At 34.5% G+C, this 288,358-nt stretch overlaps 11 protein-coding genes and 2 pseudogenes across 20 annotated transcripts; 9 read left to right on the top strand and 4 right to left on the bottom strand.

The window, feature by feature from the left end:
• Positions 1–4,659: 4,659 nt before the first annotated feature.
• Positions 4,660–23,375, bottom strand: LOC138325009 (monocarboxylate transporter 10-like). Its single transcript, XM_069270330.1, has 7 exons — positions 23,126–23,375; positions 16,729–17,106; positions 9,699–10,303; positions 7,624–7,990; positions 7,220–7,326; positions 6,355–6,436; positions 4,660–6,071 (listed from the first exon to the last, which is right to left on the bottom strand). Exons 2-7 carry the CDS (start codon positions 16,994–16,996, stop codon positions 5,677–5,679), a joined length of 1,824 nt encoding a protein of 607 aa, XP_069126431.1. The 5' UTR covers positions 16,997–17,106; positions 23,126–23,375; the 3' UTR covers positions 4,660–5,676.
• A 7,811-nt stretch (positions 23,376–31,186) lies between these two features.
• Positions 31,187–40,145, top strand: LOC138325000 (uncharacterized). The gene is made up of 12 exons (XM_069270318.1): positions 31,187–31,701; positions 32,225–32,384; positions 32,580–32,750; positions 33,263–33,354; positions 34,074–34,300; positions 36,117–36,367; positions 36,820–37,042; positions 37,477–37,569; positions 37,987–38,195; positions 38,494–38,694; positions 39,182–39,353; positions 39,688–40,145. The coding sequence occupies exons 1-12, from the start codon at positions 31,358–31,360 to the stop codon at positions 39,795–39,797; spliced, it is 2,253 nt and encodes a 750-aa protein (XP_069126419.1). The 5' UTR covers positions 31,187–31,357; the 3' UTR covers positions 39,798–40,145.
• Positions 40,146–40,544: 399 nt separating this feature from the next.
• On the top strand, positions 40,545–49,100 carry LOC138323259 (uncharacterized; annotated as a pseudogene).
• A 4,999-nt stretch (positions 49,101–54,099) lies between these two features.
• Positions 54,100–63,314, top strand: LOC138324969 (uncharacterized). Its single transcript, XM_069270278.1, has 12 exons — positions 54,100–55,076; positions 55,351–55,510; positions 56,106–56,276; positions 56,601–56,692; positions 57,013–57,239; positions 57,624–57,874; positions 58,248–58,470; positions 59,468–59,560; positions 60,077–60,285; positions 61,033–61,233; positions 61,894–62,065; positions 62,669–63,314. Exons 1-12 carry the CDS (start codon positions 54,718–54,720, stop codon positions 62,776–62,778), a joined length of 2,268 nt encoding a protein of 755 aa, XP_069126379.1. The 5' UTR covers positions 54,100–54,717; the 3' UTR covers positions 62,779–63,314.
• Positions 63,118–110,694, bottom strand: LOC138324979 (spermatogenesis-associated serine-rich protein 1-like). Of its 3 annotated transcripts, none has more exons than XM_069270289.1 (7): positions 110,463–110,694; positions 72,686–72,833; positions 71,326–71,438; positions 70,805–70,954; positions 70,514–70,637; positions 67,689–67,754; positions 63,118–65,975 (listed from the first exon to the last, which is right to left on the bottom strand). In XM_069270289.1, the coding sequence occupies exons 1-7, from the start codon at positions 110,518–110,520 to the stop codon at positions 65,846–65,848; spliced, it is 789 nt and encodes a 262-aa protein (XP_069126390.1). In that variant the 5' UTR covers positions 110,521–110,694; the 3' UTR covers positions 63,118–65,845. The 3 variants fall into 3 exon arrangements, with proteins under 3 accessions (XP_069126390.1, XP_069126398.1, XP_069126407.1); XM_069270297.1 differs by lacking the exon at positions 110,463–110,694 and adding an exon at positions 73,961–74,146; XM_069270306.1 differs by lacking the exon at positions 67,689–67,754.
• On the top strand, positions 80,602–109,506 carry LOC138324967 (PHD finger protein 24-like). Its single transcript, XM_069270264.1, has 7 exons — positions 80,602–81,982; positions 95,891–96,076; positions 102,825–102,903; positions 103,503–103,702; positions 104,274–104,437; positions 105,088–105,183; positions 106,636–109,506. The coding sequence occupies exons 1-7, from the start codon at positions 81,632–81,634 to the stop codon at positions 106,790–106,792; spliced, it is 1,233 nt and encodes a 410-aa protein (XP_069126365.1). The 5' UTR covers positions 80,602–81,631; the 3' UTR covers positions 106,793–109,506.
• A 3,426-nt stretch (positions 110,695–114,120) lies between the features above and the next one.
• Positions 114,121–135,338, top strand: LOC138324934 (uncharacterized). Of its 3 annotated transcripts, XM_069270211.1 has the most exons (10): positions 114,121–114,179; positions 116,934–118,488; positions 121,370–121,572; positions 122,179–122,268; positions 122,654–122,709; positions 124,882–125,008; positions 126,270–126,394; positions 127,280–128,467; positions 128,617–128,628; positions 134,901–135,338. In XM_069270211.1, the coding sequence occupies exons 2-10, from the start codon at positions 118,330–118,332 to the stop codon at positions 135,209–135,211; spliced, it is 2,271 nt and encodes a 756-aa protein (XP_069126312.1). In that variant the 5' UTR covers positions 114,121–114,179; positions 116,934–118,329; the 3' UTR covers positions 135,212–135,338. The 3 variants fall into 3 exon arrangements, with proteins under 3 accessions (XP_069126312.1, XP_069126303.1, XP_069126320.1); XM_069270202.1 differs by lacking the exon at positions 114,121–114,179 and having other exon boundaries at positions 116,756–118,488; XM_069270219.1 differs by lacking the exons at positions 114,121–114,179; positions 128,617–128,628 and having other exon boundaries at positions 116,756–118,488.
• A 116-nt stretch (positions 135,339–135,454) lies between these two features.
• LOC138324947 (uncharacterized) lies at positions 135,455–148,484 on the bottom strand. 2 transcript variants are annotated; one of them, XM_069270240.1, is made up of 6 exons: positions 141,737–148,484; positions 141,526–141,632; positions 140,015–140,823; positions 139,463–139,719; positions 138,352–138,750; positions 135,455–137,157 (listed from the first exon to the last, which is right to left on the bottom strand). In XM_069270240.1, exons 3-6 carry the CDS (start codon positions 140,820–140,822, stop codon positions 137,002–137,004), a joined length of 1,620 nt encoding a protein of 539 aa, XP_069126341.1. In that variant the 5' UTR covers position 140,823; positions 141,526–141,632; positions 141,737–148,484; the 3' UTR covers positions 135,455–137,001. The 2 variants fall into 2 exon arrangements, with proteins under 2 accessions (XP_069126341.1, XP_069126332.1); XM_069270231.1 differs by having other exon boundaries at positions 141,526–148,484.
• A 7,868-nt stretch (positions 148,485–156,352) lies between these two features.
• LOC138324960 (E3 ubiquitin-protein ligase XIAP-like) lies at positions 156,353–162,312 on the bottom strand (annotated as a pseudogene).
• Positions 162,313–163,856: 1,544 nt separating this feature from the next.
• LOC138324924 (baculoviral IAP repeat-containing protein 7-B-like) lies at positions 163,857–171,754 on the top strand. Of its 2 annotated transcripts, XM_069270187.1 has the most exons (8): positions 163,857–164,336; positions 164,650–164,807; positions 166,458–166,833; positions 167,100–167,225; positions 167,633–167,671; positions 167,961–168,073; positions 168,611–168,650; positions 170,173–171,754. In XM_069270187.1, exons 3-8 carry the CDS (start codon positions 166,539–166,541, stop codon positions 170,388–170,390), a joined length of 831 nt encoding a protein of 276 aa, XP_069126288.1. In that variant the 5' UTR covers positions 163,857–164,336; positions 164,650–164,807; positions 166,458–166,538; the 3' UTR covers positions 170,391–171,754. The 2 variants fall into 2 exon arrangements, with proteins under 2 accessions (XP_069126288.1, XP_069126280.1); XM_069270179.1 differs by lacking the exon at positions 164,650–164,807.
• Positions 171,755–183,646: 11,892 nt separating this feature from the next.
• Positions 183,647–218,637, top strand: LOC138323172 (gamma-butyrobetaine dioxygenase-like). Its single transcript, XM_069267619.1, has 11 exons — positions 183,647–183,710; positions 186,764–186,834; positions 188,095–188,183; positions 197,626–197,753; positions 198,960–199,099; positions 199,656–199,714; positions 201,648–201,723; positions 211,472–211,516; positions 214,141–214,265; positions 217,691–217,831; positions 218,589–218,637. The coding sequence occupies exons 1-11, from the start codon at positions 183,647–183,649 to the stop codon at positions 218,629–218,631; spliced, it is 981 nt and encodes a 326-aa protein (XP_069123720.1). The 3' UTR covers positions 218,632–218,637.
• A 352-nt stretch (positions 218,638–218,989) lies between these two features.
• On the top strand, positions 218,990–226,766 carry LOC138323103 (probable gamma-butyrobetaine dioxygenase). Its single transcript, XM_069267496.1, has 5 exons — positions 218,990–219,013; positions 219,358–219,411; positions 225,790–225,858; positions 226,031–226,132; positions 226,388–226,766. The coding sequence occupies exons 1-5, from the start codon at positions 218,990–218,992 to the stop codon at positions 226,493–226,495; spliced, it is 357 nt and encodes a 118-aa protein (XP_069123597.1). The 3' UTR covers positions 226,496–226,766.
• Positions 226,767–247,373: 20,607 nt separating this feature from the next.
• On the top strand, positions 247,374–267,213 carry LOC138324904 (gamma-butyrobetaine dioxygenase-like). Of its 4 annotated transcripts, none has more exons than XM_069270147.1 (16): positions 247,374–247,503; positions 251,509–251,597; positions 253,646–253,713; positions 254,566–254,663; positions 255,237–255,364; positions 258,449–258,588; positions 259,127–259,185; positions 259,885–259,960; positions 261,234–261,278; positions 261,742–261,866; positions 263,529–263,669; positions 264,272–264,332; positions 265,090–265,143; positions 266,188–266,256; positions 266,588–266,689; positions 266,840–267,204. In XM_069270147.1, exons 2-16 carry the CDS (start codon positions 251,519–251,521, stop codon positions 266,945–266,947), a joined length of 1,353 nt encoding a protein of 450 aa, XP_069126248.1. In that variant the 5' UTR covers positions 247,374–247,503; positions 251,509–251,518; the 3' UTR covers positions 266,948–267,204. The 4 variants fall into 4 exon arrangements, with proteins under 4 accessions (XP_069126248.1, XP_069126258.1, XP_069126267.1 ...); XM_069270157.1 differs by having other exon boundaries at positions 247,392–247,527; positions 266,221–266,256; positions 266,840–267,213; XM_069270139.1 differs by having other exon boundaries at positions 247,393–247,527; positions 266,840–267,203.
• The last annotated feature ends 21,145 nt before the right edge of the window (positions 267,214–288,358 follow it).

Raw genomic sequence — 288,358 nt, 5'->3', positions numbered from 1 at the left:
AACGTCTCCCAAATGTATATTTTAGAGAGTGCCGATGATTTAGGTTTGCTTCCCTACCTCTATCAGTTTCAGTGTATCGTCCTCTCTCTCGGTACTAACTCTGTCTTCTTCCACAGCTGTCTGTTGAATGATTCGTTTCGAAAGGATTTGAAGATCCTTATCATTTCGTGGATTCCTAAAAGAATGTGAGATTTATTTCATCAAAAAACCACGAGATTAATAACATGGTTGTTGCCGAAAAGTTACCTAGAGATTTAAATTAGTTACTGTATAGATGCTTTAGTGTGCAATTTGAAAATATTATGATTCTGTGTAATCCCTTTAAGGGTAATTGTTTTTGGTCAATATGGCTGATTCTTCGTTATTCGAAAACTAGTAGCATTAAATTTTATGTTTTATGTAGAAAGTGCTAAACATTAAACCTGCTTAGGATGGGGGCTGTGGTGTGTGAATTATTAAGCATTGTTTCACCAGTCCTTTGTATCCTGTTGATTGAAGTCCAATCTTTATAGCATTTTTTAGTCCTCGTTAAGGTTTAGGAATGTATAAATAAGCATTCTTTGTTATTCTTTTAGATAGTCAGGGTACTCTTTTGATTGGTATTGCTATGTTTTAGCCTTTGCCTGTAGAATAGGTTAAACCTGAGTGGGTGGGTTCTTCCAGAGCTTGCTTAGTCTTTCATTTAAACTGTTAGTGCTTGTACTTCCATGAGTTTAGTAGACAGTAGATGACCAGTTTTACTGTTTTTGTGTCGCTAGTAGTCCCGGATTAAAATTTTAATTAAATAATATCTTCTCGAGTTTGTCGATGTAATATTGATGAAGATGTTGTATACTTGAACTATATCAGCTTCTTCCCTTATTTATTCAAATGTATGTATACTAACTGTTTTGTCCTTTGCTATTATATAAATCAATTTAATTTACGGTTGTCATGCGTTGAACTCTCATCTTTGGTGCACAATGACGAGCACATTAATGACGAACCGTATCAATATCCTGGTTGTAAACTCTCTTGAGGCTTACGTGTTTACGGTACACGCGAAAACAACAAGGTCAATAGTAATTTGTTATGTTAACAAACCATTTTGTTTGCTGTAACCGCACGTCAATAAACAAGATATTTAACGATACTTTGTACATATTTTTGCTTTTCATCGATTATTTTTTCTATTTTTTTTGTATGCTTGTTTAACAATAATGCAATTTTAAACGGATGAACGTATATACCTGTTTATTATTCCTACTTGTTTCTCTTGTTACATATGCTATTTGTCAGTGTGATAAAGATATTGAATTTTGATTGTTTTATTGTCAATTATATAATTTGATTTGAAAAATGTATATACATTTGTACATGTAATAATGTAACTTCGCTAGCCAAGGGTATTCAGTACGGTACTCTTCCTGAAACCCACTGAAGCATGACACAAATATTGGAGTCGGAACAAATAAACTAACTCACAAATATGCTAGGCCTAATCTTTCGTAGTTTGAGTCAGTCACATAGAGAAAGCGCTGCCATTTTCTCATTCCATAGATCAATGTTAGATCAAAACAGCAGGTGGCGCAGTGCGTGATTGCGTGTTCAGTTTGGAGGTCTGGACAGAGGTTATAAAGGTTCCAAAATAAATAGGATGTTTGACATATTAACCATTCGAGCATCAGGTACAACACACACAATTATTTCAGACACTTTCTTTAATTGATTAGAAAACAAGTTTATATCATAACATTGATAAACCATATTTTATTTACTAACGACGAATTATCACATTAATGGGACTCTCCAAACGTGTTTAATATTACATTAACTATTATCAGTAGTATTTATAGGACAAATTTAACCGGTCTTTGTTAAAATCAACTACAGTAAAATTACAAATCACATTGTTTAGCTCCAACGAAACAAACCTTATCACTGTATAACAACATAAAGACAAAACGTTTCAAATCAGCCATTAACAGAAATTCAAATAAGGCACACCAAACAGAATATAAAAAAACTCCCGTAATGCCAATTATTAATATCAATTACCGTAATTAATCTCCAAAGGCATGTGTAGTAGCAGTGTTTAGTTCTAATATATATTTAAGGTATAGGTTTCATGATATAACATAAAACTTGAATGGTCATGACGATGTGATATATATTCCAATTTTGTCAACCCAATTCATATTATCACTTTTTCAAACCAGCGCTAAACAGTGAAAAAATAAGTGGTCCATTGAAATTGTTTTTGAGGCCTATAACACAAAAGACGTTTGATGACCAGCTGAATAACTGAATACTTAAAATCGATGTGTACTGATCACAGCAAGTCAGAAACAAATCATAAAATATTACTAGTGTTAACATTTAGTTAAATATTTAATGATGCTGCATTCAACATCTTAAAACATTTTTTGAGACATAAAGCTCTAATGATATAGTGATTTCTACTTGGAACATGTCTAATGTTAAAACCAATTATTACTAAAATGACGAATTTAGATTAAGAGAAAGTTTGTAAGAAATAAGTCCTTAAAATTCATGAAATCGACGAATTGCCACCAAAACGTCAGCATTATCAACTTTCTCTACAATGCGGTAATAATTATATTACTAGTAGGTAATATAACAAGTGTAATCAAATTTCTAGTATTCATGTATGTTCTGATTTTTTCAACGCTTACCTGATGTTTAATGCATGGGGGATTCATAAATATTTGCAAACCCTTTTAATTTAATATTGACAGATGAAACCAGGCTTCATTGAAATCTTTCCGTCTGCTGAGATAATCAAGTGACGTCATTAATTCAATGCGACATCAAACGAATCTAGTCCTACAAATGAAATTTGTCTTGAAAGTTTATGGCATAGCATGAAATGTTGATAATGGGATAAATCACAAGGGGCTAACTAAAAAAAAATGGATGTTGTCATACATTTTTTTTTTGTATTTGGTGGATGGACTGATGAATACATTGAACAGTCATGTGATTTTTTTTATAAAAAATACGAGATTTGAAAAATTATTTAAAAAAACGGAATATTTATAGTACATATCCCGATTTTTTAATAATTTTTCTAATCTCGTATTTTCTGAAAAAATCACATGACTGTTATATATATTCATCAGTCCATCCACCAAATACAAAAAATGTATGACAACATCCACTTTCATTGAGTTAGCCCCATGTGCGATAAATGAAACTGATAACGTCAAAATTAAACTTAATGAATTAGCAAATCTATGCTAAACCAATGAATGATATGAGCATATGTTCATTAACAACTGACTTGTACAGTTGCTTTAAAAGGAAAGCGCACAGCAATTTAAGCAAAAGATTATTAAAGTAATACTGTGATTGGACTAAGCTTTTCTTTAAACACACATCGCTAAATAACTAATGATAATGAATGAAGTAAATATGCCGACAGTCTATTGGAAATCGCGAGATGTATAGTTGGGAACTTGAAGCAAACAAATGAATATTTCAATAAGAACTATGTCCGACTCGTTGTCACTGATCTAGCTGCTATATTCTCCCATCTCTCTGCTACTTTCAGGATAGAAAATATACATGAAATCTAAGAATGATCCATCAAAACAGTTCAGGCCAAAGAAAATGCTTGACTCGCTACAGTGTAAATCTTGTGACAACGAGAATATGAACACATCAATATTACTAATGAAGGATAAGGAGCAAATGATTATTTTAAAAATGTATGACGAATACATGCTGAAATTATGCTCAATTATTTAGTATGTCCACTATATGGGTTAAGGTCTGTGTAATACTAGATAGGGTAGCTCATTGAATGTATGCGACCATATACTTCTGCTCACACGAATACTTATAATAATGAGAAAAAGTCATAGCACTATATGAATCACTCTTCACATTCTGTAAGGACATGTTATTGAAAGCTATTTACAAATGTAATGTATTATTACTATAGTTTAGCATTTTTGTGAAAATGAACTTAAGATAAAAATAGATCAGAACAACTGTGTAACGCAAAACAATAAATATATATCGCCGTCTCTGGAATCATACTCATGTAGACAATACAACATTGTACAAATAATAGTATATATCGTACACGTTTTCTACAAGTACAACGCTAGTTTGGCACGACCATGATGCAAAAAAAAAACAAAAAAACAAGGCCACTCGACCAGTATGTTTCTAGTCTATACAGGTGTAGTAATTGCCAAAAATATACCTCGTGCACGTGTACTGCAATAACACAGTTCCGATGTATACCAGTGTAATACCAGCTGTATCGTGAAGTGCGTTATGGAAGATTGTGTAGGGTTATGGTTATCTTGCGTCCTTTAATGACTCAGTTAACCAATAACCATTAGTATTTTAAGTCTTTCCTTATCCACATGGCCCAGGTACATATCGCTTTGAGAAAAACAACAACTAACAGGAACACTTTCAAACGAATAAATCCTAATGGACAGGATTGAAATTAGCACTAATACAAATTTAAGTCTCAGACGGCAAAAAAGTTCAAATACGAAAGCAATTGATTCAGCCCAGCAGTTCTATGAACGTTTCTGTAGATACTTCTACGTCATTCAAAAATCAACTTACTACGCCACCACATCCCACAACATCCCACCACATCCCACAACATCTCACCACATCCCACAACATCCCCAACATCCCTTGTAATATCAAAACTGTATGCCCTAATAAAAGAAACAGTATTGGAATCTGTTCTTTCGTCTGACGATTTTTTATCCGTTTATAGAATGCCCAACAGCTCATTGAGGTAATTCATACTCAGTCTTGACTTTTAAAGTAATAAAATAATTCAACTGTTGATGTTGTATACAATACATACAAATGCCCATTAATGAAACTCTTTTGTATGGCAATGTGTAGTTGACAAACATTTGTGGATATGTTACATTATGTATAGCTTCTTGTAGAATTCGAATTTGAAAATATTGCACACAAATAAATTTAACCACCAAATTCACGATTTCATTTATCACTTCTCATATTAACATCGTTGATATATAGACAAATTAAGTCGATAAATGATAAAATCGTATTAGATATTATCCCAAAAAGACAAAGTATGTACCAACGATTTTTAGCTAAATGTAACACTGTCTTCTGTAAAGATAACATATGTAAGTTCACATTACTATAACTATACTTTACTACAATACTATTTCAGCCTTAAAAACAAACATTGTAAATTAAATTTACTTCAGCAACTTAAATTTAACTGAAGCACTATTTCTTCTGTAAAGATAAGATGTGCAAATTAAAATCATATTTGATAAAACATTATTTCATCCGTAAAAATATAATGTGCAAATCAAAATTACTTCAAAAACTTAAATTTAACTCAAACACTATTTCTTCCGTAAAGATAAACTGTGTGAATTAAAATTACTCTAACAACTTAAATTTACCTTTTACACTAATTAGTTCGAGTAAAATATACATACATCAACGATTTATAGCTATATAGTGATTATCTATATTTAAACGTACATGTAACACTATTTGAAAAATGACAATAAAACATGTGCAACACTATTTTTGTAAAATTCATAATAGAAAAGTTCCATGCGTAACAACTGTCTCTCATTTTAAGACTCAAAATCAACATTAACATTTCAATAACAATTGAAAAAACAAACATGATCTAGTTAACTAAGTTTAAACTTCTGAGATTGGCGAATTTCTTTCCTTTAAGCATTCGTTGACTTCTTTCAACAGATTATCTGCTTCATAATTTTGTTCATTTATGTCAAATGTTTCATCATGTATACTTCCGGTCTCAGTGTCAGACTCTGATAATTGTTCATTTTCACTTTGTCTGTGATTTGTTTTACTGCTTTGTAAGCTATCGTTGTGAGAATTATTTTCATCGGACAACAACTTTGTTTCCTCACCAGTATCTTTCCTTTTCATCTCAACCTTTAGCGTTATATCGACTACATCAGATGGCTCCAGGTCGATATGGCCATTTTTGAACACAATATCGTCTGCTCGTACTATCTGAAGTTCAGTAGTTGATGGACCACCCCTGGCGTTATATCTGTCCATTTCCACTGAAACAAAACACATTTAATTACAGAAATTCGCTTATATTAAGAAGTTACTGAGCTGTTTGTTTCTAAATAATAATATTGCCATGAATATTATCCCAGACACATGAGCTCTGCCAGCATTTTCTTCTGCTCATGAGGACATATTTTTTTTCATTTTTTTCTTTCTAGTGGTTATAAAGATCACTTCATGCTCTATATATTTCAAATTGTTTTCATCTTCAAGTATCATTTATTAGCATAATAAACCAATAGTTTGCAACAAATAACAGTAAACTCGACTTACCACCCTTCGTTGTGACTCTATCACGAAGGTCCATCATAGATATTGAGGCAAAATTCTCCACTTCAGTGGCACCAGGATAATTCTACATAAAATACACACAAAAAAGGAGTAAAAATAAATGTCACCGTGACAAAACATTGACAGTATCACTTCCTAATGTGTGAGCTTTAGCAAATATTTCCAGTTTTATGTTATCTATACAAAGTGTGACGTGGAATTAACGCGTAGCGACTACTGTAAACCAACTTATTCTTAAGTGGATTAAATTTGCGGACGATTATGGGAAAATAATTCCCCGCAAATACATTTCAATTAGAAGAATAAGATAGCTTTTAAATAGTAAAAGGTGTAGATAAATCGATGTGAAATAGTCGTCAGGTCTGAAAACGCGAAACTATGTCACCGCAAAAATAAGCTGTTTTACAGTACAAATCCTTTAAACAGTGCAAGAATTGTTTATCATTGAACTATCTCCTTTATTTTGACTTTGCTAGGCAGACTGGGCTTGTGTTAAACACATCTGGTGGTCTGGTGATAAAAGCGGATTTAATTTCTACCATTCAAAGCCTTTCTTAGCCTGACACTTCTAATGCACTAAGAATAAAATACGATTTCATCATGTGATATCATCCATTCCTTCATGTTCTGTTCAAGGCTCATTCCAAAACGGATTTATCACACTGAGAATTATTTCAATTTTTTTTTTCACAGAATTTTAATGTCTTGAAGGAAACGTGATAATTCAGAACACATTCATATTACATTTAGTTATTTGTAACTCTATTTTGATGAATACGGAACAGAAGATTATATGTTAAAAAAATAAATAAAAAAGAGCATATCTTGTTGGATCCAACATACGAACCTGTTTAACTTTTGGAATAAAAAACATGACCAGTGAACCCAATATCGGCGTCCCTCCAGCAATATAGAAGGCCAGATCATAGGAGTGCATGGAATCATAGATAACACCTACAACAAAAATACAAACAGTCCAGATTAGTACAAGAAATGGCTGAAAACCATGCCCATTGCATTTTTAATCGATAGACAATATTTCTTATATATAAAAGATTTACCTTCCCTTACGGTGGGAATTGACTGTAACGTCATTTGTGTGCGAGCGAAACGTCATAGTTTTCAGAGAAAATGACGATAGGATCGCTCATAAAAGAATGACGTCACAATTGATACCTTACGGCAAGGGAGATAATTGTAATACGCAGTAGTCAATGAAAACAAACAAGAGAAAACAGTGTTTAATCTTACCAGCTGTAGGTGGTCCAACAACAAAAGGTACAGAGAAAACACCAAGCAAGAAGCCTATTGCTTGTGATGCTTCTCTATGTCCAACGATGTCGAAAGCAATTGGTCCCAGTAAACAAACAAATATTCCATCGCAAAGTCCAAATATTAGGCTTATAGCAACTAACCCTCCGTAGCTAGAGGAAAGTGGAATGCATGCAGTCACGACACCCATAACAAAAAACGATGCTTGCTGCAGGTAAACTCGATTGACAAAGGGTAAATCGGCAACTTTGCCAAACACTAGTCGGCCAATGCCGGAGGTGATCTGAAGAAACGTGATGAGCAGATTCCCATCTTCTCCCGGGAATACATCCCTGGTATGTTTTACCTACAATACATTGAGATTTTGTATGTACTTTGGTAGCATCATGTAAGCTAATCGTAAATAAACACTCTAGATCACATCCTCATTCATTCTTATTGATTTCATACACTACAAAACCACCAAATCGGTACTTCCTTTTTTTCTACATAGTTTCGATTCATTGAATTCAAAATGTTTAAAATTATCGCATCTGTTATACATTTGCGATATACAATTAAACTTTATTTTTTTCAAAGTTACATTTCAATTGAGTTAAATTTACTTGGATATTTTGTGAAAGGTAAGGTAGGTATTAACAAAATACATAATGCAGTTCGATTCAAATAAAGCATTTGAGTTATACGAGTTCGTGTAATTGAGGTTCAATTGGAGCTGTAAAAATGCATAACCAGAACATTAAACCTCAATAACACGGTTTCATTTGGTTAAGCAGGAGACAGTCACGTAAGGCAATTTGAAATCAAGTACAGCAAATATGAGGAAGGTAAAAAGGAACATCCAGGTAAGTACATGTCAAGTTCAAAATCAGATACAGCATTGTAATCAAACTTTCAAACGGTAATCGAGACGTCTCGTTCGGATAAGTTACATCTGTACGTCTGGCCAGTTTATGACCCAGTTAAGTCGAGTCGTATGTCATTAATATTATCTATAAACTTAAATGCATTTGAAAGAATTATAAATTATAATTAAGGAAAACAATTATATCTCGAGAAGCACACAGTTTGAATAAACATTTTGCTCACGAGTTTAATCAAATCGTGTTCAGACAGAAAAAAGCGAACGGGTTACTAAACAGTCAGGTGTAGGCTTGTTATCACTGATTCAAATAAATCTACTGGCGATATCACCGATAGATAACTTCTGGCGACAAAATATCCCCATAAACGAAACTTTCCATCACCGTGTTAAATGACATTGAAAACTTCCATCTACTATGCATATTTAAGAAAATGGGGTTCGTAACAAATAGCATAAATCTAATAAGGAGGTACACATGTAAGTAAAATCCGACATTTAGAGGGACGTTTGCGCGAATAAAGGGTCGATAAATCTAACAATATTAAACTGGTATATTCTCTGTACATGGGTCAGCGTAATAAAAACAAATAGACAAAAAGACAACAAAAACGCGCAATCTAGAATAAATATAACGAAAAGGAACCATACCAAACTTAATATGTTGCACACAAAATACACCACGTACGTGTTTATGGGACGCATTATATAAATCTAACTTTCAATTCTTCAAAACTTTAAATATATGATATTTGGAAATAAAACTCTGCTGCACATAAGACAATTTCTGAGTTACGGGTACATAGACTTGAATGCATTGGTGTATGTAGTGGACACGGCGGTCTATAGGTGTATAAGGGGTCGTCTCAAACATTATTTGTTTTGTAACTATTGTCAACCATTACATTATGTTCATTAGGTATGTGGTGCCAACAGTTACAACCATGTCCTATTGCAAAAAGATATACATAAAGACGCATCATATTAGAATGCTAAAGACACTATATTTATGTTTCTAAGATGACCCCAACGTCAGTAGAAGTAGTCTGCATTTGTGTCCATGTGTTAAAATCTAATTGAAAATCGCAAATTTCTATGAAAGGAAGTCAGACAGTAAAAGATGGGGCAATACCAATCAATATGGCACAAATAACCATATCATACATTACAATTTTAGAAAACCGATACTTACCAAATGAACGAAAGGTACAAAATAGCCTATCAGAGCGATGCCGAGTGAAAGACACCAAATCACATAGGCTCTGTTACGAAATATTCTAACATTCAAAAACTTTTTTGTCCATGTACAACAATCATTACAATGTTCGTACACACTTTCTGTTGATAATGCCATCGAGGCCAGATTGTCCTTCTTTATTAAAGGTTTCCAGGTAAAAGCACCGATGATGAGGATGAAGTAACATCCAGCGAGCACAAGAAAAGTATATCGGATTTTTAATACTTCTAACATCTTTGGGAGCCCAAGTGATAAGGCTATAGTAAATAAGGCACTTCCAAACGCCACCATACCATTTACAAGTCCCATGTGTTTCTTGAAGTAGTGGCCTAGGATCACCAAGGACGGGGAATAGGAGAAAGCTGCACCTACACCGAGTAAAACACCGTAGGAAAGATAGAGAAACTCTAATTCTTTTACAAAGGCGCTGATTATCAGGCCAGCCATTCCTAATACTGCACCAGTCACTGCGATAGGACGTATTCCGATTCTATCACTGAGAATACTGGAAACGATGCACATCAAAAATGTCACGCCAGTGCAAACGGAGCCAACAAACGCTGAAAATAAAAGAAAACAGACGTGATGTTTCATAGTGTTATATGCAAAATGACGATACTTCGTATAAAATGACAACTAATCATTCATATGATTGGGGATAATGTAAAAGAAATTATATTTCATGATAATGTATTTAATTACTAATTCGAATTACACGCACAAGTACATCTTACTTTAGTTTCCTCTCATTTTGCCATTCATATGCATAGTGCTAGCTTTTAAAGTTGTAAAATTCATAAATTGCAAAATTCGGTATAACCACACTTTGAAAATATCAAGTCTGTTTTACCTATATAGCATAGTGTCGAAGTAATCTATTTCCGTGATTGACTTTTTAATGCTACAATGTTAATGACTAATGTTAATCTACAGATTTTTTGTTGTTCACTAACCGACTTTAATGCCAAGATTAGATGGTCTATTCTTTGGTTTAACTTTCAATCAAAGCAACAGAGGTCAAATATCTGAAGAAGGATCCCAACAAAGGGAAGTGAGAAAGTAATTACGATTGTTTAGAGTTTATTGACCGTATCATGCGCAATATGTACAAGAGGTCAAATCGATAATAGCGTATGTTTTCCGAGTGCCGAGCAGCGGTCTCGTGATTATCGAGTTCACGTGTTCTCCAGACTAAATACTTTATGAATTGCGTACATACCTATAATCATACGACAAAAGCACATAGAGAAATTACTCTTATCTAATCTGTACCAGTTACATTGTGTAACACACCTGTCTGTCTGCAGTTTACCTCAGATGGTATAGAAACATGATCCGCTTATAGACTGGCGTTTGTGTACGTGTCACTGACCAGGTAACATTACAATTATACAAAAGCGTGCTATATTTCTTTTTCATATCCTTTTGCACTTGTATATCCCCTTATCAGTAATCAATTCCAAGTGATTAAAGGGCAACTGTAACATAATCGATCATTGACCATGATTACGTAAAGCATTAAGCAATTGTAGTTTTGTTTTTTTTCGACTTTTCTTTTTGGTGTGGCAAGGGAACAATACCGTCATTCTCTTTAAGGAAAGACGGTTAATTACCTAAATACTTCAACTTTTGTACCAGATGTAATTTAATTATGATATCTTTGTCGTTTCTACAAGTTTTACCAATAAAACTTTATCTATCCTTTGATATTTTTTCGTTGTCGTCGACAGAGAGGATAACATTTGCCGAACCAAAATGCCTAGTATATGTTCAGCTTTTTTCAAGTTATGAGTATTTAATCTAGTTAAATAAACCACTTTTAATAGTATTGCGTTTAGTTCCTTATTTTGAGTTTTAGATATAATACTCTTTCATTCAACCACATGTTGTATTATATAATTAAATTTCATTTTGTGCTTATAAAATCCAATGTTCAACACAAAGGACATTTTATGGGTTTTTTTTCTTCTGCTCGTTGTCAATATCGACTCTCGATTCTCTTACATATAAGTGAGCTCTAAAAGGTCTAAACTCCATGTAGGAAATTGTGAAATATACCTATTTAACATGCTTGATTTGCACAATGGATTTTAATTTCCCCCTTTTATCTAAAGGCGTTCTTTGATCGTTCTGCATATCGTTGAATGATATTTTACATCGTAAACAAGAGATGAGAAATATCACAAACAATATTTAGGATCATTATTCAGAAGGTCAACTGTAACTACAAGACCCTAGTAAATATTGGGATCAGAAAAGGTAACGACCTAATAATCAACAGCCGAATTCGGGTAACAGTGTCAAGGTCATTGTGCTAGATGTTAAAGTGCATTGTAAGCCACCTGACTGAAGACTGTGGACAGCAAACAAACATGGCATACACACATAGCTCTTTACATTCTAGTGAAGAGGGTGGTTCTTAGCATATCATTAAAATTCAAGCTTTTGTTATTGTAACTTAGGTCAGGTGGACTTAATAGAACACGGTTAATGATAATCTAGCTGCTGTTGCAAAAACAAAAGTGATCTAAGATCAAAAGCCTAAAAGGATTCAGCTAAGATATTAATACAATCGAGCTTTATAAATTCACATAAACATTGTAACTAAACTCTGCTCGTAGTTTTCACGTTGCATACTCAATACAACGTACAGCTTGGGTGGGTTTATTATGCAATGTAATGCACTCCGAATGATCTAACTGAGATGGCAGGAAGAAAACTGGAGTACATAAGATATCATCGAGCACAAGAAAAGTTTTTTTAATACTTCTAACATCTTTGGGAGCCCAAGTGATAAGGCTATAGTAAATAAGGCACTTCCAAACGCCACCATACCATTTACAAGTCCCATGTGTTTCTTGAAGTAGTGGCCTAGGATCACCAAGGACGGGGAATAGGAGAAAGCTGCACCTACACCGAGTAAAACACCGTAGGAAAGATAGAGAAACTCTAATTCTTTTACAAAGGCGCTGATTATCAGGCCAGCCATTCCTAATACTGCACCAGTCACTGCGATAGGACGTATTCCGATTCTATCACTGAGAATACTGGAAACGATGCACATCAAAAATGTCACGCCAGTGCAAACGGAGCCAACAAACGCTGAAAATAAAAGAAAACAGACGTGATGTTTCATAGTGTTATATGCAAAATGACGATACTTCGTATAAAATGACAACTAATTATTCATATGATTGGGGATAATGTAAAAGAAATTATATTTCATGATAATGTATTTAATTACTAATTCGAATTACACGCACAAGTACATCTTACTTTAGTTTCCTCTCATTTTGCCATTCATATGCATAGTGCTAGCTTTTAAAGTTGTAAAATTCATAAATTGCAAAATTCGGTATAACCACACTTTGAAAATATCAAGTCTGTTTTACCTATATAGCATAGTGTCGAAGTAATCTATTTCCGTGATTGACTTTTTAATGCTACAATGTTAATGACTAATGTTAATCTACAGATTTTTTGTTGTTCACTAACCGACTTTAATGCCAAGATTAGATGGTCTATTCTTTGGTTTAACTTTCAATCAAAGCAACAGAGGTCAAATATCTGAAGAAGGATCCCAACAAAGGGAAGTGAGAAAGTAATTACGATTGTTTAGAGTTTATTGACCGTATCATGCGCAATATGTACAAGAGGTCAAATCGATAATAGCGTATGTTTTCCGAGTGCCGAGCAGCGGTCTCGTGATTATCGAGTTCACGTGTTCTCCAGACTAAATACTTTATGAATTGCGTACATACCTATAATCATACGACAAAAGCACATAGAGAAATTACTCTTATCTAATCTGTACCAGTTACATTGTGTAACACACCTGTCTGTCTGCAGTTTACCTCAGATGGTATAGAAACATGATCCGCTTATAGACTGGCGTTTGTGTACGTGTCACTGACCAGGTAACATTACAATTATACAAAAGCGTGCTATATTTCTTTTTCATATCCTTTTGCACTTGTATATCCCCTTATCAGTAATCAATTCCAAGTGATTAAAGGACAACTGTAACATAATCGATCATTGACCATGATTACGTAAAACATTAAGCAATTGTAGTTTTGTTTTTTTCGACTTTTCTTTTTGGTGTGGCAAGGGAACAATACCGTCGTTCTCTTCAAGGAAAGACGGTTAATTACCTAAATACTTCAACTTTTGTACCAGATGTAATTTAATTATGATATCTTTGTCGTTTCTACAAGTTTTACCAATAAAACTTTATCTATCCTTTGATATTTTTTCGTTGTCGTCGACAGAGAGGATAACATTTGCCGAACCAAAATGCCTAGTATATGTTCAGCTTTTTTCAAGTTATGAGTATTTAATCTAGTTAAATAAACCACTTTTAATAGTATGCGTTTAGTTCCTTATTTTGAGTTTTAGATATAATACTCTTTCATTCAACCACATGTTGTATTATATAATTAAATTTCATTTTGTGCTTATAAATCCAATGTTCAACACAAAGGACATTTTATGGGTTGTTTTTTCTTCTGCTCGTTGTCAATATCGACTCTCGATTCTCTTACATATAAGTGAGCTCTAAAAGGTCTAAACTCCATGTAGGAAATTGAGAAATATACCTATTTAACATGCTTGATTTGCACAATGGATTTTAATTTCCCCCTTTTATCTAAAGGCGTTCTTTGATCGTTCTGCATATCGTTGAATGATATTTTACATCGTAAACAAGAGATGAGAAATATCACAAACAATATTTAGGATCATTATTCAGAAGGTCAACTGTAACTACAAGACCCTAGTAAATATTGGGATTAGAAAAGGTAACGACCTAATAATCAACAGCCGAATTCGGGTAACAGTGTCAAGGTCATTGTGCTAGATGTTAAAGTGCATTGTAAGCCACCTGACTGAAGACTGTGGACAGCAAACAAACATGGCATACACACATAGCTCTTTACATTCTAGTGAAGAGGGTGGTTCTTAGCATATCATTAAAATTCAAGCTTTTGTTATTGTAACTTAGGTCAGGTGGACTTAATAGAACACGGTTAATGATAATCTAGCTGCTGTTGCAAAAACAAAAGTGATCTAAGACAAAAGCCTAAAAGGATTCAGCTAAGATATTAATACAATCGAGCTTTATCAATTCACATAAACATTGTAACTAAACTCTGCTCGTAGTTTTCACGTTGCATACTCAATACAACGTACAGCTTGGGTGGGTTTATTATGCAATGTAATGCACTCCGAATGATCTAACTGAGATGGCAGGAAGAAAACTGGAGTACATAAGATATCATCGAGGGGATATTGATAACGCACTGTTTTCGAAAATATCACTTTGAGCCAAGAGTTAAACGTCATCTTTCGATTCAATAACATACTTTCCAGTCAACATGTTATTTTTTCTTTTACAAAGGAATAACCGAATAGACAGGTTACGTATAAAGATATATATGATTAAACATACCGAGGCCTCATCAATGCGGCCAAGGACGATATTGACACTATTTACACCGTATTATCTGCGCCGCGAACACTTCAGTTCTGAACACTTGACCTATTCACAAACACCGCTTGTCATGAAATTTGAAATGACACAGTTTCGCATATTGAGATCAACATGCGTTTAACAGACAAATGTATGAGTGAAATGCAAAATATATATCTGCGATTTATATAAATGCAAATGTTATGATTAAAATGATTTTAGAAATATACTATCTGTCATTATTAACAAAAAATAAAGAAAACAAATACTTTATTTAATGTTCAAATTGTAAAACAATCTTTTAAATACCGCAACAATGAAAGTGGGTCATGTACAAGGTATTTGTAGGGTAGACGTACATAATGCCTCGGGTAGACAAATTAACATCCAAAATCAGTCATCTCTGAAATAAATTTTACAATATAGTCTTTCAATCTTAGAACTGAGATCGTTTCAATGTTTTAAGACACTGAATAAACTCTTTATAGTATGAATGCTTTAAAACACACTTAACTGTCTAACCACTTTATTTAACGATGACGTAAACGAGGATTGTCACCATTGTACGTATACTTGTATAGGTACAGGATGTCATAGTTCAGGCGCGATACACTTACTAACGCTCAACTCCACAGCACAGTTCATTAAAATATAAAACAGGATGAAATACAAAGAGAAGCACTACGATTCAGGGTCATCTTCAATGTTTTTCTTATATTTGATTTTCATGTAAATTAAGCAACAGGTAAGTCCGTCCCCTTCGTTGATTTCCGCATGTAACCCAAGTGTATATGAAACATGTGTAAAGGTGCGTTTGGATTGAATGACAGGAAGTTATCTCCTTAATGATCTTACACATCACATTACAGATTGCATTATCAAATAGCTGAGATATATATCAGGTATCATCAAATACCTAACGCGCCCGTCAATACACTTGTATTGTATGTGTATATAGATTTAAAATTCAATATGAATAATATTTCAATTTCATATACTCAAGCTTAAGGAGAAGGCCAATCAATATAAAAAGCATTAAATATGGTGTTTACAAAATTTTACTGTTTTCAATTCTGAATATGAATATGAAATATTGATATATATAATATTACATAAATGAATACGAAATTCAAAAGCTGTTGTTAGAACTAGAAATACGGAGCACAATACATATGAATCTATATATTTTATAGTTGTTTAATTTCGCGGAGATAAAATTCGCGATCTGCTCGCGAATACACATTCGCGTGGAGAAATATTCGCGCATTAGTCTATCTCGAAAAGTAGTAAGCTCAGCATGTTATCTCACTTGCCATTCTTTTAATTTCGCGGGTTCTTAAGTTCGCGGTGGCCGAGTGGTAAATGTCCCGACATATTACCACAAGTTCGAATCCCATGTGGGGAAGACGCAATTCCATCCAATGCGAATAAAAGCAACTATACTGTATTGTGGTTTGCTATTATGTAAAAAATTTATATATTTCATTATTGAATATTTAAACTTTTATAACTTACATGTTTTCAAAGAAATGTTCGGATCTCCATTGGCGTATTCTTCAAGCATCACCACATATATAATACCGAACGTGTTGATGACTCCGAACACCGTCCCGTTGGTGAGCATTGACGTGAAGCACACCACCCATCCCCAACCTCCGTCAGGGTGTACAAATTCCCCGACCGTATGGTCACATGTCCTCTCCTTTGCAGCAGCGGTACCTCCATTCTCCAGGCCGTTCCTATGAGCGTTCAGAGGTTTTTGCACATCCAGGTGATCACTCATTGTGAATCCAATTGAAGGCTAGGTTAGTTGTGGTTATACACAGTAAATAAGGCTATGCAGACAAGACTTCAGTGTAATTGGGCCGTTGAACTTTTCTCTAATCTTTCACCCTATAAAGACAAATATATACATAAATGAACGGTCATGTGTCATCAATGCAGTGTCACATGTGCTTACTAAGGGAGGAAAAAGACAATAGAATTATAAATTGCATACTGCTACTCTTAATTTATCCACTCTTGAATAACGCCCTACTGCAATCCCATAGACACCGATAATACATTTTATGTACGGTGTATCATTGAACTTTGTCTCGTATCATTTCGTTGATGTAGGAGTGGGGTAAAGTGTAAATGGCATGTCGACCGATTAGAAATTAAATCAAGTTGTCCGATAAAGAGATCGAGACCGTATCAGTTAGGAAAATACCGTTGGCTATCAAAATGTGGAATGTAGGCAAAGCTTATTTCACCGCTAATTTACTTTAATCTCAATTTCTTAACCTATGCCTTGTGATTAAGAGTCGTGACCTAAAGTGACTTGAGCCGAATCATATCTACATTGCATGACGGCCACTTCATCAATCTAAACACGCTCACACTTCAGAGGTACCCGGTTTCTGTTATTACTGTACCCGCACCTTCTGTCCTTATTGCAAAAAGGCGACTAAATATGGGATATTATCTTTTCTCTTCTTCCAAACCGACTTTCTTCCTAACGTCCCCCACCTAACTTTTGCCAATGCGTTGAGCGTTCGTCCCTGTGAGGAAGGCTCGGAGGTTCTGTTCCCTGACTGAGACACACTATTGTCCAAAAAGTTATGGTTTCTGTTCCTGCTAAGCGCCCAGCATCAAGGCAGTGGGACGACTGGATTGCGTGTTGTAAGTATAACGTGACCGGAGTGTTCTTTCTGTGCCTCCTACAGTATGCTTCAATAGCAGTAACAATAGGGCAAGTGTCCTACTTAACATGAACACACTGTACTGCAGGCCCCGAAAACACGCACACATGAAACACTTCGCATTCACGGGAGTTTGTATTTTAATGACTTTTTTTTTATAAAATACGAAAAGTAAATAAAAATCACATCATGCAAGCGTCATCATTACATAATCACATGATAGTTCAAAGAAGTGTGTCTCTCTGAGATAATGTCTTCCTATGGGTGATATAGATCAGGGAAAAGGGGATATTCGATACATACATAAGAGGCAGTGATACTTTGTTTAAGTCATTTTCTTAAATATAGAAATGTATAAATATTTCATTCCACTTTTATGCCCAATATCTATGGCTTTCGTAAATCATCAAAATAACGAGTCCAACATAATTGAATGCTAAAATGCTAATGCGACTTCACCCAGACACATCTTTAAAAAGATATGAACGAGTGGTACATTTAAGTTAACTCTTTATTTATCGTAGATATTTAACCCAGCCATCATTTTAGTGCGCATTCCTTAGGAATTTTAACGTCCTCCATTCCTTTAAAGGGACAATTCATTCTACGATGTATCTACAAGAAATCGTATCTCGTTTCACACATCGGTGGATTTCTAAAGGAAGAGAAATGCAAGAAATATATATAAAAAAAAAAGCAAGGGTGCACATATTTTGTACGATTTTAGCTTGAAAATGAGGACGGTACAGCTCGTTTCAAGGTAGAACGAATCTATAAGTAAATATACATTTCCTGCTAAGTTATCCTGCTGACAACATTTATATATGTATAGAGATTTTTTGAGTTACAATATTGCAGCTAGTTTCAAGGTGGTCCATAGAAAATAATGAACGGAAGACGTCATAAGGCGTTTATCTAAAGATATATTGCTATTATGTAAACTAGTTTTCTCCCGTATAAAATATTTTCTCGGCGTAATATTTTTGTCCGGTGAAGAAATGTTAAACCAATGAGTTCTTGAAACGTACGTTCGATTTTGTTTGATAAAGTTCAAAGTCTATGTCACAAACGTGAAAAAACTCACATTTTAAAACGAGCTTTAAACGTTTATAAATTCATCACCGAGCGCTGCACATCGTGCATGTTTAGTTATTCAGGTAGATCGTGAAAATACACGTTATTTCATCATAACATGTTATCATAGATCATACATATCAAGGTCACGAATTCGCTACGAGGTCAAACGAGGTCAAACACATATCAAAAACGAAATTTACGATCGAAATGATTTGAAAACTCTGTACATGTATATGAAAGAGTATACTCTCATGGGCATATAATGATCTATTTCAAGCTCATGTTATTCAAAATAACGGAGATATATGACATCAAATGTCGCAATTTTACTTTCTGTCCTAAATTCAAGATGTTTCCAACGTCTTTAAAATTAGATTCACAGTGTTGATTTTTCGCACATATATATTGTTGGAAACATTTCGTGTTTGGTTTTTCCCTAGAAGGTATATGAAGTTATATGCTCCCATTGGATCTTATTTAATGTGTGCGTCACTTACTACGCGGAAGTATCCCGAGTAGACACTTAATATTTGTACGATACTGAAAATCCACTGACTTACTCATCAAGTTATAAATAAAGTTAATTCGTTATACTAAAAATTTCATGTCCGATTTTCCTAAAAAAGTTCAAGTTATGAATTTAAAGGGACTCGATTACATTCTTGATGATATTAAGAAATCGTAATACAAATTTCATTTGTTCACATATTCAAATCCTTGTATTGATACGTTTATAGCTGCAGTTGTAATCACATGCTCATAGCTATTTCACCGTCGGTAGTTCAATTAACTTGATTTTTTAGTGAAAAAAAAAATATTTAAAGGTTGTTCCCTGTTCAATGACACGATCAAGTGAAACAAAACAATAGTTCTAGCTGGATTAGTAGTATTTTTCGTAAAACCATTGTTCATTAATCGTATGCGAGTGTCATTACACTTGATAGAATGACAAATACTTAAGTACCCTTATGATTAGTCATAGCTGAATGCGTTAATTTGTAGAAATTTTAGACAGTTCAATTTGCTTGCATAATTAAAGCTTAACTATTTTGTTAACAGGTTTAACTACTGAATCTAAATTATGTTCAATGGTCTGTCACGAGTAGCATAGAGGTATATTTATAGGCTATGATGCAAGTTAAAACACATGTATGTTATCTTTCAATAGTGAAAAAAGGGAAAGACAGTTGTCATGGACTAAACCATAAAGAGGATCAATTCCATACTTAATCCCAATGGAAAGATTTTATCAAAGTAGATAGAAGTCAGACAAAAAATCCTATCATTCAATAAGAACCACAATGCTGACACATATCCAATTGAATGGAATGACTATTTTTGTAAAGTCTTCACCTCGTGAACTAAAAGTGAGTAAAGTCTATTATTTAAATATGCATATGTACTTTATATGCAATACCTCGTCATATACGAATCACGAGGTCATATCAAAAATTGGTAGAAAATCAATATCACCACCTTCAGATATCTTTGTAATTGTTTCTTGGGGCTCTAAACTTTCTCAAGACGATCTCAATTGGCATTAAAACTCAATAAGATAGTGAGATATCACACACATCAAAGATTTTGGTTCAAAATTTGATTTTAGTTGACATCAATAAAGAAAATTTGCTCAAACATTTCAGATTTCAGGCAATAAAACAAACAAACACTACTAAAAAGAATGGGAAGTAACTATTTGTCCCTTATTCTGCTTTGTTTTCTATTTTGAAATGTGGCATTTTGGGATATAGAATGGAATTTAAAAAAAAAATGAATACTAAAAATAAGTGTTGGCAAATTGTGAAAAAAAATCATTTTAAGTTACCGTAACATGTTTATCACATGGCATGCATTTTCAATATAACAGCCATTCCCATCTTTTACAGACATTCATTAGCAGCGAGTTATATAGGTAAGAAACGCTGGCAGCAACAAATTATGACCGCGTCCTTTGGTTCATCCTGAACTACAAAAGGGTGACTAAATAAACAATTATATTTTCCAACATCATGGAGACTTGAGATCCCGTTGTGTATGTGAATGGGACTAGAATGATGTCTACCATGACCTTACTTATTATTATGAAAGTTTTGTTTTCATCTACCCCTTAGGATATTATCTAATCAAATAAACACTCGGCTAATACAATATCTAGTACATGTTAAGTCTTCTGAAGCGTTACTCATCTTTACAGACACATTGAACAAACATGTTAGAAAGTCTAATCTCCTCAAACCTACACGAGGCAATATCAAAATGGGAGCACAAGTCAAGGATCCTACCAAAAGAAGCAGGCAGTTTGGTGGTGTAATTAAATAAATTTATCTTGTCAGCATTTTCTTGTAAAAAAAATATAAAATGAGGTTGTTTACTGCTCAAGGACAACTGTATCATAAATTTGCATATGTCGGCATTACATAAGTATGCTAAATGATCATGTTGTATGATACATCACGTACGCAATCTATTTACACTGACCCAAAAATTACAGGTACGTTATACTGTAAAATATCTGGATTTTCTAAAGCTAAGGACGCTGTAATGGGCTAATTATAAAATACAATTTCCAGTCTCGCGATGCGTTGCGTATGTGGAGTGCGTGGCCAGTGTCTTGGGAGACTGTGGTATATGCTCGTGTTGTGACTCCGTTTAATCAGTCGATCGACTATCATCCAATTTCCATTAATTATGCTTAACGTTTTAAAAAAAATCAATAAATTATGCCATTTTTTCCAGACTATGCCTGGTTAAGAAAGTCTGAGGCAGTACCCTCAGCAAACTTTTCCTGACGGGCGAACGACCAGGCGATGTCAAGGGAGACGATAAGAGGAATGAAGACAGGAAGAAGAGAAAAGATAAGAGGAATGAAGACAGGAAGAAGAGAAAAGATAAGAGGAATGAAGACAGGAAGAAGAGAAAAGATAAATCCCAAAATTATAATACCAGAAATGAAAGGAACCAATGAGAAAGCCTAGCATCTGTACTCTGATAACAATTTACAGTATGTGTTTATACATCATAAACTGCAGTTCCTTAATTAAATATAAAAGAAGCTTTGTATTCAACTACTCATTTAAACCAAAACAGTACAGAAAAAAACTGGATATATTTACAGAGATCCTGATAATTATATAGATTCTACTTCTTTTTTGCCTGACCTTGTTACAGTCATAAGACTTGATCCTTGGAAAGCTATGAATGATCAAATTCTACATATTCTTGTAGGCAGGCTGTAAAATCGAACACTCTGAATATGTTACCTTCATGCAATCATAATCAATCTTAATGAAATCTTTCTGTGCGCTCAGTAAAAATAACTAGCTCGTATACATTAATTATTTTATATCATACGTTTCATGTAAAACGTATAATGTGTTTACAGGAAATCCTTGTATCGATTCATAATTACGAAAGTCCGTAGATATAATGTTTATAACATTAATAGATAAGAAAATAGTTTTGTATTTATAAAAAGTTATTTCAATTTGAATTCAGGTATATTTTATATATGTTAGATTTGATAAGAAGATACCATAATAATCAAAGTCTCACAGACAGTATTTTCTACATTAGGCCTACAATTAAATATATATCTAGATTCTATACTTACTGGTAGATTTTGATCCCATATTATGATTAGAAATTGATATACACCTAACACATATATTGTATATGAAGTTATTGCAATAGATTATATATCTTTGAATTTGAATTGAGGTACATTGTATATTTCAGATATTTTGGATTAGATAAGAACTATGTTATTAAATAAATAATTAAATACATGTACCATAAGTATCAAAGTCTCATAGGCAGTATTGTCTATAGCTATACTTCAATTAAAATATCTTATACTCAGTAGTTGTCTACAATCTCCACATACATGTAGATTTCTATTTCGTATTATGATTACAGTATATATTAATATTCTACACATCTATAGATTTGTCTGTCTGTTTAAATAGTATTAGAATACAAACTAATACTACAGTACTTAAGTTACATTGTATATAATTATATCGAGGTTTATTAATCAAAATTCTACTTAATACATCCAATAAACCTCTGCTAACTGTACTAACTTAGGCCTAGTACATATAAATAACGTAAGGTTATAATATATAAATTAGTGACTTGAATAGACTACATACCCAGGTTGTTGTTACCCCTCAATGATTCACTGTAGGCCTAGTACGAAACGTTATAATAGAACAGGCACACAATACAGTACAATGTGCAGCATTGTTCCGTTACACAAATTGTGTCACCATATCATGTGAAAACAGTTATCACGATAGACAGTATATCTACCCTGACACATTTCTTCACGAAGCCTTAACGATCGTAAACACATTTTAACAGTATGGACTAGGCCTAACATACACCGAGTTATATTTATACAGGCGAAGGTCACACGAAGCGATCAGCTGATCGCTTGTGTATTCACCATCGCGGCCCTCGACACTTTCGAGATGATAAGCTGCAATATTATACCTACTTGCGGTCGATTTTGTTGTTGATGGCCTGCTTGATTGTTTAATCACATTTGCTCGTGTACTATAATCCATATTTAAGTAATTTCAACGGAATAAACCCGAAATATGTTTTGGAAGCTTGCATCTGACAGCAAATTTTGGTTCAGCAGCAGAAGATATTTTGGGGTTATATACTTTTCAGAATGGTATGTTGTGTGAAAGAAAGCGGAACGCAAACGCTTTCTTACGATTACCCACGGTCAGATCGGATTATTTTTCCGCAAATCATTTGCCGAATGTAAGTCCATTGCAGTTGAGTTAACTTACACAAATTAACAAATAAAAATATATGGTTAATATACATATAGATGTTTTAAAGCGAAATGATCTTGTATGTCTTTTAATTATATAATTACGGGCTTAAAACCCAGAACCGATAATGGGCCATATACGATCTGGTTTAGTGATGTGTATTCTTATGATAATAGGTTATATACACACAGGTATTTCTTAAAAAGTTTTTTTCTCTCTCTTTTGTCAGCTTTTCAAAATCATTACCCGGTAACTTTACTTCCTGTTTGTGAACTGCTATGATAGGGAAACAATTTCAGCAATTGTCCAATTTAAGATATAAATCACAAAATGACTCGCAGTATGTTTAATACATATACATTGTACATGTTTACTTCCTAAAACTTGAATTCGGAATATTTTACGTCTATTAACATGGAATAGCATGAAACAACACTAATGATTGATAGTTCAAAAACGCAGTAGGCCTATTTACATGCCTCCATTACATATAGGCTTATAGTATGAAATGTTCCATCTTTGCATATTACAGAGTTATATATAATTAGCTCTCTTGGAGTATCGATAGTTACGTCATTATTTTGTGAGCATATTATTCACGTCGTTTTCTCTGAAAACTATGACGTTACGCTCGCAAACACATTACGTCAAAAAATATTAACTATCCGCAAGGGCAGATAACTCTGTAATATTCAAATTAAGTACATAGATCCATAGTATACATACGGGTTTTATGAAACGAGTCTAAAATGTTTTCATTTTGCCGAGCCTACGATAGCAAATTGAAAACTTCGAAATGAGTTTCATAAAATGAACACAAATATAGGACATTTTTAAAGAACGCAGCTACAGCAACCTACATTTAGGAGCATCCCACGTCAAAAGTGTATTGCGAAAATACAGCGGAGGCCGCCATTTTGTTCCACCGCCCTCGAAATCCTGACGTCACGTCGTTTTTCCTAACGTTATTTTTGTTTGTTTCTGTCATGACGTCACAATGAATTCCAAGCCAATAGAAATAGCCCAAGGTCGATCATATTATACTAGTGACATATGTAAAAATATTTCAGGACGAAATAGTTTGAACATATTTTATTGTATTAATCACACGTTATGAAATCTTCTGGTTAAATTACACTCCACGAACGGAGTGGGTAACGTAATCAGAAGCGTTGACTAGCGAAGATGACGTTATGATAATTTATCAAAGCCCTCTCCTCAACTTTTATATAACAAAATTGGTGAAAGCGAAACGTAGACAATTTACACACAAATATTATATTTCAATCAAAACATACTCCATCTTTGCATATTGCAGAGAAAGCTACCTTGTGGTTAGGTATCGATTGTTACGTGATTTTTTGTGCGCGCAATTCACGTCGTTTTCCCAGAAATGTATGACGTTACACTCGTAAACATATGACGTTACAATCAATACCTACCCACAAGGGTAGATAACTCTGTAATATGAAATAAAGAATATATATATACAGAAAACAAATGAAAGAACGAAAGTAAGAAAACAGGAAGAAAAATAATAAAGAAATAACTAGACTGATATATGTATTTAGAACACTATTTAAAAAGTTCCAAAGAGATTGTAAATGATTGATGCGAAGCACTTCTAAGGTAACACATACACGAAAATATAAGAAAAAACCCAATATTCAAAATCCAATCATACATACTGAAAAATAATGACGTCACAATGAATGGACACCTTCCCGCAAGGGAGTTATCTTTGTAAAATGCAATGACGGATTAATAACATAATACACTACACACATGCGTGTTCCTCGTCTCTGGTGGTTTGTTTCAGTGAGATAGCGCTATAAAAACAAATTACCCTGTCTGTAACTGAAAGATGCTCCACCGCTGACAAAAGGTATTTTTTCGCTATCAAAAACAGGAGCAAACAATTTAGTATTTTTCTTAAGTGGCAAAAGTTACTTACTTTACACCATTACCACCATTGAAAAGTTTGGGCTTCTAATTTTACTTTAAATTAAAAATATGAAAAATAATTAATTGCATCCCGAAAAAATTCCGTGTCACTATATCCTATATGGAATGAAGTACTACTTGCGCATGCACCAATGGCGGAATAAATTATTTATATTATTTTTTGTGTTAATTAGACATATATATACACGATTAAACACCAATTATTGTTCAAATGATGAATACCATTTATGCTCTGTCGGCGGTGGACCCTGTCTGTAACTGAACGTTGATCTAACCAACCAACTGTTCACATTTACAGATCAATTCTCTCTAGAAAACAAGATAAAGAAAAGTTACCCATCTTTTCATATTACATAGTATACCTCCCCTGCGGGTAGGTATCCATTGTGACGTCATTATTTTGTAACCAAAACTTATGTCGTTTTCTCAAGAAAATTGTGACATTGCTCTAGCAAACAAATGACGCCACAATCATTACTGATCCGCAAGGGCAGATAACTCAGTAAATACAAGAGAAGGGTAGGCGGATCGTACGAATCATAATCCTTGCCTAGCGAAGCTGACAAAATATTTAAGGACAAATCACTTGACATTTGGAACAAAACATTAATATGATCCGTAAGATTTTTATACGAGTAAAATAAATTTCATATCTAATATTTTTATCTATATGAAATATTTTATATCTAAGTTTATTTGATAGGCTGTTGGATTTATTACTACGAAAGTATTTTTATGACGAAAATAAAACAGGTGTATTTTTATAGCCTACATATACATGTATATATCAGCCACACTATCGAATCAGTGCAATAAGAGCATGGAAAGAGATATTATTTTAATATATACCATTTAGTTACATGTACATTAATGCTATATATTTTACATATTCACGAAAATAAACTGGTATACTTTAAAAAAAAAAAAAAAAAAAAAACTTTTCCATAACCTGGTTGTGAACTACACGTATATCAGGTTAAGGGGGAATAACTCCCATGTAATTTGTTTTCTGTTTTGGTGACCGCGTGCTGGTGGGTATTTTTTACCTGCAAAAACCAACCTGTTGTAATCCGGGCCTCTGTGTATTCCGGCTTAATTGTTATAACAGTTTGTATACTATGGAAATCTGTCTATACTGGCTAAATGACACAAGTAACGCTGCATATGCTCCTGATTTCATGCACAGAGGGATATGAGAATTAGTTACAGATTATATAATCATGGACTCACCAGAGTGTACTAAGACCATTTTTAGACGTTGTAGAGCTCTAGATAAAAAACAGAGTTCTCGTATATAGTACCATGTAGAGTATGATTTTTAATCATAATTTTAAGCTTCTTAAACGTCTAAAAATGGTCTTAGGGCATTCTGGTGAGTCCATGATTCCCTGTGATTTCATGTGCAACAGGCCTAGGTACTCAAATGATTAAGTCTATAAAAACAGTTGTTTTAGAAATCAAACACGCCCCTGGCCTAATTTTGATATAAATTCTATATTTTTGCACTTCAGTGAATCTGAACGAAACAAATTATGTGATGCATTGTATGTAAACAAAGACATATTTGTGACCAAAGGTAATCCTATTCTGGGTAATTTTACAAATGTGACGCAGCACCATATATTAATTATCTCAAACCAGATTTTCAATCCAAACATCAACGTCCACGTCGGTGAATTCTGAGGTGTTGAGGCATCACTTACAAACATGGATTTCTAGATCAAGCAAGGTATTGTGGCTCCAGATGAGGATATGACAATCATATAAGACAAAACAAACAAAAAACAAACAAATTATCAACGCGTTCCTGCAAGGAGCGAAGGAGGTCCATCTATCCCAGAAGTGATCAGTCTAACCGTATCTAATCCGTCCACATTGGCTTTTCTTTGTGATTTTGTAGAATGTACATATTTTTTTTAATATTTACAGTCAGTGGTGAATTGATAGTATAAACCCCGTTGATTTCAACCAAAGGCTACTCAACTTTATTTCTCGTTAGATTGAGTATGTCACGCGCAATTTGGAGCCGCGCGGATGAATTTATGATGGTCCAAATCAGAAACTTTTGGTGTTTTCAGTACCGAACTACGTTCGTGAACATGTACATGTATCAAAATAGGTTTGAACACATATACATGTACGTGTGTAAATACAAATGTAGAAAAGTTACATTGTTTATGTGACGTCCGTACCTCTTTGAGCAATGCTTCCGTGCGTATGTTGTACAATGTACAGTTTTGCACATTCCGATGACGTCGCAACGTTTACATGTTGTGTGTTGTTCGCTACAACATTTAACATCTTTGGTTGTACGCAAATGGATCAGATATGTCAGGACAACATCAGTCTTTGAGTTGGATAAGTTTAACCAAAACGACCTAGCACGACAATGGTTACATTGACACTGTTAATGAGGAGATTAATTTGTTTCATGGACCGCTTCGCGGTCCATTCCAAATATCGATACCCTACTCAACTTTATCCTTCGATAGATCCACCAGAAAGAGACTTTGAATCCTTAAATATTTACAGTTTGCACTGACAGGGACTCAATAACCATGCTTTCTAGTATTATCATTATCATTGTATAATGTTAGCACAACACGCGCGGCGATTCTATTGTTACGTGAATAGTCGATGGCGTAGCAACGTGAGATGATGACTCGATTCCAATCAGAATCGAATTCGTTGACGATGACGGAAGAAAAAATGGGTATTTTAATAAAAAATATGCAACTGCCGCGGGAATAAATAATATTCATTTACTTGAAAAACTGTAAATATAAGGAATAGATTTCTATTTTGTTGAGGTTATGAGGGTATTATGATAATGGAGCTCCTATAAATTTTATGTAAGCCGGCTTCGCCGGGGTTACATAATTTACACGTGCTCCATTATCATCATACCCTCATAACCTCAATAAAATAAACATCTGTTCCTTAAATAACGCGTGAATGTGACTTGGAATATGGTCTGAGAAACTTTTCCAACTCCTGTATTTATGGATGATTTACAGTTATTCATGTGAATCAGCATCTTTATCCATAAGTTCGCATAGCAGAAATTTCGAAAATGTGTCCAGCATCCCTCAAAACACCTTTTTATCGAAATAGAACAATACCTAAATTTTGACCAAATAAGAAGCAAGGGAATGAGAATGAGTTTTATATTAATACCTCCATTATAAATACCTCCATTATACCTTAGAAAAATTTAATTATCTCTTAAAAAAATATCAATCTGGTTTTATTAAGGGGCATTTTATATAGATAATTTCGGTCTTAGAGTACATTAAAACTTGCACATATTTCGGAAACAAACCATTTCTAATAGAAATTAGATTGGTTGGTTTTACTGTGATATATCAGAAAAGCCCACTGTAGTCAAATGTATGTGAAATGTTAAATCGCCATTACACATAGCCTTGTATGCCGAACCCTGACCCTTGCCTGTGTAGTAAAGAATTTTTGTCTAGAACTACTCAAATCGCTCTTACCGTTGTCTTAACATTATTTGATGCATGTTCTTGTCTAAATATAATTTCGTCAACTCCTCAGTGGTTATGTATTGCATTTGTTTAACGTGCGTACTTTGACTCGGGTAAGGTTAAGCGTACATGTTGTACCAGCTTGATCTTATTGATCAACGATTAGGAATTTCAATGGTATTAATCAAAATACTTAACAATGTTGTAGAATTTGTCACTATTTCTTGTCATATGTTTTAAGGAATGTAGAACAATACATTTATGTCATATTTTGCTTCGTAGTTATGTAACGAATTAGCCTCACTGAATTGTCCCTTTAAAAATCTTCCAAAACATCATTCTCGATACTTCAGGGGTTCCGTTCACTTACGATCTCTACACCCCTGGACTATCTCACAGTGCTGAGCAACAGAACAGAACAGATAATTTAGTAGTTTGATGTACATCAAAAGAGCCGTATAACGGTACACTGTGGTTGGCTTTGTGACTTTGGTTCAGATGTTTTCCGCTGAACTGCCTTCAGTTTCACTATGATATAGTTCAGGGGTGTAGAGATCGTATGTGATCGAAACCCCTGGAGTATCGAGGATGCTTAAACCTTTGTACGACCTTCTTTGGCATATCGAAAGCTTTTGACACAGATTCACATAGGGACCTTTCTTTTAATAAAATTATATACATATCATATTAAAGGTAACTACATTTATCTTTGGTTGGTCCAGGACTATTTACTTCACAGAAAACTACAAGTTGTTTTGGTAATGATACCTCTATTATTGGGTGTTTAAAGGTGGGAGTTCCACAAGGCTCTGTTTTTGGTCATCTGATATTTTTTTATACTTATTTAAGATATTGAAGTAATAATTCATTTTCTCTTGGACACTAACTCTGGGTTTCTGGTTGCCCATTATAAATTGTAAATTAATTGATTTCATATAATTTATTAGAGATTGCTAAAAAACTGAACTTATTTCCAAATACTCCACGAAATCAATGCTAAAAGAATGATAAATCCTTATATGTTGTATATGCATTTTTAAGAATGAAATCCTGATAAAGTCATTTTTTTCGGGAGCATTATGGGTAGGCCAGGGCACCAGGATAGAGGCTCTGGGTTCTGTTCCTTGGCCGAGACACACCAAAGTCATAGTGGTAGTTTCTGCTCGTGTCTAGCGCTCAGCAAGCAGGGAGTGGGACGACTGGTTCGCCCATTGTCAGTATGGTGTCTGACAACGGCGGCATGCTTCAGTGATATAACACTACAAAAAAAGGCAACAGTTCAACTATACAAGAAGACACAACACGAACACACCGCAGTCTCCAAAAACACCCACCTCACACTTCACAAACGCTACATACTGCATACATGGGAGGCCGTCCGTAAATGACCCTGGCTGTTAATAGGACTTTAAATAATCAAACAAACAAAACAAACAAAACGTTTTCCGGAATATATTAATTCTGTACATAGTGCAGAATGTTGATCATTCCTTTCATATGCATAACTATGACTAAGTACAAGAAGTTACAGCCGGTCCTGAATGAATTATTTTGTTAATGTTAGCTAGGTTTTAATGTTATAGGGTTACTTTTCAGATAACCACAATCTGGAATTAATCAACATGCTTATAAGATATTTTGTACTTTTTTTTATCTAAATCCGTTAATTTTTCTAACTAAGCGTCACCTTGATCATGACTTTACCAGAACTGTTACACAATAATGGGTGGTTTGTGGTTGTCGAAGACGTACAGTCAATGGGTATAACTGGTATATCGGAAGGAGCATACATTTCAACAGCCATAACATCCACTTTGTTCAAAGCGATTAATATATATAAAATTAAACTAAATTAACGCTGTTTGTCTTTTCTTATATGTGCTGTTAGCTATAATATAGGGTGTCTGGGATTGCAGCTGCATTGGGTCTACATGAATCTGTAACTAATATTAGAACAACGGTCTTTACTGATGTGAATACACCCGTACGTCACGGATGAGTAGACACAAAAAGTAAAATGACTGACTGTGTTCACGAGTGAACAGTCTAGCGTAATGTACATGTATATGTATATGATCGAGACACAACCCTAAGGCACATGTACATTACACACATGTATACCTAGCTAAAGGTAGTGTACAGAATGAATCTCGATCGTGTTCAGTTCCCGTTACAATCTCTATGGACAATAACACTGAATGTTGTCTACATCCTGTCATCACACAATGCTGAAGCTTACTACCCATTCAGGAATACATCTCTAGCATGGAATACGCGTGTAGACGATCTCGTTGGCCGTCTGACGGCCAAAGAAATTATGTTTCAGATGAGCAAAGGAGGGTCAGGGCCGAACGCAGGGCCAGCCCCACCCATACCCCGACTGGGGATCGGACCCTATAGCTGGGATACAGAGTGTCTTCGAGGGGACGTGTATGCAGGGAATGCTACCTCCTTCCCACAAGCTCTAGGCCTTGCAGCCACATTCAGGTATGTTTACAAATAACATCAACAGGTAGGCATACATAAATATTTTATTATCACACACATGCAAACAAGCTATGTTTGGATTGGCCGCTCGTAGTTCAATTGAAATTGAACGAATGATTCCTAATCTATATTGTAAGATTTTGATATTTTACTCAACATAAGTCAATTTTAGCTAACGTCTTTTAGAGAGGGAATTATGACGTCTTTTAGAGAGGGAATAATGAAATAAATATGTATTAATCTACTGTAAGATAATACGTAGTATTCTTGGACAATCATTTTAAGTGAGAAAACATAAAATATTGAGAATTGCAAGAGATCCAAGGGGCCAACTGAGCATGGTTAAGGTTTTAGTACAAGCTATGGAAATGCAAAAATCACTGTCAATAACATTTTATTTCAACATGATATACGATTAAGCATTGCTTTGTGCCTGTTTATTGTACATTTGTATGTATCAATTTCAAATGAAAGTGAAACCTAATAAGACCCATTGTTTATAATGTTTTGATTCTGCTTCCAGTACCCAAATCTTACATGAAGTAGCTGAAGCCACAGGGATAGAGGTCCGCGCCAAATATAATGACTACAAGAAACGTCACCAGTACGGGACCCATAAAGGGGCCAGCTGTTTCAGTCCCGTTATCAACATCATGAGGCACCCTTTGTGGGGGCGGAACCAGGTTTTGTATATAAACATACATTTTTATTTAAGATTTATTTATTTCAAAATTTTACGGGTTTTGAAGGCAATAAAAAATGCTTCTTTTTGTATCTCTTGTATTTCTTTGGATGGCTGACTGAAATTTAATTCATTTTTTTTTCATGAAGACGATTGTCGAAATACTGACAGATCATATACTATCCTTCTGTTACAGGAAACATACGGCGAGGATCCCTATCTGAGTGGAGTTCTGGCAGCGCAGTTCGTGAAAGGTCTGCAAGGTCGACACCCCAGATACATTAGGGCCAGTGCTGGATGTAAACACTTCGATGCACATGGTGGACCAGACAACATACCTGTGTCACGCTTCTCTTTCAATGCTCAGGTAAATAAATACCATAAAGAAATTTAAATGATAGATAACAATGAGATTTTGATAGAGAGAATTATAGTTGTCTATCAATCAGATCTATCATAATGACAACTTTAACATTAGAAGTCAATTTTCTTGTATCAAACTTTTTTTCTCATATAGATGAAAAAAGGAGTTTTGAAAGTAAATGGAAAATAAGTCATATGTCCGTCGGAGTTATGTGGGGGGGAATTTAGGGGGCCATAATTCCCTATTGGGTTTTTGATATGTTTGGTTGGAAATTTATTTCAAAGTATTCATTTCAAGGAGGTAATATTTTTTTCGATTATGCTACCCTATTTTATGAGCCTTTTGAACAGTATTTTTGTAAATTTAGACCCTTTATGTAAGATTTCTGGTGCTTTTCCAATATCTATAGTGAAAGGGTCTTTCAATCAGATATTATGGTTCCCACTTTCAGACCTTAAAAATAATGCTAAAATAAGACGTTAAAGTGTTATCATTACTTTAAGTTTGTTTAACAGGTTACTGAGCGGGATTTGCGACTCACCTTCCTACCAGCTTTCAGACGCTGTGTTGAAGCTGGTACCTACAGTCTTATGTGCAGCTACAATAGGTCAGTAAATGTGTGTGTGTTTATTATATATATATACACAAACCTAACTTTGTTTGTTTGTGTGTTTATTTTTTGTTTAGATTTTTCATTATTTCAACGTATTTTCTTTTCCCCTTCTTTTCAAAATTCCCATTTCGTGAAGGGAACTCAAATTAACAACGAACAGGTCAACGATATACCGACACTCCACACCATTTATATACAACACTGATAAATATTTCCGTTTATTTTTCACGTATGTGACGAAACTCACAGTATGATAATTATCAAAGGCGCACTACCTTTCCGAAACGACTTTTATTTTTTTGATGCGATGTAAAAACGAGATTGATAATTCTGTAGAGTCGCAAAAATTATTAGCTTATAATTAAAAATTTAATTAAAATAAAATGTATTTTTTTATAACGCGGGCCGCCTTATATTTCCCGCCGTCGTCCTAATTATCGCACGTTAGTTGACCATCACTACGCCAGACGACAATACAGCGAAGTGAATATTTAGTGTTAACATGGATTACACAAATAATCTTGCATTCGTTTGTTGTTGTAACCTAATCTTGGGATATCGATATATATTTTCTGATATTAGTATTGTTTTTAAGAAACTTTTTATTTCGGAAAAGTAGTGGACCTTTAAATCTTGACAGAAATCTGACACAAATATGTCAATTTGACGTAAATTATTTTGGTGCAATTTGAGGAACAATATTTGCTTTTTAGATTGAATGGCGTCCCAGCGTGTGGCAATAAGCGCCTCCTGACGGACATATTACGGAAGGAGTGGGGGTTCAAAGGTTACGTGGTGAGTGACGAGGAAGCCATTGAGAACATCATACACTTCCATCACTACCTCAACAACTCCGTAGATACCGTGGCACTGTGTATGAACGCTGGTTGTAATCTGGAGCTGTCGGAAAATGAAGCCCAACCTGTCTATAACTCAATGAGTATGTTTACTTATTATCGCGTGTTTGGCTAGTTTGTAATCATCATCAATCATCATCCATCATCATCATCATCTCATCATCACAATCATCATCATCATCAGCTGTCGGAAAATGAAGCCCAACCTGTCTATATCTCAATGAGTATGTTTACTACTTGTTTGGCGTTTCACTTTCAAACTTTATACTTGCGTTTATTTTAAGTTCTATTGTTTCGTATAAAAAAATCCTACCAAGAAACTAGGTCATATCAATTATTTCGGTGTGATACAAACATAATAAATTACTTCATTGTAATGAAATTAAATTAGGGTAATCAAAGAACGGAAAAAAGCTAGATAACGCTTTAAGTTCCGAAACTCCTGGATCCGTTTTCATTGTTTTTAGTCAATATCTGTTCACTCTTTAATTTGCTATTTATTACTATTTGTTGATAGAGTTTAGACTATACTGCTTATTATATGTTTTATTTCGATAATCAGTAACTTTTATTAGCCCACCATTACCAGACGGTTGGCTATTCAAATCGCCTTTCGTCCGTCCGTCCTTCCGGGGGCTATCTTGGATTTTGATAGTTTAAAGTTTGTTACCGCTATTTCTCAGAAAGTGTTGAAGGGAATTTTCTCAAATTCCATATGTAGGTTCTCCTAGGACCCTAGTTGTGCATATTTAATTTCTATGACCGATCGGTGAACAAGATGGCCGCCAGGCAGCCATCTTGGATTTTGATAGTTAAAGTTTGCTACCGTTATTTCTCAAAAATTACTGAAAGGATCTTTTTCAAATTTCATATGTACATGTAGGTTCCCCAGGGCCATAATTGTCGATATTTCATTTTGGGACCGATCGGTCAACAAGATAGCCGACCGACGGCCATCTTGGATTTTGATAGTTTAATTTGTTACTGCTATTTCTCAGAAAGTACTAAAGGGATATTTCACAAATTCCATGCGTAGGTTCCCCCTTGGCCCTAGTTGTGCATAGTACCTTTGGACTGATCTGGAATTCACCACTGTTTCTCAGAAAGTACTGAAGCGCTCTGTCTCAAATTTTATTTGTAGTATGTTTGAAAAAGTTTGAAAAGCAGGGAAAGGTCTCTCTTTCCATTGTCAGACATAGATCATTCTTTGGTGGGCGCCAAGATCCTTCTGGGACCCCTTGTTAATATTGGAAGTAGACCCAAGATGTCAAAAAGGAATGTAATCTACACAAGAAGCATATATAGTATTATCGGGAATCGGTTGAAATTTCATGGTGATCATCAGTTTTATTTTAACCAATCAATAATCGGATTAAAATCGATTATTTTTCCTTGATGTTTAAACAAGTCTCATATAAAAATTTACCTCAAAGGCTTACGATCGCGAGGCCTCTCTGTGCTGGCATGTTTTTCTTCACAAATCATGCTCATCTGAATGTTGATATTACTACGTAGTGCTCTCAATTCGTCTAGACGCTTAAAATTTGAACTTATATGAGTGGCAACCACACACAAGGGAATTATTTTAAACAAGGTCTCTATGATTTTTTTTGGCATGTTTTAATGATCAGTTAACTTTTCCTCCGTTTATCATGGTGTCGGAAAATTCCGACAAACTAGATTACAGATTTCTTACTCGATTAATTGATCAAACACCTCAACCAACGATAGGCCAACTCGATTAATCGGAACACCACTAATATATACGTTGAATTGTATAGTAAATTAGAAAAAATACTGACGTACGGTTTTACAGACTGAATATATTAATGTAGTTGTTCTTGTATCTTTGGCTATCCATAAAATCGATATAGAAAGCGTTTATTTTCATGTTTACAGTTGAAGCCATGCAATCTGGAAAACTGAAGGAGGATGTTATTCGTTCAAGCGTGAAACCATTGTTCTACACTAGAATGCGCCTCGGCGAGTTTGACCCCGATAACAAAAACCCGTACAACTTCCTGAATCTCTCCAACATTCAAAGTAATGATCACAGAGCTTTGTCATTAAAAGCTGCCATGAAGTCTTTTGTTTTGTTGAAGAATGTCAACAATTTACTGCCATTTCAAAGAATGTTTCAGAAAACATCAGTAAGTCTTTATTATTTTCTTGCAAATAAATAAAATTGTTCCTTTGTGTTTTATTGACCAGACTACTAATCTTTTGTACCTTTATAACAAAAGAATAGTGTTGGTCGTTGTAGAAAGTAAAGAAAATGTGATCAAAATTAATGTTGAATTAATTCTTAAAATTGAAAAAAAATGGATTCAGTGTATTACTTTGTTATGTACTTGTTTGTATTTAAAACTACAAAACACCATCATTTCGAATAAGCAATCCAACTGACGAGAGTTCGATTCTCGCCTTATTTGTTATGATACTAAATAAAAACTGGCATGGTTAAATGAAACGCATACGAATCTCTAAAAAATATTGAATGAAAGATGAACGAGTGATTTAACCGACTATTGAATGAAAAACATCGTGTGTAATAAATTGGGTCATCGTTCGTCACCTATGTTGCCGTTATTTGATGTTACAGGTGGTTGGACCGATGGCAAACAACATTTACGAGCTATTTGGTGATTACACTCCCGGTGTCAGTAGTCAATACACTACAACGCCTCTGGATGGACTAAAACGTTTGTCAAGTTCAACAGAATACGCACAAGGTTGCCATGACAACAGGTGTGAACACTACAACGTCACACAGGTCAAGGTCGCTGTAGCGAATACCGAAGCCGTGTTCGTCTGTCTCGGCACAGGTGAGATTTGACACATATTGGTCGGGTGAAAAAGTCTATAACAATATTAATGATTTCTATCATACCTCGGTTGCTATCAAACATATATAACATATACCTTCGGGATATTAAAGTATAGCTCATTATGCGATAAGTTTGGTTTTATCAGTTTAACGTCCTATTAAAAGCCAGGGTCATTTAAGGACGTACCAGGTTTGTTGATGGAGTATCCGGAGAAAAACCACCGGTTAGCGGTCAATAACTGGCAACTTCCCCACAAGGGATTCGAACTCACGACCTAGAGGTGGAGGGCTTGTGTTGATATGTCGGCCCCATGCGTTAAGTATCATATACCATAATATACAATGCTTATCCAAAATTTTATTCGTCTGTTTGAAATTTGTTTTCGAAGTGAAGTGGTTAAAGATTGTCATTGTTTCCATTTCATATTCTAGGTCAGGAACTTGAAGCTGAAGGCAATGACCGAAGTAGTATGGATTTACCAGGCCAGCAACTGCAACTTCTGAAGGATGCTGTTCAGTTTTCAGGTAGAGAGAAAGTAAAAAAGTGTTTTAGTGTTCAAGAAGAATTAGATTGACTGGTGAAAAATTAGAGCAAAATTTGCCCGCTGTTTGTTTGAATGACTCGACAAAATGTTCTGATATTGAAGAGACATATTTGAATATCACTTATTGTTAAGATTATATTTTCCGGGAACTAGGTTCGGAGCAATCAAGTTCATTACTACTTTAATTTTAAAATATGGAACAACCACATTAGTACTGAGACAGTATCCTTTGCTGACTAACGAATTAATACTACATTGAATGTTTGTTCTAAAGACTCATTGCTTTTTTACATACACACTCATAGAAAATCTTACTGATTGCATCCATCTATTTTGTCACAATTTTTAATTTCCAATGCACGATACTAATATTCAACACATCTACCAAACACTGCAGGCACTGCACCAGTTATATTGCTTCTATTCAACACCGGTCCTTTGAACATCACCTGGGCAGAACAGAACGATCGTGTCGCCGCCATATTGGAATGTTTCTTTCCCGCCCAGGCCACAGGAGAGGCGATATTCCGCGTCCTCACCAACAAGGGAGATAACTCTAACCCTGCCGCCAGACTTCCATTTACATGGCCACACTATGCGAATCAGGTACATGTAAATACCCTATATGCATATCAAAATTAAACACAATACAAAGAAAAATATTAAATCCGAATTGGTTATATAACAAATGGCTGGACTGTTCCACTAGTTTTACATACGATATGAAAAGATATTTGACTACCTGACATCATGTGATATCTACACGTGACCATGTTTATCCATTAATCTTACCATTGTCTCAGCCATCTAGGGAATCAAATGTAAATATTATACATTGATGCTGTTTTCCACATTTTAAGCCTACAATATGTAACGACGTTCAGCACTTAAATCATCGTTACAGGTTCCTCCTATAACTAACTATACAATGGAAGGACGGACCTACCGCTATTTCTCTGGAGATCCACTTTTTCCTTTTGGATATGGCCTATCGTATTCCAGATTTCATTATTTAGAAGCTACGTTGCCGCCTCGAATTCAAGCTGGCCATCCTGTAGGAGTTGATGTGAAGGTCGGCAACAGTGGACCCTATGATGGAGACGAGGTAACGGTTTAGCTTCCCTTTCTTAAAAAAATGTCCTAATTTTGGAAACTTTAAACATCATTTCCAAGAAAACACTCAAATGATTTTATCAATAAGAAAAAAAAAACTTACAACTTTTGTTTGGAGGTACTTTTATACCGAAATGCATTACACAAGTGAAAGAATAATTAATACTTTGTCAAAATATTTGCCATACACTCACCAAAATTTACGTTAGCAGGGATTTTTATTGCATTAATGGAAGCCCAATGGACAAAATGTATACTTCATAACTTTCTGATATTGTTGTTTCCATGAATGATGTATCATTTTTTCTTCTTCCAAACATCTAAATTGGCGCCTCACTTTGACTTAGAGATGAGCGTTTGGTTGTGTAAGGAATGGCTACTACAATGTATAAAATAATAAATATATATATGTAAATAATATATCTAAAGTCATACGAGTTTTAGATATTTCTAAATATATTCCATTGTCTTGCTTGTAGGTGATTCAGGCATATTTAGAATGGATTACGACAAAAATGAAAATGCCCAAAATTCAGCTGGTGGCATTTGAAAGAGTATTCATAAAGGTTAATGATAGTGTTACGTGTAAACTGGAGATAGAGCCGAGAGACATGGCGGTATGGACAGGCAAAAAATTTACTATAGAACCAGGTAATTATTAACCTTTGTACCAAAACTCAAATAAAATTCTCGCCTATTTTGCAGTGAACGAATCATCAAGAAATAATATTTTGATGATGATATTTATTCGAAGAAATGTCTATTTTGAAATTGAAAGGGTATGTCATGAGAAAAAGATTCCTTGAAAAAGAATGCCTTATGGAGAAAATTAACATATTTGACTTCAAACGCAATTACATAGATTTATATACTATACTCTTTTAAAATAAAATCATCGTTAAATATGCATGTAACTGTTACTAATCTGTCGTTGTAATGGAGGGGTATTCTTTATCTATGGATTCTTTATTTTCTCATTATCCAGGCAATATGAGGATCTATATTGGTGGACAACTACCTAATCAAACGATGACCGTACCTTCCAATATTCTTATACGAGAATTTGAAATTACTGGAGCGGTATCTTTTCTTTAACAAAAAAAGATTTATTTCCTTAATAAGTCACTCTGTAAGACAACAACTCTGTTTAAGATTTGTAATTGAGAAAATATACGCATTGTGTTAATGTTATAAGTATACAATTAAATTAAAAAAAATGATAATAAATTTAGATAGCATTTGCTTTATTGAACACCATACCTATGCCTAATTTGATAAAACGAATATCATTTACTATCATTTTGTTGAAATAAAAACACTTTGTTCATTTATTCATTACATTAAAGTTACATTAACTCACACATCGACTTATCATGGAATTGATTTTATGTAATCTATATTTTTCGATGTTTTTGTTAAATTAAAATATGTTGTTTAACCGACTGAGTGTATTATCGTTTGAATACTGATATACGCAATACACAAGGGAATATAAACAAACAATGGCATTATTCTAATAAGAAAGAATATGAACAAAAACACTTTATAAAAATGGGCTACATTTTCTTTATTGGACACTTTGCAGAATGTCTTTCTGAACTTATCTGAAGAGAAAATACTCTTTCAAATAACGCATTACCTTAAATTCCTAGAAAATCTAATTTGTTAGATTGTACAAAACAAATATATGTTGAAGGATGCTCATGGATAAAGATAAAAAACAACTAGAAATTGTCACCAGTATGTATTTGTGTTATCCCGAGTTAAGCTATCCATTATGGATTGTATAAGAATGTGTACAACGAAAAATATAAATCCAAACCTAGTCTCACGTTTAATTTGGATTCTTATGTATTTATGAGAATACTTGTTAAAGTCATTACTATAAAACACTTCATTTTCGAGAGGTACATATTTTCGCATACTTTCGTGAGAAAGGTCTGACGCAAATTCGAAAGAATTGTAAAAACGATTTTTAGTAAGAACCCCTGTTCACAATTATGTATTTGAAAATATGTCGGAAATGATAAGGACACGAAACATTGTATACGAGAAAATAATGCGGTTCACAATATTTAGACAATACTATTATAACATCACTTTCATCAAGGATGTTACATCAATTGACAACCATTTGAGGGCTTATCACTAAGCATAGTGTTAGATTCATAAACCTTAAACGCTACGTACAAGACAAATACATTTACGTACAAGATTATGCATATATAATAACAATAAATTTTCTTTTCATAAACATAATTATTTATATTTCTTAGAAAATGCACAATGTGAGTTAAACTTGTGCTTTACTGATAGACTATCCATCAAATAAAGTTATTTGTGTCCTGTGACGGGATAAACAATGTGCCTGGGGCTGTCATATGATGCTTGACTGTAGTCACGCTTGGTTGGTCATATGTTAGGCTATATAATTTACCAGAACGGCGCGTGCTGGATTAAAGATGTCCGCCCTCCGTTGTGATCCGGTCATGTTTCGATCAAAGTTAAACGACCAATACACGTTAGTGTTTTTATTGACACTATTTTGGGTTAGTTCCACACTCAGTGCAGACTACCCCTTCCGGAACACCTCGTTACCATGGGACACACGCGTTGACGATTTGGTTGGACGATTGACACTGGAGGAGATCATGATGCAGATGAGCAGAGGTGGATCCGGGCCCAAGGGAGGGCCAGCCCCACCAATAAATCGACTCGGCATAGGAACATATAGTTGGAATACGGAATGCCTCCGAGGTGACGGAAGTTCTGGGAATGCAACGTCATTTCCACAAGCATTAGGATTAGCCGCAACCTTCTGGTAAGGCCATCTTTGTTTTATGGTAAATAAAGCGTAATTGTTAATATTTTATTCAATGAATCGTTTCAATTCAACAATTGCTTCTTTAAAAAAGGTGTCAATTGATAATGATAAAAAACATGACATGGAGCCAGAATAAATAAATAAATTATTTATTTGCATTTAGGATAAATAGTACTTTCATTCTTACCATGTTACAATAGCGGACATCACAATCAACAATTGGATTTCATTTGTATACAGTTTTGTTTTTGTTTCCCTTATTATTTTTAAGTACTGACGTCGTACATGATGTAGCGGAAGCGACTGCAGTTGAAGTCCGCGCCAAATATAACTACTACCAGATACACCATGAATATGGGGACCACAAGGGGATCAGCTGTTTCAGTCCCGTAATCAACATCATGCGACACCCTTTGTGGGGACGAAACCAGGTATACTTAATTGAATTAAGTTAATGTTTTGACATGAAGAATAGATTAATATTCAAATAAACTAATATGTATCTTGATTGTTTATGTATTTTGTGTATTTAAAAGTTAAGGTACTTTTATAACTACCTCCCAGCTAAATTAGACGCATGTGCGATGGCTGCATATATACTCTATCTGTATCCGCAGCGATGGAATGTTGTCTGTAGTGCTGTCTCAATGAACGATATTATCGAAGACTCCGAGCAGGCTACTTCCTGTAGCTCTGGCCACATTTCATTGACAACAGACAAAGTAATTGTTCAATCAGTAAATAGAAAATCTTCCTCACATGAGCAACACTCAACTTAATTTGAAAAGTCAAGGAAGACCGTGAATAGAACGAAGTTGTTTAGAAAGAAGAGAAAACATTAGATTCCAAATTTAGTCACCTTGATGATGACAAAGTTGGGATTAAAAACACATCTTACACCTTCGAATTCCTGCAGTGTGTAGAAGCAGTATAGTGACTGTGTTTAAAATACGTAACATATCAAACAACAACAAATATATCTTTCTGTAAACAGTTAATGTTGAAATGTCTGTTTCATTTTCCCAGGAAACCTACGGTGAAGATCCCTTCCTCAGCGGAGTTCTGGCTAAACGCTTTGTACAGGGACTTCAGGGACGGAACCCGACCTACATACGTGTTAATTCCGGATGTAAACATCTTGACGTCTACGGCGGTCCAGAAAACATACCCGTATCAAGGTTCTCATTTGATGCAAAGGTGGATATCTTTCATCCATCCAAAACAGAACACAGAAAAGTGACGCTTTTCTACTGTTAAGTCGTTAAATTTCGCGAATTACTGTTTGGTTATTTTTGCGTGTCGTCTTTGTAGCCCTTGAAAGCATCATTCACACCACAGGCTGTGATATGTTCAACCATGATATTAAATGTATTAAATTTCATTTAAAATGATTATCGATAAGACCAGTACTGCTTGATTTTATAGACCTTGATACCATATTGATAGTAAAAACCGAATCGTTCCGGAATCACATAAGATTTCAAAATAATCTAAATATGTCTGCCTTGATAACTCATTCCAGGTAAATGAACGTGATTGGCGACTCACCTTCCTTGCCCGCTTTCAGGCGGTGTGTAGAGGCGGGTACCTACAGCCTCATGTGTAGCTTTAATAGGTGAGTAATGCAATATTATAAACTAATAGGTATTCTTTTATTCGTTCCATTCTATTATGATATAATTGATTACATTAATTCGTATACTCTATATTTACAGCGCAAAAATCCACCACAAAAACTGCCTAGCTTCCATTTGTTTATTACTCAAATACATGTATATATGTTTAAAGATGTAAACTGGCTATGTTGTTACTGACAAAAATTATTTACCCAACACTTTTTTTTCAAAAAGCAAACCAATGGCATCAGAAACAAATGTGTATTACTAAAACGTGACATGAAAGATAATATTATCAAATTATTATTTTTATCAAAAGAATAAATGGCGTTCCAGCCTGTGGCAATAGGCGCCTCCTGACGGACATATTACGGAAGGAGTGGGGGTTCAAAGGTTACGTGGTGAGTGACCAGGCGGCCATTGAGAATATTATTGACTATCATCACTACCTCAATAACTCTGTGGACACCGTGGCTTTGTGTGTGAATGCGGGCTGCAATCTGGAACTGTCTACAAACTTACAGAAGCCCATCTACTTCTCAATGAGTAGGTCTTAATGATTTCATTGATATTATGAATGTGCTACTTTTTGGTGCAAAATCGGTTTCGAACCTGCTAGCTCAATGATGAATTTGCAACTGATCCAAAATGCTTTATGAAGGAATTGCAAAATTAAGTTAAATACAATCAATTTTCACCACAAAACGCTTTTATGCAAACACAGCAAAACTACTATTACCACTTAAATATTTGATATGCAAGATAATGTGAATGTTTGAAAAAGGTATTTACGCAGCCAAATAGATAGAATTTCGTTTTTCATTATATCACTATATACTTCATTTTGAGATCATCTTGTATTGCAAATCTTGTGTTATTATCAAATATTATGATGAAGACGATCAAAGCCATTTCACATTTAATGTTTCAGTTGACGCTATCAAAGCCAAGAAACTGACTGAGGCAGTTGTTCGTGAAAGCGTGAAGCCGTTATTTTACACTAGGATGCGACTTGGCGAGTTTGATCCGCCATCAGTAAATCCATACACTTACTTAGATCTGTCGTATATCCAGAGTCCAAACCACAGACAGATTGCTTTAACGGCTGCCATGAAATCCTTTGTTTTATTGAAAAATACCAACAACTTACTTCCATTCACTCAGCTTTTCAACATTATTTCGGTAAGAAATTATCTTTATTCTTCCTTTGTTTTGAAAGCATATGTTCATATATCCGTGCTTGTGAATGAGTATATGTCTCCCTTTTCTCCTGCTTGTTTTGATATCTTATCAATAAATGATCAAAGTTTTTCCCGTCAGAATGTCACATTAGGTTTGTACACGATTTCCTAATGCTCCTTGCTAGTCCTTGTAGGACGCGTATCATCAACAAAGAAGAGAACGCTTGCTCCCCCGCAGTTCCTGGTTGTGTTCTCTTTGTATTTTCTTCTTCTTTTAATATTTATTAGAATTAGGTTATGGTTATAATTTAGGCGCAGTGCTTACATTATACCATCCAATGTAGATGCAATGTTGTACATACCATATTTTTGCAGGTGGTGGGACCAATGGCGGACAATTTGTACCAGTTGTTTGGTACCTATAGTGCTGACGCCAGCCGTCAATACACGACCACTCCTCTGAATGGCCTGGAACGCCTAACAAGAGTGATGAAATACGGGCAAGGTTGTCCAGACAACAAGTGTGTGCACTATAACGCCACACAGCTCAAGGACACAGTAGCTCACACCGACGCAGTATTCGTCTGCCTTGGAACAGGTGATTTGGAGATCTCGTATATAGCGCCCCTACATCTTTCAATTAAAACACATATTTGTAGTATTGTATACCCAGTCTGATTAAAGAAAAGTTTTTTAAGTTAACGCTTACAGTGGAAGAAAGAGACAATCTTTATATATCCTCGATGTCTTTTAAAGCGTCACATTTAAAGTCGAAATGTCTACATTTTTCAGTTACATAGCCAACGTCAGATGTTTATCGTGGTGAATAGTAAACACCTATATTCCATCCATGTGGATTCTTAACTGTCTCGAAGATCACATACATGTACAAGTACATCGATTTGGATATTACATTTTACTCTAGTTTTGTCACGGTACACGCCATTTTAAAAACTAAAATTGTAACAGAAACTTCTAATTGCTTGACGCAATTAAGTCCTGACAAATATTGAAACATTGAAAAAAATCGAAAGTGAAAACATTGATATCGTATTTTTATGTTAAGGAGAGGAACTAGAAGGCGAGGACAATGATAGAAGCAATATGGATCTACCTGGACAACAATTGAAGCTTTTGCAGGATGCTGTAGCATTCTCAGGTAATGCTGCAATTAAACTTGAAGGATGATATGATTTTACTATGACTCTCTTCATATTAATGGAGACATATCATGCAACAACGTCTTGTTTTGTTCTCTCTAGGGATAATTGTACAGAGTCAGACCATGACTATGAACCTGTTGAAATGTATCGAAGAAGTCGCAGGCACTTATTCTATCGGTGTTTATCTGTCTCTGATTTTGAATAAATTCATAGCTAACAGTTTTTGTCCAAATGGCGATTTATAATCCTTGAAGATAAAGCTGTCAAATTCACAGCATGCATGAATCACCAGTAGATGAAGTTTATTATCATTGCTACGAAATTACATCATACTAGCCTTGAACTATAAATAGAAAAGTTGAAAACATAGACCGATGTTTACTAAGGCGAAATGATTGGTCAAACACTTTAAGACTGTCAAGTAACGGATAATTATTTTTCTTTAGAATTTAAGATTCTATGGGAAGAAATTTGATTCTTATCATATGATACATATTTAAATAGGTACAGCACCAGTTATATTGCTTCTATTCAACGCCGGTCCTTTGAACATCACATGGGCAGAACAGAGCGAACGTGTCGCCGCCATATTGGAATGTTTCTTTCCCGCCCAGGCCACAGGAGAGGCGATATTCCGCGTCCTCACCAACAAGGGAGATAACTCTAACCCTGCCGCTAGACTTCCATTTACCTGGCCACATTATGCTAACCAGGTATGATTCTATTGGTTGAATATTTATCTTGAAAATTATTTGTATTGGTTCTTGTCATTCAGGTTCCAAATACTAAGTGGTAAAATATATGCTACGATTTTAACTTTCGCATGTACTAAAGCATTGATGTAACTATTTTCTAACTTCATCGGGTTATGAAAGAAAATTTGTTTGCAAACTGTGTGAATCCGCGTAGCGGATTTTCACAAAAATTTGCAAACAAAATTCAGTTCATACCCAGATGAAGTTAAAAAATAGTTACATCAGTGCTTATTATTAATTTTTCAAACTACATTTTTTGTACTTGATAATATAAAATACGTTTAAACGTACGATTCCATTGATCATTACGCAACGTCGACGTCTCTAGTGCGACGTCATGATAATGTCGGGTTTTCGCGCCATACTCGGATTTTTTCTTCATAGTATATGAAGAAAAAAGGATCTGCCAATTAGAAAGTCGGATAAAGTATGAAAACAAATAATTTTTTTATAGTGGTATCAAGAATTAAAGAGTGTCCAACTTGTACATGTTAATAATAAGAAGTCTTCAAAGTCCTTTGAAAATGAGAAACACCTTCTAATTATAATATCATCAATACGGAGGACATACGATTTAAGTTAAAACACGCAAAAAATTGTAAAAGTTAGATTTATGTTAATCGTGGCCAAATAAGAATAACTCGATTTTACAAAGTGGCACATGTATATTGGACTCCAAAGGTTCCGTCCATGACCAACTATACAATGGAGGGAAGGACATACCGCTATTTCAAGGGAGACCCACTCTATCCGTTCGGGTACGGACTGTCCTACACCCAATTCCATTACTATGACGCCTGGCTTTCACCTCTCATCCAGGCCGGTCAACACATTGATGTGAGGGTGGAGGTAGGGAACACTGGAGCTTATGATGGGGATGAGGTAAGACGTTCTTTAAATCATTTACCCCTTAAGACTCATTTGAAATCTTCCAAGCCTAAAGTTGGAACAGTTCATTATACTATTTCAAGGGTAAACGGGTAATGTAATGCATGTATAATAGCCCTGTAACACTTTTCTAATTAAAAATGAGAGCATCGCTCCATTTTCTCTATAAATGATTTTCTAAACAAAATTATTTAAATCCCAAAAGGTAAAAATATACCATATAGTTACTGGCGTAGGTGCTAGGTCTGATAATTCGAATGTTTCCTCCAAGTTTTTACTGTACCGTTCATGTATATATATGATCATGGTGCCATTTTACGTCGCGACACCAAATACGAGAAACTCCAAAGTTATACATGGAGAAATGAGTCAAATTAACTTGTATAAATGGTCATACTTTGATTTACAAAAAGAAAAACGTAAATTTGCATATTGATTTCGCTGAAAACTATTTAACCTTAAAACAAACATCAGAATGTTTTCAATACCATCCCTTAAATGATTCATCTACATATGAATTGATATGAGAATAATACCTAAATTGTATGAACTTAATTATCATTGTGTGTTTCATTGTCCTACAACAGGTTATACAGATATATTTTGGAGTGGATTACGACAAAAATGAAGATGCCTAAAATACAACTTGTTGCGTTTAAAAGAGTTTTTATAAAGAAACAAGACAAGTTAAATATCAGTCTTGACATAGATCCACATGACATGGCTGTTTGGACAGGGAAGTCTTTTATCGTCGAAAAAGGTTAGTCTTGTTTATAGTTACTCACAATCTGCACATGGTTAAGACGTGTATCTCTACCTTTTTAGCCATGTCAATATCATTAATCAGCAGTTGATATTCAATCTGGATTTCCCATATCATCGATACTTAAGGGGTTCCAACCACTTACGATCTCTACACCCCTGGACTATTTCATAGTGAAACTGAAGGCAGCTCAAAAGAAAAATCTTAACCAGTCACAGGTCAGCACAAAAATTCCTTTGACGACCACAGAGAGAGCGACGCCCAACTTCAAAGCCACACAGTCAACCGCTGTGTAAAGTTATACGTCTTTTTCGATGTGCATCAAAGAACTAAATGACCTGTTATGTTCTGTAACCTCAAGTTTTACTATTAGATAGTCAAGGTGTGTAGAGATAGTAAGTAATCGGAACATCTGGAGTATCGAGTATGGATTTCCCAATGCCTCAATGATCATGATTAGTACACATCAAGCGTTTTCCTTACATGGGCATAGTTCTCTTTAATATCTAATAGCTAATGTTTGCAAATAAAACGACAAACCTATAGAATTAGGTTTCAAATATATAACTTATAACATTAAGCTAATTTTTTCTTTTGCAGGAAAAATGAGGATATATATCGGTGGCCACAACCCAACCAACAAAAAGTGTTATCATCCAACGTGCTTGTGCGCGAATTCGAAATCATCAACTCGAAACATATTGTCTAAATTTACCTTGTAGTGTAGTCAATGATTTCCACATAATATTTTGAAGTTCTACAAAGCATTATATTTCTTCGGTAGAATACTGTACAGTTGTTTGATTTCGAGTAGGTGAAAAAATCGTGGTTTTTCTCTTCGATACTTATTTCTGGCGAGAAATGTTGGCGCATTTTGCAATTTTCTAAACTAATAAGCTTACGGGTGAAATTATTTTTTTTCTTCATTTTTCCTGTTATTGGCGGACATTAAATCGAAATAAATTTGATCGCTACTATAGCGAACTGTGATCACCCACGAATAAAGAAAACTGTTACAGTACGCTATTTGAATGAGCATAAACATACAACTATTACAATAATTTGTTTTAATAATGTATTTTGATATTACAATGCATTATCGTCACATATGAATATAAAGTACAAAATAATTGCACAATAGTCATTAGGATTACAATTAGTACAGAAGATAGACATCACAATTCTCTATAGTATGGATTTGATGCCACGATTCCACTTTTGACAATAAATATCGTGTGTCAATTTGATTTACATATGAAGTATTTATTTGTGCTTTGAAAACAATGATATCTGAATATATATCTTTATCTGAGACTTTTTTTAATTTTCAAAAAATAGTAGCATACAAAAACATCGTCTTGGTACATATCATTTCCGAAGAATACTGTATCGGGAAACATGATAGATACATTTAAATATATGGTTTTCATTTGGAATTTCCCCACATTGAAATATATCGTTTTGTAAAATTAGCTTACGTTACTTTGGACTTATTTCATCGTACAAAATGAAAATAGAAAAATATAGAATTGATATAAAGTTGTAGAAATACAAAAATATTCTAGTGCCATAAATCTCTCCAGTGCACAGCATGAAAATCTACTGAAATTAACAGACTAATTTATAGTGTGAGCCTTGTCCCACTTTGGCAAAATATCTATAAATTATGATAGCATATGTACATATCGAAATAGGTTTTGTATAAAAACTAAAATATCTAATATTGTTGAAATACTTTAAGTAGATCTTAACCTAGTGAAATATACAAAACAGTAAACGAAAAACCACATATGCTTGGATAGATACGGCAGCATAAACGTAAAAGCACCTTGTAAATTAATCGTAAAGTTGAGCAAAACGCACAGACAGTATTAACAAACAAGCCAATATGACACAACCATTATCATGCAGAGGCTACGCTACAAAAAATAGGTCAGCTTTTCTAAAAATAGCAGATATAAAAATAGTAGATGTTATAATACTGATCAACATATCACAGACGAGATAAACACAAGTTTGAAACAAATCGATACATATTCATGTTAACATTAACTTTTACACATTCATGAACTGTAGATCAACGTATTGTCGCGCGCGCTTTAAGTTTGAATATTCCGCGAGAAATAAAAAAAAAAACGTGAAAACAAATCGCAACGAAGATGTTTGAAACAGTTACAACAGAACCATAAAAGCTAAATCCAACAATACAACGAGAATATCACGCATGAAAAAGCGAAATAAAGTCGCCGCAAAATGAAGTTGGATTGCAGTATTTAATCTTCATAGATTTGTGACGAACTAGAATATCAGAAACGTAACTAAATACAACAACGTTCACCTATCTTTTACTTCTAGTCTGACACAATAAGCATGTGTACAGTCACTTTTCTTAAAATGTATTAAGCAGTTGACGAAAAAAATATTAACATGTCATTTTCGATATTATAAACTTGTGAGAATAAATTGCGGGATGATTTTTAATCAAATCAAACTTGTATTTGGAAACATCAGTTTATCCAACGAGTCATCAACTAATGCAAGTGTATTGTAATGTGTAGCAAATTATTGACCATATCTCTATGGCAATCTGTAACAAACTCTCCTAACAATCTTTACCCCAGTGTGCAATTACAAATAATATAATGTGTATGTAACAATAATAGATGTGCAAAAATACGAAGATATACATTTGTATCACTAACGTTTCCTTACCCTCATAAAATCACGTATAGTGTAGATAAATGAGAAATCACATCTAAAACATTCAGACAAAACAACAACGTCTAGCTAATTATCATTAACAAGCAGGGAGACATTCCATATCATCACAAACCCTCCCTCATGGGATGTTTTCATATAATACTGATAACAAAAAGTGTCACTTGGGATAGTAACAGAAAAGTTAATTTATTGGATTTGGAAATCGCTCATTGTCTAGGATAAGAGTGTTAATAGAGGTGTATGTAACTACTTAATTCGACCCGGGTGCAAGATACTATGTAACAAAGTCTACTTTTTGTTTTATCATCCTGTGGTAGAATGAAGTGGAGTGGAGTTGCGAGTTTTCAGGGTCAAAACCCGGGTACAGGTCATTAAAATAAAACAGTCTACGTTTTGTAATCGTCCTTGCTGTTGGTAGAGTAAGGTGAAGTGGAACTGTGGCGGATTTCCAAGAAGTCCAGACCGGTTCGTACAGGTTCAATAATTATAACAGTTAACTTTTTTGTATCATCTCTGTGGTACGAATGAGGTGGTAGTGGAGAGTTGCGGGTTTTTCAGGGGTCAAAACCTGTGGTTAAAGGTCAATAAATAAAAAACAGTTCTACTTTTTTGTAAATCGTCATGTGTAGTAGAGTCTAAGGTAAGTGGAGAGATGGCGGATTTCCAAGAGTCCAGAACCCGGGTACAGGTCAATAATTTAACAGAATTTGAAATTACTGGAGCGGTATCTTTTCTTTAACAAAAAAAAAAGTGTCTACTGGAACAATTTATTTCCTTAATAAGTCACTCTGTAAGACAACAACTCTGTTTAAGATTTGTAATTGAGAAAATATACGCATTGTGTTAATGTTATAAGTATACAATTAAATTAAAAAAAATGATAATAAATTTAGATAGCATTTGCTTTATTGAACACCATACCTATGCCTAATTTGATAAAACGAATATCATTTACTATCATTTTGTTGAAATAAAAACACTTTGTTCATTTATTCATTACATTAAAGTTACATTAACTCACACATCGACTTATCATGGAATTGATTTTATGTAATCTATATTTTTCGATGTTTTTGTTAAATTAAAATATGTTGTTTAACCGACTGAGTGTATTATCGTTTGAATACTGATATACGCAATACACAAGGGAATATAAACAAACAATGGCATTATTCTAATAAGAAAGAATATGAACAAAAACACTTTATAAAAATGGGCTACATTTTCTTTATTGGACACTTTGCAGAATGTCTTTCTGAACTTATCTGAAGAGAAAATACTCTTTCAAATAACGCATTACCTTAAATTCCTAGAAAATCTAATTTGTTAGATTGTACAAAACAAATATATGTTGAAGGATGCTCATGGATAAAGATAAAAAACAACTAGAAATTGTCATAGACAATTTGGCGGGCTTTTCACTATATTTAGTTTACAATACCGTCATTGCCAGGTAAGTTAAGAACTAGGTAATGCATGGGTTTTGAAGTTGTAACCAATAAATGACCTTGACTTTCAGCCCCGAATAAAAATGTTTTAGTGAAGATCTACATGAAGTTTGATCAGCCGAAGAGAACTCTCATCTTAATCCAATTCATATTTCCAAATTCGTTTGAGCAAATGATAACGTGATCGAATGCGCCTTAACGTCATCTGACTTGCGGTGTTGTTAAGTATATATACCCCGGTATGTATATTTAAACTCTGGACCCCTGTAACCTTGAACGTTGTTGAGTCATTTCTACTTGCTTACCAACATATGAACAACGGTAATCACTTATAAAGAAATATACTGTTACATAGGTTTTTAGGGGGAGTTATCTTTCTTTGCGCAGATTAAGTTTGATCAGCCGAAGAGAACTCTCATCTTAATCCAATTAATATTTCCAAATTCGTTCGAGCAAATGATAACGAGATCGAATGCGTCTTAACGTCATCTCACTTGCGGTGTTGTTAAGTATATATATCCCGGTATGTATATTTAAACTCTGGACCCCTGTAACCTTGAACGTATGAAGACTCTTGTCATTTTGGTTATTGTTGAGTCATTTCTACTTGCTTACCAACATATGAACAACGGTAATCACTTATAAAGAAATATACTGTTACATAGGTTTTTAGGGGGAGTTATCTTTCTTTGCGCAGATTAAGTTTGATCAGCCGAAGAGAACTCTCATCTTAATCCAATTAATATTTCCAAATTCGTTCGAGCAAATGATAACGAGATCGAATGCGTCTTAACGTCATCTCACTTGCGGTGTTGTTAAGTATATATACCCCGGTATGTATATTTAAACTCTGGACCCCTGTGACCTTGAACGTATGAAGACTCTTGTCATTTTGGTTATTGTTGAGTCATTTAAAGATTTGAACATATATGACTCATGTGACCTTGAATATGGGTCAAGGTCATTCCTAGTATCTGACTTTATAGTCCATCCCCTGGACATCTTATATATGAAATATGAAGATCCTAGACCTTACAGAACTTCAGGAGAAAAGTTTTCAAGTTTATTGTTAAAAACAGGACCTTTAACATTTGACCCTTACCGAAAACCGGAAGTTGCCATTTTTTGTAATAACATGTAGAGAGAAAAAGTTTACGCTTAAGATTATCTGCAAAAAATATTATAGGATGAAATCTGTGAAAAGAACTGTTAGTGAGTTATAAGCATTTTTAAATTTTAAGATATGACGTCATAGCGGCCATTTTGTTTTTTTTATGAAGATGAAAATCATATTAAACGTTAGAGAACATTAGAGGGGTCTTTTCTATAGCAATTGCAGACTATATTATTCATTCAGTTCGACAATATATAATGTTAAACATTTTGGCGGGAAATTAGCAAAGATCAAAGGATTGTTCAAAATGGCATACAGCATTAACCGGGAGTGCTACCGAAAAATAAAAGACACCAAATTCATCGGAATGACATTCTGCATCGATATGTAAAAGGAAATTTCGCAAAATCAAAAAAATAAAAATTCGTGAACTTTGACCTCATAGCGAACTTTTTAGTTTGGACCTTTAACCTAATTGCTGTAATTGTATAAAAGTTAGTCTTTTATACGATCTACATAAAACATCAAATATATTTGCTGTATCTTAAACGGTTATTGAGTTATGGCTGTTTTAAACTTTTTAGGTATGACGTCATGGCGGCCATCTTGGATTTTTGACCTACTTAAAAATGTTGCGGTCACCCCTTCAACTCATGCCAAACAATATGATAATAAGGCCATTGGCATACCTCTTACCATTTTGAAGATCTTTTGGACACAAAAAAAAGTGTAGAAGAATAATAATAATAATAATAAAAAACAGAACAAAAACAATAGGTCTTTTCACCACATGGTGAAAAGCCCTAATTAATGGAGACCAGTATGTATTTGTGTTATCCCGAGTTAAGCTATCCATTATGGATTGTATAAGAATGTGTACAACGAAAAATATAAATCCAAACCTAGTCTCACGTTTAATTTGGATTCTTATGTATTTATGAGAATACTTGTTAAAGTCATTACTATAAAACACTTCATTTTCGAGAGGTACATATTTTCGCATACTTTCGTGAGAAAGGTCTGACGCAAATTCGAAAGAATTGTAAAAACGATTTTTAGTAAGAACCCCTGTTCACAATTATGTATTTGAAAATATGTCGGAAATGATAAGGACACGAAACATTGTATACGAGAAAATAATGCGGTTCACAATATTTAGACAATACTATTATAACATCACTTTCATCAAGGATGTTACATCAATTGACAACCATTTGAGGGCTTATCACTAAGCATAGTGTTAGATTCATAAACCTTAAACGCTACGTACAAGACAAATACATTTACGTACAAGATTATGCATATATAATAACAATAAATTTTCTTTTCATAAACATAATTATTTATATTTCTTAGAAAATGCACAATGTGAGTTAAACTTGTGCTTTACTGATAGACTATCCATCAAATAAAGTTATTTGTGTCCTGTGACGGGATAAACAATGTGCCTGGGGCTGTCATATGATGCTTGACTGTAGTCACGCTTGGTTGGTCATATGTTAGGCTATATAATTTACCAGAACGGCGCGTGCTGGATTAAAGATGTCCGCCCTCCGTTGTGATCCGGTCATGTTTCGATCAAAGTTAAACGACCAATACACGTTAGTGTTTTTATTGACACTATTTTGGGTTAGTTCCACACTCAGTGCAGACTACCCCTTCCGGAACACCTCGTTACCATGGGACACACGCGTTGACGATTTGGTTGGACGATTGACACTGGAGGAGATCATGATGCAGATGAGCAGAGGTGGATCCGGGCCCAAGGGAGGGCCAGCCCCACCAATAAATCGACTCGGCATAGGAACATATAGTTGGAATACGGAATGCCTCCGAGGTGACGGAAGTTCTGGGAATGCAACGTCATTTCCACAAGCATTAGGATTAGCCGCAACCTTCTGGTAAGGCCATCTTTGTTTTATGGTAAATAAAGCGTAATTGTTAATATTTTATTCAATGAATCGTTTCAATTCAACAATTGCTTCTTTAAAAAAGGTGTCAATTGATAATGATAAAAAACATGACATGGAGCCAGAATAAATAAATAAATTATTTATTTGCATTTAGGATAAATAGTACTTTCATTCTTACCATGTTACAATAGCGGACATCACAATCAACAATTGGATTTCATTTGTATACAGTTTTGTTTTTGTTTCCCTTATTATTTTTAAGTACTGACGTCGTACATGATGTAGCGGAAGCGACTGCAGTTGAAGTCCGCGCCAAATATAACTACTACCAGATACACCATGAATATGGGGACCACAAGGGGATCAGCTGTTTCAGTCCCGTAATCAACATCATGCGACACCCTTTGTGGGGACGAAACCAGGTATACTTAATTGAATTAAGTTAATGTTTTGACATGAAGAATAGATTAATATTCAAATAAACTAATATGTATCTTGATTGTTTATGTATTTTGTGTATTTAAAAGTTAAGGTACTTTTATAACTACCTCCCAGCTAAATTAGACGCATGTGCGATGGCTGCATATATACTCTATCTGTATCCGCAGCGATGGAATGTTGTCTGTAGTGCTGTCTCAATGAACGATATTATCGAAGACTCCGAGCAGGCTACTTCCTGTAGCTCTGGCCACATTTCATTGACAACAGACAAAGTAATTGTTCAATCAGTAAATAGAAAATCTTCCTCACATGAGCAACACTCAACTTAATTTGAAAAGTCAAGGAAGACCGTGAATAGAACGAAGTTGTTTAGAAAGAAGAGAAAACATTAGATTCCAAATTTAGTCACCTTGATGATGACAAAGTTGGGATTAAAAACACATCTTACACCTTCGAATTCCTGCAGTGTGTAGAAGCAGTATAGTGACTGTGTTTAAAATACGTAACATATCAAACAACAACAAATATATCTTTCTGTAAACAGTTAATGTTGAAATGTCTGTTTCATTTTCCCAGGAAACCTACGGTGAAGATCCCTTCCTCAGCGGAGTTCTGGCTAAACGCTTTGTACAGGGACTTCAGGGACGGAACCCGACCTACATACGTGTTAATTCCGGATGTAAACATCTTGACGTCTACGGCGGTCCAGAAAACATACCCGTATCAAGGTTCTCATTTGATGCAAAGGTGGATATCTTTCATCCATCCAAAACAGAACACAGAAAAGTGACGCTTTTCTACTGTTAAGTCGTTAAATTTCGCGAATTACTGTTTGGTTATTTTTGCGTGTCGTCTTTGTAGCCCTTGAAAGCATCATTCACACCACAGGCTGTGATATGTTTAACCATGATTTTAAATGTATTAAATTTCATTTAAAATGATTATCGATAAGACCAGTACTGCTTAATTTTAAAGACCTTGATACCATATTGATAGTAAAACCAAATCGTTCCGGAATCACATATGATTTCAAAATAATCTAAATATGTCTGCCTTGATAACTCATTCCAGGTAAATGAACGTGATTGGCGACTCACCTTCCTGCCCGCTTTCAGGCGGTGTGTAGAGGCGGGTACCTACAGCCTCATGTGTAGCTTTAATAGGTGAGTAATGCAATATTATAAACTAATAGGTATTCTTTTATTCGTTCCATTCTATTATGATATAATTGATTACATTAATTCGTATACTCTATATTTACAGCGCAAAAATCCACCACAAAAACTGCCTAGCTTCCATTTGTTTATTACTCAAATACATGTATATATGTTTAAAGATGTAAACTGGCTATGTTGTTACTGACAAAAATTATTTACCCAACACTTTTTTTTCAAAAAGCAAACCAATGGCATCAGAAACAAATGTGTATTACTAAAACGTGACATGAAAGATAATATTATCAAATTATTATTTTTATCAAAAGAATAAATGGCGTTCCAGCCTGTGGCAATAGGCGCCTCCTGACGGACATATTACGGAAGGAGTGGGGGTTCAAAGGTTACGTGGTGAGTGACCAGGCGGCCATTGAGAATATTATTGACTATCATCACTACCTCAATAACTCTGTGGACACCGTGGCTTTGTGTGTGAATGCGGGCTGCAATCTGGAACTGTCTACAAACTTACAGAAACCCATCTACTTCTCAATGAGTAGGTCTTAATGATTTCATTGATATTATGAATGTGCTACTTTTTGGTGCAAAATCGGTTTCGAACCTGCTAGCTCAATGATGAATTTGCAACTGATCCAAAATGCTTTATGAAGGAATTGCAAAATTAAGTTAAATACAATCAATTTTCACCACAAAACGCTTTTATGCAAACACAGCAAAACTACTATTACCACTTAAATATTTGATATGCAAGATAATGTGAATGTTTGAAAAAGGTATTTACGCAGCCAAATAGATAGAATTTCGTTTTTCATTATATCACTATATACTTCATTTTGAGATCATCTTGTATTGCAAATCTTGTGTTATTATCAAATATTATGATGAGACGATCAAAGCCATTTCACATTTAATGTTTCAGTTGACGCTATCAAAGCCAAGAAACTGACTGAGGCAGTTGTTCGTGAAAGCGTGAAGCCGTTATTTTACACTAGGATGCGACTTGGCGAGTTTGATCCGCCATCAGTAAATCCATACACTTACTTAGATCTGTCGTATATCCAGAGTCCAAACCACAGACAGATTGCTTTAACGGCTGCCATGAAATCCTTTGTTTTATTGAAAAATACCAACAACTTACTTCCATTCACTCAGCTTTTCAACATTATTTCGGTAAGAAATTATCTTTATTCTTCCTTTGTTTTGAAAGCATATGTTCATATATCCGTGCTTGTGAATGAGTATATGTCTCCCTTTTCTCCTGCTTGTTTTGATATCTTATCAATAAATGATCAAAGTTTTTCCCGTCAGAATGTCACATTAGGTTTGTACACGATTTCCTAATGCTCCTTGCTAGTCCTTGTAGGACGCGTATCATCAACAAAGAAGAGAACGCTTGCTCCCCCGCAGTTCCTGGTTGTGTTCTCTTTGTATTTTCTTCTTCTTTTAATATTTATTAGAATTATGTTATGGTTATAATTTAGGCGCAGTGCTTACATTATACCATCCCATATAGGTGCAATGTTGTACATACCATATTTTACAGGTGGTGGGACCAATGGCGGACAATTTGTACCAGTTGTTTGGTACCTATAGTGCTGACGCCAGCCGTCAATACACGACCACTCCTCTGAATGGCCTGGAACGCCTAACAAGGGTGATGAAATACGGGCAAGGTTGTCCAGACAACAAGTGTGTGCACTATAACGCCACACAGCTCAAGGACGCAGTAGCTCACACCGACGCAGTATTCGTCTGCCTTGGAACAGGTGAGTTGGAGATCTCTTATATAGCGCCCCTACATCTTTCAATTAAAACACATATTTGTAGTATTGTATACCCAGTCTGATTAAAGAAAAGTTTTTTAAGTTAACGCTTACAGTGGAAGAAAGAGACAATCTTTATATATCCTCGATGTCTTTTAAAGCGTCACATTTAAAGTCGAAATGTCTACATTTTTCAGTTACATAGCCAACGTCAGATGTTTATCGTGGTGAATAGTAAACACCTATATTCCATCCATGTGGATTCTTAACTGTCTCGAAGATCACATACATGTACAAGTACATCGATTTGGATATTACATTTTACTCTAGTTTTGTCACGGTACACGCCATTTTAAAAACTAAAATTGTAACAGAAACTTCTAATTGCTTGATGTGAAAACATTGATATCGTATTTTTATGTTAAAGGGACAATTCAGGCTAAAAGAACATTAAAATTTGTACATATATCGGGAAAAACCCAGTTCTTATGGAAATTAGATCAGTTGGTTTTACTGTAATATGCCAGAAAAGCCCATGGTGGTGAAATGCGTGTGGAGTGTTCAAACTCGCTCGCTGTCCGCCATTACACATTGTGGTCGAACTTCTTGTATGCCGAACCCTGTCCCTTGCTCGTAGAGTAATGCTACTTTTGTCTAGAACTGCTCAAATCGCTCTGACAATAGTGTGTTTACCTTATTAGGTGAATTGGCTCGTCTAAAAAAATCATTTTATCACCTCCTCAGTGGTTATGCAGTTCATTTGTTAAACGTGCGTGACGTTGGCTCGGGTATAGATACAGCGAACATATTTTACCTGCTGAATCGTATTGATCAACGATTTATAATTACAACGGTATAGATTAAAATACTAAACAATGACGTGGAATTTGTCAATATTTTATGTTATATGTTTCATAAGAAATGTAGAACAATACATTTATGCCATATTTCGCTTGTTGGTTATGTAAAAGAATTAGCCTGAGTGAATTGTCCCTTTAAGGACAGGAACTAGAAGGCGAGGACAATGATAGAAGCAATATGGATCTACCTGGACAACAATTGAAGCTTTTGCAGGATGCTGTAGCATTCTCAGGTAATGCTGCAATTAAACTTGAAGGATGATATGGTTTTACTATGACTCTCTTCATATCAATGGAGACATATCATGCAACAACGTCTTGTTTTGTTCTCTCTAGGGATAATTGTACAGAGTCATACCATGACTATGAACCTGTTGAAATGTATCGAAGAAGTCGCAGGCACTTATTCTATCGGTGTTTATTTGTTTCTGATTTATAATCCTTGAAGATAAAGCTGTCAAATTCACAGTTTCTGTTTATTTATTTATAATCCTTGAAGATAAAGCTGTCAAATTCACAGCATGCATGAATCACCAGTAGATGAAGTTTATTATCATTGCTACGAAATTACATCATACTAGCCTTGAACTATAAATGGAAAAGTTGAAAACATAGACCGATGTTTACTAAGGTGAAATGATTGGTCAAACACTTTAAGACTGTCAAGTAACGGATAATTATTTTTCTTTAGAATTTAAGATTCTAGGGGAAGAAATTTGATTCCTATCATATGATACATATTTAAATAGGTACAGCACCAGTTATATTGCTTCTATTCAACGCCGGTCCTTTGAACATCACATGGGCAGAACAGAGCGAACGTGTCGCCGCCATATTGGAATGTTTCTTTCCCGCCCAGGCCACAGGAGAGGCGATATTCCGCGTCCTCACCAACAAGGGAGATAACTCTAACCCTGCCGCTAGACTTCCATTTACCTGGCCACATTATGCTAACCAGGTATGATTCTATTGGTTGAATATTTATCTTGAAAATTATTTGTATTGGTTCTTGTCATTCAGGTTCCAAATACTAAGTGGTAAAATATATTCTACGATTTTAACATTCGCATGTACTAAAGCATTGATGTAACTATTTTCTAACTTCATCGGGTAATGAAAGAAAATTTGTTTGCAAACTGTGTGAATCCGCGTAGCGGATTTTCACAAAAATTTGCAAACAAAATTCAGTTCATACCCAGATGAAGTTAAAAAATAGTTACATCAGTGCTTATTATTAATTTTTCAAACTACATTTTTTGTACTTGATAATATAAAATACGTTTAAACGTACGATTCCATTGATGTTCCAATGGATTATTTTTATTAATCATTACGCAACGTCGACGTCTCTAGTGTGACGTCATGATAATGTCGGGTTTTCGCGCCATACTCGGATTTTTTCTTCATAGTATATGAAGAAAAAGGATCTGCCAATCAGAAAGTCGGATAAAGTATGAAAACAAATAATTTTTTTATAGTGGTATCAAGAATTAAAGAGTATCCAACTTGTACATGTTAATAATAAGAAGTCTTCAAAGTCCTTTGAAAATGAGAAACACCTTCGAATTATAATTTCATCAATTCGGAGGACATACGATTTAAGTTAAAACACGCAAAAAATTGTAAAAGTTAGATTTATGTTAATCGTGGCCAAATAAGAATAACTCGATTTTACAAAGTGGCACATGTATATTGGACTCCAAAGGTTCCGTCCATGACCAACTATACAATGGAGGGAAGGACATACCGCTATTTCAAGGGAGACCCACTCTATCCGTTCGGGTACGGACTGTCCTACACCCAATTCCATTACTATGACGCCTGGCTTTCACCTCTCATCCAGGCCGGTCAACACATTGATGTGAGGGTGGAGATAGGGAACACTGGAGCTTATGATGGGGATGAGGTAAGACGTTCTTTAAATCATTTACCCCTTAAGACTCATTTGAAATCTTCCAAGCCTAAAGTTGGAACAGTTCATTATACTATTTCAAGGGTAAACGGGTAATGTAATGCATGTATAATAGCCCTGTAACACTTTTCTAATTAAAAATGAGAGCATCGCTCCATTTTCTCTATAAATGATTTTCTAAACAAAATTATTTAAATCCCAAAAGGTAAAAATATACCATATAGTTCATGTATATATATGATCATGGTGCCATTTTACGTCGCGATACCAAATACGAAAAACTCCAAAGTTATACATGGAGAAATTAGTCAAATTAATTTGTATACATGGTCATACTTTGATTTACAAAAAGAAAAACGTAAATTTGCATATTGATTTCGCTGAAAACTATTTAACCTTAAAACATACATCAGAATGTTTTCAATACCATGATGGGCTCACATCAATTAAGTTCATCGGGATTTAAAATGATTAATGTTTGCAACACTCATTTAAGTTGATAATTTCCTAAAACAGTCTTACTGGTAATCCTATCAAAAGAAATGCAATGTACATCATCCCTTAAATGATTCATCTACATATGAATTGATATGAGAATAATACCTAAATTGTATGAACTTAATTATCATTGTGTGTTTCATTGTCCTACAACAGGTTATACAGATTTATTTGGAGTGGATTACGACAAAAATGAAGATGCCTAAAATACAACTTGTTGCGTTTAAAAGAGTTTTTATCAAGAAACAAGACAAGTTAAATATCAGTCTTGACATAGATCCACATGACATGGCTGTTTGGACAGGGAAGTCTTTTATCGTCGAAAAAGGTTAGTCTTGTTTATAGTTACTCACAATCTGCACATGGTTAAGACGTGTATCTCTACCTTTTTAGCCATGTCAATATCATTAATCAGCAATTGATATTCAATCTGGATTTCCCATATCATCGATACTTAAGGGGTTCCAACCACTTACGATCTCTACACCCCTGGACTATTTCATAGTGAAACTGAAGGCAGCTCAAAAGAAAAATCTTAACCAGTCACAGGTCAGCACAAAAATTCCTTTGACGACCACAGAGAGAGCGACGCCCAACTTCAAAGCCACACAGTCAACCGCTGTGTACAGTTATACGTCTTTTTCGATGTGCATCAAAGGACTAAATTATCTGTTCTGTTCTGTTACCTCAAGTTTTACTATTAGATAGTCAAGGTGTGTAGAGATCGTAAGTAATCGGAACATCTGGAGTATCGAGTATGGATTTCCCAATACCTCAATGATCATGATTAGTACACATCAAGCGTTTTCCTTACATGGGCATATTTCTCTTTATATCTAATAGCTAATGTTTGCAGATAAAACGACAAACCTATAGAATTAGGTTTCAAATATATAACTTATAACATTAAGCTAATTTTTATCTTTTGCAGGAAAAATGAGGATATATATCGGTGGCCAACAACCCAACCAACAAAAAGTGTTATCATCCAACGTGCTTGTGCGCGAATTCGAAATCATCAACTCGAAACATATTGTCTAAATTTACCTTGTAGTGTAGTCAATGATTTCCACATAATATTTAAAGTTCTACAAAGCATTATATTTCTTCGGTAGAATACTGTACAGTTGTTTGATTTCGAGTAGGTGAAAAAATCGTGGTTTTCTCTTCGATACTTATTTCTTGCGAGAAATGTTGGCGCATTTTGCAATTTTCTAAAGTAATAAGCTTCCGGGTGATTTTATTTTTTTTTCTTCATTTTTCCTGTTATTGGCGGACATTAAATCGAAATAAATTTGATCGCTACTATAGTGAACTGTGATCTCCCACGAATAAAGAAAACTGTACAGTACGCTATTTCAATGAGCATAAACATACAACTATTACAATAATTTGTTTTAATAATGTATTTTGATATTACAATGCATTATCGTCACATATGAATATAAAGTACAAAATAATTGCATAATAGTCAGTAGGATTACAATTAGTACAGAAGATAGACATCACAATTCTCTATAGTATGGATTTGATGCCACGATTCCACTTTTAACAATAAATATCGTGTGTCAATTTGATTTACATATTAAGTATTTATTTGTACTTTGAAAACAATGATATCTGAATATATATCTTTATCTGAGCCTTTTTTAATTTTCAAAAAATAGTAGCATACAAAAACATCGTCTTGGTACATATCATTTCCGAAGAGTACTGTATCGGGAAACATGATAGATACATTTAAATATATGGTTTTCATTTGAAATTTCCCCACATTGAAATATATCGTTTTGTTAAATTAGCTTGCGTTACTTTTACTTATTTCATCGTACAAAATAAAAATAGAAAAATATAGAATTGATATAAAGTTGTAGAAATATAAATATATTCTAGTGCCATAAACCTCTCCAGTGCACGGCATGAAAATCTACTGAAATTAACAGACTAATTTATAGTGTGAGCCTTGTCCCACTTTGGCAAAATATCTATAAATTATGATAGCATATATACATATCGAAATAGGTTTTGTATAAAAACTAAAATATCTAATATTGTTGAAATACTTTAAGTAGATCTTAACCTAGTGAAATATACAAACATTAAACGAAAAACCACTTATGCTTGGATAGATACGGCAGCATAAACGTAAAAGCACCTTGTAAATTAATCGTAAAGTTGAGCAAAACGCACAGACAGTATTAACAAACAAGCCAATATGACACAACCATTATCATGCAGAGGCTACGCTACAAAAATAGGTCAGCTTTTCTAAAAATAGCAGATATCAAAATAGTAGATGTTATAATACTGATCAACATATCACAGACGAGATAAACACAAGTTTGAAACAAATCGATACACATACATGTAAACATTAACTTTTACACATTCATGAACTGTAGATCAACGTATTGTCGCGCGCGCTTAAAGTTTGAATATTCCGCGAGAAATAAAAAAAACGTGAAAATAAATCGCAACGAAGATGTTTGAAACAGTTACAGCAGAACCATAAAAGCTAAATCCAACAATACAACGAGAATATCACGCATGAAAAAGCGAAATAAAGTCGCCGCAAAATGAAGTTGGATTGCAGTATTTATCTTCATAGATTTGTGACGAACTAGAATATCAGAAACGTAACTAAATACAACAACGTTCACCTATCTTTTACTACTAGTCTGACACAATAAGCATGTGTACAGTCACTTTTCGTAAAATGTATTAAGCAGTTGACGAAAAAATATTAACATGTCATTTTCGATATTATAAACTTGTGAGAATAAATTGCGGGATGATTTTTAATCAAATCAAACTTGTATTTGGAAACATCAGTTTATCCAACGAGTCATCAACTAATGCAAGTATATTGTAATGTGTAGCAAATTATTGACCATATCTCTATGGCAATCTGTAACAAACTCTCCTAACAATCTATACCCCAGTGTGCAAATACAAATATTATAATGTGTATGTAACAATAATAGATGTGCAAAAATACGAAGATATACATTGTCTCACTAACGTTTCCTTACCCTCATAAAATCACGTATAGTGTAGATAAATGAGAAATCACATCTAAAACATTCAGACAAAACAACAAAGTCTAGCTAATTATCATTAACAAGCAGGGAGACATTCCATATCATCACAAACCCTCATTGTTTTCCATATAATACTGATAACAAAATGTCACTTGGGATAGTAACAGAAAAGTTAATTCAGAAAAATGTTGTCCGTCAAAGAGGTCCCCCGCCTCCACCATGTTGGCCACGAAGTGAAAGTAATCTAGCACAAAGTTTTGATTTCATCTAAAGCCATTACTTAATGAATGACTTTATGAAAGAAACCATGCTTGTTTGTATTTTGATCTAAAGCCGTTACATTATGAAACACTATAATGATTCCATATGTATTTGACATGAATCCCCTTAGCATTTGGATTTGGAAATCACTCAATGTCTAGGATAAGAGTGTTAATAGAGGTATGTAACTACTTAATTCGACCCAGGTGCAAGATACTATGTAACAAAGTCTACTTTTTGTCATCATCCTGTGGTAGAATGAAGTGGAGTGGAGTTGCGAGTTTTCAGGGGTCAAAACCCGGGTACAGGTCAATAAATAAAACAGTCTACGTTTTGTAATCGTCCTGTGGTAGAGTAAGGTGAAGTGGAGTGGCGGCTTTCCAAGAGTCCAGACCCGGGTACAGGTCAATAATTAAAATAGTCTACGTTTTGCAATCGTCCTGTAGTAGAGTGAGGTGGAGTGGAGTGGCGGATTTCCAAGAGTCCAGACCCGGGTACAGGTCAATAAATAAAACAGTCTACGTTTTGTAATCGTCCTGTGGTAGAGTAAGGTGAAGTGGAGTGGCGGCTTTCCAAGAGTCCAGACCCGGGTACAGGTCAATAATTAAAATAGTCTACGTTTTGCAATCGTCCTGTAGTAGAGTGAGGTGGAGTGGAGTGGCGGATTTCCAAGAGTCCAGACCCGGGTACAGGTCAATAATTAAAACAGTCTACTTTTTGAAATCGTCCTGTGGTAGAGTAAGGTGAAGTGGGGTGGCGGGTTTCCAAGAGTCCAGACCCGGGTACAGGTCAATAAATAAAACAGTCTACTTTTTGCAATCGTCCTGTGGTAGAGTGAGGTGGAGTGGAGTGGCGGGTTTCCAAGAGTCCAGACCCCTAACTGAGGAGATATCGTCGTCTCTTTGGAGTCGCCTTTCATTTTGACGATACGTGTCCCTGGAACAGATAATACAGTCAATCCTAAGAATAATGAATCAATTTATTCCATGTTTGTGGCTACAAATATATGTATTTTAAATAATATTCTCGTAATTCAATTGAAAATCTAATCATCGTAAAGTGAAATATTTAAATGTAAAAAAAATGACATACATGTGTAATATATTTGTATAGTACTGAAACTAATTTCGAAGGCATTTGAAAACACAGTTACCTAGTATAAAATATCGACAATAATGCTATCAACAGTATTACGGAATATGGATTTTATCGTACTACTGCAAGTATAAAACAATTAAAATTATGTAATTGACGATAAGACTCGTGTGACATTAAGGTTTTAATGGCATTCAAATTAAGTGTCAAATAAATATTGAACATTTAACATCGACGATAAAGAAAGAAATGCACAAGTGATTTTATTCATTATACATTTGAGTAGAAACAAAAAAGGAAGAATTAGAACTCAAGTTCGTTTAAGGAAGTTAAGTACATTTTGATCAGAATATAAAATATGGAGGTGATATCTGCATGTCCATTACGTCGCAGAGTCAAAATATGAAATAAACAGACAGCTGAAGATAGCAGATAACGTAGTTATCTCAATGATGGGGAAATACAACAAAGATAAAACAATATAAAATACTGTATGATTTTAGAGTTTTCGACAAAGAGAAATGTTAGAAAAGGTGCATTTAATGAAAAAATATTTAGTGATAAAAAGTTAACTAATATAATTTTTATTGATACCAACACCTTACTTAGCACCATCACCATAAAACGCACCCCACATTGCTGGCTAAAGTGAAGTCTAAAATTAGATATATATGATCTGTGATCGTTTTGAAATATGACATCATCCCAATTCAAGTCCTTAAAATCTATTCCTGTTTTTTTGTGTGTGTAAAGTTAAAAACCTGATAGAATGAAAATATGAACAAATGTGCTTTTAGTTTGAAAATTCGCCAATTGAAAGCAAAGCAGCTAATACAACAGCACAATGGCAAAATAACACAGTGGATATTATCTTAGATAGATCGTGTGTGATTTCCTATCAGAATTTTCACCAATGAAATAAATACAAAACAATTCAATCGACCAGTATCACAATCATAAAGACGATGTTTCTTAGACTGGAATTCGGATCTTATGACCTAAAATAGAGTACTAGATATTTGATCTTAATTTGCATGAGAGAATGGAAGACGCTTGCTCTTATTGAACATTTCACTCAATGTATTTTTTCAAGGGTCTCTGGACAAATTGATATTTTTTTCTACTTTTGACCTTGATTCACTGAGTTTGAATGGCGGTATAGTTTTGTTGCGATAAAGTAGCTTCTGCAAATGAGAACGTAGCATAGACCAGGCTTTGAATAGTTTCATTTGGGCGTCAGATTTATCACGAGAATAACATTAACCACAAGGCTTTTTTTAAAACTTTTACCTTATATTATTGCGTGACTGAGAACTGAATGTCCTTATTACTTAATTAGGAGATAAATTATTTATCTACAATTACTATCTGTTAAACTTATACAAGATATTGTGATGTGCATATAATACATTTACAATAGTTTGTGAACAGAATATGATCAATATGAATGGATTATAGCATGACTAGATCGTAAGAGATACTTAATCATATAAATAATGTAAAATCAACATCTATTGAAAACACTCAGCCAACAATGTCTGCTGCCCATACTACCTGGGTATGGCTGGGAGCCTTTGTAGAGGAACAAACGTATCCACAGTAGCGCGTTTGAAGTTAGCACTGAAATTGAATTTTAGGACACCACAAATGTTTACTTGTTTGTAAACTTCTACATTTCAATTTTCAAAACAACTGCACAAATTGTAAATTATGTTAATTGTCTGTCAATACACACCTCAGCAAAGACACAATGCTAAAATAACTAGGTCAGAAGACCTTAGTCAAAGCGTATCTAATGTTTTAACTTAGCCAATCACGGATGACGTTATAAACGCTATGTCATGAGCCAATCACAAATAACGTTATAAATGTGATGGCATGTTTGATAAGTTAATCAGGGATGACGTTATAAACGCTATGTCAGCCAATCACAGATAACATTATAAATGTGATGGCATGTTGATTGGCTAAGCAAAATTTAAAGTCTCAAATGGTTTCATCATTCTAGAATCTGAATATCATAAACATCTACTACAGATACTACTACATGTAACACTGAATTTAAGATCTGATTAACAGCTGCAATACGATCTACACTACTGCAACAGAAAATCTAAAACTGACACAATTACTACTGAATCAGATATGTTTCAATAATTTTACCAAAATGATACCCAAAACCCCAAAAGTTCCTATGATTATGTTGAAATACTCAACCCAATTTTCTGGTTAGTATATATATTCTTTCTCTAATTTTCCATTCCTTTCCATACTCAAATATATATGTAGTGCACATATCTTTAAAATTATATATATACATACAAAAAATCTTTAAATAAAGGTTTAAATAAAGAATTTATAATTGTCTACTTATTAGAAAAAACAAAATGTGTATATATATTAATGCCCTCCTTCTTAATAGCCTTATCTTCATGGTATGGTTAATTTTTTTGTTAATTCTTTTTTATTTTTGGAATGTATTCTCAAAGCTTTGTAATTTAAAATTATCCATTATAATATCCTATTTAATAAAAGATTACAAAGTACAAAACAAACCATGTGATCGTTTCAAAACAGGGGGAAAATCACACCATGAAAACAATCTCACAATTTACTTCATATATTAAATAATGTTTAAAACATTAGTGAATTTCAATCCAATCAATTTTCTGTTAATCTATTAAGTGCATCACAAATCCAGTGTAAGGACACAGGTACACAATGGTTCAATATATATTACCTTATCATCCTGTGAAAACAATATAGAGCTATAAATAACAGTATGATCTTCATTCTAGATAATTATGGCTAATTAGTTACAAGTACAAATTACATGAAAGAAGTGAAATCACTATTTAACTTCTTCTCCCCTAATTAGAGACACAATAGATTTCCTTTTGATCTAAGGCATGTGCAGTTCATCATGAAATATCTATATGGAATAAAATTATTGTTGTGAATTGGGAAAAGGAATGAAAAGGAATAGCTGTATTTAGAAAATTGATCTTATTATTTTCATCCTTTAATTATTATTATTAAGGTGGAATAATCTTAATACATATATATAAACATTCAGACATGCACTAGATATATACCCTGTTAAAGTATCTGTCTCTGTCATGCATTTCTAATGGTCAACTGTTTACATATAATTCAGATAGGAATATTTTCTAACTTTCATACCGTAAATTGGAATATTTTGGATGTGGTCATATTTTGGCTTATTTGGTATTTGGCTCCAGAACGTCAACATTAACACTTTAAAATTTCACTAGATTGGTATCAGGAGCTAAACTTGTGGACTCAACGTTTTCCGATTCATTAATGTTTAGATTGTGTAATTCTATCTCTATACAGATGACTGTAATGTGGATTTGAAGCAAGCCCAATTAAAATTCAAATGGGATTGTAACAATAATACCAACAGTCTGTAAATATCTTTAACATACATCTTAAAATATTAAAGCATTATGACTAGATATCTTCATTTATTTTAATAAGCAATTTACATTCAAGCAATGTATGTTATGTTCCTATAACACGCATTAATGCTGATGACGAATAGTTAATGCAACAAAAACATGTGTTATCAGATATCAGACCATTACAATATTTCTAAAACATTCATCATTTATATACATTTTAATTTTACAATTTATGCTTTACTCTGATATTTTCAAATCATAGTTTTAAACAGCAAATCAAGAGCAGGCATTAATGCCTTTAATGTGCCAAGTCTGAGTTTCCGGAGAAAAACCACAAAGAAGTGGTCAGTATTTGGCAACTGCCCAATATGGGATACAAACTTGCAACTTGGAGATGGAGGGCTTATGGTAATGTGTTTGGGCATCTTAACCACGGTGCCCACTGAATTCTAAAGCTAAAGCATAATACATAACTATAAATATATCTAGACAATTATCTAAGTCAACACCATCTCCTTAATACTAAAGATATATCTATATAACCTCTATACTTTCATCCTTGATACTCCAGGGTTACTATCACTGTCGTTATGTCCAACCCTGTAATATGGCATAGTAAACCTGAGGCTTTCTTTGCCATCAAAGATGATATAGATACAATTATTATTATGTAGTTTGATCCATTGACGCACATCAACAGATAAATAATAACAGTAGTACCGTACACTGTATGACTTTAAAATTGAGTATAAAGAAGTCTTTGTAGGCCTGTAGTTGGTCAGGGTTTTTTTCTCCTGAAATGACTTCAGTTTTACCATGACTTATAGTCCAGGGTGGATATAATGACAGTGATAGTAACCAATGGATTATCGAGGATGTTTTACCTTAAATCTAACTCCAATATCATTACTTTGTAGTGGCAATCAAACCTTCCAAACTATAAAAATAACTCACCCAAACTCTGGTAGGGGTCGGGTTGTGCCCTGTTTGTGGAACCCCGGTGAATACTCCACAGCCTGGTAGGTTTTATCCCCTTCTGATGCATAAGGTATACCATTCCGTTTGTCTATAATCGTCTCTGTAACATAATATGATGGTGTAAGATCAATATAAGTTAAATTTATACAACTCCGTTTTAATGTTGACATAAGGTGTGGCAACATTTGGCAAAATAAAAAACATTCACATATCAATATTTTTCTATGTATTTGTATGTGTAGCTCTGTAATGATAAAAAATAATTACCATTTCTTCCTCGTCCAAACAGCATTTTATGTGTGATCTCATTAGAGGAGACATCTGTGGCTTTATGGACTCCATCAAAACTACATCTCAGACCGACTTTCGTCAGTCCTGGGTCCAGGAGCCATTCGTTATTGCTGCGTTTATATGTAACTGGAAATTCAAAAATTAAAGATTTTTATTTTGAATTCTAAAAATATACATACATCTTCTTAAGCATAGCATATTGTTTCTTAAATTAGCAAATTAATTGTCATATTTTCATTGTTTTTCTTTAACATTAAATCTTCAATGCAAGAAAAAAACATTCAAAATTTGATCTGAATTATCATCCTTTAATTTTTGTTGAATTAAGCAGATAAGGCTGCATGATTCTACAAATGCATCATTTCCATGTTCTAATGTGACATGTATGAAAATGTATCACAACCACAAACAATGAATACAACACACTTAGATGTGATAAAGTCTCTGAAACTTAACTTCAGGAAAGTATAAAAAGGTCAGATCAATTAATATCTTACAAGGATAAGGTCGCATAGCCTTCCAGTTATTTGGGAATATTTCTGCTGCAGGATATTCCGGATGTTCTGGGTCAGGAATGTATTTTAGTTTTGATTTCCAATCTGGTCCATTTCTGGGGAAAAAAAAATTTATGCTTTTAACAGTTAATTTAAATGCTTTTAAAATATCACTGTGCATTACAGGGAGGGACAGGCACATGGTTGAGGGAGAGGCATATTGGGAGGTTTGTTTGTTTGTTTTAGTGTTTGAGTTTTACAGCCCATCAACAACTTAGGTTATTTAGGGCCAAATTAAACTACAGGTCAGGCATTAATATTAGGATATAAACATGATTGCATCTAAAAAGTCAGAATAAGAAAAAAGCAAATAAGAATTAAAAAAAAAAAGATTATAATATATCGGACGGAGAAGCGTGGCAAGGGTTCATACATTGTAGGGACATGATAGAAAAGAGTGCAAGGCAGGGGAAATAAAATGACAGAAAGAAGTAAAGGACATGGAGAAGAGCTTGTGTATTTATAGAGAGGAGAAAGAATTGGAGGTGAGGAAAAGGGAAGAGGAATTCGTTTATAGCATAGTCCAGGTAGAGCAAGGGGTATGGTGCAGATTTATGATGGAGGAATGACTTTGACTTTGGAGGGAGGGGTATGGTGGAGAATGTGGTAAGTCGTATGGTGGAGGGGCGAGCTATATGGAGGAAGTGACATGTGGAGAAAGGAGCATGATGGCATGTTGTAACAAGTGGCATGGTGTAATGTTTAGTGGGATGGTGGAAGGAATGACATGGTTTAGGAGTGGCATGGTACAAGGAGTGTCATATGGTGCATGGTAGGAGTGGCATGGTACAAGGAGTGTCATATGGTGTAAGGAGTGGCATGGTGTAAGGAGTGGCATGGTGGAAGGATTGGCATGGTGGAAAGAGGATGATGAAAAGATGGATATCTTGAAAGAGAGGGGTATTGTAGAGGATGGATTGTGGAGGGAGGGGTTATGTGGGTCAATTTTGAGGAGGTAATTAAAATTAAGAGATATTGTTGAGGAATGGGCAATGTTGGGGAAAGGGGTTTGGGAAATAAAGTATTATAACATGGTCAGTGAAAGGATATGGTAGGTGGAAGGAAGGGCATTATGGAAAGAAAGACATGCACAGTGGAGAGGGACATGCATACATGTACATTGTCGAGACAATGGCATAATAGAAAGAGGTTTAATGTAGAGGATGGTACATATATTTACAGAAGGTTGAAGGGGCTGTGATGCAGAAGAGAGAGAGAGCATAATAAGTGGATGTCAATGACTCCGCTTGAGGTTGTCGGCCATCTGATATTCTGATGGAAGACACATTTAATTTATACTCACTCTGAGTACTGGATCTGTATATTCTGAGGGTGAGGTGACCATTCATCATAGAATCCATATCCGTGTGGTATATATCGGCGACCTCTGGATTTGTAGGCTGGTGCACTGGCAGTGTTGTTTATGTGGGGGAAATGCCGACGTTCTCTTTCTGAAAATATACAATTATAAACACTTGTAACTAAACAGGAGAATAAAGGCAGCTAGAGCAGGATTCAAACATGGGACCTTTGAACATTAGCTACCCATATTGTAACATGATAAAGCTGGGGCTTGAACCATTGGAGCGGTAATCCATCTAATAGCCAGCTGCACCCAACATTGCTTAATTAACTATGATACACAGATTCCGACATTCATTCCAGATCGAGCCACAAGTTAGCTAATGGACTATGCAGCTGAAATGGCTATATCCATGTACCCCATCACCGACAAGCTTCATGACTAGAAACCCATATAGTCACCAACCACCAGGAATTAAGTTTAATTGTACTACCTGTGCTGTCCAAGGGCACCCTATATATCAGGGCTGTTCACTGCCACCAAATGTAACAGGATGACAGTAGTGTGCCTCCAGCCAGACTCTTACCCATGTCCAGGACTTACTAACAGAGCTTAAGGGAAATTCCCCCTAGCACAATGCTGGAAGGTGACTGTATCACTATTTACAATTAAAACTTGCTACACAATTTAGCTATATGCATGTATGATGTATATATGTAGTACATGCATAATGGTCTGATTGTCGACGATCGACCTGATCCAGAACCTTTACACTTTGCATCTAAGATTCAACACATAAACTACATGTAAGTTTGGATAACCACTTGCTAATTAGGGGTACATCATTGTTTTTTTTTGTTTTTTTTTTTGCTTTAAAATTAATTACCAAATGCACCTAGCACCTATATAGGAGCGGGGGAAATGTCCAGTCCTGATTTATATCCGCGGGATCCTCCGGACAGCTAGCTGCAGTGCTCTACTACGCCGATATTCGACGAATTCCGTTACACAGAACCCCTGTCAAAATGTCGAAGTCTGGTGTAAGGGTCAGATGAAACTCGGGCTAGAGTACATACATGTATAGTGTGTATATCTATATATTGATCTGTCCAGATTTATATATCTGTATAAGAACATGTATATAAAGAAACAGTTGATAAATTACCATGTAAATCATATATGTACTTTAGTTTTATGTACATACATTGTACATTGTACATGGAAAGTGTACTCATTCAGGTTGTGTGTCAAGTAATTGTATTTTAATCAACTCACCGCGTTTGCCTGGCTTTCCTATTTCCGTTGTTACGTGTAACATATTGTCGCCTTATTCTTTACTTAAGTTGACGTATTATACATTATTTGCTTTTTCTGGCGGTAGTGTATCGGTGTAATGTAAACAAGTTGGCAAACATCCGCCATGCGCCGAGGGAAGCCGTATCCTGGCGACGACCGGAACAAGTGCCCGCTATCAGCCCGACATCTATCGGTGAAAGCTCAATTTACTCTCACGTCTATTTTAAGTAAGAAAGATAACTCCGTCGTGCTTAAACTCACTGAAGTTCAATAGCCTAACAAATGAATCCATATGAATACCCAATAAATAAAAAATAATAAATCAATATTGTTAATTGTATAATAAATGATAAAAAAAATATTTTGTAGGATAAAACACACCACAGAAGTTAATAATTGGCGTTCTGTCAATAATGTATTACATACAAAAAAATGACATGTGTACATTTATAATGAGTTCAATGTTTTTGTTTGTTAGTTGATTTTTTTTAACTTTTTGTTTTTATTGTTTCTTTAACATGTAAACTATACAAGAGTGTAAATACTATGAATGAATGCTTAAAATTTCTTACGATGTACTTTGTTACTCTAATCAAAGTATCTGTTACCATAGGTGTTTAGCACACTGGTAAGTCAAAGACCCAATTCAGACTAATATATAAAGATATTAGTCTATAGTGGGACCTATGCTGTAACCTGCACAGTTGGGCGACTGATGAAGACCTCCCGCCTTACAACAAGCCCTATACATTGTATACGCCTCTGATTGCGAGTTCGAGTCTCATGTGGGGCAGTTACCAAGTACATATATTGACTGCTGGATAGTGCTGGTCGGTGCTTTTTCTAAAGGTACTCCCGCTTTCCTCCACCAAGAAACTTTACACGCCCTTAAATGACAATTGTAGTTAATAAAGTAGGATTAATCAAAGCCATGTCATTGATTCATAAGCTTTCGAACTCATAAAACTATTTGTTAATTTTAAGCTGTGTTGAATGCTACTAAATTTTATATCTTATATCCTTTCTCTATTAAACGTTTTCTTCCTGTCCCTTGATAACACCGCCTCGCTATATTGAGGAAGGTTAGATGGTTTCTGTGATACTAAGTTCGTTATATTAGACAGTATTGTTGATAACACCGCCTCGCTATATTGAGGAAGGTTAGATGGTTTCTGTGATACTAAGTTCGTTATATTAGACAGTATTGTTGATAACACCGCCTCGCTATATTGAGGAAGGTTAGATGGTTTCTGTGATACTAAGTTCGTTATATTAGACAGTATTGTTGATAACACCGCCTCGCTATATTGAGGAAGGTTAGATGGTTTCTGTGATACTAAGTTCGTTATATTAGACAGTATTGTTGATAACACCGCCTCGCTATATTGAGGAAGGTTAGATGGTTTCTGTGATACTAAGTTCGTTATATTAGACAGTATTGTTCAATGCGATAGCACTATAAAATGGCAAAGAGTTCCCACAATTATATACATAGACAAAATACGAGTATACCGAACCCTCCCAAAGCATAGATTCATTCTTGAAATCACGCGACACATTGTTTACAATATAATAATGTTTATTCCTGTCAATATGATTGTATTACATGTTTGTTCTTGTTTTCGTCGTATTGTTGTGAGGGCAATATGTAAGATTAGTGCTGTACTAAATATGTAACCCTCGTGAAATAAAGTTTTTATTATTATTATTATTATTATTATTATTATTACACGAAGGGGATGCTGAACTTAAATGACACTAGCTGTTAATTGGATTTTAAGCATAACCAATCCACCCAACCAACCAACTAAGTATTCATATATGGATACAGAGTCTTGGCAAAACTACCTACAGTAACAGCGGTCAGTACCACAGGGGGCCAACTCAATGAAAACGGATATTGTCATACATTTTTTTTGTATTTGGTGGATGGGCTGATGAGTATATATGACAGTCATGTGATTTTTTTCCAATAATACCAGATTTGAAAAATTGTTAAAAAATCGGGATATTTACTATAAAACAGAGATATAGTAAATATCCCGATTTTTTAATAATTTTTCAAATCTGGTATTTTTGGAAAAAAAATCACATGACTGTCATATATACTCATCAGTCCATCCACCAAATACAAAAATGAATGACAACATTCATTTTCATTGAGTTGGCCCCCTGTGGTCAGTACCTGACAACTGTCTCTGTTGGTCCATAGGAACATGTACCGGAGACTTGCACCTTTTCGCACTCCGACCATGATATTGATACTCTGACAACCACCGAGCACTTTTAGTGTATCCAATGACACTAGCATTTGAACAACATCGTCATCATCTGTCATCGACAGAAACGTAACAACTCTAGTAGTACTTTCAGCGGCTACTCCTGTGGCATCGGTCGATGTACAGATGTACTTGACTAAACCTTTGTTTGTTATTCGATGCTACTCTCCTTGATACTTGGCCAACCCTATCGAATACGGACTGTTTCAAAGCCGATTAGGAAAAGTTCAACCTTCTTATCGTCGGCAATTGCATTCATTTGGTGTGTGACAAACCTGTGATAAAATGTACCCAACAATGCTATCGGCCATATCAAGTGTTTACGTTTATCATAGAAATCCACGGCGGCCCCAGGACATGTATTAGAGATATTTCAGACTAACATTGACATTATTCGTCAGTGTTAACATTATTGGCCAGGTTTTTACACGAATGTTTGAAATATTTCAGAACATTTAAATTGTAGGCGTGCTTATAGTATTTCACTCTGCGTATTATATTAATTGATATAACATAAAGATCAGATAATAAAGAAATAATGAATGCTAAAACAATAAATTAACAAATAAATCTGTTGCTGGTATGAGCTCAGATTGGAACAAGAGTGTTTGTAAGTATACAATGATGTTGTTTATAACAGCTGAGCATTAGTTTAGAGAACCCAGACAGTTTTGACAGTTAAATAGTGTTTATGTATCCGTATTAAGAATGTGTACAATCATGACATGTTTTCGTTGTTAACGAAAAAATTGCTTGCATTGAGTTCTTCGCACGTAACTTCTATCCCTTTTTTATTACAATTTGGATTGGTTTTATATAGATGTTCTCGCTTAATTAAATGTTACATGTCTTTTTAAAATTCAACATTTATTCAGCTTTTTCATTTGTATTGTACTATATTTGGACTTAAAATAAAAGTCGCACACCTTGCAATGCTATTGTTACGTTTGGAGCTTCCTCAGACAATAGGATTAATTGAGATATTTAGGTGTTTTAAATAATTGTTGTGAAGAATTTGGGAGCGTAGATTGAGCATGAAATGATTGAGTGCTTAAGAGTTTTCCAGCCTAAATTTTATTGATTGGTATTGGAGATACAGTCAGTCGCTTACAAGTTTTCATTTTTTCTCAAATGAAAATATAAGCATATTAGGAACTGTACAAATGCTCGGGTTACTTTCATGACTTTGACATTGTACCTTTCTACGTACACATAGTTAAGATGGCAGAAGGGACAGAATCGCAGACATTAATCACAATACACTACCTCTCCAATCACAGACATTAATCACAATACACTACCCCTCCAATCACAGACATTAATCACAATACACTACCTCTCCAATCACAGACATTAATCACAATACACTACCCCTCCAATCACAGACATTAGTCACAATACACTACCTCTCCAATCACAGACTTTAATCACAATACACTACCCCTCCAATCACAGACTTTAATCACAATACACTACCCCTCCAATCACAGACTTTAATCACAATACACTACCCCTCCAATCACAGGCATTAGTCACAAAACACTACCCCTCCAATCACAGACTTTAATCACAATACACTACCCCTCCAATCACAGACTTTAATCACAATACACTACCCCTCCAATCACAGGCATTAGTCACAATACACTACCTCTCCAATCACAGACATTAATCACAATACACTTCCTCTCCAATCACAGACATTAATCACAATACACTAGTCCTACAATCACAGGCATTAGTCACAATACACTACCTCTCCAATCACAGACATTAATCACAATACACTACCCCTCCAATCACAGGCATTAATCACAATACACTACCCCTCCAATCACAGACATTAATCACAATACACTACCTCTCCAATCACAGACATTAATCACAATACACTACCTCTCCAATCACAGACATTAATCACAATACACTACCCCTCCAATCACAGACATTAATCACAATACACTACCTCTCCAATCACAGACATTAATCACAATACACTACCCCTCCAATCACAGGCATTAGTCACAATACACTACCTCTCCAATCACAGACATTAATCACAATACACTACCCCTCCAATCACAGGCATTAGTCACAAAACACTACCTCTCCAATCACAGACATTAATCACAATACACTACCTCTCCAATCACAGACATTAATCACAATACACTACCTCTCCAATCACAGACATTAATCACAATACACTACCCCTCCAATCACAGACTTAATCACAATCACTACCCCTCCAATCACAGACATTAATCACAATACACTACCCCTCCAATCACAGACATTAATCACAATACACTACCCCTCCAATCACAGACTTTAATCACAATTCTCTTCCCCACCAATCACAGACTTTAATCACAATTCACTACCCCTCCAATCACAGGCATTAGTCACAAAACACTACCCCTCCAATCACAGACTTTAATCACAAAACACTACCCCTCCAATCACAGACTTTAATCACAATACACTACCTCTCCAATCACAGACATTAATCACAATACACTACCCCTCCAATCACAGACTTTAATCACAATACACTACCCCTCCAATCACAGACATTAATCACAATACACTACCTCTCCAATCACAGACATTAATCACAATACACTACCTCTCCAATCACAGACTTTAATCACAATTCACTTCCCCTCCAATCACAGAACTTTAATCACAATTCACTACCCCTCTCCAATCACAGACATTAATCACAATACACTACCTCTCCAATCACAACATTAATCACAATACACTACCTCTCCAATCACAGACTTTAATCACAATACACACTACCTCTCCAATCACAGACATTAATCACAATACACTACCTCTCCAATCACAGACATTAATCACAATACACTACCTCTCCAATCACAGACATTAATCACAATACACTTCCCCTCCAATCACAGACTTTAATCACAATTCACTACCCCTCCAATCACAGACATTAATAACAATACACTACATCTCCAATCACAGACTTTAATCACAATACACTACCCCTCCAATCACAGACATTAATCACAATACACTACCTCTCCAATCACAGACATTAATCACAATACACTACCCCTCCAATCACAGACATTAATCACAATACACTACCTCTCCAATCACAGACATTAATCACAATACTCTACCCCTCCAATCACAGACATTAATCACAATACACTACCCCTCCAATCACAGACATTAATCACAATACACTATCTCTCCAATTACAGACATTAATCACAATACACTACCCCTCCAATGACAGACATTAATCACAATACCCATTCACTTCCTCGTAATTTCGCACATACCAACAACAAGCGACACGATACAATGATGACAATGATATAATGTATTGTTAAAACGGCAGCGGACTTAATAACAAGATGTATTAGGGATGATATATCTACATTGTTTGAAAAAAAATCGCCAATAACAGTTAAGTTGATATATTAAAAAAAAACCATAACAGACCCCCCCCCCTAACAAAACAAAAAAACCATTAAAAAAACCAACAACAAAAACTGCGACGTCATAGAGATACATAATGAATGATGTTCTAATGTAATACAGTACTACAAAAAAGTTAAATAAAAACAGAAGCAGGTGTGGAAGTTATGAATGTGATGATTTAAAAAAAAAATAACGGAAATAATTTAATGATATCAATGCATCAGCAGGAGTGATTACAACTTGCTTCGATATACGTGATACCAAGAACGTTCTTACACGTATGTTTTTGAAATATTAAGTAACTTGCAGTAAATATAATCAAGATGCATCCATTTCTTCTGTGTTAACGTTTGATTATTTTCCAGATCACGCAACTGTAGTTGATGTTTAATATCTGAATAACAATTGCTAAATAATTGCGACATCATGCAGTTGATCGCACCTAGCTCCTCCCATGCTATCGATTTGTGTACTTTGTTTTCCTGTTCGTTGTTTATTTCTTATCACGTTTTCTCGTCTCCTAAACAATTGTTTGAATTATCTGTCAAACTTCCCACAATTAACTTTTTTACTCGTAAACTATAACAAATGCCATACGCCTATTGCATCTGTAAAAAGTAAACATAGAAGTATTGACGTTTTCAAACACTGTGGACGTCTTATCTAAGGCGAATTAAGAAGTGAGCGAAAAAATGCAAAGTCACTTTATGATAGAAATCAATCACTCATGACCAACACTCACTTATTTAACTAAATTAGTTTTATTTTTCCCGAGCATTTGACACCATTAATTGCCTATACTCTACAGAGATAGTGTGTTTTTAAATGAGAATATATGCGATATCGGTGTATAGAGAGGTGTTCGTGGCCCTCCTTACCGGGGTGTGTTAGCAGAGAGTGTCACACATCGATCTCCACTGATAGTAAGAGGAGTGTGTTATTGACTGGTTCTAGCACCGCACCAATAAATTGAACACGTCTTCTCTGATGCCGCCAAATGTTCCACTATCCATCTATGGGTGTTTCAGCATATTGGTACCGCTGTACAGATTAAAGCCATATCACAGCGAAGATTCATCGATAGTCGGCGCGAGATACCGGCTAGGACAGCCAACCAGCATGTGTGAGGCCGACACCTCGAAATTTAGTAACACGGATTTTACTAGCCCGGGGACATTTAAATCCAAATCAACGACGTGTGTGTGTATTTGTTCTGCTGGAGAAAGCAAGGCGGAAGAATTGTAACTGTGGAATATCAGAGAAAAAGTAGTGGTAACACGTGTGTTTAAGAACATTTTGTATATATGTACCTAAACGTACTATACACACAACTCTACAAACTACATAACGTCAACCAACTATGACAGGGATATGATTTATATAAGAAACACATACACTACGCACGCTTTGTATCTACTTAATGCAGGGATACAGCCGCATTTGATCCGGGAAACAAACGGATGAGAACCCCAGCAGTCAGTGTTGAGCTTTGCTTCCCGAATCTTGACTCTAATCCCTGCCGCTGCAGTCAGTGTTCTTGTGTAAAACGGAAAAGTCAACTTGATATGTCGCTTACACATACATATATATTAGCTTAGTACAGTGTATATTACACTTATTCAGCTAATGTCCAGCCAGCCAGCCCGGAAGATTTGTTGATTTGAGCAAAAAAATAACCCAAAAAACTTGACAATATTGGATTTCATTTTTAAATCGGGTCAATGAATGATGCTAAAGTGGCGAGTGTTCAAAGGAGGAGTAATCTTTACACTCGTTGTTTAAATCTAATAACGGTTTACTGTTACTGAGCATGGTGGAGTTTAATCCGGTTATTGTGAGGTTTCTGATGAATGGTCTATGTGGATTTCATTTAAGCCTTATAAACAACTAGATAAACAGACCTACCATGGGTGCTGGAGCATCAAAAAACTCCACCCGTCGGAAAGTTCAGGCCCTTGCTGCTTTCGACGAAGCAGGAAGAAGGCACAGGGAGAAAAAGGGACATGGGGGTTCAAAGAGAGGACTGAGGAAACGATTATCGCGTGTGGATGAAGTTTCAGAGGATGCACCTTCAATGGAGAGGACGTCGTCTGTGTCCTCTAACTGGGTACGGCTCAGGGAAAGGAGTTTACCGAGCATTGAACTCCAACCAAAGACGACGTTAAGACTCAGTGACTTCAACAAAGTTGTGAGGCAGAAAACGCTGGATCCAGAGGACGAGAAACCCATTGATATTCCATATGAGATGAAAGAAAAGGTAAGGAATTTACCTACTATACTGGTAAAATGAGAGAGTGTTGATTCAGGCACAAGGAAGGTAAGTTACACAAAAATGAAATACATTTAAGTATGAGTTCTGGGATTCTTCAGCCGATTATTGTCCAGTCTGATAAGAGACTTGATGCACACACATCTTCAAACGTTGTTTTATAGGATAAGAATTTCTTTTATAAATAAGCAATCTACTTTATACACGCATGTTACAGGTTATTTTATAAACGTTTCTTTAAAAAAATGATTTCCCACAATAAATCGAAGTGTGTTTGTAACAATCTTACGTTTAACTTGTATCAGTGCTTAATGTGCACATAAGAAATCAACGAAGTTATCTTTAAAATTCACAGTGCATTACTTCTAACACGTACAGTACATTACTTCTAACACGTACAGTACATGATCACAGCGTATCAAAATAATAGTACGCATTGTCAGACGATATGGGTTGTTCAGGTATAAAAGCATTCTTATTCTGCCAAGATTCGTATTCAAATTCTTAAAATTTTGGTGAAAGATATTATATTATAAATCAAATCGTGACTTCCAGTTCCTAACTCTATATCTCAACATCGCTGTTAGTTCAAACGCCGCAGCAATACACGTTCAGACACACGTGTCAACTAGCATTGTTTACATATGACAGGGGTATTACAGCAACACAGGATAAGTCTTAAGGAGGATAAGGTCTGTAGTAATTCGACCATCACACATACAAATAAAAGCAAATGATACTAAGACACAAATAATGCTAAAAGACGTTCAAAACCTAATTTCTTGAAAGCATTCATCTTCATAACTGAAGCGCTCATTTCGATATAGGTATGCACATAGTAGATTTACCTGTAAACTAAATCATCCACATATTATAAAAAAATATTCGACAAGAGCAAAGCAGGAAATCGAGAATAAACATAATTGCAAACAGTTATAACCGGAGTGTTCTATATAATTGCATTTGTGTTGTTATCCCTAGACTATCCCTAAACACTGCACACGCATTGCGGCACGAAATTATTCAAATTGTTATGGAATAACGTTAGCCAATTAGCTAATTTACTCGACAACCTAGTTTTGAAGTATTCCAAATTAACCCATTAGCAGCACTGACGGTATGTGTATGTACATGTTTTCCATGTCGGTGTGATGTAACGGCCTAATTCAATCTGTAACGTGATTGTAAAGAATGGCTACGACCTCCTCGATCACAAGAGCTTCCAAGTGGCACTTCAAACACAAACCCAATGCGATCAACTATAACAAGCATATCTTTGGCGAACCCTTTTCGGAATTCTGCGTTCGCAATTACATGGAGCGATACGTAACTCTTAAAGATTCACAAGTAGGGGGAATAGTGTTGAACCTATTGCTTAATCAGGGCACTGTGCTAGTTTCAAAATCAATATGAACACGACAAAGAAAAACAAAGACTATAGAGTTATGTAGCTATTGTATTCACTCTTTGTTGAACGGATCCCGCCCGGCTAGATATGCTTTACAATTATTATCAGTCTTGGGCTTTGAGACACACAGATTAAGAAGGATAAAATCAATACCAAAGCCTACTGTTACATGTCGGTGTTGATGCCGAGCACTGGTGTCGGGAATTCAGTTTAGTTTCATGTTAATTCCATAAGCTGTCTACTTCCTTGAAGCCAATATACTAATTAAAGTGGATTTCCAGCTACTGGATGCCGTTGTTGCTTTAATCAATGGTTGTGGATTTATTCCAGTTTCATGTTAAAATTAGTAATACTATATACATCTGTATGCCTTCATCATATAAGAAGAGACGACAGGATACGACGAAAAATGTGTGTAAAATGAAAATGAAGTTAACAGGTCAGGTCATGTGTATAGCAATATGAGCTATGTTATCATGTTGCTAATTATTATATATCTAATTAAATTTCCCTTAAACGTCATCGTAATGCCATTGCATGAACCATGTACTGACAAACCATATTGTAGTGGTAATAATATTTAAACGGTTTTTTGTATATGCTGTAATATGATTTCTATAATATGATAGTGTTAATTCAGATATTCATAGCATTTCATATGTCGTGCCAATTATAGAGAATACAGGGTTTATCGTTGTTGTGCTGTACTAACGTGTGTCAAATCAATTTCGGGCAAACGTTTCATTGTGGTTAAAATAAGCATGTTTACAATTTAAATTCAGTTCAGTTCCTAAAATAATCAATCCATTACCTGTTAATTCTTTGTTATCGTTCTTGGTGTCTTGAAAGACAAAACCCTTCTGTATGTATTATTTGCCTTATTCGTGGAGCACCACTTTGATTTTAAGAGTATGATTAGCATTTCAAACATTATTTTCAAAACAACCTGTACAAGATTAATAGATTTGGTATATACTCCTTTTCGCCGTCGACAGTGTTTCTTTAAAACCTAGAGCAGTTTTCAAAATAATTTGACACGATAGTGTTTGTTCACCTTAAAGTAGTGGGCTTTCAATCTTGATACTCGTTCGCCATTCCTACTATAAACGTCATTTCCCGGCCAAAAGGAGGCATTAAAGTAAATCATTTCTCTGATAAGAAGGGAAACCTAAACAAATTAGTACCTTTGAAACCTACATCTAATAACGGCAATTTATTATCCTCGTTTAAAAACACTGTCAAGTTTATACAAGTTTTAAACTGAGCACTAGACCTTTATCTGAAATAGTCAACGCCAGGCTATGGTACAGTTCATTTATACGCACATTTTAAACATTGAATTATTTATACATGTCAGACAAATATACATCAGCTGTATATATGACGATATCTTTAGGTGAAATATAATTTCATAAATATTTCAGATATTTGAGACTTGTAACTTAACTTATCGCGAATTAAAACCTTTGATATAAACAGCCGTTGTAAATATCAGTTGATTGTTATGGTTACTCACAGATCAATTTCAAGGCCTATACTAATGTCCCTTTACACGAATTTTAAATCCTAGGGAAATATGTCGACACCAACTAATCATATCTCACTACCGTCAATGGTAATGCGAGTGATGCACAATGCTCATATCATTAAATGAGATTGCGTTCGTCAATTTCATTGTGCCTGAGGACCGAGCGATAGCCCTAACTATAAGCCAGTTTCAGTTTTTTTCTTCTAATAATTGACGGAATCTCTATAACACATCTTAATACAGGACATTCTCAAAGAATATTATTATGAAGTCCATCATGACATTATCTGTAAGAGATTGCAAAGTAGAACCAGTCTTTTTTTCAAACGAAAAATTCCCGAATCTTTATGCTTTTATGATTAAGTAAGGATACCAGATTTGTTGTATTCCATGGTATTTAACATAAGTTACACAATTGTATCTTTTCAAAGACTGGTCATGTAAGTGTATGGCCAACTTTTGCTACGATAAGGATTTCCATTCGATAATTGATCTGACATACACATAAAAGAAATTAGAAAACTAGGTCAGTTATATCTATGACTTCGCTGAAAATCGACACATGATTTGTGTATCGACAGCAATATTGTCCCCTTTTACAAATATTACTCCTGCATTTATACAAATACGTGATACCATACTGCAATATCGGTGTATTCTGAACTCAGTATATATATAACTATTGGTTTTATGATGTATTCGTGTTAAGGTTTGTTTTGGTATTGAAGCAAGTTTACGACTGTAGGAAATTTATCTGGAAGGTTTTATTAATCCCAAAATGTCAAGCGAACATCCAACCTGTCACACAGACCTTTCATATGTAGGTTGAATGACCACGCGAGGCCATCTTTCGTGTTCCATATTATGTTTCATGTCAGCGTAGCATTTATGTCTTATCTAAAACAATTTGTTGTCTCATATTTTTGTCGATTTGTTTTCGTTCGAGTATGCATATATTTGTGCAATTTTCAGCCGTACGCAAGCGTAGAAACTTTATATTCGCATTTCAGCTCTGTTACTGAGTTTGAAGCTTTATACAAAAGATATGAATGCTAATTAGCATTGCTAGTACTTGTCACTTATGTTCTAAACAAACAATCGATAAGAATATGAACAAAATCCGAACTCAAGAAAACTGTCAAAAACGTCTAGCTACTATAGGCAGTATGTGAACAGAATATGGCTCAAACATAACTTAACTCAATCATGAAAGCATTTGACGAATATGGATCTTAAAATACGATTATTACATTAATTCGGGATTGGAAAAGCGAGAAATATTAGTTTTACTATTTAAAAGTTCGTTACATCCTAATATATATTCCTACCGAAGATAACGGATTTCAGGTATCAGAGAATGTGATAAATTGATTCAATTATATCCTATTAATGTTCTGCTATGACAAGCATAATCACGATCACGTTTTGAGGTAGTCGATGTACAATATACATGTACACACTGCAACATGTAGGTGACTTAATCTTGTTGTAGACAAACTACTGTTAAACACTATTTTATGATATAAATATCGTCATTTAAATTCTCAGGATTCGCAGTTAACAGCACAACACAAAGAAAACTATATATCTGTTTAAAAATAATTGATTATAAGTGACAACTCCACTATGGAACTTAAACTTAATTCCATACTTGAAACCTCCAGCGGTTTAAACCACTAGGTTACAACGCCATAATGTTCTCAAATTATGCTTTCTAATCATCATAATTGTACGCTAATCATAGGACCTTTGTTTCGAAAGAATTCAAGAAGCCTTGGCGGATTACAATATGATACTATTGAAGCCACAGGAACTTTTGTATAATGTTAAAGAATGCACAGTGTCACAAAGTGGGGTTAATATCATGAAGCTTATATCAATAGAGCTTGTCTCTTTTGGGGTTATATATGTTCACTGTATTACCAAGCTGACACAACACAATTTTATTTAAAGACTTTTAGAGATTAACTTGAATACTGTAAACATAAATATATTCGCGGGCGTTTAATTTTGCGATCTGCATGTGCTAACATTTGCGATGTTATTTTCGCGATGAACTCACTTGCTTACTTTTTATGTTGTGGAGGTGGATGTTCGCTCTAAAATGTTCTTCACGTAATTTGCGTTCCCCACCACCTCGTTTACAATAGATTATTGTTTTGCATGTATAATACAAAAACCAGAGTATACTCTAAATAAACCGAATATCATTATACGTATTTATTTGACGTTCAAAATGTTTTACCTAACTATAACTAGATTTCAACCATAACAAATTCGACAACTTGGGATTTAGCTGTAAAGTAAACAAAACACCAAGTACCGTGTTAAACTAATACTACTATACAGACGAATACACTATTGAGTAAATCGTGTATGATGTCCTTTGTTTCCGTCGCACTAACTCTTAGGAATGACTTGTATTGAGGTTGATACATATAATTTCCTAACGATTCAAATAGGTATGTATAGTCGATATCTGAATTAGCCTTGATGGAAAATCCCTCAGAGACACAAGATCACCCAACAGGAGTTCCATTATTGATTGAAGGACTTTATCACGGTGATATCTTTAGGGAATACAAATACATAACGTCGATTAGGTGGTATTGATGTATGGTATCATGCTATCGTACATTCCGTGTAAATAGTTCTCAATCCTCAAACTATTATTACTGACATTTAAATAGAGGTCGCTCATACAGGTGAGAATCGCGTATTGACACAGGTAAACGAAGAACACACCTTTATAATCAAAATACAACTTATGGTTCATTTAGGAAAAGGAATATTTCATTGAGAAGTTTCCAATAGTTTTGACAAATTTGAAATGTATTATTATGGGCTTTTAATACGGGAATTTACCCTCGTATTGGTTTCACGGTTTGATTCGTGGTATATATATGCTGTTGTTTGGGGCAATATGCTTGCCATTCATTCCAAGACATATAGATTATTTTGATACACATGTTTAAGGAATATAATTCAATTACTTTTCACGACGGCTATATTTCAGCAAGAATAAAAAGTATATAAAATCACCATACAATTTCACTTCACCAATCACAGATGTCGTTAATAGTTACATTTTCGTTCTTTGGCTAAGAAAAATGTCTGTCTTTCGTGAACCCACAGTCTGGAGCGGATGCTTGATGTTGATAGAACGTAGAACACAATAGTTAATAAGACTAACCAATACGCAAATTAATACTTCACTTATCACTACTTTCTGAACAATATAACATTGATTCCTCAAATCCGTATAACGCGGGTCGTCTTATGTTTCACGGAATTGTCTTTGTTTTAGTTGAAGCGAAATTAACCTTCATTGTAAACCTTTATTGTGTTGTAACACCATCTTAGTCAGTCTTACATATTTTTTTCCAATGAAATTTTCATTTTTGCTTGTGTAATTGATTATTAATCCTGTAAGATGGATAGACTAAACATTTAAAAAAAATGTTTGATGTATTTTTTCATTCTTGCATAAGATACAACTCTATTTCAATTAGACTTTTAACTTTTTACGGGTGACCTTTGATTGACGATAGGGTATATAAAAGTTATTATCTCTTATTTATAGATAATTGGTCCTGGAAATCAGAGACCATGTTGTATGATATTAGCAAAGGAAATTGAAAACTTCATAATGTTAATTCATGCGATCATCTTCTCATCAATGTAAAAATGGAATACAGATTTCAGCACATATTTCAAACAACGAAAAAGACTTTAAATTACATGATTTAATGTTGTACCGACAATTCTTTGCATTGTAAAGTTCCTTATTCGTTTGTGCTTAGCTCAAGGGATAACAACTAACATTTGAAGTATACATTTTATGGCAGAACAACTATAGGGATAGTTTCGTTCAACAAGACGTTTGACAATTACGCGCAAACAAGAGTTTGGTTGAACGAGACTACTATACACATGATAGGCCTTTTGTGGCATGTTATAAGTAACTTGTATTTTCAAGGGCTTCTCAAGACTGAGAAAATCTGCTACCGTCACATTTTAAAGCAAACTGTTGAGTTCTTCTTCTAAATTGTTCAGTATTGATTGATACATTATTATCAATATGTATGATAATCCTAATTCATTAAAAAAATCGTTTGAAAGTTTTTTATAGTTCACAAAGAGGTTGGTTGATTGGGTGATTATGTTAAACGTTCTATTTTAAAACATACGGTGATTCAATTATGGGCGACTTCCATGAATTCAATGTGTTGTGTGTGTGATAGTGTAGTATGTATGTCTGGAGAGGCTGTGGTACGTGGATGATATATCTCATTGTCATAGTGGACATTTTGCACATTTTATAGTGCTATCTTACGGAACCATGCAGTCAAAGACACCACTGAATAGTACACCTCGCCTATTATGGCATTATACTGACACTAAGTAAACCAATCGTCCTACTACTTTTACACTGAATACTAAGGAACATGCTGACGCGACGTCTTTAGTAGACTATGGTATGTCTTAGCCAGAGAAAGAATCTAGAACTATACCACAGGTGTTAACGCAATAAGGGGAAATCGTTACAGACACACTGTTTATTAAACGTTTTACTAATATCGTTATGATATGTTTAGAATGTAAATATAGAATCTATAAGAATGTATGTAAATTATAGGTGAAGGTATGGTTTCTATCTATTTCTTTGTTATTTTGATTTATTTCGTAATATACAACAAAGTTAGCCGGAAATCACACAAAACTGCACCTTAGCATTTAGCCATTTAATCGTCATACAAATGCTCCAGGACACGAGAATGCAATCTTCCATGATAGTAAATTCACACTTAATGAAAAACATATGGCCTTTTACCTGTTTTTATATCATATACGAACGTATACACCACATATTCTTCTTAATGTTAATTATCAGAATGAACTCCAGGGCAAATATTTCAACTCAAATACCACAAAACGAATGAATTTGGAGCTTTGCCAAAAATATCATATAAATAAAGGCAGAATTACAGATTCAAGATTACAAATAAATTCAAATGGTAAGTAATTGCCGAGAATAATAGTGCAAAAATTAAATGAAAATAATTATACCAAATACTTGGTTATATGCAATATCAGAAGATATGCATTAACTTCGCAAATTACCGGGTTTATCACAGTTCAAATATATACAGTAAGAAAAGCTAAATTCATAGAAGTTGTCGAACTCATAATTAAAATATTCATTTTCCGTCAAATATAGGTTGGCCGAATAATCCTTACACGCGCATTAAAACTCCCCTAGGTAAGTGTATGTAAAAATAGCTCAAATAAAAATAAAGAGGAGTAAACGTTGTCTGTCAGCTTCAATTTAGTCTGATGGACTAAAGTGTCTTCTGGGATCGATCTACAGATGTATATCACTATGTCTCACTATGCCACAAGAAGAATATCAATTCTGCCTAGGCCCCACTAAACTGTCTCGGAAATCATGAAAGCAATCGTCTTTGCTAAATATATCTCTTTAAGACTTATTGGGTGTAGCCATTAAAGGGAACAAATCAAATCTATATTGTCCGCTTTACTAAAAATGGTAATAGGACAACTATAGAAATCAACATATTAACATCATAGCGGGAATCTCATTTCTTTTGTTCAGGCGAATGGCCAACTACCAGACGTAGACTTGGCCCTGTATGTTAGTTTTCTATGAGATCAGCGTGAGTCGCGACAAATCATAGATCTTTTAATAGATTTGTCTACTGCGCATGCTATCAACTAGTTCTCTCTTCAAGGTCAATCTAAATAAAGAGTCAAACTGAGCAGGAAATAAAGCATGAAAAGATAATGTTTATTGGGAAATGTATATGAGGTTGTAATTGTATTCACATATGACCTCGATTTGTATGACGATACAATAACTGAAGTACAGAACTCTTACTCTTCAGGAGCGTATAGGTTTATTTCCCCTGTATAGATGATTCCACACAGGCATATTGTAGTAAAAAAGAAAAGGTAATATTCCAAGTTGAGTAGCTTTTTACGATCATGCAAATGAGGCAACAGGGCAAACACTACCTAATGTCCACAGACGATATATACATTTTGTCTTCATGACCGCAAGCACTGCCCTTTGAGTTGTTATAGGGTCTGTGTGCGATTAATCTTGGAAAATTATCGGCCACGTGAATACATAATACTTTCGTTGACTTGGCACTCAAGTGTTTTTGTCATTTCAGATCAGTTCTATGCCGCGATCATCCGATATTTCAATCGATGGCCGATTGTGGACTTATGGTACAAGTTCACAGACGATCAGATAAGACTGTAAGCTTTTGTTGTTCCACTACGCCCCACTAATCAATGATTGGTCGCGAAATGTTCTGGTCTTCAATTGTTTAGTTGCCATGGTTGCATGAAAATTGAAAGGAATCAAAATGTCCGAGTGATGCACCTTTCCTGTATGTCTGGTTCACATCCTCATACCAGTGAGTGTACGACATGTTTGATATCCCTCGGTATGGTATGTTTTATAGTGCTCAGGGTTCATGAGCCGGTGGCCGAATATTTACACCTCAGTCTCCTCTGGGTTGCGACTTCGAATCCCATGATGGGCAGTTGCCAGGTACTTGTCGGTGGTTTTTTACCGGGTGGCGGGTGCTCCAGTTTTTCTCCACCAAGAAACGGTCTTAAATGACTCTGACTGTAAATAGGACGTTAAAAAACCCAACATATATACTCAAGATACACCGTCAACAGTTAACGTCATGTAAGGATGGCTTTGTATGCTGTATGTGCGTAAGGTGAGCGGTTGTGTGTTTTAGGACACAGTTGTATTTTCCATTTGTGTCCTCGTGTGAAAATACAGTTCATTATATAACCAATCTGATTGAAGCTAACTGTCGAATACGCCAATCACTTGCATTCGATAGCTAAGCGGGAGGAGTAACTACCAGCTGTATAGAATATATGCGTTATCACCAGGTGACATATCGGAGCATTCAAATTGCGACATTAGTAATCAGAGAAACTAGTAATCCTAAATTCAGTTGCCTTTTCGGCATAGGCTTTATGACTGGTAGTAAACATTCTTGCGCCCCTTCTGTTCGGCTGATTGATTGCAGATATTGCAGATTCTAACACTAAATCCAAACAATATTTGGAACAATCGTCATAAAAATCTATAACAGGACTGTCATAAAACTTTTAGAAAAATCTAAAATATTAACGGTTTATGATATCGTCAATGATTCTGATAACTCCACACTCCCTGATCACGATAGAGTCGCTAATAAATATCGAATGATTATTTTTAGAACGCAAAGCATGTCACTTGATAATGTTTTGCGTACGAAACGATTATGTGTCCATGTATATAGTGCTCTGCAACGTGAATCAGCCTCGTAAAATGTACGGATTTACAGCTAGTTAAACATCCAATCCCAGGCCCAATCAATTTACTCCAGGAAAAAATGTTTTTCACTTCATTTAGAGTTCGTGTCAATGTCTTCTCCAATTAAATCACATAGGAGAAAGATTGTAATTTCCTGGACGGGCCAATTCTATACGTATATGGGGAGTGCATTAATGTATCGTAATTCTGATATGCGACTAGAATTTCGTCATAAAAGTTTTATTGGCATAACTTATTAATCCAATGACTAAAACCATGGTAGCCTTTTTCTAATATCGGATATTTTGGGTTGGGCAGTAAATGTTCGGAAAAGACAATCTTTCCCAATGTCGATCTATAGACATTTTATATGGTTAGTGTGTATTTACGTCATAGGTGCGTACTCGTTCATGAAACCTCTGAAAAGCCGCCATTCAACAGAGGAAAGAGAACGTTTAGTTATACGCGATAGACAAGACGATATAATTAACGTTTCCGTTAAATCAGATCGATTATCCTATGAATTAACTCTGACGTTCATGAAACCTTGGGAAATCCGTTTTACTTTTTTTAGTAGCTGGCACACCTCATCCTTAGTCTATATTTAGGAAGATAGCATGACAACATTTTAATAACAGCACATATCTTGTTTAAAAAGTGAAATAAATCATGTTTTTCATATGCTCGATTTGCATTTGCGTCTTTTTATTTTGTTTTTCGTTTGTTTATTTTTTTTTTTTTTACTTTTTTATTTTTTTAATTTTTTTTGCCTTTATCGTTTTACGACAAATCAGTGATAAAAACACTTAAGGAAGACGTTCCTAACATGTGCCATGCATGGTTTATATAGAGTACAATCTTACAGTAGTTATCGGTCAGTATGTGGGACAGTTGCAGGATAAATAAGGATGTATATCTATGTATGGAAGACGTTCGATGTTTGTTTGATAATGGTGGGGATAATTGGCAACTCTATAGCTTTATCACGCTGAACCATACTGTCAAATGTATGTATACTTATGGGATATTGGTATTGTTTTTGTTGTTTGCTTGAAAATGGAAATACTTCACAACTGTTTAGCTCTGTCACGGTGAACTGTTAAATGTGTGTATAGGAAAGACTAGTATTCTTGTTGTTTGCTTGACAATGGGAATACTTAATAACTCTGTAGTTTTATCTAGATGTTAAATCCATACAATGTGTATATAACACCTGTTCAAATCACGGATGTCCCATATAAGTAATAACAATACTGCAATCGATATCCTGATCTAGGTATAGCAAAGGATGTCATTGACATCATATATCCCAAACATTCCCTTCGTCAATGTATGTTGGTCCTCGGTTTGTTGATAATGTGTGTAAACTGTTAAACGACTTGATTATTTTTGTTATTTCATTCTAACGATTTCTTCCCGCAAATTAGATATTTGTGAAATGGACTCGCGTGTTTTTACTGTCCGTATTTGTGAAACAAACATTTAATCAGTGAAATCAGGAAAAGATTTTCGCGGTTGCTGATCGCCCGCGAAATAGTGAAATTTGCGCACGAAAAAATGTTGATTTACAGTATTGGAAAATTCACTATTTTCTGTGTATATTTTACAATAAAAAAATTAGCCTCTTAATATTTAAATTTAGATCTAAGGTGCAAAGACAATAAGAAATGAAATGTCTAGGTGATGTGACATTTTGTAAACTGAAACTTCATGACTGATTGGTGTATTTCATCACCTTCAACCACATTTATTGTGTAGGTAGAAACAATTATATAGGTAAGGATGTTACTTGTGTTTAGTGCGTACATATCTAACCTTTTGAGATATCGGTGATAAAATCACGACTATGAGAACTTATCGGATTGTATCGTTGTTGTTTCGATCAAAAGCGTAATGCGGACAGATATTTCTTGTTACATGTAATTGTTGTGTTCAATCATTGCAATATGATTCGATTTGATATTTTAGCCTTGTGATATTACTGTATTCAGCTATTTCATTATGACGTGACATGTTGATGTTCTTTTTATTATAACTATATCCAACCAATAAAGTATGATTTGGTCCGATATACCTCATTTAACATCCAATAATTTATAATTGATGTATTCAGCAAATACATTTTGAAGTAATACATGTATGTCATAGTAGCCAAATATTCCTTTGTATTCCGGTATTAAACTATGAAGTGACCTGGTTTTTTTTACCCTTTTATTATCTCTGTATTCTGCTTTTGTAGTACTTTGAACTGATCTGACATTTCACTCTCTGTATTAGCTGTGTTATGGTATTAAGCTATGAAGTGAGCCGGTAATTTGCTGTGTAGTTCGACTACATATAGCTATTTCACATTAATGTGATCCGTCGTTTAATCGGTACATTATTGTTCATCCGTGACACCACAGTTGTCATATTTCAAAAGTAAATATCCCTGTCCATTTGTACATGTAAACACAATTAAGGGTCGTCACTCAGGGGAGATAACTTCATTAGTACGGACGAACACGTGATGGGAGCTCCAGTTTGATTTGGGACCCTGGGTCAACTTAATCTTACAATAATTTACTCCGCTGTCCATATTTAGACTGCAAACATCCTCCGACAGACCCATAACACACTCCAGAATGATCGATGTAATAATTAGTTCTAGGATTGATTGTTCTTCATCATTCCATAAAAATCCCCCAAAAATAATAATTCTGTCAGGACATATTGGTTTGTCGGAGAATCCAATAACGCAAACGCCATCAGAAATAATAGCTTACAAACTTGCTGAGCTAGGTTTTCCGTCGTGTTGGAACCAATCATTACGACGTTATAATGCGATTTATCATTATTTTCACAGGGATGTCATGTCTGAAGCTCAACCATATAGTTAGCTACGTCTCTAGACTGGGATCCAGTCAAATATATACGTTTGGTAACTTCCGTCGTGAAACTGTTCATTTGTCTTAAAGTAAACATGTAATCTGTCACAGTTTCTGGTAAAACTATGCATTTCATCACGAAATGCTAAAAATGATTGATTTTGTTTGGAATTGGAGACGTTGCAATTTTGCCGTGTAATATTTTGCTATTTCGTAGCATATTTATACCCCAATATATCTATTTCAAGACGTATCCTAATGAATGACTGTTTGAATGGAATCAATTCGAGTGAGTTTTATATTTTAGAAATCACATCACCACGAAAATATGACATTTTTGGACAGTATCTTAGCTTATGAAAGTAAATTCATTTCGTGCCTGTAGATGTGTATATATAACTATGAAGAAAAATATTCTTATTCAACTACAAACTGAAATATTGAACCAAAATGTAAGTTAAAGCGTTAATCACCAGGTGAGTATACAAAATGCACCACATCTAGCTGAGTTATTCGACCACCCACGTAGTTACAACACTGTAAACCATGTTTTTGTGGTGTCATGCAAAACGCCTCAGATTTCGCGATTTCATTTCCGGATGTTCAATCATAAAAGTTGTATCATGCACATATTTATTATGATTGGTTTGTGGCGTTTTTAATAACGTTTTTTGTTCTTTTCATCAAATTATTTTCGTTACAACCAATGTTTATAGAGGAATTGCTCTTGTTATTGTTGCAGGTACGACCTGAAGAACTGTGCCATATTTGCAGTGTATATACCGGTAGAGAGACATACCCTTGTAGAATCTGCTGTAAGGTCTATCACGAGGGTTGTCTGCATAAACTCGGCTACTGTAAGGATCCAGCGTCATGTCTCCTTCTAAAGAGAGCATTGAAGCCGAAGGGATGGAGCTGCCACGAATGCGTAAGAATTATTGATATATTGATATTTTCAGCTTGATAATTGAGCATTCACAGGAAACATTTTATAGTCATAGGTCCAGTATCATAGTATCGTTGATTTAAGTTTAGAACTAGCCAAACATCAATGACGTTATTTTTTATAACGTCATCGACGTTATTTTTTATAACGTCATCTTAAACGTCATCTTTGATTGGCTAAGACTTAACTTAAGACATCCATGATCCTGGGGCATGACATTGATTTGCAAGCAATATTTTTGTTTTTCAGTCGAGCAAACATTGCCCACCCACACACGCACATGCAACCTTTCTTTCCGTCCAAACAATGATTTATGTGTTGTTCCAAAGAGAAAACAGACTGACACACAGTGTAAATCTGTCACATATGGCATGTTTTGAAAACACATAACCCCAAGGGTTTCAAGAAATACATTGATTTAGTGCATATTTTACATTCGCTTTGCATAAGCCTTCTGGAATGATCCTTGAAAGTCAGATATTATTCTGAAAGATATTTTTGAATTATTCAGGATATTAGTATTAATACACAGAATCAAAAATATCTTGCTATCTGTAAAAGATTGCTTGTAGTTGGTTCTAGTGAATTATTACGGACTGAAATAAAAAAAGAAAAGAAAAAAAAAAGAAGAAAGAAAAACAGACAAGGAAATCGAAATACGCACTGCATTTGTTTTATTCTTATTGCATGTATCAAATCATTCCATCCTGTTTCATTTGTAATGTCAATATCATAACAGTCATAGAAATTCGAATCTTATTTATTTACGGGTTGTTGATAATACGAGAAAATTTGCATCAATTATATGAAAAATAAGTAGGTTAGTAGGTCATGTCGAGGTCAACGGACAATATATGACATACATTCATGATTAGGAATATTCTACAGAATTTCTTGTCTCTCAAGTCGAGTCGTTATCTTTTATTTAAGAACATCATCACTTTTTCATGATCAAAGCAGTGTTTTTTGACACGAAGAATATTATAATTTTATGCTTATGTTGAAAACAAGTTGCTCTGAAGCACCGATTTTATAATGAGATTTGGCACACGAATTCCTTTCAACTAAATGATATACTGCATTATAAAAACAACCGTGGCACAAATCCCTGCATTAGCTATCGTTATAATAACACGGAACACACTTGAAATCAAACCCGTTGTTTAAAAACCAGGGCGAGTTCGACAATTATATTCTAATCTGGCAATACTATTTGATAATGAACTACATAGTAAAACGAGATATATTATTTCCGAAAACATGAAATAATATTTATAATGCTAATATAAACAACCACTGAATCTTATTTATTTCTATATTCAGCTTTTTAGTTTATTTATATTCTTAAAAAGGTAATTGATTAGTATTACATGCCCCGTGCATTCAATTCCATACCCTTTATTAGGTCTAATGGACGTAATTCAATCTTTCGTGTACTCGTATTTCAATGATTATTAAAAATCAATTATGCACGAGTTTTTTCCGGTCAATCAAGTTCAATATAATGTTCAAATTAAAAACTCAATAATAAACATGATGATTAGGTATTAGTGCATCCATAAACAGATGTTCACATATTTTATTAAAACCACATTTATATTTCTTTTCTTTCCTTAATTATCTCTCACCAGCATGTTATATCATGATCTGTTCGCATCAACAGAAACCAGACATGTACATACATTGACTTCTTCTGTTCTCATTTGTACATTTTAATCATATAACTTATCTATTAATTCCTGCATTACATTTATTGAAATCTGAGCATATAGTCATAATGTGCGTTTCCTTGATCTTTTCAATCCTACTTTTATATTGGTTACCGCCTAAGTTTCATTTGTTTAGCAGAAAACATACTGGTATGTGCCAGCTAAATTTTTCAAATGTAACTCAGACGTAATAGAATGGATGCAGTAACAAATGTCCCTGTTATTTCCCAACACAATGGTATCCTTAGATAGCTTATTATCATTAAATACAACTCATCACACTGGGGCCGTGGTGGCCGAGTGGTTAAGATGTCTAGACATATTACCACCAGCCCTCCGCCTCAGGGTCGCGAGTTCGAATCTCACGTGGGACAGTTGCCAGGTACAGACCGCTGATCGGTAGTTTTTCTCCGGATACTCCGGTTTTCATCCACCAACAAACCTGACACGCCCTTACATGCTCATGAATTTTAATAGGACGTTAAACTAATAAAAACAACTCATCACCAATTTAAACAACCTCACAATTTACATGTGGGTCCAAAAAAGGTCCTTCAAAGGCTTACCGAGACAATTAAATCCCATTAAAAACTCCGATGGATGAAAAAAAACCCAATCAGTTTATGTTATTCCCTCTACAGATTAAGCCGAACAAGAAAATGTTTTTAATGATTCTTTCTCTTAACATATAGCTTAAAGTTGTATTTCTGGTAATTTTCACTGTAACAATATGTCGTTTTAACATTTGATATTTGAACATGGACATGTAACTTGATGATTTAGCTCCCCAAAAGCATGTGTCGGCCTATAAGAGAGCCGAAATCTAGGGATAATATATTCCTGGTTTTGAATAAAACACCTCCAATCTCCGCCATATTCAGTACCTTCGGGTTTTGTCGGAATTCCGAATCGTATCACGTGACTGGCGTCAACACGTCCTGCACGTGGATATCCAGGTAACTAGCGTACATTTTGTAAGCGCACATGTGTTTGTTCACGTTTTCCTTCTGGCTAATATGAGCAAATCGTGCTGGTTTATGTCCACAGAGCGATAATTTGAAACATCTCATTCACACATTGCCGTAATTCAATATTGTGTTTATCAAAAATTGTTATGTTTTAGCATTAATTTCTTTGTATATCCAGTCTGCTGAGGTCGACACGTGTTTTGTTTACGGAAAATTGTTGACATTTCTCTTGGTTTCACAACTCTCGTATTACTTCGAGATTGTCGCGACGATGTTCGGAAGAGTTCGGAATGATTCGGTATCTTTCGAGCCTATTTTTTACGTGTACACTTTAAAAAGATTTTTTTTTACTTTTGTAATTTAAATACTCCCATTGCTGCAACTTTATAAAAAGTGGTAAAATTAGAAAGTTTAAACCCCGGACAGACGGGGGAAAATGTGTATAGCACCTAAACAGTTTTTACTATGACAAAAAGAGCGAAAGTGATAGACCATACAACTTTAAGTTGTCTGATGACATCACTAAAATAGAGGAAGTCTCATAAATTGTATTATCTATTCAAATTCTTGTAAGCTTTGCCAAGCAATTGAATATTTTGGAATTTTCGTTTCGCTAGACGATGTTGACGTCATCATTAAAATGTGGTATACATAGAAACTACTGAAATCAAAATGAATTGAATTGTTCCATATTTTAAAGAAACCATTCGTATGAAATTTCATAAATCGGATTTAGTATATGTTTCATATTTAGCGACTATGAGCTTGCTATAGCTGGATTAAATATCATCCCGTCAAAAGGTGATTTCATTTAGATCATTTATTTATTGTATATCATGATTTAATTAAAATGTACTAATTGGCTGGTCTGATATATTCATCATACTCTAATTGATTGGATGTTTTACAATATACTATCGTCAATTAATAAGACGTAAGCAAAAATAAGTAATGTTTATCAGCCGAAGCTATTCGTTCTTAACTGCGTTGGATAATAATATCAATTCAAGGCTTGGTGTCTTCATTGATGATATGAGCTCGCCATAATTGTTGTTTTCGACGGGTTTTAAAACTTCCTCAATATAAAGGGTTTGTTAACGTATCATTGAACGTATACATGGATCATTTCTTCCTGATATCTTATCCACCGGATGAAATGCTTCTATAAACGGACGCATTACAAGAGGTGCTCTCATTTATATCATTGATGGATGCTATTTAAAAGTTCATTCATACATCAAGAATATATTCATCTATCAATGTACTGTAACAACTTTTCTTTTGCGGCTACTACATTGCGCGATTTTCGTTTCAAAGCATTTTTGCGGAGATTAAGCTTCGCGGATCTAAAATGGAATGAAAATACCTGAATTAATTGTGCAAGAATTATGGAAGATGTCAATTCGCGGAGAAAAACTTTTGTGAATTTACATTTATCACAAAATTCGCGAAAATAAATCGCACGCGAAAGAAAGTTGATTAACAGTATTTGATGTACAATTTGAAGAAATAAATTCGACCTGAGACGATCGATCACATATAGGTAGGTTGGAGCCTGGTTGTGATGGGGAAACATTGTCATCGCCCATTTGTTCTTGTTTTGTTCGGTCGAGCGATTTGGGAACCGCCAGTCTTCATACAATGGAGGAGAGATATCGATCCAGACACAAAATCTGTGTCTTGTCTGTCTGAAGTCTCTCTTCATCAGCCACCACACAAAGGTCTATTATGTTCCAATGTAATACATGCTTTATTTAACACAGACACGGTGTCTATTGCATTTGTATCATATGCAATATTGATAAACCTTTATTCTATGTAAATGGCATTGAAAGTGCTCTATCCACCAGCAATCTACTTCATCATGATCTGGGAATAACGTTGTCAAGGTGAATGCCAATATACATGTGGTTAGAAACAATGTGAACAAGACATATTTCGTGTTTGAGGATATTTACTGAATATTAAATAAATAGTGATAAACTCATCGATATAAACACAATTTAGAGCTCTTATATTGCATTTTGTCGTTCAAAACTGTATATCTGACAAGAATGAGCTGTTCTAATTGGATAATTACCTAAATCGGTATAGGGGCAACTCGGTTTAACTCATCTTTCAAGGTTCATAGCCATATATTTTAATCGGTTCAGGGTGTACTCGATTTACATAAAATGCCGAGATATAAAATGAATATATTTATCGATGTAAATTGTCTATATTGACCACACAAAATGAAAGTAAGCACCAAAGCGGTCTTGAATAGGTTAGCGAAATGATAATTTCGCGCAATCATCATCATGGTTATGTACACGATATATTGATAGTCAAAATAAATTTTTAACGCATCATTTCTCGCAAGAAAACACTAATAAATTTTACAAATGAAACATGTCCATTTTTTAATTCAAATAAAATGAGATCTATATACCAAATATAAATCTGACTGTTATTTTTGTAGTTTATTGGCAATGAGAGTTTCATCTTGTTTCTGCTTTTGATAATTTTTATAAGCAATAACGTTTTATTTATCTGTTGTTCAGAAAGATGTTATCATAAATCAACTCAATAGTATCTATACGATTTGAAATAACTCGCCTTTTAAGTTTAGATGAAAAATAGAACTTGAATATCGATAATACCCAATGTGGGTCTTCTAAAAGGACATGGAAACATCAAAGATGTGCCGGAATGTCGTGACTGATCAAGGAACCGCATTATTACATTAGAAAAGTTGTACATAGCTTGATTTTAAGAACAATAAAAATTTATCAATACAATTATCGCCGGTCTTTGGAGATATGTCAAATTCACCGTTTATGTGGTCGTAACCTCCCATAATATGATAAATTTCTTGCCATAAAATCTGTAAAAAGAGTCCGTGCAAAAATTAAAGGATTTTTTCAGTTGTTTTCTTGAATAATCAGTCAAAGGCTTGCGAGGGAAAAAGCACATGATCAACTGACTAGTTTTTAAAGATTTATAATAATGACCAAATAATCAACTAAAAACTTTAAAGTTTTAAGTAATACCTATTTTCAGAAACATTTGGAAAACTTTATCATTTTCTATGGGTAAAGTTTCACATAATTATCTATCTACACACACGGTCTCCGATTAATTAGTCCCATCTTTTCGTAGCCATATCTCTTAAAATTGTATGGAATACTACAGACAGTGTTATCAAAGTGCAATTACTTTTATCGTAAAGCTATATTTGGAACTAAATAAATCCTTTAATCCCCCTTTATATGATAGAATGTACAAATACAGAATATTGATTGACTATAATCTATAGCTTCACTGTCTGTGCCCACGTGAAGATTTAAAATTTCAACATCAGTGAAAACATTGAAAGACATAAAACTTTATAAATAATTCACCATTGAATATTGTGGTTATTTACGAAGTGGCCTTAATTTTGAGATAAACATAACTGCTGTAAATTTAATCTGAATTTATAATCATTGACTTCGCGATCTTTCTGTACTCTAAGGTCGATTGAGTAAATCTTAATATTGATGGCTTCCCTGCCGAACTCAAACCTGGGGTCGCCGCATTCTATCGTTATTTCGGAGTAACGTAACTATTATTGACAAGTCCTGTGTTTTAAAACCCCGGTAATTGTTTTCTCCTGATGTTTGTCGGCAGCAGAAAGCCAGCATTAACGAGAAGCTAATGCTAATCTCGATGTGACTCGCAGCTTCCTATATTGAAGATGTTCCCAGAATCGACTTCGATATATGTAGTCTATTAAATCTTCTTACTCTTTCAAATTGCAACTTACACGCGTAACTAAATGTACAAGCTTAATCAATCGCCCTTTTTACCAAATAAGACCAATGCTTTAGATTTGTTTTCTTTGTTTAACCGCCGTTCTACATTTCATTTGCTACACTTTTAAACTAGCAAACTATGTAGATCGAATGTAAAATTTTGTGTGAACTTAATTATTTGGAAGGTGTGACCGGTACAATCAGGGCAAATCAAATTGGTTGATTGTTTATGTAAACTTGCATGTTTGTTATTATTAATACGTTTTTCATTGTACAGGACGACTGCAGTAATATGCTGACCGAAGAGGAATTATTTGCACTGCTGGACTCGTTTGAAAAGTATGATTTAACTCAAGGTTAGTACAGTAACCGTAGGTAGAATGGATATTGATTCTATCTGCTTTGGTTTTTGGTAGTGAAATATTTCAACGATATTTTTTCGTTAATCAGAGTTATCTTCCCTTGGGAGATGATGTCAATGGTTACGTTATTGCACTTAATAGTATGGTATTAATTTACGAGTAAACGATAAAATTATCTCAAGGAAACAAATGACGTCCTATTAATACAAAAGGAAGAACATTCGTCATGGTGGAAGGTATAAATAGGTCAAATTAGAAATGTCACCCTTAGAAATGCAGAATTTTCCCCATGTCATAGGCAAAAAACAGGATATTTTCATCATTTCAAAAAGTTTTATAGATAAGATATAATATTTCTTCAAAAATGGAAAGTAATTATGCAACACAAAACGATGTTGATCTGGTAATTGAATTGAATCCATGACATAACTTCGTTGATTCCAATACTTTTTTGTGACAAATGGTTTGTAAAAGTTAGAAGGATGAGGGATACGTCTTTTAAAGGACTAGATCTACCCTGAGTAATGTTGAAGATACTATAATGTCGATTATATCTAAAATAGATTTTGATTGTTATATCCACCCATTGGCAGATTCCAGTATATCACTGGAGGAGTACTTGACGTATCGTAAACGAGCCTACAAAGACACGCATGGCGTCACTCTACCGAAAACAGAACATCAAGACGAAATAGCTCAGTTCCATCGACTGGACAAAGAAAACTCCGGCTCGGTCACGTGGTGGGAATTCCTAAATTACGAGTCCATAAAAATTCTCCTGAGACGCGGAAAGGTTTGTTCATCGATATCTGTTTTAGAGAAAGTATCGATCAGTGAGAATGATAGTCTAGACTACAAGTATTTAGCTTCAGTTTGTATAATTGTAAACTATAGATTAAATTGGGTAACGCTGAACTGTTGTAGTACATGCTTACTTCGTTGAGGGAATGGTTTAGTTACAAACTATTCAAAATTACATAAATGTTTTTCTTTACAAAGAATGCGACCTTAGGTCTAAAATGTTTCTACCAAAAGACCGTAACCACACAAAAGAAACAACTTTTACTAGCCAAATCAACCACGCGTCTAAAATGTTTTTAGAAAGAAAATGCAACCACACAACTGAAATATTTCTACCAAGGAAATGAAACCACACGACTGAAATGTTTCTATCAAGAGACTTCATGAACATGACAGAAGCAACTTTAACTAAGCAAATACAGCCACATGACTGAAATACAATTACACGATTTATTTATTTTTTTTACCTCTAACAGAACACCATCACATAACTGAAATGTTTTCTCATATCAGAATCAGAACCCAATTACAGTGTATACGACTGAAATATTTTCTTTTTGCAGAACGCGATCACAAGGCTGCTTTTCCCAAGGGAGATAGAACTTGCATATCGCCTGTTTCACAACTTCGATGAAGCTAACACAGGTGAAATAAGAGAATACGATGCAAAGAAAGCCCTGGCTTCATGGTACACGCTCTTTCTGGAGAACGACGAAACATTAAACGGGTAAGACCCATCATACTGCTTACCATGTAAAGTGGTAATCTTCTTACATTTATGTACCTCAGATCCGATCAACTTAATTAACAACTTACATCTGGGAAAGTTTAGAGTATCCGATTTATACTAGTAGATTAGCATTGAAGAGCAGGACAATAATTGTCCGTACAGACAAATCATAAATAATTCAGTCAACGGTTGCATGTATCCATCATTCGCTTGTTGTCGAGAGAGAGGTGTTTAAATCACTAGTATGCATAAATTGTCAATAAGTAATTAAAGTATTGATTATTCATGCTTTCATGGGACAAATAAATTCGCTTTTGAACTAAAAGTATGCATACATTATCTATAAGTAAATAAAGTATTAATTAATCATAATGCATGCACGTGACCAATAGGTTGCAAATAAAGTCGCTCTTGCACTAAATAACACAATACTAATGGAGTAACACCGGGAGGATGTAAAAGTCGTATGTAATGTAAAAGGGCGATAACTCCATTTATCAAAAATACGTAATACAATACAAGCAAAAGAAAGATTTATGTATTAATACTGCTAAAGAAATCAGTGCAAAGCACCACCTATTTGGGATAGTAGTCAGTAATACCTACCAGGACGAATACAACTAGTATCAATAATGCTCTGTTTTCAGATTCACAATTATGTCCTCGAACAAGGAAGGAGAATTGTGGTACATTGTAGCGGAGATGTTGACATTTACTATGGATACAAGCGCGGAAAGCACCAGGTTTGTACCCCTAAGGGCATATTAACAATGATGGGGGACGTCCAGTATAGATCTCTGGGGTAAAGTTAGTGTTTATGAGGACACGGTGATCAAGTCTCTGCCATAATGTTTTATCTGTCAATATGCTGTAAGCCAGCGCAGGAATTGTTTCAGGTTTTTTAATTGATGGTCGTAATGGCAGCCGCGCATGTGCTCTTAACGGAGAAGGGGGCTCAAAGAGAAAGTTCCTTTCTATCACAATAACTGCGTGTCAGTGAACTTCAAGAGTAGGCATTGAATATATATATAGGAACATTGGTTGCCAGGTAATGTATAGTGCCAGCCAAAATAACACCCATTACCAACATAACACATGTATAAGGATATCATATTACTATAACGAGGTTGCTCATTGACTTACCTGGAGAGATATTACAGCAAAAATGTTACTTGTTGCGAGAGAGTACCGCTACAGTGTTTTACCGATATTGAGTTCCGGCTTTTCTCCGCTCATGGCGCCCATCATTGATTTTTACACACAATACATTTTATTTAGTGATGAAAAGGAACATACTTCCTATGTAGAATACATTTATATTGATGCATATTTCTATTGTAAGTTTGCATCATTATTTATAGCAAATGCATAAGGATAACAAATATCATACATATAAAAGAGAATGAAAGAATTTGAAATAACAAAAGATCTAAGAGACTCTGCTGTATTTTGGTGTGTGTGTGTGTGTGTGAGAGAGAGGGGTTTAAATTATATTATGTGTGTGAGAGAGAGGGGTTTAAATTATATTATTAACCTTGACTTACAAACACAACGCCTAGATTCATTGCTATCATGTACTACATACAGAAGCGGTATCCGAGACTGAATCGATCATCTCCTCCATACCTCAACTACTGAGGAGTAAAATTGTCTATCACAATGCTTTAACATGCATACTTTACTTGTTATAACCTAAAACTCTGATGCGTTTTCCATAAGAATAATGCGTTTTCCATAAGAATAATGATAGTATTTGTTTTGTTAGCCACATTTTGTTTAAAAAAAAAAATAAAAAAGATAAGATATTATCTACAATCAAATTTCTTGAATGAAGTTCCATTTACCTTTTGTGTGTACACATTTTGCTTGCATTTGTTTGAACATTTATCAAAACAGCCATAGACGTCGGAAAATGTTAGTATTAAAACAAAGGAGTGACTCGATTTAGTCTGTTTCCGCAATTTTCTGTCTTTTTATCCATTTTGTAACCAAAATCCTACTAAGATAGCTCTCTGAACATCTATTATTATTAACATTTTGTGTCTATAAATAAAAGTTTCTACTTGAACAGTTGTTTATCAGAACAATGGTTGAGCATACTACATGTATATGTTAGACAAACATACACCATTAATATTAACCCAAAGATGAATCGAGACTGAAGTAACAAAGATGTATATTTCTTTCTTTTTCAGGAAAGTTGATTGGAATGAATTTCTTCGCGAGTTATCAATATACATCATTGCAGCCAGGCCTAATTTGTCTCCAGTGCCGATGGAAAGTTCGCAGTGGACAAAGGATGTAGTGGTTTCCACGGAAACAGACTGTGATATCAAAAGGACGTCTCTTTGACCCATTTTCTCTGTAAACTTTCGCTTACATCGCGCGTTATTTCAACATAGCATTTTTTGTGTCGCAAATTGTATGTATTTGAAAAAAGAGATATTTTATTGTCACTGGCCACATAATGGGTCCTTTACAGGAAAAAATGTACTTTTCGCATTACATACGAGTTATATAACATATACTCAACACAGAAGGAGATTGCATACGAGAAACACGTTTGCTACCAAAAGGATCAATATGCAGTCATATAGTTGTTGACTATAATATATAACATTATTACTACACAATGTTTTCTCTAACAACTCTTTTAAAGTTTTGAAGGAATCAACCGTGGAGATAAAAAAAAGATAATTAATATAAAGTTGATATCAAGAGAAACTCGCCTGTGATATAATGAGAAAGCTATTGAAGAATGAATACAACAGAGATAATCCTAAAGTATTCTACTTTCTTGGACAAACAATTAAATGTTCTCCTAACATTATCATCATAATCATCACTATCATCGTCATCATCATCATCGTCGTCGTTGTCGTCATCATCATTTTAAAATCATTTCCGTCGTTGTTTCTGTTTAATACGTCAAATACCAAACTTCACTACATTAACAATTTTAATCTGGCAAGAAAAATGCCCGAGATATATGGCTACTTCTAAGTGTGAGGTCGAAAGGATCAAAATTAGTTGTTTGCGATAAGGTCCCCTGTTGAGATTTCGAGGACATCAACGAACGACCACGATATTGGATCATATTGAAAATAGGGAGTCAACGACCGAACGCGCAGAATACATCTGTGTTATGGTGAGACAAAAACGACGCACTGCAAGAACTCCGACTTATTCTAAGAGCATTAGTCTTTTAAAACGTCAAACGTCACTGAGATATAGATTCACGAGCGAGACCACCGGAAGTGCTGCAGGTCACTAGCTATAGTCTTCAGGAGTCTAACCTTTCAAAGCATGCTATGGCTGGACATCGGAAGCATGCGAAAGATTATAAAGGCTAATTTTTTAATTGTTTTATTATCATTATTATTACTATAAACTTATAAAAGCTTTTAAGTGTTATATATGGTGAAAGGATATGCCGATAAATATTTTGTTATTGCAGCAACGGTTTTACTTACATTTGCAGATTGTTGTATTTCGCAAATGGTTAAGTAACAACTAGCTGCATAATTATACTTTATTTGATAGATTTCATCTAACAAATATTCACGCAAACAGCCAAATAAAATACTTGAATATAGTCTCATCACAATCACACAGACTTAACCATTAGACACAGAAATGTATTTTTAATTAACCGATTTGGTATGTAAGTATCGTAAAGTGAGACGTACAGTCGACATACTTTTGTCTTGGTGTCAACATTATTAGACCTTTATATAGCTAATTACATAACGTGCAGCGAATGTAAAAGTGGGAATATAACAGTAGACCTAGCATTAACCACAAAAACTGTTCATGTAGTCACGTTTACTACTTAATGATACAGTAACCTTCAACAAATATCTTTTACATATACAACTTCAGTTTGTTGAAACAACTTTACTATGTATTTTGAATTCTACTTTGTTTTAGTCTTAATTATGTAAGGTTATTTAAAAATGGATTTTTTCTTCATGTTTTCTCTAAATCACGTACAATTTCGTTTTAAGATGCTACACTGGTGACGAATGGTATTTTTCTTTATCAAAAACATGAGTAGAAAAAGTAATAATTTCTTCAGTTAGAAATGTCACCTTCTTACCATTACCACCACTAAACTAAAGCTTCTTGTTTTACTTCAAGATGAAAATATCAAACATAATTAATCGCGTCCCGAAAAAAACCATGGCTCTATGCCTATATTGAGTGAAGTACTGATTGAGCATATACCAAAAGCAAAATAAATTATTTTATACCTATGTACACGACTAAACATCATTTATCGTTCAAAATTGTCGGCGGTGGAACATCTTAAACGTGTATAGCGCCTTTTAATAAAAAAAAATTAGCGAAGGCAGGTACATTTGTACACTCTACACTATTGGTCAACCACTACTACACTATCCTAAATGCAACCAACATTGATGTTTATATCCTTCCCACGATATTAATTCCTCACTGTGCTACTTTGTTGTTATCTGCAACTTTATATTCAATTTTCTGCCTTAAAGATTTATAAATTTCAACATAAATGCATGCATTTTCAACTTACATGTAATAACCAGCATTAAAAGTGCTTTTGTTTTTACCTTGTCGTATTCTGCGAAACAAACTGCTAAACTTAATTACATGTTACTGCATACATCATACACATAACACCTAGAATTAAAATGATATGATCCTATTTTTTCTTTACCTACATATTGAGGAAATGGAAAAAGAACGACTGTATAAAAGATTGATTAAATTCTCAAATTAGCAGTTTGTTTGAGAATGCACTTTCAGCATGTCATCAAACTGTTACATTGTGAGGTGTTATCTCTTGTCATTAATTATTTTATGCTGTATTTACATGCATAATATAGGTTTTCGGCACTGGGAACGTGTATTAAAGACAACAGAAATATGCAAATTGTATGATAGACTTTCCTGATTCTTCCTTGTTAAATGTATTTATAGAATTGTAACAAATCGTTATAAGTCTACAGTTATGGTGTCTTTTTCTCGTTCAAATTTTAGAGTCTAGTCTGTGATTCCCTTTGAACAATAAAATGCAATTTTACAGAAACAATCTCCTTTGTGTTTATTTTGCTCTTATTACACTTTGGATAAATTGTATCGATTTTGAAGTATAACGTCAGTGTAAAATAAACATCAGTGTTGGGAGAGGGGAGATAAATCGTATTGATACTGTTAATATCGTCATTGACATTCTCTGGGTGACTTTGGTTTGTTTATTTTTACGTCCTATTAACAGCCAGGGTCATATAAGGACGTGCCAGGTTTGTTGATGGGGGAAAGCCGGGGTACCCGGAGAAAAACCACCTACCAGCGATCATTACCTGGCGACTGCCCCACATGGGATTCGAACCCGCATCCCAGAGGTGGAGGGCATTATTTCTCCGAAACGAAACTCATCATATACAATGAATATTTTCGTTGATTTCGTTGATGTCTAAATAATAACGGTAAAAAATTCCAATTGAAAATTATTGATATTTCATTTACAGTAAGTATGTGCTATATTTTGTTTTCAAGCATACTAACACAACAAATATGTACACACCATAAAGCAAAATAAATAGCATATTGTGAACATTGGTTACCGTCCTAAATATGTTATTCTACTTGTTCTGTTTGTGCCTTGAAAAAGGGGCAGATCACATAAAAAATTGACCATATTTTGTCCACACTGTTAAAATTACTTCTTTACCCTATATTTACTACTTATTAGTAATTAGTATCCTGCAGACACATCTTTATAAGGATCCAGTGTTATACGAAAAACAGCCGTTGATATTACTTCCTTGACCCATATAATGTCATATCAAAATTATTTACCAAATTTACTTACTACATGTATTGTCAAAATCATAAGATAAGGTTAACAGCTTAACACTTTCTGTTTCAAATGGATATAAATACTGTATTACAGTATTTGACGAATTTTCTGCTACTCAATACTTTAAAATTGTCACTTAAATTTACACCCTTACAATGTAGTATTAAATAAAGGTCTACTCACGGAAACATTCTAAATCGGCCTGTGTCCTTGGATACCGAAATGGAGCTACCTGCATCATTGTTGGATTATTTGTCCTTTTCACAAGGGATATGCCCAGAAAGTGACCAGCACTTCCAATAATAGGGACCAGTCAATCACAAACTAAACATAAACTTCGATAAACTCTGTAATATCGGACATTATTCTGATTTGTGTAACATGAGCTGTACGTGGATACGACATTTAAACAATGGTGCTCTGTCACTGGAACTGGAGATCGGTGATATACCATTCTTGTAAGTAACCCGTATGGTACTCTTGTCAAACAGACGAACCACTGGATATATTTGTCTAAGATAACAAAAGGTAGTCTGTTGTACTGCAAGGTGTGTTTTAAAGTATATAATGCTTATTGAATCATCCATGAACCTCAAAATGTCTGTCATCCTCATAAATTTTAAATACCAAGCAATATTTTAAGCAAAAATCAAAGAAGCCATTATATAAAAAGGAAAACAATATAACAAAACAATATTTTTTGTTCATTTAATAATGTAACTTCATGTTACTTTGGGGCTTACTACAGCTATATATAACATAATGTAGTTAAACGACATTAACTATTCAAATAATGAAGACCAACAAAGAATTATCTGTTCACTTGTCACAATACAATAGAAATAGTGCTTCAGTTTATTTTATATAGACATGTACAATTCTAACGCTAGCTAAGTAATAGTGTAGGCTGATTAAGTGGGTAACTGACGATGAATTATTGTATGCTTTGCTTATTACTATTACACATTTTGCTGTGACGATAAAGGGGAACAACTCGTGTGATATTAACGGAGAAAAAAAAACAAAAAAAATCTGGTGTCCTATTGCCTTTGGTTTTAAAATTCTCCTTTATAAGTTAAGGGGGTCGTTGGGAACGGTATTTATCCATCATCCAAGATGCATATTAAACCCTGGTTGTTAATATAGCTTAAATGATAGAGCGACTCTTTAATCTACTTTAACTAGAGATAAAATACGTCTGTATTTTGTTTGGTTTAGTGTATTATATTTGCGTCCTATTAACAGAGAGAATCATGTAAGGATGGCCGCCCAAGTATGCGGTTTGTTGCGTGTATGAATTGTGTGATTCGTGTTGTGTCTCCTTGTATAGAAGACGTCAAACAACACACCCTACTGGTCGCATTATACTGACAAAGGGCGAACCAGTCGTCCTACTTCCTGTATGCTGAGCGATAAGCAGGAGCAGAAATTGGAATGGAATTCTAGGTAGCAAAAATTCACATCGTTTATATCTTCGTGGTTTTGCGGGATCTTACTATGGTCGCGAACATTGTATCAACATAACAAAATAAGAAATGGATGAGTTATATATACCACAATTTTAAAACCGCTGTAATTGATTTTTTACGATTTTAGTCCAGATGACGAAATTTTAACGCGCGAAAATATCCGGCTTTGCGGTAATGTAATTTAGTTGTTTAGAAGATTTTCAAGAGCTGGATATTTACATCCTATTCAGCGGAAGTAAATATACTAGGTCATGACCTAGTATAGTTCACGTGTTGTCTGTGAATATTTGTTTTATTGGCTTCACCACTGTGGGAATATCTCTACGACACAAACGGTTATTGGATCTTTACATTTATTTTGATCTGTGAGGCAATTATCATAACGAAAATAAAAAGAAAACTGCTTTTATTTTGTTAATTATTCTTAATTATTCTTTTATTGTAATTCAGTCTTTGACATGCAAAAAATGACATGCTAGGGTATTGTAATTGAATACACAGAAACTCAAAGTCTTAATTCTCTTTCATTTTCCTATTGCATTGTCATCTGACTCATCTAGACAAATATTGGATTGTTGCATTTGAAATCTATTGTATTCAAGATGTCTAAGAAAATAATAAATATCTTTGGTAACTTTCACAGCCGAATCTGTTACACGTTAATTGATTAACTTTAAACATGTTTGCGTTTTGAAAGGTATAGGTAATTATATCTTCGCTGCCATGTGATGTTTAGGGTGATTAGTTTTATCTCGTCTCTGTCAATAATTATCTGGCGATTTAAGCCTTACTCTGTTCATAAACAGGTTGTCAATACACAATGTCTGAAAAATTAGGCCTATGTCATACCGCACGTGGCTATACAGGAATGTATAGGATTTTGTGAACACGTGAGACATATGTATCTATAATGACATTACCAACGCGAGTATTCTGACGATTTGGATTGGTCCTTTATCGACATAACATAAACACTACACATTCGTTGATCGACGGTAACACACGGTAGACTTAAGATTATTTTTGTCCTAAGAAAACAAAACACTTATTTTTCTATTTTTTTTTTATTCAAAATATTATTTATAGACGCACAATAGTTTTGAATCGTGCTACAAGATGATTAATGCAATATACCTCAGATAAAGTGAAAATGAGAATTTAAAGCTATCACCTTCCGTGGTTCGGTTTTGTGATATCAATAGTCTTATAATCAGTTGTTGACATCAAAGGAAACAAATGTTCTAAGTCTGTATGTGAGTTTTACGAAACAGATTCATATCGTAATGTATCACTGAAGCGTACAGATGACGGCATCAGCAAGAAATTGTATCCAATAACATTACAGTGTTATCTAACTGCATCATACTAACGAAAAATTTCAAAAAGACATTCCGTCTGGTCACGCTTTAATGTTATATCATTGAATTAAAAAAGACGATGACATCAAGCAAGGTGATCTAATCTGTCACATTATAGAAAGATACATCCGCAGAGTATCCCATCATGGCACATTATAGTGCTATCTCCCTGAACCATACATGGAGGACATCCATTCGACAACAATGTGCAGTCACAATACTTCAGATCGAATATTGTTTTCTTCGTGTACACTAATATTGCATTGATTCGATTTGCCGAGTCGAAAAGAATGATCAATCTCAAGTCTTCGCTATTATGTGTGAAAACGAGAATTTACCTTCGTTGGTTTGAATTTACAACCTAATGGAGAGGGAACTTGATGTTGTTTATCTGTCACTTTGGCGACTGAGGTACATCATTAAGGTGGCAAAGTAAAGGAAGACGAGGAGACGAATTAAAACTCAAACGGAAATATTTTCCGAAAAATACATACGATACGAAACAGTGCGTTACGACTTATTCAAGACAACATTAGAGGCACAAGCAATAATGTCATATTTTACATTTATCCTTGTCTAAAATATATTTTTACAATAACTCAAATTGGATCGTTAGGATAAATCTCAATCCAAAATAAAATGATGATTATTCATGTACACATGTTCATGGATTTAAAAGGAATTCAAACACTACATGTGTTATGATCTGCCCCGTTTGTGATAAAGATGTAACCGTTTACAATTTGTACATGTCACAATGTTGAGTCGTCAGGAAATAGAGACATGCATAAAACATATGTAGCACTTCCAAACGGCATTTATCGAACTGTATAGAAGACAACCTACCTGATTAAATCGGCGCTTGGTCGATATATGACGAGCATTCTGTCCCCTCTTGTGTATCGATCGCAAACTCAGACTTGATTAGACAGGTGATAAGAGAAAACAGAAACAAACGATAAAAGAAACATTGAAGTTAAGCTGCAACAAACAGGGCATAGGCTAGAGGCTCGTTCGAACACGAACACTAATCACCATCCACATGTTGACTTGCTCCATCGTTGTAGGACGAGGTAAGTGCTTCTTTTCGGAAGACATTTATACTCGCACTGATCGGTGAATATTTAACAAACACAAAATTATATGTTTTGTTTTGTCTTATTATATATGAGATTTGTTAAAATATTTTGTCTTATTTGGTTTTGCCGATGCATTCGTTGCCATTTTTTCTTTCTGTTTTACTGCACTGAGTATGCTATACTGTAAGCATCAAATATTAGAAAATAACATTATTTTTTAATTGATTTTGTCACTTGTCTGTTTTGACATTTCAAACCAGTTTCCTCTTTGTGTATCATGTAAACATATTATGCAGATTTTATATGTTTTGGAATGACGTGAAATGCTTGGCTTTCTCTTCCGAAACAATCATAAAAAATTCTAAGACCTTCCAGGTATAAAGTTAGATTTCAGTCGGAGTATCCAGTGGAAAAACCGTCGTAACTTTGTTGGTTGTAATACAAAAATAAAAGAAAACGTCGATAAAATAATAAGAGTGAAAAAATATTGTTATCGTTGTTGAGTCGCATTTTGAGTGATATGTGAGATATAAGGTACATGTATTACGTACTCTTTGTGCACGTTCATCTTACAGTATATCATATTTCTTCTTATCTATTGTTGAAATTTCACTTTGCATCGGTGTTTATAATTCTTATTTATTAATCATGTATCTATTAATTAACACATATTTTATGTTTTTACTTTTTTCGAGCAGGTCCCAAATATTTATTCGTCTCATATTTTACTTTGAAGTATATGTTTCCTATTGTTTGAAGCCGTCTCCCTTTAAATGTTTTGTAAGTAAGAGATATGAGACTTATAGGAGACATGAACGACGGATTAGGTTATTAATGAGAGACTCTACAAATATATGTTATTCACTACAACACTAATTCAACAATTTAAAATTGTTCAGAATGTAAACTAGCTTGGTCAGAACTAGATAACTTACCAGTAAAACATGCGGGTACTGTTTCTGTAGACAAAATGGCTAAGTTTACTTTCTGATATTTACATAAACATGTATTTTATGGAGATATAATGTTTATTCGGCTGTCATTGTTGTAACACAATTACATCAAAATGGTCGATGTTTGATTCTCTCCCAAAATGGTCGATGTTCAATTCTCAGATAGGACGAGATCTATAATAGATATGGATTTACTTGCCTACCACGTAAATGGTTTTTCCCGGATACTCTGGTTTCCTCCCAAAATAAGTACCCTTGCATTCTCCATCAACATAAAACATAGTTATACATGTACATGTAATTTGTATCACTTGTCTTGCATTTGTTGTAAAAAGTTTATAATGAAATAATGAAAACGTGCATATTCCGATTTAGTTTTATTTTTGCACTCTTTGAAGCACATATCTTATGCTCTATTTTTTTTGGCTTTTTGTTTTCTTAGATTTTTTCTTATCGATGCTTTTAAAACAATGGCATAGTTAAATCAAGTGATTACTTGAGATGTGTATCATAAGTCATTTGTAGCACAATAAAATGCACTTTTTATCTAAAAAAAAGACTTGTTCTGTTGTTTCGTTATGAATATATGAATACGAGATCCATTGAAATGAACGTCTTTAAGTAATAGAGTAAAATAAAACAGACCCGTGTTATTCCAACACTAGTTCTAGAATTTTTTACGATACATCACATTGATATCATGGATCACTAAGTTTTTAATTTATTCTTACTCTTCAAATTATGGTTAGGATAATCATTTAACTTTCATTTTCAGCGTTTTTATGTAATCATATAAGTCCGCTATCTGGTTGTCTGTCAGCTGAAGTTGAATTTTTATTTTTAATGTCATAATACATGATGTATTTTTTGTACCATAAATCATGTTTTGTTGTCAAAAATGAGTATATTGAGATTCCATTTGTAGCATTTGTCGTTTACCGTTCATTCACCAACATTTTGGCTATTCACATTTGGCACAAACTAATGTTTATAAGTCCAAAGGTTAATAGATACCCCCGAAGTCTTTAAAGGACAGATTTCAATCAGATACACGTGCCGCCAAACTGAATATGTATTGAGTAGCTTTACAAGAGACTAGAATGCAACTGGTATGCAAAGCAATTAATCAAACACGCGCCACGCATCACGTGGTCTCGAGGTTAATCGAATAGATATTTTGTCATCACCGAGACGCGGTCTTTAAGGTATTCTATCCACTTTGGAATAATGTGACATTCAATGTCTAGTCCCTAACAATAATAACATTTTGTAAATATTGGATTTCAAATTATGACATTCAATACACAGATAATTAAGTGTATAAATGCAGTTTATAAATCCCACTCCTGAACCCGCTAATAAGGTCTTGTTTTTATAAACTCTGTAGACGTCCTTTTAGCAGAGATGGGCATTTAATCTATCAAGCTTTTGAGACACAGAATGACCATTGTTAATTATACGTCGTCTTTAATCCGTCTAACAAACATACAATACACCTCAAATGACTCTGATGAAAAGAGCTATATTAATTTATTTCCCGTAGTAGAATACCACCTCGAATAAAAGGTCAGTGGTTATATAGAGATTGGGCTTCACACGGCCGATAAGTATCATATGGGGTATCGTATAGAGCGGTGACGGTCTAAGATTAAAACGAAAACTAACTGTACTTGTATATGCTACATTCAAGTCTTCAGATCAACTGTAATGAAGTGTTAATGCACAGAACATTCAACCGTGTGGATATACAAATGTATATATTCTTATACTGAAAGTCATTTTGCTTTCATTGCAGAAGATAAGGGATGGATAGATATCATCAACTTGACACGCTAATATAAGCGTTGCAAGCGCATTGGATAGTGCTTAAACGTTATTGATGCTTTGTGAATTCAGTAATTGATGATGAACTTTTACAAGGATTAATACCTTCTCGTCTACAACTTGTTGTGATGGATACATTGCGAGCCAGTCGAGCTCTACTATAATTTCGCCTTCTGGAGTACTTTGGGTGTCGGTGGTAATTGATCATGTTGATCCGAATGGCTTGACAATTCGACCTGATCGATTGCCTCCCAGACAGTTGAGCTTGATGGTTATTATGTAATAATACCGACCGAGGATGACGATTATTGAACCAGGTCATTTCATGTGAAGTATAGCAGGTGTGATTATTTCACTTCGATTTCCCAAGAGATAAGAGGGTATGAGACTTTAATTCAAGCTATTTACTCAGCAGATTGAAGAAGAGTTAATAAAAAAGAGATATCTACTTCCCATAACACTTCACGAATTGAATGTTTGACTTTATAAGGAAAAACAAGTCTAAAGGTATCTTGAGTCATTATAATGTTATATTCCAATGTGTGATTTGGCATATCGTGTGTTTGGACCAAAATACATGTTTTTGAATTAATAGGATAGCCATACCACCACTATAACGTCGACGTAATCTATGTATGGTTCACACTGTGATAAATGACTCAATTTCTCTCTCCTTGTGCGCGTAATGGCTATATCAGGTCTTTGATGGTGTAACATCAGGTTTCAGTTATTTAAACGGAGCTATTTCACCAAATAATCGCTTGCAGATTGCGATGGAAACATCCTAATAGTCGGTCTATATCGCCTATTGATTAACTGAGAGTGTTGCTAGATTCCGAACGCATGGACATAGCTTTATTATGCATTTAAATGCCCGTTAAAGGCTTCGAGTTGTTAGCACTTTGAACACCGAGGATATATGATGAAGGTGGAGAACCGATCGAAATAAATCACGACTGTAATCAAACCAAATACACAACTGTTGAATATATTTATTCATCATTGCTGAACCTTTAATGTAGTCTGGATCAACTACGGCACATACAGTATTCGTTTGTGTAGATCGTTTTGTTTTGAGAACGATATGTGCGGAAAGCACAATGACTCCTCAGGACTCTTGTGTTTTGAAAGGTCCTAATTTGTCAATATGTTACACTATAAACAAGAACAATGGTGTTCAATGACTCGACTATAACAATCCCACACAACTACGGCTAAGTGTTGTATACTCTACACACCAAGCATGTGAATGAGGCCCACTGGACTGTGCGTACAATACAATGGAATAGATACAACAAACAATATTTGGAACCTAAATAATAAGCTCATCATGGGATATAGTACCGCCGCAATGGTACGGCCACAACATGTTATACGCCATGGAAAAGTTTGAAAAGGAGTTTAAAGATAATTACGTTTCATTTGACAAAAAGAAGAAAGTTGGGAATTACATCCTTGGAAGAACAATTGGAGAGGGTTCCTTTGCCAAGGTTCGACATGGCTTTCACGTACTGGCGAGGGAAAAGGTACGTGCTTTGTAACATGATAGATAATCTACGTTATCAAATCTAGAAGAACACCAGGCTCCGCGATCATGAAACAATCGTAGACTGAAGTTTAGACTTAACCAATCAGATAGGACGTAACGTCATCTTTGATTGGCTAAGTCTAATCTAAAACAGTTTTGGACTTCAGCTTTTTTCATTATTCTGAGGCATGGTATTCAAACTTCCATTTGTACCTGAGCACAATAAGTAGTTTATTTAAAGTATCACGCGATATAAGGTATATAAATCAATTTTACGAATTGGATTTATGTAAATACTTATTATAATTCAGTTTCAAAATAGATGTAAGTTGGACCAATAAATGAGTCGTATATTATTACTTCAGACTATAAAAGATCGATTTGCTATGTACATTTTATTAACATCATATTTATTATGTGGTCAAAATATACGGTATTTCAATACACGGTGCTACTCTAAATCTAATAGGTTTTCTTTTCATTAAAATATCGTTAGTCGAGTTCTATCAAATCTACATTCAGTAATGAAGTGAAGCACGTGACTACTGAATACCGTAATATATTTGATTTTCAAGTGTCGGAAACACATAACAGATTTCTTTCCTTTAATGCACCGACGAAATACCTTTTAAATCTTTCCGCTGTGCACATGCTTCATTTTTGAATTGACCCTAGGTAGTGTACTAGATGTATTTACACAAACCGTAAGTTAATCACTATTATCGCCATGTTAGCTTTAACGGTTTTGTCAATCCACTCTGGCTTTGAAGTAATTTTCTTTACAAATGTGTTGGATCCATATTGACGGGAGGACTTAACGTAACTTGAATCGTGGGATATTTATTTTCGACTTGATATTTTTTTACTTTATATTTTTCAAATTATTTATTAATTTATTTCTATTTTCACATTTTGAATTTCTTTTTTATTTAGTCGTATTCTAGAAATTAAATCACTGAATTGCATATAATAAAATATATCCGGATTTGAGACTGTGTTTTTATTACCATTCAAGTGCTGTTTTATGCTAGCGATGACCTTGTTTAACATACGAACCAAGTGATCAGATATTTAATTCTGAACTATAACCACCTGCTTTACAACCTGTCATATTATCTTGACAGCAATATTTTGTCGTTGGTTGCCAATACTTTACAAACCATATTCCATGTACACGGACCCACTTATCTATAACCGTGTGAGCTAAGCGACAACTTTATCAAGCTAGCTGTATCAAACTGTTTTGTTTCAATCATATATCTTAAGCAATAAAAACAAACCCGATTTTTAAATTTTTTGAGAGTCAAATCAAACATTTTTTTATAGTGAGGGGACAGATTTTAAACACAAAGATAATGACTTAATGATAATATATATCCTATGCTGTGGGTAAAAACATTCTTAATACTCAATGTCTGTTAGGTAGTGTCCAATATCGTTCTTTGATCTTTCACATAAGACTATTAATAGATCCCATTATATCTAGAGGACTGTGCCAAAACCGTTACATCGTACGCATTCACACACAGAGCCTTTACAAACGTGTAAGTGATAGGAAGATATTGTATTGGAAGTCAAGTTTTTAAAAATGTCCGAAAATGATACTATCGTGGTCTGACTGGAAATAGATTTAAATTAATTTCAAATGAATGCTACTGCTTGTGTTTAAGATTTTCGTTCATTGAAATATGATTGACATAATCAGCGTTTAATCTATTCTATAGTTATCGATTACTGATTGTGTATTGAACACCGCAGATTTGATATTCAATTACGCAAAAAAAAATCACAGCCTTAATTTGAAGCTATTAAGTAAGCCGAAATACGCGGCAACGTTTGCATGTGAATTAGATAATATTATCATGGTTTATATGTAATTGAATGATAATAATTTCATAAACGTATTACTGATACTATCTCTTTGTAAGCTTTTCTCATTTAGACACACTCTTTTTTTTTCCTTTCAAAAAACTATTTAGGTACAAAGTTCTAACTTGTATTTTGAGAAATTAATGTTACATTTTGTATACCAATCGGGTTGAGTGATCTTTCTGGGAGTGTTTTGGTGGTATCATAATTACAGGACATGAGTAACACATCATCGCTTGTTTGAGTAAAATCCTTTTTCATTGATCAAACTTCAATATACTGTCTAATATATACGATATATCTCTTGACATCATCCTGTTATTGAAACCGTATTACATTTTATAAACTTTTAAATATATTTTGAGTTGGAAAATCTAACTACAAAGTTAGTCATGAATAGCATTATGATAGCGCATATAACTTGTAGACATCTAGATTGTATTGCTTTATAAAACACGTTAACTACTTGGTCTACATTCTCAATTTCATATCGTTATGATCTGATCTCTTTCATTCATTCATTCATTTTCATTCATTCATTCATTTTCATTCATTCATTCATTTTCATTCATTCATTCATTCATTCATTCATTTACTTTCATTCATTCATTTACTTTCATTCATTCATTCATTCATTCATTCATTCATTCATTCATTTACTTTCATTCATTCATTTACTTTCATTCATTCATTCATTCATTCATTTACTTCTTCATTCACTTTCATTCATTCATTCATTTTCATTCATTCATTCAGTCATCTTCATTCATTCATTCATTCATTCATTCATTTATTCATTCATTCATTCATCATTAAATTGATTATTTCCTTATTTCGTTCACACTTCTTTGATGGAACTTATTATTTGTTAACTAATCAGGTTGATTTATTGATTGATTCGTTAATTCGTTCAATCAGTCTCAGTTAGTCAATTCATCATACATAAACGTTCATTAACCAATTCAAATTCATATAGCATTCATTTCCTTGTTTCCAATTGTGCTGTATAGGTGGCGGTAAAGGTTGTTTCTAAAAAGGCCATACTACTGAGGGACTATGTACGGAAGAACGTACACAGGGAGGCGGTGGTGCTTCAGAAACTCCAGCATCCCAACATCGTACGAATGTTTGAGGTGATGGAGACAGAAAACACTTACTATATAGTATTGGAGTACGCTGACGGAGGGGACTTCATGAAATATCTATCTGCAAAGTGAGCATGACCTTACATATTTCTTGTAATGCAGATAACCGAAACTATATCAGTGGAAAAATACTGAGCATTGAATCATGCGTTTTTTGTGTGTTTTTCGTGGGCTTTTTTTTGTTAGTTTGTTTGTTTTTTTTTTTTAATTATTGTCAATAAAGTCGCGGATCCTCTTCAAATTATGCATCATTTGTTATGATCTGTTACCTTTTTTCTGGCAATATCTGAATACACTCCATAGTGGTAGTTAGTAACGAAGGATAGAAAATAGATTTAAAAAAATGCTAAAAGGGGTCAAAGTGACAAAATGCTAGAAATGCTAATGTCCTCTTTATATCTAACAGGAGACCGAGCTTGAGCGGTTGCCCCGTATCTGCATTCAGTTAGTCGATATTCGCATCCCCCTTATCATCAAAGCAAAGCAAATCTAGTTTCTATTTTATTTACACATTCCAATCAACATGGTTATTTAAGGAACCATGAAAAGGCGGAAGAAATCCGTAGTACTAGGAGAAAAATCATGTGACTATATTAAATGTCTATGAGACATAAGAAATAAATAAATAAAATTTAAAGTATGATGTCTATGCTACTCTTCATTGTCGTTTTCAGGAAATATTTGACAGAATTTGAAAGCAGACGATTCTTACGACAACTAACATCAGCAGTTGACCACATGCATAGATCAAATATCGTTCATCGGTAAGTCATGTGTTTCTCTTTCTATAAAATATAAACTGTAGAATGGCTATGGTGTCTCCTGACTTGATTTGGGTAGATTTTTTTCACAAAAAATGTAGTGGTTATTAGAAAATCACAGGAAGCGATTGTTATGTTTTCAGTTGATGATTTCAACATTAATCAGAAATTATCAATTAATCAAAAAAGATTTTAGATAAATTTCACCGATTTCCTCTACGAACGGAAATATAGAAGACGAAAATAACAGAGAGTACAAAAGTTTGCCTTTCATGGATTTAATGGATATAGATTTGCCATTTGGGTCCAATCCTATAACGTATACACACCAACAGTTGGTGATGTAGATTAACTGCAATTTCCTAATATTTCAATATTCTCATTACAGAGACTTGAAGCTTGAAAATTTCCTTCTTGACAAAGATATGAATATCAAAATCATTGGTGAGTTTGTGATAAGTAAACAAATGCCTATTGATAACTTTAATGAATTTCAGAGGAATTTAACGTGCAAGATTATTTATATATTTATAAAATGATAAATACTCTCTATAATACACATCATATACGTTTAGATTACATTTGTAATTTGTTTACATATATTTTCTTCTTACCTATCAAATATTTGATATTTGGGATTGGAATTAATGAGTTTATCAGCCCATTTTAGTGCAGTTAATAATAAAGTATAACTTGCCAAAACCGACTCTTTTCTAATTTAGATACCTGTCTATTCCGGAGGTTCAGGTAAATCTGACCTCCAGCAGGGGAACAATTAGAACATGTTCTGATTTAAGCTATGTTGTACAATATCAATCTTCATAACACAGAATGAATGATCTTTCTGTATCGATTACCATATTCAACACCAAAGTTAGTGTGCGATATTTTTTTGTTTTCCCCGTCTTAATCAAAAGTCCATATTTTTTATCAACGAATATCGTCATTATGCCATAAACTGTAATACGGTGATTTTCATATTAAAAATATATCACACCGTAATTTTTGGTAGTGAAAACGTAAATTTAAAAACGCATCCAACGTCCATGCAAAACATACTAAAATTCATGTGACCTATTAGTAAATATGTTATTTGCAGAAAGACAATGCAGTGAGCAGAATTACATTGTAGCGCAAATGCATTCCGCAAAAATAATAATAATAAAGTTTAAAAGGGGTTACTGTTAAAGAATATATTGACAGGACAACCAAAACCTATTCTGCTAAATGCACTTTCGTCGTGCTTCTGTTCCAATATCACAAAACGCCATAATTATCGAGCGCGGGTAATTGGTTTCTGACGCCTTTTGTGTCTGTAAACAGAATCGATTTGATCCCGATCGTTCAGTCGTCCCAGACCCATCAACCACGGCTCAGGTTTTAAACCACATCAATAAATGGTTGGCGGTCCTTCCTCCCGCAGGACGGTGTTAAACAATACCATTAACTTCAATTAAATCGTAGTTTTACACTCTTAGTGTTGTTTATTATTTGCTAGAGCATGTGGTGTTCGATAGATGCGTAATTGCATTTCTATGTATGTAAATGTTTTAGGAGCCAAATTATTCCGAAAGTGTCAATTGAATTAAGTAATGTTTGATTGCCAAAAAGCAGCTTATTAACCACCAGTCCTTTTCATTACATGGCAACTGAGTATTCGTTAATTTTGTTCAATGATATTTTTTCTTATTATAATTGCTTACTTGATGTATCTGCGAAAATTCGGAAAATATTCGAAAAAGAGTATATATTCAGCAACTCCGATAGAGAATGAACCACGAAAAAGAGTATATATTCAGCAAGTCCGGTAAGAGATGGAAAACGAAAAAGATGGCAAAATATGTAACATTAATGGACTTAATTCAAAAATGTTAAAATATCATTATTAAGATATTTTATTAATGAATAATAAAACACTGCTTATTTTGTAATTTATTGTCATTTCGAGGAAGAGTCTAGCATTATTAATATGAACACAATTTTCAAATCGGGACCCATTATTTTAAATGCTGCGCCATAGGTCTTCTCAAAAAGAGTTATTTTCTGTAAAACAAAAATCTCCTCTTCATCATCTTCAAAATAAGATTCTTTTTAATAGTACATGTCTTCATTGAATAAAATATATGTTAATCCAAATTAGATATTGCCTTACATCAAAAGAATCCCCATACGAGGTTAGAGTCGGACCGATCCTTTTCAAGCCTTTTATCCCTAAATGGGACAAAATCCTGTAGACAACTAATGACTTATTGGCGTATACCGCCTATTGTCTTCCTTTTCGCTAATTGATTATTTTGTTATTCACCCCCATTCTGAGTGATAAAAGTAACGTAGCTACCATTAGTACACATATTGACGATAAAGCCGTTTTCACTATAGATTTACAATCAAGTACCCATAAATTGAAATGATATGTTGACAATAGCCATAGATTCTATCTGCTATTGTGTATTTAACCTTTGTTGTGCTCCTTTGTTCTGAATACTTAATGTGTTATGATATTGCAGAACTTCTCCGATCTTTGATTCATGCTGGAAAAGAGTAGTATATTATTTCAAGTAAAACAATATGATGATTGTGTCCAGCGGTAATTTGGTGTATTCTATTTATATTTAGACTTTGGGCTCAGCAATATGTTCTACGGTGAGAGTTCACTCAGTACACAATGCGGATCGCCAGCGTATGCCGCCCCCGAAATCTTCAGTAATCAGAAGTACGGTGCTGGTGTCGACATCTGGAGTCTGTGAGTACTGCGAATTACTTAATCAAACCTCATTATCTCGCCGATGTCGACGATTCGAATTCATTCGAGCTATCGGTGTATTCGAGTAAATAAAATTGGAAAATATATTGAGTAAAAATTAGGTTTGACTAAGATTTCGAATTAAGGTTGTATGAGTTCCAGTTAACGAGGTTTGACTGTATCTTTATTTAAGAATGTGGCTTAACTTGCATTCAACATAGGTATGTTTCTCATCTATAACGACAATACGCAACTACGGATGAACTTAGATAACGAACGCTCAATACAAAGGCATAATACTCTTTGCAATGGGTTTTTTACTTGATTCATTCGACAGAACCAGACTGGAGAAGCGATATGTGTTCCATTAATGACAATCTAGAGAGCGAGAATAGGTACCTGATGGCTGACAAACGTAATATTTAAGCATTAATGTCACTAGTTTTTAACTTCATTGAAAACAATGGATTATTTTTTTTCTAAACTAATACGCCACGTCGACGTCTCTCTTTAGACATCATGAAAACGTCGGTTTTTGCGTCATTCACGGATTTTTTCTTCATAGTAGTATGAAGAAAAAGTATCTGCCAAGCAGAAAGTCGGATTTAGTGTTAAAACAAATAAAAAATAATTATTAAGATCTGAAAATGATTTACAACGTTTCTATCAGATATTTCAAATATAAACCATAATATGAAATTGCACATCGGGAACCTCATATAGAGATGAGAGCTAAAAACACTGCTATTTTTTTTTTTGAAATTGTTTTCGATGTATCGTTCGCCCTCCATTGTTTGATTATGAGGTATAATTTCAGTATCATCCTTGGTACGATTGCTTTATTATCAACCTGTGTAATCACATCTTCTATTGTTTGCATTTCATAGCGTGTATAATTGCACTTGTCAAAAATTCAATTTCAAGTAATTTCAGTCGCTTTTTCACTGAACACCACGTGGGGGTACTTATATATTTGTTAATAACTATAATCCCCGCCCACCTAATTACGCAGGTAATCTCTAAGTGATTATCATAACTTCACGCCTATAGGTTCGATACATTTCATTTAGGATTGCTGATTGGAATGACCGTCATTACAAGCCAAAATAAGTCTTTTTAACCTCCAATATCAACTGGAACAGAATTTATCTTATAATTGACGGTTGTATTCTATATCTAGTGTTTGTCAATTTAGAGATAGGTTTTGCTTGGTATTCGGCTAATAATTTACTACAAACTATGACAATCATCTTTATTGTAGCGGTGTGTGTCTCTATGCTATGCTGATCGGCACATTGCCATTCGTACCACAGCCGGCGAACAACCTCGCACAACTCCATGCACTCATTCTAAAAGGCTGTTCCATCCCGGACGCTTTAACAGGAGGTAGGTGTGCAATTTCAATGTAAAATTATGCTTAGCGTATACAGTAAAACCTGTTTTAGCGATCGTCTGTGTATAAAGACCACCTTCTTAATAAGATCATTATCTTGAGTTGCTATTGGCCAATTACAACCCAGTTTGACCTGTTTACAAATCCCACTTGGCTATAATTACCATGTTTACTTTGTGTCCTGGATTGTCTTTAAGACAGGTTTGACTGTATACCGTTATATAACTTTCATCATTAGAAAATATTATTTCATAATTTTGATAGAAGAAATTTGCAGAAATCTACGTCATTTTTTGTAACAAAGATTAAGGAACTATGAATTATTCAAATATAATTTGTAATATTAAAAAAAAATTTAAAATATATTTCGTTTTCAGATATCAACAAACAATCATAATTTGTATTTATCTATAGTCTGCATAATTGTTTCATTATCGAAACGACACGTATATTCGGTTATATACATATGTTTTGATAAGTTGATTCAACATTATATTTCCCCTATGGGACGTTATGGTATTCATATGATTACAGGCTGATTGTACACATTTTGACGTCGTACAATAACTTGGGTCACGCACAGATGCTCCTGACAGTATCACAATTATGGTTTGCAATCTACAAGATTTAAGCCTCTATTCATATGCCTACTGATTTATCTGTGACATTAATTAAAGTACAATGCTATTTGAAATCAATCCCATTGGAACATATATAGGTTATCTTATCATAAGTAATGACATAGCTTTACTGAACCGCCTGTTTCTCAACTTGTCTTTTATTCCAGTTCTTCAATTTAAAACGAAGGACGTTTTAACATAACAGTTCACTAAAAAAGGTTTAAATATCTTTTCTTATATTTAATTTCATAATTTTAGAATGCAAAGACCTCTTAAAACGAATGTTACAACCGGATTACCGACGTCGGATAAGAATTGAAGAGGTCCTTCACCACATCTGGATGACTGTAGGGTACGATGAACATATTCATCGTCTGCCAACACTTCCCCATATCATTCCGACACCACCCCAGGAAGACTTGCTTCACTATATGACAGACACGTACAACATTTCAGAATCGGATGTTGTCGAATCTCTCGAGGAACGAAAAGTGAACTCCATTGCCGCCACGTATAATCTCCTTTTGGGGAGGTTCGAAAGTGGAATCCATCTAGTTGGACTCTCTGTGGAGTCTCCTACGCAGGATCAACAGAGTTCATCCCAGAGTGAGTCTTTCACTAATAAGGAAGGTTTCCTGGAAAAAGGAAGACTTCCCGCTGAACTAAATACCCCTATGATAAATCCGACGTCATACAGGCGATATGTGCAATTCCTTCAAGAGACGAGACATCGAACATTAAGTCGACAGCAAAATGAATCTTTTTTGTTTCAAAGACAAAAGATTATAGCGTCTATAAAGCCTGAAAGCAGACTAGGATTAACAGATGGTGCTAATGGAAAATATACCAATTACAATGTGCCGTATTCTGCCCCGACCTATGAACAGCTGTATGCATGGGGAACAGATAGAAACGGTGGAAAGCACGACGACATATGCAGAAAGTCGTTCGAGGTGCACGACGATGCATCGAAAGAATCAAAATCAAGTGATACGACAATACTGCCGCTTGTGAATACTGACAAAAACGGGACAAGAAACCTCACAGTTCATTCTCAGAAGTCAGTGGTGAGACAAAGGTCTATAAGTGATAGTAGTGATTTGTTAGACGATAACAAAAACTTTCCTGCCAAAACCTCAAAGCCGTCCACTGCGGGTAAAATTGTACCTCCAGGGAGAAGTCATCCGAATGGAAAAAAGAAGCCACCACAGCGTTCTATGTCAGAACCAATCACGAGGGACTCCGATAGTTTATCTTTAGTGCTAACAGAACCCTGTACAGATGATACATGGGGCCCTGTACAAAGACATAAAGCTAAGTTAGTGAAAGGTGTAACTCTCACACTTTCAAGAAGTAAGACAATATTCGGTAGTTCTATATCGTCTCAGAAACTACTTACCCCACGGGACCAGCGTATCCTGGGTGACGCTCAAATCGTAGGCAAGGGTAAGTTCAGTTTTTTAAGCATATCCTGTTATTATTTTATCATTACGATGAAAACATTATTCTTTTTATCATATATTGTTAAGCAATGAAAGAAACATTCATCACAATTTTGTTTGACACACTATTCATTTTTAACATTTTGTCCACAGAAGAAAAGTCTGGTAATACATTATTGGGAATGGGTAAAATGCTTGCAAATAGTAGCCTGCTTATTGGTTATAGACTGTAATGCATTGGCCTTCCGGTAAATCTTTGTAGAGAAGCATAGCCATCGCACATATTGTATTTATTCAGAAATCAGAGGTTGATTCTACTTGTAGAATTCACGGCTTCATATGCACTTTATCAGTGTTTTGCACTCATATAACCTAATGTTTTATATCGAACTTGTGATTACATTTTGGGTAAATTTCTTGGGTTCCAGCTAATTCCCTTTTAAAGCAAATATAAAAAGCCTAATTATATGTCAATCAGCTGTTGAATATATTATGCTATCGAGAGGTTAAGATACTTTATAATGATCGCATAAACGTAAGCAAATATAATTTATACTGTAGGTATATTGTTGTTTGTGTGGTTTTACGATGTAGCTTATACAATTTTACCACATGTTTTGTTTTTTATATTTCAATTGAATATTCTTATTCCCACTCTTTTTTCCCCTCAACAACACCATCTCAACATTGTTTGCATTTGTTATGTCATGAATGTAATGTAATGCAAGTTCCACTTTGTGGTCTCTATATTTAGCCTTCAATCTTTTTACTTTCTTTCTGGCCATGGTTGGGGTTTTGCTTTTTTCCTACTAGTCCAGCGGATTCGTGCAGAAATTTGGTCAAATTGTGCACTTTTTGATAAAAGCATGAAACTTGGCACATATCAAGAACACAACCAAAGGAAACTTTTTAGGACCCGGGCCATTTCCAAAAATAGCCTATGACGTCATGGCGGCCATTTTCCAAAATGGCCGCCACACATATTACTTATTGTATTCCAAAAACGCCATGTCATAGTTATCAAAATTTATTTCAGATTGAAAAATAATTTTTTTTGTATTTGATATCAAGAACACAACCAAAGGAAAATTTTAAGGACCCGGGCCATTTCGAAAAATAGCCTATGACGTCATGGCGGCCATTTTCTAATATGGCCGCCACACACATTTTTAATTATTGCATATCTTCACATTAAGTTATAGTTATCAAAATTCATTATTATTTAAATATGATTTATTTGATTTGACGTCAAGTATACAACCAAATGAAACTTTTCAGGATCCGGACCATTTCCAAAAATCACCTATGAAGTCATGGCGGCCATTTTCAAATATGGCCGCCACACATATAACTTATTACTGTACATTCCAACAGCATCATGTCATAGTTATCAAAATCAATTTAACATTTAAATATTTTAATCTGATTAGACATCAAGAATACAAACAAACATTTTTTTTTTCAGAATCTAGGCCATTTCCAAAAATAGCATATGACGTCATATCAGCCATTTTTCAATATGGCCGCCACACTCCTATTTTGCTAATCTTATATGGCCGCCACACTTATTATTGTATATTCCAACAGAATCAAGTTATAGTTATCAAAATTTATTTAAAGATTTAATTATAATTAATTTGATTTGACATCAAGAATACAAACAAAGGAAACTTATTAGGTCCTGGGTCATTTTCCAAAAATAGCCTATGACGTCATGGTGGCCATTTTCCAATATGGCCGGCCCACATATTACTTATTACAGGAGTATCAGATCTCATTTATGATATCTGAATAGAATAATTAATCTAATTCATATTAGCTTTCAATTCTTACTATAATTCAATTTGATTTTTTAAATGCATTTATCTATTATAATATGTCATTATTCATGCAAGTGTTGTTTCTGCTTTGAAGGCAGACTCATTATCAAAAAGTTATTCTCTGCGCATTGCCTTCCTAAGTGAAATAAAAAAGCTTACACTACCTACTATGTAGATCAGTAATGCAACCTTTCATATCATAAGAACATGTGATGATTATTTTCCTTGATTACTTTAGGAATCAAACTTCCAAACTTATGTTGCATCATTTCTAAAGATTACATTATTTACTGAATTTTCTTTATTCATGCGACATATTGGTGTAATTGGAAGATTCAACCATTGTCAATAAAAATGATATCTCTGCTCTTGCTTAGCACACAGCATAAAGTGAATGGGACGACTGGTTTGCCCATTTGCACTTTAATGGGTCTTTGGCAGCATATTTCAGTAAAGAAAATCTTAGACAAGGAAATTTAGAGTGAAGACATAACAAAGGCTATTATATGCTATATTCATCTTTCAGGCTCATTACAAATACCTAGTAGTTATAACATTACTATAAGGGAAAGGCAGTAGCTGAATTATAGGAATATGTATATTAATTTAAAAACTGAAAAAGATAAAAAAAAAAATCCGACGACAAGACAACACATTCTCAGCTTTTCTACTGATGAGATGTCAAGGCACTCGTAGATGTGATCTGTGGTATGGATAATCCATTTTCAGAACTGAACAATTGTCTTGTATTTTATACAAGATATAGTGAAGGCGCAATAATCGAGTCCATGCAAGCATTGGAATATATCGGTACAGACAGCATACCCTTCTCAGAAAATGACTTATTACTGGAGAAAAATTACAACTTTTTAATAAAATTTTACCATCTTTGTCCCAAAATAAAATAAGATAGAAGGCGGAGGTTTCCAACGTCCTGTAGGTATTTCATAATGGTAAGATGTATCGGCAGAGGGATCGAAGGTGGATACCAGATACCAGTTCCAAATAGGAACACAAAGAAGGTTAAAGGAATTATTATAAGTACTTTCAGTACATACGACGACGCAGACATGGCCCTGCAGGTAGGGCGCTAGAATTGTACCTGCTGCCCCTATTGCACGACCGTAAAAGGCGACTCAATTTAGGATCTTATCTTTTTTCTTCCTAACGTCTCGCTTGACACCGCCTTTTGGCCTTCTGTTTAGCGCCCGCCCCTATGAGGTAGGCTATGGGTTCTATCCCCTGGTCGAGACAAACAGTGAGTGGGACGACTGGTTCGTCCGTTGTCAGTATGCGGTGACCGGGTGGGGCCTGTTTTTCAGTGATATAGAATTATAAAAGGGACAAGAATTCCACTTTACAAGAAGACACAACATGAGTATACCGCAGTTTCCAAAAACAGGCACTTCACCGACTATCAGAAATGGTTTCCCATCCCTTTGTATCATTTTGAAGCATCAAACACCGAACAATGGTGATGAGGCAGACACAAGGAGGCTTTATCAAAGAACAAAACTGATGTCATTCAATACAAGAATTATGGATGACATTTTGTAAAGAGGGATATTTTAAACTTCTTCCAGCATAAACCATTGTCAAGGTCCGTTGTTCCGAAAAATTACAATTGAATGGGGAGTGTGGTAGAACTTTGGCCACACCCTCAGTATTTTGTGAGTTAAAATTAAAAGCTATAGAGCCAAAGATGGCTCTAATTGAACGGCTTGTAATAATTGCATATTGGTTTAAAAGATATTTATAGTGGTTAAATCTGCTTATATAGAAAAACTGCTAGCTCAGAAAATCCAAATGTTAATCTAGAAGGTTCGATCGATGGAGACTTGGGTGATCGGGTGGTGTAGTGGTTAAGCCGCTCGCCTTTCACCTAGCCGGCCGGGGTTCGATCCCCGGCACGGACGTGAAAAGGTTAGGGGTCTCCTGCCAGATCACGTGAGTTTTCTCCGGGCACTCCGGTTTCCTCCCACAATAAGACTCCTCTCGCGCTTACATCCGGGCCATCGATAGTGATTTACATAAGTTGTATAACTTGTTTGTCAATAGATGTAAAATAAATAAAGTTTATATATGGAGACTTCCTGATACATTTACCTTAAACACATAGTAAGTTGCGTTTCATGTGGGATATTGCTGGGACAACAGACAGACGAAAACGTGATGGGTACACCCTCCATTAGATGACTTTGACAGAGGCTTCAAAGTCTTGAAAGAATAACTTTTAAAATGTGGTGGCAAGAGGGGCTCAGAGATCAGTACAATGCTGAGCCTTTGAAGACTTTAAAAAATCAAATCACGCATTACATGTACAGTTTTGCTCGTGAAATTCTAAAAATAATATGTTTTATCCCTAAAATGATTGCCAATATTAAGAATAACATATAATGTAATCCTAAGACCCTATACCAATGCAGAAATCAATGTCAGTTGGTGATTACAGATTGGCCCCATGAGCATATTGAAATTATGAAAGTTCTACTTTTTACCTTAAATATTTGCCCATACCAAAATCAATACTTATAATCCAATATCTGTGTGGAAATCAATTGTTTAGATAATGCATGTAGCATTTCACAACATGCAACAAAACTTTAACCTGGTAACTTCGACCCATTGGGCATCTTGAAGTTATCAAAATTCACTTCCTTAAAATGATTGTTCCTACCCATTACATCACTTATAATGTTAATGTAGAAATCAAATGTCAGATGTTACAGATACCCCCACCCCACCCCCCACCCCCCATCCCCTCCTCGGGAGGCTAGTTAAAAGATTGAAATATATTCATATCATTCATGAAAATCTCACTTCCGAAGTTTTGCAAATATCTGTTCCTAAGTTTTGGATATTAACCTTTAGTATTTGTCCCATATTTACCCTTTGAAGTAATTCGTATCCTACAGACTTATGTTTGATGAGATTCCGTGTCATCTGGAAAATCCTGTTGATATTACTTCTTTGAACCTTTAGTATATCTATACATAAAAATTTCAGATTATTTTTTTATAAACTAGTGGCCATCTTGGAAAATGTCTATTAGAGACTGCCATGTCAACCTAAGACGAATAAAAGTATAATTTTTGTACTTAAATAAATGCATATGTCCATCAGTAAAATTTATTCAAAATGTATCAAGGTAAAACACACATATTCTCAATTATAGAAGATATAATGATGTTTCCTTATTCCTTATAAATTGGCGGCCATCTTGGAAAATGTCTATTATAATGCCATAAGTCAACTTATTGGGATTAAAAGCATAATTTTATTATCTATTTCAAATTGCTGAAATGCTTCAGTAAAAATACCACTAAATATGTCAAAGTCCAACAAAAAAAGTCATATATAGCAGATAATTTGATTTTTCTTATAAATTGGCGGCCATCTTGGAAAATGTCTTTTATAATGCCATAAGTCAATTTAAGGGGATTAAAATCATCAATTTATGATCTAATTAAAATTGCTGAAACACTTCAGTAAAAATACCACTAAATATGTCATAGTCCAAAAAAAAATAGTCATATATTGGAGATATATTGATTTTTCTTATAAATTGGCGGCCATCTTGGAAAATGGCCGCCATTTCTATATTTAGAAAAAATCTGACGTGGCCCGGGTTCTTATTTTGTTTCCTATATGCTTAAGTATATTTGTGCCAAGTTTCATGCTTTTATCAAAATGTGCACAATTTTTTCACGAATCCGCTGGACTATACCAAATACTCAAATCTAAAACGATGCACATTGGCGTTTGGTCATACTCAATATATTGCAATATATATATGCTTCTTTGGAAGTTTGCTTAAAATATTATTCGCAAATAATAAATGAGGTAGTCAAATTAGAATATATACTTACAAATGTTGTTATCAAATACAGTACCGTGGAATGAAATGATAAAATGTACTATTAGGTTAATAATTACTATATTAGAAGCACATGTATATATACCCATACACATGTATACTGTAGATGGGTATAGATCAAACATATGCGTACACGAAAAAGCAGCAGTATACCGCATAACCGGTTATTTTCGCTAGGAATGCATTTTTTTTTGCTATATCGCATGGCATTGAGAAATCGGTAGCGAAAATTGTGAACTTTTTTCTCTTTCAATGTTAATCAAGTTTGAGAATATTTTGTCTCGCAAAAATAACCGACTGCACGGTATTACATATACAATAATCAAAGTACTCTGTTACCCATTTAGACACGAGAAGAATGCACTAATCATTGTTTAATTACATGTAGCCTCATTTTGATTTCCATTTTTTGAACATGCGCTTATATATGTAAATACCTTCTAATTGCTTATTCAACTCTTAAGCTTTTATCGTTAATTTGTATTATGTTGAAAATCGTTCTTTTCGACATATAAGTAAAATGATAGGTGATTAACATTTGTTTTCACCTACAACTCTGAGAATTCATGGAGACATTGCAGTTTGAATATCTTGTTTTAAGTGCAATATATCAAGTATACCATAGGTCCCTGCATACCTTTTCCATCCAAGATAATTATTATTATTCGTTGTATATAATATCGTCCTTAGTTTGAATTAAGGAATAATTATTTCATTTATATCCTTTTTTTCCACTATAGGTCGCATTATGGTGGAACGATCAGCGTCGACGCGGCAATACCGTCAACCTTACGTCACTGATTACCAAAAACCCAAGACAGCAACTGGTGTAAAGAACAGATTACCAGAAGTTGTCAATCCCACAAGTGTAAGAGCGAAATCAGACTTAGGCATGTACCCCAAGAATGAAGAGAGTCCTCACTTACCCGAGGTGGTAGATCTATCAACCTACGATGTCCCGGTGTGTCCTCCGTCCCCGGTAGAACGACTCATCGTGGACGACGAAGCGCCCATGATACGAATACGAATTACTAGTTGTATGAAACAATGAGCTGGTTTTAAAAACGAATGTGCAATAATGTTATGCTAATTAGTGTACTGTACGATGTGAAACTTTGCCAGGGACACAATCGAAAAAATTATGGATGTCTTCAGATAAAATTAATTGTAATGAAACATCTTCTGTAGGTTTTTGTGGTTTATGTTAAAACACTTTAAACCCGCAGTTGAACCCTATAAAAGGTAACGCTTGATTATATTTAAACAATTTATTCAACACTTAATAGAAAAAATAAGCACTAGTAGTTTGAGTAGTTTTAACACAAAAAAAAAACTTAAACAGATGGTCACACTTCTTAAGACCATTCCACGTCATCTCAGAAATCGTTCCTACACGAACAATCACATCCATTTAGACGTACGAGTATATTTATCTATTGTTTAAGACAATTTCGGTTCCAAAATGTGTCAAATTATAAATGCAATGTTTAGAAATGTAGTTATATAATCATAATATTTTATACAGCATATGCTAATATTTTTTCATTTGTCATAATGCTATCATATCTGAAATATGCATAAACTATGTTAATTATTTGAAAAAGAATGATTTCGATTTTGATTAAGTCTTAAGCTATGAATACAAAAGAAAAGTATCTTTAAAAAAAAGAATATATATATTTTTTTCAATATATCTACCAACATTGGTAAATGTTCATTGGCTTAACTTATACATATATATGGTAGTCATGGCAAGTAGATATGCAATTTTATTGTTTATATAGCCAATATCTAAAAATCTTCAAACGAGTTTCAATTTACAGTTTTACATATTAAATGGACCAAATTGATATGGGTTTCTAAAGGTTCAAACCCTAACATAATTCCTATACATCACATTCTTATCATGCGATTCCACATTCTTCAAAAATGCAAAAACTCTTACTTCTGATACGATAAATATAAAGTATTGTCTTAATGTGGATATTGATACAAAAGATTGGTATAAATCTTCTTGAAGAATGTAATATAGTAATATAACAATAAGCGATTTAAGAACATATTGCACATAACCCAAGCATTGGAAGGGACATAACTCCGACATGGCACACTGTACATTCAGTGTCATGAAGTGAAGATAAACCATATATATAAAAAAAAATTTGGAACCTTTAACAAATAGATATACATTATGTATCTTTTTCTTTTAATCAATGTTATTTTGAATTTTTGTCATGTTCAAATTAAGATATTCTCTGAAATCAATGGTAATTCAAAGCTACTCAATTTTACACGAAACTATCATTTACTTTAAAGCTGACAATGTAAGTTTAAAAAGCATGCATTTGAAATTTAAAAAAAAATGGATGTACATGAATTTTTAATCAAACAAAGATTCCATGAAGTAGGAAGTCATGGAGTGCTGATTGTATGAGAATGATTGGAGACCCATGGAGATTATCTTGCGATTATCTTTGCCTCATTATCAAATCCTTGCGTGACCATTCGACTTGCTGAGTAGATCCCTTAGAAACAGGTATTCATTGCTACAACATTACTTTGTGTGGAAAGTTCCACCTTTTCCTGTAAAAATCAATATTTTACTCTCATAAAAAAGGACGTGGCATCCGATAGTTTCTCCCAAAAACAAATAAATATATAAAAGAAAATACTAAACAAATTTTGGCCTGACGGAATAGAACATTTTTAAACTTACCAGCCTGTCTTTAGACATTTTAAAATGCAGTCCCTGCCAAAACAGTAGAAATGACTATTTTATAAAATTATAACATTTAGATGTCTTGAAAGGTAATATCAATAACATCAAAATCGCACGACCCGTCATTTTAATAAGCTCTTAAATGATTTCCAGAGTGACTTCCGTCGACTATGTTCGGTGGCTGGTACGTCGTTTATTTGCCATTTCTCCGCCATCGAGGGATTATGTTTAGAATCTATAGGATTTATCAACGGCTGTAAGGGCTCGACGACTCTCTCCTGTAATAAACAGAAACAAATACATCTTAACTGCAGTCCCGCTATGTAACCTTACCAAACGCAGTTGGAAGTCATATAAACTATAAACTGCATTCGCTTGTTATAACGTCATTATCATTGTGACGTCACAATTGTCGTGCCAGCGATCACGGAAACTGGCTGTTCAAATGGCTGTTCCATCCTTGACGATAACGAATGATTAATTCATTATAGATGCAAAATACCTTGTTACTTCAACATAAAATTGTATAAAATTGTAACCAAATGTAAATATAAGCATTGAATGTTTTTCATAAGGCATTCATAGCTAATATGAATGCCGACTTGAGAGAGGAAATCCAACATGAAGCGCTTCATGGAATTTGCCTGTGTCCAGTTTGCATTCATATTGGCTATGAATGCCAACTAAAAGACGTTCAATGCTTAAATGAATACGACCGTAGCTGTAAGGATACATTGCCACAGTTAGAGGGATAATGCACCTATCTTGTGCAATACATTGTTTTCAGAACCGGATGAAGTATTTACATGGATAGTGTCAATATTTCATTCTCCATCTATCTAGTGTATCGAATTTCGGGTCGTTGAAATAACGCGTGTGTTTAAATACCACAAATTGTTCTGGTTACTGGTTCATAAGAAAAAAGGGAATATGCTATGTATTATGTTTTCATTCTTTAAATTTGGTTGTAGTATTGATTTCAAAAATATAATTTTATTTTGGATTTGAGATTACTTATCCATAGGAATACTAGTTCCAGTTAAATTGGACCGTCCGATTTTTCTTTGTTCGTCAGCAGAAAGGAAGACAACTTCTTCAAGAGGTGTCATGACTCAATCTTAGAGAGAGTTCCGCTCGACGCCATTCAGTTCGGGTCGCGGCGATCTGTGCTCTATTTAATTTTTGTATGATTTTTATTTATTTAAATAATGGAGACTATTTGAAAAGCAAATACAGATTTGTAAACGGCGGTAGCTCAATAATATAATCTAATTGTCATCTAATTGGAATATACTAGTATCACTATCCACTAATGAAAAACGAACTGTAAGTGTATACAAATGACAAAAATTATCTAAGTAATCGTGATTGCTTTGCATGAATCAATCCTGTATAGAAAAAAAATATTAACGAATATTTAGGGTAGCATCAGAGCCACAAAATATGAATCGGTATTTCTGAATAAATCTCACCTGGCTCTCAAATACAGATTCCGAAGATGACGCTTGTTCTAAATGGTATTCACGTGGCGAAGGGAATCCGGAAGCTCCAGAACTTCGGGATGAAGCGAAAGAACGGTTATGTGGCGATGGCTGTTCTGAAGCTCCGGAACCACGGGAGGAAGCGAATGAGTGGTCATGTGGCAAAGGCTGTTCGGATGTCCCAGAACCTAGGGATGAAGAGAAGAAACGGCCATGTGGCGAAGGCTGTTCTGAAGTCCCAGAGCTATGGGGAGATGACGCGAACAAGGGGTATTGTGGCGAACGTTCTTCAGAAGTTCCAGAACTTCGGTAAGATGATTCGTCTTCCATTTCAGACGTGGTCCACCGCCGCTCTTGTTGACCAGAAAACATTTCATGGAATGGTTCCGCCTGAAACGAATAGTGCGATGCTAGAATAGTTGTTATTAGAAATCAGCTTAATAACGCGGGTCATCTGATGTTTCCCGCCGTCGTCCTAATTACCGAACGTTAGTTGCCTATCACTGCGCCAGACGACAAAACGGCGAAATGAATCTTCACTGTTAAAATAGATGGCGCAGAAAATCTCACATTTATTTGGTGTTATAACCACATCTAATTAGGACATCGATATATATTTGCTTGTGTTGTTATTGCTTTTAAGAAACTTAAAATTTTTATTTCGGAAATGTAGTGGGCCTTTAAGACATTTTTGACACTAAAAACACATTGTATTGTACATATCTCAAAGCTAATAGATAATACTAAAATTATTAACAAAGATTATCTTTTTATCCCGCCACAGGCAAAAATCTTGTATTTCTATTGGTTAAAATAATGCCACATGATATCCGAGATATAGTCGTTTTTGGGCTCGGACAACAGAGTTGTCGTTGGTTGTTTTCCGAAATGTTTCACGTTCATGGCAGTGAAAGTTTACCTGATGACACTATCAAACGCTAGGACAATCGGCTAGAATTATTTCTTTTAAAAAGAAAAGGACCATAACAATTTGAGTCATTCGATGAGGAAAAATTGCATCACATGTGCGACATTTGGTTGACATTATTTTATATTCATCATTTTTTTTATCATAAAGTACAATGGAATTTGACGGCCATACCTTTTTCTTTAACCTCAACGTTCCTGGCCCCAAAAAGTCCGTACTTTTGGAGTGTCGAATCGTACTTTCACCATTGAAGTCGTCGGACCAACCCAAACAACCTGTACTCTTACTCAAGGTAGCTACATCCTCTTTTGATCCCGAGGATTCACTGTCGGTCTCATCAAGTGATATCACTTTAGTAGCGATCCCTTTCTTATCTAGTAGTCTTAATGCCCTTTGAAGGTCATCACTTTTCTTCAACTGAATAGCTACACCTAATATCACAAACAATCATGGATCTTATTACTGTAAAATATATCGATATTTGCTTTTGTATATATATTTCAATAAGTATTATTAAGTTACTATTCTGACGTTGTTATCTTAGAGATAACCTAGACCTAAAAACGCATATAACTTAAACATTAACAACTGTTGTAGCAATTATTTTTGTACCAAAATATATGTTTATAATGGAGATGTCTCATTCTTGAAATTTTCAACCAAAGTTTTTTCTTTCAATCTCAATTGCATGTTTCTGATATTGTCAACTATAAAAATAGAGATTACCTTTACGATGTCGATGTCTTGGCTTTCTCTTGATTGATTTCAATTCTTTCTGCATATCACTAAGTGATTGATAAATATTAGTCACATTTTCGGACCATTCTTGTCGTAGTTTTTTGTTTTCATCAACAGCATCTTGCTCAAAGCTTGTTTCTTTTAAGCGGTCAATGTCATCTTGATACGCAGACCCAGTCAATCGCGCGATGGCAAGACTGATGTCTTTCCACTTAGTGTTAAAATCTCTACGCGAAATCACCAAAGACGTTAGGTGAGCTAACTTGTTTCGATGTAATCTAACCCTCAACACATCATCTGCCTCTGTAACTTCCCAGTTCAGCGGCATTGAATCCATGCTACAAGATGGTTTACATTTAAAAACATTAAATATCAATACACTGAGAAGAGATACATCAAGGTCGTGTATATTCACACTTCTGTTTGAAAACAGGATTTTCCATTGTGCTTGATTGATTATCTTTTTTCTATTTAGCTCCCTTAGTTTCTTATCGTTTTTATTGACGATCTGGGTAAGAAATGAAACTTCAAGAATGTTTTGCACAGGGTCGCCATCTTTGGAACCTTGGACGCATTTGTTAAGATCAGGAAGAGGATTTGGCAAGAGATAATTCGTGCCTGCCATAACAATACTCCCATCAGTGAAATAGGTAAATGTTGGCCTCTTAGAGCTGACATACTCCTTCCACAGCAGTTTTATAAGTATAGATTTTAATGCGATGGTTCCATATTGTTGAATTAGCTGCATCAACCGACAAAAATAGACGACATCTTCCGGGGACTGAGACGAGGACATGCTACAATCATAATAAAATGTTATCAAAGACGGCCTGAACAATAAAAATTGCAGAAAAATAAAAATATATTATAACCAAGCATATAGTTCTTAGATAAATGGTAAACCTAATGTCATCATTAGTGTTTTTTCATTAATAATTGCAACGTCATAAATACGTGTCATAAACAAATGTATTTCTTCAGGCATAGAGAGGCTATATTTTCTTGGTGTTGTTGTTCTCAGGAATAGCGGCACATTACTTTCAAATTAAAAATATCTTTATTTGAAACACAAAAAATAAGCAACTCTAACATAAGTTAAATCATTAATCTTAGAGACAGAATAAATTGGAGAAAACTTCATAGATTATGGTCGCAGAGTTACATTACTTTCTTATTACATTGTGATATTTATCATAATGAATCGACCGTTTTTATCTTAGTTAAGAAAACATAACCAACTTTATAATATAGGACCTTAATCCATTGCTATGCACTTGATAATATGATACTGTCTTTAAATAGAGACAATGTGAAACTACATCATACAACAATGACAGTACATTTAAGTATCATTTATCGGGTTCATAAACTGATAAAATAGGTATATCTACCTGGCGTTTTACTACGGAATAAAATCTATGATGAAAAAGTCAGAAATCGCATACGAAATTTTAAAGCGACAGTATAACAGTCAGAGCCATTATACACACAAATCTTACCTGAATTCGTAGATACCTGTCGTTTCTAATGTCTATTTTTAGCATTGAAATTCCCCGAACTAGGAGGCATAGCTAAATAGCGGAACGAAGGTCTATTAAACATGCACCTGTAAGATATATGTCGGTAAAATGCAGGTTATATACATTTAAAATTATCAATAAAATCACAGTATAGTTATCAGTCTATAAAATTATGTATTCCGACAGTTACCTTGTTGGTAGTTGAGGAATTCTGTTCCGGATGCGACCCATACACTCCTTTGATGTAAATACACACTGTCTAGCTATGTCACGATAAATAGAACTAGGACGCAAGACACGAATTTTAATATCAATATACCTACGACTATAAATAGCATATTATTTATAGGTGTTACAGCCGTATTGTAGTGACTGGATCCTCAAAACTGACAGGTGATACCTGATAAATAATCATATTTCTACAACAAATAAAGATTGAAGTTGATAAAGAACGATATTACATTTTACATGATTTACTGGAGAAAGTTCAGCTACGAAACCACAATGTCACCTGAATAAGGTCAGCAACGCCAGATAACAGTGATTAAAAAATGCTTAGATGATTTAATCGTACTATACTTACAGTAGAAGTGTGAAAAATTAACATACATTTACAATGTGTGTCTGTATGGAGTATTAAAATTCCACACAAATACCTTTGTATGTATCTGAGTATGTTGTAATGTTTTACTGTGAACGATTGTCTAGTCGCGACACATATGATTTATTCATACATTTTTATCATTATGGAAGTCCGTCGCTTCATCATAAAGTATACGGTATGTGTCAATATGGGTCCCTAAGACTCAAAAATCAATGCCAACTTACCTGACTAAAATAATTTTCCTATTATAGCAATTTCCCATACCCCCTACCTAGCTGGAGTGTCCACCCCCAATGGAAACACAAAAACACAGTTGTTCTCCACAGCTACAGGAAAGTCATTGCTTCACGCTTTCTTAATTATTACCACCAACCAGTTCTCACCCAAATACTTGAACATAGAAATATGAGTGTGCACATATAAATGTTACTGTCTATTTCATGTATCGTATTTTGTTATGATGTCGGTTACTTATAAACAGTAAACACTATTTTGAAGCAAAAACACATTATACGTCTGAATTTGAACTAACATAAAATGTGCAAACTATTCAATCCGGTCGACACACAAATATTTACTCCGCTATTTTTATCACTTGGCCATCCTAAGATCTTGATTATGCATGTGTTTGATGATCAGTGTTCTCACGCCACGTATAACTATCATGGTACTCGTTGGTTCCATAAAGAGGTGAAATAAGTCATCTGTATCTTGGTATCTCGGTACTCAACCATGTCAAAAGGACGTTACCAACTACCACCATTCTAAACCAGCCAGATTCAGTCACATAACTTGATTTGAATCCCCGTGTAATCTGACAGATTCCAGTATGTACATAATTGAGACGAAAGATGACAGTCAGAGTAGATTGTTTAGGGACTTTGTTTCCATCAATTACATGATTGGTAAGGTAAAATAACACAAATGTTAATATTGCGGCAAAAAATACATCATGATTAAACAAGTGTCTAATACTTTGTCACCAAGCTGGACCATATGATATACCACAGTAACCCAATATCGCGAGATAGTGTAATGGGTCTGAAAGTATGTCTCTAAACCAGACACTATACAAAACATATCCTAAAGAAGGGTAGTTTTACCAGGTGGTATGTTAATCACGCTATCTTCAAATATGTCACCTTACCCCGTTCATTCACACACTACAATACAAGAGTAATCTGATATCATGGTTGACAATATTCAAGTAGTTGTAGTAGAAAACCATCCTATACATCGCATTTATACATGATGTTTTCTCCAGCCAAAACAGCTCGCTTAACAGCAGAGCATTTCTTTACCTTACACAATATCTCATGTAAAACAAAATACGAAGCCGGGTTACATAAAATTTACACGGGCTCCATTATCATTATATCATCATAACCTCAACAAAATCAAAATATATTTCTTATATTTACAGTTTTTCAAGTAAATGAATATTATTTATTCTCGCGACAGTTGCATATTCTTATTAAAATATCCATATTTTCTCTCTCTCGTCATCGTCAACGAATTCGATTGAACAGCTGATTGGAATCGAGTCATTCATACGTTCCCATCAATATGTGGGTTCATGACCTCACGTTGCTACGCCGCTACTATTCCCGTAACAATAGATCATTATACACTGAAAATGATACCATGTCAGTCCAAACTGTAAATATATTATTATACGACATTTACTGTTGATTGATTCGGCTTATTTAAAAGGTTATAAGTTACAAGTTCAAAAATAGCAATACAATCTGCATTTTTGGCGTAATTTCAAGAATGTTTCAGCTGGATAAACAGGATATATTTTTCGACAGCTAACTGTTGTAAGGTATACCCGATATGGTGACAACTTTAATCTTCATGTGGAATATTAAGTATTTTAATCACGTAATAGTTTTCTGGGGTTGTTTAATGGCATAGAACAATTGGAGGTTTGTATATAACCCAATTTAACACTTATTAAAATGTTATTAAAATGATGCAAAATGTAACTTTTAAGTATTTTCCCTATGGGGATTTCATATTGTTAAACAAGAGGGGTGAATACTGAGAAACCTCTTTCAAAAAATAAAATGAAATAAAATAAAGACAAGCTAGACAATAGAGGATGTCTTTATCCTACAACAAACTTTTATGTTTATATATATACAGTAAACTTCACACCGAAATAAACACAGATAGGCCAAACGAGAGGAACTGACTCAGAGAATCAGAGCAATAAAAACGAAAATGAAACCATCGATTTCTTAGTTTATTAGCTCTGTACAATGTATAAACAATGTAAAAGCATCACTCATAAACATTTTATGCAATGACAAATTATTTTTCCCTAACAAATTATTTTATATGGCTTTATTTCATAGTAATCTATCAATATATACGATATAAACATGAGTAAAAACACATATAAACCAAAAGTTGTCTTTACAAAATGAGAATTTACATGAGTCTTATAAGCTATGTATTTTGTTCAATAAATGTAAAGTGAGTCAAAAAATGGAGTTGTTATTTAAAAGACTATGCAGGTGAACTATTGTCTGTGGTATATCCGCTTTTAGCCGATAGAAATACGGTGAAAATAAGGAAATCTGTATGTGCTGAAATATGCAAATAGGGTGTAGTAATATTTTCATCAGCAAAAAGGTACTAATTAATATTCAAAAGTCAAATTCTAATAAAGAATTCGTTGATATCATTTTTTTAATTGGGAATACTTTTTAAGATGAAATATTACTCATTTTACGTCCTATGGAGTTTAATTTTTCATAGTTGCTTAAATAATATAAAACTCATTATTGGACTATATAAAACATAGTTGAGAGTTGAATAACACTGGCTATCGTGGAAGAATAAAGTATGTCACAGAACCAGCGATTTTATTTAGTACAAACATCAGATACAAAACAATCAATTTGCAATAAGATATTATCATACAATAGAGTTTACATGTATTATAAGAAACATCATAAGATATACTAAAGTTTTGTTAATTAAGTTCAAGCACTCACTAATATATTTTATATTATTTATTTTATAATTATAAGTACTTTTTTTAAATCATCATATAAAAACACACTGTACAATATTTATTAGAGTGTCACACATGTTTTACAATCAATTATAGTAATTGACTGAAGCACTAGTTAAACAGAATGTGTACAAGTATTTTTAATAAGATATTTTAATTGGTATATATTTTAAAGTAATTAAAATACCCTTGCACTCATATAATTCAATGTTTTCCAAAATAATCATATAATAATAAGACATTTTAAAAGCGTCGCATGTATTTAAAACAGTAAGTAATTTACCATTGGAGCATGCTCATATGCGAAATAGTTCCTGCCAATTTAAGCAAGGTGCAGCAGTTGTGATGCTGATCATGAGTCGGCTTTTGTCATCAAGTCAATGGTTCCTTTCTGGTATCCCAAATAATGTCTGCATATTCTAAATTGGTCTGATATAGGAGAGATGTTAAGTTCTTGGTGAATTTCTATCTAGTTTATGTTTCAATGTTCGTAATAAGTTCTGTCTTGATGAAGCTTTTTCACAAATATTAAAGATGTGATCCGACCATGACCCTTTTTTAAAATGTTAAACCTAGGTATCTATGAAATTGATGTTGTGATACTTGGTGGGTTTTAAAAGTGAGTTGTGGGTGAAGATCTGTATGTTTTCTTGTAAATGTTAAAGACGTTGTTTTCTTTTGATTGAAGATAATTAGCCATTGATTGATCAGCCCATGAAGAAATTGATGATTGATCTTCATTAAAGAACTCTGCATGTGTTACTGTCAGCAAAAGGTCGTCATCATTATCAATACAGACATAAGTCATCGGCAACTAATTTAATATAAGATCATTTAATTATCTGTTAAGTCATTTATAAACAATAGGAAAAGAAAAGACCAAGTACTGAACCTTGCGGTACTCCAGCAGTTATTGGTTTTTTTCATTTTCTGTCGGATAAGTAGGCTTCAAACCAATCGTATAGTTAACCTTTAATTCCATATTTTTTTTTCAAATTATACAAAAAGCCTAAATGCCATACTCGATCAAAAGCCTTACTTAAATCACAGAAAATTGAAATTAATAAATCATAATTTACATTGTAGCAGTTACAAGTTATTTTCTAAATATTGAAGGGATTACAATATTGAATAAAATATTCTTTTGTTTTGTGGAAATACTCATAAAATGGGGGGGGGGGGTGTAATTATTTTATGGTAGAGTACATAATATAGGTTTTGTGTGAAAGGAGCCGACGGGAATATTAACAAAAGTAAAATCTTAATCAAAAGTAATATAACAAATTGACCAACTACAGATTTTAGCAAAACAAGATAATATCTTAATATGAAATAATTAAAGCAATAGCAATGACCATGTAATGACATTACTTCCGAAGATGACAACATCACCGATGCTCTTAATTATAATAAAATACAGAAAGATTTATGAGTAAATATGCTAATTCTAAGGACAATAACCTAGTTATGGCTAAAAGTTCCATGACTACAACATGTAATAATTTCATATTTACAAGTATTAAAGGCAAATATTTCACGGCTGTTGTCTCAAAATAATCATGTCTGTTCAATAAGATTTATTATGTAAATCCTAATGATCTATATTCCTACAATAATCAACATATGCCGATATTATTATAATTAAAATGATTATATTTACAAAGATAAACCATTATAATTAACCTGTAAAGTTAACGTTACACAGCGCAATGTAAAGAGACTTCTTCCTCTTCTTTGGTTTTATTTCTCCATAAATGAAGAGTTTATTCAAAACTTTAAGACAAGAATTACAAAAAGAAAAATGGAAGCCAATATACATAAATAAAACATATTTGACGTCCTAAATCAGGACATTATTATAAGAAAATTTAGAGAAAAAAATATATTTACAGAGAGAGGGAAAAAATCAATACATTAATAAGGAAAAACTGACATCTTCAAAGACATCATGATATGAATGTAAGAATGTACACATATTTACTGAAACGCTAATTCAGCAGCTTTCACAGAAAAGCAACAACAAACGTAAGCAAATCTTATAAAATACCCATCATCCGGTAATAGTTATAATCAAGGATGTACCCTAATAGGACACAAATAAGTTCGTGTCTATCTAAATTGACTAATTTTACGCATAAGACAACTGGATAATTGTTGACAATATTTGTGAAGAATTCATCACGTATATCAAATAGATCTTGATGTTTACATTCAAGTAAGCAATGGGCTAAAGCATCATGAGATATCACATTACATTTCGCACATAAAAGCTCACAACGTGGGCTTAACAACCACAGACTTGCTACTCTACTGCAAATATTAAGAGCGCAGCTCTCTGCGCGGCCAAAGGCCGCGTAGAGCGAAGCTCTACTAACCATAACACGTGTGAGAGCATATAGATTCCAATACACTCCAGTACTCCTTGGACTTTGAAATTGTGTCCCGCGGGAAAAGTCTCGCGCCTCCATGTAGGCAGCCATGTTTTAATTCTCGTTATCAGCACGACGAGATTTGAAATTTCTGTACTAGACTAAATGTGTTATCAGTATACGTTTTTAAAATAACTGTAAGAAGTTTTAATTTACACATATACAAGAACAACGCAATAAATGTACTGGTCCAATATTATAAGACTCTTTCATATGTGGATATGAAGGATAGGGATATTCTACCCGAGGGTCACAAAATGTAGTAAAACCCGAGGCTTGCCGAGGGTTTTGCAACATTTTGTGATCCCGAGGGTAGAATATCCCTATCCTTCATATCCACTTATGAAAGAGTATTTTTCTTTCATACCACGACGTTTTACTGCAATTTTACAACTATAATATCCCGCCATTTTGAAATAAATTCGAAGAAACCCACGACTGGAAGTCAATTTCCGTACATGAAAAATTACGTGATATTTTCAACACAAATTCCGTTGCTTGCATCTTTTATAGTAAAACCAGTCAATTTTGTGAAAAAAATGTTAAAATTTTACCGAGGAAATAGAGATTTTGTTGACGCCGTGACGTCACGAGGCTTTATTGCATGGGTATCCATGCAATACAGCCTCAGGCGACATGAGTGTATTGCCCTAGACCAGCCAGTATTACACGTGTAGGTATGAAAGAAAAACTGTGTATGTTCTCAAGTGCACGGCACCGTCAGCAGTGACGTCACAAAACCTGACGCCAAAGATGACGGCACAGATTCGCGCGTATTTTTTTATAGCATCTGCATCTGATAAAATCAAGATTGAAGTATATTGAACTATTCCATTTGGATTATTTTGAATTCTTTCTAACTATCGATATATATATATATATATATATATATATATATATATATATATATATATATATATATAGTATGTGCATGTCAGTGAAATATTTTATTGTTAATCTCGTAGAAAAATATAGACACTATAAAGTTATGATGTTATAATCTTTTACATGTAGCTACGCTCTTCTGAGGCCTTGCCTTAAATTCATATTAGCTTGAAAAGAAGATAAGTGTTTCCAAAGAAACCAAAGAAGTGATCCATGTAAACATCATCTGATTGAAAACACGGTTGGTACGATTACGTTTGGGCGTATGCAGTATGGCATTTAATGCTATTTCACGAAGCATTGTTTTCTTGTTCTAGTACAGTTAAACTACAAATATATATATATATATATATATATATATGATAAATTTAAAGAAAAATCCTTACGGACGAAATCTATAAGAAATAAAAACAATAACGACTGACTAGTGAGCGCTTTCGCCCCATTCAAGGGAGCTCTTCAGACTGTTTATTGAAGACGTATTATGACGTCATAATTCATGACGTCATTTGCTAAGAGACATGATATAAACAATCAATGAGGAAGAATACAAAGAATACAATGTCGGATTAAATAAAAGACAAAACATGAAAATATAAAAATATTTCCTGTGCTCGGTAGGATTCGAACACGCTAAGTGCTGAGCAAAAGACAGGGCCATTAACCGATTGAGCTACATCTACATATAAAATACTGCTTCCGAAAAAAAGTACCATCAAGTCAACATTCAACTATAATGTTACATACAACAAAAATGGGTCAGTTTGAATGAGCACTGTTCAAATTAGGTTTTAGAAGTCTGATTAATTCAGATTCCTTAGCCTCGCGTTTGACAACATCCGCATCATCATTCATCTGATATAAAGGGAAAATTTTGAACTCTTCTTTAGAACATTCATGTATATGTTTACTTACTGGTAAAAATCGTAAATGATCAGTCCGTATTTGCTGTCTGTGCACTGTCATTCTTGTACGTAATTCAGTACCCGTTTGACCGACATAAAATTCGGAGCATTTATCACAAATCATTACATATATTACGTTACTAGATCTACAATTCATATTCTTTTTTACTTTGAAAGTAAAACCAGTTTTTAATGTTATCTCACTTCCTTCTACAATGTACTTACAAATCCCACAACGAGGAGTGTGACACTTAGAAACACAACCATAAGATGAACTTCCGAATTTAGAACAAGTTAGGATTTGTTTCAGATTTTTAGGTTGTCGTTTACTATTAATTAAAACAGTACTATTTAGAACTTTTCTCATACGATCACTACCTCTTTTCATGTCTTCGTATTTACTACGAATTACAGGAAACATATTAAAATTACGAGGATTATATGTAGATATAAATGGAATTACGTTATTGTTTTTGTCAATATCTCGAGTACGGGATGTAAAAGGTCCCTTTTCTACAGCCAAACGTATACCGTTCTCAATTAATTGAGGTGGATATCCTTGTGATTCTACAGCCAAACGTATACCGTTCTCAATTAATTGAGGTGGATATCCTTGTGATTCTACAGCCAAACGTATACCGTTTCCTTACATCCTTCCATTTGTTATACTATGGAATCTAATGAATATTCATTGCCTTTTTTAGATGTTCTTGTTATTTTGAAAGACAACATTATTTCTACTGATATATACGCTAAACCTACCGATTCTCATAATTATCTTAACTTTTATTCCAGTCATTCCAAACATATTAAAGTTAACATTCCGTATAATTTGGCATCACGAATCGTCACTTTAGTAAGTGACGAAAGTAACATTAAGAAAAGATTTGAAGAACTTTCTACTCATCTGAAATCACAAGGATATCCACCTCAATTAATTGAGAACGGTATACGTTTGGCTGTAGAAAAGGGACCTTTTACATCCCGTACTCGAGATATTGACAAAAACAATAACGTAATTCCATTTATATCTACATATAATCCTCGTAATTTTAATATGTTTCCTGTAATTCGTAGTAAATACGAAGACATGAAAAGAGGTAGTGATCGTATGAGAAAAGTTCTAAATAGTACTGTTTTAGTTAATAGTAAACGACAACCTAAAAATCTGAAACAAATCCTAACTTGTTCTAAATTCGGAAGTTCGTCTTATGGTTGTGTTTCTAAGTGTCACACTCCTCGTTGTGGGATTTGTAAGTACTTGTAGAAGGAAGTGAGATAACATTAAAAACTGGTTTTACTTTCAAAGTAAAAAAGAATATGAATTGTAGATCTAGTAACGTAATATATGTAATGATTTGTGATAAATGCTCCCGAATTTTATGTCGGTCAAACGGGTACTGAATTACGTACAAGAATGACAGTGCACAGACAGCAAATACGGACTGATCATTTACGATTTTTACCAGTAAGTAAACATATACATGAATGTTCTAAAGGAGAGTTCAAAATTTTCCCTTTATATCAGATGAATGATGCGGATGTTGTCAAACGCGAGGCTAAGGAATCTGAATTAATCAGACTTCTAAAACCTAATTTGAACAGTGCTCATTCAAACTGACCCATTTTTGTTGTATGTAACATTATAGTTGAATGTTGACTTGATGGTACTTTTTTTCGGAAGCAGTATTTTATATGTAGATGTAGCTCAATCGGTTAATGGCCCTGTCTTTTGCTCAGCACTTAGCGTGTTCGAATCCTACCGAGCACAGGAAATATTTTTATATTTTCATGTTTTGTCTTTTATTTAATCCGACATTGTATTCTTTGTATTCTTCCTCATTGATTGTTTATATCATGTCTCTTAGCAAATGACGTCATGAATTATGACGTCATAATACGTCTTCAATAAACAGTCTGAAGAGCTCCCTTGAATGGGGCGAAAGCGCTCACTAGTCAGTCGTTATTGTTTTTATTTCTTATATATATATATATATATATATATATATACGAGCTGCAATTTCTGATCAGAGTCAGACAAGCAACAATAATATATATATACATATAAATACATGTATGTCTTATTTAGTTTAGATATATGCCCATTTACATCTCTCGAATCAACATGGCAAGGATGCAAATTAAGATATACTTATATATAGTATTCTAATTAACGGCGGTTTGCTCATAATACGAATATTTTGTATCGAGGCTCGTTTACCCATATGCCTATTTAAACCGGTTTAATATTTAAGGCGGTGTCCCGAACGATGATATTGTGTCAATTAATACGCCGAATATGCAAATGTATTACTTAAAGAGTCATGTTTACACATCAATCCATTTCCAGCTTTATTCCAGTTCACGTAAATATATGATAAAGAATCTTTGTAAAATAAAAATGAAAAATACACAGCCATAAAAATGTTAAACAGTGAAATAAATATACGAACAAAAATCAACAAAACAAAATACAATTTATTAAACAAACCATGCAATAAAATTAAATCGTTGTTCTTCAAAAATAAGTTCAATTGGTAAAATTCACAGAATTTCCAAATTAACTTTAATTCTATAAAACTATGGATATTTTCATCATAATTTGTGGAAATGAAGAAATATACATCAAATACTAAACTGTGGATTTACATTTTAAACAAAAATGAAACTTCTTATTGATATAAGCTACGTATGTTACATGTTTCATTTTGAAAATCTTCTTCAATGGTTCGGAAGTAATATATAGTTTCACCTTGTATCTAAACAGTCATGGCCCGGAATATATCTCCAACATTTGTGTTTATATAACAATTGGCCTTGTTACCATGGACACAGTCTAACGGCAGAACATTTCATTTCAGTATTCCTTTATAAATGTCCTATAAGACAGACCGCCATGTTTCAATTTCAACAAATGTCGCAAAAAGCAGATGTAATTGGCATCAGACAAGGACTAGTCTAGCCATCTCTAAACGGGCATTGTACATTTTAATATAAATCGCCATACATATACTGCTATATTATTCAGAAGTGTCGAAACATAAAAAAAATATATATTATGAAAATGGAAGAACGTCACTTCGTGCTAAATTCAAAACTGCCTTGCCGACCACATACATAAAGAAACCAACTGATTAATAAGACCACGATCTTGTGGTCTCAATTGGGCTGGGTAAAATGATCAATTTAAAAGTAATACAGTTTTGTCTTTTGCCTTTGAATAGTTTTATACGTATATTTTAATGTAAAACAATGCTGCTTCCTATATGGAAGTGAAGACGTATTTCTTTTAGTTCGTCTTCGCGCAAAACTCAATTGGCACACAAACATATAGATGCATTGATATATCAAACATAAAAATACAATTTCTTTCTTAAAGTGCAGACGGGTTCATCATGATACTTTTACGTAAGGGGTATGTTTAAAAATCTACGAGTAACATTTTAAACTATGTATACATTGAGCTATTTCAATACGTTTTGAAGCGTTATATATCGCGCGCATGTACGTACATATGGAAAGTTCAAAGGTGAAAATAAGTCGTAATAATAAGTAGTTTTGGTCATTTATCGGTGTAAATATCCTGGTTACCGAGGCGATTACGCAACACACTAATTGCCTCAAATATGTATTCACACCATGTAATAATGTAATACAGATAGTGTAATTAAAATTCATAGTCACAGTACATAATACTAACCAAAAGAAAAGCTCTTATTAAAATACCTACGGTCACTATATTTATAGTGATATGTTGAATGAATTCTTACGGAGTCACCACACACAATTTCGAGACAATTCAAGACCAAACAAGCCATCATGTTAGTGGGGATTCACATTATTGAAAATGTCTCATTTAAGACATTCGTCATACAATCACTTTTGCAATCAAAACACAAAGTAAATAATACAACGCTAGGAAAATGTATTCAACGCACTCAAATAAAATCACATTGCATATGTATATTCAATAAGGTAGTTTAACCTATTTAATGCCGTCTATTCATTTACAGCTGTTTTTCTTTTTTTTTTCTTTTTTTTGTCATTAATAAATAATCCATTAATGATATTAATGTCAGGAAAATGGAAATATTTGATAAATAATGTTATCGAAACCAGTTTCCATTTTTGTTTCAAAGCTCTGCAACGGATTACGTAAAGGTGAATACCAAACAAGGATCACCATCCTCCGAATTCATCAATCAAAACATAATACAGATATTATGACATTTGTCACAAACATATCATTCCATAAATAGTGATATGTTTTATCGCTGCATAAGTCTGCAATTGCTCCTTTAAGTGAAATATGAGCATGGAAGATGGTATTTGAAAATGAGAAATACATAGAAGTACAAAACATCAAACAAAACAGAAAATACAAACCGTATAACAAATGGTAATGAGATCCTGATACAGGTGTGCCAAAGTTTTAACCTTGTATAAGGTTAACAGCCCATTGACAGCCAAGATTATTTGGGACCAAACTTAAAACGTAAAAGAAGAGCAACAATGATATAAATTTAAAACTTAGTAAGGTAAAAGTAGACAATTGTGTTCTAAAAAAGACATTGCTCCCATGGGTGTATAAAAGTTTATGCATTGTAATTTTTTCAGTGTGTTTTGCTAGCGCAAAATGTGATCACTTGTTACACATAGTTTTTCATCTTCTCTCTCGTTGTGAATACACACATTTGACAAATTAACTCAAAATATTTAATTTCGAAAAAAAAGGGATACGTGTGCGTTGTAACTATATAACATAATCAGATAATCAAAAAAAGTAATATCTTATCGTGCCCAATGCTGTCAAAAACACGATTGGAACACAATGCGCCAGCCATTAATACCTGTGTAGTCAATAAACTGTAAATTTATAATCAAGCTTGACACCAGTTACATTCCATTTACGTCTCAAATGATTCATTAATATACGGAATTTCAAATTTTTACAAACATATCTAATAACGAGTCACTTTTAACAATAACAATTTTTATGACGAAATCCCAAGACATTTTGCACCTATAATGAACCATTTTAACGGCAATCTTTCGTGAACGCTCGCCACGATAATTGTGACGTCCACAATAATGATTGACGTCATAAGAAGCGGATGGCAGTTCATAAACCGGTGAATGCCATTTGCGCTTGGTAAGATACATAGTGCAATAAAAAGTAAATATAGTGTGTTCTTGGCGACTCTGGTAAATTTGAAAAATAGTTATAGTATGACATTTACGTATGATACAATGGTTGACAATAACATATATCTTGAGTAATTGGTTAGTTGACCTGAGTGGATAATTTGTTATATAACATTATAATTATATTACAAAACGAAATTAACAACACATGTACAAATGAGTCCATCATCACTCGTTCATTATATTTATCCACGTAAGTAATGGACAAAGAAGTAATTCTAACAATCTGATCTGGTCTTTTATCAAGACACAATAACAACGAAACATAATAAAATCTTCAGGACGGTCACACATATCCACACAAACACAAACAAAAACGCACATAGAAAACAGACAAACAACGGACAATAGGGCTATGTATTGTGTAGATGATCATGCATTTGATACATTATAAATTGCAGAAAACATTGGTACACATAACACCATCTACAACGGCATATAGGCTAATTCACACCAAAACATTTCCGTGAGGACGACGAAGAACAATGTGAATATCTATTATTGCATGTGTCCGTCTTTTGTTACCAAATTTAACTTGACCATTTGGATCGCATGATCGCCCGCATATAAATGAAACACTATCGTAATGAATAGAAAGATTTGGCACGTATGCTACTTGTAAAACTATATAAAACAACACTTATGGATATGCTTAGACAACTAAATATAGGCAAATACCAAATTATAGAATTTGCCCTAAACGCCCAAGCGGTCGTAATGTTGCATTTGGAAGGATTTGGTATCCCTATAAACCCTAACATATCACCAGACAGGAGCCTCTATTTTGCTACAATGGCAACTTGATTTTTATCACAAATAGTATCATTGTCTTCTGCATCCATCAAAATCCGTACATACTAGTGTAGAAAAAACTCACAACGGATAGATATCAAGTAAAAATAAAATAGATAAAGTCGCTCTTCTTTTCTCAGCTACACATGCCCCCATATATACAAAAGTTATTCATTGTTTTCTTTTTATCACATCTTCCATACAAAGTAAATATGCTAGATATATAGCAATAACAACTGTCATTGTCCTTTATAATATGTAATAATATTGTTTGTCCATGCATGAATATGTTAAAATGCTCATTTACTACATGAACACGTATTTAAAACAGTTCAGCCTAGGAATTAATAAACAAGCAAATGGAATCCCAGTTAACAAATTCACTGCTAAAATTGAAGCATTTACTAATTTGAATGTCCATATCATTCAAGTAAAACGTCTCTGGAGTGATTTTCATACTTGTATATATTGGCCCATAGCGATAAAAATACACACTTATCTCCTTGCTAATTGTTTATATACTACTAAATTCGCTCCCAATTCATTGTCTTTACGAAGAGGTTACGCGTCTCAATAATCAAGCATTATTTGACACTTCTTACTCCATCAATTCATGGTGTATTTTGATTAAAAGACAATATATAAATAAACCAAATAAAGCATTGTCATATTTAGTTATACATATACATGCATATCATATGTTTAGGTATCCCGCTTTTCATTGTGCATCTCTCTACTTTTGATATGTTGCATCTAGAGTCAGCAACCAAAATATTGATTTATGGATAATATTAACGTACTAGTACAAAGTGTATTACGTCTAAGTTTCAACATAAAATTGATTTTCGGGACTTATCTTACTGGTTGTTATATCATGTTAGTTGACAAAAGGATTTGCAATTTGCAAAAAACGAATGCAAGATTTGTTTGTTTCTTTTTCTCTTTTTTTCCATTTTCACTTTTTCTATTTTTCATGACATTTGGGAATTAAGTTTTAACTTTGATCACATTACGATAAGTAACATTTCACCCGATTTGTGATTTGCTCGCGGCATACCGGGCATTTTGACACCATTGCTGAACAATCCATGCAGCATATGAGATGTCCACAGGGAAGGAAGGTTACCTTTACTTCTTCCGACATACAAATCTTGCATATCAAACGTTCGACCCTTCGTAAATGAGCTTCGTCGTCTGAAAACAATGAATCACTAAAAATTTAACCAACGGCCACACAACTAAGACGACAAAAAACAATATGGTATTGATCAAAAATATTAAAATGTAGATTATGCCGTGAGTTATCTATCATAAGTAAATTCCACAACGTAATGACTTTAAGATTGGTTCCTGCATAAGGACGCTCAATTTTGGTTCTCTGCTATTTTTTTTCTTTTTTCTATTCTTTTCACCCTTGGGTTGTATCAGTTATAACCTTTGCAGTGATATAATTGTAAAGTATCTTACAGAGTAAGTGTTAGTCGATTGTTGTTATTTACCTCATCTTGGGAAATAACTCGAAAAAGAGATAAGTATTTTATCATCTAGTACCTTGATTGGTATCAAGGCAATGTTCATAACCTATGAGACAAACAAAAGCAGCACTGCCGAGAACTAAATCATCTTTACGCTGTCCATGTGACTACCAACAAATATGATTGCGGAGAATAAAAATTAGATACAATGAAAAAATATTACAAATAGAATATATTTTCACACTTACCGGGATTATTGACAGCTACAGGGTAATTGTACTTGGTAGTAGAAACTGCTGGAACGTTCGTCGGTAAGGGATTTACCATGTTTGGAGATGTATCATTTGCCCTAACTTGTCCTGCGGTTTCCAACCTCAACAGCTGTTCCAAAATGTCGTCTTCTGTAGGATTCCTATCTCCTTAAATGATGATTTTATTTTTTAATAAAGTATGCATGAAGAGAAGAAACTCTGCTGATTGCGGGCACATGTCAAACTGTCACATTATAGCATCCCTGCGACATTGCGAAGAGCGACAGTACGACAATGCGCCAAGCGACGGTGCGAAGACCGAAAGTGTAATTGTCGCGGGGTCAGTGCAACATGGCTGACATAAGTCACCATAACTACAGTATGGTGTCCATCTTTAAATGTTTCATAAGGTTGTCATCTATGTAAGGTCTTCCAGTATGGATATTGCGAGCTTTAACAGGGTCTTCAGAAGCATACGCGATTGCACTTCGAAAAGTCTTTATCGCGAAAGAAAGGACCAACGAAAATTCTACGCTATGAAGAAGACAGAAATACCGTACATAGTTCTTAAGACATGGTAAGGAATATCCATATCACACTAATAAAAACACGTTCTATAAAGGTATGCGGCGACAGGAAGTTTAAATTGCGAAAAAAATATGTATGCACCCGATTTTCCATCATGTCTCATGTATAATAATACAGACTTGAGAGGGCTTTGATCTTTAGATAAAAGCTTTCCTGGTATATCGACCCGATATCGAGTTCTCACATTGATAAATATTCTTAACAACATAAGAATGCCCGTTATGAATTGTCACGTTATCCTTATCTTTTAAAATTATAAAAATCTATTTAGACCTTGTTTGTTTGAAACAAAACTTTTAAGTAAATATAAGTAAAACACATAACACATTCAACGCAAATAAAAATCAGACTGTCCATACTGTGTATTCCTTGATGAAGAATTATATTCTGATTCAGAAAAAAAAAAATTAAATCGATTTCAATAGTATCCTTTCATAAATAGGGTTCAAGGCTGATAGTTCGATTCATGCTATGATATATACCTCTGTTTCTTGTTTATTGTATGGACAGCATCAGAGATTTTTTTTCCTTTGTAAACCCCATTTCTGTCAGATTAGGGTACGTTATTGCTTCATTTGAATTTCTTGGCAGAGTTTGTTCTGAAACAAAAACAAAAATGTTCAAAGTCAAGTTTTTCAGTGAAATGTGCTCATAGGTTTTGATATAGTAATTTACTTACGCATTGACATTCCAACAGGATACTGTTACCATGGATACGGGAAAAACCGAAGCGGACGCCATTTTTGAGCAAAACGAGATAATCAAGCGCTCGTATCATCATTCCCAGAAATTCATAAAAACAAATAAAAAACATATTTCCTTGAGGGTCAATGATTTTGTCATTCCCTGATGTCGACTGTCACCGCAAAGCCTTCTATTTCGATAGACATCTTTGCAGCTACCACTGAAAACGCATGCCAATATTTTAGTAGCAATAGATAGCAGAACATGGGCCCATGCTGTTACTATTAAACGAAAATACACTTTTTATCAAAAACTGTTTGTTTTATAGAGATTAACGGAGGATGAAGGACGTCCGGACAAAGATCTGACTCCGATCGTATAATGATGTTTTAAACATCTATTGTCATCGAGTGCCAAATGCAGGATATATAACCTCAAACCTCACTTTCGCTTGACTATATTATAAAAACATAAAACTCGAGAGGCTCATGTTACAAAAGAGGTTAAACAGCATCAAACCGTACCTCGCACTTGAATATTTTTAGAATCATTGTTATATACAAACATTATACACAAGTATGAGATTAAGTGTATAATGTGTGGCTAGATCATAAAAGCTACACTTGACCCCTTACGTGACATATGTAAACAAAAAGCATATTGATATCGGGCACATGATCAAATACACACAGATAACAACAAGACAAAGTCATGTGATATTATACCCAGTAAACATAGGGATAATAAAAATGTGCTGCATATGGCTGTCAACGTAACAAACGATAGACATAAGTGAATACAAAGTTGTGCATAATGTTATATAGAATAACAGGGTTTAAAGACATAGACTTACCGGCAACGTTATAATCTTCGATGCTTTTGTTCTCCTGAAATAACAAAAGTACGTTTTATTGTTTTATGTTCTTTTCAGGTTAATATTTTACTCATATAAGGAAATTTGAAACAAAATTATATCTGATATTCATTTACCAGAGCTATTAATAGCATGTGCTCATATTTGATTATTCCGGGTACGTGATGATAGTTATGATAATAGTCACAATAGCCAGATAATAATTAATGAAATGATTTTATTTTTTATTTATTGCAATATACGTCAACCTAGATTAAATTGAAAAATACGTTAATTATCTAAGTGATGTGGTCTGAGTTTGTGACCATAATATGGTCATATCCAGTGAATCTTTATATATTACCTGGTAAAACAAATCTAATTGAAATAGCTCAACAATACGCCAAATTAATGTATTATAAAACGAAAGGATTTACACGTACATAATTAAGCTGCATGTATAAAACTTATATTAGGGCTTTTCGCGCAAGAAATGCTACGGTAAAAAATGTTATTGACTGTTTTTTCCTGTATACAGTATATATATATAGATATTATTGTGACTGCACGGATTCATCACATCGTTAGTCCATGATCGTTTTGGGTGGGGTATGCCATTTCGCTTTTAAGAATGAAATACACTTCCGGGTAGGTACCTCCATTGACTACTTACCTGTTTAGCTAAATGTTATGAATAAATGGATATAAATACAAGTCTAATATAGCAATGCCGTCACTAGCGTAACTATGACCGTCTGCAATATATGTACATTTTAGTTACGCATTTACCACATTTATTTCAATAAATGGCTACCTTAGGTAGATTTGTACGTTCATAAATAAATAACATTTAGATATACCGACTTGTATAGGCCATTTTGGCTCTTCCAGTACGAGATTGACAAAGTCTTTTCCCTTGGTCTGTAGCGTAAAGGGACAATTCGGTTGCCATTTAATATGCTCCATGCATGGTTCATCCTCATCTTCCCAGTCGCAAATGGTCACCCCACACCAAAAGCACACCACGACATCGCTATAGCCTTAAAATAAAAAAAAATAAAATCATTATTTTAGCCAACAAAAAGGGAAGAAAATATACTAACATTAAATAGTCCAAAAATAATTTTAACCTTTATAGAAGAATCCAGCGTCAGCCATTTGCTTTGGAGTTTGCGTACGATGAGTCGGCCATTTTGCAAAAGACGACATTCTCACTAACAAAGATGTATATTTTGGAAAACTTGGGCGAGCAAATTCTTCTCTGTTCTCGGTTAATTGTTTTTTCAGCTCGTGTGATGTATTGCGCCGTTTGGAACGCTGTCATTTTCTTTCACCTCCAAGTTCGCAGTTGCCATTAACGATCGTAAACTCGTATCCAGGCTTTCGGAAAGAAAGTGCTGCAGAACTTGACTTTTCGGGAGCAGAAACTGGCACATTTGAAGGAATGTTGTCTATAGAAATGGTTTCAAAATTATTTGAAAGTGATGTGATGTTTCTTCGCTCGGTTTCTTGTATTAATGAATGCCGATATCCGTTTTGGTCGTAGAACATGTGATTCTCATGTTCGTCTTCTGTGGAGTTTGCAAGAGAAATGTCGACCTGATGCGTTCTCTCTTCAATAAACTCTGGATCGCAACCTCTATAACGTTGCTGTTCATTTCCGAATACTATTATGGAATTTCCCAGAATCTGCGGACTAGGTGTTGTATCAGGATCCTCTGGGCACGCCCTTCCATTGGTAATAGGATGCCTACCTTCTGTGCAGTTTTCACTTGTAGACAGCTCCTGAATGAATTCGCATTCCGGGGAAATTTCTTTATGAATGCGAATAGGATCTTCATTTTCACACCAATGAGAGTATCTGCACCCACAATGAAAGCAAGCAGTTTCGTCGTTATTCCCAGTGGCATAAAATCCAGCTGTGCCAAGTTTAATTGCACTTGGAGCCTGTTTGTTTGGGAATCGCCTGTAAGATGACAGTCTCATCAGGTAACTTGAAAAGCAAACTTCCGGATCTGTAGTCGCTGTACTTCCCTCTTTAGCAATGAATTTGAACGCTTGTTCCAACGAATATTGCTGCACAGGATAGACCTGAATGGTTTGGAACACAGAATGATTATACGAATAACTGTCTTTCTTTTCTGATTGTAGATACAGTGCTTCTTTCTTATCAGCTTCAGTGATGTGTTTAGCCAATATCCCTCTTTGACATTTTATTAAGATTTTGTCTGTCTGAACTGGCAACAAGACATGTTTCAAAAACTGTTTACGAATATCACACACAGGTAAAACATCCTCATGTACGTCGTTTTCAGAATATACACGTTTTATCGTTGTTTGGATTTGTGTTTCTCGCATAGTTACTGCACTCAGATGATTTTGGGATTCCAAAGTGGGTTTGTTCTGTAAAGGGATACGGTTCTCCTTAATGAGGTACTCAGTGCTTGTCCATGTAAAAAAAACACATAACATATGTTTGCTTTGTTGGCCACTTATTATATCTGATTCTTTACTCAAACAAATATTTTTATATAACTTTCCCCTTTGAACAAATTTTGTAACATCTCTGTTGAGGTAAGGCAAAGCTTTTGTGTTCCTTTCTCTTTTCTGTAAATGTCTCAGTTGTATATTGCCATATGTTTTATGTAAATTCAAGTGATATTTCCTTTCGGAACTAATTGATTCACCACCATGACATTTGCCAATTTCCACATTAAAGAAATCCACTCTCCATGAAAAAAGCTTTGAATGGAGCAAAGTTAAAAATGACATATGTTGTTGTAATCCTTCTCCGTTAAATAATATCACAGCTCTCGATGCCAACACACAAAAATTGAATTTAAATTGTTTACATGAAACAGATGTACGTGTCGATAGTAGAATCAACAATGTCAATACTACCATCTTGGTTTTACAGAATCAAAATTATATATATATTTTTCTGTTTTTGAGTTTTCTTACTCAGCTTACACAATCCGACGTAAAGTGATTGAGTTAATTAAGTAGTACTTCCATAGCTATCACACCACTGTCTTCTTATGCTACAACCTAATAAAATGCACGACAAAACAGAGTGGTACGATAATCTAAGGTCAGATTTCTTTGCATATGTGCATATATACACCAGCCCAATGGAGGTCATATGGGTAATCTGATATACCTTTGTCCTATGGAGTAGCATACCAAATAGGGTTATATATATAGCACTACATTTAAAAATATTGCGTCAGTGGAAATTTTCAACTGATTTCGTTATATGGCAATTTGCCAAGTGAAAATCATTACAAAGGGAAACAGGTTAGTACAGGTATGTATATATGCATGAACACAGATTCAATAATCTTATCTTCCGTGAAGGTGTTGCTTGAAATTAGCTCATAACACAATCCTAAATAATTTAAAAACCTGCTTTAAACATGGGAAAACAGCGGATGCTGAGTGGACAGGTGATACCATTGATTTAATATCACCTAATTTATGTGCGTGACCTTGCCAAGGTGACCCTAGGATGTAATCATCTTCACCAGGTCATGTCAAGATCAACATGCAGTTCGAAACATTAATCTCAGACTATCAAATCACGAAAAATCCTAGTTTTCAGTAACAATATTAAAGTTTACGATGGCCGACAAGAGCCTGGCACAACTATATGAAAAAACTGTAACGCTTTTTATCATGGTACAGTTTTTTCACATGTTTTGTACCATAAATGGTACAAAAACATATTAGATTGTATACATCTTCATGGAAAAACCTCCAAAAAACAATTAGTCAAATACGATAATGTTGGTAACTATTTTTCATTTTTATACCGGTTTATTTAACAGTTCTAAGCCCCAAGTTACACCCGAAATATAGCACAAAAGTTTCGTTTCTGTTTTTCCTCAAAAGTGTTAACGACATTTTACGTTTGTTGTGACGCCTTAACCAAACCGCTGCTATTTGGGTCAGCTCTGGTCATGGTGTTTGACAACAACATTCCAATGCTCCTTTCACATCTTTGTGTACCATGGTTTCACGTATTTTTGTACCACTGATGGGACAAAAAAAAATGTGAAAGCTCAGACCCTTTCACATGATTTTGTACCACTGATGGTACAGAAAGATGCAAAAGGCAAGTCGTTTCACATGTTTATGTACCATGCTTTCACATCTTTTTATACCATCAGAGGTACAAAAACAGTACAAAAGAATTAGCTTTCACATCTTATCATAATCATGTGAATGTAATCTTAATTTTCCAGAAATGTTCATAATCTTTTTGTAACGCACACATGTTTCACATGTTTTTGTACCATATCGTGGTACAAAAAGATCTGAAAAAATCTATGCGTTACAGTATTTTCATATCTTTTTGCCAGGCTCTTGTCGGCCATCGTAAGTTTTTAATGCTAAAATAGAACAAATGCTTAACTTGGTCACTGTTACCTACTTTTTGAATTATTCATCAGTTTTCTGAACTGAACGTTTATTTAAATGGAAAAACTGAAGAAAAAAATATCTCTTTTCTAATATGTATATACATTTAAATTGTTTACACGATTCAAATATCTTAAATAAGTAGCATGGCTTAACACCAGTGTTAAAGTGTAGTTAATAAATCAAAGAGAATCCAATATAGAATGTGTGTGACCGCCATAATCAATATTTACTACGCTGACTAATACTACATTGTGATTATAACATTACGTATGTTCCTGTTCCTCACCCGTTAAATCGCGTATCAGCTCCGATCTAGTAAAGTGTGCCAAAGTCCTAATATCATGTGTATTTGTTCTGACTATGTTCATTTTCAGTTATGAAAATAACTTCCTTGTAATGAGACCGTAACATATCTAACCTGTACATGTGTACCTTGTATAAATCTTGGCATATCGCCAGTAGTAGGGTTGCACTCTATATAAATGCTGAATCTAAAGCTAAATATGTAATAACGTCCAAACGACGCCTTGCAGGTGACAATACAAGTTTGCAATGATTTGTGTTAATTTTTAAGATGACTTCATATTCTTTAATATATTTTTACGCAAAATTGTTACGGACAGGCAGAGCGCATACTGTTAATGTGAATTTAAATCATCTTACATCTTATCGGTAAGTTATTTCCACAATATTACTTATATCATACACCTTTTTAATGGACATACTAATTGTATTTAAAATGCAATCTAAAGATCCTATGTTGTAGTGTATGATTATGCTAATTTTTGGTGATTTTTGTCATACTATAAAATATTGGAATGGGGTTGTAACAATTCATCACACTTACAAAAGGGTTGTTTTTAAGAAGAAAAAAGCGCCCGTTCTATGGTGCATCCATATCATTTATTTACAAATCTTTCTGAGACCCTTTTTTATTGCTTTTTATGCTTAGAGTGTTTAAAGTTCATGTATTCTTTGTTTTAAGTTGATCGTGATATACAGATTATGCAACTTTTGATAACACGGATGGGGTCGTAAAGTGGACGGAAATAGTATTCGGAGAAAAAACATGAACGGGCAGGTGCATGACCATGGATTTTAATGTCGATGCCGGCGATCAAAAACCGGCCAGCGAATTGAAAGGTGAATAGATAAACAACTACACTACCTGATTATCCATTATCTGTAACCGATAAACTTTAAAGGGATTTTTGTAAAAAGTTGGTGTAGAATAGCCAAGTAATGTGAACAATAGAATACAAATGCCACCTGCTTTTAAGTGGATATGGTGATTTAACAACTCGAGGAAGCGATATCACCCGTGGCTGAAGAGTGAGTATTATTATTATTATTTTTTTTGTAAAATTGACGTTTATCGGTTACTGATAATGGGTGATCATGTGGTGTAGTTATTTAGTTGTTCGCTGTTCACCTAGGTTGATACATCACAGTATCCACCTGTAAACAAGCTGATAATATTAATCGAATAGAGAAAAATACCATATAACTATATTGTACTTAATATTTTAAAAAATCACACAAAAATGCACACACAAATATTGTCAGGATCACATTGGTTGCAGTAAACGGCTGCCTTCCGTCACATCTTGCTAAATAATGACGTCATAATAGATTTTATTGTATGACTGCTGCTTTTGCTGTCTTTTGATTGGCCGATACGCTTCTCAGAAGTATTCATCAACTGCGATATCAACCCCGAAATCGGCGGCGAAAAGCACGCGAGGTTACTGGACTCAGTCCAGATACCTCTCGCGAGTCCAGTAACCTGTGTCAAAAATAGATCGAGGAAAACTCCCTTGAGATGTGACGTCATAATCACTTTTAACGTCGAGTCGTACCCAAATATAGCGTAACGGGAGTTTCCCTCATTCAATGACGTCGGGACAGTCTATTGTGACGTCATTATTATGGCGGAAGGCAGCAAGTTTACTGCGATCAACGGTTATCAACAGAAGTGAACTGCAAACTTCAATTTATGGAAAACGTTCAAGAATGCCAGACGGGCTGCAGTTGATACAATATTCCGGTTCTACCAGTCAGTGAGTCTACACCGTTAGCAAGGAGCATTTGGATATTTACCATTAATACTACATGTAACTACTTTTGTAAACAGAAAGTTTGCATATACCATCCTGTTTTTGTAGTTAATTCTTTTTGAAGAGCCGGGTAAATATATGTAAGTTTCATATAATAAAACAGTTATCGACCTATTTCAGGTGGTCCGGCCTCGGGATATATCACTTACTCGGGTTGATAACTCACCGTATCCACCTGAAAATAGGTCGATAATTGTATAATATTGGACGTCATGGGGAAAAACTCCGCTATAATTGGGTACAACTTAGACCTGTTGGATCTTATATCAGCCCCGAAATTACTTGACGTCACAACGCAAGGTTTCTATATTTATGTGCGACCCCGATCTTATTGAATCTTATATCAACCTGTGGTGAAGTCATAATGCATTGTTTGAAATTTTCTGGTTGATATCGTGTTGTATCCAAGCGTGAAGATGTAATATCAGCCAATCAGGAGCGAACAAAACACACAGTAATAAATCAATAACCCAATGTGTGATTTACGGAATGTATTGTCAATGAAATCTCAAGACAAGTCTGTCCTCCAGATTATCACAAATGAATATTTCTTGCACCGGTACATCAGTTCTGACCAAAATTACACTGGCATTGTAGAATGATTTCTGATACATTATGTATGTCTGTCTTCTTGTTACAAGTGTTTTTAATTATTGTACCATGTTGTGATTTGTAGGTTGCCTCCTAATTAGCCCTGGGCGTCACTTTTTTCGGTCGTGAAGCACCAACATCTGAATTTTACCACGCTACATAGCACATGGCGACATCACCACCACCACTTCAAATGGTGCCGACAGGAGCAGGTTTTAATGTAAATGACTTGTCCCATACGTTATCCAGACTGCTCAGCTTCCAAAATTTTCCTGCTGAACACTACACTATTTTTCTGACGAAGCTTGTCAACTCAGGACTTTACTACACTTCGATTGGAGACTTAGTGTGTTGTTTTTACTGCGGGGTTAAGCTACATGTTGCAGACCTCACGGAACTCAGCAATGTAAATGACATCCACAGGAATCTTTCCCCTGGCTGTGGTCATGTCTCCGATGTCAGTAAGTCTCAGCATAGTTTTTTTTACCTGGACAGAAAATGTTAATATGTTTTTTTTAATCAGTAAGTTTCAATAAGATTATTGTATTTAGAATGTAATATTTGAAAAGTTAAAGAATTGTTTTTATTAGGAGCTATAGCTATACACATGGTTTAATACAATGGAACATTACAACGATAATTATGCCTGTAACTCGAACTCACAATATGTTGCTCTTTGGTAATATGCATGTGTGCGGCAACTACATGGTAACTGTATGTATTTCAGACGTTACATCTACCCTCGCATTTCCAAAGTTTCTGATTGGGAAAAATCGGCTTGGAAGCCTGAGGAAATCGGGCATACCTGAAGATTTTGCGATGGACCTAGCTAAAAATGGATTCTTCTTTGATGGTAAGAGGTTGCCTTTATAATTTTCCGAAAATACATTGGATTTTTTCAAAGAAACGGAGTCACAATAATTATTAAATTAACAAGGTAAGAGAAAAATAATCCAATCCATTATAACGTTTTATATATATTATTGTGTATGCTGACCATCTCAATATAAATTACAAACAAAACAATAATGAAAAAGTAACATACATGTAATTTGTTCCAAATTAAGAATAAAAAGTATACCAGAGACTCTCTTAATTGTGCTATGCATAACTGTTGCGAATAAACGCAGTTCTTGTAACAAGACTGTTTCATTTTCCTATAAATCGACTTTTATCTGGATTTGCATTTCAATAATTGATTTTATGACGACAGAAAATGAAAACAGGAGTTCATTCTTATGATTGTGTTGATCATTTTAGGCGAGAGAGACAAAATCCGATGTTTCCACTGTGGGAAAAGTAAGTTCTGACGAAACGAATTCATTTCCTTGCACATGAACGTGAAATCGTCAAATGACAAGAAAGTCAAAATTTATTTGAAAAATAATAAATCAACTCATCCTCAGATGACAACTGAGGGATATAAAGTAACAAACATTTATAGTTATGTTCTAATAAATGATAACCTTTGTAAATACAATAATATGCTATTTCACTGATTTTAAACACGAATAAATTGCACAAAATATTAGAACAACAAAAATGGGAATTCCCATATTGCTAACGATATTCTTCTGTGTCTTCACAGAGTTTAAATTAAATCGACGCAACGGCCTTGTACTGTTGTACCAAGAACACACAAGAAAGTCACCCAACTGTTCCTTCATTAAGCAAAAACCCGTCCATTCTTCCATCGAATGGGTAAGTAGTATATGTAACGTCCGTTATTTTTTAGACTTATCAATTGGGAATTACGGTGGCATATTAGGACATAACATGACTCATTTAGATATGTATCTAGTTTGTACAGTATGGGATTTTATAGGCAAGGTAAAACTAAGTACAGTTGGATATCTTGTATGAAAAAGCTGTCCGTCTGATTTAAAGTATATACAAGATAGAAAGGCAAACGTCCATCATACTTTAAGTACGTTATACTGTATTGTACGGTGATTGTATATTGCGGGTGTGTGTGTTTTTTATGTCAACTTTAGTTTTTTGGGTTTTTTTTTATGTCAACTACCTACCATTTTATTGGCTATTTTGTTTTAACTATTAAATGATAAACACTACATGATGATTTTTTTCCGAAATAGTGTATTCACCACATTAATGGGCGATACATTCAGAGATAGTGTTTCCAAATTTAACTTTATCTGGAAAACAAATTGACAGGAAGAATCATCCTTAGTATAACCCTAAGTTTTATAATTTTGTTATGATACTGTTCTCTTTCAGGCATTAGACACCGCTCACGAAACATTCAATAGTGAAATACGTAAGTTTGTTCTTCTGTATCAAGTGGGTTTCAATATAAATCTAGTTAGGATCATGAAAATGTAACAAAAATAAACTGAGAAAGAAGAAAACTACGGTTAAATCAATCGTTTAAATTACTTTGACTCAAATTGTAGCGCTTATCAGTGCATTAATTAACTGTTATCATTGTAACGTCACCAATGCCGTGCCAACGTTCACGGACGATTGTTATTGAAATGAATGTTCCGTCATTGACGATAATTAGAGGTTATTATATGACAATTTTGATATCGCACCCTTTATCAGCCCGAGACCGCCATATCAGCCCAAGGGCCGCAGGCCCGAGGGCTGATTTCAGGTCAAGGGCTGATAAAGGGTGTGATATCAAAATTGACATATCATAACCTTTTTATCACACATTTTGAAAAAAAAAGAGAAAGAAGTTTTAACCATTAAAAAAACATGTATTAAAACGTGTTGATCGACCGATATTCCACTGGTCATAATGTAGGCCAATTTAATGTTGAAACAGTGGAAAAACTTCATTACATGTACATGTATATGTTTTTAACAAATGCATAATCCCCGGTTAAATGAACGAGGTGAAACATAAATTTTAAGCAAAATTAACAAGACCTTATTGAAGGCTAACTATCACTTAAAAAATGATAATGTTCAACAAATTCCGGCAAAGCGGGTTCATTTCAGAATGATCAGTTTTACAACGGACAGGAATTATGAATTCGACGGGAAAATTAAACTACGCGTATTAAACTGTCTAATTTATTCCTGCGTCTCTTCTTGTTGACAAACGCGTGTCGTTGATTCTATTTATACCGAATACATTCTTTTTGTGTTATAATTATGTGAATTGCGATGCTTTGTTTTCGACACTGTGGACAAAACTCATTTCAACCTGATTTTCCTTAAGACAATATCTCCAGTAAAATCATCATGAAACAGACTATTTATGATTTCTGATATCTTTCTCAATACGTTTATCCGAGAGCTATTTTGAAATTGAAAATTGTATCCGTTATTCAACTTATCGTCTGTAGGAAACTGAATCGAAGCGGCAACTCTAAAATTCGGAGTGAAAACCCAGGATGACGTGATATCAGCCCGGGCCGATAACTGATATCAGCCCGGGCTGATATCAAATTATGACGTCATAATGCCATATCAGCCCGGGCGCTGATATGACGGCATGGACAACACTAGTATCGCATGGGCAAAACGTTCATTATCAAAGACAAAAGTCTGATAATGAATTGTTTATTATCGAGATTTTATTATAGAATTGCTATCAGTTGCAAATTTAAGCATTGAACTGCATTCAGTTGGCAATTATGGGAGTAAGAATTCAACATGAAGCGCTAGCTGGCATTCATATTCCTATAACTGCCAACTGAATGCAGTTCAATCCTTAAATGAATACCGTTACACAATATGAATTATGTTTGTATAAAATAAAAGTGAGTGCATGTTTACAGGAATTCATCTTTATTTAATGAAATTTGTTTGGGTTTTTTCTACCACAGGTCCCCCATCGAGCGCAGATATATTGCTGGAAAAAGCGGAATGTAGGTCACGACTTATGTGTGCTATATGTAAGAAGAATGAAAAGAGTGTGACATTTCTTCCTTGTCAGCACTCATGTTTGTGCAAGGAGTGTCAATATCAAATGCAACCAAAGTTCTGTCTCATTTGCAAAAAAGCTATTAATGATACCTTTCAGTATAAACTGACGAGTCTTTAATGACCAGTTTTGAATGAAAAATTAAAGGCCCACTACCTTTCCGATTTTTTTTTCTTACAAACAACAGTAACATCAGAAAATGTCTATTGATGACATAAGATGTGGGTACAACATAAAAAATAGAAAGATTGCCTCCGTAATCTATGTTAACAGTGAAGATTCATTTCACTGTTTTGCCGTCTGGCGCATTGATAGTCAACCAAGGCGCGGTAATTAGGAGGACGGCTGGAAGCATAAAACAACACATGTTGTGAAAATAATTTTTTACTTTACTTTAATTGAATTATTTAGAAGGTGATGAAGAGTGTAGTGCATGTATCCATGGTATGCTAATAACTTTTGTGACTCTGCAAACTTATAGATTCTCATTTTTTAAAACAAAAGTCTTTTTAGAAAGGCAGTGGGCTTTTTTTGATCTCAAGCGAACAAATAATTGTTTGCATTATTAAGCCAAACAATCAGTTGAATCTTATTATGAAGTAACAAAGTAAAAAAACGTATTACTTTTTGCCACATTATGCTGCAACTGTATTTAATTTCGTTTTTGTTGATTTCGTGTAAATATAATATGTGATGTACATATATGTTTTATTGTTCATATTGAGCATAGTTTTATGGCATTACTTCGAGACAGAAGTTATTAAAACGACAACGGAATTACATAGATACATCGGATATATCGGCATGTTAATACACTGTTTAATAGCCCACTATATTTTAATGGCAAAATCTAAATTGTTATTGATAATGATTTGAAGGTGTGAACATACTATATCAATAGCCTAAGAGGTTAATTATGACAGTTAAAGGTAAGACTTCCGTTAAAGGTACAAGTAAAGTGTCTTAGTTACAGTCATCATCGGTTACAGTAGGTTTATGACTTTTAGAGCTCTATAAATTTATTGAAAGCCGTTTTGGTTTGGGTATGCACATGGCGGGCCTTCGATTCTTGAAGTACTTCAGAACGAAACATGATTTACGTCACTTTCGAAAAGAAAAATGACAAACGCGGAGTAAAAATGCTGATGTTCAATTAAAAACCCCATAATGTCGTATATGGTGTAGTGTCATTTCTCACAGATGAGTTGATATATATGAATGCGAGAATTTCAACATACAGACATGTATAAGTATTTGATTTGAGGCATGACATTCAAAAAGATATCTTTTGGAATGCAATGTACTAGAGTCACCGTTATATTTGTGTTTTTTTGTTTTTGTTTTTGTTATTTTACAATATGTTTGTTATTTACATATGCTCTTGCATTAATTTATTATTTTACAATATGATAATATTTAATATTTTACGGATATTTTGATATTTGTTATTGTGAATCAGATATATCTGAAATAAAATGCCCTAAACAGTCATAGTTTTCAATTGTATTATTTGCATATTTATTCCCGCCTCTTTAGAACTATATATGTTTATACAAATAGCTCTAAATATCAGGGTCATATGCTGTATGACTGTCATAATGTTCATGAACCGTTTTTTAAATCCATCTGTTTTAGAAAAACCTATATTCAATGTAAGATTTAATAGAAACTCTCACTTTCTGACGCATATGTGTGTGCATCTGCAAATTGCCATCCACGATATTACAAGTGATGATATCACTGTAGAGAAGCACTGATCAATCACAGACCTCCAGAGACGTACTTAGACGTTTACAAAGACTTCAACTTTAAATTCTTCTTACTTCCATGCCATCCTCTAATATCCAGGGGCTCCGACCACTTACGATATCTTCACCCCGGGACTTTATCATAGTAAAACTGAAGGCAGTTCAGGATAACAAATCTGAACCAATGACAGGCCAGCAAAATTTACACATTCCATGGGTGAATATACTGATAGTGATAGTAACCCATTAGTGTGGCAGCTTGCATGCCATACCAATATCAATTACCCATATATGATATTTCCTGATATCCAATTTAGCATCTTTTAACCATTTTTGATGACGTTGCTGTAAAAAAGAATTCCTAGATGATCATTTGAAATAATCTATATATGTAACAATTAGTTGATAAAGGTTATTTTCACATCCATTCATCCTTTCAAAGGCTTAAAATACGTTGATGTATTTGTAAATGACAGGTTTCAACAAAAAGGTTAAAGATGACATATTATCATCAATAGGAATTGTTTATATCACAATGTTGTTATAATGGTTGTAACGGAGATCCTCAATTAGTAAATTAAAAATAATTTGTTGATTTTATATATCTAACCATAAACCCATTCACTCGTTCATAGCATTTCGTCTGTTCCAACAAGAAGATGACATACATCATCAATATAATTTTCTACTCCATATTAATGCTGTTACAGGGACAATTCAATGAAGCTAATTCTGTTACATAACCACGAAGCAAAATATGACATAAATGTATTGTTCTGTATTCCTTATGAAACATATAACAAGAAATATTGACAACCACGACATTGTTAAGTAGTTTGATTGATACCGTTCAAATTCCAAATCGTTGATCAATACATTAAACAGGTATAACATGTATGCTGTACCCATACCCGATCCAAAGTCACGTCCGCTAATCAAATGCATTACATAACCGCAAAGGAGTTGGTGAAACAATATTGAGACAAGAGCATGCATCTAATATCGAAAAACACACTACTGTAAGAGCGATTTTGAGTTCTAGACTAATAGAATCTCTATGGGCCTGTCAAGTGGACAGGGATATCTCAACCCGAGTGAAAGATTTTGGCTGGTCAACCCGTGGCTTACCAAGGGTTGACGGCAAATATCTTTCATGAGGGTTGAGATATCCCTGTCCACCTGACTGACCCAGGTAAGATTATTTTTCTCCTATTCTTTACCTAAAAATGGTGAAAATTCAGTCGACATGAACGTCACTGTGCGTAAAAATGTTCGCCGCAGGTAATGATGACGTCACTGTCTAGCGCGTGTGAGCTGTCTTTTCCCTACCCCGGTAAAAGACAGAGTTATCTTTTCCCTGGCAACCGCGGGATAACCCTGTGAAGTATGGGAGAAAAAATTTCTTACACCACACTGGCAAGGGCCAGAGTTCGACATCCGACCATATTGTGAAATGGCGGACAGCAAGCTTTTCACATATATTTCACAACAGTGGGCTTTCTGGCATATCATAGTAAAACCAACTAATCTTATTACCATTAGAACTGGTTTATATCAGACGTATAGGCAAATTCTAATGTACTCTTAGACTGTATTGTCCCTTTAAAATGGTTGATTCTTTATGTACTTTAAAATTCGTTCTTCTGCTTTTTCTTTTTTTTAAGTTCGTCATTTTCGAAACATAGTCGTATCGAAATATAAGAGTTACTTCCCTTTACTCACTGACCACGTAGATAAAACTATTCTAAACCGCTATTAACACACATAACTGGGATTTTCGTTTAATGTCGTATGTATAAATTTGCTTTTGGTTTTGTTAGTTTTAGTAGTATTTGTATTTATGTGGAACATAAAGTAATTTATACTATCTGTTTTTCAATTTGATTAATTTTTATTTTTTACTAATCCGGATTAATTTTTCCGGATTTTTGGTCTTGTCCGTACCTTCTTTTAGTCACTGCCGTCTAGACGGTCACGTGATCTCTTAAATCAATGACGGGGTGAAAACTTTTCAACTTGATCTGCGAGTTTTATGATTGAAAAAAGCAACATTTCTGGTAATTTATTGTGAAAACCCATTCGGTGGAGAGCTTGTGGTAATATGTCGAGAAATCTTAAGTTAGGATAGAAGTTATAAAAGATCTATATAAAAGACTGTTTGAAGGTATCAATTATCTCACAAGAGTCTGGAAATCAATTTCACTTTATATCGATCAACTTTGACCCACAACAGTTAAGTGTCCATGGGCCTAATAAGAAGTCTTAGGGGTCTTAGGGGTCTAGATCAAAATAATACTTAAAGAGGGAAAAGATCCCAGAGACCTTAAAAAAGCAATATACCTCACATTTGTCTCCAATTACACCATAATCGATATTCCAACGACTTCTATCACTGTCGTCATATCCCTCCTGGATTAAGTTATAGTAAAACTGAAGGTTCTTCTGATATATGTTTTGACAACAATTGTTGGTCTTAGGCGACGCTCCCTCTGTAATCTACAATGGATCAAAATATCTGCAGGCCATGCAGTGGATAGTCAGGTTTTTTCCATCCTGAATTGTCTCCAGTTTTACAATGAGATAGTTCAGAGATGGATATAACGTCAGTGATAGTAATCCATGGAGCATTGAGGATGCCTTTACATAAGATATCCAAATTCTTTCCGTTATTTTATAAGTTTCAATCAAGGTTTATATCCTTCCTTTTCCAGTGTGTCCAGCCAGAAGTGGTTAGTGTTGGTGCACTTGTTACATCGTTTGGTAGCTATATAGTCTGATTCAGGTTTTTACAATTCTTACACTGAAAGAGTTATTTTTTCTACATTATAATCAGGGACCTGTTGACGCCTCCACTTGTCCTGTCGTCATTAATCATGTCAAACATTTCTTTCTCTGTCCCATTAATTCTGGTTAAAATTCTATATACTTGAACGAGATCATATCTGTTACTTTTCTACTATATTGTAGAAATGGTAGTCCTTAGTGACGCAGTCTTTCCGAGTATGACATATCTTCTATTGGTCAGTGTACATTCTCAAAAGAGAATTCGACTATTTGTATAGTGAACTCCACACTGACACAGCATACTCTACATGTAGCCGGAAAAAAACATTTCTTGTTTATATTTTTCAGAAGACCCACTAGGCTGTTTGCTTTCTTCACACTCTCTGAAACGTGTCGACTGAGCTTATATTAAGTTAACTGTCGAAAATGAATCCTTTTCCAGATTTCCTGGTTGAATTCATCCCTATTTTTATTGTTTATTGAACGGCGATGACCGAAATCAACAGCATTACATTTTTCAGCGTTGAATTTTTACCGTCACTTCCTTGGGTAGTTTGCTAGTTGATCCTGATAACCTTGCACTGAGAAGCCTGCATGGTATTTAGCTCTGAAGCTAGTTGATCCTGATAACCTTGTACTGGTAAGCCTGTATGGTATTTAGCTCTGACGATGAACACATTAATAGATAAGATAAAACTATACATTTACACAATATATAATAGAAATTGCCTATAGATAAACTTGACCCTGGATCAATATCTTGATCAAAATGTACCTGGTACATGGATTCATGCACTTCATAAAGTTTTAATTGTAGAAATGTAAGGTGTGAATAAGAGTAGCAAACCGTAAACTGTTTACCTGTATAACAGCTAAATTTAGCTTGTATTTATGACTTAACTATTTTATGAATATGAATGAGTGATGATATACTTCATGAACATCAACAAATGATGACGTATGTACAACTGGAGTTCCTCCTTTTCCAACGAGGCCGAATACCTGCAAACTACCTGCGAACTAACTACCTACGAATTACATCATCGATCGATGGAAAGTGTGAGTTTTAATTTCTCTGTTTTCAAAGTTTTATGCTAATTAATTATCTATTGTTGTTTCGGTTTTCAGTTCGTACATTGTACCACAATTTATGTCTTCGGGATGGTTTGGAGAGCTCTGGCTATATAGACCATAAACTCAATAATAAGTTTAATGCTTATATTTTCTTTATTTACTCATTGTATATATATCTGTTAATGTTAACATTAACTACTTATTAGTATATCTCAAATGATTATTTCAAAATTGCACTTTGTTTACTATATGTCATATCATGTTCTATTTTAATGTACCGACATCGATCAGTACTGTGGACCCTCGATAATCTGGAATCTGATAGTTCGGAAAACTCGCAATCCGGATAAAAATGTCAGTTGACGGGTTGATAATTGACTCAAGTTGATGTACAAGTAATTCAGCAGTTCGGAAAATTCGCAATCCGAACGGCTTTTCCGGATCGTCACGGGTCCATTGTAATTACTAATTTGTATGTATAAGATTCGTTATATATATCGTAATGTTATGTTTCTATATTTGTACTGTTATTATAAGTTCAAACTATTTTAAATCCAATCATGCGAATACATTCCTATTTACTTATCTCCGTATAATCTCCGTATATTCTACTTCAAAATAATTGTCATTAGAATAAGGATTTCACTATCAATGGATTTAAATATAATGCATACGAATTCGGTCGCCAATACATTGCTAGCAGCCATTCTACCTGATTCAGATTATTTGACAATAGCTAATATACCAGCGTTTTGGAGTTTCAGATTCACCTATGAAACAACCGTAACGATGTTAAGTGTTGTAAGAGCTTCTTATGCCATCAGAAAATCTTCTGAGATGCGATGTATCGTACAGGTAAGTAACTCAATTTCACTTCACATTCAAAATATCCTCTATACTCCAGGGTTATTTTTGCACTGTCGTTATAGCCACCACTGAACTATCTCATTGTGCAAGTTAAAACTTATTTAAATATTCTAATTACCACGGTAAATCCTTGTAATAGCTGATTGATTAACATCAGGCAGATTATTAAACTCCTTTAGCATTTAACAATTGTTCCACCTCTTATAATCATTTTACATATTATAATGCATTAACATTGTTTCACAATGGACAAACACATGTGCTAAAACTCCATTGTAGTTGAGGGTCTTTCAGTACTGCTAACCTGAGAATGTTTATAGCCATTCGACAAGGAGCGAAATTAGACCTAAACATTTCCCCTAAGGCAAAAGGTGTTACACCCTCGGTTGATCGCTTTGCGGTAGACTGCACCTAAGATACTGTTATACTCTAGAATCAATAGTCAAAACCAATTACAAACGAATTATCGAAGATCAAAATAGCGGTAATGTAATTTTCTACCCTTGTCTTGTTGCAGCCACAGTCTGTGGTGTAGCCGACCTTTTTCCCATGTGCTCCGAAAGCGGAAACGTTCTTTGTTTCAAAGTAATTAAAAGTTACCAGCCCAGTTTTAAATGTATCATTACATGTTTATCAATGAAATAACGATATCGACAACAAAACATCCTCATAGTCTTCGTCAACAGTACAAAAGGAAATTTTTGAAGCTGCATATCTTGTTCTCCTTAATGTTTTATACAAACAGATTAACCATGTCCTATCTCCTATGCTTTAATTTCATTCGAATATTGCTAATTGTCTGATTTTGCAAAAAAAACTAAATTCCAATACCGTATGTTAAGATTAACGCGAAATGAAATTACTTTACTTTAAGTGTAACATTGACCTTTTCCTGTAGTTTTTAGACCTTCCCTTCAGAACTCTTTTGAGTTTTGATTCTGGTCGTTTAGGACTAAACGATAGACATTAAGTATCACTGATGTTACCCAGATGATAAGAACTGCCTGCCAAAGTTACAATGTTTGTGGCTAACATAAGCATGTCTTGCCTCATGCGATTTGAATGACCTTTTTGTGTCAGACGCGCGCATGCGTTTTAGCGATTCGTAGTCTCATATGTGATGGCCGACCTATCATGAACTATAAAAAGTATTAGACTCGGTCTGAGCGAAAGTGTGTCAGTGGCATACATACCTCTAGTCGAGGTCACAAACCTCATAGTCTTATGCCTTTTTCCCCTGGTTGACATCTTGTTTATATTGATCTAGTTTTCTTGAATTTATTTTGAGGTGTACTTTACGATGTCAACACTATCCATCGTATGTATAAACACATTTACCTGCGCCTTTTCTGCTTTGTTTGTTCTGAACATAATCATTTTTTTATGGCATATGGTTAAATAAACTAAGGCACAATATGTGTCTAGAGACTGTTTACCAAACAATTAATACTGTAATTAATTAAGCACTGGTTGTTATAATTTTGACATGCATTGGTGTGGGTCGAACATACAGTAGGTGTTCTAGCATACCCAGTGATGTGCGTTAGCGTACCATGATAGCTATGTTAACACCCAATGTATGTTACACACCAATGCATGTCAAAAATATGACAATCAATGCTTATATTATACATTTAAACTAGTCATTATATCGCTTAAAAAGAATAAAAATAAAACATGAAAATAAAACTGATACGTCTGCATAGAAAAAAATTTGATGGAACAGCCCATAATTTGGCGGGATATACTGCACTGGTAGCCCTGTTCTGTTAATTTTCGTTCTTAAACTGTTATTTTAACCATATTCGTGATTTTTTAAATATTTATGTTGGTTATATCTGTTTTTACTGTTATTTATCAAAATTTTATTACTCTTTAACTAAAGCATGTTATTATTGTCTAGCACACGTTATTTTTTTTGCTGCTGTGTTATCTCTATCTTTGCATGCGTTTGTCTTATTTAAATGATGTTAGATTTTAGTGTCTGATGTTATTTATTTATTTTGCATTGTTATTCATTTCATTTCACGTGTTAGTGTCAGCAATGATTGTTAATGATTTTGTTTCCCCCATGTTATTGCCAGAATGTTTACGTGATTTTTATGTGAAACTTTGTTAGCATCAACAGTACATGTGATTATTTACGTGACCACGTTACGAGTATCGTTGGAAACGTTATATTTTTTGAAAGCGTTATTTTTTTCGTGGAAATACCACTGCCTATTGTTCTCATTGACCCCCTACGGCGACAGCGCAGTGAGGCGGCGGGCGAGCTTCGCTAGTGTGTTGACCACTCACCCATAACGAGAGCACGGCTCCCAATATATAGTCGACTGGCGGTATCGCTGTCACTGTATCGCTACCGTATCGCATGTGCTGTGCAAACTGAGCATGGAATATATATAGTTTTCAGTTACTATATTTACAGTTCTTTTTCTCCAAAGTTTGCATTCACTGTATAAACTTATTGAAAATTCCTGACATATTAGGGTTGTGTTGGAATCGGCAAGGACGTTTAAGTCCTTGGAATCGGTCTTAGTTTAAGTACACTGTACAAAGATTTGATGGTTTTTTTAACATATTGTGTATTTCAAGTTTATTGATTATTACGTTATAAATATAATATATAGATATGTTTCTGATAACGTACGTAATCTGTTTTGATTAACAAAATTGTGTACATATCTTGTATGGCTGATTAACAAAATTATTTGTCGAAGTTATGCATATTATGGAATCTGTTTTGATTAACGAAATTGTGTACATTTCTTGAATGGCTGATTTTATATATATCACAACATTATTGAGGCATATTTTGGAACAAGTGCTATAAATTCAAAATGAATATTTACAAAATCTACTATAATTCTATATGAATATGTCGTATCGTACAGGGAAGACACAAATAGATATCAAATTGCACATCCCTTGAATTACAGTTACAATACGCATGATGCAAACTGACATGCATTTATTTAATTAAATACACTGTATTGTACGTTTTTGTCTACGTTATGAAAAGTGAATGATATATTCTCAAGTTCATGCTAAGATCACTGTCAAAACAAACTCCATTGTATCCGACTTGCTACCGCGCAGACGACATGTTACATGGAGCAACCCGTGAAACTTGCCCGCAATCAGTCGTGGACCTTTTATTTTCGTCATGTATAATTTTATACAAGTGTCAAGTATTTTTATTCCATCCAAAATGCACTAACAAGCATATTAGGGAACAGTAAACAATTATTATCATTATATTATGGACTTTACAATGTATATCAGAAATATAAGATGGCGGAGGACTATTTTTCGTATTTATAAAAGAACGCGTTCACAACAGAACCCACGTGATGCTACGGCAGCAAATAAAAAAAAGCAATTTTATCTATTTAATAAATAGCAGGTGTTTTTTCTTTCTCTGTTGCTATCTACGCTAGAAGGCTGTTACCATTAATTTTTTTATGTACTGTTTGGAATCGGCTTGTTAACTTAAGCCGTTAAACTTTTAACTTCAACAAAGATTTATTTGAAAATCTGGTGCCGCGACATAGAGTCATCTAGCTAAAGGAAAACTATACTCTACTATCAAAGAATTTGTGTCACGATAAAATGAGGTGTGTTCTCCTTTCAAGACACTCGGAGTCATTAGTTGTCGGACACCTAGATATCCGCATTTCGGTGTCAGGACATGTATTGTGGTAACGAGAACTTATTTGGTGCGTGACGTAATCGACCCTTTGCGAGGCAGCGGCAGCTCATCACTATCAATGCTTGCATACGGCGCTCGACACACCTACCTATAACTCTGTGATTTTCAATAAAACGTCTTTTCAGCGATTGGGGATTGTTGCTGCTTACGTTTCTCTGATTTTTTTTAAAATTAAATATAGCATTGTCATGAACTTTCGTTTTCTTATAAAATGTTAGGCAATGCGGGACGAAAGCGTATTTGTGAGAACCGCGATGAACAACGTAACCCTGTACAATTTCATTTAACTGGGCTGATGCGGAGGCTGGTGGATAATTATGTATATTTAATGAGGGTAAAACTTTCGTGTAGATTTCTTACTTTTTTTCACAATGATTTATGCATTCTTTCTAAAGACTGTAGTAAAAAAGTAACACATACTTGTATTCATCTTAAGCGATTAACATTTTTCTACATATTTAATTCTCCCTCTCACTTTCTTTCTTTCTCTTCCTCCCTCTCTGAGTTAACAGGTCACAGCACTTATAGGTTCTCGCCATGTCTGCTAGTGTGATTATTCCTGTTTAGAACAGGAATTCACACTAGACCTATACACGGTTGGAGAAGCGTTAACCGGAATCGTGATGCGCCCTGACTTAACTCTGGGTGCGTCTTATATTAGGGCTGCACTAGTAGAGCAGCGAACGATAAAATGGCCGACAATAATTGTATACACTTTATAGACAAAGATATTGAAAGGGAACATTAACATTGAAAGTGCTAGTAGAGACGAAAAAATTTCTCTTTATGATTGCAAATTTGGGTGAAATCTTAGCTGAAGTACGGGATTAAGCTGGGCGGGTGTTTACGTTATGTATAGTAATACTTCAGCAATGGTGCGACAACAAGTCATCTACAAGTATTAAAACCAGAGACTTAATAGTTTAACTAGTAAATTTAGTAGACATGTAATATTCTATCATAAATTTTGATTCATATATTGTATATGGGGGTGGGGGTTTATACGTATCGACATTAGATCTACATTGAAATCACGCAAAAACTGCAGATAATTATAACATTTAAATTTTGTGGAACTACACGTGTCAAAATTCATGTTTTCAGAAACATTTTAATTGTCAATCTGTTTTAGTGCATTACAAACACAATAATTACTTCTTTTTATTTATTTTGAATTCCAGAACGGTTTAAGAAACACAACTATGTACATGAATTATAGGAATGAATAAAAATCACGATTTTGATCAGATATTAATATTTCCATTCCAGGTTCTGCATCCCATTGAGAACATCTTGGGAAATTTCTGTAATCGTTGAATCCATTTGTATGTGTATGCTTATAAGAAGTTTACTTGAGTAAAAAGTATTGTTTAAACTAATAAATAAACAGGCCGCGATATTTCCCGGGAGACATTGGGATGATCTTTCCTCGTGAGCTTTGAATCGATCCAAACTTCAAGTGGAACCTTAAGTACTAATTGCCATCATTTATAAGTATGACATCGAACAAGTTTTATGTTGACAGCTGACGGCGGAATTTGAAGATAAAGTACATACTTTGTAGGACGTAAGACATTCGCTTCCTTTTGTTGATAAATACAGTTTTTATACGGATCCAACAGAGGGCTAACTACTACGAATTACATCATCGATCGATGGAAAGTGTGAGTTTTAATTTCTCTGTTTTCAAAGTTTTATGCTAATTAATTATCTATTGTTGTTTCGGGTTTTCAGTTCGTACATTGTACCACAATTTATGTTTCGGGATGGTTTGGAGAGCTCTGGCTATATAGACCATAAACTCAATAATAAGTTTAATGCTTATATTTTCTTTATTTACTCATTGTATATTCATATCTGTTAATGTTAACATTAACTACTTATTAGTATATCTCAAATGATTATTTCAAAATTGCACTTTGTTTACTATATGTCATATCATGTTCTATTTTAATGTACCGACATCGATCAGTACTGTGGACCCTCGATAATCTGGAATCTGATAGTTCGGAAAACTCGCAATCCGGATAAAAATGTCAGTTGACGGGTTGATAATTGACTCAAGTTGATGTACAAGTAATTCAGCAGTTCGGAAAATTCGCAATCCGAACGGCTTTTCCGGATCGTCACGGGTCCATTGTAATTACTAATTTGTATGTATAAGATTCGTTATATATATCGTAATGTTATGTTTCTATATTTGTACTGTTTTTTTTTTTTTTTTCCCACTCAGAGTTGAGAATATTAAATTTTTGAGCATTTTCTTTTATTCTCTTTTCATTTTCATAAAAAAATACCGATTCATGCAATATACACACATACATACATACATACATACATACATACATTACATACATACATACATACATACATACATACATACATACATACATACATACATACATACATACATACATACATACATACATACATACATGCATACATACATACATTACATACATACATACATACATACATACATACATACATACATACATACATACTTACATACATACATACATAATACATACATACATAATAAATACATACATACATACATACATACATACATACATACATACATACATACATTCAACATACATACATACATACATACATATACATACATACACAAATACACACACACACACACTCACATACATACTTACACACCTACACACACACACCATCACACACACACACACACACACACACACATACATACATACATACATAATACATACATACATACATACATATTTGTACACATTTATTATCTACATCTAAATACTCTATTAACATGTTCATGTATGTAACATTTGAAAATAATCACTCATTCATCAAATAATATAATTGATTAGTTTAATTTGCTCACTTAATAATCTCGTTTCATCATAGTGGGTGAACGATTATTATTTTGTATTTGTACTGTTATTATAAGTTCAAACTATTTTAAATCCAACCATGCGAATACATTCCTATTTACTTATCTCCGTATAATCTCCGTATATTCGACTTCAAAATATTTGTCATTAGAATAAGGATTTCACTAGCAATGGTTTTAAATATAATGCATACGAATTCGGTCGCCAATTCATTGCTAGCAGCATTCTACCTGATTCAGATTATTTGACAATAGCTAATATACCAGCGTTTGGAGTTTCAGATTCACCTATGAAACAACCGTAACGATGTTAAGTGTTGTAAGAGCTTCTTATGCCGTCAGAAATCTTCTGAGTGCGGTGTATCGTACAGGTAAGTAACTCAATTTCACTTCACATTCAAAATATTCTCTATACTCCAGGGGTTATTTTCACTGTCGTTATAGCCACCACTGAACTATCTCATTGTGCAAGTTAAAACATTTCAGAAGAAAAACCCTAACACATCAGATATTTCCTTTGAAGATTACAGGAAAAGTGACCAGAACTTCAAAGCAACACAACGTATCGTTATTCAATTATTTTTATGAACACCAATGGACCAAACTACCTGCTGATTTGTTGTCGAAAGTAGAGTAATTCAGTTAGTCCACAAAGTGAATATATCGACAGTGATAGTAACACTTGCAGTATCGAAACCTTTTTTTGGAGTTATATCCAAGAGAGAAATACTCCTTGGTTTTCAAAAATATTATTTTTTTATTGAAGAAGATGGCGTTTTATTCTTCTTTTAAAGTCAAAATTTACAATCAGGCAAAACGAATTATCGTGGTAACTCCTTTATTATAACTAATGTATTTTCCTCTTTCATTGTCACATTATTACCCCAATCATCTGTGTCTTTCAAATTTTTGCCATGTGCTCATGTAAGCTAAAACTTTGTTTCAAAGTAATTGAAAAGGTACCAGCAGTTTTAAATGTAACCTTAGAATGTTTATAGCCAATGAAAGGAGCGAAATTAGACAACAAAACATCCTGATTATGCCCCTAAGCAAAAAAGGTTTACACCACCCTTGCCCTATCGCTTTGCGATTTAGACGAATGCTACCTGTCTGATACTACACATTATACTCTAGAATCAATTGTCAAAACCAATTACAAACGAATTATTACGAAGATCAAAATAGAAATTTTCCCATGTGCTCCGAAAGCGGAAGCGTTCTTTGTTTCAAAGTAATTAATAACTTGACCCTAAGGATAAAACTATACATTTACAAATATATAATAGAAATTGCCTAAGAAAACTTGACCCTGGATCAATATCTTGATCAAAATGTACCTGGTACATGGATTCATGCACTTCATAAAGTTTTAATTGTAGAAATGTAAGGTGTGAATAAGAGTAGCAAACCGTAAACTGTTTACCTGTATAACAGCTAAATTTAGCTTGTATTTATGACTTAACTATTTTATGAATATGAATGAGTGATGATATACTTCATGAACATCAACAAATGATGACGTATGTACAACTGGAGTTCCTCCTTTTCCAACGAGGCCGAATACCTGCAAACTACCTGCTAACTAACAACTACCTGCGAACTAACTACCTACGAATTACATCATCGATCGATGGAAAGTGTGAGTTTTAATTTCTCTGTTTTCTCTGACAAGGAGCGAAATTAGACCTAAACATTTCCCCTAAGCAAAAGGTGTTACACCCTCGGTTGATCGCTTTGCGGTAGACTGCACCTAAGATACTGTTATACTCTAGAATCAATAGTCAAAACCAATTACAAACGAATTATCGAAGATCAAAATAGCGGTAATGTATTTTCCCATGTGCTCCGAAAGCGGAAGCGTTCTTTGTTTCAAAGTAATTAAAAGTTACCAGCCCAGTTTTAAATGTATCATTACATGTTTATCAATGAAATAACGATATCGACAACAAAACATCCTCATAGTCTTCGTCAACAGTACAAAAGGAAATTTTTGAAGCTGCATATCTTGTTCTCCTTAATGTTTTATACAAACAGATTAACCATGTCCTATCTCCTATGCTTTAATTTATTCGAATATTGCTAATTGTCTGATTTTGCAAAAAAACTAAATTTCAATACCGTATGTTAAGATTAACGCGAAATGAAATTACTTTACTTTAAGTGTAACATTGACCTTTTCCTGTAGTTTTTAGACCTTCCCTTCAGAACTCTTTTGAGTTTTGATTCTGGTCGTTTAGGACTAAACGATAGACATTAAGTATCACTGATGTTACCCAGATGATAAGAACTGCCTGCCAAAGTTACAATGTTTGTGGCTAACATAAGCATGTCTTGCCTCATGCGATTTGAATGACCTTTTTGTGTCAGACGCGCGCATGCGTTTTAGCGATTCGTAGTCTCATCTGTGATGGCCGACCTATCATGAACTATAAAAAGTATTAGACTCGGTCTGAGCGAAAGTGTGTCAGTGGCATACATACCTCTAGTCGAGGTCACAACCTCATAGTCTTATGCTTTTTCCCCTGGTTGACATCTTGTTTATATTGATCTAGTTTTCTTGAATTTATTTTGAGGTGTACTTTACGATGTCAGCACTATCCATCGTATGTATAAACACATTTACCTGCGCCTTTTCTGCTTTGTTTGTTCTGAACATAATCATTTTTATGAATATGGTTAAATAAACTAAGGCACAATATGTGTCTAGAGACTGTTTACCAAACAATTAATACTGTAATAATTAAGCACTGGTTGTTTTAATTTTGACATGCATTGGTGTGTAACATACAGTAGGTGTTCTAGCATACCCAGTGATGTGCGTTAGCGTACCATGATAGCTATGTTAACACCCAATGTATGTTACAAACCAATGCATGTCAAAAATGTGACAATCAATGCTTGTATTTACATTTAAACTAGTCATTATATCGCTTAAAAAGAATAAAAATAAAGCATGAAAATAAAACTGATACGTCTGCATAGCAAAGCAATTGATGGAACAGTCCATAATTTGGCGGGATATACTGGGTGCCAGAGCCTTCCGGTTGTCATGGACAACCGACTAAGCAATAGCAGTAGATGAAATAATCCTATCAATAAACCAGATACAAAGAGAAATACAACACTTCAATCCATTTTAGATAGTTTAATTAGAATATATTTTCATATTGATCATTTTTAGAAGATTTTAACATTCTTTCAGTGAATTCTGACTTAAACCCAGTCTTTTCGTGACCTTTTGAATTTTGATGAAGGTATTAAAGCCTAACTGACAATGTTGATATTGGAAAATAACATACATTTGGCTTAGTAGCAACATACTTTATCTACAATGGCGGTATTGCTATAATGCACGTTATAACATGTATTTTAATCGCCGAAAACATTGGTTTGCAAATATATTTTTATCTGTTTATCATTGCAGGTTCATCAAATTCGTGTCAATTATCCCATTCGAAATCAAGACATGGATTTATTAAAAACATCTCTTCGTTTGTGAGTAACCTAAAGAATTATCACTCTTTTCAGAATTTTGAACTGGTAAAGGGGAACTAGATATTATGTTATATATTGTATCAACAATCATGAATTATCAATATTGTTTTTTCCATTGAAACGAATGTGTTTTATTACTGAATAAAATATTAACAAAAGGTCATAAAAAGTTTCCACGAATACCGTATTTTTACATGTTATCTGTTGTTGTGATTCATTTGACTCGGATGCGGAAGCTTACTGAAAAGTCTAGACGAATAACGAATGACTCTCAAATTTAAACTTAATGACAACTAAATGTTACAGCCTCCCTATTCCCGATCTCGTCATCCTCGATACTTCGAAAGCTACTATCACATTTAGTATATCCATCCCTTTGATATATGATACTATTTTTATTTTTCATTTTTGAAGATTTTAACAAAGCTAAATTAAAAGCAAATACAGTGTACTAATATTTAATCAACTGATCTTTTTTTATTAATACTAAATTCATTTCCTGTCACGTCACCACACAAGTTGTCGCACACAGAGCCTTAAGTGATGCGTTTACTAAGAAGAGTAATCCCTCGGGATCGAGTATGCTATTGCGTGAAAGACTGACAATTCTTACTCTGTAGACACGGCTAGTACAGGTGTAATATAGGTGTAGTTTAAGACAAGCTGTAAATGTCGCCTGAATGTCGCCTTTATTCTGCGAGCATTTATTGAAAAAAGATGCTAACTGTAATATTGATGTAAAACCACAATGTTAGGGTTCTGTGTGTAATATTTAGGTACATTTGTCTGCTCAACATTCGCTTCTGATGCAGTTACATCGTAAACATAATGATTTGCACTACAATTAAGTAAATATATGTGATCGAATGTACTGTGATAAAAACCAGTACATAATTGTTTTAAGTGATTTCATCAAAGACGTTATAATATATCTTTTTGAAATCCTGGCTGTAAAGGATTGCATTCCACCAAATAGTGGTATCATTTGCTTTCCATAATGTCTTAATTCGTGAAATTATGATTTCTCATTTAGAAAGTTTGATATTTTAAAGCCGGGACATGTTTTGTAAAACACTCTGTATAAGGTGTTTTTAATATTTTTCATCCAAAATGTATTGTGATTTATATTCTTTGGAATTAAGCTTTGATATCGACACTGCACGAACACTTTTTCTTCCGAAGTACATGCATAATCAAATCGCAAAATAAAACAGCTGTATTTACGGTTTTAAATTGAAACAATGTCTATGCTTGTTTCAGCACAAAAGGTCAACTGAAATTGAGACGATAAATGTTGCCCATGAGAAAAATGCATTGTCTCTGAAATGGAAAAATGGCGAGTTAGCAAGGTGAGATTGCTCAATTTGATGTACAGACAGTAGACGTTTCGATTCATATAATGTAATACAAGTACAACTAATATTAACCAAAACGTGGTTCCTATGGACATTTACAGCCATTACATACGTAAAGTCTATATACAAATTCCCAGACAAGAATATAAAGAAAGGCCAACGTTATAATAAAGTCAATATGAAACTCCTAAATCAAAGACTTAAATATTATATATAACCACAACAGTATTTTAGTTCACTCGGTCAGTACCGAGGGAGTAAAACGAAAGTAAGTTACTCAGATCGACCAGAATCTACTATATCATATGCTGGCGGAGTTAAGCAAAGGGAAGTAACTATGATAGACCAATTTTATTGTACCATGATATATTCTGAGTTACTTCCCTTCTTTTCACACTACTGACGGAGTGAAACAAATTGATTATATCAGAATGAATGAAGTGCTATGTCACTCATCCTCAACATATGCCAAGATAATATATCATTCGATAACAACAATGATTAAATCTTTATACGTAGAACGATTACAAGAGTCCTTATTTTGCATGACGATGGTCATCCTCGATACTCCAGTGGTTACTATTACTGTCGTTATATCGATCGTCACTCTCTCTGTAGTCTTGAAAGAAGTGTTTGCTGGCCTGTGATTGGTCAGATTTTCTTTCCAACTGCTTGCATTCATTTTTTTTTCTATGAGATAGTTCAGGGGTGGATATGACGTCAGTGATAGTAACCCCTGGAGTATCGAGGATGGATGATGATATAGAACATACGACAGTTCTCTCATTTCCAAACACAACAAACCCACGCCTTCGTCAATTCTCAGATCATACAAAAAAAAGCGTTGAAGAAAGAAAGAAATGTGATTTATTGCTCACGGGTTGGAACAGCTTTGAAAATCTTTCTTGCCATTTAATCGCATGGCTGTTAACATGTCATTGGCAACAGCAAACTATTCTCCTTCTCATACAGACTTTAGAGTTTTCATATTATATAACCCTCGAAATGGTAAAAAAGTATATCAGAGAACGGTCTGACCACCAAATCAATACAACGCCTGCCGCACACCACTTAACAGGAAAAAATGTATGATGGACGGGGAAAGATCTTGTATATTGAATAGAGTGTGCATCGTGCAGATAAAAGGATGATGAAGCAGCACAAAAATATAACAGAGCTTACACCCTTTTATGTATACGTACCACCATGCCTTTACAAACCAGACAGAGTCGAGTTATTTCAGTACAATGATAATACCCATGTAACTGTGGTTTATGTTTCCTTTGCACGCCTAAACAGGCTGCCCTTGTAATGTGTTGAAAGGATGTTGCATAGTATATCCATACTCGTGTTTCAACGCCAAAAAATAACAATACATGTTGTTAAGATCAAGTTTGATCAATGTAAGTTAATATAACAACGTAGAGAAGGGAACCAGGCAACACGGAAGGTATAGCTTATAGAATTAATATATATTCAAGGACTACTTACATTTTGAGTACGCTAATCTCCTTGCGGAACCAGGAGATGGAGAAATGCAGCTGCCAAACCAGGGCTCGAACTTAGGACCTTTAAACATAAGCCGGGTGCTTAACTAGACTCACTATGTATGAACACACATGCATGGAATTACATATTATGATAATGCCTGATCATGTGGCTCCCATTTAATGTTGAAAAAAATCCTCATTTCGTAAAAATCTTTTAAACGTATAACTACTGTTTACTCAGCAATAATGAATTGTTATTTTGATTCTACAGCAGAAAATGACAAAAAAATAATTCTCGATATTATAACTTAATTATCGAAAAATATTCAAGACCATGCGTTTTCTAGAAACATTTAAATCTAGAAAAAATTACTTCATTCATCATAAATGAGGTCTTCGTTACACACATCGAATTTTGATTTTGAAAGAGACATCTTAAAAACGCAAAAGATAATGATATTTTAGTTGGCGTTCGTTAGATTATAACGGCAGTATCGTTTTTGTTGTAGAAACTTAACGCTTGAAACTTTGAACCGGCATCAGTCAAATAGAAACATTGCAGTATTTATATATTTTAATGATACTCTCTGAAGGGTAATGTCTGCATCGGTACAATAAGCAATGATCGACATATCATAGTTATTGCTTTCTGAACTGTGGAAAGTAGGTTTGGAGTGTATCTCGTAGAATAGCTGAATTAGAATATTGCGTTGTAACGTTACTGTTGATTATACCAACAGAACTGCCTAGCTGCTCTGATAAAGTAAACAGAACTGCCTAGCTGCTCTGATAAAGTAAACAGAACTGCCTAGCTGCTCTGATAAAGTAGACAGAACTGCCTAGCTGCTCTGATAAAGTAAACAGAACTGCCTAGCTGCTCTGATAAAGTAGACAAGGAATTGTTCTGTAACTGTTGCATTAGCGGCGATATAGACATTGTTAGTGTTGAGGATACCTGGAGTTTATGTGATGGATGCATAGGAGACCCATTTCGGTTTAGCAAATGTACATAATAAAGTGAACAAAGAATCTCAGTAGTTAATAACATAGGCCATTTTTTTTAAATCGACACTATCAGACATACTATGTAAATTTCTTTTTACGTCTCATCAAAAGGTGTCGTTATCTACAATTTGCAAGCATGATATTGTATCTCTGTGACCTGGCGAGTGCTTTATTTCCTCAATAACCCTTTTTATCATCTTTTTTTAAACCTTCATTACAAATGTAGTCATATATTCGGTTAAATCAGACAGAGGTAATGTTGTTAGCATTCCATAAGATACCACGTAATCTTATTTTCTGTATATTAAACACAAATGATTGTGGCATGTCTTTTTCTACACTTTATGTTAGTACAATCCTCAGTTTTATATACTATGTTATCTGGTTGTACGATAACCTTGACTAAGCCCTTTGCCATTACGTCTACAATGCACTACGTTAACTTTTATGCAGATTTACTTTATCTGCATGGTTTGCCCCAAATACGTCGGCTGAACTTTTTTTTCTCAAATCTGATTTTCGTTTTACGTCCAGAAAACAGGAGATGGATGTCCCTCAGGGTGGTATCCTGTCTGCCACATTTTTTGGTTTAAAGTTGTATGGTCTATCACTTACGCTCTTTTTGTCGTAGTGAACACTGTTTAAGTGTACCCGTAAAAAATTGGCTCGAAAGATGCCGAATCATTCCGAACTCTTCCGAACGTCGTCGTGACAATCTCGAAGTAACACGTGAGGTGTGAAACCTTTTTCATAAACAAAACATGTGATCGACCTCAGTAGACTGTATCTACATGTACAAAGAAAATAATGCTCGCACATTACAATATTTGACACACACAATATTTTACGACAATGTGTGAGTTGAATGTTTCAAATACTCATTCTGTATACATATACAAGCATGATTTGCTCATATGAGCCAGAAGGAAAACGTAAACAAACACATGTGCGCTTACGCTAGTTACCTGACTCACCACGTGCAGGTTTTGTCGAACGTCAGTCACGTGATACGATTTGGAATCCGACAAAACCCTCACTGAACATGGCTGTGATTGAATCGCTTATTCAAAACCAGGAATATGTGATCCCCTAGATTTCGGCTCTGTTATAGGCCGACATATGCTTTTTGGGAGCTAAATCATCAAGTTATATGTTAATGTTAAAATATCAAATGTTTAAAGGTAGGTTTCGCCCAATGAAATATAAAGACTACGAAATTGAAATTTATCCTTTACATAGATATAATCTTCAGATCATTTTCAATGCATACAGCGAACAATATGGGTGGTCAGTTGCCTAGCTTGACCAGGAAAATACTCCTCTAAAAATAGAGCGAAGTCAAGCTTTACATAGAACATGACGTATTTTTTTCCAAAACGAGGCCGCAGCAACAAACGGATGCGTGCAACAAAATGTCAGATAGAAGTGACAGTCTTGCCACGGCATGTTTAGTTAAAAAAACAACAACAACAAATCGAAGTGCGAGGGACTGTTTATAAATATTATATAATCTAAAACACTTCATGTTACTTACATACGCTCGCCAACTTTGTACACCAAAATATACATGTAGTTAGTCTGCGGCTGTTTGTGTGCGCTAGAATATGTGTTGAAATTTAACTCAACACGTGCAATGCCGTTACACGAGTGCCAACAGATCCCGGCAAGTTCCGCTTGAGATGTGGCTTCTGTTTCTTCTATTGCTACATGCCATCTCTGAATTTAATTCCCTATAGATATCCTAGGGTGCTACCGAATCCATTATAATTTCCTCCACTTTGTTGCCGATTCAGATATATTTTTTTCATCGCACACACTTTCGTTCAGCCATTTTGTTTACTTTTAGTGCGTGACAATGCGCATGCGCCAAACTTCGACAACACAATCCATCGCAGCTTCATTTGCATATTATTTTGTCTGACGGACACCGTAATAAATCAAGGATTTCCTTCAATTTTGTATTCAAGACACATTTGTTCAATCTCAAACACATAAAGAAATTAAATTGAGATATGTTAATATGTTTTTTCATCTTTTCTTCCGCTTATCGCAATTCACAAAAAAATATTTATTTGGTTGGGCGAAACCTACCTTTAAATGACATATCGTTACAGTGAAATTAGCATGCAATATAGCTTTAAAGATTAACAGCATAACCAAATGTCTTAGCCAAATTACAGAAGGGTCTCTATTTGTGGATGATTTCTTGATCTGTCACCGATCAAAAACATACACTATTGAACGACAACTACAACAATAATGAGACAAATTACAAAGTTGGCCTGACGAAAATAGCTTAAGATTTTCAAGATCAAAAACTGTCTGCATGCATTTCTGTAAAAAACAAAAACCACACAAGGATTCAATTCCAGCAGTTGAAAAAACTAAATTTCTTGGACTAATATTTGATTCGAAACTGTCCTTTGTACCACATATCAAACATCCGAAGAATAAGTGTTCGAAGGCGCTGAACATTCTACGTGTTCTTTTCCATTCTGATTGGGGCGCAGACCGTGAAATGCTTCTGCATATATACCGGTCACTTATTAGATCAAAACTTGACTACGGCTCGTTTGTCTACGGATCGGCTCGCAGCTCATATCTACAGATGCTTCTATCCAGAATCAAGGACTGCATCTCGCACTAGGAGCATTTCGAACAACACTCGTTTTGTGTTTACCAAGAAGAGTAATCCCAATGGATCGAGTATGCTATTGCGCTAAAGCCTTGCAATTCTTACCATGTAGACAAGGATAGTACAGTCCTGACTTTAATGTCTAATACACACCAAACCCAGAAAGATCTAGATATAAATTGTAGGTCACACATGGACATCCATACAAATTACTATCAGTTAAAATAGAGGTCATTGCAGTTGTATATTTTAATGATGCTATCTGAAAGGTATTGACCGCATCGGTATAAAACACTTGAAATGCTCTATCTGTGACAAAATACGAAATGAAAGGTATAGACCATACAACTTTAAATGATAAAGTCAAATTAGAGACATTGTAGTATTTATATATGTTAATGATGCTCTCTGGAGTTTAATGACCTCATCGGTACAGTAAGCATGGATCGACACATCATTGTTATTGCTTTCTGAACTATGGAAAGTAGGTTTGGAGTGTATCTCGTAGAATAGCTGAATTAGCACACTGCGTTGTAACGTTACTGTTGATTATAGAACTGCCTAGCTGCTCTGATAAAGTAGACAAAACCAAGGAATTGTTCTGTAACTATTGCATAAGCGGCAATATAGACATTGTTAGTGTTGAGGATACCTGGAGTTTATGTGATGGATGCATAGGAGACCCATTTCGGTTTAGCAAATGTACATAATAAAGTGAACAAAGAATCTCAGTAGTTAATAACATAGGCCATTTTTTTTAAATCGACACTATCAGACATACTATGTAAATTTCTTTTTACGTCTCATCAAAAGGTGTCGTTATCTACAATTTGCAAGCATGGTATTGTATCTCTGTGACCTGGCGAGTGCTTTATTTCCTCAATAACCCTTTTTATCATCTTTTTTTTTAAATCGTCATTACAAATGTAGTCATATTCGGTTAAATCAGACAGGGGTAATGTTGTTAGCATTCCATAAGTATTAAACACAAATGATTGTGACATGTCTTTTCTACACTTTATGTTAGTACAATCCTCAGTTTTATATACTATGTTATCTGGTTGTACGATAACCTTGACTAAGCCCTTTGTCATTACGTCTACAATGCACTACGTTAACTTTTATGCAGATTTACTTTATCTGCATGGTTTGCCCCAAATACGTCGGCTGAACTTTTTTTCTCAAATCTGATCTTCGTTTTACGTCCAGAAAACAGGAGATGGGTGTCCCTCAGGGTGGTATCCTGTCTGCCACATTTTTTTGTTTAAAGTTGTATGGTCTATCACTTACGCTCTTTTTGTCGTAGTGAACACTGTTTAAGTGTACCCGTAAAAAATTGGCTCGAAAGATGCCGAATCATTCCGAACTCTTCCGAACGTCGTCATGACAATCTCGAAGTAACACGAGAGTTGTGAAACCTTTTTCATAAACAAAACCTACATGTACAAAGAAAATAATGCTCGCACATTACAATATTTGACACACAATATTTTACGACAATGTGTGAGTTGAATGTTTCAAATACTCATTCTGTATACATGTACATATACAAGCATGATTTGCTCATATGAGCCAGAAGGAAAACGTAAACAAACACATGTGCGCTTACGCTAGTTACCTGACTCACCACGTGCAGGTTTTGTCGAACGTCAGTCACGTGATACGATTTGGAATCCGACAAAACCTCACTGAAAATGGCTGTGATTGAATCGCTTATTCAAAACCAGGAATATGTGATCCCCTAGATTTCGGCTCTGTTATAGGCCGACATATGCTTTTTGGGAGCTAAATCATCAAGTTATATGTCAATGTTAAAATATCAAATGTTTAAATGACATATCGTTACAGTGAAATTAGCATGCAATATAGCTTTAAAGATTAACAGCATAACCAAATGTCTTAGCCAAATTACAGAAGGGTCTCTATTTGTGGATGATTTCTTGATCTGTCACCGATCAAAAACATACACTATTGAACGACAACTACAATAATGTTGAGACAAATTACAAAGTTGGCCTGACGAAAATAGCTTAAGATTTTCAAGATCAAAAACTGTCTGCATGCATTTCTGTAAAAAACAAAAACCACACAAGGATTCAGACCTCACATTCAATGGAATTAAAATTCCAGCAGTTGAAAAAACTAAATTTCTTGGACTAATATTTGATTCGAAACTGTCCTTTGTACCACATATCAAACATCCGAAGGATAAGTGTTCGAAGGCGCTGAACATTCTACGTGTTCTTTTCCATTCTGATTGGGGCGCAGACCGTGAAATGCTTCTGCATATATACCGGTCACTTATTAGATCAAAACTTGACTACGGCTCGATTGTCTACGGATCGGCTCGCAGCTCATATCTACAGATGCTTCTATCCAGAATCAAGGACTGCATCTCGCACTAGGAGCATTTCGAACAACACTCGTTTTGTGTTTACCAAGAAGAGTAATCCCAATGGATCGAGTATGCTATTGCGCTAAAGCCTTGCAATTCTTACCATGTAGACAAGGATAGTACAGTCCTGACTTTAATGTCTAATACAAACCAAACCCAGAAAGATCTAGATATAAATTGTAGGTCACACATGGACATCCATACAAATTACTATAAGTTAAAATAGAGGTCATTGCAGTTGTATATTTTAATGATGCTCTCTGAAAGGTATTGACCGCATCGGTATAAACACTTGAAATGCTCTATCTGTGACAAAATACGAAATGAAAGGTATAGACCATACAACTTTAAATGATAAAGTCAAATTAGAGACATTGTAGTATTTATATATGTTAATGATGCTCTCTGGAGTTTAATGACCTCATCGGTACAGTAAGCATGGATCGACACATCATTGTTATTGCTTTCTGAACTATGGAAAGTAGGTTTGGAGTGTATCTCGTAGAATAGCTGAAATAGCATACTGCGTTGTAACGTTACTGTTGATTATAGAACTGCCTAGCTGCTCTGATAAAGTAGACAAAACTAAGGAATTGTTCTGTAACTATGGACCCAGTAGTTCAATAACATAATACGTTTTAAATCGACACTATCAGACATACTCTGTAAATTTCTTTTTACGCCTCATCAAAAAGTTGTCGTTATCTACAATATGCAAGCATGATATTGTATCTCCTCAATAACCCTTTTTATCATCTTTTTTAATTTCCATTACAAATGTAGTCATATTCGGTTAAATCAGACAGGGGCAATGTTGTTGCCATTCCATAAGATACCACATTATCTAATTTTCTGTATATTACGCAGAAGTAATTGTAGCATTTATTTTTCATGCTTAGTGTTATTTGGTCCTCAGTTATATATCTGATTTTACATTTTTACATTAACCTTGAGTAACCTTTGTGTCATTGCGTTTAAAATACACTCCATAAACTTTTACACATGTTTACGTTATAAAAATAATCGCTTACAACAGTACTACCCGGTCTGTAGGCTAAAGACAATTGTATTTTAAGCCTTTATTCATTTATTTACTTTTTTAGAAATGTTGGGGAAATAAGTCGAATAATTAAGATACATACCAAACAAGGACCATATTATGTATATACATTGCAATTTAGATATTTCGGAATTTTGTCGCTTTACAACACAAGACATTCGATATTGCACTTAAGAATTCCATTGCTCAAGGTTGAGCTCTTCTGGGTAGTGTCCTATGACCATCGTTCTTCTTGTATCAATATTCACATCAGGTAATATAACTCACCTATCACAGACAGTATACCCGTGCACGTATTCAGTCTCGTAGCAAAGTCACGTGCGGTTTCCAGACTCTTTGACTGACTAATTATATAATGAAATACCTTTGATTTTGTCCATACGATGCTATACTGTAACGGCGTGGATATCAAAGATACGGTTTTTAATCGGATTATACGTATTGTGTTCAAATTGAGATTTTTTAAAAATAGATATTTTAGAGACATAACATTTCTGGCCTAACAAAACTTTTTTGTAGAAAAGAACTTTTTTTTTGGCTGTATTATAGGTGGCTTCTGCTTTCAATTTTCAGCTTATCAACTCTAAAATGATGTTAGTCTGTTTAAATAGCAATTAGCTCAGGTTTATGTGTTATTTTTGTTTCCTAGTTTCCATAGAAAATGTTTATGTGTTATTTTGTTTCCTAGTTTCCATAGCAAATGGTTTATGTGGTTTTTTTTAGTTTTCTAATTCCCATAGCAAATATTTGATGTGCTATTTTGTTTTCTAGTTCCCATAGCAAATGGTCAATGTGATATTTTGTTTCCTAGTTTCCATAGCAAATGGTTTATGCGTTATTTTGTTTCCTAGTTTCCATAGCAAATGGCTGAGGTTTAACTGCCGGTGCGACAAGTGCACAAATCAGACATCAAGCAGTTGGATTTGGCCTGCACATAAAGTGCCATTGGACCTAACTCTTAAATCTGTGAATACATCAGGTAAGTATAGCACTACAGTTGATACACTGTCTCATTCTTAAATCATTTTAGGTATCGTTTAATCCTCGGATATACCCTGACGTTTATATACTAATGTTTTATGTACTGTAACAAAAATAACCAATATCTTAAAGGGACAATTCAATGAGGCTAATTCTGTTACATAACCATGAAGCAAAATATGACATAAATGTATTGTTCTACATTCCTTATGAAACATATAACAAGAATTATTGAAAAATTTCAGGACATCGTATTTTGATTGATACAGTTGAATATCAATACAATTAAGCAGGTACAACATGTACGCTGTACCTAAAGCCGAGCCAAAGTCACGCACGTTAAACAAATGCAATAGATAACCACTGAGTAGTTAATGAAATTATTTGTTTGACAGGAACATGCGTCTAATAAGTTAAACACACTACTGTAAGACCGGTTCTAGACAAACATTTCTTTACTACACTGGCAAGGGCCAGGGTTCGTCAAACAAGGTATCCGATCACTATGTGTAATGGCGGACAGGTACAAAAAAGATGATTTTAGCACCACTATCAAAATCATTGTATTTACATCTGCAGTGTAGTAAACGTTCTACCTACAGACCATCAAGCCAAGTTGTGTTCTACAATTTCATTTCACATTTGTACAAAATATTGTAAGTAATTTTAAAGGAATTGATGTGGGTATGTTTCCATCTTCCATTGAATGCTTTTCAAGCCTTATGGTTTTCAATAGATTACTGAAGAAAAAATGTCATAAAAAATGAAAACATAATATGTTGGCTCAGTTATGGAACATATATATCGCCTGGTTTACCGATGATGATATTGTATATGAACTAGGACGATGGCTTTTTCACATCCTATAACGTAAATTTTCTCTCAACAGATATTAAAGGAAACTTTTTCTCTGTATATGAGATACAATTAAGTAATATATCAGCACTCTTTAGATACAGAAGCAACGGGGAACTGAGTTTTCAATGTCAAATGCATTCATCCCTACCCAGTGTGGAAAGCTCTGCGCTCAAATGGTATTACAATTGCAATCACTGCTTACAATATGACTCGTGGCATAAATAAACGCCTGAAGTGTACGGCTCAGGTAACGGCTGTTGATGAAGCACCAGGCCCTACTCAGTAGGTAATAAGACTACAAATACCAGTTTTACAACAATAAATCAAAATAATTCTCGTGTTTCAGATAATGGTGATATCAATATCCAATGGAACGAAGAGGAACATGAAGGAATCCTTACAAAGGAACATCTTTTACAACATTCTTACTCCGAGGAAAACCGAAGACGGCTTAGGGATGAGACAAAACTACAGTTCCAGACTGATGTAAGTTACACTTAAGATGAAGTAAAGAAGAAATCTCCTATTTCAATATCACTCGTTATCGGGTTCAGTTGTCGTGCAATTGGTGAATGAATAATTTTGGATTATTCATTGGAGATATTGCTAAATCTCCTTTTAGGGGATATCAAAAACATAAGATAAACTATAGGTAATTGGAAGATAGCTCAAAACGAAATTAACACGGAATAACAATGTTTTAATCTTTAGAATGTGTGAAAGAAGGATACTCTTGGAAACCAATGAATAGTTTGTGTTTTAACAAACTCAAACAATAGATTTTACTTCAAAAAGACTCTAATACATATTACAGTATAGATACAAAACTTATATTGATAAGTTGAACAGATAGCCAAGACTATCCTCTTCGATGTTTCGTGCTATTTTATTAAACATTTAATTCTGATTCCTTTCATCCTTTTTATACATTCTTGGGTATTGCTACTCGCGATGTTTTACGTTATCTTATTGTGTGTATGTAGTTTATTTTCGAAATAATTATTGCTGTATTATAATGTTGATTGTATAATTGTTTTAATAGATGACAGTTGCAGAGCTGTCTTGGCGAGATGTTCAGTCATCAGAGGACTCCCTATACAGGTTGGTTTTAAAGTAACAAACAAAAACAATACCTAACGTTAATATTACCTCAACCACCTCTGGGTTTCCGGTTCGAAATCCACCTTTTATAAGCCTGGCACAATATTACTATTAACGTACCTATATTAGAGGTAAAATTTTAGCGCAAAAACGAACACTTGTGCATTTTTTTTTTTTATATAAATCAGCGGAATTTGGTGTTTCAATTTTATTATCATCCTTTAACAAAATTTAGAGCTCTACATGAATTTGCGCGTCAAAAATGGCGCAAAAGCAGTTGAAATAAAACTACCGATAAAAAAGTACCTGTACAATATACAACACCAGCGGTTTAGATATTTCGAAAGAGGAAGCAGACGGTATTTCACTCACTAGGGTCACAATGAAAATGTATGACAAATCTCAGAAAATTGACGACGAGAGCATGCAACAAAACGACAAGGTATGTTAAGAAAGTTAAATGAAAACAAAATTCATTATGTGTCTAGAAATATGATCATGGTATTCACAGAAAAAAGACTACTACTCTACATAATAATAATAAATAATAAAATCTTTTATTTAACCAGGGTTACATATTTAGACAAGCCTAATTTACATTATGGCCCTGCATCAATATATACAGTTATCACAGACAACAGTTTAATACAGACAATACCTTAATTTAAAATACATATACATTCATATCAACATGTAAATATGGTTGCTTTCTAAAATATTGGTAGAAAGTATAAAACTAAAATTGTAAAAACACACCCTTTAAATATTTTTGTTTAAAAACAGTAACACTGAGGGTATTTCTAATATCATTGTTCAGTCCATTTAGTAAATTGGAACAAGTGTAAACAAATGAGCGTTTAAAATAACTTGTTCTTGTATTAGGAATATAAAACTTATTTGAAATTGAAGATCTGGTGTTTCTCATACTAACATCCCTAATATAGGTAAACATGTTACTGAAAACACTAGGAGTATCCCCATGTAAAATTTTGTAAGCAAGAACAGCTTTCCTAAAAATAAAATAGTTTTCTATTGGCAGCCACTTCAACTGAGTAAAAAGTACTTTGGATGGTGTTAAAATATCACTAACATTCAACTCTCGGCATTTGGATAACCTCTGTGCTGATCCAATCATCATGCACTGGGTTTTGTTCAAATTCAGACTGAGTTTGTTTTCTCTCATCCACTTGATTGTACAATGTAAATCATCTTTCATTTGTGCCTCTAAAAGATCTACTGACTTATTTCTCACACTTTGTGGGGTATCATCAGCATACATAATTACAGTAGAATGTTTGAGACATTTAGGATAATCAATTATATTCAAAATAAACAGCAGTGTCCCAGGTATTGACCCATGATGTACTCCAATATCTATAGGTTTAAAATCAGACATGACATCCTTGTAGCTTACTGCTTGTGATCTGTTTGTCAGATAAGACTCAAAGAACCTTAATGAAAGAGGTGGTACAGCATATGATTTAAGTTTATGTAAAAAAACAGCATGATTAACAGTATCAAATGCTTTTCGAAGGTCGATAAATACAGCACCAGTTAGAAAACCTCTATCTATGAATGACTGTGCTGTTTGCGTATTCTTCAAGAGTTATATACGAAGGTTATGTAAATGAAAACACGCCATTAAAAAATTAGAACAGTTGGGAATTAAAAAAAACCTGCCAAGAGTCTTAAATTGACAAATAAAAACAAATGTCAATTAAAAAAATTCCTTTTTAATTCCTTTTTTCTTCCCTCGCCTCCCCTCAAGTATATTCAAACTAATATCCTCTATACTCTTACTGGTCACATAATATGACGTCACTTCCTCTTAGAGGATCTACACCATTCCAAACATAAATGTTATTTTCCAGATTATGTTTGTTTTTTTCAGAATCCTTGGTTACGTTACTTTTTTGTGCTTTGTTTTATATAGATGGTTGAGATATATCGGTGACCAGGGGATATGCCTTTTGACAGATGTACCGGCCGAACATCACTACATCAAGAACGTAAGTTGTCTGATTTTAATTTGATTTTAAACATAGTTTTATTGTCGTAAATTATTGACAACAGGGATTGGACACAAGTTTTGCCAACTTAGTAACGTCCTCTCCCGAATACATAATGTGAATATATACATAATGGACAGCAATGAAGACAATACATATACATAATATGAATCAAAATTTTCTATTTTAAGAATGAACGAGAAAAGGGAAAGATAGAGGAGTATAGGAGAGGAGAATAGTTATTTATTAAGTTATAATTATTTGTAAAAGTGATAATTGTATACATAGTTATCTGACTGGCTGGGAAACACCGATCGGTTACTTCCTTAAAAACGTTGTCCATTATACACATTCCATAGAAAGCATTGCACTGAAGATCCACTCGAAGCCATTCCTTTCCTTGAAAATCTTTCAACTACACCAGCCAGCAGATACAACTAATTTATACTGTTGACATATGTATAACATGTAATCTATTAATCAACTAAGATACGGGGTAGATATAGGAAATGGGGTAGGATGCTCATAATGTCAAAACCTGCCAGTACTATCAATATAAATTTGGACTGCCTTTGCAATATTAGGTTAGCATCATTTTCTAAAGCTGCATCTCCTCTTAGTAATGTATCTAATGTGATGTCACCGGGGTACCAATGAAGATCGTTTAATAATGTCTGTCGTATAATGTGATATTTTGGGCATATAAGGAAAAAGTGATAAGAGTCTTCGCACATGAATCCACACTCACATCGTGCTGAAGGCAAAAGATTGGATCTGAAAAGATCGTAATTTAAAGTACTTGCTCTATTTCTTAATCTGTAGTGGAGAATATTAAGCCGTCTAGTACCAAAATTTAGAAAACACAAATCGGTTTCAGGAAGGAAAGATTTACTTAAATTTGATTTGAAGGTATTTAAAGTTGGAGAATTTCTAATAGATATATCTGAATTATTCCAAAGAGAAGAAGTTGGAGGAAAGAAGGAGTTAAATGTGCGTTGGAGTCTATAACGATGTTGCCTCACGTCCCGGAAATTTCTTAAGTCATAGTTTGTCAGGACACCGATGTTTTCTGGTAATATATTACATAAATTTGAGGGAGCTATGTTGTGTTTAATATTATAAAACGGGGTTAATTTTCTTATCTCTCTCCGTTTAGATAATGGAAGCCATCCAATTTCTTTATAAATAAACTCTGTTTTGGTATATATTGGCAGTCCTGTAATAATACGGGCGGCATCAAGTTGTAAATTTTCAAGATTATTAGAATTTGTGACACCACAATTATGCCAAACTTCACATGCATACTCTAAAATAGGTCTTATATATGTTAGATACATTTTTTTCTAAAAATTTTCTGCTTAGTAGAAATTTCAATTTACGAAGTGTTGCTATATATTTCGAAACCTTCTTAATAATTTCATCTATGTGTTCAGACCATTTAGCATCGCTACTTAAAATTACTCCTAAGTGTTTGTGTTTGTGTGTGATTTCTATTACTGTATTGTTGAATGTAAAAAGTGGCTGGTAAGGGAGATTTGAAAGAGATACTAATATAATTTCTGTCTTTTTGGGGTTGAAGGACATAAGCCAGTCATTTGACCATTTTTCTAATGTTTTAAAATCAGTATTTACAACACGTGTAATATCTTCTAAATGTTTTGAAGAATATGATAACGAGGTGTCGTCTGCAAAGAGACGACATAGTGAAATTAGTTCGTTTGAAATATCATTAATATAAATAAGAAAAAATAGAGGACCTAGGACAGAACCCTGTGGTACACCAGCATTTGTATTTTTCAAAGAAGAATTTGATGTATTTATAAAAACAGACTGTTTTCTACACGACAAATAATTAGCTATCCAGGTAAGTAAGTTTCCATTTATTCCATATTGTTGAAGTTTGTATAAGAGGCCTTTATGCCAAACTCTATCAAAGGCTTTGGAAAAATCGCAAAAAACAAAAGCTATGTGTTCATGATTTTCTAAAGACAGCAACATGGAATGATATAATTCTATTAGCTGATGTGTGCAAGAGTGTTTTGGTAGAAATCCTGATTGTAACTTGTAAATAATATTATTTTGGTTGAAAAAAATTGTAAATATGTTTGTATACTAAACGCTCAAAGATTTTTCCAATACAACTTAGTAATGAAATTGGTCTGTAATTAGATACAATGTGTTTATCACCACCCTTGAATATAGGTATAACATTTGCTATTTTCCAACTTTCGGGATAGGAACAGGTTTGAAGGGACGCATTAAATAGGATAGATAAAGGTAGGGAATCTCGTTCATAATCAATTTCAACATTCTATGACTTATTCCGTCAGGACCGGTTGCTTTATTTATACTTAAAATGCTTAAAATATCTTTCACTTCATCGGGTGTTATAACTATATCGGTGAGTGTGGAGGCAGTTTGTGTATTAAATGTAGGTAGGTGTTTGCCTTGGTCATCTATTGTCGTTATGGATGTAAAGTAATCGTATAAAAGGTTGCATTTTTGTGTGTCGTCAGAAGTATAGTTCGATGAATGATCACAATATAGGGGAGATATCTCGGTGTTTTTTCCCTTTAAGTAAGAGTTTAAGTAATTTCCAGTATGTTTTTGGGTCAGAATTGGATATGTCAATAAGGTTATCTACGTTTTCGAAAAATATTTCCTTGGCACGTTTAATCATATTATTAACTTTGTTTCGTGCTTTCTTGTATTTCGATATGTTGAGATTAGTGTTGTGTTTTATCATTGTATGTTTTAATCTGTTTCGTATACGTGTTTGTTTTCTAATGTTGTTGTTAAACCATGGTCTGTCGTGTTTGCGTATTTGCACTAATTTAGAAGGTATACACATATCCATAGCCATCCTAATACTATCAGTTAAGAAGTTACACATGTCATTTACATCACTACACGAGTCAAACTGTTCTTGCCATGGAACATTATTAATGGTTGTTTTTAGCTGATCGATATCTGCTTGATCATAAATTCATACTTTACGTTTAACTGATTTTTCAAGATCTCTTTGCACATCAATTATTGCAAAAACTGCTTTATGGTCACTTATTAAGTTGTCAACTTCAATTACGTCAGAGAGGATTGTAGTGATAGTATCACTTACTATAATAGGATCAATCAAACTAGATGAGTTTGCAACCGTTCTGGTTGGTTCCAGTATAATATTGGTAAGATTAAAAGATGTAAGTATGTTATATAGTTCCCCTCGGTTTAGGTTTAAAAAATCTACATTGAAGTCACCCAATAATATTACATTGTTAGTAATGTCAAATGCATTATCTAGTGAGTGTTTCAGGCGTTGCCAGATACCATTTGAATTTGTTATATTACGGGATTTGTACAGATTTGCAACAATATATATTGTGTTGTTTGAATGTACTTGTGCCCAGATAATTTCGTCGTTTGCAAATTCGAGGTCATATCTTCGCTTAGCTATAATAGAGTTTGAAAAATACATAATAACGCCACCTCCAAACATATTTCTATCTTTGCGAAAAGGCTCGTCACTAAAACCATATATATGAATATCTTCGTTTGGTATTGAACAATCTAAATGACTTTCTGTAATGCAGAGGATATCAACATCGTTAGATATTGATTCAACATAATTTATTTTATTGCGTAGACTTCTAACGTTTAATTGCATTAAGTTTAGAGAGTGAAAAGTAGATGTGTTTATGTTATCTGGACCAGGGTTTGGATGGATGTCTCCGGACATAAGTAAACGGAGCAGAATAGGGACAGTGATATTAGTGTTTATGGTCGCTTGAAGGATCGACAGTATACAAACAAGGGTAGTGTATTTGATATTCGTTGAAAGTATCAAGAGGAAAGATGCCATTTTCGTTTTAAAATAATAGCTAGCACGAATCTTGCACATTTTTGAATAAAAAGAACCTATGGAAGCCCTCCACGAATCAATATCAGTACCCATCATGGTGGATGAAAAAAATAATCACAATCATATGCGAGAGGAACTTCCATAGGGTAGGTAAAAGCGACGGTGCATGTAGGTTTGACAAAATGAGCACAAGACAGGTTAAGCAGAGCAAAGGGATGGGAGAAGGAGACACTAAATAAAAGAAGAAAGGAGCAGAATAGGGAAAGAAAACAGAAGAGAAATAGCTTTGAAAACATCAAAAAGGTTATGCAATGGATTGTAGAGTGTGGTAATTATACTGATTTTTTTTTAAATATTGAATTTGTCGTATATTAGACCAGACTTAATTACAGTAGATAATAGGTAATCAACAGTGTACACATGTAAACAAGTCAAGTGTACGTTTACCCGTATATAAGCATTATGAATGTATATATATATCGTTGTATATAAGGGCATATAGTATGTAACCATAACATGAACAAAACTTTAAAAATAATTGCGTACATTATGTGTAAATACAATCACAATGAAAATGTTATGCAGATAGTATGGATTTTGGCTATCAGAAGACAATATGTCGTACACATGTACACAAACACAAACTTTTCCTATTCTAGCACACGCACGCGACTGCTGGTGTAGTCGGCGATGTAATATACATAGTGTGTGGATATGGATACAGGCTCTTATGCTTTAACACATACACGCACGTGCATGATAGCACATACGTACGGTTTCATGTATAATTCATTGCTGATGTTTTAGTTTATAGATAGTAGAAAATACGCAAGTATGCGTGCGAAAGTGCGTAAGTATATACAGCAATGACTCGAGGTTACCTGTATGCATAAGTACACTTGCACGCACGAACTCTAACGTATGCGGTTCAATGTATTGGGACCAACATGCGTCAAACACCTGCGCACAGTACATAAATGCATGAGTTTTTCACTAGTGCATTAATGGGCACATTGGAATTATAAATTGATTTAGCAGATATTTTTGTGTATTGGTGTACATTGGAATAATTGCATATATATACACATGTAATTTTGGCTTAATTAATTACCATATGCTTTTGAATGCAAAAACTTTACACACTCGATGGATAATAATAACAAATAATAACAAATAAGCGCAGACATACATAAATGCGTGGCATTGTTCACACAAAGCAAAGTGTATTTGCAGATTGGAACATGATTGTCAATTATCTAATAGTAAGGAAATAATACAATATCTTTCTTTTTAACGCGGTGGTTCATTTAATTAATTTGGTTTGGCAAATTTGGTTGAACAGTTGTAATTAATATATCCGTACACCGATATTGTGTCTAAGCGCCTATTACTTGTAATTCCAGTGAATGTATAAATTTCACACATACACATATATATGTCTGAATAGATACATCTATACATGCAACTTTAGAAATGGCATAGTTATTCTTTGAACACTTTGAACATGTTTACTTGTTTGTACATATAGCGAGTATATTTGTCAGCAGCTGTCATCTGCATCAAAATATACAATTAAAGATTACATGAAATGCATGAAGAATGAATAGCTGTATAGGCGGTTATTGTTCAATTTGTTGCATATATAATTGTAAAATATACAAATTATGCGCAAATGCACATATGGGTTCGCGCACATATGTGCACATTACGGTAACCTTGTGAACATTAGTATACTCGTATATTTATTCTATATTTTGATACAATAGGCGGATATTGTTCAATTAGTTGCATATATAAATGTAAAATATACTAGTTATGCGCAAATGCACATATGGGTTCGCACACATATGTGCATATTACGGTAACCTTGTGAACATAGGTATTTATTTTGATACAATAGGCGGTTATTGTTCAATTAGTTGCATATATAAATGTAAAATATACAAATTATGCGCAAATGCACATATGGGTTCGCACACATATATGTATATTACGGTAACCTAGTGGACTTTAGTATACTCGTATAATGAATCTATATTTTGATACAATAGGCGGTTATTGTTCAATTAGTTGCATATATAAATGTAAAATATACAAATTATGCGCAAATGCACATATGGGTTCGCACACATATGTGCATATTACGGTAACCTTGTGAACATAAGTATACTCATATAATGAATCTATATTTTGATACAATGTAAATTATATATTTCTGATGTGATCGTTCATGTGTGTATGAAATGAGTATATAGATTGAAAATATATAATAGTACATATTATCATTTTTGTTTAGTTTACGAAGAATTGGGTCATGCATGCATGAACGAACGCATACTGCCATATATATAAATTTATTTGGTTATTTATTAAAAGGATATCTTATACGCTTCGACCATTGGAGTCGTGTTCAAAATATATTTCATCGTGGTGGGAGAGAGTCCATGAATTGATGCACGTACGCGTTAGCTTCAGAACTCGGAGCCATATGAGTTGATTAGAATTTTCGGGGAATTTTCAGTTTTTTTTGGCAAATATTCGCCCGTCCATGGTCCAGTGAGATGCTTTTTTGCCGTCACGCCACAGTTTTCCAAGATCGTGAACGATTCCTTGTCTATAGGGTGTCAGACACTCGGTAATGAATATCTTGCTGTCCCTGTACTGATTTTTTAGGGCGGATTTGGCTTTGTATACCTTAACTTCTTCTTCTGTCTATCAGTGTATCGGACAAAACGGGCAATGATGGTTACTTTTTTGTCGCGCACCTTGCCAATAATATGAGATCTTGATATATCATTTATACTGAGAGGAACATTGATTTTTTTACAAATGTTAAGTACCGACTGATAAGTGTCGAATTCACCAAGTGGCTTGTCTATCGGAACATTGTGAAATTTCAGGGCACCTCTCCTTGTGTATTGTTGTTGTTCATCAAGGTCAAACTGTAGATTCTGGATTGTGTTTTTGAGTTCAGATATTTCGGAGGCCTGATCCTGCAATTGAGTTTTGATGGGTGCCATGACGTCATTGATATGGGAATTGATAACCGATTTGATGGTGTCGTTGTCAGACAAGGTTTCTTTGATGTGTTTGTCGATTTCTGGCTTCAGAGATACAAGTAACATTTCGGATACGATGCCTGCTAACTTTGGCGCTAAAATGTCAGAGAAACGAGTAATAAAGTCAGGTGTAAACAAAGAGTCTTGTTTACTCTCGATACATGCCGAAAATGTTTTCTCTTGAGAATCCGAAGGAGATAATGTTTGGCTGCCCTCCGGTAAAGGGGATGTGTATAGAGAAAAACGTTTATTTTCAACATCCTCTGGGGACAACGGACTACTCATTGTTTTCCGTTTGCTGGGGTCAGACACAGCTGGGCTTAAAAACTTGTTTAACGTCGACTGAGACATATGTATACACTGTACTTGTAGGACAGACCGTCTATAAATATATAGTAACTGACACAAAGGGTACGAGCGTTTCTCACCTGTGTTACACACCTGTATGACTGTGTACAATAAAGAAGCACAGTGATTTCCAATAAAAGTTCAAAGTGTATGGAATTGAAACTTCTTCTAAACACAGGAAAGTTCGTTAACTACGATGTGGTCTACTCACATTACCAGAAAACTGCTTACAAATAGCTGTACTTAGTGAAATGTTCACCACACACTGACCACCGTCTTCACCGCTCGACCATTGTCCTGACTCATTGTCATTCACACTATCACTCGTACAATATACAATAATCCGAACAATTGAGCCCAACCATCCTGAAATTATTTATTTATTTTTAACGAACTTTCCGGTCTGCTGGATTCCGTTAATTGGTCAATAATCAAATCCGTTCTCCGATATTTAGGTATCAATTATGGACCTTTGTTATCCATATACTAACATACCACCAAGGTAGAATTTAATAATGTATTTTCATTAACAAATTTCAAAAGACCTATACCATCATATGCAAATAAAAGAATAATGGTGGTCATAGGACGTCACCCTGGAGAACTCAATGTTTGGGTAGTTTCTGAAAACAATCTAAATCGAATATCACGTGATCATGTTGTTTGTTTGTTTGATTTATTAACGTCCTATTAACAGCTATGGTCATGTAAGGACGGCCTCCCATGTATGCGGTGCGTTGCGTGTATGTTGTCTGAGGTGAGTGTACTGGGAGACTGCGGTATGTTCGTGTTGTGTCTTCTTGTATAGTGGAACTGTTGCCCTTTTTATAGTGCTATATCACTGAAGCATGCCGCCGAAGACACCAAGCAACACACCCCACCCGGTCACATTATACTGACAACAGGCGAACCAGTCGTCCCACTCCCTGTATGCTGAACGCTAAGCAGGAGCAGAAACTACCACTTTTATAGACTTTGGTGTGTCTCGGCCAGGGGACAGAACCCAGAGCCTTCCTCACAGGGGCGAGCGCTCAACTCAAGCACTAAAGTGAGGCGGTGCCAAGGGAGGCATTAGGAAAGATAAAGTCAGTTAGGAAGAAGAGAAAAGATAAGATCCTAAATTTAGTCGCCTTTTACGATCATGCAATAGGGGCAGCAGGTACAATTCTAACGCCCTACCTGCAGGGCCGACGTGATCATGTATTAACTAACGAGATTAGTGGAAAATCAGTGAATATCTAATTGTTCCGATTATCGCACACTTCTTCTACCTTCATTAAACTTCACCTTTCATTTTATCAATACTATGCAAAAGTAATCAAAATTACTGTAAAACATGCTATAATACGACCATGATTAAATCTTTTTTATTATTATTTGGAAATTTAGAAATCTTGAAAGTTTAATATCATTTCTGCTTACATACAAAATGTAATAATTGGAATTAAATCCAGGTTACACTGATGTTAATCTATCTTATATTTCCATTCTTTCATGACTGATTTATGCAATTTGTCTAGAAATACTCGTACATTTCCTTGCATGAACGACTGAATTCATTAATTTCATATAAATCCAATATCTGTTAAAGGTTCAATATATGCAATTTCATTATTTTTTGTAATCACAAACATTTACAATGATCGAACAGGAAAGTCGTGTATTATGACATTATTCCCTGCAGATTAACCTATGATATCGAATAGTAAAAAAATGGTCTTGTAAATATACCTGCCATCTTTAAACAGTCGCAATTGCAAAACCAACAATTACCGAAGCGTTTCTTATATAGGCACACAGGAACCTGACACAAATATCTTACCAACAGGTAGAGAAAAAACGGAGATTTTTTTAATAAACGGGCTCTACATATCAGTGGCACATATATGGCGTATATATATTAGAGAAATAATAGACACTGTAATACTTATATATACCTTGGTTAGAAATATGTGCCAGGTTCCTGTGTATAGGCCTACATATTTTTTAACAGTCGCCTACATGTTTGTTTCTGTTTTTCCCGTGTAAAATCGATCGGGTCACGAATATTACCGAGGCGTTTTGTGTATAGGGCTATAGCCTATATTGATAGGTTTACATGATGTTTTCCAAAAATCGAGAGTTTCCGTGAACTTCTTCGTATCGTTTCGGTTTGTATTTATTGTGGGACACATTAATAATTTTAGATACATGTATCTAGCTTTTTTTTCGAAACTTCACAGTTGGTCTCAGTAACATCTTACCTTGCTTTAGTCATTATTTTATGCAGAGAGAACGTGGTAATTTTCCTGTTAATGTTTGTGATTAAAATTTAAAAAAATGAAAATGTATATTGTGCCTTTAATAATGATGCTTTATTCTCATATAAACAATATACCACTAGAACATGCCTACGATACTGATTAAATTATAATTACTTTGTCAACAGAATTGTTTAGTATTGGAAATACTAATTTATATGACCTAATTATTGTTTGTTTTTCAGGTGGCGACCAAGATCGCCAGTCTAACAGGGACATTGTATGGAGAGGTCAGTCGAGTATTTTCTAAACCAAATATTTCTTAATGTTTATTGAAAACAATTTGTGTGGAGTGAATGTCACAGTGTATGAACGGAAGTGTAAAGTATAATCATAAGTTGCTTTTTGTATCGTCACTTGTGAGTATCGAAGCGGGATGAATGAAAACAGGCATGGTATACAGGTCGGTAAAACACCAAATATCAGCATTATTCGTAACTACAAATATGAACATTATAGACGTCCTTATAACATGTATATTAACAATTTCATGAACATGATTTGGAAAATAATGATAGCAATAGATAAGAATCGAAGTGTAATCACTGAATTACGATCAAAACTGCGATGTGTTTTCGGAGGAAATTGCGTTTTCCCCGTTTTTCCTGAAATATATGTTATAATTGTAACTTATATGAGTAATTTGATTGTTTATTTAATTACAGTTTCTTTATTCTACATCGTCCGTAATTAAAAAGCGGCTAAAATATATCTTAAAATATGCATACACGAAATAGTTGTGTATAGTCGCTTGTTACGTTACTGTATAGTCGCTTGTTTTAATTCAAAAAATTACTGTATAGTCACTTGCGCAGAAATCTCATTACAAATCGCTCATATTTCTACTTTTCAGCAATTTTCTAGCAAAGGGAACTTACATATGATATCGTTTAGGCCACATGATGTGTTCAGCATTGAGAAACATATAAACAAAAAGTGGAAAGTTGCGTTAATCCAGTTTTTTATGATTTGATTAATGGAAAGCTCACTTTTTTATCACGTGCTTCCCGGGCGAGAACGATTTTAAATATGTACATACCAATCGATACAGACGCACAAGGGTAGATTAGATGCTCATCACTATCATCACTAATATTAATCAGCCTATATATGTTATTATTTTATATATAAAAATGTGAGTATGTATGCATTTTGACCACGACGTCATTAAAAGGACATTTTGTTTGTTCTTTTTGCGTCTTGATAATGGGCCAGATCGCCTCGAAAATTTGGCATTATTTTTGTCTATACTAATGGAATTATTCTTTTCCCTATAAGTTATATTTGAAACCAAAATATATTTACGCATGTAAGAAATTGCGAAAATCAGTCGCCGCAACAATAGCATTACATTAAAAACAAAAGATTAAATCGCGAAATTGAATCCCCGTGGAATAACGTTAGACACGAAAATATGAAAATAATTTTGTTAGTGAATGGCCGTTTGCGCGGTTCCGTCGTAAGAAATATGGAAAATGACGTAAGTAATTTTCGTTAATGATTCTAGAAGTATTTTTCTACTCCGTAATTCGGACATTTTTTTAAAGTAATGATTGGTCCATGGAAGTCCAAGTTATACCTGAAGTATCACAACGTGGTGCATTCTATTTCGTTTTTTTTTTTTTTTTTTTTTTGTTGTTGCATTTACTACATCTAAATTGTAAATGACTATATATGATCTGTGCAACAAAGTTGACTAAACGTTTAAATTGATATATGTGTATTTGAGAACTCTGTTAGACTGATTTGCTTAATTTGTTAGCTCCACAGCCTTTTATCACTGAATATATTTCCTCTTTATAACAAGTGACTATACAGTGTCCTCACAAGCAACTCATCCTCGATACTCCAGGGGTTCCGATCACTTACGATCTCTACACCCCTGGACTATCTCATAGTAAAACTGGAGGCAACAGAATAGAACAGGTAATTTAGTCATTTGATGTACATCCAAAGAGCCGTATAACGGTACACTGTGGTTGACTGTGTCGCTTTGATGTTAGGCGTCGCTCTCTCTGTAGTCTTCAAAGGAAATTTTATTTTTGCTAGCCTGTGATTGGTCAAATATTTTCAGCTGAGCTGCCTCCAGTTTTACTATGAGATAGTCCAGGGGTGTAGAGATCGTAAGTGATCGGAGCCCCTGGAATATCGAGGATGCAAGCAACTATGCATCGCCAGTTTCAAAACAATGCAAGTGACTATACAATTTTAACTGATAATCCTACAACTTCAAAATACGATTAAGTAAAAGATAGTGTGTCCATTAATATGTATTTATGTGTTTTATATTGTTGGATTCTTTTATAAACCTGTGATGATGTTTGAAATAATGAAAGCCAGACAGAATACCTTAAAATAGTGCAAAATATTAGGCGGATGTCTCAATTCTTTGATGATGAACAGCAGATCAACTCACGAAAAGTGTCTGAAATGTTATGCTGGTTAACCCTCAACATTGCATTAGTCATTGGTAGTTCAAACTGCTATCCATGACGCCGTTTATAACTGAAGATTTCAACAAAAACGTTTAGAATGAATAAAATTGGCAAAAATGATCCACTATCCATTGTTTCATTTGTCTAAGCAAGTGACCAAGTACCGCTATACAGACTCGACTCGCAACTACGAAATTAAAAAAAAAATACTATACACTTCCGTTCATACACTGTGAATGTTAGATGCATTGTACTTTGCTTCTTCTTTATTTTCGTAAATCTGTGCCAAATACCCAATTTGAGAAATGTGACGATACGTTTAGAGACTTTTGTATACATGGTTTTGGTATAGAAGCATTATTTACGTTTATGAAATATGATCTAATTACAAGTAACAATGTGAACATATATTTTACTAGATATTGGATGTCAAAGTCTTAAAAAACGTCATTAACGCAGCATATGGACGACAAGCCCTTCTTTTCCACACTGACTTTGGTATATATGAAGCACAGCCCGGAGTACAATTTCTTCATTGCTTAAAGTAAGTAGCAGAATGGTTTTTGCATACCATCCTCGTTACGTCAGGGGTTACTATCAATGTCGTCATATCCATCCCTTGACTCCATCATAGTAAAACTGAAAGCAGTTCAGGCGAAAAGATCTGACCAATCACAGGTCTGCAGAGATTCCCTTTTTAGATGGCAACCTCCTGCACAGTGTAGCTTTATTCGATTCCTTTGATTTACAACATAATTCAGTGGAAGCTATAACGAGAGTGATGGTAAACCCTGGAATGTTGAGGACGCATATAAACAATGTTTAATTACATTCATGGATGATTATGTGCCATATTTGAGTATTTAACAATTGAAGGCTTGAACAGTCAAGGTCAATGTGATAAAAATAGTCCATATGAAAAAAAAACTTGTTAAGACAACAAAACTCACTATTTTTCAATAACTTTTCACTTTCCTATTAATATTCCAGACATTTAAAAGATTTTTAATAGTTACATAACCAAACTAGTTTATTCAACTAAAATGTCAATTTTCCCGGACGCCCTAATTTGGTGTAAACTGTATCCATTTATATGGATATGAATTATTACACCACGTCTAAGCTGCATTTATGCACACAGATCATGATCACCATTGGTGTAACAAAGTCTCAGTGGCAAAATGTAAATAACTGAAAATAAATGTGAATTTGAGAATGCAATGTATATTACTTTAGACACTTAAGATGAGATTAGATGATAAAGTTAAATAAAAAATCCCCATTCTTTAGACCTATCGTTTGTGACGAACGAGAAGGATGAAAGAGCTTAGACGTACTAACACCTGGCGACGTCTGGGGAAATCAGTGTGTCTAGCTACTGGTATTACAGGATTACACAGGTCAGTGGCACATCGACGTTATAGTAGGGAGGATAAGGACGCTGGAGACGCTACTGTTCATGCTTACTCATTATTGGTATAATTCGTATAGCAATACAGCGAGCGATGCTTCGGTATGGTCATATTCATCTTAAACACGGTAGATGAATTGGACAAAAGGCTTTGACTAAAGTAGTCCTATCTCAATATCAACATCCATTTTCTCATTTTATCAATATTTGTTCATTTGTTTCCATGAAGATTCCTTTCGGAATATTAAATGGACATCTACATTTCTAATTATGAAGAACTGCTCTTCATAATGAAGCCCTTGAGAAAAGACTCCATCCCTTTAAATTAACTTCCGTCTCTTACCACAGACGATCATCTCTTTTAAAATTGTTATCTTTGCCAAGAGTTAAACTTTGTTCTCTAGACATTATCAATAGCTTTAATCAACGTCATACATGTTTAAAGTAATTGCTTAATCCGGTTGTTAGTCAACGAAATCGCCAATAGCATTAGTTACATGTGTGTTTTACACCATGGGAGTTCAGCATTGACTGTGGTACGCTGAAATTTATTGTGACGTCAGGAATCGTAACTGGAACAATAAACTTGATGTCTTCTCTGCTGGAAAATTTGTATAATGTAGGCATTGTGAATTTAATGACCATCCCAGTTTATATTACCATTTTTTTCATGGCTGTTTTATGGTGTTTTTTTTTTCTAGAACTGCTCGTAGATTTCCTGATATGAAAGACAAGATTCATGAATTTCATATAAAAAAAATCGTTTCGGATAATATTCTTATATGTAATATCTTTTATGAGAAAGAATGCTTCATTTAATTTACTTGGTTCAGCTTTCAAAAACCGAAGACAGAAGAAATGTTTATATATATATACATATATGTCGTCTGTCTTTTATATATAACTAGTCCTGAAAAGTGATATTGGATTTTAGAGTTAAGGCTTAAAATATATTAAAAATATTCGACATTTTCTGTTAAGTTACACTGTACTTGTTTTGTCGTACGACTTATTCTTGAAAATAAAGACTCTGAGGATCCTTCGTTACTTGTATTTGAAGCATTATCGCGGCAATATAATTTCGCGGTTTCCCATTGGTTAGAAAAGACGTGAAAATTAATCACACGCTGAACGTTGGTTTGTAGCACCTGGTTGATGTTTAAGGACATTTTGCCTACTGTTCATGAACGTGTTTGGTCTTTTGTTTCCGTCCGAAACATGAAAATGGGTTTTAATCTTATCGACGGAGACGATTTTTTTCGATTTTCAAATAGACAAAAAAACGCCTGTTTCAGATGCTTTAATTAATTGATTACGTAATCTGTCTGTATCAATTAAATTGATATTTTTGATATTACAACCACAATTTTGATGGATTTTCTGGATTTAATTTATTCGTCCTAACATGTTAAACGAAGTTCGTTATTGTTTTTCAAACTATAGCAGTACATTGTACACATTTACGTTTTGTCCCATTATACTTCTATATTGACTGAACCGCTTATTTCTTACTTATGGTCTGCATAAAGCTAGTCATCAATAAGCAGTAAAGTAACTCATAGAAAAACTGAACATTTTTCGAGATCACACCAACCACACATCATTTTTTTAAATTAGTTTGTTTATGAATAAGGATGTTACATTTTAATTAGTATTTGCCCAAAACTATTAATTCTCCAAAAAAATAATAATAATAAAAAACCCTGTTTTAATTGATTAATTGATTAATCACCGTCTCCATATTGATAACTCAAATGACGCACCATCCCTTATTTTGGATAAATTGTATCAAACTGTCAAGGGAAATATAAAAAATATCATTATTAGTAGGTCAAAGTCCTGTCATGTAACACACGCGGGCAGGAAATCGTGATTTTGTTTTGATTTATCACAACGTGAATGAATGACCCAAGCATTAGTTATCCTATAACAAAATGTACTATCCTTTCAGTTTGGTGAAATATTCATTATATTTTTATTCTGTATTTGCATATTAGTAATCTGCCCTTTTGGGTGGGTATTGATTCTGAAGTCATGTGTTTTCGAACATAACCTGATATTTTTCCTGTGAGAACGACGTGAATTGTGCACACAGAATAATGACGACACGTGTACAATCGATACCTACCCGCAAGGGAGGTGACTATGTAATATGCAAAGACGGAATATTGCACTGTATTAATGTAAATAGTACACATGCAATGAAGGTTATTCAAAAGTACATAAGTTGTTGTGTGTTATGTACATATGCCATTACAGTCAAACTTATCTTAACGACCACCTCTGTTTAACGACCTCATGATTGATAAATCGCTCTCTAAGGGTCCGAAATGGTCAATTTCAACATAATGAGTTTCTTTTTAAAGACCATACGGCAGTAACAATAAAATTGTCTTTGTTTCTTTAGTGGTTAATTGATAGTTTTATTGACAGGTTTGACTTTACTTCCATTATACGCTAAATATTTTATGATGCTTTTTAAATGACGTATAATTGTTATAAAAAGCCGATCCAATTAAGTATTGTCTATGTTCATTTTAACATTATTTTGTATTTAGATTTGATGACACTGTGCTCGGTGGAGAAACCCTGTTTGTGGACCTGTATCACATTGCCGAGGTATTCCGAACAGATTATCCAGAAGAGTTCCGAACTTTGACAGAGGTTCCGTTTACTTTTACAAGGATTCATTATGCCCGGTAATAATTGCTTTTAATGCCTTGACAAAGATATTCTTTTTCTTAGCATTATAATTCTGTCTGCAGGTATTTTTGTTACGTCATTTATAACGTCAAGGAATTCGTAAGTTACAGACAGGCGCAAGACTTAACAATGAATAATACGACTCATAAGCACAAAGCTGTAAATGATGAATTAATTTTGCAAATCAAACGGGTTGCACGTGAGATGTTTACACTTACAAGGTGTAATCATCCACGGCACATGAAAATGGTACATGTACTTTAAAAACTAAAACTTTGTGACAAAAAAAAACAACGTATCATTTCTCTATAACTCATTTCAGAGAGCAACATCCTCGTAATTATCAAGTAACAGAACACACATATAAGATAAAGCTGGTTATTTCGAAAAAAAAATCAGAAGCAATATGTATATATATATACATTCATTCTATAATAAATAGAATATAAGCCAGGTATTTTAACCATTATCATGAAAGAACACTGTTGCGAAATAAAGGGAACATGTATTTTTGCCTTAAGGTAGATTTTGTGTAATAAACGACATAAGCATTAACCAGAGTTATGGTTCCATTGATAACATTCTTGTATAATACCCTGCCAAAAGATTTCATTTTTGTCTCAGTTGCTGAGACATAAATACCGTATTTGCATTATTTTTTTCTTCGAGATTTCAATTCTAGAACAATGTTTTATACTTAGCAAATGTCATTCTTTGAGAATTAAATAGCAGACATATATTTTTTACTTACAGTGACGCTCCTGTTTCATATGGTTCTCCACCCGCAAGCCTCTGATATCTCTTAACGACGAAAATCGGGGGGTAATAATCAAATCCAAGTTACTTTGATTATTCCGCTTTATTCCCTCCTGCTAATTTCTGTGGGTCCGAATTTCCGCGATTTATTTCTTTAAGAAAAGGGAATTTACTTCAAAGAATTTGAAATTTTGGATCTGTTTCCAAAAATTACATTTGTTTATACAACAAATACAATACAGTAAAATATTAACAGATGCATTGTAATTTAAGAATAACATAAATACAACGTATCGGGTGCGACATCAGTAGAGACTCACCATGTACAGCTTTCGGCATTATTTCATGGAGTGTAAACGTCGGCTTGATATATCACAAAGAGAGAAACATAATATTCCATGGCAATGATTTTGCAGAGTATAGCTTGTAATAACACAATAGGAATGCGTTATCAATTGAAAATTTCCCAGCAGTAGTTTGCAGAATTACTAGAACAAATAAAATCTGCAGAGAGAAATATATAAAATATAAACTAAATCAAAGATCAATTATCTTTTTATTTTATTTCGAGTTGGGACGACTGGTTCGCCTGTTGTCAGTATAATGTGACCATAGCTGTTAAATAGGACGTTAATAATTTATCAAACTGTGCCGTACTTATGTTTAGGAATGTTTTCAGCACTTTATTAAAATATCAATATAATGTGATCACCTTTTTTTTATTTTTTTTATTTTTTTCCTTCACTTTTCATATTTTATATTTCAGATCATTCACATAACCTGGCACGAACACGAACTTGGACCACCTCTCGTGAATGAGGTGAGACACATTACATTAAGTTTGGTTCAAAACAGACTATGTCATTTTCGTGCTATGTTCAATGTTGGTAAGGCACCAGATTGTATAGTACTTTAAAATCAAGTAAACTTTAAAATCATTCTTTCACGTTTGTCAAGTATTGCACCAAAACCAAGAAACCTTCAAATATCAGGTAAGTATAGGATAAGTATGGCGTTTTAAATTCTAATCAGTTTTTAGGTGCTGCTTAACGTGATCAGTTTACGTCTGGATTTCCAATGTCCAAAGTTTCTATTGATTCAATTTTCTTTCCCTTGATCCTATCTTCAATCATGATACCGTGAGGGATTAAAGGCGCTAAAATAAAGACCACGTGCATCCGACAAAGTCAGTAAATTAACGATACCTCATGGCCTCGCTCTATAACATCTGAATGGCATTATACATGCATTTCTATATCTGACAAATAAAGGAATTTAACTTACGATACTTGGTGGCCTCTCTCTATAACATCTGAATGACATTCTACATACATTTCTATATCTGACAAATTAAGGAATTTAACTTACGATACTTCTTGGCCTCTCTCTATAACATCTGAATGACATTGTACATACATTTCTATATCTGACAAATCAAGGAATTTAACTTACGATACTTGGTGGCCTCTCTCTATAACATCTGAATGACATTCTACATACATTTCTATATCTGACAAAAGGAATTTAACTTACGATACTTGGTGGCCTCTCTCTATAACATCTGAATGACATTGTACATACATTTCTATATCTGACAAATTAAGGAATTTAACTTACGATACTTGGTGGCCTCTCTCTATAACATCTGAATGACATTCTACATACATTTCTATATCTGACAAATTAAGGAGTTAACTTACGATACTTGGTGGCCTCTCTCTATAACATCTGAATGACATTGTACATACATTTCGATATCTGACAAATTAAGGAATTTAACTTACGATACTTGGTGGCCTCTCTCTATAACATCTGAATGACATTGTACATACATTTCGATATCTGACAAATTAAGGAATTTAACTTACGATACTTGGTGGCCTCTCTCTATAACATCTGAATGACATTCTACATACATTTCTATATCTGACAAATTAAGGAAGTTAACTTACGATACTTGGTGGCCTCTCTCTATAACATCTGAATGACATTCTACATGCATTTCTATATCTGACACAGGCAGTTAACTTACGATACTTCGTAGCCTTACTCTATAACATCTGAATGACATTGTACATACATCTCTATATCTGACAAAGGCAGTTAACTTACGATACTTGGTGGCCTCTCTCTATAACATCAGAATGACATTGTACATACATCTCTATATCTGACAAAGGCAGTTAACTTACGATACTTCTTGGCCTCTCTCTATAACATCAGAATGGCATTGTACATACATCTCTATATCTGACAAAGGCAGTTAACTTACGATACTTCTTGGCCTCTCTCTATAACATCAGAATGGCATTGTACATACATCTCTATATCTGACAAAGGCAGTTAACTTACGATACTTCTTGGCCTCTCTCTATAACATCAGAATGGCATTGTACATACATCTCTATATCTGACAAAGGCAGTTAACTTACGATACTTGGTGGCCTCTCTCTATAACATCAGAATGGCATTGTACATACATCTCTATATCTGACAAAGGCAGTTAACTTACGATACTTGGTGGCCTCTCTCTATAACATCTGAATGACATTGTACATACATCTCTATATCTGACAAAGGCAGTTAACTTACGATACTTGGTGGCCTCTCTCTATAACATCTGAATGACATTGTACATACATCTCTATATCTGACAAAGGCAGTTAACTTACGATACTTGGTGGCCTTACTCTATAATATCAGAATGGCATTGTACATACATTTCTATATCTGACAAAGCAGTTAACTTACGATACTTGGTGGCCTCTCTCTATAATATCAGAATGGCATTGTACATACATCTCTATATCTGACACAGGCAGTTAACTTACGATACTTGGTGGCCTCTCTCTATAACATCTGAATGACATTCTACATACATCTCTATATCTGACAAAGGCAGTTAACTTACGATACTTGGTGGCCTCTCTCTATAACATCTGAATGACATTGTACATACATTTCGATATCTGACAAATTAAGGAATTTAACTTACGATACTTGGTGGCCTCTCTCTATAACATCTGAATGACATTCTACATGCATTTCTATATCTGACAAATCAAGGAATTTAACTTACGATACTTAGTGGCCTCTCTCTATAACATCTGAATGACATTCTACATACATTTCTATATCTGACAAAGGCAGTTAATTTACGATACTTCTTGGCCTCTCTCTATAACATCTGAATGACATCGAACATACATTTCTATATCCGACAAAGACAGTTAACTTACTATACTTCTTGGCCTTACTCTATAATATCAGAATGGCATTGTACATACATTTCTATATCTGACAAAAGCAGTTAACTTACGATACTTCGTAGCCTCTCTCTATAACATCTGAAAGACATTGTACATAATACATTTCTATATCTGACAAAGGCAGTTAACTTACGATACTTCTTGGCCTCTCTCTATAACATCAGAATGGCATTGTACATACATTTCTATATCTGACAAAGGCAGTTAACTTACGATACTTCGTAGCCTCTCTCTATAACATCTGAATGACATTGTACATACATCTCTATATCTGACAAATAAACAAATTAAGGAATTTAATTTACGATACTTGGTGGCCTCTCTCTATAACATCTGAATGACATTCTACATACATTTCTATATCTGACAAATTAAGGAATTTAACTTACGATACTTGGTGGCCTCTCTCTATAACATCTGAATGACATTCTACATACATTTCTATATCTGACAAATTAAGGAATTTAACTTACGATACTTGGTGGCCTCTCTCTATAACATCTGAATGGCATTATACATGCATTTCTATATCTGACAAATTAAGGAATTTAACTTACGATACTTGGTGGCCTCTCTCTATAACATCAGAATGGCATTGTACATACATTTCTATATCTGACAAATTAAGGAATTTAACTTACGATACTTGGTGGCCTCTCTCTATAACATCTGAATGGCATTGTACATACATTTCTATATCTGACAAATTAAGGAATTTAACTTACGATACTTGGTGGCCTCTCTCTATAACATCTGAATGACATTGTACATACATTTCTATATCTGACAAAAGCAGTTAACTTACGATACTTCTTGGCCTCTCTCTATAACATCTGAATGACATTGTACATACATTTCTATATCTGACACAGGCAGTTAACTTACGATACTTCGTAGCCTCTCTCTATAACATCTGAATGACATTCTACATACATCTCTATATCTGACAAAGGCAGTTAACTTACGATACTTGGTGGCCTCTCTCTATAACATCTGAATGACATTGTACATACATCTCTATATCTGACAAAAGCAGTTAACTTACGATACTTGGTGGCCTTACTCTATAATATCAGAATGGCATTGTACATACATTTCTATATCTGACAAAGGCAGTTAACTTACGATACTTGGTGGCCTCTCTCTATAACATCTGAATGACATTGTACATACATCTCTATATCTGACAAAGGCAGTTAACTTACGATACTTGGTGGCCTCTCTCTATAACATCTGAATGACATTGTACATACATTTCTATATCTGACAAAGGCAGTTAACTTACGATACTTCTTGGCCTCTCTCTATAACATCAGAATGGCATTGTACATACATTTCTATATCTGACAAAGACAGTTAACTTACGATACTTCTTGGCCTCTCTCTATAACATCTGAATGACATCGAACATACATTTCTATATCTGACAAAGACAGTTAACTTACGATACTTCTTGGCCTCTCTCTATAACATCTGAATGACATTGTACATACATTTCGATATCTTACAAATTAAGGAATTTAACTTACGATACTTGGTGGCCTCTCTCTATAACATCTGAATGACATTGTACATACATTTCTATATCTGACAAATTAAGGAATTTAACTTACGATACTTGGTGGCCTCTCTCTATAACATCTGAATGACATTCTACATGCATTTCTATATCTGACAAATTAAGGAATTTAACTTACGATACTTGGTGGCCTCTCTCTATAACATCTGAATGACATTGTACATACATTTCTATATCTGACAAAGACAGTTAACTTACGATACTTCTTGGCCTCTCTCTATAACATCTGAATGACATTGTACATACATTTCGATATCTGACAAATTAAGGAATTTAACTTACGATACTTGGTGGCCTCTCTCTATAACATCTGAATGACATTCTACATGCATTTCTATATCTGACAAATTAAGGCAGTTAACTTACGATAACTTCTATATCCTAATTAAGGAATTTAACTTACGATACTTGGTGGCCTCTCTCTATAACATCTGAATGACATTCTACATACATTTCTATATCTGACACAGGCAGTTAACTTACGATACTTCTTGGCCTCTCTCTATAACATCAGAATGGCATTGTACATACATTTCTATATCTGACAAAGGCAGTTAATTTACGATACTTCTTGGCCTCTCTCTATAACATCTGAATGACATCGAACATACATTTCTATATCCGACAAAGACAGTTAACTTACGATACTTCTTGGCCTTACTCTATAATATCAGAATGGCATTGTACATACATTTCTATATCTGACAAAAGCAGTTAACTTACGATACTTCGTAGCCTCTCTCTATAACATCTGAAAGACATTGTACATACATTTCTATATCTGACAAAGGCAGTTAACTTACGATACTTCTTGGCCTCTCTCTATAACATCAGAATGGCATTGTACATACATTTCTATATCTGACAAAGGCAGTTAACTTACGATACTTCTTGGCCTCTCTCTATAACATCTGAATGACATCGAACATACATTTCTATATCTGACAAAGACAGTTAACTTACGATACTTCTTGGCCTCTCTCTATAACATCTGAATGACATCGAACATACATTTCTATATCTGACAAAAGCAGTTAACTTACGATACTTGGTGGCCTCTCTCTATAACATCTGAAAGACATTGTACATACATCTCTATATCTGACAAAGACAGTTAACTTACGATACTTCGTGGCCGATATTTCATTGCCTCTCTCTATAACATCTGAATGGAATTGTACAGCTATTTTTTAACCAGCCAGTTAATGAATAATGAAGACTGAGGAAAACAAGATATTTAGATATTCCAATATTCCATCTTTTGATGCAACATGTGTGTTTGAAAACAATAGTTCAAGAAATTGTATTGTTAGTTTGTGTCATATGAGAAATTCGACCCGCAATCTAAATGCTAATCTTTTTCTGAGTTCTTGTATCTTTGGGGATGAAACAGTACAAAACTATATTTCCCTTTGTTCCTACTCAAATGAAACAAGAATAACACAAATAATGGCATTTTATTTCCCATAACCATTATGATATCAAAATTTTATCAAATGGTAGATTTGTAGGGATAAATGGAGATGAAGATCTATATCTATATTACGATGAGCAGATTCGAATAGGTTTCACGGCATACTAGGCTGATACTTTGATGAAATATATTTCAATGGTCCATACTGATCTTGTTTGGAGATGGCTTAGATAGCCATCGCCTGATTATATGGAACGAAATTGGACATTTCTTCTATGTCATTCAAGTTACATTTAGAACAATACATTAGATGGAATTGAGTTTTTATAGTAGCTATTGCTCACGTTGGTGCATCTGCTCACTCTTCCCGAGTAATAGATTAACTCCCATTCCTCATGCAAAATATCTCAAGGTAAGACTATGACACACCATTTGAGCAATTATTTTATTCGATAAATACGTAGAAGCTATGCCGTACATTATAAGGCATTTACTTTAAAGAGTGCCGTTGATGTTGTTGCTATGGAAATATTTCTGAAAGACTTGATTTTTAATCATTTTATATAATTTTTGTTTTAAGAAGAAAATATAACCATGAGTCTATTAAATACAAAGCTGAATACCACCCCTCATCAACGATTTTGGTTGGTGATCACTCGAGAAGCCTCGTGCTGACCTGTCAAAATCTTTCACCCAGGAATTAATTTTACCTGTCTGCTTGGCAGACCTATGAAGGATTCTAGTACAAACCATGCCCCTGGAAATTTTCAGTATTCTGGGTGCAAATAAATGCTTAACTTAGTAGTGACCTTTTTTTTATTGTTATTGGTTTTTGTTATGTTTTGTGTATGTTCCTCTGTTCATTGTCTCTCAAAATAGTAAAAGGAAATATTGGAATGATTAAAATTAATGTTTAACTATTTGCTCTATTTGAAGGAAAATGTCGACCGCTTCTATCGGGCCTATCAGCTTTTCGCCAGAGCTATTAATGACTTTCCCTATAGAGTAAGTATGAATACTATTACTCCTTTAAAGATACATCGACACGTATATAGTTTGATTGATGCCATATACTCTATTGAGAGTCATGTCACGGTACCTTAATGTACGCAATAATACACCTAACAGCCACTCCCCTTTTCCGAAAGTATACATTTCTTTAATTGTATTTTACCAGAGGGTCATTCGTCTCCGCGAGGGTGATATGATTTGTTTCAATAACAGAAGAATTGCGCATGCCCGAAATGCATTTACCGGCGAAGGCGAACGACATTTCCAGGTATGGCTTGCGTTTCCCCTGATAAATGAAACCAGCAAGGCAGCATACATTGATTGAATTAAAAGAAAATGTCCCTTGCATGTTATGACTATAGAAGTATTTCCAAAACAAAATATCATAGCAATCATATTTTTTTATTTTTACAAAATAGATATCTTTTCTAATTTGTTCAGACAAAAATAAGGGATTATTTGGTTTGCAGGAAATACTGATGCCAAACTATTGGATTAACAATATTTGATTCTATTTGTACAGGGTTGCTATGTGAACTCAGATGACTTTAAGAGCAAGCTGATATACCTGTCACACAAGCTGGATAATGGTAGACCGGTGTGTCACATAGGCAATACAGACTGGACGTGAATCAGAAATACATAAATATTATGTACAAAATGCATCTGTATGAAATGGACTAAATTCTTTGTGCAGTATATATTTGATTTCAAAAAAAGTGGAAATTTTGAAGATATCTTGAATATTATTATAATTACCGCATGCTTTTATTATTTTCACTAAAATTATATTGAATTACAGCTGAGTTATATTATTGGTTAGACAACTTTTTATCGCATATATTTCTAAATGTATTAATAAAATAAAATCTTGCTCATCTGTTGATAGAATTAAAGCAGGAGTTCCACAAGGCTCGATAGTTGGCCCTTTTCAATATAGGTATATATGTATAAGACGTCTTTAACGGCATCCAACAAACATTACATTATGATTTAGAAAAAAAATAATTCATGGGCTAAACATCTTGACTGTTATCTTTCAATACGGATAACACACACACATACTTCCTTCGAAGATTACAAGTGACGCCCAACTTTAACACAGTCATTCACAATGTACCGTTATTCGATTCTTTTGGTCTCTATCAAAGGAAGTCTCTGCAGGCCTGTAATTGGTTAGGTTTTTTTCTCCTGACTTCAGTTTCACCATGAGATAATCCAGTGGATATTGCGACAGATGGATATTACGTTAGGGATTGTAACCCGATAGTGTCGAGGATGCAACATATATTGCGTCTTCAAACGTGTGAAGCATTCTCACTGTTTATTCACTTTCCATTCGCTAGCAAGACCTTATCAAAATATTTGTTTCCTTTGTCTTCTTGTATTTCCTATTTTTAATTACATATCATGTGACCGTGTTTATCTTATACAATGTACATGTCTTTATAAAGAAACAGACTGCTTTGCAAAGACAATTTTTTCTGCACGGTTCGAATCACTTCCTTTCCCGTATGTAAAACTGCAAATAGTAATGTTCTTAGTAGAAGTCGTTTCATTTCGTTGATACCTCAACTTTCTTGAAGAATTTTATTAGTTATATAGGTATTTTTTTCCTTATGTATCAGGAAAATGTAAAGCATTTCCATACGGTTTATCAGCTCTTCGCCAGGGCTATTCACGATTTTTCCGTATATGGTAAAAATAAATGTAATATTTTCGCGCAAGATAGAAGCTAGGACTTAAAGTAAATCACTTGAATGAATTATCATTTGACAGGCATTTTCTAATCGGACAATTGAAATGTCGCAATTTTGAACCTGAATCTATCGTTGCATCACTATTTCATTATCATAACGTTCCGCTGGATTAAAAACTCAAAACGGCGGACATACTCACAAAGGAAAGAAGGTTCATTTCAGCAGAGGCCAGTTACTCGTGTAGAACCATTTTCAATGTTAAACGTATTTGATTTTGTTTGAAGAAAATACAAAATGCGAAGTTTGGTTGCGGCTATTATATAAGTATACCGAAATGTAATGTTGAAAATGGATAATTGCGATATGTTACTTGATTGTTCTTAATTCTGACTACAAATTTGAAAGAGATGTACTGAACCTATTGTGACCTAATTGCCTCATAGTATTACCCCGGGATATGATATGGTCCTCGCCTTCGTCTCTATTATGGTAACATGCCTCGACAACACTATAATATACAATTATGGCCCTCTGTGGAGGGATACATCTAGAATAGTCTCCCCGGAAAGAGTTATTTGCTGGAGGGTTTGTTGCCCTCGAGAAAAATAACTCTTTCCAGGGAGACAATTCTAGATGTATCCCGACACAAAGGGACATAATTATTTTATCATAACGAACAAAATTGAAATACATTTTTGTAAATCCATAAATCTGTTATCATCAGATGGAAATGTTATTAGGCGATCCAACGTTTTTATTGAAGAATGGGATTCAGTCATCTCGTCAAAACATTTTCAACCGCAATACGGAAATCAAGATTTTAAAAAGATTGATAAAGATCACCAAGCAGCAAATGCAATGGTTAGATACAACTTTAAGGTCCGAAAGAACTTTATACTACAAAAGCAAGTGCATTGTTCAATCGCTCAATCGCAAAGAAATCTGGAAGCAAAGTTGGTGCAAATGTGTCCGCAGTTAAAACTGATCACTACGATCAAACATTACGCGAAATTTATAACGCAATGATGAATTGAAAAATGAGGTTTGTGGGCTATGGAATTCACCTTTGATCTCAATGCATTTGATGTAATTTATTATCATCAACGTAGCACTTTAAAACATTCTAGACAAAATCAGAAAAAATACATTAGCGAAAACTGCCGCGTCTATATATTCAACAATAGATTCATTAAAAGACCAGGATGATGAATAAGCAAATATTTTTTAGAATGTATGACTTTTTTCATGTTACATGTCCTTTAAGCATCAAATAATTCAGAATTTTAATAACAAGATAATATGTTCCGTCCTTGAAAAAGTAAAGATAAAATATTCGAGAGCCGTCCGTCACCAGAAAAGTGCTAATATCTATCCCAATACCAGGAGGCTTGCTTATGCCCGGAATGAATTTACAGGTACGACAAGGGAGTCTTTTTAGTAAATAAAGCCAAACAGGCTTTTGAAAGAAGGCAAATAGCATTTATGTAAATCACTCTGTTGTTTTTTCAATAATTCTTTAAATTTAGATGTAAAATCGCATCTCCGTCTTTTAACAAAAAAAAAAATATTTTGGTTCTTTATTGCACTGAGCTCGTTTGTGGTGGTGCGTAACGTGATTGATATTATATCTAGCGTGTATAAAAAGGTTTTCGTCCCCAAATATTGAAGAATTTTACACAAATACTACGACACAAAATTGACATTTCACCGGAACATGAAATGTTTGAAGATCACTCGAATTTCAAACTAATAAAGACATATAGTTTGTATATCTTAAATAATGATTATCTGGAATCCATGGATCAATGCAATATATGACTAGATACGTAAACTAGATATGGAATGACATAGTTTAAAACACACATAAACCTTTGATTAGAAATCAAACTGAAACCATAGGACATCATTTTGATACAACTACAAATGCATTGAATGTGAGTATGTTGTGAGCAAACAATACTGACCTCATATAATACAATGATGTAAGCTTAGAATACAATACACTGTGAGCAGGCGATACTGACCTCACATAATACAATGATCGAACCTCACATCGGTAAGTGTAATAGCTTAGAATACGGGACAATACACACTGTGAGCAGGCGATACTGACCTCACATAAATACAATGATGTTAAGCTTAAAAAACAATGACAATGTAAGCTTAGAATACAATACACTGTGAGCAGGCATCGATACTGACCTCATAACATAATACAATGATGTAAGAATGACCTTAAGAATAAAATATTTCTGTGAGCAAAACAATACTGACCTCTCATTTACATAATTGATGTAAGCATCTGAATACAGGAATTTGCACTGAATGGCACACTGTGAGCCGACTCATCCGTCAAAAGTCTCTGAACGTTCAATACTGAAAATATATGCTAAGATACCTTATAGTCATCTGTCAATAATTCTGGTAAAGTACAACAAGACTGATTCATACGAACTTAAGATCTTATATTTCGAGTAAACTCGTGTGAATACAGGCGATACTGACCTCACATAATACAATGATGTAAGCTTAGAATACAATTAACATAATACACTGTGAGCAGGCGATACTGACCTCACATAATACAATGATATAAGTTGAGAATACAAAACATTGTGAGCAGGCGATACTGAACTCACATGATACAATGATGTAAGCTTAGAATACAATACATTGTGAACAGGCGATACTGAACTCACATAATACAATGATATAAGCTTAGGATACAATTCATTGTGCGCAGGTGATACTGACCTCACATAATACAATGATGTAAGCTTAAAATACAATACATTGTGAGAAGGCGATACAGACATCACATAATACAATGATGTAAGCTTAGAATACAATTCATTGTGAAATGGCGATACTGACCTCATATAATACAAAGATAATAAACTGAGAATACATTACATTGTGAGAAGGCGATACTGAACTCATATAATACAAAGATAATAAACTGAGATTTGAATGATAAAGGTGTTTGTGAGCCATTTATGAAAAGTCTGAATGTCGCTATTGCCGAGTTTATTAATGTAGATATACACAAGATATCTCATGTTTCTTCAAACACAAATGTACCATAACCCGCCATAAAAAGACACCTTTCGTGTTCTCTATTTACCGAGCTATAGCTCCTGCTGTTAATAAAACCTTAACATGTTAGATTAAACTATCATATATCTTCTGAGAATCGTTATTACATTTGAAATATATTTACTTTAAGAAGCAGGCTAAACCACGCATACATATCACAGGGACGTTAAGACTGGTACCAAAGACTTTTTGCTTTGTCCATTGGCAAACTCTTGGGTTCTAGGATACAAGAAGGTTAAGATGTTGCGTTATTCAAGAAATTTAAGTGCTTTCACTCGACACTTAAAAGGAAACAGTCATGTTTCTTCCTTAAGGAACGGTAAGTAAGCTTGCTTTTATAATTTTCTAATTTCTTTTTCCATCTTAAAAATTAATCATTTTGTATTTCCCTTCAATAATGAGAGCTACATAGGTTTTAGTTTTTTATCGGTCTATTAATTTATAAATATGAAGAAAAAAAGAGATTAATTGCGTGTTGACCTTTTTTTGTAATTAAAAAAATAGCTTCAAAAATAAATTCCACAATTAACAACCACGAGTTGTTCAAATGGCTGTTCCATCCTTGACGATAACGAATGATTAATTTATTAAAAATGCAAAAATCCATGGTATTTCTGCATAAAATTGTAACCAAATGTAAATATAAGCTATGAACGTCTTTTAGTTGTCCAGAAGAAATGAAATAAGTGGCATCAATGCTTAAAAATTCAGCCAGGCCAGGTTCATTGAAACTCACCAGTACAATCCTCGTACGACAAAACATAATACTCATCATAAAAAAAATTGGGGTCGATTTTATACCACGGATGGAAAACGTAAAGGATTTCCAATATCATAATTCTTATGGAGGAGTTTTTATATTTAAAAGAGGACGGGACACACATTGACATGTACATACAAAATGTATATACTTTGCGCCACTTTAAAATGTTGGCTTATACAGTATGAAGTTTGAAGGCTTGTAATTTTAGTAAGAACATATCTGTAATTCATTTTATTTTCATGCCTTACAGTGGTTTTCAATTACTTTTTTTGTACAAAATATTGTTGTTAAGTTGTTTTACCGATTCAGTATCCGAAAACTAGTACGATTCAAACGATCTCTTTTGATTTATTTTCATTCTTTCACTGTCTTCGAGTTTGATAAACAACATTCACATGTGAACTCATGTGAAAAGCATAAATTTTCACTAATATGATGTCAAAACTTTTAAAATTCACCCTTTATGTTATTTACAGTTCCGTTGAAAATGTGCAGACAATTTAATAGTACACCTACATGGCCAATCAATTTGTTGATTAAATATTTTTGAATTTAAATATTCTTGTATTATTGGCCTTAATATCAATATTCTCGATGTGACACGATACTGAAACTTCTAGTCGCTTTATCCTATTGACAGCTAATAGAGATATAACGCGTGGGTTTGATGGATACTCCTTCTTTACAATTATGAGAACAGAATACAGCGAATAGACTAGAACGCGTAAATAACCAGTTGTACTGTATTCTCAAACTCACGATTTTGGAAATATCACAAAAATTGTGACTGTGGTAAAACATTAATGGTAACGTAAAGAAATAGAAGAAACCGTTGACAACATAGCAAGTGTTGCAGTGAGAACTGATTTACTGCTAAAGTTGAGGGAATACCCATCAACAATAAATATCACCATGAAAATAAACATACGAGTATAGCTTTGTAGCCATACAATTGGTGCAATTATACGAAGCAAAAGTTTTAGCTTTAGGCTATAAAGTAGCAAAATCCTTTATCATTTGCAAATAATACGCACATGAGAAAAAAGACGAAAAGATAAAATCTTTGAAGAACAGTTTTAGTGTATAGCATTAAATTAACCAATCTGTACTGAAATAAACTCATCTAAGAGATAAGCTATTAAGTGGTTTGAGACATATAGTAGTCATAGACTTTGTAACAGTTTGATGGGTGGTTAATCCACATATTTGTTTTAAGTGTAGCACCCGTGCGGCAGGCGGAATTATTGAGGAGGCTAATATTACCGGTAATAGGAAAACTTGTCTGTCAAATGGCGAAATGGAGAGTTTCCAAGATGAGTGTATAGATACAATAACACGTCCTGTGAACAATGTTCTCCATAATTTGTTTAAAGCACCTGATTTGTTTATACATTGTGTCATTAAGTATTACAATTAAGTTACAGAATCTGATCTGAAACAATTGAATCCAAATGAAGGGTCGTTTTCACGTAAATTGTTGTTTTTATCACTTCGCTCGATCAAGGTTTTCCAACTGAAACTTTCTTTTTATAACGTGGCAAGAAATATATAGAAAATAAATTTTAAATTCATAAAACGCGTAGTTAAATGATCCTGTCTGTGAAGATTTAGACAAAGAAAGTCAGATAATAGCTTCACGCTTTTTGCTTACATATACATGTAAATTCATTTCAAAATATACCCTGTGGAGCAAGCGATGCTTTTGAAGCCATCTTCTACAATGATCATACATCTGTAAGTTTGAAGAGAACCGAAGACAGACCGATGTAAGTAAGTCTGCCAAACACATGCTTGTCTTTCTGTTTTATTTTGTCTGCTCATATGAATAGTTTTACTCCAACACGCCGTTTGATGCTAAATATAACCTACAGACGATGTAGATGATACGCATTTTGTCCGGCCAAACTAGATTTATTTGGCTTCACCAGTATTGGTTCCCAAATGGAATAAGTCACTGCGATGCAGCAAACACGCATGCCATTGTCGTGGCGTATCTGTACTCTATCATCAAGCGTAAAGACCGTCTCGCTAATATCAGAATCAATCGTGACTGGTCGCGTTTGGATATGTAACCGAATAATATCCACGATATGTTAATCTTATATTAAAATATGTGTATTTAAAATAAATAAAACCCAACAATGCATTCTTTTAAAGTATCAGTACGGCCAGCACATCAAGTACCATTAGAACTGACTTGCAAGCGTATGCCGACCACAGGCAAGTATCATATAGTTACGACATATTTAAAGTACCAGACGAAAAATCACCGACCTTCAGCAAGGTCTGTATCTGGATATAAAACTCGACATTCAAAGGCGGAGAGCGAGCCAAAGAATGCTAATTACCTTAATTATTCGGTTATTTCTACCTTAACTAATAATGATTAATTATATTTTGTGTCTTGAACATAACCTTTAAAACCAATAGTACATGTATAAATCGTAGAAAGTTGAAGAAGCAAATTAAATAGCTTTCGTGTTGAGAAAAACAACTCACCTGTCGTGTGTTTGTGTGTGCGTTTCAGATGACGGTGCCGGAGGTATCCTGGCTGGATGTAGAGAAATCCGAGGATGCCTTATATAGGTATATCGGGTATTAGTTACTTCTCTAATACGATGATTGGGGCTTATCTTATTCACTTTACCGTATAATTCCGTCATTCCATTCAAATTATGCACTTATTCAACAATTTTCAGTTCTATGATATTGTATCATTTTTTTCGAACATGAAAACTGAAATTATTTATTCTATTAATTTTTTTTCTATGACGCAAACTTTTTGTAAATTCTAATCGTCGGTGAAATGCGCGAGATTCAAACATATGCACGATTGTACATAGGTTAACAGTCATGTGTGTAATGTAAAATATGGATCAGTAGTCTGATAGTATATCGTTTGGAATTCAAACACATTTCCAAACATGAATTTTCAATACTTGTATCATTTGTAAACAAATTTTCACAATTGTGTTCAATACATTAATTTTTTATATTACAATTTACAACATCATTTTTTTCTTTTACAAAATATGTAATTAAGATGTAAGTACATTTTTTTATTATTATTGTACGTATTTTAGATTATATAAAACTTATTTGCAAAATTGTTGAATATATATTAGCAATTAAAAAATAAATTAGAATTTATTCCCTTTACTATAGGTTTTGAACATTTGTAATATCTTTTTTCCAAAATTTCTTTCAGAGAATAATCTTAAATATTGTATGCAAAAGTTGTGTCCATGGACATTTATTTTGCTGATATTAATTTTGCAAATGCTGAATATCAACTACATTTATATTAATTAAATAATTGATATAGTAATTTTGAACGAATATGAATGAATGAGCTGATTTATGTTTTAGAATACAATTTGTGTCTTGTACAGATGGTTAAGGAATATCGGTGACCAGGGATATGCCTGTTGACTGACGTACCGGCCGAACATCACTACGCTAGGAACGTAAGTCGTCACACAGTGTCAATCTAGCGAAGTACATACTATTATTATACGTATGCAAAATATCCTATCTTATGCAAATTATGAAATATTTAATACGTGTTATTAAATGTGCATATGTGTAACAGTAGCGAGATTAACATTAATGATTTATAAATGTTCGTATTGAATCATAGACGCACTCATAACATCAAGGATATTTGGAAATATACGCTGTAACACAAGTATCGTGCTTCGTATGGTCGTAAACAATTTGCATTTTCGTCTCTTCTCCACAACTACTTACGCAAATTCATTGCATTTTTTAACAAGACCAATCAAAATTGTGAATTGTATGGTCCCCCAACCCAGAGGTCTGTAGAAAGGGTAAAATTGCCCAAAACGTCAAAAAATATTCAAATAACAAAATTCTTAAAGCGACGAAATCAAATACTCTTCATGGTTTTAGGGTCTCACATTTTCCTTTGAGAAGGGGTCCTGTTTACTATAGTTTACATAATGACAACTCATTTTGGATATCATTTGATCAGTTTCCATAGGAAATGAGTCAAACATGGAATGACCTATTAGCAGCATAGGTTAGCATTTAAACATTATTGCCATATATTGGCCTTGACTGACTCCCATGGGGTCTGGGAATGGAGCCATACGGGATCAAAATACGGGATCAAAATGGCTATACCGACTTTCAAAATGTCTTTTGATATCACAATTTTTATATCATCGCGATAATCTTTATAGATTAAAAGTTCAAATCGATCGTTAAAATCGGTTACCCTATATAAAAGTTCACATTAATCTTCACTGATCTCAAGCCATGCTTGTGAGCAATACGTGTTAGCACATCTTTGTGACATTCTGTATCAGATCTTCTTCTTCGTGTGAAGATCAGTCCGTCAATTATGACGATTAGTGATCTTTTGGGGCGGTTGCGCAGTGGCGTGTGACTGTTATATTTACAGTTCCTGAAGGTGAAAATGATGATTTTTTGTGCAACTGTAAGATAAAAGGGTAGAAAGTGTAGATTTTTTGTTTTTTGTGAAGGCTTCAAGGACTGTATTGGGGATTAGTGATGACCGTTCAGGCCTCAGGGTCTCACGTTCTTATTTCACTTTGCGTTGATTCCTCTTAGTTTTTACTCTCAGCGACGTGCTCTACTTTGATTTCGTATTTGAAACTCCCAAGTAGCGGATAAAACCCCAAAAGGTCTGTATCGCTCACCTGTTTTTTTTAATATAAACTTTATTTATTTTACATCGATTGAGAAACAAGTTATACAACTTATGTAAATCACTCTCGATGGCCTGGATGTAAGCGCGCGAGGGGTCTTTGTGTGGAAGGAAACCGGAGTGCCCGGAGAAAATCCACGTGTCGGGGATCGAACCCCGGCCGGCTAGGTGAAAGGCGAGCGGCTTAACCACTACACCATCCGATCTTTTTTTTTAAATAATTATCAGAACGACTCTAACAATTAGAAAAATAAGCAAAATTGACTACAAAATTTGTTTAATTTTGAATCACAATCATATAATGATGCTATAAATTCCATACAAATATGCTATCCAATACATAGGTTCAGAGAGGAATTAATTTATATGAAATTAGTAGCCTAATTGACCTTTTTGGTCCCTCTTCTAAGGCTCCGCGGGGTCAGCCCTATCATTTGTACAATTTCGAATCCCCACCCTGAGTGCTCTTCTATGCTTAGTTGCAGAGAAGAAGTCGTTTATATGATAACAGCCAAATTGATCTCTTTTGACCCCGCCCCTCAGCTCCCGGGGGGATCAGTCCCATCATTTATACAATTTTGAATCCCCATCTTATAAGGATGCTATCATTGCATTATGAGTGCTCTCCCATGCTTAGTTGCAAAGAAGAAGTCGTTTATATTGTAATAGCCAAATTGACCCCTTTTGACCCCGCCCCTCAGGCCCCCGGGGGCAACCCAATCATTTGCACAATTTTGAATCCCCACCCTATAAGGACGCTACCATTGCATTATGAGCGTAATACCATGCTTAATTGCAGAGGAGAAGTCGTTTATATGGAAATAGTCAAATTGACCACTTTTGACCCCGCCCCTCAGCCCCCGGGGGGTCAGCTCTGTCATCTGCACAATTTTGAATCCCCACCCTATAAGGATGCTACCATTGTATTATGGGTGCTATCCCAAGCTTAGTTGCAGAGAAGTAATTAATATGGAAATAGCCAAATTGACCCCTTTTGACCCCGCCCCTCATGCCCGCGGGGATTCAGTCCCATCATTTGTACAATTTTGAAGCCCTTCCCTATAATAATGCTACCATTGCATTATGATTGCTTTCCCGTGCTTAGTGTCAGAGAAGAAGTGGTTTATATGGAAATAGCCAAATTGAGCCATTGTGACGCTGCCCTTCAGACCCCAAGGGGTCAGTCCCATCATTTGTACAATTTTGAATCCCCATCCTATACCGATGCTACCATTGCATTATGGATGCTATCCCATGCTTAGTTTCAGAGAAGAAGTGGTTTATATGGAAATAGCCAAATTGAGCCATTTTGACCCCGCCATTCAGACCCCCAGGGGTTCAGTACCATAATTTGTACAATTTTGAATCCCCTTCCTATAAGGATGCTACCATTGCATTATGGGTGCTATCCCATACTTAGTTTCATGAGAAGAAGTCATTTATATGGTAATAGCCAAATTGACCCCTTTTGGCCCCGCCCATCAGGCCCCTGGGGGTCAGCCCCATCATTTGTACAATTTTCAGTCAGAAGCCCATAAAGATGCTACCAGTCAAATTTTGTCGAAATCCGACCAGCGGTTGTGGAGAAGAAGTCGATTGTTGACGGACGACGGACGCTGGACACCGTGGTATACCATAAGCTCACCTCGGTCCTTCGGACCAGGTGAGCTAAAAAGCAATTCACACACAATGACATGAGTATAAGGACAAATTGTCAGTTTACTACATCACAGTACCCTCAGATCTGACTGAATCTATGATATCTTTAACTCTTTTCCGGTAATCGAAAATAGTCAGCTTATCAGGTGACGGAAACTTTATCTTTGTGACTCGGCCATCAGGATGTCATGTGTAAATATAATTGATTCATTGCAGGTGTTGAGTAAAATTGGCAGCCTGACAGGGACCCTGTATGGCGATGTAAGTGGCACTCTGTCACTTATTCTTAGCAATTCTTCAAGTGTTTGTACTAAATTGTTTCGTTAAAGTCGCTTCCAATTACTATCATATTGGTCCTACATCATCAATGACAATTCGCTACAGAAAAAAAACTGAAAAGCTGTATAGTTCATTGACATTTTAAACTGCTTAATTATGTTTGTATTTTTTTAAATGCTTGTAACAATTTGTAAACCAATAGGCTACGAGCAAAGGCCGTGTTCACAATGTTTAAAGTGCATACCAGATATACGCTATCTGGCATTATTCACTTAAAATAGATTAATAGTTAGCTGAATAATTTCATGTCAGTTTGTTGGTTCTATAAATAAATCTGCGCATTAGAAAAGGATTGTTGAAATGTGGTCATATTAAATCATTATTTTTTTTTATATATAGAATGTTTTCGTTAAAATTATAATATAAATGTAGTTTTATATCAACATTTTTTCCAGTTTTAATATTTCATTATAGACTAGTACTTCCCAGTTAAAATAATTGCAAAAAGTATGAAAATTGTTCTATTCAATTTTTGATAAAGATAAATCTTCAAAATTTTCAAATATTGAAATGCAATTCCAACTTTTACGACCAATGCATATTTTCGCAGATCTGGGATGTGAGACTCCACAAAAAGGTTATCCACGCAGCATATGGACGACAGGCTCTCCTATTCCACACTGACCTAGCCATATACGAAGCACAGCCGAGAATACAATTTCTTCATTGTTTCAAGTAAGAGAAGAATTGCAACATAGTTTAATAAGTATATATACGTTCAACACTCTAACAATATTCGTTTAAGTTATCATACCTGACTACCATTAGTAGCGTTCTCAATGGATGAACTCTGGTAAATGGCTAACCGCTTCAAATCAATATCATCAGCGGTCGACAACAACACATTTGCTTCCTGATCTTTAAAACAAACATTAACTGACGAAACGGGGAATAAGGCATCTAAAGTACAGTCTCGTAACATTGGTATGATGGTCTAGTTTGATCCTAGTAGGCTAATGCAGACCATTGAACAGTAATTGTTGGGTTACAGTAGTGTACACTGTGTATTTTATGTTTAATTTAATGTTTTCTTCGTTTCGGTATAATTAAACGGTTATAACCACCATATCTAACAGTATTTATAGGCTATTGCAAAGTCTGAAATCTGCTGAAACTCACTCAATATCTATACATGGTTTTATAGGTTTGTGCTTCACTGTATATGCTCTTCGTTAAGATTTGATGACACTTTGGAGGGCGGAGAAACACTGTTTGTGGACCTGTATTATATTGCCGAGTTATTCCGAACAGATTATCCAGAAGAGTTCCGAATTTTGACAGAATTTCCATTTACCTTTACACGGAGTCACTATGACCGGTAATAGTTTTATTGATTAACATCCATAAAATTCATTAATATAAATATAGAGATGGATATCAAGTGATGTTTCTGAAGGTTGGTTGTCAAAAATTTACTTATTTCTTTGAATACATTTACTCTTTTTCTCATTATGTAAACCAATATATGTACGCGTGTTTTTCAATGTATCTGTACAGTTGCCATGAAATCGTTTGAACTATTGATAAACGTTAATGGCTGGTTGAAATTCGTAAAACTATCGCGGTGGTCAAAGTGTAAATACATGTATAAAAATGAAATTAATTTGCCTCAAAAATATGTTGGTTAACAGCGCAGCCATGTCAACGACCTGGTTATACAGTGATTTAGCAAAGTAATAGGTTGCTGTGATAAAGCTTTTCACAATGTGATGATTTACGATAAAGACAGACATTTAGCATTTTCAAGGCCGAGTGATTATTTGTTTATCTTTATCACATAAATTTCCAACTTTGGCTGTATGTCCCCAGGCCTAGACACACCAAAGTCCTTACAAGTGGTAGTTTTCCTGATTATCGCTCAGTATAAAGGGAATGGGACGACTGATTTGCCTGTTGTTAGTATAACGTGACCGGTCGGGATGTGCTCAGTGAAATACGTTGCATATTGCACACAATGGAGGCCGTCCAACATTGAACCTGACTATCAAAAGAACGTTTCATCTAATCAACTAAACAAAACCAAGTGTTCTTTATCGACTACAATTGAAATTATTTTGATGATTACATAGTGTTTTTGAAATATTTGTTTATTTCATGTGCAATATTTACATAAAAATAGATTTTTTTAGAAATCTATATTGATATATCGATATGAACTTCCAGATTATAAGTATAGCATGGCATGAACATGAACTCGGGCCGCCTTTAGTAATTGAGGTAAGACTATTTACGATTATTTCCATTATTTCTTACCAATGGCATTGTTTCCATTATTTCTTACCAATGGCATTGTTGATCGAGATTCTTTTTTCATGACGAGGAACATTTCTTTCACTTGACTCAAATTTCATTTTCTTTTTAATTTTGGAGAGAAACTAAGAAAGTACAAATAATTTGGATTTTAATAAAAACAAAAAGTAACTTCAAATTTATTTAAAACATTTTTGTAAACCAATACTATATAAATATTAGTTATGTAAGATAAGTTTGTTTGTTTGTTTACAACGTTTCATCAACATGTGATGCTATACACAACCAAAATCAAGAGAAAGTACCTGTACCAGAACCAGTAACCGGATAATCTAATAAATACAGTATATCACTGTGTTATTTTAAGCATGAACTATTTCATTCGTTTGACTTTATCTTACTTTCTTTTAAAGCAAATTGTTATAACCATAAAACTCGTTGATGCATATCCGCTAATGTAAATGAGCCAGAAAAGTATGTGTCATCTGTGTATTATCTAGTCTGAAATCGACTGAGAGAATCAAACTAATTATGTAGACATATTTGATTTCAATTTTCCGTTTTGAAGTTTTCAACCAGGAAAGTAAAAATAATTTGTATTTTAATAAAGCAAACAGTAACTTCAAATTTATAAGGACCAGGAGGTGTTTTATAATTTTTGGATTAATATTTCGAATTTAAATAAAATATTTTTTTTGTTTACCATGTATAACAAAAATGTGTATGACTTCTATCGGGCATATCAGCTCTTCGCCAGGGCTACATGTATCTACAAGTTCCCCTACAGGGTAAGTCGATACACTATTTAAAGATGGACACTAGCGCGCAATATGATGTTTATCTGTAAGGCTCTGGTACCAATATCGAAAACCAATGCTTTCAACAAACATGTTAAAATTATAGTAATTACATTAATTCCATTGAAACAAATGCTTTTAACTACTTAGACAGAAAAAATATAATTAAAATAACAATGTTTTGTGTTTTACATTAGTATGCAACGATCAAGTAAAATCGTCGTTAGTGACTAAGAGTTCATCCTTTAATCAAACGTTTTTTACATCCAGTTTCTTTGCCTTGATTTTAGTTTAAATTAAAAAAAACATTCACTGTTCATAAATGTATTCCATATTTCAGAGATCCGTTCGTCTTCGAAAGGGTGATATGATCTGTTTCAATAACAGAAGACTTGCGCATGCCCGAAATGCTTTTGTGGGGGAAGGAGAAAGACATTTGCAGGTAAGGGAATGGTCACTGAGGTAAAAATGAGAATGATTAAACAAGTGCTTGTTGATTTTTGTGTAAATTGTTTAAAAATAGTGTATTTAGAACGAATAATGTATAGTACCGCGGTATCAAATAAATATATGAGTTTATTACATATTAAAAAGGAATGTGTTTAGAACGCAAAATGTGTAGGAACGTATCTTGATCGTACCAGATAAATATAATTTTGATGTACTTTTACAGGGATGTTATGTGAACTCGGATGACTTTAAGAGCAAGCTGATGTACCTTCACACAAGTTGGACAATGGTCGAACGGTGTGTCACATAGGCAATACAGTCTGGATCTAGCTACGTAACGGCAATACAGACTGGATCTAGCTACGTAACGGCAATACAGACTGAACCTAATTACATAACGGCAATACAGACTGGACCTAGCTACGTAACGGCAATACAGACTGGACCTAGCTACGTAACGGCAATACAGACTGGACCTAGCTACGTAACGGCAATACAGACTGGATCTAGCTACGTAACGGCAATACAGACTGGACCTAGTTACGTAACGGCAATACAGACTGGACCTAGCTACGTAACGGCAATACAGACTGGACCTAGCTACGTAACGGCAATACAGACTGGACCTAGCTACGTAACGGCAATACAGACTGGACCTAGCTATCCGTATACGTAACGCCAATACATACTGGACCTAGTTACGTAACGGCAATACAGACCGGACCTAGCTACGTAACGGCAATACAGACTGGACCTAGCTATGTAATGACAAAACAGACTGGACCTAGCTACGTAACGGCAATATAGACTGGACCTAGTTACGTAACGCCAATACAGACTGGACCTAGCTACGTAACGGCAATACAGACTGGACCTAGCTACGTAACGGCAATACAGACGGACCTAGCTACGTATAGCAGCAATACAGACTGGACCTAGCTACGTAACGGCAATAAACACTGACAGACTGGACCTAGCTACGTAACGGCAATACAGACCGGACCTAACTACGTATAGCAGCAATACAGACTCGACCTAGCTACGTAACGGCAATAAAGACTGGACCTAGCTACAGACTGGACCTAGCGTAGCATTCTTTCTTTCGAGATGTTCGATAACTCTACATATTCACCCAATAAAAAGAGTTAATCAGAAAACCTTGGAATACTATCAGACAAAAAACAATAAATTGTTTAATCATTATTTTAATTACCACAAGGTTCCTTTGTATAGTATATACATAGCATACCGACCTCAACAATAAGATTACAAGTCCCTGTGATTTGCGCATATTCAAGAATGAATGCTGACGTCATCACCCATGCAATTGAATTGGTATTGACACGTTAACATTGTATAGCAAATAAATATGTGATAAACTATGGCCTTAGTGAGGTTCTACAGGAACGTAGGAATAGGAGCAAATATATAATTACGTATACATCGGCTTCGACCGTCAAAAGAATAGTAGTATCCAAAATTGAAAAAAAATGGAGAAAAAAAATCTGCGTTATTCACGTCATTTTTTCTCTCTCTTTTTTAGCATTGAACAGATACAGCCATGCATCAGTTTACAAAAGTAAAACTGGATCTCTGATCATATTTGAATCTTCATGTTTATGTAATAGTAGTTTTGAAAAATAGAAATGAATAATATCAATAATGCTTTTCTCTCATAGACTTTTCAGTTTCACTATTTACATCTAATAATATTTTGGACGGGAAAAATGTCTTTTCAATATCAAATGCTGGGTTAAAGTATACATTAAAGAAAAGTGTTTTACTTGGTTTGTCGTACAGTTCTGGCGGTGCTCCTATCCTCATGTTTTCATGTTCACATTCCATTGGTACAGTGAAGGTAGATAGAGGATAAATGTACACAGCTGCCTGGTAATAAAATCAAAGCAAGAGTTTTGAAGTAGGCCTATAAATGGAGAAATGTTAAAAGTGAAATATACTTTATGATCATGACAAATATGCTAGATCTACTACATTGAGTAAAGTTTATTTGACATATATTCTGAAATGAAATCTTTCTATTAAAGTGAACAGTCGGGCAAGGATGGCTAAAGTCGGTAAAAATGGTGTGAATGTATCCAGTATAATATTTTATCAAATAGAAAAATAAAACCTCTCGCCAAAATCTGTCTGAATACGAAGAAATTAATTTAAAGTATAGGAATGCTAAAACGTCCTCCCGGCTGAATATGTCCGTGGTTACATTTACACGCAGCCTCGCTTTCAATGCTTTCAACTTTCCTTTACTTTAATGGTCAGAACTGGGAAACGTAAGCAGAACTTGGCCGTCGTATTAATATGTGAGAACATTTGGAAGGCCAATGAACGCATTTAGAATGGTTTTCTTTGCCCGACTTTTCACTTTAACAAAATCTGAATACAGTATTTTAGTCGTTAACTTACATCCAAGACATTTTTCCACTCATGCTTTTTACAAAAATACAGTTTTTCCGTTTAGTAATTCAAAAAATCACACAACAACTTCACTCTCCGTCTGCTAGTCATTCTATATTTACCGGAAGACTGACACGAGAATAGAAAACGGCGTAACTAATTATAGTAGGGATGCCCACTATCCGGATCACGAATCAGATCGTACCGGATCACTATAGAGATACATAGATACACATGGGTGATCGGTTGGTGTAGTGGTTAAGCCGCTCGCCTTTCACCTAGCCGGCCGGGGTTCGATCCCCGACACGGACGTGAAAAGGTCAGGGGTAACCTGTCAGATCACGTGGGTTTTCTCCGGGCACTCCGGTTTCCTCCCACACTAAGACCCATCGCGCGCTTACATCCGGACCATCGAGAGTGATTTACATAATTTGTATAACTTGTTTCTCAATCGATGTAAAATAAATAAAGTTTATATCATATACATAGTATAGTCTACATAACTACAGGACATTACAATGATGCTGGGCACAAACAGACGAAAATATGAAACGAAATCAATCGGGTAATCGGGTGGTGTAATGGTTAGCCACTCATTAACTAGCCGGTCTGGGTGAAACGGACACGGACGTAAAAGGTCAGAGGTCGAATGCCCGAAGAAAAACCCACATAGTGGGTCTCAAGTGTTTTGTACAAGTTATATAGCTTGTTCTCAATCGATGTAAAACTAGTAAAGCTTATTAATGTGCATCATAAAAGTGTACCATGTTGACTAAACGAAATCCTCCATTGTGTAACATAGTTAAGATAAGAATAATAATGATATACTTTATTTAAACTTGATTACATGTTGAGCTTAGCAGCTCGTCTTACATAGTCAAGATAAATATAAAATATACAATATAAACAATGTTTGGTAAATCAAAAACAAATAAAAATAAATATTTGAATTTGAAAATCTAGTTCGTTTGCTGAAAGGTAGCATAGTACTAACATTGTACGAGTTAGATAAGACTTTAATTGTGTACAATATAATTATAATATTATATTTACTTATGCTCCTATATAGTCAACAGGAGGGGGAGTTGCCTTCAAATAGCGTAATCGAAATGAGGTATGAATATAAATCCAGTGCAGGATCAGACTACTTCTAGTTCACGCTTCGGTAAGATTTTGCGTAATATGGTGATTTAAAACTTTAATTACTTAATTTACATTTTACCTTTTCACATATGACAGATTTGCTTTGAATTCATAATAAAGTAAAAGACGATTTCGGTCTTATATTGGTGTGAAAACTGATCCTTAGGCGGCACACACAATGCTGGCCAGTTGACAATACTGTAGGAAATGTAAACATAGTTTCCTTGTCATATCTCATTAGTTGACGGATTTCAAGTTGTTATTAGATCCAATTAAATATGTATTTGACATCAAAACAAAATATGTTTTCAAGAATTGTAACGGTAATCAGCAACAAAATTAATCGCTGGTCGGAGCTACAACCAGGGCCGTTCGGGGAATTCCATAGTTACGTCAGTCACTTCTCTCACCTAAATACTAGTATACGGTATACTTGAATGGAGAGCAATTCTGGGATATTCTATATTTATATTTATATATTTATCTCCCGTCTTCACTGTATGCATTCAAAATAGGCCTATACACATCATGCAAACACTTGTCTATCCTCCGTACAATGAAATGAAAGATATAGCGTTCGTAGACCAATACATATATGACAAACATTCAGCAGCTCAATGGTCATACCATCAATAGGCTTTATCACAGTCACTTTCCTCGGTTGAAAATCAAATATGGCGGCTCGCTTCACTTCGGACCGCATCACTACCCTGACAACGATACATACCGGTAGTCGTTCCGCCTCGGTTAGCTCAATTTTTATTTGAGTTGGACATTATGGATAATATGACCAAATAGAGAAAAAAATGAAAATGTAATTGAAAAGTATAATTTTTATATTTCAAATCAAACTGTCGCTGTAACGTTTAACAATCGGAACTATATCTTCGGTCATTCTGACTACCGTAGTTACCCACCTTAGTAACGATCATCGTTTTGAATTTGACGCCGAACATGTCAAGTTATACTTATTTATGTAAATATGTAGTTTGAACAGTGTTTTGATTGTGTTGAAGGTGGTATGAACGCGATTGGGTGCAGATATATTCTACATGTCGGCTATGTAGTCAATTTTATTTTCTTACACTATTAATGTTTAAATGGAAGATTAATAACTTAACATTATCTGGCCCAGGATAACGTTCAATATCCATGCAAAACAGTAATCGTAATAATATAGACAAACCACACATGAGGACTAGTCTGTACCACCGGCATTTGCAGACTAAAATATAATCTGACAGCATGCCTTGGTAATATATATTACTACCAAGACATATATTATAATATCTTTATAAAAACAAAATGCGTGCGCCTGTGGTCTGTACTACCTTTGACCTCATATTCGTTAATACACTGTAGTTTCTTAGTGTTTATCAGAATTTTAATGGAAGTCGGTATCAAAAGCCCCGAAAATCTGTAATCATTTTACAAACTATCAACGTAAGATTCGCGGAATGAAAATATTGAAAGTAAGATACACTCCAAAATCCAATTACTGTTATATATCGCTGTATGTAGTTAACAAACCTTTTGCACGCGACCTACAATGCACACAACACCTGTACCCCTGGGTACGACAATGAGATAGCATACGCGCACGTATTGGGGGCGTCTATGGGGTATTTTGTATTTATTGAATATAGTGCGCGTCGCTCTTTAGTATTTCTTGTATGCAACTGAGTGGGTAAAGTCGTCAAAATATGGTACATTTGTACGTTGTTCTGTTAAAGTATTTTTTTTTTATTTTGGAAAGTATAACCTATGTTATTAGAATGAACATGGTAAAATATCGGAACAAATAAGAGCATGTTCTAAATAACCCCGTGCTGTCAGATTTACCTAGGATATTTCTATAAGGATATTTCTATAGCTATATTTATATACATATTTCAAGACAATATTTTTTGTCGAAACTGTGAATATTTGATTAAAACTTAGTGAAGATAAATTCCAAAGGAATATTAATGTTTATAGTTTGTAGAATTTTACTTACATAATCCTGCAGAATTTTTTATATAAATATAATAGTCTGGCGTATAAATCAACATAAACTGTTAGCACATGTATACCTAAAAGATGTTAGTATGACCATTAGACTAATGAATCCCTTTTTACACACAAGTCCGTATATATATCGTTATATAATACACTCCGATTGCGGCCCTTAAAGACATATACACACGAGTTATTGGGTCACGATCGGACGTACAAATGTACACGTGTAACGCGCCGCCGCACGAGAAGTTTTACTCGCTACGCGTGAACAGGTAAAGCTGCGATGGAAAGTCAGAGACAGAGCAGAGGAGAGAGACGACAGATTTAGCAGGAAAAGAGGTAAACAGAAAAACAAACTTATAAGTAAGTGAAAGTTATTTTACATTTGAATAGGTTTAGGAGATTCAAGGACACCGGAGTCTCAAGAAATTACAAAAATCATATACATGTATTTCTTTCATACCTACGGGTGTAATACTGGCTGGTCCACAGGGACTTGTAACGTAGTTTGTGAGAAAGTCTGCTGTGTATACATGTGTACTATATACTATATAAAAGGACAAGGGAACCAACGGCTCGCTTGGAAGAGGTACACCTGCCTCTACAAAAAATCGCCCGTATTCCGTCAAACATTGATAAATATGTACATATTTAATACCAATATATTCTTAAATAAATTTTCGACATGGAAAACACAACTTCAGACACGAAATAATATATTAACATACCTTTATTTCACTATGAACGTGGAAAATGCAGTCAGATATCACCGATGTTGTTATGTACATATTTATCAATGTTTGACGGAATACGGGCGACTTTTGTAGAGGCAGGTGTACCTCTTCCAAGCGAGCCGTTGGTTCCCTTGTCCTTTTATATAGTATATAGTACACATGTATACACAGCAGACTTTCTCACATACCTACGGGTGTAATACTGGCTGGTCTAGGGCAATACACTCATGTCGTCTGAGGCTGTGTTGCATGGTTACTCGTGCAATAAAGCCTCGTGACGTCACGGCGTCAACAAAATTTTATTTCCTCGGTAAAATTTTAACATTTTTTTTTCACAAACTTGACTGGTTTTACTATAGAAGATGCAAACAACGAAATTCTGATTGATAATTTCATGGAATTATTTCAAAATGGCGGGATATTATAGTTGTAAAATTGCAATAAAACGTCGAGGTATGAAAGAAAAATACTCTTTCATAAGTGGATATGAAGGATAGGGATATTCTACCCTCGGGATCACAAAATGTTGCAAAACCCTCGGGTTTTACTACATTTTGTGACCCTCGGGTAGAATATCCCTATCCTTCATATCCACATATGAAAGAGTCTTATATTACATAACAAAACATAATTACTAGTTATATTCATATCAGGCAGTGTTCGTTAATGTGTAAAGTTACACTTATACATGTTAAAAACATGAAGTAAGTACGATCTGCAATTATCTTTAACACTTTGTTAACATTTCACATCTGCAATAGTCAATACGTACATTACCTGTACAAATATAGCATTTTGATGAGGTAAATACATGGTTATATCGACCAAAGAAAAATATTAACCGAGGACGTAATCATATAATCTACAGCACAGGGACTTGTAACGTAGGTTGTGAGAAAGTCTGCTGTGTATACCTATGTACTATATACTATATAAAAGGACAAGGGAACCAAAGGCTCGCTTGGAAGAGGTACACCTGCCTCTACAAAAGTCACCCGTATTCCATCAAACATGGATAAATATGTATATTTTTAATACCAATTGTTCTTAAATAAATGTTCTACTCGGAAAACACAACTTCAAATACGAAATGATATATTAATATACCTTTATTTCACTATGAACCTGAAAAACGTGAACGTGATCTACAGCTGCCATTTTCCTGACACGATAAAAAGGACTCGATGTGTATGCGTAAAGTCTAATCCGGTCAAAGTATTGCTTCTACTACATGCTATAAACACTAATAAACCTAATGACATGGGTTTTTTTTGTTTGTTTTTTAACAAAAATATTTACTGAACCCTGTGGACTTTCAAAACTGAAATGTACAATTTTTGTATATTTTGCCAAAATTGAATATCAACACAACAATCTACGAGTCAACAGCAATATCTAAGGATAGGACGGATGCATAGACACTTTTTAGTAACTAAGTTATGATCTACTACACCTTATAAGTTATGTTAAGGTATACAAAAATCACCAGTTTAAACGGGGTCTTAAACCTTTAACGCTTTTATTATAATGAATACATGTGCATGAAGATCTACACCATTACACCTGTAGCTCCATGGCCAGGACACAGTCAATATACATATAGGTCTGTCTTCGATGAAATATTCCACTTCGATGTCAAAAATATATTAACAGATTGACATTAAGATGGTGTAATTCTCTTATGCTTAGTACTTTATTCCGTAAAAAATCGTATAAGCCTACATGGCCTAGTTCTATTGCTGTAATTTAACTAGCCTAGTTGGAATTTCAGAATAAACATCAAACGTATTCATAATCCAATGGCACCAGCTGGTGGTTATCGTCATCTTTGATAGAAATCGAAACCGTCGACGTCGTCTGGCATATTCACTTGAGTAGCAGTTTCATATGCAATGATCATGACGTCTTGCCGATTCGTGCAGGATAGTCATGTAGCAAGCACCACTGAATCAGAAGCTTGATCCATTTGTAGCATGCACAGGGACCAGGCACAAATTTCTAACAAACAGGACAACGTATATGATATCATGACTATATATATTATAGTATCAAGGGTATGGACTCTGCGGTAGAGAAAACCCTACATATTCTTTAAATACGTGATTTTTTTTTTTAATAAACGGGCTCTATATATTAGTTACCTAAAAGAGAAATAATTTATCTTTCCAATGAGTGCTTGTTGAACAAAATTGGCCAACATTGACCAAGTTATGGCCTGATGAATCGGGAAATTTTCCCTGCCCGCTCTAAATGTCGTCTCGCTTCTAATGGGTACCTCAATTACCAATTCGAAATATCACAAAATCTACGCTTGTGGCGGTAACCATTACCCATTACTGTGTTCACCCACAATCTCCTTTGGAGGTATCATGTCCCTTACTTTGTAGAAACTTTATTTAAACATCGTGTAGCTTACTTCTTTTAACCACCACCGCCATGTTTATTTTTTTCTTCTGACCCGGCGACTAGCACAACACTACATAATTTGCATAATGCATTCATGATATGCAAAATCGAGAAGTGTACCGAAGAAAAAAACCTGAACATGGCAGTTGATTTTTTCAGGGTAACACCCTGTAGCCATCGTTCTTCCTGCCTTGTAATGAACATATAAATCAAATAATTCTTTTGGCATTTATCAAAGAAACAACATGTCTGATATAGAAATTGAGAACCTTTGATTGGTTCCATGATTGATCAATATAACAACGTTCACAGGTATATAAGTCATTTTTTTCGTTACGATTTGATGATATATGTACATCATCCATTCATGGAGCAATGTTAATTATCAAATAATTAATTTTTTCTTTGTTTCTGGCTTTCTGATTGGCCTGTTCATTTTTTTTCATTCGACGATGAATAAGTCCGAGAATGGCGCGGAAACCCGACGTTATCGTGACGTCACAATAGAAACATTGACGTTGGCGCTGGAAAATTAATTATAAGCATTGAAGTCACTATTTTTTTTTATTTCATCGGGTTATGAAATAAATTTTGTTTGCAAACTTTTGTGAGAATCCGCTACGCGGATTCACACAGTTGGCAAACAAAATTTCTGTCATACCCCGATGAAATTAAAAATAGGACTTCAATGCTTAAATAACATTCGGACATCTTAAAGCGTGTATATTTGTAAGATAATTCATTGAACATATGCTTATGCGATAAACTGGCTGATCAATTATTTTAAAACAGTACTAAAATATATATTTAAAACAGTACTAAAATATATATTTATCAAAACCCATTGAAAACATATAACAGATAACGTGAATTATAACAACGGTATTACTTGCAATATCTACTTATTTTTTCGGACTAACGGGCGTTCGGACTATTGGGCCTTCGGACTATTGGGCCTTCGGACTATTTGGCCTTAAGACTATTGGACCTTCGGACTAACTGGCCTTCGGACTATTGGGTCGTATGGATATAAGGGTGTCACCTTCTCTACTTACCCCGCTATCTTCAGCTGTAATAACATCTTTGACATGTTTGGACAAATACATTATATGTATCGCCTGAAATCGTTATTAAATTTGACATATATTTACTTTAAGAAGCAGGCTAAAGCACGCATTCATATCAAAGGTATTCTTGTTTGCAGGAAGATTAAGATGTTGTGTGTTTCAAGAATATTAAGTGCTTTCACGCCAATTATACAAGGAAACAGCAGAGCTCCTTCATTGCGGAAAGGTAAGTAACATATTTACGAATAGCTAGTTTTTATGATTTTCTATGGTGCTACGCTACGCTCTCAGGGTATTTTTTTATTTCTTTCTTTTTTATCTTTAAAAAACAGGAACCGACGATTTTGTATTTCTCTTCCATAACAAAACCTACATGTTTAACACTTTTACCACTTGTGAAAGGTTTGAGTTTTTTATCGTTCTAATTTGAAATATGGAAAAAAAAAATTACCGTGCCTCGCCGAAATTTCCTAGCGCTCTACTTTTGTAATAAATAACACATCAAATCTCCTTGCGACAAAAGCGAAATAGCACATTGCTTTTTCTTGTATAGACTATAGCGAGACTTTTTTGTAACTTTGAAAAATAGATAAAAAAATTAAATTTCATCAAATAAAAATCTTTTACGTGTTGATTTCATCAAAAGGGAAATTTTGATGTAAATAAAATACATAAGGTCCGCCATCTTGGATCCAAGTGGTACGCTTCAAGAAACGAACCACTTGCACTGGTTCGGTACGGCTGGTATGGCGCGTTCCATTACAAGTTGTGCGAACACACTGTTGGTGATGCTCATTTATTACGGATATTTTCATAGGAGTCATTGGCTTATTTTTTAATTCCTAATACAGTACTTTTAAAAAAAATCACATCATATAAGCTTGAAACACAAACTACAACTCTTTGCCACCATTTTTGTGTATCATACTTTTTAATCTATAAATTTAAAGGAATTTCATATTTCATGTGTTTACTTTTTAATAAATAAATGTAAAGGAATTCAAAAGGGATTTCATATTTCATGTGTTTGCTTTTTAATAAATAGTGCAATTTAGATTATCTAAGCTAAAAATTTACACAATTTCTTTTGCTTCATCTGTGTGTATTTATATTTGGCAGCGGTCCATGTAAAATGAAATGCAATGTTTCCGAAGAAGAAAACTCAATAAAACTAGTCTGCTTTGAAGGGTTTTGTTTGTATTAAATCAGGACGGGACACACGTTGACATGTGCAGACGAAATGCGTAAAATTTAAACTGCAATATGTAGGTTTATATAACACGAAGTTGAAAACATGTTATTTCAGTCAGAGCACATCTGTAACTCACTGCTTTTGTAGTTTTATTCCTCACGATGGCTTTCAATTACATTTGTGTAAGTTATGAAGACGTTTTAAAGCCGCATAGACCGTATCATTAAGGGACCGTAAAACAATGGCAAATATGGTATAATAGCCCAATGAAAGTTACGAACTTTCCCAAATTACAAGAAAAGAAAGTTCTAAGATCCAAAGATATAGATATTGAGAAGTTTATTTTATACTTGTGTTCGGTCAGCACGAAAGTTACCACCTCCCCAGCTTAGAAATGCTTCTTTGCCCTTGTACAGACATAAAATGATTCTTTACTAATCACCGGCAAATTTTAAATGATTATTTCTTTTCACACATGTAAAATAAGGTATAGTATTGATTCTTGTGTGTATATATACAAAGATTATGTACAACTTTTGAATAATTGACAATCAACAAACATACAATTTGATATAATGTTATTTGTCTGAGTTCTTTATGAAGTGTTCATTTTAGAAATATTCAGCAAATAACAAAAAGGCCCGGCTAGATCAAAGGTCATTTGGGTCAAAGGTTAGTGTCTAATCTCATATTAAAACACTGTGAATATCGAACTTTTATTTCTTTTGAACTCGGAATTTTTTGTTGATGTGTAATTTGGAGAAAGTTAACTTTTTAAAATATATGTACCCTAAATTTCTTTTGTTGATTTACGGATCTTCAGGATACGGATTATGCTGCTTTAAGTGGTTTTACTGATTCATTATAGAAATAGAGATTCTATTGTTTTATTTCAATTCCTCCACTGTTTACTCCCCACGTATACATGTTGCACATTGTTGATTTTCGCATTGATCAAAGCTTTATTCGGAAAACACTATATATTTAAGTGCAATATAATTATAATACACATGTGAACTTTGTCACAAACACAGCGACAATCCTTTGAAGTCTCCCCTTTATGTCATTCTTTTCATTTACAGTTCCATTGAAAGCATGCAGACAATTGAATATTACACCTGTATGGCCAATTCATAATGCTTTGCAAGTGGTGAGTAATCCATAATTCTAAAAAAGATAAATTCTATATATATATATACATATAAATATTGCCGCAGCTTGACGTGAAGGTTTTATTTCTCATGTGTTGATTTAAATATTTCTGTATCATTGGCTTAAATACCAATGTTCTTGATGTGATACGATACTATAAATTCTAGTCTTTTTATCATGTTGACCACTAATCAGAAATTTAACGCGTGGGCTTGATGGATACTCCCTCTTCTTTGCAATTATGAGAACAGAATACAACAAACAGACCAGAGACCCGCACAAATAATAAAAAAAAACCTCACGCATTTGAAAATATCACAACAATTGTGAACGTGGCAAAATTTTAACGGTAACGTAATGGAATGCTAAAAGTCGTTGACGGCATATCAACTTATCTCATGTTGAAGTGAGATGTAGATCTACTGCTGGAGTTGAGGAACTACTCGAGAGCAATAAAACGCACAAAGAACAGTTGAGGAACTACTCGAGAGCAATAAAACGCACAAAGAACAGTTGAGGAACTACTCGAGAGCAATAAAACGCACAAAGAACACAAACATAAGAGTATAATATTGTAGCAATACCATATACTAAGCAAAGGTTTAGCTTGAGACAATAAAGCAGCGAAATCCTTCCAACAGTTGATGTATCGTTTTCCAATAATACGCACATGAGGCAAATGATGAAAAGATAACATCTTTGAAAAACAATTTTATTGTGGGGCATTACATTAACCAATCTGTACAAATGTAAACTCAACCAAGAGTAGCTATTTAGTGTTTTGGGACATATAGTGGTAATATACTTTGGATCAATTTGATGGTTGATTAATCTGCGTTTGTATTTTAAGCGTAGCACTCATGAGCCAGGTGGAGTTATTGAGGAGGCTAATATTACCGGTAATAGGAAAATCTTGTCTGTCAAATGGCGAAACGGGGAGTTCGCGAGGTGAGTGTGCATATGAAATAGCACGTCCTGAGAAACATGTTCTCCATAATCTGTTTAAAGCACTTTATTTGATTATACATTCTGTCATTAAGTATTACAGCAGAATCTAATAAAGTAATCCCAGTGAAGAGTCGTTTTCACGCCAATTATTGTTTTTATATCCCATGAACATTTCGCGATCAAGGTCGACAAGAGTTTCAACCGAAACATTATTTTCTTTAAAACGTGGCAAGATATAGATAAAAAAAATCTTTTAACAGTTATAATGCCTAGTTATATTACGATGTCGTCTGTGACGATTTGGACCAAGAAAATCGGGCAATAGCCTCTTGATCATGCGCCATGAACCTTGTGCCTTGATATAAATTAATTTCAAAATATGCTCTTAGGAGCAAGTGTTGCTTTTGACGTCATCATATACAAGAGAAACTCCACATTACATAATGTGCACAACAAAGTTTTTTTTAACACAAGCCATTACGTCACAGTTTCACATGACCTGTTCCCAAAGATTTCTACATCAGAAAAATAATTCTGCCATGCTATAAAATAGATTTTGTTACTTTTTCTTAGTTTCCATAGCAAATGGTTGAGGTTTAACTGTCTGTGCAGTAAGTGTAATGATCATACGTCTAAAAGTTGGATCTGGCCAGCACATCAAGTACCATTAGAACTGACTCTCAAGAGTATGACTACCACAGGCAAGTATCATAGTTTCGATTTATTTTAAGTACCGGACGGAAAACCATCGACCTTTAGCAAGGTCTGTAGATTTTAAACTCGCAACTCAAAGGCGGAAAGCTAGCGAAAGAATTTAAATAGCTTGATGTTTAAGACTCCGTGTAAACTAGTGATTTTTGTATACCTTAATACAACTTTCTAGGTGTAGTTGAACATAACTTAGTTACTAAAAAGTGTCTTTGCATCCGTCCTAACCTTAGATATTACTTTCTACTCCCTAGACGGCTGTAGGTATATGATGCAAATATAGCATATAGGAAGGCGTTTCAATTATTTCACTATCATCTATTATATACTTTTATCAACAATGAACATGAAGCGAAGACTAGTTTTGAGAAAAAATATTTAACTGCTGTATTTGGGGCAAAACATATTACCTTACGCCGCCATTTTCCCGACTAGGTCAGAAAGGACTTGATGTGTATGCCTTCGATAAGTCGAATTCGGTGAAACCATTGCTCCTACTACATGCTTTAAACACTTGTTATCATAATGGCATTGTTGTTTTGGTGACAGAAATATGAACTGAACCTTGTGGACTTGCAAAACTGAAATGTACACTTTTTGGCATTTTTTGCTGAATTTTACAATAAAAAAACCCATAACAATCTACGAGTCAACAGTAATATCTAAGGTTAGGACGGATGCATAGACGCTTTATATCAACAAAGTTATGTTCAAGTACACTTTAGAAGTGAAAGTATAGTCATACAAAAAATCACTACTTTAAACGGTATCTTTAACCTTAATTTTTCGATTATTGCTTAAATTGTTCCTTGTGGTGATATTGTCACTAAATTGAGATAATAACTCCACCACAATGTATCCTATGTAGATTAACGATGCGGATTTCGTATAGAAAAAAATAGATAGTGTGTCTGGTTGTTTTCCTCATGGACAAACAATTTACCGAGTTCCTAGTACATGGAGGACACAGAATTTTAATGTAAGTAATGATAAATATCTCATTGATATTGCGTAATGAAATAAGAAAAAAATAACAAACCAGTTTGTTTACGCAGGTAAAATATACAGATTTATTCCAAACTGTTACATTTTATTTTATTACATTGTAAATTGGATCCTTAGGGGTGTTTACATGTACGCACATGCAGGGTATAGTGTACCCACGTGATGGAATTTCCCCAGATTAGTTTGACCACTGTTCTATGATTGGTCAGTCAATCTGAGGGTTTTGACCTTTCTTTGTGCGTTCGCGTCACTACCGCATTACTATCTTAGACAGCGTGAATTTTTGTGTGTGGGTCCAAGTTTATCCAAGATCAAGATGATTCATTGAACCCTCATTTTCATGCTGCCCCTTTTTCAAAACTGAAGTTTTTTTTTCTTTTATTTTGTTGGCTGGTGAGGAAAGTGTATAAGGACATCGGCCCTCCAGGAAGGGCGTTAGAAATTGCTGCCCCTATTGCATAATCGTAAAAGGCGACTAAATTTAGGATCTTATCTTTTCTCTTCTTCCTAACTAACTATGCTCTTCCTAACGCCTCCATTGACACCGCCTCACTTTTGGTATTCCGTTGAGCGCTCGCCCCTGTGAGATAGGCTATGGGTTCTTTTCCCTGGCCGAGACACACCAAAGTCTATAAAAGTTGTAGTTTCTGCTCCTGCTACGCGCTCAGCATACAGGGAGTAGGGCGACTGGTTTGCCCGTTTTCAGTGTAATTTGACCGGATTTGGTGTGTTGCTTGGTGTCTTCGGCAGCATGCTTCAATAATACGGCACTAAAAGGGCAACAGTTCCGTTATACAAGAAGACACAACACGAACATACCGCGGTCTCCCAAACACGCACCTTGCATTTCACAAACGCTTCACATCACATACATGGGAGCCGTCCTTACATGACCCTGGCTATTAATAGGACGTTAATTAATTACCAGCCAACCGCAAGTACACAAGTAGGAGTATCAGGCTCATTTATCTTGTCACTACGATGTGAACTCTAGTGCACTACAGTGTTAATTCTAGTGCACTACGTTGTTAACTCTTGTGCACTACAATGTGAACTTAAGTGCACTACGATGTTAACTCTAGTGCACAAGCTAGTGAACCGGAGTTAACTTTACTTGTGTACTCCAGTGCACTTCACTACCAAGTTTAGCTTGCTCCCAACTGTATAAGGACATGTACACTATTGGCCCTGCAGATAGGGCGTTAGAATTGTACCTGCTGCCCCTATTGCATGATCGTAAAAGGCGACTGAATTTAGGATCTTATCTTTTCTCTTCTTTCTAACTGACTTTATCCTTCCTAATGCCTCCCTTGGCATCGCCTCACTTTTGGCCTTGAGTTGAGCGTTCGCCCCTGTGAGGAAGGCTCTGGGTTCTGTCCCCTGGCCGAGACACACCAAAGTCTATAAAAGTGGTAGTTTCTGCTCCTGTTTAGCGCTCAGCATACAGGGAGTGGGACGACTGGTTCGCCCGTTGTCAGTATAATGTGACCGGGTGGGGTGTGTTGCTTGGTGTCTTCAGCGGCATGCTTCAGTGATATAGCACTATAAAAAGGGCAACAGTTCCACTATACAAGAAGACACAACATGAATATACCGCAGTCTCCCGAAACACGCACCTCGCACAACATACACGCAACGCACCTCATACATGGGAGGCCGTCCTTACATGACCATAGCTGTTAATAGGACGTTAATTAATCAAACAAACAAAAAACAAACAAAAGCTGTCATGTCACCAAAGGTGGGTTTTCCTAAGACTATTTTGTAATTTGTTTGCTATCTATTATTTACTTTATAATTGCTATTTAATTATATTTGTTCCCAATTATATTTTATAGATGTTTAGAAGCAATAATATGTTGTGTTATTTATCAAACTTAACATTAACAGCAACTATTGTTTCCATTATTATTCCTATGGTCCTTTTGTTCATGTTACGAAACAGAGATGGTATAAACGTCCATTATCCTTCCGTTTTTGTATAGATAAACACTTCGAATGCATGTTCATTCATGCTATATTAGGTCAAGACATAACATTTGGTGAAATCCTTTCTCATGTTTCGCTTTCAGATAATGGGGAAATTCATGTCCAATGGAATGAGGAGGAACATGAAGGAATCATTACCAAGGATCATCTTCTACAGCATTCCTACTCCGAAGAGAACCGCAGACGTTTGAGGGAGGAGACAAAACTACAGTTCCAGACCGATGTAAGTCTGTCAAACACATGGTTGGCTTTCTGTTTTATTTTGTCTGCTCACATGAATATTTTTACTCCAGCACATCGTTTGATGCTTAAATATAACCTGCAGACGATGTAAATGATACCGATTTTGTCTGGCCAAACTATTTTCATCTGGCTTCACCAGTATTGCTTCCCAAAATGGATTGTGTAATTTTGATGCAGCAAACACACTAGCCATTATCGTGGCGTATCTGACTCTACCATTAAGTGCAATCTTTTGAAAATAAATCTATACAAGATACAATCTGGTACGTCAGGAAAAACAACTGTATGTATAAACTATGGCTTAAAGCTGACAATGCAAGTTAAAAAGCTTTTCCTGTCGAGATAAAAAAAATGCGATGGTCTTCTGGTCACCGTTTCCAATTATATCAATAATATAGACAGATTCCTATCTGTAAAGACATATGTGAAAGATTATCAATATAATAGACTTCAGATAGATTTACAATGACATGTTAAAACCTCATTTTACTTGCCCCTATCGTGTGTGATTTTTGCAGATGACGTTACCGGAAGTATCCTGGCTGGATGTAGAGAAATGCGAGGATGCCTTATATAGGTATATCTGGTATCAATTACTTCTCTAATACGATGGTTGGTATTCATCTCATTTATTTTACTGCAATCTGATTAAAATCATATCTGAATATCTACGCCGTTAAGATAAACCTACTCTACCGGAACGGCGTTAGAATCAAGATATGATTTCAATCAGATTGATTTTACTGTGTTATTTTTCGATATATAATTTTTAACTTATCAATCAAAATGGTTAGTTCTATCATATTGTCATTTGTTTCAGAACCATTAACTTAAAATAAGATCTTTTATTCAGAAAACCATCTGGTGAAATACGTGACATTAAAACATTTGTATGAATGTACATGGGTTATTATTATATTTTTTCTTCTTCTGTTTTTTCGATTGAATCTTTAATTTCATAACAAAATTAAACTTTTGTTGTAACGGTAGAATTTTATAAAATTAAAAATTGTATTGTAAAAATGTACAATATTAAGTATAACAAATAAATGAAAATATACGGTATTTTGTAGATAGTAGATAGTATACTTAACTATAAGATACTACTCAAAATACTCGTCAATTATAGTTGGAGAAAATGTATTGGCGATGTGAGACCTTTTTTATCCTAGTATATTTTAAGTTATGTCACATATTTCAAAATATACAAGAACCGGATCATAGCAGAATGAATATCAGAATTTATAGTTCAAACTACAATTTGTGTCTTATACAGATGGTTGAGGAACATCAGTGACAAGGGGATATGCCTGTTGACAGACGTACCGGCCGAACATCACTACGCTAGGAAAGTAAGTCGTCACACAGTGCCAATCTAGCGTAGTACATACGTAGTATTATACGATTTAAAGACACTCTATCTAATGCAAATTATTTAATACATGCGATAAAATGTGCAGATGTGTAACAGCAGTGAAGATAGCATTATGATTTATAAATGTTTGTCACTAGATCATAAATGTAACCATCATACATTTTATCAAGGTCATCTAGGAGCATAATACAATCGTCATGTGTCCTTTGCCTTAAGCAATTTACATTTTCTACTTCTTCTCCAAAACAACTGAAGTAAATCTGCTACTATTTTGGCCAACCCTTTTTTTGCCTATGATCAATCAAAATTGTAAATTACATGGCCACTCACCTTCTTGGGACTGTGGAAGAAACTTTATCAAGTAAACTTGACTAAAATTACACATTCAATAAAACTCACAGATGATTAAAGGGCCTTTACAAAAAAGTTAATTTCGTGGGCAATGGGTCTCACATTTTCCCTGAAAACGGAGTCAAGTTTACTGAACTTTATATAGGGACAACTCAATTTTGATCATTATTTGATCAGTTTCCAAGGGGAATACATCAAACATGGTAAGAGCTGTTAGCAACAAGAGATAGCATTTTACAGGTTTGCCACATTTTGGTCCTAATTGACTATCAGGAGCCTTAGGCAAAACAAAATTAGTCGAAATTGGTTAAAACTATTAGCAAAATACATCTTTTAACCATTATTGTCATACTGGCCTTGATTGACTCCCAGGGGAGGGACCAAAAGAGATCAAAATAGCTAAAATGAAAAAAAAATAAAAAAAAAAATCATTTCAGTTCATAATTGCGATAATCTTTATAGATTGAAAGGTCAAATCGAAAAAAATCTGTTGAAAGTTCATATTAGTCTTCACAGACATCATGTCAGGCTTGTGATCAGTTTGCGTATCTTTGTGACATTCTGTATCAGGACTCGTGTGACCCCTGGGCTTCGTGTTCTTGTGTCACTTTGCCTTGATGTCTCTGTGAATTACTCTCTGCGACTTGCTCTACTTTGTTTTCGTATTTGGAAAAACTCCCAGATAGCGAATAAAAAAAGCAATTCACACAGACATTCATATACGGGCAAATTGTCTGTAAAATACATCATAGTACCCCCAAGTCTCTGTTGCTCTATTTTTAATCTGTGAGATCAATTATTCTTTCCCGGAAATCCAAAACGCTTATCTGTTGCGAAAAAAAATTCTTTACTGCTCTTACATTCGGATGTAATGTGTAAATATAATTGATTCATTGCAGGTGTTGAGTAAAATTGGCAGCCTGACAGGGACCCTGTATGGCGATGTAAGTGGCACTCTGTCAATTATTCTTAGCAAATCTTCAAGTGTTTGTACTAAATCGTTTCGTTATAGCCGCAATTACCTTCAGATTAGCACTAAAGCATCAATGACAATTCTTTACAGAATAAGATATTTGAATCCGTTTAGTTCATTGCCAATTTAAACTGCTAAATTATGTTGGTATTTCAAAATGTTTGTAACAATTTTATAACAATATGTTACGAACAGCTGTGCTTACAATGTTTAAAGTGCATATACTGCATACTATCTGGCACTATTCAATTGTCTTTGAAATTCCATTGAATAATCCCATAGTATAGGAATTTTTTTCCTATTTAAATTTTTCAAAAAAGGTATTGCAAAAGTATGAAAAAATGATATTTTCAATAAATATTAAATAAATGATATTTTCAATAAATATTAAATAACAACCCTGTGTATCACACGACTTATACCTATTCTGGCAGATCTGGGATGTAAAACTCCACAAAAATATTATCAACGCAGCATATGGACGCCAAGCTCTTCTTTTCCACACTGACCTCGCCATATACGAAGCGCAACCTGGAATACAATTTCTTCATTGTTTAAAGTAAGACAAAATCATATTGCGACTGAAATATTTTATATCTATTCTACACTTTCAATACTTCAAGTTATTATACACACCGTATAGCCAGTTATTCTCGCGGACAAAAACTTTCGCGATTTTTACTAAAAACAAGAAAATCCAATTTTAGCGGTTTTTAATTTTCGCGATACGGGTTTAAGGGTAGATATGATTCAACCATTTCTCAATATTTTGCGGATCAAATTTTCACGATCATAGCAATGTGACGCGAAATCGCGAAAATATCATCCCAGCGAATATATTCGGCTATACTGTACGTACCTAACTGGCATTTGATGAAAACATTTCATTCCACACTACAGCAATTGTCTTAGAGATGTGTAATATCAAGTGAATAACCATGTTACCATGACAGCGGGTAATAATCCACACTCATTGAAATAACTCTTCCCATAATATCGTTCTTGAACCCGTCGAGAACATTGTCAGCTTACCGCTTTCAAAGAACAATTAATTCGTTCGTCATATCAGTATCATCAGCGGTCGCCAACAGAGATGTAATCAATACAATATATATAGACCTTTAAAATAAACATTACTTAAAAGAAACACGGAGAAATAAGTATCTACATTACAGTCTCGAAACTTTGGAATAATGGTCTTGTTTGTCTGTTTAATACCAGTATGTTACTACAGAACATTGAACAGTAATTTTTTTAAGTATAGTAGTACCTTTATCTATATGTTAAAGCTGTTTCTCTATTCTATCTAAGGATTTCTTCGTTTCGGTTTAATCAATCGGTAATGGCCCTCTGTGTTGAGATATATCCAGAAGTATATTACTACTGTTGAGGGTTATTTACACTCGGGCTACGCCTCCAAGGAAAATAACGCTCACCAGTGACCTAATTCTGGATATATCTCTTCACCATGTACCATATATTTGCATATAATCAAATCCGTTTCTCAGTATGAAGATATAACACACTGGCATTTGATATAATCACGGCTTCTTCAAAGACAAAGACCGTTGCAGAGAGATTAAGGCAGAGACACACAGACACAGAAGCACAGGTACAGAGAGACATAGAGACAGTGGCAAAGAGACAGACAAATACACAGAGTGACACAGAGACAGAGGCAAATAGACAGATACAAACACAGAGAGACAGACACTGAGGCAAACAGACAGAGGCAAAGAGACATAGACACAGAGACATAGACATGGAGATACACAGAGAGACACACACAGAGACACACACAGAGACACACACAGAGAGACAAAACACACACAGAAACAAAGAGACACAGAGACAGAGGAAAATAGACACATGGACACACAGACACAGTATCTCAGATTATCGGTGCCTGTTTTCAGTACCAGCGAACCTTCCATAACTTTGACATTAGAAAGCTAAATATCTAATAGATCTGGCACTGTGATATGTCAATATGAAATATACAAGTGTATGATATGCTGGATTGTATCTCACTTTGTTATTAAAGTAAATTACCATAAACTCGTTGATGCAGCTGCTTTAATTTAAAGAGTTAAAAAGGGTGTGGTATTTGTCTATTCATACTTATTGCAAAGTCTGGAATCTGCTGAAACTCCCTAAATATATATATACATTGTTTTATAAGTTTATTCTCTACCGTATAATCTCATTGCTCTTTGTTAAGATTTGATGATACTCTGGAGGGCGGAGAAACCCTGTTTGTGGACCTGTATCATATTGCCGAGTTATTCCGCACAGATTATCCAGAGGATTTTCGAATTTTGACAGAAGTTCCATTTACTTTTACACGGATTCACTATGATCGGTAATAGTTTAATTGATTAAGTTCCATAAAATTAGTTGTAAAAAGATGTTTCTGGTGGCTGGTTGTCAAAATTTACTTATTTATTTGAATACATTTACTCTTGTTCTCATAATGTAAACTAGTATTTGTTCGCGTGTTTTTCAAAGTGTCTGATAAGTTTAATCACTATGAAATCGCTTGAACTATTGTTAAACGTTTATGACTGGCTGAAATTCTTAAAACTATGTCGCTTTGATAAAAGTGTAAATCCATGTACAGTGCATAAAAAAAACGCGAAATCGAATGCCGCGGATTGTTGGTTAACATCGATATATCAGTGTAGCAATGTCACAGACCTGGTTATGCGGTTATTTAAAGCTTTTCACAGTGTGATGATTCACAATAAAGACATTTAACATTTTCACCGCCCGGTTTATACTCCCAATAACTTGTAAAAGAGGTAAACAGACGCATTAGGAATACACAGAACAGCTTTTATTTTCTTGAAAAAATTAAATGTTGCATCTTCGGGTAATCATTAACAGACAACTCTTTTTATGTTTTTTTTTTTTTTTTTTTTTACTTTTTATAGCTTATACTTTCTATTTTTACACACCATACAGGGCTGATCCTGTACATATGATTCTCAGAAAGCCTCTGATACGTCTTAACGATGACAACCGGGTAAGAATTGCAGATTTTTATCCGTAATAGAAATAGTCAAAACGCACATGCACCTTATTTTTTCATCTTACTTTATCTTATATTTCCAACTTATTAACAAATTTTCTATGACTGACCCCCAGGGGCCTTAGAGGCGGGGCCAAAATGGGTCAAATAGACTAAAACTTCAAAATTCTTCTGAAATTCTGGAACTGGTAGAATCCTCTTCATAGAAGGAAGGACCTTTACAAAAATTGTGAATTACATGACCCTGTGGTCTCGTGTTTCCCTCTGGGGAGGGGATCAAGTGTATTATACTTATTTAGAAAAAAACACATTTATGAGCATTATTTGCTTATTCATCATAGGAAATTAGTCAAACTGGCTTAGAATGATTAGCCTGAAATAGCATTATAACACCATATCCATATTGGTCCTGGCTGAGCCCAAGGGGCCAGAGGGGCGGGGCCAAAAGGGGTCAAAATGGTTAAGATTTTAAAAAATTTTCTTCTGAATTCACATATTTTATGGAACCAAATACTCTTCATGGATTAAAAAGTTAAATTTATAAAATCAATGACTGACTTCAAGGGCCTTATGGGACAATATATAGTGTTTATATGTCTTTTTTTCATTCTGTATCTGAACTCAGGTGACCGTTAAGGCCCATGGACCTCTTGTTTTAAATGATTTTTTCTTGTGTAATTTTTGTGCAATTTTGCTTAAAATCAAATGATATTTTTAAAACCTATGTTTGTATATCAATTCGAATTTCCAGATCATAAGTGTGACATGGCATGAACATGAGCTGGGGCCGCCTTTAGTCAATGAGGTAAGATCATTTTCCTGCAAACACCATTGTTTGTATGAGGTTTTTTCTCACTACTCATATCTTATTCATTATGTCGCATTTATTTAGATATATCGCTGTGGTATTTTAAGCATGAAATGTTTCATAAGCTTCACTATATCTTACTTTGTTATATAGCAAATTGTGATACATTAAACTCGTTAACGCATATCCGTTATTATAAATGAGCTACCAAAATGTGTGTGAACCTCTGTCTATTACCTACCAATATGAACTTATTGTAAAAACTTAAAATGTGTGTGAACCTCTGTCTATTACCTACCAATATGAACTTATTGTAAAAACTTAAACTCAATCTGTAATATCTTTGAACATATTTGATGTCGATTTTTCCTTTTGGAGTTTTCAACCAGAAACGCAAAAATAAATTGCATTTAAGGTTTAAGACTCTGTTTAGAATTAGTGATGTTTTGTATGCCTGTATATCAATTCTTAGGTGTACTTGGACATAACATAGTTGATATAAATTGTCTGTGCATCCATCTTACTCATCGATGGTTGTGTTGTTTGTAATTTTTTAGCAAAAAGTGCAAAACGTTGTACAACTTTTTGTTGCCAGTCATTTTTTTCTCAAAGCAAGCCTTCATTTCATGTTTAGTGTCGCTTAAGTATATACAGTGTAAAAGACGTATTTGAGATGATTGAAATGTCTTCCTATATGCGATATTTGCATCATATAATCTACAGCGCCATTTTCGTGACAAGGTAAAAAAGGACTCGATGTGTATGGAAAGTCGAATCCGGTCAAACCAGTGCTCCTATTAGATGCTATGAACACTAGTAAACGTAATGGCATGGCTATTTGATGAAATAAATATAAACTGAACCCTCTGGACTTGCAACAAAATAGTTAAAACAAAATATACTAAGAACACAACAATCTAAAATCTTAATAAAGCAAACGGTAACTTTAAATTTAATAATACATTAAGGTTGTTTCATAAATTTTGGATAAATACGTGGAATTTATTATTTGAAAATATTATTTTGTTTACCATGTATTAGAAAAATGTGGATGATTTCTATCGGTCATATCAGCTCTTCGCCAGGGCTATCAACGAATTCCCCTATAAGGTAAGTGAAAACACTATTTAAAGATAGACATTAGCGCACAATATGATGTTTTTCTTCAAGGCTCTGTTACCGATATTGAAATTTGCTGCAATTCAAAACCATGGTTAGGTTTATCGTATTAATAATTTCATTGACTGCTTAGACAAGAAAAAATATAATTCAAAGAACGGTATCCTGTTTCATTTGTATGCAACGATTAAGAAAAATGGCCGCTTGTGACGAAAGAGTTCATCCTTTAATCAAACGTCTTTTACATCCCGTTTCTTTGCCTTGATTTTAGTTTAAATTAAAAAAAAACATTCACTGTTCATAAATGTATTCCATATTTCAGAGATCCGTACGTCTTCGAAAGGGTGATATGATCTGTTTCAATAACAGAAGACTTGCGCATTCCCGAAATGCTTTTGTGGGGAAAGGTGAAAGACATTTGCAGGTAAGGGAATTGTCACTGAGGTAAAAAAAAAAATCCAGAATGATTAAACAGTTTATTACATATTTAAAAAAAAACGTGTTAAGAACGAAAAATGTGTAGGAACATATCTTGATCGTACCAGATAAATATAATTTTGATGTACTTTTACAGGGATGTTATGTCAACTCGGATGACTTTAAGAGCAAGCTTATGTACCTGTCACACAAGTTGGACAATGGGAGACCGGTGTGTCACATAGGCAATACAGACTGGACCTAGCTACGTAACGGCAATACAGACTGGACCTAGCTACGTAACGGCAATACAGACTGGACCTAGCTATATGTACGTAACGGCAATACAGACTGGACCTAGCTACGTCGCATTCTTGCTATCCAGATGTTCGATAGCTAATAAAATTCTGGACGGAAAAATAAAAGTGTCTTTTAAACACTAAATACCCTGTTTTATACATACATCCATGAAAGGTGTTTCATCGTGTTTATCGTGTAATTCTGGCAGTACTCCTATACTTGTTTTCATGTTCATATATGATTGGTAGGTACATATTTGTAGGTAGAGGATAAATCTGTCTACAAACAAAACTGTCAATAAAATGTAAGTAATATTTTGGAAGAAAAAATAGAGAAAGAGACAGATAATCTACATCTACTACATGGAGTTAGGTTCACTGCACGGACTTGGCATGTAAACCATAGAATATCAATATGAGTTCAAATACGACAAATACAAAATTAGAAATAAATTATCAAAAAAAAACACTGAAGTGGAATGAGTTGCAAGAAAAACAAAATATATGTACATGTATATCGAAGTATTCAAATATTATGTGAACTTATATAGGCCTAGGATTTTTTTTTAAAGATGCAGTGAACCATGACACTTTATCCGAGTACAATATTCGCCATACTTCAGTCACTCAATGCCCTAATTGCGCTAGGCTTTTTAGGTCATCTTTAATCTTGCCATAAGCAAATTTGAATAATTTAGTCGTAAACATACACCGGGGTCGTTTTTATTCCATTACAGTTTTTTACAATCATGCTGTTTTGATAAAATCGAACGAAGTAAACGAAGTCAGAAGTAATATCTACCAATTGGGTGATTAGGTGGTGTAATGATTAAGCCACTCGCCTTTCACTTAGCCGGCCGGGGTTCGATCCCCGACACGGACGTGAAAAGTTCAGGGGTCATGTGTCCGTTCAAGTAGGTTTTCTTCGGGGACTCTGGTTTTTCTCTCACAATAAAACTATTCGCCCCTTTACATCCAGGCAATCGAATGTGGGTTGTGTAAGTTATATAGCTTGTTTCGCTATCGATGTACAATCTTTAAAGGTAGGTTTCGCCCAGCCAAATATTAGAAAATATGTTTTTGTAAAAAAAATGTGTGGGGCCGCGGTGGCCAAGTGATTAAGATGTACCGACATATAACCACATGCCCTCCACCTCTGGGTCGCGAATTCGAACCCCATGTGGGGCAGTTGCCAGGTACTGACCGCTGGTCGATGGTTATTCTCCGGGTACTCCGGCTTTCCTCCACCAACAAACCTGGCACGTCTTTAAATGACCCTGGCTGTTAATAGGACATGAAACTAATCAAACCAACATTTTGTAAAATCCGATAAACGGAAGAAGAGATGAAAATACCTCAATTTAATTTCTTTATTCGTACGAGATTGAACAAATGTGTCTTGAATACAAAATTGAAGGAAATCCTTGATTTATTACGATGTCAGCCAGATAGAATAGTATATAAATGAAGCTGCGATGGATTGTGTTGTCGAAGTTTCGAGCATGTGCATTGTTACGCACTAAAAGTAAACAAAATGGCTGAGCGAAAGCGTGTGAGATAACATATATGTATATATGAATCGGCAACATAGAGGAGGAAATTAGAATGGAATCGGTAGCACCCTAGAATATATCAAGGGAATGAAATTCAGAGATGGCATTGTAGCAAAAGAAGAAACAGAAGCCACATCTAAAGCGGAACTTGCCAGGATCTGTTGGGACTCGTGTTGCACGTGGTGAGTTAAATTTCAAAACATATGCCACCGTGTATGTTTGGTGTACCAAGCTAGCGATCGTATGTAAGTAACATGAAGTGTTTTAGAATATATGACATGTATAAACAGTCCATCGCACTTCGTATTGTTGTTGTTGGTTTTTTTAACTAAACATGCCGTGGCAAACTGTCACTGCTCTCTGACTTTTGTTGCACGCTTCCGTTTGTTGATGCGGCCTCGTTTTGTAAAAAAAAAAAAAATACGTCATGTTCTATGTAAAGCTTGACTTCGCTCTTTTTTTAAAAGGAGTATTTTCCTGGTCAAGCTAGGCAACTGATCACCCATATTGTTCGCTGTATGCATTGAAACTGGTCTGAAGATTATATCTATGTACAGGATAAATTTCAATTTCGTAGTCTTAATATTTCATTGGGCGAAACCTACCTTTAAAATTTATTTGTATACCACCTATACGTGTGTAGCGAGGTGTGCAAACTATGTAAATCTTCTGTTCCGTAACCAACTAAATGTGCCTACTACGTAGTCGCTATCGGACATCGTATATGTGGCGTTGCACCCAGACTGTAAAATGACAACAAAGATTTCACTTTAGAGATGTTATTCTAATGATACACTAAGTCATTGGAGGTAAAATGTTGAGACTTCTGAACGGTACCAGGCCATTTTTTCAAAAGGCTCATTATAATAGTCTGCTGCAGACAGGTAAGGAATACATTTAGAATTTATACCAGTAATTATATCAAAACAACTACATGTACTTCTGATATAACTAGATTATTTGCGGATCTAGAATCCTAGTTCTGTAATTCACTGACATGCGATCGGGAAACATTACACTTGAGGATAAACAAACTTCCATATCACTGTCACCTTGCTGTCGGGGACATAAATTGTTTATTATACCGAAAATGATGGGCTTTTCGTTTTTAAGGATAAAACTTAGAAGTCTAATATCTACTGACTAGGTAGTAAGAAATATTAAACGGACAGAATTTAAGAAGATTTAAAGGAATTGTTACATTTAACATTACATTTTGCCCATGAACCAATTTGTACTACGACAGAGAATCTTTTAGATACAATGTACATGGGAGGCCGTCCTTGCATGGCCCTGGCTGGTGATATGACGTAACGGTGGGGTTGCATATCAGTCCACGCTCCGATTTTTGGTCACATTTTGCAGTCTAGGTACATTACTATTTATATGTGCTTTTTATTAGGGATTTCTATTTACGGATGGAAATCCCTTTTGTTATTGTTCTGTTTTTTCTTATTATTATTAGGGATTTCCATTTACGGATGGAAATCCCTATTGTTATTGTTCTGTTTTATTTTATTAGGGATTTCCATTCAGGATGGAAATCCCTATTGTTATTGTTCTGTTTTTTTCTTCTTATTAGGGATTTCCATTGAGGATGGAAATCCCTATTGTTATTGTTATGTTTTTTCTTCTTATTATTATTATTCTTTATTTTTCTTTTTTATTTTATTTCCACAAATCTTGTTCGCAGGATATCTCAGGAACGAAATAAGGTACGACGCTCAACTTTGGACACGTTATGTGATATGTACATAAGATCTTGAAATGTACGTTCGATTTTTTACAAAAATGTTCAAGGTCAAGGTCACAGACGTAAAAAACATTTTTTTTGGAACGAAGTTTAAGCGCTCATAACTTCATTACCGTACGGTGTACATCGTTCACGTTTTGTTATTTCAGATAGATCTTGACATTGCGCGTGCTTTTCCCATGCCATGTTATCAGAGATTATGTCAAGGTCAAGAGTTCGCTACGGGGTCAAACAAAGGTCAAAAACGAAATTCAACACAGAAAAGTTTTGAAAGTTGGATATGAAAGGGCATGCCCTCAGAAATATATAATGACAAGTTTTAAGGTCATGAAATCCAAAATGGCGGAGATATAGGCCTTTGAAAAAAAGGCTATTTTGGCGTTTTCCCGCCAAAATTTTTTAAGGTTTCAGCGCCTTTAATACTTAACACACATGCTTGATTTTTTGTATAGACATAGCATGGACGAATGTCTACAGAACTTATGCTGTTTTATTGACCTTGACATTCATTCAAGGTCACAGGGTTCAAAAAGCTTTAAATCTTTAAACGACATCTTCGTAATAAATAAGAGGTGTAGAGCGCTGAAATTTGGAGACGTTATGTACGTACATGAGTTCTTAAAATGTACTCTCGATTTTGGAGGATAACGTTCAAGGTCAAGGTCACAGACGTAAAAAACTGCTTTTTTCGAACGAACTTTAAACGCTCATAATTTCATAACCGTACGCTACACAACATGTACGTTTCATTCTCCATGTAGATCACGATAATTCACGTTTTTTTTCTCATTACATGTTATCAGAAATTATGTCAAGGTCACGAGTTCACTAGGGGGTCAAATGAGGTCAAACAAAGGTCAAAAATGAACTTTACCATAGAAATGTTTCGAAGGGCGCATATGAAAGAGCATGTTCTCAGGCACATAAAATGACCAAATTCAAGGTCATATGATCCAAAATGGCGGAGATATAGGACATCAAAAATCGAAATTTTAGTTTATATTTGCCCCTGCCCGAGACGTTTCAGCGCCTTAATACCTGTATGTACGGTGTTGATTTTTCATACCGCTGTTGTATGAACTTTTGTCTTCAAAAGTTATGGGTTTTAAAGGGATTATATAGAAAAATGGCGGAAATATAGCTCTCCAAATATGGCAATTTGTTCCATTTCCTTATTTTTCAACGTAATTTGTGTGCTCGTAGCGCCTTCATAATTTAATGTAGGGTGTTGATTTTTTGTAAATGTAGACTTTAACATATTATCTGTATCAGGGTTTCAATTTCAAAGACAAAGCACTGAAAATGGCGGAATTGTAGCCCTCCGAATATGGCGTTTCGTTCATTTTTTTAAAGTAAATTTTACCGTTATTTATGAATTTTCAAAGAAAATTGTTTTGAATTAGATGTGAAAGAGCATGCTCTAAGACACATAAAATGACCAATTCAAGGTCATATGATTCAAAATGGCGGAGATATAGGACATCGAAAATCGAAATTTTAGTTTATATTTGTCCTTGCACGAGACGTTTCAGCGCCTTTAAACCTGTATGTACAGTGTTGATTTTTCATACCTGTGTTGTATGAACTTTTGTTTTGAAAACAAAAGATTTTAAGGGGTTATATAGAAAAATGGCGGAAATATAGCTCTCCAAATATGGCAATTTGTGTCATTTCTTATTTTTGTCCCGTTATTTGTGAGCTCGTAGGGCCTTTATCATCTCATGTAGAGTGTTGATTTTTTGTATATGTAAGCTTTAGCATATTGTTCTGTACAGGTTTTTAATTTCAAAGAACATGAATTGAAAATGGCGGAAATGTATAGACCTCCGAATATGGCGTTTCGTTCATTTTTTAACGTAAATTTTAGCGTAATTCATGAAAAATTCAAAGGTGAATTGTTTTGAATTGGATGTGAAAGAAGATCATGCTTTCAGACACATAAAATGACCAAGTTCAAGGTCATAAGATTCAAAATGGCGGAGATATTAGGACATCAAAAATCGAAATTTTAGTTTATATTTGTCCTTGCACGAGGGACGTTTCAGCGCCTTTAAACCTGTATGTACATGTAGTTGATTTTTTCATATTTTATGTGAATTTATGTAATAAATAAAAGTGGTATAAAAAGTGTATTTGAAAGATGTTTCAATATTTGCAAATATATAATTTGCAGTGAATAATAATATTAGTATGTATCTCTGCCGTGCCGTGTTTTACTCGCGTGCGTAATATATCGTATATATTCGCGAGCGCTGCGTTTGTCTATATGTGTATGTACGTACAGTATATGTTTGTGTACCCGTTAGTAGTGTTCACTGACGGACTTTTATGACGGACAGGACATGTGACTGTTACGGACATTGACGAAGTTGTTTGATTGGTCAGTGTGGTCAGTTTAAACGTATTTGATATATATCTTTTTGTATTTCGGGATATTTGAATTTCGTCCCTGTGCTTGGTTGGACGTTTCGTTTTCCCGGTCGAGAAATTCATTAATTTTGGTAAGTCTTGCTTTTCGGTTGTTCTAGTATTTGTTCTTTATCTTGGTTAATACATTATTCTATTCTCCCAGTATGAAAATGGTTTGAATGTGATTATTATAATTTAGATATTTTTAAAAATATGAAATATATACGGATAAACATGTATTGTATACATGTGATCCGATTATTGTAATTGTAAAGTGTGTAAAATGTCTAAGTTATATATTTCTGAAATGAAGTAAGAATTGTGTGTTCTTTTATATTGTAGTTCAATCTGTTGTGATTGCATGGTCGTACTCATGACGTACGGAGCTAGTATACTTTGTAGTGCATACATCAATTACATTGATACACCATACGTGTTGTACATTAGTTGAGATTACATGATGTCACCAAAGGGAGATAATCCTCTAATACTAAAACTCGTACGAGTTATTCCGCATTGGTCCAAGATCTTTATAAGAAATGGAGAATTTTTGCACTTTAAAAAAAACCTGAAATTCTAATGCGTTTTACCTATTCATTATCAAAATTGATATTTTGAACCTAAATCTCAATCTGAATTTCCAAATTTATATCACGGTTATCAAGGAATAATTACCTGTCAGAATACATTTTTGATTTTGAAATTCAGAATCAAACAATCCAATCAGCAGCCGGGTTAAAATTTTGTCCTGGGCTTAACCTTCTGTATACACACGGGCCGTTTCGAAGGTCTTTTTTCATTTAGTTTTGAATACTTTTCGAGATGTTTAAGTTCTACATGTACACGTATATATGAACAATGTACACACGTGTTTGCGTAAATGCACGTACATGTGTAGCTACACCGCATACATGGGAGGCCGTCCTTACGTGACCCTAGCTGTTAATAGGACGTACATTTGAACAAACAAACAACAAAAGTAATGCACAAACCCAATAACTGAGAGGTTTAAAAACCTTTTATGTGTGTGGCAGAGCTGTCACCTGTGACACACCGGATGTTCAAACACAACCGGTTCAATTTGAGAAACTACCCGGCACGTTTTGAGATCACAGAACCTATAGAGGACCGTGTTAACGTTTGCTACTATTCAGGTTAAATGAAGTTATCAAAATTCTTTACAAATGTTACATCTACATGTATTGCCCGACCCACACATTAACCATTAACTGATGTACCTTGAGTATATCCAATCAGCAGGCTCCTATATATTCACCTCTCTGTAATAGGAGCGAGACGGGCCCAGTTTGTTAATAACTACAAACTACACCCGGCTCACTACCTGTGTGTTTCAACCCAGGTTCGTAGGGTTTTGCTTGATTTTTGCCGGTGAAGGAAAACGAGACAAATACTTTTAACACGTAACAATATTTATTTATAATGACATATTACACGATATTTTACGCAAGACGTAGGGCCCAACAACGACGAGACTAACACATATATTTACAATATATCCCCCGTCAACCCCTCCATGCCCCACTTACAACCCTACCACCCTATACCTTCCTTCTTCCTATTACCCACCTCTATTTAAAACCTATTAGGTTCAGGAACTCAATCCTTCAGTACACCGCAATGAAATGGATAGAACACCCATATATATACCCGACTATAACAATACATGCACGATCGACCAATACGAAGACGGAACACAACACAGGCGCTCGATACAATGACATATTGTGCACAACAGCTCTACGTGTACAAGATACACCAAGTGGCCAAAGGGAGATAATCCATATCTAATACTAAAACTCTAATCGTACGTGTTATTCCGCATTGGTCCAAGATCTTCATAAGAAAAGGAGAATTTTTGCACTTTTAAAAAACCTGAAATTCTAATGTTTTTACCTATTCATTATCAAAATTGATATTTTGAACCTAAATCTCAATCTGAATTTCCAAATTCATATCATGGTTATCTAGGAATAATTACCTGTCAGAAAACATTTTTAATTTTGAAATTCATAATTAGCCAGCCAATCAGCGGCCGGTTAAAATTCTGTCCTGGGCTCAATCTTCGTTACACACGGCCGTTTCGGAGGTCTTTTTTTTCATTTGGCTGGTTATTACCTATACCCAACTTGAATACTTTAATTTCGAGATGTTTTAAGTTCTGCATGAACAATGTACACAATCGCCATGTTTGCGTAAATACACGTACATGTGTAGCTACACCGCATACATGGGAGGCCGTCCTTACGTGACCCTAGCTGTTAATAGGACGTACATTTGAACAAACAAACAATAAAAGTAATGCACAAACATAATAACTGACAGGTTTAAAAACCTTTTATGTGTGTGGCAGAGCCGTCACCTGTGACACCGGATGTTCAAACACAACCGGTGCTATTTTGAGAAACTACCCGGCCGTTTTGAGATCACAGAACCAAATAAATTCCCATAGAGGACCGTGTTAACGTTTGCTACTATTCAGGTTAATTGAAGTTATCAAAATTCTTTACAAAATTTACATCTACATGTATTGTTCCGACCCACACATATATCCAATCAGCAGGCTCCTATATATTCACCTCTCTATGAAATCTTCTGCCCAAAGGGGGATTCCCCTAAATCTGTTTTTCGGTTGAACCAGACTACTTTCGTAAGAAACGCTTTCTGATTAATATTGAGTGAGATCGTCCGTTCGTTCAAGCAATCGTCTGTTCGCTAACATTACTTATATCATTACATAGGTGGAAATCCCGTGTTTTGATCGCGATCAAATCTAGTTATTCTTCTTATTTTTCTTTTTTATTCTTATTTCCACAAATCTTGTTCGCAGGATATCTCAGGAACGAAATAAGGTACGACGCTCAACTTTGGACACGTTATGAATGTACATAAGATCTTGAAATGTACGTTCGATTTTTTACAAAAATGTTCAAGGTCAAGGTCACAGACGTAAAAAACAATTTTTTGGAACGAAGTTTAAGCGCTCATAACTTCATTACCGTACGGTGTACATCGTTCACGTTTTGTTATTCAGATAGATCTTGACATTGCGCGTGCTTTTCCCATGCCATGTTATCAGAGATTATGTCAAGGTCAAGAGTTCGCTACGGGGTCAAACAAAGGTCAAAAACGAAATTTGTCACAGAAAAGTTTTGAAAGTTGGATATGAAAGGGCATGCCCTCAGAAATATATAATGACAAGTTTTAAGGTCATGTGATCCAAAATGGCGGAGATATAGGCCTTTGAAAAAAAGGCTATTTTGGCGTTTTCCCGCCAAAATTTTTTAAGGTTTCAGCGCCTTTAATACTTAACACACATGCTTGATTTTTTGTATAGACATAGCATGGACGAATGTCTACAGAACTTATGCTGTTTTATTGACCTTGACATTCATTCAAGGTCACAGGGTTCAAAAAGCTTTAAATCTTTAAACGACATCTTCGTAATAAATAAGAGGTGTAGAGCGCTGAAATTTGGAGACGTTATGTACGTACATGAGTTCTTAAAATGTACTCTCGATTTTGGAGGATAACGTTCAAGGTCAAGGTCACAGACGTAAAAAACTGCTTTTTTCGAACGAACTTTAAACGCTCATAATTTCATAACCGTACGCTACACAACATGTACGTTTCATTCTCCATGTAGATCACGATAATTCACGTTTTTTTCTCATTACATGTTATCAGAAATTATGTCAAGGTCACGAGTTCACTAGGGGGTCAAATGAGGTCAAACAAAGGTCAAAAATGAACTTTACCATAGAAATGTTTCGAAGGGCGCATATGAAAGAGCATGTTCTCAGGCACATAAAATGACCAAATTCAAGGTCATATGATCCAAAATGGCGGAGATATAGGACATCAAAAATCGAAATTTTAGTTTATATTTGCCCCTGCCCGAGACGTTTCAGCGCCTTAATACCTGTATGTACGGTGTTGATTTTTCATACCGCTGTTGTATGAACTTTTGTCTTCAAAAGTTATTTATTTTTAAGGGGTTATATAGAAAAATGGCGGAAATATAGCTCTCCAAATATGGCAATTTGTTTCATTTTCTTATTTTTTTCCGTTATTTGTGAGCTCGTAGGGCCTTTATCATCTCATGTAGAGTGTTGATTTTTTGTAAATGTAAGCTTTAGCCTATTGTCTGTACAGGTTTTTAATTTCAAAGACATGAATTTGAAAATGGCGGAAATATAGCCCTCCGAATATGGCGTTTCGTTCATTTTTTAACGTAAATTTTAGCGTAATTCATGAAAATTCAAAGGTGAAATGTTTTGAATTGGATGTGAAAGATCATACTTTCAGACACATAAAATGACCAAGTTCAAGGTCATAAGATTCAAAATGGCGGAGATATAGGACATCGAAAATCGAAATTTTAGTTTATATTTGTCCTTGCCCGAGACGTTTCAGCGCCTTTAAACCTGTATGTACAGTGTTGATTTTTCATACCTATGTTGTATGAACTTTTGTCTTCAAAAGTTATTTATTTTTAAGGGGTTATATAGAAAAATGGCGGAAAGATAGCTCTCCAAATATGGCAATTTGTTTCATTTTCTTATTTTTTTCCGTTATTTGTGAGCTCGTAGGGCCTTTATCATCTCATGTAGAGTGTTGAATTTTTGTAAATGTTAGCTTTAGCCTATTGTCTGTACAGGTTTTTAATTTCAAAATCATGAATTTGAAAATGGTGGAAATATACCCCTCCGAATATGGCGTTTCGTTCATTTTTTAACGTAAATTTTAGCGTAATTCATGAAAATTCAAAGGTGAAATGTTTTGAATTGGATGTGAAAGATCATGCTTTCAGACACATAAAATGACCAATTTCAATGTCATATGATTCAAAATGGCGGAGGTATAGAACTTTCAGCGATTTTGAGTTGTGATTACATGATGTGGCATGTGGCCAAAGGGAGATAATCCGTATCTAATACTAAAACTCTAATCGTACGTGTTATTCCGCATTGGTCCAAGATATTCATAAGATAAGGAGAATTTTTGCACTTTTAAAAAACCTGAAATTCTAATGTTTTTACCTATTCATTATCAAAATTGATATTTTGAACCTAAATCTCAATCGGAATTTCCAAATTCATATCACGGTTATCAAGGAATAATTACCTGTCAGAAAACATTTTTAATTTTGAAATTCATAATAAGCCAGCCAATTAGCGGCCGGGTTAAAATTCTGTCCTGGGCTCAATCTTCGGTACACAAGGGCCGTTTCGAATGTATTTTTACATTTAGTTTTCAATACTTTTCGGGATGTTTTAAGTGCTACTGTAATAGGGAGGGTTTTCCACAAGAGACCCGGAGGGGCGATCCGACTGTAGCTCCCGTTATATGTATAAGTCCCAAATCGTGATCGTATAGTATTTTTAGTATACAACAGAGTCCACAGTCGTCACAAATCCTCTCCGGATCCCGTTTCCTCCACAGGTTACAGGCCTGTATCTCAACAGGTTCGATCTCTAGGATGTAGCGGAAGCACTGACACTAATCCAATAACTCAACTAGGTAAATACAGGTACAAATAACTATTTATTATATAAAAGACAAGTAGATTAATTATTACATAGAAGATTCACAATAGTGCCCGTTAAGACAGATAACAATAAGAGATATATAAGTGCCGAAGCAGTTACAATGTATCCAAGATTAACTATAGCCAAACTTTAGGCCTAATTAGCTAAGTCCTGTGTGATTACCACGTTCCCTAAACAAAGCCTAACACCCTACGGAGCCAACTAACCACCTACAAGTGTTCTTAACTCTAGAGGTATATAAAACCAACGGTGTAAACTAGGATACCTTAGGATCCTAAGCCCTAAGCCCCTGACAACCCCTAATTATACACAAACCCTACGTTAGCTATAGATACACTCTAAGTAAAGACCCATCAGCCCCTTTTATAACAACTCATCAACCCAGTACCCCAAAGTGACCACTGGATTGGTCAATGTCCGGATGTCCGGACAGAGCACCATATTTAGGTGAAACCGTTGCTACAACAACCCACCTACACACTAAATATATCTTCCGCTTAAAACAGACAAGGCTCAACTGACTGATAAACACCTCCCACGTGTACCACACGTGTACTCCGGCCAGCGGTCATCATCGGGGTGATCATGAGGACAACTAGGTTGATGAATGTGACTGCTAAACAGCAAACACACCCTAGATAAGACCTGTTCTCACGGTGTTCCCCTGAATTTGGGTCCAAGATACATAAACAGATCACTGAAGTGAAGACTTAGAAGAGTGCAATAACAAATATACATACTGTAGAAATAAATGCAACAATGATAGAAACCCGTTCTATCACACTACATATACACGTATATATGAACAATGTACACGTGTTTGCGTAAATACACGTACATGTGTAACTACACCGCATACATGGGAGGCCGTCCTTACGTGACCCTAGCTGTTAATAGGACGTACATTTGAACAAACAAACAATAAAAGTAATGCACAAACACAATAACTGACAGGTTTAAAAGCCTTTTATGTGTGTGTGGCAGAGCCGTCACCTGTGACACCGGATGTTCAAACACAACCGGTGCTATTTTGAGAAACTATCCGGCCGTTTTGAGATCACAGAACCAAATAAATTCCCATAGAGGACCGTGTTAACGTTTGCTACTATTCAGGTTAATTGAAGTTATCAAAATTCTTTACAAAATTTACATCTACATGTATTGTTCCGACCCACACATATAACCAATATATCAGCAGGCTCCTCCTATATATTCACCTCTCTATGAAATCTTCTGCCCAAAGGGGGATTCCCCTAAATCTGTTTTTCGGTTGGACCAGACTACTTTCGTAAGAAACGCTTTCTGATTAATATTGAGTGAGATCGTCCGTTCGTTCAAGCAATCGTCTGTTCGCTAACATTACTTATATCATTACATAGGTGGAAATCCCGTGTTTTGATCGCGATCAAATCTAGTTTCTTCTTATTATTTCCATTATTCTTTATTTTTCTTTTTTTTTCTTATTTCCACAAATCTTGTTCCCAGGATATCTCTAGAACAAAATAAGGTACGACGCTCAACTTTGGACACGTTATGAATGTACATAAGATCTTGAAATGTACGTTCGATTTTTTACAAAAATGTTCAAGGTCAAGGTCATAGACGTAAAAAACAATTTTTTTGGAACGAAGTTTAAGCGCTCATAACTTCATTACCGTACGGTGTACATCGTTCACGTTTTGTTATTCAGATAGATCTTGACATTGCGCGTGCTTTTCCCATGCCATGTTATCAGAGATTATGTCAAGGTCAAGAGTTCGCTACGGGGTCAAACAAAGGTCAAAAACGAAATTCACCACAGAAAAGTTTTGAAAGTTGGATATGAAAGGGCATGCCCTCAGAAATATATAATGACAAGTTTTAAGGTCATGTGATCCAAAATGGCGGAGATATAGGCCTTTGAAAAAAAGGCTATTTTGGCGTTTTCCCGCCAAAAATTTTTAAGGTTTCAGCGCCTTTAATACTTAACACACATGCTTGATTTTTTGTATAGACATAGCATGGACGAATGTCTACAGAACTTATGCTGTTTTATTGACCTTGACATTCATTCAAGGTCACAGGGTTCAAAAAGCTTTAAATCTTTAAACGACATCTTCGTAATAAATAAGAGGTGTAGAGCGCTGAAATTTGGAGACGTTATGTACGTACATGAGTTCTTAAAATGTACTCTCGATTTTGGAGGATAACGTTCAAGGTCAAGGTCACAGACGTAAAAAACTGCTTTTTTCGAACGAACTTTAAACGCTCATAATTTCATAACCGTACGCTACACAACATGTACGTTTCATTCTCCATGTAGATCACGATAATTCACGTTTTTTTCTCATTACATGTTATCAGAAATTATGTCAAGGTCACGAGTTCACTAGGGGGTCAAATGAGGTCAAACAAAGGTCAAAAATGAACTTTACCATAGAAATGTTTCGAAGGGCGCATATGAAAGAGCATGTTCTCAGGCACATAAAATGACCAAATTCAAGGTCATATGATCCAAAATGGCGGAGATATAGGACATCAAAAATCGAAATTTTAGTTTATATTTGCCCCTGCCCGAGACGTTTCAGCGCCTTAATACCTGTATGTACGGTGTTGATTTTTCATACCGCTGTTGTATGAACTTTTGTCTTCAAAAGTTATGGGTTTTAAAGGGATTATATAGAAAAATGGCGGAAATATAGCTCTCCAAATATGGCAATTTGTTTCTTTTTCTTATTTTTGTCCGTTATTTGTGAGCTCGTAGGGCCTTTATCATCTCATGTAGAGTGTTGATTTTTTGTAAATGTAAGCTTTAGCCTATTGTCTGTACAGGTTTTTAATTTCAAAGACATGAATTTGAAAATGGCGGAAATATAGACCTCCGAATATGGCGTTTCGTTCATTTTTTAACGTAAATTTTAGCGTAATTCATGAAAATTCAAAGGTGAAATGTTTTGAATTGGATGTGAAAGATCATGCTTTCAGACACATAAAATGACCAAGTTCAAGGTCATAAGATTCAAAATGGCGGAGATATAGGACATCGAAAATCGAAAATTTGGTTTTTATTTGTCCTTGCCCGAGACGTTTCAGCGCCTTTAAACCTGTATGTACAGTGTTGATTTTTCATACCTATGTTGTATGAACTTTTGTCTTCAAAAGTTATTTATTTTTAAGGGGTTATATAGAAAAATGGCGGAAATATAGCTCTCCAAATATGGCAATTTGTTTCATTTTCTTATTTTTTTCCGTTATTTGTGAGCTCGTAGGGCCTTTATCATCTCATGTAGAGTGTTGAATTTTTGTAAATGTAAGCTTTAGCCTATTGTCTGTACAGGTTTTTAATTTCAAAGACATGAATTTGAAAATGGCGGAAATATAGACCTCCGAATATGGCGTTTCGTTCATTTTTTAACGTAAATTTTAGCGTAATTCATGAAAATTCAAAGGTGAAATGTTTTGAATTGGATGTGAAAGATCATGCTTTCAGACACATAAAATGACCAATTTCAATGTCATATGATTCAAAATGGCGGAGGTATAGAACTTTCAGCGATTTTGAGTTGTGATTACATGATGTGGCATGTGGCCAAAGGGAGATAATCCGTATCTAATACTAAAACTCTAATCGTACGTGTTATTCCGCATTGGTCCAAGATCTTCATAAGATAAGGAGAATTTTTGCACTTTTAAAAAACCTGAAATTCTAATGTGTTTACCTATTCATTATCAAAATTGATATTTTGAACCTAAATCTCAATCGGAATTTCCAAATTCATATCACGGTTATCAAGGAATAATTACCTGTCAGAAAACATTTTTAATTTTGAAATTCATAATAAGCCAGCCAATCAGCGGCCGGGTTAAAATTCTGTCCTGGGCTCAATCTTCGTTACACACGGGCCGTTTCGAAGGTATTTTTACATTTAGTTTTCAATACTTTTCGGGATGTTTTAAGTGCTACTGTAATAGGGAGGGTTTTCCACAAGAGACCCGGAGGGGCGATCCGACTGTAGCTCCCGTTATATGTATAAGTCCCAAATCGTGATCGTATAGTATTTTTTAGTATACAACAGAGTCCACAGTCGTCACAAATCCTCTCCGGATCCCGTTTCCTCCACAGGTTACAGGCCTGTATCTCAACAGGTTCGATCTCTAGGATGTAGCGGAAGCACTGACACTAATCCAATAACTCAACTAGGTAAATACAGGTACAAATAACTATTTATTATATAAAAGACAAGTAGATTAATTATTACATAGAAGATTCACAATAGTGCCCGTTAAGACAGATAACAATAAGAGATATATAAGTGCCGAAGCAGTTACAATGTATCCAAGATTAACTATAGCCAAACTTTAGGCCTAATTAGCTAAGTCCTGTGTGATTACCACGTTCCCTAAACAAAGCCTAACACCCTACGGAGCCAACTAACCACCTACAAGTGTTCTTAACTCTAGAGGTATATAAAACCAACGGTGTAAACTAGGATACCTTAGGATGCCTAAGCCCTAAGCCCCTGACAACCCCTAATTATACACAAACCCTACGTTAGCTATAGATACACTCTAAGTAAAGACCCATCAGCCCCTTTTATAACAACTCATCAACCCAGTACCCCAAAGTGACCACTGATTGGTCAATGTCCGGATGTCCGGACAGAGCACCATATTTAGGTGAAACCGTTGCTACAACAACCCACCTACACACTAAATATATAACTTCCGCTTAAAACAGACAAGGCTCAACTGACTGATAAAAACCTCCCACGTGTACCACACGTGTACTCCGGCCAGCGGTCATCATCGGGGTGATCATGAGGACAACTAGGTTGATGAATGTGACTGCTAAACAGCAAACACACCCTAGATAAGACCTGTTCTCACGGTGTTCCCCTGAATTTGGGTCCAAGATACATAAACAGATCACTGAAGTGAAGACTTAGAAGAGTGCAATAACAAATATACATACTGTAGAAATAAATGCAACAATGATAGAAACCCGTTCTATCACACTACATATACACGTATATATGAACAATGTACACGTGTTTGCGTAAATACACGTACATGTGTAACTACACCGCATACATGGGAGGCCGTCCTTACGTGACCCTAGCTGTTAATAGGACGTACATTTGAACAAACAAACAATAAAAGTAATGCACAAACACAATAACTGACAGGTTTAAAAACCTTTTATGTGTGTGGCAGAGCCGTCACCTGTGACACCGGATGTTCAAACACAACCGGTGCTATTTTGAGAAACTATCCGGCCGTTTTGAGATCACAGAACCAAATAAATTCCCATAGAGGACCGTGTTAACGTTTGCTACTATTCAGGTTAATTGAAGTTATCAAAATTCTTTACAAAATTTACATCTACATGTATTGTTCCGACCCACACATATATCCAATCAGCAGGCTCCTATATATTCACCTCTCTATGAAATCTTGTGCCCAAAGGGGGATTCCCCTTTTTCGGTTGAACCAGACTACTTTCGTAAGAAACGCTTTCTGATTAATATTGAGTGAGATCGTCCGTTCGTTCAAGCAATCGTCTGTTCGCTAACATTACTTATATCATTACATAGGTGGAAATCCCGTGTTTTGATCGCGATCAAATCTAGTTTCTTCTTATTATTTTTCTTTTTTTTTCTTATTTCCACAAATCTTGTTCGCAGGATATCTCAGGAACGGAATAAGGTACGACGCTCAACTTTGGACACGTTATGAATGTACATAAGATCTTGAAATGTACGTTCGATTTTTTACAAAAATGTTCAAGGTCAAGGTCACAGACGTAAAAAACAATTTTTTTGGAACGAAGTTTAAGCGCTCATAACTTCATTACCGTACGGTGTACATCGTTCACGTTTTGTTATTCAGATAGATCTTGACATTGCGCGTGCTTTTCCCATGCCATGTTATCAGAGATTATGTCAAGGTCAAGAGTTCGCTACGGGGTCAAACAAAGGTCAAAAACAAAATTCACAGAAAAGTTTTGAAAGTTGGATATGAAAGGGCATGCCCTCAGAAATATATAATGACAAGTTTTAAGGTCATGTGATCCAAAATGGCGGAGATATAGGCCTTTGAAAAAAGGCTATTTTGGCGTTTTCCCGCCAAAAATATTTAAGGTTTCAGCGCCTTTAATACTTAACACACATGCTTGATTTTTTGTATAGACATAGCATGGACGAATGTCTACAGAACTTATGCTGTTTTATTGACCTTGACATTCATTCAAGGTCACAGGGTTCAAAAAGCTTTAAATCTTTAAACGACATCTTCGTAATAAATAAGAGGTGTAGAGCGCTGAAATTTGGAGACGTTATGTACGTACATGAGTTCTTAAAATGTACTCTCGATTTTGGAGGATAACGTTCAAGGTCAAGGTCACAGACGTAAAAAACTGCTTTTTTCGAACGAACTTTAAACGCTCATAATTTCATAACCGTACGCTACACAACATGTACGTTTCATTCTCCATGTAGATCACGATAATTCACGTTTTTTTCTCATTACATGTTATCAGAAATTATGTCAAGGTCACGAGTTCACTAGGGGGTCAAATGAGGTCAAACAAAGGTCAAAAATGAACTTTACCATAGAAATGTTTCGAAGGGCGCATATGAAAGAGCATGTTCTCAGGCACATAAAATGACCAAATTCAAGGTCATATGATCCAAAATGGCGGAGATATAGGACATCAAAAATCGAAATTTTAGTTTATATTTGCCCCTGCCCGAGACGTTTCAGCGCCTTAATACCTGTATGTACGGTGTTGATTTTTCATACCGCTGTTGTATGAACTTTTGTCTTCAAAAGTTATTTCTTTTTAAGGGGTTATATAGAAAAATGGCGGAAATATAGCTCTCCAAATATGGCAATTTGTTTCTTTTTCTTATTTTTGTCCGTTATTTGTGAGCTCGTAGGGCCTTTATCATCTCATGTAGAGTGTTGATTTTTTGTAAATGTAAGCTTTAGCCTATTGTCTGTACAGGTTTTTAATTTCAAAGACATGAATTTGAAAATGGCGGAAATATAGACCTCCGAATATGGCGTTTCGTTCATTTTTTAACGTAAATTTTTAGCGTAATTCATGAAAATTCAAAGGTGAAATGTTTTGAATTGGATGTGAAAGATCATGCTTTCAGACACATAAAATGACCAAGTTCAAGGTCATAAGATTCAAAATGGCGGAGATATAGGACATCGAAAATCGAAATTTTAGTTTATATTTGTCCTTGCCGAGACGTTTCAGCGCCTTTAAACCTGTATGTACAGTGTTGATTTTTCATACCTTGTTGTATGAACTTTTGTCTTCAAAAGTTATTTATTTTTAAGGGGTTATATAGAAAAATGGCGGAAATATAGCTCTCCAAATATGGCAATTTGTTTCATTTTCTTATTTTTTTCCGTTATTTGTGAGCTCGTAGGGCCTTTATCATCTCATGTAGAGTGTTGAATTTTTGTAAATGTTAGCTTTAGCCTATTGTCTGTACAGGTTTTTAATTTCAAAGACATGAATTTGAAAATGGCGGAAATATAGACCTCCGAATATGGCGTTTCGTTCATTTTTTAACGTAAATTTTAGCGTAATTCATGAAAATTCAAAGGTGAAATGTTTTGAATTGGATGTGAAAGATCATGCTTTCAGACACATAAAATGACCAATTTCAATGTCATATGATTCAAAATGGCGGAGGTATAGAACTTTCAGCGATTTTGAGTTGTGATTACATGATGTGGCATGTGGCCAAAGGGAGATAATCGGTATCTAATACTAAAACTCTAATCGTACGTGTTATTCCGCATTGGTCCAAGATCTTCATAAGATAAGGAGAATTTTTGCACTTTTAAAAAACCTGAAATTCTAATGTTTTTACCTATTCATTATCAAAATTGATATTTTGAACCTAAATCTCAATCGGAATTTCCAAATTCATATCACGGTTATCAAGGAATAATTACCTGTCAGAAAACATTTTTAATTTTGAAATTCATAATAAGCCAGCCAATCAGCGGCCGGGTTAAAATTCTGTCCTGGGCTCAATCTTCGTTACACAAGGGCCGTTTCGAATGTATTTTTACATCTAGTTTTCAATACTTTTCGGGATGTTTTAAGTGCTACTGTAATAGGGAGGGTTTTCCACAAGAGACCAGGAGGGGCGATCCGACTGTATCTCCCGTTATATGTATAAGTCCCAAATCGTGATCGTATAGTATTTTTAGTATACAACAGAGTCCACAGTCGTCACAAATCCTCTACGGATCCTGTTTCCTCCACAGGTTACAGGCCTGTATCTCAACAGGTTCGATCTCTAGGATGTAGCGGAAGCACTGACACTAATCCAATAACTCAACTAGGTAAATACAGGTACAAATAACTATTTATTATATAAAAGACAAGTAGATTAATTATTACATAGAAGATTCACAATAGTGCCCGTTAAGACAGATAACAATAAGAGATATATAAGTGCCGAAGCAGTTACAATGTATCCAAGATTAACTATAGCCAAACTTTAGGCCTAATTAGCTCAGTCCTGTGTGATTACCACGTTCCCTAAACAAAGCCTAACACCCTACGGAGCCAACTAACCACCTACAAGTGTTCTTAACTCTAGAGGTATATAAAACCAACGGTGTAAACTAGGATACCTTAGGATGCCTAAGCCCTAAGCCCCTGACAACCCCTAATTATACACAAACCCTACGTTAGCTATAGATACACTCTAAGTAAAGACCCATCAGCCCCTTTTATAACAACTCATCAACCCAGTACCCCAAAGTGACCACTGATTGGTCAATGTCCGGATGTCAGACAGAGCACCATATTTAGGTGAAACCGTTGCTACAACAACCCACCTACACACTAAATATAACTTCCGCTTAAAACAGACAAGACTCAACTGACTGATAAACACCTCCCACGTGTACCACACGTGTACTCCGGCCAGCGGTCATCATCGGGGTGATCATGAGGACAACTAGGTTGATGAATGTGACTGCTAAACAGCAAACACACCCTAGATAAGACCTGTTCTCACGGTTTCCCCTGAATTTGGGTCCAAGATACATAAACAGATCACTGAAGTGAAGACTTAGAAGAGTGCAATAACAAATATACATACTGTAGAAATAAATGCAACAATGATAGAAACCCGTTCTATCACACTACATATACACGTATATATGAACAATGTACACGTGTTTGCGTAAATACACGTACATGTGTAACTACACCGCATACATGGGAGGCCGTCCTTACGTGACCCTAGCTGTTAATAGGACGTACATTTGAACAAACAAACAATAAAAGTAATGCACAAACACAATAACTGACAGGTTTAAAAACCTTTTATGTGTGTGGCAGAGCCGTCACCTGTGACACCGGATGTTCAAACACAACCGGTGCTATTTTGAGAAACTATCCGGCCGTTTTGAGATCACAGAACCAAATAAAATCCCATAGAGGACCGTGTTAACGTTTGCTACTATTCAGGTTAATTGAAGTTATCAAAATTCTTTACAAAATTTACATCTACATGTATTGTCCGACCCACACATAAACCATTAACTGGTGTACCCTGAATATATCCAATCAGCAGGCTCCTATATATTCACCTCTCTATGAAATCTTCTGCCCAAAGGGGGATTCCCCTAAATCTGTTTTTCGGTTGAACCAGACTACTTTCGTAAGAAACGCTTTCTGATTAATATTGAGTGAGATCGTCCGTTCGTTCAAGCAATCGTCTGTTCGCTAACATTACTTATATCATTACATAGGTGGAAATCCCGTGTTTTGATCGCGATCAAATCTAGTTTCTTCTTATTATTTTTCTTTTTTTTTCTTATTTCCACAAATCTTGTTCGCAGGATATCTCAGGAACGAAATAAGGTACGACGCTCAACTTTGGACACGTTATGAATGTACATAAGATCTTGAAATGTACGTTCGATTTTTTACAAAAATGTTCAAGGTCAAGGTCATAGACGTAAAAAACAATTTTTTTGGAACGAAGTTTAAGCGCTCATAACTTCATTACCGTACGGTGTACATCGTTCACGTTTTGTTATTCAGATAGATCTTGACATTGCGCGTGC

The sequence above is a fragment of the Argopecten irradians genome, chromosome 1 (assembly GCF_041381155.1).
Source record: "Argopecten irradians isolate NY chromosome 1, Ai_NY, whole genome shotgun sequence".
In the NCBI taxonomy this organism is placed as follows: Eukaryota; Metazoa; Mollusca; class Bivalvia; order Pectinida; family Pectinidae; genus Argopecten; species Argopecten irradians.
The sequence above is the reverse complement of the archived record's forward strand: the minus strand, read 5'-3'. Positions and strand labels throughout refer to the sequence as shown.

Excerpts from the sequence above, each read along its gene's own strand:
- LOC138325009 (XM_069270330.1), bottom strand. The coding sequence starts at position 16,996 with ATGAGTGATCACCTGGATGTGCAAAAACCTCTGAACGCTCATAGGAAC. Across the intron at positions 7,991-9,698 it reads TTGTACCTTTCGTTCATTTG|GTAAAACATACCAGGGATGT; the intron begins GTAAGTATCGGT and ends AATGTATTGTAG. Across the intron at positions 6,072-6,354 it reads TAGAGTCACAACGAAGGGTG|TGGAAATGGACAGATATAAC; the intron begins GTAAGTCGAGTT and ends GTTTTGTTTCAG.
- LOC138325000 (XM_069270318.1), top strand. The coding sequence starts at position 31,358 with ATGAATCTCGATCGTGTTCAGTTCCCGTTACAATCTCTATGGACAATA. Across the intron at positions 34,301-36,116 it reads ACCTGTCTATAACTCAATGA|TTGAAGCCATGCAATCTGGA; the intron begins GTATGTTTACTT and ends TCATGTTTACAG. Across the intron at positions 38,196-38,493 it reads GGCCACACTATGCGAATCAG|GTTCCTCCTATAACTAACTA; the intron begins GTACATGTAAAT and ends TCATCGTTACAG.
- LOC138324969 (XM_069270278.1), top strand. The coding sequence starts at position 54,718 with ATGTCCGCCCTCCGTTGTGATCCGGTCATGTTTCGATCAAAGTTAAAC. Across the intron at positions 57,240-57,623 it reads ACCCATCTACTTCTCAATGA|TTGACGCTATCAAAGCCAAG; the intron begins GTAGGTCTTAAT and ends TTAATGTTTCAG. Across the intron at positions 58,471-59,467 it reads ATTCGTCTGCCTTGGAACAG|GACAGGAACTAGAAGGCGAG; the intron begins GTGAGTTGGAGA and ends TGTCCCTTTAAG.
- LOC138324967 (XM_069270264.1), top strand. The coding sequence starts at position 81,632 with ATGGGTGCTGGAGCATCAAAAAACTCCACCCGTCGGAAAGTTCAGGCC. Across the intron at positions 81,983-95,890 it reads CATATGAGATGAAAGAAAAG|GTACGACCTGAAGAACTGTG; the intron begins GTAAGGAATTTA and ends TTATTGTTGCAG. Across the intron at positions 102,904-103,502 it reads AAAGTATGATTTAACTCAAG|ATTCCAGTATATCACTGGAG; the intron begins GTTAGTACAGTA and ends ACCCATTGGCAG.
- LOC138324979 (XM_069270289.1), bottom strand. The coding sequence starts at position 110,520 with ATGATGCAGGTAGCTCCATTTCGGTATCCAAGGACACAGGCCGATTTA. Across the intron at positions 70,955-71,325 it reads GGCTATGCGACCTTATCCTT|TTACATATAAACGCAGCAAT; the intron begins GTAAGATATTAA and ends TTGAATTTCCAG. Across the intron at positions 65,976-67,688 it reads AGGCTCCCAGCCATACCCAG|GGACACGTATCGTCAAAATG; the intron begins GTAGTATGGGCA and ends TATCTGTTCCAG.
- LOC138324934 (XM_069270211.1), top strand. The coding sequence starts at position 118,330 with ATGTTATACGCCATGGAAAAGTTTGAAAAGGAGTTTAAAGATAATTAC. Across the intron at positions 122,710-124,881 it reads TATGAATATCAAAATCATTG|ACTTTGGGCTCAGCAATATG; the intron begins GTGAGTTTGTGA and ends ATTTATATTTAG. Across the intron at positions 125,009-126,269 it reads GGTGTCGACATCTGGAGTCT|CGGTGTGTGTCTCTATGCTA; the intron begins GTGAGTACTGCG and ends TCTTTATTGTAG.
- LOC138324947 (XM_069270231.1), bottom strand. The coding sequence starts at position 140,822 with ATGTCCTCGTCTCAGTCCCCGGAAGATGTCGTCTATTTTTGTCGGTTG. Across the intron at positions 138,751-139,462 it reads CGTTGAGGTTAAAGAAAAAG|GCGGAACCATTCCATGAAAT; the intron begins GTATGGCCGTCA and ends TATTCGTTTCAG. Across the intron at positions 137,158-138,351 it reads AATCTGTATTTGAGAGCCAG|GAGAGAGTCGTCGAGCCCTT; the intron begins GTGAGATTTATT and ends TGTTTATTACAG.
- LOC138324924 (XM_069270179.1), top strand. The coding sequence starts at position 166,539 with ATGGCGACATCACCACCACCACTTCAAATGGTGCCGACAGGAGCAGGT. Across the intron at positions 166,834-167,099 it reads TGGTCATGTCTCCGATGTCA|ACGTTACATCTACCCTCGCA; the intron begins GTAAGTCTCAGC and ends TATGTATTTCAG. Across the intron at positions 168,074-168,610 it reads TCCATTCTTCCATCGAATGG|GCATTAGACACCGCTCACGA; the intron begins GTAAGTAGTATA and ends GTTCTCTTTCAG.
- LOC138323172 (XM_069267619.1), top strand. The coding sequence starts at position 183,647 with ATGTTAAGTGTTGTAAGAGCTTCTTATGCCGTCAGAAATCTTCTGAGT. Across the intron at positions 201,724-211,471 it reads AACATCACTACATCAAGAAC|GTGGCGACCAAGATCGCCAG; the intron begins GTAAGTTGTCTG and ends TTTGTTTTTCAG. Across the intron at positions 214,266-217,690 it reads CAATTTCTTCATTGCTTAAA|ATTTGATGACACTGTGCTCG; the intron begins GTAAGTAGCAGA and ends TTTTGTATTTAG.
- LOC138323103 (XM_069267496.1), top strand. The coding sequence starts at position 218,990 with ATGGCAATGATTTTGCAGAGTATA. Across the intron at positions 219,014-219,357 it reads CAATGATTTTGCAGAGTATA|ATCATTCACATAACCTGGCA; the intron begins GCTTGTAATAAC and ends TTTATATTTCAG. Across the intron at positions 225,859-226,030 it reads TTAATGACTTTCCCTATAGA|AGGGTCATTCGTCTCCGCGA; the intron begins GTAAGTATGAAT and ends GTATTTTACCAG.
- LOC138324904 (XM_069270147.1), top strand. The coding sequence starts at position 251,519 with ATGTTGTGTGTTTCAAGAATATTAAGTGCTTTCACGCCAATTATACAA. Across the intron at positions 254,664-255,236 it reads CGAAACGGGGAGTTCGCGAG|TTTCCATAGCAAATGGTTGA; the intron begins GTGAGTGTGCAT and ends ACTTTTTCTTAG. Across the intron at positions 255,365-258,448 it reads CAAGAGTATGACTACCACAG|ATAATGGGGAAATTCATGTC; the intron begins GCAAGTATCATA and ends TTTCGCTTTCAG.